Source organism: Haliotis cracherodii, unplaced genomic scaffold (genome assembly GCF_022045235.1).
Source record: "Haliotis cracherodii isolate W230 unplaced genomic scaffold, xgHalCrac1.p SCAF_6, whole genome shotgun sequence".
Lineage (NCBI taxonomy): Eukaryota > Metazoa > Mollusca > Gastropoda > Lepetellida > Haliotidae > Haliotis > Haliotis cracherodii.
The window spans coordinates 26,648,218-26,936,575 of record NW_027266319.1 but is presented as its reverse complement, the minus strand read 5'-3'; the positions used below and the strand labels follow the sequence as shown (position 1 = coordinate 26,936,575).

Below are 288,358 nucleotides of genomic sequence, written 5' to 3'. Positions count from 1 at the left end.
GATGCGTCACCTCTTTGTTGTTGTTTTTTGCCTCACTCCCACGCCCTTGATTGAAGGAGAGTCAAAAGAGCATCCGCTTCCTTGGCTGCATCATGTACGAGACTTTACGGAATGTGTATCCACAGACTTTTACAACTTATTCTCATGACAACTTATCATTATACGACTATTAGCCAAATAAGTACTCAGTTGCTTTTTCAGTTTATTTTTTGTGTTTATATTATGTGTTTCCTTATCTGGTAGTCGGCCAGGACCGGAATTCCAGCTGTACTAAACTGCCGGACAAAAGAAAGTATACACCCATATTTGATGGTGGTTAAAAATTAAACAAAGAAGAATGGTTACTAGTATTCGATAGTTGTGTATTTGATACGGATACCATAGTTGTGGTTTGGACCTAAAGTTTGCAGTGTTTCTGCAACTGTTTTCCGCCTAGTAACGTTCAGATAACGTTTGTTATTTTCAGAGGAAGGTGATAAGGTACCCCTGGTTATGTTACTTGACATCTTCGCCCGTAGTAGTGTTTCACACAATACAGGATATATGTGAACCCGTGACACGATATATGATATTCCTATAACAAAACGTTCACGTCCATCATTCAACAACACAGGCAGCCCCAGAGTTGAAAAATAAGTGGCAGTAATTTTAACGAAAATTAAACATTTCCAATGGTGAGAAACTTTAATGTTTAGGAAATATCCCCTATGGGGGCTCGGCGAGCTGAATAAGGTCAGTGGACTATAAGTGCTTGGGCTAAGCCCGGTAAAAGAGATTTTAATCCAGGTAAAATTTAATACTGGTTACTTTTGAAAGCTTGTATCACGGTTATTTAAACATTACCCTTAAGAGGTTGGGCATTTGAAAATCCTTGTTGAAGCAATTACGTATGGCACTATTTTTCTCATATAATTGCACATCTTGTCATATTATTTCTAGCTGGGTAAACGGAACCGTTCTTGTCAGTGTGAAACTCTATGCTTGTGGGGGACGGGTCGGGGGTAAAAGTGTTGTTTTTGATAAAAACGTCTTCCCCAGTAAAGAATACGCTGTGATCCTGAAAACGAAATAAATTTAGGTGACATCAAATATTGGAAATTGGAAGAGGGTTATGTTTTTGTGTGAGTTGAGTTATTTTACATTTTCTTAAATTGATTTTAGTTAATTAAATTAGAGAAAAGAACATTCATGTTTGGAGGACAAAAGAGGACATATATGCAAAGGCTGTGTCGAACTAACTTATCTATTTTTCTCCTCATTTGATACTGTGAGATAGTGGGGGTAAAGATCGGTTGAGAAAGGGAGAGAGAAAGTGAGAGAGAAAGTGGATTAAGTAAGCGAGGGAGAGAGGGGTGGGTGTGGGAGTGTGTGTGTGTGTGTGTGGGGGGGGGGGGGGGGGGGGGAGGGGTGATGGGATGGTTTAGGGGAGAGGTGTGGAGATTCGCAAGATACAAAAGTGTATGGTAGATATGTGAAATGCATACTTAAAAACAATGAAGTTCATGTCGTGTAAATCTGTAAACATCAGGTCCTGTAAACACTTCGACACTCAAGTCCTGACTTGCCCCTCAGTGTGAAAGTGACCAGTCAGTTGTGTATACGATCATGGTTATACGTCCATGGATGGCCAGTAATAACATTCAGCCCCACCCTTGGCGTTTCCGTGTCAATGATAAGTACAATCTACCCACGGCGCTTCGGGACAAACCCTCGCGTATATATGTCGCTTTTATTAAGGGTGTTATTTTTCCCACGGTTCCGGAATAAAACTCACAATTGGAAAATATTGCTGTTACAAATCATTCTTCTCGCTCACCCTACTCCCCGGGGTTTTATTCTAGTTCTGGTAATTCCAGCACTCGGTGTCGCGACGCGGCATTTCCCCCGCACGGATGCGTCCAAGTCGTCCCGTCAGCCTTGCCCCTGTGAGCGAGTTGGCTAGTTCCCTTTTGTTTGATTGGACATTAAGTATTAAGAGATACCCCCGAGAGCCACAAGCTGTGTTGAGTCAGTTGCAGTTGTCAGATGAACGACGTTCAGGGGTGAACGGAGCTTCTGTCGTCATTGTCACGGCTTCTAGTCTTGCGTTTCTGATCAGAGTCACGTTCTAATTTCCGTTTCGCGAACTTCTTGGATGATGTAGCAGTCGTTGTACTGCTGCCAATGTCGCCGATGTTGCCATTAAACAAACAGATTGGGTTGGAATGAAAGTGAGTGAATGAATGTTGTTTAAGTACAGTTGGGAGTATTCCAGCTGTATAACGTTTGGCTGCAAATTAACAAGCATGGGTGAGGGAAACCGATGATTGATATCATGAGCAGCGTCCAACGCAGTCGTGGTATGATGATAAGCAATCAAGAATGTCCCTGGGCCTCTCCGCCCGGTCTGTGCATATGTCACACACGACAAGCAGGATCCGGTGCCCTATTTACGGGCACTGTTATTTATGGTCCTAAACTACGTTTATTTCCTCTGTAACAAATAAATGCCACCTATACCACTATTGGGAAACTTACTTGAACATGTTACCCGTAACACGAATGTAACATGTAAATGTACCCCGTGACACGAATGTAACATGTAAATGTACCACATGACACGACTTTAACATTAACATGTTACCCGTGATACGACTGTAACACGTAAATGTACCACATGACACGACTGTAACATGTAAATGTACCCCATGACACGAATGTAACACGTAAATGTACCCCATGACACGACTGTAACATGAACATGTTACCCGTGACACGAATGTAACATGTAAATGTACCACATGACACGAATGTAACACGTAAATGTACCCAATGACACGACTGTAACATGTAAATGTACCCCATGACACGACTGTAACATGTAAATGTACCCCATGACACGAATGTAACACGTAAATGTACCCCATGACACGAATGTAACACGTAAATGTACCCCATGACACGACTGTAACATGAACATGTTACCCGTGACACGAATGTAACACTTTAATGTACCCAATGACACGACTGTAACATGTAAATGTACCCCATGACACGACTGTAACATGTAAATGTACCCCCTGACACGACTGTAACATGAACATGTTACCCGTGACACGAATGTAACATGTAAATGTACCACATGACACGAATGTAACACGTAAATGTACCCAATGACACGACTGTAACATGTAAATGTACCCCCTGACACGACTGTAACATGTAAATGTATCCCATAACACGAATGTAACATGTAAATGTATCCCATGACACGAATGTAACACGTAAATGTACCCCATGACACGACTGTAACATGTAAATGTATCCCATGACACGAATGTAACATGTAAATGTACCCCGTGACACGACTGTAACAAGTAAATGTACCCAATGACAAAACTGTAACATGTAAATGTATCCCATAACACGAATGTAACATGTAAATGTATCCCCTGACACGACTGTCACATGTAAATGTATCCCATGACACGAATGTAACATGTAAATGTATCCCATGACACGAATGTAACATGTAAATGTATCCCATGACACGAATGTCACATGTAAATGTACCCCCTGACACGACTGTAACATGAACATGTTACCCGTGACACGAATGTAACATGTAAATGTATCCCATGACACGACTGTAACATGTAAATGTACCCAATGACACGACTGTAACATGTAAATGTACCCCCTGACACGACTGTAACATGTAAATGTACCCCATGACACGACTGTAACATGTAAATGTACCCCATGACACGACTGTCACATGTAAATGTACCCCATGACACGACTGTCACATGTAAATGTACCCCATGACACGACTGTAACACGTAAATGTACCCCATGACACGACTGTCACATGTAAATGTACCCCATGACACGACTGTCACATGTAAATGTACCCAATGACACGACTGTAACATGTAAATGTAACCAAATCATGTCTGTGGAATGTCAATGGATAAAACTGACCCGTTCTTTAAACATTTGCCTTTTGCCTTTGATGTTTTATTGCAATGGTGATGTGTCGAATCTATATGATATGTATATACCTATGCTCTCTATGGCACAAAATTACAAAACAAATCTCCACACTCAATATCCTCCCTCTGAAAAATCTCCCTCCTTTTTCATTGTGTCACAGACCACCCGAGCTGAGCTTAGTTAATAAAACCAGATACCTAGAAATAGAGGTCCTTGCTTCACGAAAAACGTATGTCAAGGACTGGATAGTTCAAAGGGAAACTTCACCATAAAACTCGCTGCACAAAAGGATGTATCTTTGTAAGCCGGACGTCAAAGCCAGGCTGTATATCGCTTGTCTGAGGTTGTTTGTGGAGCATGTTCTGCATTGTTCATCACTATAAAACACCATTAGTTATAAAACGATGCTGGTTGGAGCACAATGTTAATCAAATATGTCTTCTAAACACGCCAATGGGTTGGATCAAGATCAGTGAACCGTAATATTGACTTGTAACATAAACTAAGTACATGGCCAACGAACTGTAATGATTCTGATGAAATTTCAAACATGAAGCGAAAATTCAAATTCATGGTTAAGTGCAATAAATCAGTTTGGACACAGAAAGCGCAAACTTAATGCAATAAAATTGCGAGTGTTTATGTCGGTGTGATGTTTAAGGGTTTATGGGGCTACACAAATTATTGTGTTATTTATTGGAGAAAATTGAAGATTATACAATGGTTTTTGGTTATGAAGGTGAAAGATCACGTTTGTCTTTTCATGTTCAACGTATTACTTAACAAAGTAAAATGTAAAATGTTTAGGGGGAGGTGGGAATGGTTGTCAGGGTCGATGTGTGTGGCGGGAGAAGGAATGTTCACGCATGCTCACCCTGTTCCCTGGTTTGTTTTTGTCTTTACATGTTAAGCTGGCATTGAAGTGATAGAACTGACATACCTAGTGTCCAAAACTGCGTAAAACCCAACTCACTCCCTCTCTTTTCCATCTTTCTCACCCTTCTTTCTCTCTTCCTCCTTCCCTTTCTCCCTCTGCTTCTCTCTCTCCCTTTCTTTTCCCTCTTTCTCACCCTTCTTTCTCTCTTCCCTTTCTCCCTCTGCTTCTCTCTCTCTCTCTCTCTCTGAGCAATATTCAACCCCTTATAACTGCGTCAACCTCGATTATGCCAGTTTTATTAGCAGAATTGTGTCCCATTCGCGCGACAGAAACCTATGATCGTGGGTTCGAATCCCGGTTCTAGGTTTGTCAGTACCATACACGTGCTCGTAGGTTTCACCAAAGTGGTAACGCCTAGGACCTGCATCACTTCGGGATTTCCATCATACAACTGGAATACTGTTAAAAGCGTTACAACTTGTGAGAAGAAAGTCCAAGATGACGTAGGCAGTAGAGTGTCGCCTCAACTTTGAGAAATCCAACGAATCCTGACACATCTAAGGGACGTAACTCTGCACAGAGATTTGCGTCGTCATGGGCCACTGGGACATCTGTTCCTGACACATCGTATACAGACACGGTAAAGGCACACAACAGGCTGGCGACTGTACACGACGGTGAGAGGGACAATGGAAAATTATCAATGACATTTACGTCACAAATTGAATAATTTTTTAGAGACATGTGTGAAGTGAGTGAGTGAATATGGCACGACACCGCTTTCAGGAATATTATGACAACATTAAAGCGGACACGCCAGGGAAGGGTTTCACAACACCAAAGTTGAGAATCAAACCTGGGCTTTTGGCGCGATGACTGAACACTTTAATCACACACCTACTCCACCTACTTTCACAAGGTACTGATGACCTATTCTGCTTCGGATTAACCATATTCTGTTGCAAATAAATGTACCCCATGTATATATTACATTCAAAGCTAAGTATCCATTTAAGATGCCGTGGCATCCCTTTTACAATACAAAAACCTATCCCCGACACATGGGGCCAGAAAACGTGACTATCGTGATCATTATTAGGCCGTAATGGTCTTGGAATGAAACGAAAAATGTCTACACCATAAATACAGCATACATAAAGATTAGCCAAACTATTTCTCAACGGTCTCAAACAATATTACAGTCGGAACAAAACCTGTTAAGCCATCAGGATGACTTTCAAGTTGTCTCCAAATCATTTCATTCACTGTTAAACGCTACGCACTCATTTGACATGGACAATACGTATTTCGTTAGACTTTGATATCGTGTTGCGACGTCTACGGTAAGAGCAGCGTTACAATATTACCTTAAGCCCTCACGTCAGTTTGGGCGAGCCTACTAAATTAAGATATCCATTTTGAAAGCTCAAGTATGATTTATGAGGCGTGACGCTCACATAGCCTTTTATTTACAGCCGTTTTATTAAAACCCAAATTGAAAGCGAGGATATAGCTACTTTACAAACGAGGGAACGTCCATCATTGTGGCGTTTTATGGCGGACGGAGGAGGTGTGATATGTTCCAATGATGAAATCTGTGAATAACTTCCACGACCCGGTCTTTCAGCCAGGTCAGAGTGCACACCTACTTTGGACGAGGGCACGTGCTGCTCCAGTGACCACCGTATAGCTGGACAATTGTCCCCTACCGTAATTGAGCTGTCGCTACGACACTAGGTGTCGCTGTATCTTATCGCCGCCATCTTGTATTGAGAACCAATAGGCGGTCATTAACATCTACTTTACGCTTCACAGTCGCTACATCAAAGGAAAATGAAATTGAAGGGAGAGCGAGGACGAATAAAGAAATTAGTGGCAGTTAGTGGAAAGTGTTTAATGGCACTTACAGCCCAAAATACTCATAAACGCCACCACGCCGCCATTTCATTTCATTCCAGGCCGAAAATATTGACCAAGGTTTGATACATAGCAGACGGCGGCATACACCGCTACAGCTCATGCGCAATGACCTTCACCGCGGGACTAAGCCATGATCGGCAGTCCTGCTGGGGTGACGGCGTGCATATGGCGGACTGTGACACTGCAACCTAGTCACCAGTCTGTGTGAAAACCATGTGAAGACCATGGATCATTTGATTTGCTTTACATAAACTGCTACATGTGACAGAACTTCCTCTAAAGGCGAATAAGTCAAATACCATGGCAAAACTGGATTAGTAGAAGATTGAGTTCTCATCCATTTTGGATGCTGTGGCTGATTTGAACTAACACATGTTATACGTGCGTGTTGAACGACGTGAAGACGAATTCAGTGTACTGTAAGGAATCTTTAAAAGGGTTAATCGTCTGGAAACCATTCCTGTTTTTTTTGGGAATGGAGAAAACTAATCATGGTCATAGGTCGTGTCTACAACGAGCCATATATCAGAAAAAATGTCCATTGTGAAAATGACATACTGATCGGGAACAGATTTTGATGGGGTTTCGACTGTACTTTAAGCACATTTTAGCATGTGCTTTCATTGAAATATATAAAGGGGTCTGACATTAACATGGCGGTCATAGACACATACGGGCGGGTAGGCGTTGATGTTAATTAATATATACTGAAACACAAAGAAAACGCACAATCAACTTTAATTCAAAATACAAAAATATGTGTTATTGTGCTCCATTCCTTCTCCAAACACATCAAATGAGAACCCGTACAACGGTATTGTTGTGTTTGATTAAAATCATGCCTAAATACCCAGGAAAACTTATTTTGATTTTTGTGGCCATTTTGCCAAATGTTACAAAAAGATCGAACATACGTTTTCAAAGTGTGGCAATATAGAATTTTTCCTCTACAAACTACACCCAGGAGAACCTCTGAGCAAGAACAATCAAAATTTCGAGATTTAATACCCATAATACCACAAACAAAGGATACAACCCATTGCAAGTGGAATTGTTTCCATACATGTTGCAGCATAGGATATGCAGCTGCTCACGATATGCAATGTGCTCAGACCAGAAAGGCGATATGCTACTCAAAACATGTTAAGGACCACCGATTCCTTAATGTTACTACAGTTAATCTGCTCTTAACTTCTTTTGAGTGGTATATGTAAGAAATACTGAACATAATCCTTACCGTATAACAACAATTAAACATCATCGTTTTACGTTAGGTGTAACGTTACAAATATTCTGTGCGTAAGAAAGCTTCCTGTTTTTGAGTTGGGATTGCAATCCTCGAAGCTGCCCTTGTCGAATCCGTAAGTTACGCTTTGTTGTTCAAAGTGGGAATATATTTTCATTCCATGATCCATAATTCTGTTAGTTAATGGTGACATTTTTAGTGGTAAATGGTGTACGTAACAAGATTTCAATGTGCTTCAACAAGATCTGCTTGTAAGATCTTAGTACGAAGATCGCTTTGTGGATCAGTGTACTCGTCTTTAAATAGAAGGGTCTAGGCCCTGTTCCACAGATCTTAGCGCTACGACGGTAGTAAGCCCATGTTAAAGTATGGTTGTTACGATGATCGTAGCGCTACAGTCGCTCTGTGCAACGGGCCCAGATCAGAACTAGTATTACACCGAGTTATATAAGGACTTATAAAGGCGTAGATCTGATTGGCCTGGTAAGGTATTTAAGCGTCCTGCAACACGACTGAACCTAGGTTGTCAATGCAAAGCGAAATTTCGACGTCAACAAATAAAATACATATGACACAACAATAAAAAATATTACGACTGAAAACGAAAGGATAACTCACACATAATCATCTGACATAGGTTAATCTGGTTAATCTAATCTAGGTTAGATCGAAAGGCACAAGCGAGTGTAAATATTTTATAGATAAAGGTACACTTGGCTTGGGGAACGAAACGGACCTCAGAACATAGACGCATAGCATCGACGAAGAAACGTTGCATAACAAAAATAGTGCTGACATAGATTGAAGTTTAATGACCTCGTGGAATTTAAATGACATGCTGTCTTCATTCCAGAGTCTTAAGGAGAAGAGTGAGAACAAGATAGAGCCTGATTTATTGTCAGAACTGATACACATCATTAGGTCTAATTTGCCCACATCGCCTCAGCCTTGAGTGGAAGTGAGGGGACAAATGAGAGCGCGATCCTTCATTCTGTGTGTCGAACATATCCGCCGACAGGTAGTTTATGATCGACAGTGATAACGGTGATGGATGGCGCGCGATCAGGGCGACTACGGACGCCCGTGGCACGTGCTCCCTTCACGGAGTCTCAACACCGATGCTAGGGACGATACCCGTGATTTATACTGCCCGCCGTGGACATCAGTGGTCATCACTGGACATCGAGCGGCCATAAAATGATTCAAATTGTCTGGGTTGCTTTTTTGATGTTTCAGATTTCAAAAGAAGTTGACAAATGAGTGAGTTCCCCGCCAATGATTACAAATAACTGATGTGTCTAAATTATCTGATGGGTGCTGGGGGTCCTATTAAAACTATTAAACGCATACAATGAGTTGGACCTGAACAGGATGCACAAAAGACATGGTTACCAGTATTTTGTAGTTTTCAGCAAAAAACACAAAAGAATAAGCATTGTTCAGAAAGCTTACAGGAACAACGGATAAACTGACATAAACCCACTCATCAGGGTAATGTGAGAGAGTGAGTTTGGTTTAACACCGCTTTGATCAGTATTCCAGTTATATCAGGTAAGTAGGCTTGATGTTGGAGGAAAGCCCGAAATGATGCAGGTCTCAGGCGTTTTCTACTTTGGTGAAACACACGAGAGCGGGTATGGTGCTGTCGAACCTAGAAACATAATTGCGGCGAACCTTGATTCGAACCCACGATCATAGGTTCCTGGCGTGCCCAAGGGACTCAACTCTGCACAGCGAATGATCGAGGTGAAGTATATATGTGACGTAAAATTGACATGCAAAAATCAGTTCGTTAAAAGCGCTCGTTATATATCAAACGCCAGCAAGCCAATCTGTAGCAAACAGTACATCGAACAAACATGACTTCGCGGAGTTGAGGATTATGACGTTGAAGGCTTTGACTTGCTGTGGACAACGTCTCCGTGCCAGATGACGTGTTCGATGACGTCACTACAACCAAACTGGTAGATCAAATGTTCCCACCTGAAAAAATATAAAAAAAACATCGGAATCACATATTTAATTATTTTTAAACCATGACGTCACAATGATATGACATTACTAATCTCTCTGACACTTTTCAAAGCTGGTTAACAGAACTTCTAACGTTAAATATTCAAGCGAAAAAAAATCTTTCAGCTACAAGTTATTGTTATATAAGACATTCATGTCAATTTGGTTTTTTGGAAAAATTCAAAAACTTCCCGGCCCCTCCATTGTTGCTCCCCAAAGAGTAGAGCTGAAATAAGAATGTCAGCGTATCCCGTCCGTGTGGCTCTTGCTCGTGCTATCAACCACTGTATTGCCTTAACAAGACTCGAGGTTTTCAAGTCGCTGTGATATCTCTGGACTATTGCTGACTGCTATGGTAAGCACCATTAATCACATCACACTGTACCTGTGTGCATCCAGGACAAGGAGATTGGCGACTTTCCCCACTTCTATAGAACCGTGGCTGGACGACTTGCCCAGAGCAGCTGCCGCGTTGATAGTACCAGCACATAGCACTTCCGGCATGGACATGCGCAGATTGACACAGGCAAGATGCATCACCATCGGCTGCAAGAAACGACCGAGAAGACCTGCAATCACGACTGCAACAACGACGTAGGTTATATTCACATTAAAATCCAATCCAGCGGTTGGTAGCTCAGTCGTTACTACGTCGCTCATCGCGTTCGATCCCTCTATAGCTACCACATCTGTTTGAGACGACCTGAGAGAAAAAATGAAACTTCGATCTGGTCATTTTTTGAACGAAGAATTTAAAACACATTAATGGTAGACGACAATAAAATGAGCTCTCTAGATCGACAAAATATAAAATGTTACAGCAAAATGAGGACATTGATTGTATGCTATTCTTCAAACCTATCATCGATTAAGTGTAGTTTCTCTAAATACAGTCAAAGTGGCTCACATAGCGAGTGTATGCTCAGCACTTATATCCCTACCATTGATAAGCAATATGCATTCGGGTTGAAATCCGACCCTAGGGCAACGGCCACGCCTTCTGTGATCATCTGACGGACGGGAGGGGGGGATAACCGAAGTATATAGGCCGTCGTAGGCAGAATAACTGCTACAGTGCCGCTCGTTGCCATGGCGCCGATACCGTCACGTGATACCTCTTCAAGATGGCTGATGGCAAGAGCGCCGATATCAGCGCCCATCTGCAATGTAGGTCTTCAACATGATAGGTTTACATTACAAGTTTGGAATCAGATGATATTTAATCCCCACGACCGACAGATATAATGTTTTTTCTCACATCATAGTGGTGGAATTGAGGTAAAGGGAGAGAATGTTTTAACCTGTTTTCCGTGTAGGTGCAGGTAAAGACAGTGGCAAATTTTGATGACTTGCAGATTCAGGTTGGTTGGTTTGTTGTTTAACGCCGCACTCAGCAATATTCCAGCTATATGACGGCGGTTGCACATTCAGGATTTTTTCAGGCGTGCACACTACATACATCTTCCCGGAGCAAGGGAATTAACTGACTATTAAAGTCAAGTTTCGACCCATGCCAAACAAGGTTGGAATTATGGAGTCTATGCAGATCGACATCCGGCACTTCGGGCGAGGATTTGCAAAGCATATGTACCGACAACTTAATGTCAACATACATTTTCCAAATCTTATCATGTTTTTGTAATCAAACTGCTCATATGATTGTTTTATTACAATATAGATCTTGATTATCGATCATATCATCTTCACTGACACATTGTTTGAAGTAAATACAAGTGATATGAGAGAAGGAATCTGATTGGTCAGTAGAGGGGACATAACTCGTAATAGCTAGTGGTGTTCCTTCGATCAAGCCCAGAAATTCCAGCCTGGTTCGGCAAGGGTGGAAACTGGACTTTTTACAGTCAGTTAACTCCCTTGCTTCGGGAAGACGACTACGTAAGACAAACGTGACACGCTGATGACCTAGTGGTCAATGTAAAGAGTCCAAAACGCGACAGTAACTGTACCTCGGCAGAGTTCAAGCAGTGCAACTCATCACCATGAAAGTTGACCTGTAACCCCGCAGCCTTCCCAGCCAAGAGGATGTCACGTGACTGTGTGACGTCAAACACTCCCTTCTCACAGAACACGTCGATGTTGTCCACGTGGAGCTCGCCTGATGTGATCAGTTTCTGTATAGCAGGGAGCTGCCTCTTAATGACGTCATCTGTCGCCTCTGCCGCCGTTCGACCTCTGTATATACAAATTAAGTTGATGAACATAGATATAAAAAAAACGAATTTTAAGTTGATAAAAACAATACAATGGTACGTGGTCTAAAACATGAGAGTATTTCTCTTGGTTTTGTGTGTTTGTTTGTTGTTTAACGCCACACTCAGCAATAATCCAGTCTGTAAATAATATAGTCTGGACCAGACAATCTAGTGATTGACATCAAAAGCATGATCAATCCACGCAATTGGGATACGATGACATGCTGGAACTAAGTCAGCGAGTCTGATCCCCCGATCCCGCTAGTCGCCTCTTACGACAAGCATAGTTGCCTTTTACGGCAAGCATGGGTTGCTGAAGACCTATTCTACCCCGGAATCTTCACGGGTCGAGGATGACGCAGTGAAATATTTCAGAGATCAATCTTGGTTTGGGAGGGACTATATATACATGTTAGCAAATGACACATGGCGAGACGATTGACCAATAAAGGCGAACAACCAATGCACCAGTGCCTGATTACACAATAATTCTATAATTCAGACACTAGTAAACCAAGGAGTTGTTGAATTATTACAACTCGTTCCTTTACTTTAGAACATCGTCTGCTTTTATTTTAGTTCGTCAAATTTTACTTAAGTATATCATCTGCCTTTACTTTAGAACATCGACTGCTTAAATATTCGAATATCGTCTGCTTATATTTTAGAACATGGTCTGCTTTTATTTTAGAACATCGGCTTCTTTTATTTTAGTTTTGTCTGCTTTTACTTCAGAATATCATCTGCCTCCACTTTGGAATATCGTCTGTTCTTTCTTTGATACATCACGTCCTTTTACAATGGAACTATGCATAGTCTTACTTCGGGACAGCATGAGCGCCACAGTATGTGCTGGAAACGTCAATACTGACGCTCTGTCTTCCCTTGTCTATCACTCTCAGCATCTTCAGTTCGCTGTCCGTGTCTAAACCATATCCACTTTTACATTCAACCAGCGTGGTACCAAACCGGACCATTGCCCGGAGCCGACCGCAGAATGATTGCAGCAGCTCCTCCTCCGTCGCCCGCCTCGTGTGGTCGACGGTAAAGTGTATGCCCCCGCCGGCGTTGTGCACCTCCATGTACGATGCCCCGGCCAACTGTACACACACAAAATGTAGTACAAGTATGACATGTATTTGAAAAGGGTTTTTTTCAGGCAGGGTAACAACAAGTACCATCTTTTAACGTCTTTTGGTGTGACGCAGACGGGGATCGAACCCCGGACCGAACCCCGGATCGAACCCCGGACGCACGCTCTACCACTAGACCACGGAGGCGGTCCAGACACTTTAAGAGATGTGCTTGCAAATTAAGTATGTATTCTATATACGACACCAAAGGCTATTTAAAACATATTAAATCTGATCTTCATCTCTTCGTTTTAAAAAAGAGGCGACTTGTTGGATCCGGTGGTGAGCCTCCAAGACTCGACTGATTGCGTAGCATCGTACCCCGACGGCGTGGGTCGTTGCTGGCCCAGACTCCATTATTTACAGGCATCCTTCATACAGTTGCAACACTACAGGGTGGGCGTTAGAAAACATACGAAGTTCAAAAAGCAAATGACCTGTAGCACACAGTGACGGATTTGCCCACGCCGGGGTACGATTACACACTATATCAGCCAGACCAAGTGCGGTGTGGAGTCGGACGCAGCATTTTACAGTATCTCAGTCTGTCGTTATTGTGGGAGGAATATTAGGACATATTTTTGATAATCAGATTTTCCTGGCCGCCTTACCAACAAGCACCACGTGGGTTTATTTTCATGAAGTATCTAAAGAAGAAGGAAATTGCTCTTTTGTAAACGTGATGCAAATATGAAAAACACACAGGCGTGGCAACAAACAACCATCTGGTGGCTATAACGAAATCAGGTGACAGGTGAAATTGACACGTTATCGATCAGCGACTGACATCGAAATACGTGACGAGAATAGGCCTGTGAATCACACCAGTCGACAGTTCCGAAACACATGAACAATTGGTTTACAAAATGGTATAAATATATCTCCCTCCTCACATATTTTCATAAAAAATAGACGAAAATCTAAAAAACACATTTATCGTGCCCTAACCAACAATCACGCAATCACGTTTTTACAAGTATTAGAGTCGGTTTAAATCATTGGTTCGAAACACAGAGGGAGATTTTGCTTCTAAATCCACAAGGTACCGGTAAAAAATACAACTATATTTGTGCTTTTCATCCTCCGACAGAAGTTGATGGGACCAACAGACTTTTAACTATTTGGAATAAAAAAAGGAGTTCAATAAAATTCTAGATTTGGGGTAACAATTGTTATGCTTTTAATTACTTAGCTGAGTATATCTTTCTTCAGTAAAACTTCGTTAATGCGGACTGTAGCGTTGCCATGAAATCGTCCGGATTAGCGAGTCATGGGTACGGAGTATAGACGCTGTCAACTGAATACGACCTGTCTCATTGGGTCGGGATTAACGGGGTTTCGGTGTAAACGAGACGTGTGCATGAACTATGAATTGCACTCCTCGCAGTCTCACCCATCACGCAGACATATGTAGTGATACCTTCATAGCAAACTCGTGCACCCGATCCCCTGCCCACACCGGGTGGGTGTGTGCATCCACTAACCCTGGAACAAAGGGGAGATGGACATTAAATACAACAAAGCCGTAGTAAAACGAAGTAAGCTGAGATAGTACCTCGCTTAAACGAGATAATATTTCGGAATTCAATCTTGTTTAAACAACAAAGTAATACTTTTTGTTTTCTAAATTGGGTATGCGTAAGCATTAAATACGTGTTTTCAGTTTTTGTAAAAATTATCATAAATAGTTATGATCGCAGCTTAATTAAATACATTTTGTTCTACACTGTTGAAAGAAATAGATGTGTGTTCCTTGTCACAGGCTCCTTGTCCCCTAAACTATACCTCACTCACTCACCTGTGGAAAACGTCTACGATCAACATCACTTCAGACTTTTCACGTTTTATATAACTGGAATATTGTTCAAGGCAGGTGAGTCACTCACTCACTCACACTAACCAATACACAACGCATTGTATGTGACGTGTCACCTGGCATCACGCATCTCCCGCTTGCGTTGATGACGGTGGTGAAATCAGCGTCCCTGTACTTGTCTAATATCTCGCTGTCCGGACCAATGTCGCTGATTTTACCATCACTGAAAACAGTACGAGATGATGGGGGATACTCTGCAAGTCTTAGGTGTAAAGTTATTGTGGCGATAGCATCAACAATAATTGTGACAACGTTGATCATGTCAAATAATAATAATTATCATAATCATCATCATCATCATCATCATCATCGTCTGACCATCCGATCCCGTTAGTCGCCTCCTACGACAAGCATAGTCGCCTTTTACAACAAGCATGGGTTGCCGAAGACCTATTCTACCCCGGATCTTCAGGGGTCATAACTTATAAATACATAATATTATATCTAAGATATAGCCTCGTCAGATATGAGGTACAAATGGTGGACATGGGTTAGCCAGGTGTGTGTAAGTTTGGACATTTGAAAATATAGTGACAGCCGTGTCCACCATCACACACGTTACAGATTCGCCCATGGATTGGGGTGTTCCCTCTTCCTGTTTCACAGACCGCCTCTGTGGTCTAATGGTAGAGCGTCCGCCTGGAGAGCGGAAGGTCCGGGGTTCGATCCCCGACCGCGTCATACCAAAAGACATTAAAAGATGGTACTTGTTGTTACCCTGTCTGGCGCTCGGCATTAAGGGGCTAAAACAAGGACTGGTCGGCTCGGAGTCAGTATACTGTGTCTGAGTGGGGTATTCATGTTAAACTGTGGCATGGTATCTCAGTGAGCTAGCACTATAAATCGGCATCAGTCCGGACTAGTACAAGCAGCCACACACACACACACACACACGTGCATGCACGTCGCTATATAAGTGCAATAATCTTGGACGCGACGTTAAACCCCATTTCACCTCACCTCACCTTCCTGTTTCACACGGTAGGCGGTGACATGATGTTAACCAAAACACAGGTGGGATTACAAGCCCTGAGGGAAACACAATAGATACTACCCTTGTTTTACATCCGATTTCAATTGACGATAAGTAATGCTTTTGCAAGAAATTCAAATTTCCGTATAATTATCCAGAAGTGTACTTAAAACAGTTTATTTTAACCAGAGAGGTGATGCAAAGTTCTGTGAAACCAAACATAGAGTTGAATCCAGTATAATCTAGTATGTTACGTACAAACGAAAACCTTCTGCCATGATCTGACAGAGCTACAGACAAGCAGCGTATTTGCGTAAAATACCCCACAAAAATCTTCAAAACCCAATTATTTTCAATTAACTTGCGTACAGAATCCCATGCAAAAACTCAAATGTATAATAACGGCTCGCGTAAATACCCACACGAAGCTGTTTCAAAAGAGCTAATTTCCTAAACACAATTACGAGCTAATTTACTTTCTGAGTCAAGCCTATATATATAGAGCAGTTGTATACATCTAAAACATTATTTCATTATTTTCAAATCTTAAAACGTTCACTAACTCTGGAAAAAGACTACAAGAGCGTGAGGAATAGATGAGTGCAAAGATTTTGGTTACCTAATGAAAAATGCAATAATCCAATTAAAATAGGAACCCTAGAGTAAAAACGAAATTGCTCAAAAAGTTATCTGGACCTCTGTCATGATCGATTTCATCTTTAAACACCATGGATCACACAATATATGACATTAACGTTATACATTTGTCAGAAACAAATTGGCCAAAAAACAACTACCGTATTCGACGTAAAAAGCGCCTAGGGCGCTCTCTAAATTAGAAATAGGGTGTTCTTATTAGAATATTATTTTGGTGAAAAAAAACAGAGTTGAAACAGAAATTTCGTGGTTTATGCTGTCAGCCTGAAATGTTTAAGTACGACAGATATATTTTTCCAAAATTTGATTGCCCATAACTAAGGGTGCATATAACACACGAGTGGGTATTATTCGCGAAAAAATAAGCCTTGTGTACATTGATCAATCGGAAGGGGTGCTAATTTGGATTGTTAAGTTGCCATATATTATCAAATATCGCTGTGAGCGCTTATTACGTCGAATACGGTATGCATGTTTTAATATCCATTTCAAATCTGCTGCTGCCAAGATCCTCTGATAACATATAAAATAGAGTTCTCTCCGAACGTTTAGAATTGTCTAAGGAACTGTAACAGAATTTGTTTTAACTGTTTTATTTTGTCACCCTCAGATTTCACATCCAATAAATACCAACTGGTCAAACTGAACCATCAGATACAAGTTACATTTAATACATACATTATATAGATGTACGTTATGTAGTACATAGCTTTGATTCGAGATTACAAAACATTCTTTGATGGGTATCGAAAAGGAGTTACATTCATCGAAAGTAAATTCCATGGTATTTATATTCCATTCTTTACAATATGCTGCAATTCCATTGAGGGAGTTTGGAGCGACTGAAGATGTATCGTGAAATGTCAAATGTATCGTCTGTATGCAAAAATACATAAATAGTAATGGACACATCGATCACAATGCCCACTGACTCCGACACCCAGTGTCGAGTTTATACCGACGGTACTGATAACGGCCAACCAAGTATAAGGGAGGTAACTGTAAGTTACTACCTCGACGTTAATCGGATATTTTATGACCGTTTCACTATGCACACTGTGCAGCATTACGTGTAGTAAATTACCGACCCTTTCCCGGAAGCATGATATCCGAAATACCGTAATTATTGGTTCTTCCTCAAATTCACAAGGCGAGCTGGTGATGGTATAGCATACTTTGCAATAAGGCTAAACCGTGAAGAGTGGACAATAGGACAACTTACAGCCCCACCACAACGCTGTGACCCTCAACATCGGATTCCAACACCGCCACGAGCTGCATGTCCGCGCCATAGAGTGCGCGTGCTCCTGTGTTTGTGACCTGCACGACCTGACGAGCTGATCTGATCAGGAGTTTGTACTTCGCCATTTCTCACGCTGAACTCAACCTCGGCTATAAGATACACTGTATGTCCAAACTGAAACAGAAAACACATTGATATCACCGCACATTAAACGCAGGTCCATGGTGAAACATGACAGCGATTTATCACAACAGATCATGAACCTCGGCCATATGCCACCGTGAACACAACTATAAGTATTTCAATGTCGACTGTATAATTACGTGGATGTTTCAAATCCTATTAAGCCTATTCAGTGAGATATATTTCATTATGGAAATCATTTGACCTACAGCATTCCTAATGCACGAGACGCGAGTATGCATACTGACTTACCGTATATCCTCGAATAAATGCCTGTATTGAATACACGACAGGTTTGACCGCGTCGCGAAAGAAAACACTTTGAATAGGCGTTGGTAAAAATCAGTAACGTTTATCGTTAAACTTAGATATTCCTTTAGGCAATCAGTAAAGTGATATTGAAACGAAATATGTTATACAAACTGCAGACCACACACGTATTAATCAAATTACACGTCCCATCTTAATGGAAATTAATGTGATTATCGTAATTAAAAAACAGGCGCTTACCTTGAATAGGCGCCGGATGTGAGACGTGTTTGAAATATATGCCCTAGCGTCCATTCAAGGATTTACGGTAACCTATCTGAAGTGGGCGACGGTCATCTGTGACAGTCCCAGGCGAGGAAACGGGGCAAACCACAGCAACACAGATTACAGCTCGCCAGAGATTATCTGCTGTTTGGCCGACTCTACTGCGACTGTTAGCACATGTTTACATACAGTTTGATATAAAACTCCCTAAAACTGAAGTGTCGGTGGCCGAAGTAATAATATAAATGCCAATTTATATATAAAAAAAACCAGGTTTATAAAATGAATTCTGAAAAAAAAAATCATAATGAAAGTATTATATTATTTGTTTTTAAACCACATGTTTATTAAATGAATTATGAAATGAATAGTCGGTCGAGGGACCTGCCCAAGATCCTCCTTATTTACTCGATATTTAATTTCGATGTGAGCATACTTCTTGTGTGTGCGCTGTATATGGCAGTCACAGATTTTGTGTGACTGTCAACTAAACACTAGTAAACCATATAGTGTAATTAGTATCAGTATTGATATAAGCATTAGTTGTCAGTATTAGTACTAATATTAACATTTAGTTTTAGTATATAGTATAATTAGTGTTGCTGGTATCAGTATTAATATTAGCATTAGTTGTCAGTATTAGTACTAATAATAACAAGAGTCATTTAGTTTTAGTATATAGTATAAATAGTGTTGCTGGTATCAGTATTAATATTAGCATTAGTTGTCAGTATTAGTACTAATATTAACATTTAGTTTTAGTATATAGTATAAATAGTGTTGCTGGTATCAGTATTAATATTAGCATTAGTTGTCAGTATTAGTACTAATATTAACATTTAGTTTTAGTTTATAGTATAGTGTTGCTGGTATCAGTATTTATATTTACATATGTTGTCAGTATTAGTACTAATATTAGTATTTAGTTTTAGTATATAGTATAAATAGTGTTGCTGGTATCAGTATTAATATTAGCATTAGTTGTCAGTATTACTACTAATATTAACATTTAGTTTTAGTATATAGTATAAATAGTGTTGCTGGTATCAGTATTAATATTAGCATTAGGTGTCAGTATTAGTACTAATATCAACATTTAGTTTTAGTATATAGTACAAATAGTGTTGCTGGTATCTGCATTAATATTAGCATTTGTTGTCAGTATTAGTACTAATATTAACATTTAGTTTTAGTATATAGTATAAAAAGTGTTGCTGGTATCAGTATTAATATTAGCATTAGTTGTCAGTATTAGTACTAATATTAACATTTAGTTTTAATATATAGTATAAATAGAGTTGCTGGTATCAGTATTAATATTAGCATTTGTTGTCAGTATTAGTACTAATATTAACATTTAGTTTTAGTATATAGTATAAATAGTGTTGCTGGTATCAGTATTAATATTAGCATTAGTTGTCAGTATTAGTACTAATATTAACATTTAGTTTTAGTATATAGTATAAATAGTGTTGCTGGTATCAGTATTAATATTAGCATTAGGTGTCAGTATTAGTACTAATATTAACATTTAGTTTTAGTATATAGTATAAATAGTGTTGCTGGTATCAGTATTAATATTAGCATTAGGTGTCAGTATTAGTACTAATATTAACATTTAGTTTTAGTATATAGTATAAATAGTGTTGCTGGTATCAGTATTAATATTAGCATAAGGTGTCAGTATTAGTACTAATATTAACATTTAGTTTTAGTATATAGTATAAATAGAGTTGCTGGTATCAGTATTAATATTAGCATTAGTTGTCAGTATTAGTACTAATATTAACATTTAGTTGTAGTATATAGTATAAATAGTGTTGCTGGTATCAGTATTTATATTTACATATGTTGTCAGTATTAGTACTAATATTAGCATTTAGATTTAGTATATAGTATCAATAGTGTTAGCATTAGTAATTATTATTACATGTGACGTGGTATAAATATTAGCATTTAGTATCAGTTTTGTGTGTGTTTATTTTACAATATATGATGTTACATGGTTTAAGAAAAAGCAACATGACATGCAATATACTTATTAGGTGTAGGTTACATACCTATACAGCAGACAGCAAATTTTATTTGGCTACAGGTGTCCAACAATGTTAAATGGTGAAAGGACATGCTATATTTGCCATGCGTATTGGGGTCATCATTAACTGAGTGTGAAGCTAAATCCTTAAGGCACATTTGTGGAAATTGTTCATGTTCAAAATAGAAACATAATAACTAGAGAATTCCTTTGCCCAATTATTCCATTTTCTTTCAAACTGTCTCATTGTAATGTTTTTTGTGAGCAATTTATTTCTCTCAGAAATATATCGATTAAAATCTTCAGAAAGTTTTCAAGTGACAGTTTGTTTTTCTTAATACTTGATACATGAACATATTTTTTTTTGCATTTAGTATCAGTTTGCAGTATGGGTATTAAGGGACTTTAATGAAGAGGTGATCCTACTTAAAGATGTTAAGGTTATGCTTGGGTCAGACACTACCCCTACCAGCCCTATTGTTTCAGCCAGTGCAAATGTTCCGGTTTGGTGGCTGACCCCTTTGTCCTCCTTATGGTTGCCCCTCAGTCACAACATAGTGGTGAGTGAGTTTGTTGTCGTTGTTTAACGCCGCACTCAGCAATATTCCAGCTATATGACGGCGTTCTGTAAAAACTGGACCCGTGACTGGACCCGTGAAGATCCGGGGTAGAATAGGTCTTCAGCAACCGATGCTTGCCGTAAAAGGGAACTAAGCTTGTCGTAAAAGGCGACTAACGGGTCAGGCTCGCTGACTTGGTTGATGCATGTCATCGATCCGAATGCCTTGGATCGATGCTCATGATGTCAATCACTGGATTGTCTGGTCCAGACCCGATTATTTACAGACCGCCGTCATATAGCTGGGATGTTGCTGAGTGCGGCGTTAAACAACTAACAAACCATCCTCATAACAACGATGACACGCAATCATTGAAGGAACACCCTTTTGACCCGCTCCCCATTACAGCCGGTTCTTACAATCAGAACATACTGAGATATCGTATTCTGACCGGAAACCACGATTATTGATAGTAGTTGAGTGTATTCGGTCTCACGGCGCATGCTCTTGACATCGCACTCTTTGGGGAATGTTTTAATTATTCGTTATGAGTACACGAAAATAAGTCAGATACAATATTAAGAAAGTACCAAGAACCTATGAATGGTGTAAAGCTTCAGGTCTGGATAATATGAACGCCTTTCAAAAGTGTAATCATTTTAAGAATTAGACGTGTAAATGTATTTGAATTACTCACCATATTTATTTGTTTGTGCATTGTCACCAAGTTTGATATAATACAGAGTTGTTGTATGATCATGTTGGCAAAGTCCTTTTGGGTCTTAACTGACGCCAATCCAGCCGTCTACGGAATAACAATGACATTTACGAAAGACTTAAATACACTTACACATACACTGCTCCTTGGTGGGCCTGGTCAAGAAGTCACAGTGTGTCTGACACCGCCGTTATCTGTCCAATGCTGTGACGTAGACATTCTCTATGGGCTTTAAAAGACAACGCTTGCAGATGGCAGCCATTGACAGAACCGTTGTTTAAGCACGGAGCGTCAGCGATATACTCTCCCAGTAGACATCCAGGTTAACGATGAAGCTTTCCCTGAGAGTCAGGGGCCAGTGGCTAGCGCTACCTTGTAATGGCAAGGAGAAGATCTCCTGGCTTGGGGACGAGGGTCTGAAGAGGTACTACAAGACGAAGAGCAAGGTTGGCCATGCTGAGGAGACTGTGTACGAGATTCGCAAAGCAAAGGGTGGGGCTATACTGGACCCCGATGACGCTGTCAGGGACGTCCTAGATGACAACGACTTCGTCACTGTTGGTAGGTGACAACGTTAAACCTAAGCGCTGTAGATATTTTACAGTTTGCGTGATTTTCGGCTGTGATTGAAACTGGAAACATCAATTAACGAGATTATGTGTTCCTCGAGTCTTTATCGATACACACATGTATGGGTGTATGGGTATCACAGTTATATCACAGCGTGTCATGTAAGAGGAAAGCCCGAAGTGGTGCAGGTATTAGGTGTTTATCGATTTCATGAACGCCACGAGCTCGTGTATGGTGCTGACATACCTAGAAACATAATCAGAGCGAACAGGCATTTCAGCAATATTTCAGCAATATCACGGCAGGGGACATCAGAAGTTTTTGGAACTAGACGATGGGATGAGTCGCTTTCAACAGCATTTCGGGTATATCTTCTCAATGTAGTGAGTGAGTGAGTTCACATTTAACGTCGCATCGGCATGATCAATGTAGAGGAAATCCGAAACAAGACAGAGTTCGTAGAGGGGTACACCACTAGTGAAACCTACAAAAATGGCTATGATGCTGACAGACCAAGGATCATAATCGGGGAGAATATGTTATTCGAATTCTCTTTCTCCTTACATCCAACCTTTTATGTTGGGTTACTTTATCGTCAACGACTGCATATTAATATTGCTGATATATCGATATGGCGTAATAGTTATTGGTCATGTTCTGTTTGTTGTGTGTCGATTCATGACACTGGGGTTGGTAAACCATGGTGAGTGAGTGAGTGAGTTGGGTTTGACGCCAGTTTTGATCAGTATTTCAGTTATATCACGGTGTGTCACCTCAATGGGTGAGGAAAGTCCAAGCAGGACATATTTCAACCTGCTATCAATGGATCCTGGCTCGAGTAATGGGGACCGCTCTCCGTATCAAATATAGCACCATGTGTATTTGATGTGTAATACACAACGTCAGAGCAAGACGCCGAAACAGAGTCCTTTTGCTGTAGTCAAAATAGCGGTGAAAATTATATGAATGGACCACTGAAAATATTTAATATCATTTAAAGTATCAAATGACACATTGGAATTAATACAAAAACGATGTATAATAATAAAATGGCAAGTGTTTAATATCATTTAATGTATCAGTGACGACAATGGAATTAATAAATAAACGATATATAATGATATATTATGAGAATATATAGCAAACTGGCCTTTAGATGCACACAAAAATGCTTTGTAAAGCCTGACGTATTAAAACTTAACCTTTTTCTGAAACCAAATCAGTGTTCGACAAAGATAACATATCTGTTGTGAATCTAATATGTCAACCTTTCTTGAAGATCAGGTCAGAGTATAAGTCATCTGCCATTCTCCCAGACACGGGAAACTGACACGTGAAACATCCAGTCTGCTCTCAGAAGTCTTGATAAGCATTATTGCGTATATTTCGTATATTTACACATGCCTAACCAAAACGATCACAACAGATGATAATAGATGTGGGTTAAGAAGCCAATATTAATCTATTATGAAATAAATGTTTGTAAACTTATCCATTTTCTGAAACTACAATGTCAAGGTTGAGCTGTAACTTGTACAGTGTTATTGTATACACGATGTACTTTTGACCTTTGTCTTATAACAGATGATAACCTCTGTACTTTAAGCCTATGGAGAAAGCCCAGTGGCTTGAGTCGTTACATTTAAATGGGCTTCACACATTGTACCCATGTCGGGATCGAACCCGGGTCTTCGTCGGCGAACGCTTTAACCACTAGGCTACCCGACCGCCCCACCCCACACAGAGAGAGAGAGAGACAGAGAGAGAGAGAGAGAGGGGGGGGGGGGGGGGGGGGGCAATCCTATCATTCTAAGACATCTTACATAATACATAACAATATTCAGTTTAAGTTTATCAATACAGATGCATTTTCACTGTGTGGAATGTCCCAGATATTTCGCAAATTATGCCTTTAACTATTGGTTTACGAGCATTGGTTTAAGGAGCACATTGCATTAAAAGATCTCATGATGAAATAATGCTAGATGAGTTGAGAGATTTTACCTTAACCAAGTAGAAAATATACCCCTGTGAACCGAGGATGGTGCGTCATCTGTATTCTCTGTTGCAGTTCTGGACAGCGATATGTCCAGTCCGGTGACCGGGCCGGCTGAGATTGTGTACATGGAGGAGAAGGTGTATCCTTCGGATCTGGGTTACACGGCTTAAAGAATAACATTGCCATTTTGAATATTAAATTCTCCCAGTACAGGAAAGTGGAAGGTGGGTGGTTCGATACCAATAGATTATACTTGTTTTTACTCTGCCCGGCGCTTGGCATAAATGATGAAACAAGGACTGGCCGGATCGGAGCAACGGTCAGTATAATGTGTGAACCGGGTTACACATGGTGAGCTAGCATTATAAAACCGGCATAAGCTAACACTAGTACAGTGGCCTGTGACGCCAAACATAGCAGCTACAAGATATATGGTCACAACCCTTGCCAGTGGTATGTAAAAGGATAATGTGGCAGGTTATGACCATGTGCCGTAGCTGTTACTTTTAGCGTTACAGGTGAGGTGAAATGGGGTTTAACGTCGCGTTCAAGATTATTGCACTTATATAGCACGTGTGTGTGTGTGGCTGCTTGTACTAGTCCGGACTGATGCCGATTTATAGGTATTTATAGTGCTAGCTCACTGAGATACCATGCCGCAGTTTAACATGAATACCCCACTATACTGACTCCGAGCCGACCAGTCCTTGTTTTAGCCCCTTAATGCCGAGCGCCAGACAGGGTAACAACAAGTACAATCTTTTAACGTCTTTTGGTATGACGCGGTCGGGGATCGAACCCCGGACCTTCCGCTCTCCGAGCGGACGCTCTACCATTAGACCACAGAGTCGGTCTTTAGCGTTATAGGCCCCTTTGTGAAGAACCGTAGTATCGTAAAAGTTAATTGCAAAATTACATCATGCACCGCTTCAGCAGATTTGTCTAAATATGACTAGGCGACACGTTGTATATCATGAATCATCCGTTGAATCCTTGACCTTCACCTTGAATCAGACCTAAAGCCAGCGTGAAGACAGCGTCAGATGTGAGTATCTTGGATCTTTTTTTTTCGCGAGTTAGTTTGAAGCCGCTTTGAACAGTGCCACAGTTACATCATCATAACCTACAGTCGTAACTTCAGAATCATCGGTTATAAAGAAAATGTTTTAATGAATAACTACACCGGTATCAGCTAGTAATGTTTGTTTTCTACTGGATAGACACTCTGGTCATAGATGTGACTCTACGTTTTTTCAATGTCTTCAGTATATCTCTTTGGATGGAAACAGCTTAGCCGCGGACGATCTCGTGAGACTGGGAAAAGGAGAGTTCCTTGTAAAGGTGAGACACAATGTAGTAGTAGTAGTAGTAGTAGTAGTAGTAGTAGTAATAGAGGTATGTTAGTGCAGCAGCAGCAGCGGTAGTAGTAGTGGTAGTAGTAGTAGTAGTAGTAGTAATAGAGGTATGTTAGTGCAGCAGCAGCAGCGGTCGTAGTAGTAGTGGTAGTAGTAGTAGTAGTAGTAATAGAGGTATGTTAGTGCAGCAGCAGCAGCAGCGGTAGTAGTAGTGGTAGTAGTAGTAGTAGTAGTAGTAGTAGTAGTAGTAGTAGTAGTAATAGAGGTATGTTAGTGCAGCAGCAGCAGCGGTCGTAGTAGTAGTGGTAGTAGTAGTAGTAGTAGTAGTAATAGAGGTATGTTAGTGCAGCAGCAGCAGCAGCGGTAGTAGTAGTGGTAGTAGTAGTAGTAGTAGTAGTAGTAGTAGTAGTAGTAGTAGAGGTATGTTAGTGCAGCAGCAGCAGCGGTAGTAGTAGTGGTAGTAGTAGTAGTAGTAGTAGAAGTAGTAGTAGTAGTAGTAGTAGTAGTAGTAGTAGTAGCAGTAGTAGTAGCAGCAGCAGCACATATTAAGTGTTATTGTGTTGATAATGGGGAAATGACAAGTGGCATGTAAGACATTATTCTGAAATAGTTGTACCACGCTACAATAATGGAAACACTGTTTGCCATAAATACAGAAAGGTGTTGATCGCTCGTCTTTAGGAAAATTTATTCATCTCCTTATGTATTCAAAAGTAAATGCGTTTCACCAGAATATCAAGACATTGTCGAAGATATTCATTAAAACATCCTTTGATGACCGTTGTGTTCTTCTCCAGTTAACGGCCGAGGCCGAACAAAACGTACAGAAGTCACGTGACCTTGTGGACGAGATACTCACCAGTAATAAAGGTAATAATATATGATATATACGCGATAATTCCATAAAATGTTTCAAAGGAAACTGTTGGCTCCCTTTCACAAAGCGATCTTATCTCTACGATTGTCGGGAAAGTAATGAGTTCCGACGATCGACATGCAAGAATCGCTATGTGAGACTGTGTCCAAAGTGTATTTATTTAAGAATTGACCTTCACTCTGTGTGAGTTCATTGGAGTATGAACCTGCATAGAGTGAGGGCCAAACTGTATGAACGTCGGAGCTTGCGACGACGTTCATACCATGTTTGGCCCTCACTCTATGCAGGTTCATACTCCAATGAACTCACACAAAGTGAAAGTCAATTCTTATAATTTTTTATCACAATTTCTTTCCTCAAAGGACGTAGGCCAAGATCTAAACACAATTTTATTTAGTACGTGTGACTTTATGTTTACACTGACAGCCAAACAACAACCAGGTATATCGCGGAATAAAATAGATCCCCAAAAAGAGAGGTGACATGAGCGTATGGATGCAGAACTTGCTCTTCAGAAACATCTTACGCAACACATGTGTTCATATAATATCCGCATTAGACGAGAAAGGTCTGTAATAAACTACCTCAGTAAGTCAGTCACAATGACAGCGCGTCGTAATACATAAATTACATCAAGTACAAGACGTCAAAATGGCCGACACGATAAACGTGACGGGAGGATTTCCGAAGTTGTTAATGAACCTGTGGCGGTTACATGTGTTAGTCATAATTGATCAACTGACCGATTATTGAAAGGTGGTTAAAGATGCATCAAACAGACACCAAGGTAAATTCGTAGATTGCTGGAGACGGTCACTGTCAGCCTAGACACAGATCGAGTCGATACTGACGATATTTTGGATGTGCATATTTTCGTGTGTTTTTTAGGATGGGCCGTAGCGAGGAAATTCGTGAACAATCATGCAGTCAAGCTCTCTTACGTTTCTCAATGTATACTGAAATGCTGAGACCAAGATAAAAGGTTCTAAATTATCAGAAATAATGCTTATGTATGTTTTCGTGCTAGTCAATTTCCAGGGGTTTCCCCAGGAATGTGGAAGTAGTCCGTCAGTGTTTACGTCATTTCAAGAACACGGTCTCGTTAAAAACGTATGAACGTCAAATTGTGTCGTTCATTTAAGGATTGACTTAGCGGATTCATACAGTTTGCACATCGGTTTTTTCGATTCATACCTCAAAGAACCGAAAAAAATACACTGTCAATGCTTATAATTAAATTTGACAACGTAAAACATGTTTTATCTACAATAGTTTAACCCAAAACAGTTGCATATATCAAAACAGACAAAAATGACGGCATTGATGAACATTCCAGGTGTAGGAATACATACAGTGGCGTGACATGAATCAGGTGATCGTTTAATTTATGCACATAACTTGACACGCCTACACAGTCAGTAGCCAATCAACGGAGAGTGGGATTAAAACAATGTTCATTTGACCTGTCAATTAAGGCAAGAGGCGAAAAGACTTGCAACAGTCAGACTGTAACGAACCGGAAGAAATATGTCCGAGAGAAGGCGGCTGTTTCAAATAACATGGTCATTTACTGCGTGATTCAAACATTACTTCTCTGATTACGGTAAAACAGTTGGAGAAATGCTAGTTAGAAATGAAACGCGTAGACATGAAAGTTGAACCGAGGCGAGCGGGAAAATAACTGGCGAGCGAGCATGCACGTTTGCTGTTTCATTCATTCTCGGCCTTCGGTTTCAAAGGGTAGTTTGGACAATGAATATGCATGAAAGTCGCTAAATGTCCCGTGCATGACGATACACGTGAGCAGAAAGGGAATTCCCTCGACTGTAATATTAGGATTCCCCGACATTCCGCAGTAATAAAAGTAGTGCGCAGCGGTGGGCGTGACTTAATGTTTTACATTCATTGGGAAATGAATGCAATAACAAGTGACCAATTCAGCTAATCAGAATGCAGGAATTTCCATGAACACAAAGAAAATTTAATTATACACTTATGAACGTCAATTTCGCGGTCATGTGACCGACCTCTCGTCCAATGGAAAAGCCGTATATCGTGTAAACGTCAAATTAAAAAATTATACATGTTTTATTACCCATGGGGTTAGAAATAACCGAGTTCGTAAAGTCGAATATATCAGTGAATTGTTTACGTCATCCGGACGGCATTGTTGACGTCATCCGATAAGTCTGGTTTTCTAGGACGGCGGTCTAGAACAGTGCATTTTTTCTAAAGGGGAGGTATATTATACATATGGTACATGTACAGCGTCATGAGACAAAAATACAGGTAGTTACCGCTAGTGTCTACCAGTCGATCAAGATCCTGCTTACATAGAATACAGACTGGGCTTCCTTTGTTTCCAGTTGTCTATGGAATCACAACGGGATTTGGTAACTTTGCTAGGACAACCATAGCTAAAGATAAACTTGTGTAAGTACCAAAACACACTTTACTGTTACCCGTAGTAAATATGTAAAGGGAACCCTTGAATGGGTTTCTTGCTAAAAGATTACTGAACAAGTCTCCGTTAGATACCGTATTTATTACAACGAGTGTTGAGAGAATTGTCTACAACGTACTACATTTGGTCTTCAAACGGGGGAGATCCAGAAGCCTCTGCTCGGAAAATACAAGAATCCTGACACTCGCTTCGTGAAATCAGTATGACACACATACTCGTATAATATATGTAATGTATATATAATAGCATTACCGATATAGGGGTGCTATTTAAAGAGATATGTTTTCATTGTGTTTCAGCGAGCTCCAAGAAAACGTCATCCGCTCACACGCAGCAGGTATAGAATTGTTCAGCTTTTCTTCCTACTTGCGTGCGTGAGTCTGGTTTAAAGCTGCTTAGAACAGTAATTGTTTATATCACGGCGTGTCAGGTTAATGTGGGAAGAAAACCCGGAGTAATGCAGGTCCAAGACCCACCAACTAGGACATGCTGCTGACAAGGCTAGAAATGCTGGTCTACCAGTAGGTCAAGTTATTAATAGGCAAGACTCCAACAAGTGTTTCTAGGGTCATGCGTCTTTCGTCGTTGTTCCTCGTCGCATTGACCACGTTTTTGAGCGTGGGTGTCAAATGTGTTTTTTGTAAGTTTGCATTAGGAGAAAGGGAATGATGCAAGATATGGCACTTATGTAAACATTTTATCTTCAATACATGGTTTACTTAAGATTTCACCTGCTGGTTTTGATTTTCGTCTGAAATGACAATTACGGTGCACCGGGATTCGAACCTACGATCACAGCTTTCTGGCACACCTAAGGTACACAACTCTGCATAGCGAATTGCGGCACCTTAAACGCCGGGAAAATACAACCAATAAAAATAGAACGTCGGGTCTAAGGGAGCAATCATTCGATTTTCATGTTAAAAATAATCAAGTCCCTGTTTTACATAATTGAGCGCCTTTACATTAAAAAGATGTGCAGATTTCAAACCAAAATCCCCCCCACCCCAACCATAAAGTAGTTCCTGCCTAAGGTCATCCTATTGTTTAATGTGTATGCTTGTAAAGTATATGTTCGATTTGTTAGCTCCGTGAATCTACTCTGTAGGTGTTGGTCCGCCATTATCCCCTGAGAGGACCCGGATGTTGCTGGCACTGCGTATTAACGTCCTCGCCAAAGGCTACAGCGGGATCTCATTGGAAACACTGGAGCAGTACATGGCAGCCTTTAATGGTACGTATGCACAACTTATCACAGGTACTGTTTGTTTAGAATGAATATTATTATAATTCACAAATCATTTATAATTCCGTCAGTTACAGTATTTTCTTTAAAACTTTTGAATTCGACCATTCATATAGGAAAATAACGGAGATTTGCTTGTCCTTGACTTTGGTTCATCCATCAGTACTGTGCCCCGCGAATATTCGGTCGTGGATCATATGTTGCATGATTTGTGCTTTTGCTTTGTTTGTTGTTTAACGCCATACTCAGCAATATTCCAGCTATATTACGGCGGTCTGTAAATAATCGAGTATGGACCAGACAATCCAGTGATTGACATCATGAGCATCGATCCACGCATTTGGGATATATGACATGCATCAACCAAGTCAGCGAGCCTGACCACCCAATCCCGTTAGTCACGGGTTGCTGACCTATTCTACCCCAGATCTTCACCGGTCACATATGTTGTAATCCTTGACTTGTGTCGAACTGAGACAATCTCTTTGATTGATAAGAATAATCATATACTGCTAGATTCATATACACAATTACATTTCAGTCTGCGGGCAAAGAAAAAAATAATGGTTTATGAATGGTTCGACCTGAATCAACCTGTATGTTATAGTGGCGTGCTTCCTTCGATAATAAATCAGACACTTGCCTTGTAAGTACTTGATCAAAACAATTTGGTCTCTATTCTAACATGATTCCTCCACATCTTTCAGCGTCTTGCCTTCCATGGGTCCCCCAGAAGGGATCGGTGGGGGCTAGCGGAGACCTCGCACCCCTCGCGCACCTCGCGCTCGGCATGATGGGAGAAGGAAAAATGTGGTCGCCAAAGAGTGGATGGGCTGATGCTAAATATGTAAGTGATTCTTTAGGGGGAGGGGAGGGTTTGTATGGAAGCTGCAACCCGCCATGGTAAAATATATATTGTCTAGTATTTATAGCGTTCACTCCTGTAGAACCCCTTTCACTCGCCATAACGTTAGCGTTCTTGCGCTAAACTATCACACAATATTCCCTCACAATAAGGTCTTGGCGCACTATGTGGATCAGATATAAGTGCTCCTTCTTGTTTCAAAGTGTTATTTGTAGGGACATGGTGATCGACATGGTGACTGTTATCTTCGGGTCTTCGGCGTGACGAGCGAACGCTTTAACCACTAGGCTACCCGACCGCCCCTTGTACCGAGTGAACGCGAAAGTTATTGTGAGGGAACGCGAAGATTATTGCGAGGGAACACGTACTATTGCGACGGAACGCGAAGGTTTTTGCGAGGGAACCCTATTAATATATTCTTTTACCGTGGCAGGTAGGAGCATCCGTAAATTTACCATTGTGTATCACTTGACAATAAACTCCAGTATTTCAATAACAGGAATGTATCTTTTCTTCTCTATTTGAGGTGCATATACAATTATCAAGACGTAGGATGTGGGGTGGGGTGTGGGGTGGGTATGGGTGTGGCGTCAAGGAGGGGTCCCACCCTCTGATGAACATCAATGACTATGATCTATACCTCCCGGGGACCTGCTATACTATACTGATCCCCGGCTATATACGGGACATACGTTTACACCTCTTTTATGTTTCGCATCCCCGTAGGGATTCGGGGTTAGAGGTCCCCATCAACATGCTGGTCGTAAGAGGCGACCAAATGGATCAGTTGGTCAGGCTCGGTGTCTTCGTTGATTCCTCGTCATACCCTGACGGCGTAGATCGACGTTCACTATATCACTGGATTGTCTGGTCCAGTCTGGTCGCCGCCATTTTGCTAGACTATCACTAAGTGCGGCGGTTAACAAAAACAATAAAACTATTAAATATAAATAAACAAATACTATACCTGATTATACATTTGTTGTGGCAAATCGTCAATAATTCACTGGCGTGTAAGCTCTATTTTAATCCACTGACGTTTCGACGAGGTAAGAAATGGAATATAGTGATACTTAATTCGAAAATAAGTATTGTGAGGGTTTAGAACATTTTTAAAATGTAATGTAACGGTTGATGGTGCTATTGTTGAATTAAGTTGTCTTTTATACAACAGTCAGCAATATTCCAAGTATATAATTTAGATCTACGTATTCATAATCAAGTCTAGGCCAGGTCAACCAGTGGTTAATTGCGTGACAAACGTTGCACACACACGAGGTACAACGACAGCCAGACAGCCAAGTCACAGGGCGTGACCAACCGATCTCCAAAGACAAGCATGATGTACTGGGGACCTTTCTTGGCCCGGAAGTAGTTCTGTTTATTCATGCGCATCCGTGCCAAGGGAGTATGTGTCGGATCATATGGTATCCTTCAGAGATTTATTGCGAGTGCGAAATCGGCTCTACCGGAAGCGCTCTTAAAACCTCCAACATCATCATCATCACTCTGGTGCGGTGATGCAGTTTTGCATTTTGTGTTGCAGGTGCTGGAGTCCCATAACCTCTCTCCGATAAAGCCCAAGCCCAAAGAGGTAACCAAACAGTAATTATTAACTGGCGGGGGTGATGTACGTTTCGTGGCTTGCTGCGTATGTGTTTACACGTTATGATAATTATAAATCAACTGGTGTGGATCGGATAGATATATAGTCCGTAATGTATGTTATCTCTTGCAGGGCATCGCAATGATAAATGGAACACAACTTATAACATCGTTAGGAGTTGAAGGTGAGTGAGTGAGTGAGCGGAATTTTTTGTGAGTGAACGAGTGAGTAAGTGTGGTCTTACGCCTCTTTTAGAAATATTTCAGCAATATCACGATGGGGGCAGCAGAAACCGGCTTCACACATTGTACCCACGTGGGGAATGAAACCTGGGCATTTCGTGTGACGAGAAAACGCTTACACCACTCGCCTACCCCCACCGTCCTTATTTGTTGTTTCACAAGGAGAGCGCAGGTTTGCTACGTGTGGTGATTCCTATGTCCCAGAACTTGACCACCCGATCATCATTAGTTCGATCGACATTCATGTGTTACAAAACATTACGACAAAGATGGCTTTATGTGGATCGAAACATACCAACAATTCAATTAACTGACCATCAATGCAGGTATTGTCCTGGAAATCTTTACCTATGAGAGACAAATCTCCCCTGGTCCAAAAGCAATGAGATTTTTGGGTGTGTGGTGAGATTTTACTATTATCAGAGATATTTCATCTTCAAACAGAGGAAACTTTGATTTTCGTATTTTGCGACTCGAATTATGATGCAATTAATGTTACTAGATTATATAAATATACTACTCAAAAGAAGTTAAGGATCACCTGATTCTTTCATATTACAATAGTTAATCTCTCATGCCATGACAGATTAACATTAACAATATGAAAGAATCGGGTGATCCTTAACTTCTTTTGAGTAGTATATATCCACGCTTATCTTATTTTCCGAACACCGGCCTTCCGATCCCCATTGTATTTGATTCTTCCGACAAGAAAGACATACTTCAGACCTTTTCTAAATCCAAAAGGTGTAGGTGGTTCAGCAATATAAATTGGGATACATACTACTCAAAACAAGTAGAGAACATAAAGACTGCGTGTTGCATAACTCACCAGCCTTGACGGGTTAACTGAGGTCATACGAAACAATCGGGTGTTCTTTAACTTCTTAGGAGCAGTATAATAATTCCCTGTTGAAGCGGTTCGCCAATCGAGAACAAAACAGTATGTATCATGTATCATTATGTATCATGTAACATTGCTTCACATTGTACAATCACTTCTGCTCCTCCAGCCTGCGAGAGGTCGGAGTCCATCGCCAGACAGGCGGACGTTGTCGCGGCCATGACCTTGGAGGTACTTAAGGGTTCAACCAGGGCCTTCGACAGCAGTAAGTACTTGCGTCACTTCCGGTGTTCTCATGAAGTAATATATTTTACTGACATAGTATGATGTTTCACTTTCATGGTGTTTTACCTTATGCATCATACAACAAGTAGGCTAACAAAAAATTTAAGTAAGATTATATGAATACCGCAGTGAGCCTTAATTTAACTGAAGAAATAATTATAGATTTTGTATCTAAGTGGAATACAGCTGGTTATTTATTTCGGCGTTTCTGTTTGACAGGGATCAGATAACGTAGATAGTTTCGGTGTGGTACAAATGATCCTGATAACAATTATTCAGAGACATGATGGAAATGTGTGTTTGAAAAATAACATTTATAATATTTTATAAACAATAAGATAGGATGTCACGAAGCAGTGTCACAAGATGTTCAGAGAACTTGAAAAATATAAATATAACCAAGTGTGGATTGATATCGTTTGAAAGTTTTGTGTAATTTAGTAAAGGTGAGCCTCTGTACCTCTGTTCCTCTTGTTTTAACGTATTCTGCCTGAAGATCTGGAAAAATAGACGTGGACATTTATTTCCAATTTTCTGTTTTCAGATATCCAGAAAGTGCGACCACACAAAGGTCAAGGCCTGGTTGCTAGGCGACTAAGGTCACTCCTTCATTCAGAAACACATCCGTCTGAGATAGCAGGTAGGAACCTGATTCTTGCATCAGATGAAATGTTAAGTATAAAGTTCACCCGTTCCAGATTGGTTGGCACGATCATTTTAATATCTATGTCCTTTACCTATCATTTCCACATGTCTTCTTATCCACGAAGATCCGGGTTATAACTTATATTCAGAAACCCATGCTTTCCGTAAGATGTCACTAACGTCATCAAGTGGCTAGGCCTGCTGATACATGTCATCGTATCCCAATTGCTTACGTCGAAGCTCACGATGTCAATCACTGGATTGTCTGTTCCAGACACCATTATTTACAAACCGCCTCATATAGCTTGAATATTGGTGGGGGCCGCTTTAAACAAACAAACAAACAAACAAACAAGCATGTGTGTTCTTTTCTTTCATGACTGAAGTAAAGGTGTTATAGGTGCTGCAGCAGACATGAACTTGTTTCTTGCATCAGATGAACTATTAAGCATTAAAGTCCATGGGTTCCAGATTGGTTAGCACGACCATTTTAATATCTACAGTTTATCTACTATTTATATCTTTGTCTTCAGTTCTTACAAACGGATATTCGTTATTCCGGACTATTTATTAAGAGGGGGTTAAATCACGATTGCCTGACGCCCGGGTACAGTGGTATTTCAAGTTAGTTAGTTAGAGGTTTTATTAAACAAGTGGTCCATACAGAATGTTCACTTTTATATGAACTACATATGTTGAGCTATTCCGTTTAGTACATGTCAATGCGCATGATATAAGCAGACAGTTTCATTCAAGTGATAGCGTTGTTTAGATAGGGACCGCCTGTGTCGAAAATATACACTCGTCTCTGCTTTTGGCAGAGATTTCTTATGAATATGGAAAGGATTTCGTCGCTTTAATTAATATAACGAGACATTGGCATGTGAATATTAATTAAGGACACGGGAAATGTCAATGTGTACTTGGATTGAGTGCAGTGAACCTTTCCCTTTTTTACTCATGTTTCTTGGTATTTATACGTACTTAAACTGTGCTCCGTCTGTTGTAGAGAGCCACAGATTCTGTGACCGGGTTCAAGACGCCTACACGCTCAGGTGTTGTCCGCAGGTACGGAGTGTCTCTGTTGGTCCATGTGAAAATATTAGAGCTGAGATAAGTTTGAGACCATGAAGCCTAGTTGTTTCACTATATGTTTCTAGGTTTGTCAGCACCATACCCGTGCTCGTGGGTTTCACCAAAGCGGTAAACGTCTGAGATATGCATCACTTCGGACTTTCCTCCACATTAAGCTGACACGCCGTGTTATGACTAGAATACTGTTCAAAGCGGCGTTAAACCCATCTCACCCACTCACTATAGGGCTCAGGACAACAGACTGGTATCTGTGTTTCAATGTATATCATGCGTACGCTTTGTGGGAGACTCAGACATGGTGGAACTCGACGTGTAAAACAGATGACCGTTATTTGAACTCAATTAATGAACAATAATATTTTAATGTGAAGTTTACACTGTATATTCTTTTCAAGTGGACGAGAGGTGGGTCACATGACCGCGCTATTGACGTTCACGAAACTGTAGTCTTGAAATGACGTAAACGCTGACGGACTACTTACACATTCCTTGGGGAACCCCTGGGAATTTCCCAACACGAATACGTACAGAAGCCTTGTTTCTGATCATTCAGAGCGTTTAATGTTGAACTCGGCTTTATAGCATACATTGGGAAACGTCAGGGAGTTTCACTGCATGATCGTTCACGAGTATCCCCGCTTCGACACATCCTAGTGAACAAAACGAAGATATGCACTCGAGTAGCCACTCGATCCATGTCTAGACCCACAGTGACAGTCTACAGCAATCTACGAATTTACTCATTTACTAATTAATAGATTCATTAACTTCGTCACGTTTATAATGTCGGCCATTTTGACGTCTTGTACTTGATGTAAATGTATTACGACGCGCTGTCATTGTGACTGACTTACCGTGGTATTCCTTAACAAACCTTACTCATCCAAAGATGATATTATATGTATACAATGGTTGTAAACAAACTACAACAGATGTTCCTGTAAATCAAGTTTTGCGTACGCTCATGTCACCTCTCTTTTTGAAGAACTATTTTATTCCGCGATACAGCTGGTTGTTGTATGGCTGTCAGCGTAAACATGAAGTCACACGTACCACTTTAAAATCGTGTATAGATCTAGCGCTATATCCTTCGAGTTAAAAAATAGTGATATAGAAAAGAAAGGGACTTTTTACTTTGCAAACCCCGACGTTCATCCAGTTTGGCCCTCACTCTTTGAAAGTTCATACCCCAATGAACTCACACAGAAGTGAGAGTCAATCCTTATATCATACACATAATAACCTGGGATTCAGAAATTGAAAAGGGTCAATTATAAATCTCAATGAAACGAAAGGGAAGGTGAAACTTTGTTCAGTATGCCTTCTTTTAATCTAACTCGTGTTAAAATAACCGAGTTTAAAGATGGATAAAAAGTATTCATTAATTCTAAAGAGCACCACTAAATGTATTTATGAGTGTCTCGTGGCAACTTAAAAACAAATATACTATTTTTCTTCTCTGGTTTCTGATTGCAGGTTCATGGCATCGTGAACGATACGGTGGAGTTCGTCAAGGGCGTCCTGGTGACCGAGATGAACAGTGCCACGGACAACCCTGTATCCTTCACAACAATGAGTGCGTGAGTGAGTTGGGGTTGACGCCGCTTTGAACAGTACTTCAGCTATATTACGGCGTGTTAGGTTAGTATGTGCAGCCGAAGACGTTTACCACTTTCATGAACCCCACGAACGCGAGTAGTGCTGACAGACCAAGAATCACAAACAGGGAGAATCGGGGATTCAAACCCACGATCACGATCCAGGTAGAACTAAGGGACACAACTCTACACAGGTAATTACGGCGTTGTAGACTACCGGGCCACCCGTAGCACGCCACACTATTTAAAAAACCGTAGGTATTGCTGTGATCTCTCTTTCTTGACACCAACATCTCAGTATCCAAAATAAAAGACTCAACATTGTCAATGACGTCACAATGATGGACCTCGTAGACCAACATATATATCGCCTGTAAGCGTGGCAAACAATCACTGTAGTAACTGTTGATGTGACTGTTCCTCAACCTGACACAGATGGTGTTTGCTGAGACCGGTGAGATCTTGTCAGGGGGGAACTTCCATGGAGAGTACCCGGCTAAGGTAAGGCATTCTCCGGGGTTAACTCAATTCTGCGTTTGAAAAGTCAAGTTTATCATCCTGTATATAATCATTCCAATATTCATTAAGTACAAGTATAAGTGACGGTTAAAGGGTTTTACCTTGCTCTATCTATATTCATGCCCATTGGATTCTCAGTAGTAATTCGGGGTCCGACTCTTGAAAATGTGGGTCTCAAGCTGACTTACTTTCAATCCAAGCTCAGAGGCCTAAACCTATATAAGGATAGCGATGGGTGGAGGATAATCAGTCGCGGGACACGCAGGAATTTTAGTCTAGCTTTTACAAGATTCAAAGCAATGAGGAGCGTGTGTGCCCATGTTCAATCTGCACGTGCACAGAACGACATATTGTGCGTCCAGTAATCCAGTATTGTCACTCCAGGCTCTCGACTACCTGGCGATCGGGGTGCACGAGCTGGCTAACATGAGTGAGCGGCGAATTGAGAGACTTGTTAACCCCGGTAGGTGAAACCCTTGATCCTTTGTAATGAGTGTAATATATAGAAGTATAGCAGGAAATATGTTCTAACTATAAGAGAGGAGATGTGATTAATGTGTTGGCTGGTCATGAAGGACCGGGGCGATTCCCTACCTTGGTACAATGTGTGATGTCCATTCTTGAGTTCCTCGTCGTGATATTGCTGGGATGCTGGAATGGTGCTAAAAGCGGCCTGAAACTCACTCACTCCAACAAACAAAATTTATATTTCTTGAAGTATTATAACTGATTTGAAATAAGTAATTTCATGGTTTGAATATATATTCTTGATACCTGGATTCATAAATATATGCCTTGTCGGCATAGATACAAAACATGAATATATGCACTGTTTCAGCATTGAGTGAACTGCCAGCCTTCCTGACTAAAGAGGGCGGACTCAACTCTGGCTTCATGATCGCACACTGCACAGCAGCCTCTCTCGGTACGGCTGATTGTTATCTGTTCTGTCCCCCGACCACTGCCCCCCGTCCACATCCGCCACCCTCTCTCCCCCGACCTCTACCCCCGTCCACATCCGCCCCCCTCTCTCCCCCGACCTCTTCCCCCGTCCACATCCGTCACCCTCTCTCCCCCGACCTCTTCCCCCGTCCACATCCGCCACCCTCTCTCCCCCGACCTCTTTCCCCGGTCCACATCCTCCGCCCTCTCTCCCCCGGCCTCTTTCCCCCGTGCACATCCGCCGCCCTCTCTCCACCGACCTCTTCCCCCGTCCACATCCACCACCCTCTCTCCACCGACCTCTTCCTCCGTCCACATCCGCCACCCTCTCTCCACCGACCTCTTTCCCCGTCCACATCCGCCACCCTCTCTCCACCGACCTCTTTCCCCGTCCACATTCGCCACCCTCTCCCCAACCGACCTCTTCCCCCGTCCACATCCGCCACCCTCTCTCCACCGACCTCTTCCCCCGTCCACATCCGCCACCCTCTCTCCACCGACCTCTTTCCCCGGTGCACATCCGCCGCCCTCTCTCCAACCGACCTCTTTCCAACCGACCTCTTTCCCCGTCCATATCCGCCACCCTCTCTCCACCGACCTCTTCCCCTGACTTTCTCCCCGTCCACATCCGCCACCCTCTCTCCAACCTACCTCTTTCCCCGTCCACATCCGCCATCCTCTCTCACACCGACCTCTTTCCCCGTCCACATCTGCCATCCTCTCTCACGCCAACCTCTTTCCCCCGACTTTCTCCCCGTCCACATCCACCATCTTCTCTCCAACTGACCTCCCCGACTTTCTGCCTGTCCACATCCGCCGTTCTCTCTCCAACCGACCTCTTTCCCCGTCCACATTTGCAACCCTCTCTCCCACCGACCTCTTTCCCCGTCCACATCTGCCATCCTCTCTCACGCCAACCTCTTTCCCCCGACGTTCTACCCGTCCACATCCGCCATCCTCTCTCCTAAGGAATAACCTAACTGAGATAAGAGAACACAATCAACTAAACGAAATAACAACATCTGTAGCGCTGCATAACTTTATGACTGATTTTCATGTTATTCTATCCCCGTTCAGTGTCCGAGAACAAGGTCCTGTGTCATCCGTCATCCGTGGACTCGCTGACCACCAGCGCCGGGACGGAGGACCATGTATCCATGGGGGGCTTCTCCTCCAGGAAGTGTCTCAGGGTCGTGGAACATGTTGAACAAGGTCGGGCAATGTAGTTACCTAACTGCAAGAAAACTCGTGCAACGTGCGTCCCATAATTATCTTGAACGTTAATAGGATTCACATTTGTTGGAATAAACTTATAGATTTGCTTATTGATGATATGCTTAACTATATTCCAGTCTTGGCAATCGAGTTACTGGCAGCTTGCCAGGCGATGGAGTTTCTGCGGCCACTGAAGACGACGCCACCCCTGGAAGAGGTGCACAAGCTGGTCCGCTCAGTCGTTGGGTAAATAGCCGTGTGTCCTCGCCAAGCTATTTGTATGGAACATACATAGTGATGCAAATCAATTGGGTTAAATCCAGGTATGGTGCGGACAGACCATAAACAGGGCGAGTTTTGGATTCGAACCCACGGGAAGGGTGTCAACTTTCACTGCGACTTAATGCAAATTATGGCGCCTTAGATTACAGGGCTGACCCCAGATACAACAACAAGCCCGTGAAATAACCCCTAGATATAAGCCCGTGAAATAACCTCCAAATACAACAGCAAGGCCGTGAAATGACCCCCAGATACAACAACAAGGCCGTGAAATAATCCCCAGAAACAACAGCAAGGCCGTGAAATAACTCCTAGATACAAGCCCGTGAAATAACCCCCATATGCAACAGCAAGGCCATGAAAGCAAGGCCGTGAAATAACCCCTAGAGACAAGCCCGTGAAATAACCCCCATATACAACAGCAGGGCCGTGAAATAACCCCCATATACAACAGCAAGGCCGTGAAATAACCCCGAGATACAAGCCCGTGAAATAACTCCCATATACAACAGCAATGCCGTGAAATAACTCCCAGAAACATCAGCAAGGCCGTGTCACAACAGCAAGGCCGTGACAGCGACTTAATGCAAATTAAGGCGCCTTAGATTACAGGGCTACCCTGCAGGAACGTATATACTAAAAAAAACCTGTCCTAATGGACAGGTATAAACTTAACATATGCGATAACCGATATGTACTTCAGGTGTCAGGTTTGTTTCTACTCATAAACTGACACGGCGATTAATTTTGCCTGCAGCCCCTGGGAGAGAGACAGGTACATGGCTCCGGACATAGAGGCAGTCACTAAGCTACTGCAGGAGGAGCAGGTAGGATAAGTGCAGAAAATATACTTAACATTTATACATTTCATTACTGTGTGTCACAACAATATAACCGACTCATTTGGTGATAAGTTTTCCAAACTACCAACGGCTAATGCTATGGCGATTATTGCAGGCATCTAATGTTAGCGAGTGAGTGAGTTGGGTTTAACGCCGCTTTTAACAATATTCCAGTTATATCGCGGCGTGTCAGCTTAATGTGGGAGGAAAGTCCGAAGTGATGCAGGTCTCAGACGTTTACCACTTCGGTGAAACCCACGAGCACGGGTATGGTGCTGACAAACCTAGAAACATAATCGGGGCGAACCGGGATTCGAACCCACATTCATAGTTTTCTGGCGTGCCCAAGGGACGCAACCCTGCATAGCGAATCGCGGCGCCTTAGACGACTGGGCCATCCGTGCCCCCATCTAATGTTAGTAAGTTTAACTGTCACAAAATTGGGCGGTCTGTAGTGGTAGTAGTCCTGATGGAGCTATGTAATAGTAATAAGAGTATGCTGGTTGTGAACTGTAGTAGGAGTGTTGGTGGTGGTAGTAGTAGTAGTGGTGGTAGCGCTGTGGTCGTGATTGTGGTAGTGTCAGTTGTTTTGATAGTAGTGGTGGCTGTCGCAGTGGCCATGGTAGAAGAAGTGGTGGCGCATGATTGTTTGTTTGTTGTTTAACACCGTACTCGATATAACGGCGGTCTGTAGGTAATTGAGTCTGGACATAGGAAAACGATGAAACCTGATTCATTCAGTCGACTCCTACGTGTCCGTATTGTTCCAGATCTGGAGGAAGGTGAAGCCGATGATGGACAACTACCACTCTGTGCAGACCATTGAGACCAGGGTCTTCTCCCCCACCACCGCCAGACTGGACGGACCACCCCCCAAACGCCGGAGATACAACAGCAAGACCGTGAAATAAGGTCCAGATACAACAGCAAACCCATTTAGTAACCCCCGCATTACAAAAGGACCGTGAAATAACCCCACAATACAACAACATGGCCCATAAATAAACCCCAGACACAGCAGCAAGGCCGTGAAATAACCCCCCTATACAACAGCAAGGCCGTGAAATAAGCCCCATATACAACAGCAAAACAGTGAAATAAGCCCCAGATACAACAGCAAGGCCGTGAAATAACCCCCATATACAACAGCAAGGCCGTGAAATAAGCCCCAGATACAACAGCAAGGCCGTGAAATAACCCCCAGATACAACAGCAAGCCCGTGAAATAAGTCCCATATACAACAAGAAGAACGTGAAGTAACATCCAGATACAACAGCAAGGCCGTGAAATAACCCCTAGATAGAACTCAGTCAAATATACCTCTCACAAACATCCTGTTGAGTATAGGGCATATGTTACAGGTACCTTCACATAGATAATGTCCGGCATCAGATTGATCATTGTGTAATTACCCTGATGTGGAGTGGTAAACGAACATGATGGTGATGTGTCTCAACTCGGTTTGTAATAAAGAAATTGCCATGGTAACCTGCAGTTGTTTATTAGTCATAGTTACGCCGAGTGAGTGAATGTAGAAAAATGGTAAACAAGACCATCTGGGTACGATGACATGCAAATCAATCAGACATAGTGACCATAATTTTCGTCGATTACAACAAGGTCGTGGTATGAGACTTACTTTCTCGCCTGCAGGGAGAAGACTTAGTGTCATGGGTGAGGCGCAGTGCCCTCGCGGTAGCAGACGCACGTGCGGATCGCGACCTGAGCAGCGGATCGGCTGCGTTGTGCTTAACGAGTTAAACCTAAATAAAGCTTTACTCATTATTTACCACGTTAATTGTAAGAGTCCCGTGAAGAGCCGGGGTAGAATAGGTCTTCCGCAACCCATGCTTGCCGTAAAAGGCGACTATGCTTGTCATAAGAGGCGACTAACGGGATCGGGTGGTCAGACTCGCTGACTTGGTTGATGCATGTCATCGTATCCCAATTACGTTGATCATTGCTCATGATGTCAATCACAGGTTTGTCTGGTCCATACTCGATTATTTACAGACCGCCGTCATATAGCTGGAATATTGTTGAGTGCGGCGTGAAACAACAAACAAACAAATCAGAAAACAGAACAAAAGTCATACATATAGAAAAACACAGACATTTATTTACAAGCTGTGCAACCATGAGCACTCACCTAACAGAATGAAAAAAATACAACATCATGTGATAATCACAGCAGAGGCTAATGGGTAAGTTAAATAATTTTGCCAAATTCATCGTTTCGCCTTAAAAGCCTTTATTCATATAACTATATACTAACTATCCTAATTGAAGAAATATGTGGTGGTGACAGATCTGGGAGCCGTGCCGGATTTGCCGTCAGACAGAAACCGAGTGTGAGCCGAGTGGGGGAGTGGGATGTGCTGGTGTCAACCAGGGTCTGTTACGAGTTCGAACTCTGATTGTGTGGGTTAAGCGGACTTACATTTGGTTTATATTATTATCGGTGTGAAGGTGAAGCTAGACTGGAGTAGAGGATCGACATATGTCTTGAGACCCGGAAATCGTGTCTTTGCAACATAACGCAAGAGGGTCGCAATTGGTGTCTTTGCAACACATTAGTGAGTTGACACCGGTGAATTCGAACATATAAGATCGACACAGATTGTGACCCTCCTCTGGTGTCGTTGGAAGACAATACTGGAGAGGTGGCACTGGTGTCTTTGGAACACAATACTGGAGAGGTGACACTGGTGTCTTTGCAACACAAAACTAGAGAGGTGACACTGGTGTCTTTGGAACACAATACTGGAGAGTTGACACTGGTGTCTTTTGAACACAATACTAGAGAGGTGACACTGGTGTCTTTGGGACACAATACTAGAGAGGTGACACTGGTGTCTTTGGAACACAATACTGGAGAGGTACCACTCGTGTCTTTGGAACACAATACTAGAGATATGACCCTGGTGTCTTTGGAACAATACTGGAGAAGTGACACTGATGTCTTAAAACACGATACCAGAGAACTAAGATGTCGTCTTTGGGACACAGTACCAGCGGTCGACACTATGGTCTCTTGAAAAGAATTCCAAAATGTGGCGCTAGTCTCTGAAGCACAATAATAGCTACCGACACTAGGATGTTTGGAGCACAATAACAGCTACCGACACTAGGATGTTTGGAGCACAATAACAGCTACCGACACTAGGATGTTTGGAGCACAATAACAGCTACCGACACTAGGATGTTTGGAGCACAATAACAGCTACCGACACTAGGATGTTTGGAGCACAATAACAGCTACCGACACTAGGATGTTTGGAGCACAATAACAGCTACCGACACTAGGATGTTTGGAACACAATGCCAGGGCTCGCACTAGAGCACCCATCTGGTTGCACTTCAAACATAGATATTCAGTAAAGAAGGACAGCAATACGTGTCTGTGCTCAGATTGAAGGCTTCCTTGGTCATTTCGATGTCAGTCTGGATTACTGGTGTAGAGGATGAACAGTTCCTCCAACACACACACACCAAGTTACGATCATGTCCAGGGTTTGACAAGGTAGAGGATGAACCCACGTAACAGTTTCTCCAACACACACGCCTAGCTCACCAATGCAAATCTGTTTAATTAAATTATCGTACTGTACGGCCATTTCTATGTGAATACTGTCATAATTGTATAATTCGAATTCCTTGCTACTATATATTATTAGTATTGTTGCTATTAGCATTGTTAATGATGAATATCCTAAGGAAAGAGAGAGGAAAGATATTTTACAAAACGAGAAGAGCAAAGAAAGAGTAACACCCCCAAGGAAAACGGATGAATGAGACGATATCCCCAGGGGAAGTTCAGAACGTTCTTCAGCAAAAACTGGGACACAACTCCAGGAAGGAAAAGAGAAAGAAGCAAGTAAGAAGAAAAGATGAGAGGAGGACATTCCCCCGTAAGAAAGAATCACAACTCCCAGACAAATGAAGGAAGGTTCTCCATCAAAGACGACACGACACAATCCAACCAACATATGAGAGAACTTTACCTTGCGAAAAGAGAGACACAGCTCCCAGACAAGCGAGAGAAGACTTTTTTTTATCAAAGACTCACACAACTCTTCGCGCAATAAAGGGGACAATACTAGCTAAGAAAGAGACAATAATCCCAGATAGATGTGGGACGACATCCAACCATCACAGAAGAGGGCTACAATTAATCATGTTTACCCTGAACATTCCCGGCGACACCTAACACCTTACAGACCACATCTAACACCTGACAGGTCCCTCTTGAACACCCCATCCATCCTGACTTTAACACCTAACCGACCACCTCTCTAACACCTAACCGACCACCTCTCTATCACCTCACCGACCACCTCTCTAACACCTCACCGACCACCTCTCTATCACCTCACTGACCCCCTCTCTAACACCTCACTGACCCCCTCTCTAACACCTCACCGACCACCTCTAAAGCACCTCACCGACCACCTCTCTAACACCTTACCGACCACCTCATCGACCTCCTCTCTAATACCTCGCCGACCTTCTCTCTAACATCTCACCGATCACCCCTCTAAAACCTCACCGACCACCTCCCTAACACCTCACCGTCACCGACCCCTTCCCTAACACCTCACTGACCCCCTCTCAAAATATGTTTGACACTGCTACTGGTCTGTTCTGCCACCACCCCCTCCGACACCATGTTGATCATCTTTTTGACAACATGACGCTTGTATTGAACCACCTAGTCTGTACAACGTTAGCACGATTTAGTCCGCCCTGGACTGTCAACAACACATGGATGGTGACACAACACATCCGCACAATCCCGTCACAGTAGGTCAGTGTTCCTGCTGGTCTGGATATTTGTCATCACTAAATATCAGACAGTAAATCAATATGATAATCAAGATGTAAATTAACACATATCTTATGAAACGAAAATTACACGTACATTTATGGGTATCCAAATAATATGTTAAACTGTTTACCCATCAGCCTCTAAATTTACGCATCTCTTCAAAAGTTTATCTGAAGCTTTCTATACACAGAGCAAAATGGTTCATCGGGCGTTTCGATTTCAAATCAGAATGCAGCATTTACAGCATGAAGCCACTCTTCATGCCTCCGAACATGCCCTTCTTCTTGGGCTTGTCCTGTTTGACTGCAAGAAAATAAAAATTTCAGCAACTAAAATGACACGGCATGGTTGGGAGAATATCTGCAACTACGTTCACAAACACTGACATTCTGGCTTATTATGTTCAGGTATTTGAAGCCGTTTCTACTGACGTTGTGTGTATACAGTGTCCTTATTTCCTACCTAAAACTGCATCGGCCTTGCCGGCTGCAACAGCACCTGCAGCAACTTCGTCTTTAGCCAAGTTAGCAGCAACAGCTGCAGACATGTCCTCAGCAATTCGTGCTGCAGCTGCAGCTACTCTCTCGGCCTCCAGTGCTGCAGCAGCAGAATGGGCCTTCTCCGTGGCAGCTGCAGCTAATCTGTTGGCCTCAAACGCTGCAGGCGTCCCGGCGTTCTTCCTTAAGTATGCAGACACTCTCTCGGCCTCCAGAGCTGCAGCAATCAGGGCCTCCTTCCAGGCGGCATACTCAGCGTCTGCTACAGCAGCAGCAACCTTGGCCTTCTCTGCAGCCAATCTCTCAGCCTCCATTGCATTAGCAATCATGAGGTTCTTTTGGGCAGCGGACTCCGCGGCGGCTTGCTGAGCTGCCTCCCGCCTTAGCATCTCCAATCTCTGATCTGTTGGGGCGAATGGTAGTAGGTCATGCGATCACTTCCGCAAAATATCAAGTTCTATTTCTTTTACGTACGGTTTACGGTAGGTAAAACATATGTTTTCGAAAATCAGATTATATTCTGATATTTTAATATCTCATAGAAAGAACAAATGACATTCCAGACCACCAATCACCATGTAGATACAGGTCACGTGGGGAAAAAGTAGAGTAGAGGATATACGTCATCTAGCGAGCAACGTTTAACTTCACCCATCTGGGTTAGAATAGGTCCCCAAAACCTGTAAGAGGCGACTAAATAGAAAGTGGTCAGGTTCGATGATTAAATGGTAGAATGTCATGTAGACTTGATTATTTACTGATGCCGTCATATAGCTGAAATATTGCTAATTACGGCGTTAAACAGCAAACAAAACAAAAAAGCATGTATCCTAGACATACAAGATCGATGCTCCTGATGTCAATCACTGGATTGTCTGGTCGATTATTTTATAGACCGCCGTTATATAGCTGGAATACTGCTGAGTGCGGCGTTAAACAACAAACAAAAAAACAAAAACATATGTAAAACACGTTATGGAACTGAGGTTAGATATCTGACATTTTAAGTATCTCATAGAAACAACAACCACTGATTGCCTGGTCCAGACTTGATTATTTACAGACCCCAATCACAAAGCTGTCTAATTGTTGAGTGCGGCGTTAAACAGCAAACAAACAAACAAAAAAGGTTTCATTCGCAATTACAAACGCCATGTGTGTTTTAACAGATACCTACCATCGCGGTATTTGAGGTATCTCTGTACCTCATACACGACCAAAGCCAAACCGTGCAGAAATATCATCTTGTTTTCAGTGCTGTGGAGAAATAAAGCAAAATATGCAGTTTACCATCACAAAATGACACACTGTGTCTCTGTGACCCCACACCTTCAGTTTGTTCAATACACGATCTATCAAAACACACGTTCAATGAACCTTAATTGTTTTATTCGTTAACCTGCAATAGTGTGCTTATAATAAAGTTTAACATGTCCCCTATAGCCATGTAAAATCGTGGGCAATTAACATGAATAAATGATGTCCAAAAAAACAACAACAACAAAACAAAAAAAATAATTAAAAAAACAAAAAATAAAATTTTAAAAAACAAAAAAAACATGTCCCCTATTTCAGAACATGCCCATTGTTCTTCAGGCCTACCGTCCATGCAACTTTGTTACTTTAGTTCACAGTAGAGAGAGATATTGTTAAGGATAATATATTATATAATCATCGCACAGCGCAAAACGATTTTCATTTGTAAGTTCAATGCGTTATGACCAAACGGGTCCATGTTATGAACACTAATTTCATATTTTTAGAAAAACAAAGATACAAATTCCCGAATACCTGATTTTAATCGTAACTTGCAGCTGCAAATTTGCTAATATTTGCCACAAAATAAACTGAATCGCTCACGCACTCACGTTACACATATAATTGTCACGTACCTCGCATCCACTAAGTGAGATGGCAGCGTCTAAAACGGCGGGAAACAACAGCGGCAGCAACAAAACGTCTGACTAAGGCGGCGATGCGCTGACAATGAAGACGTAACTATGCGGGGTCGTCTATGACGTCACTTCCCGTGAATGGGATCTTCACACTATGAGATAGGATTTCGGACGACACTGAGTTTAATCATTGTAAAAATAAGCACAGGAGAAAACATAAATTTTAAACAAGATAACAGCGTTATCACTATCCCTCGCCATGGGGCACATTAGATCAGGTTGTTCATATAGTAATGAATCTTCATGGAGAAAGGTAGGATAACTCCAGAAGAAAATGGATGCCATCAACTCAGTCTTGACAAGTTCACAGAAACTATTTTGTAATTGGCCTAATTGCAAGCACTTACAAAATTGTTAAACCTAATGCAAAGAAGTAGGCTGGTTCGGGTGTCACTTTTAAATTGTGGTTTATGTCTTTTTTATCAAATAATTCACCATACACCGTGTTTAGTTTCTTTACCTGTGTCAATATGGGTATAAAGTTTCGTGGGGAAAAGATTAACACACGAAAGTCTTAAGTATATATGATCCAGAAAGGAACACTACAATATATCTGGTTTTGTAAGTTACGCTCTGGTAATGAAAGCAAACTGTTTTTTTATCAAGTACAACTTGTTGCCATGGAAACAGCAAAAAGCAGACATTATTCCAGTTATATCACAGCGTGTCAGCTTATTGTGTGAGGAAAGCCCGAAGTGGTGCAGGTCTCAGACGTTTACCACTTCGGTGAAGCCCACGAGCACGGGTATGGTGCTGACAAACCTAGAAACATAATCGGGGCGAACAGGGATTCGAACCCCATAATCATAGGTTTCTGGCGTGCCAAAGGAACGCAACTCTGCACAGCGAATCGCGACGCCTTAGTCGACTGGGCCACCACAGCCCCCGTAGTTTATAGGAGTCAGTTGTAGCTGCGAAATCGTAGCTATTGACAGTTCCATTTGTACAACCGGACATCGGAGCTACAGGTCACTAACACAAAGCTTCGAATCATTCCTAGACACCAATTTATACAGTCCTATAAGCATGATGACTTTACACCTGCCTTCATACGTGTTGTCAAACCACACATTGAAGAATATCATGGACTCTAAAACACACCCACCCCATACCACACTCACCCACAACCCCTTATTTTCGTAAATCAGTTACACCTACCTGTTTCGATTAAGGCATGTCTTACGAACTTACGAACTGGGAAACATAAACGAGTTTCATCTTTTACAATGGGTCTTCAGAAACCCATACTTGCCGTAAAGGCGACTATGCTTATTTAAGGCGGCTAACGGGAAAGACCCGTGTTCGATTCCCGACATGGGTACAATGTGTGAAGCCCATTTTTGGTGTCCCCCGCTGTGATATTGCTGGAATAATGCTCAAAGCGGCGGTAAACCATGCTCACTCACTCTCATGTGATTGTTGTCAGAAACCGATTTGTATGAACAAGAGACTTAACGTGTTGAAGATAAAAAAAACATGAAACATGAATTATCATCCATTTAATCAAGAATGTTAAAAACGTCTCGGTGTTTTTAAAAGAAACTGGTCTGACCATTGCGTTACAAAGTTATTGTGATACAGTATCTTCCAGGCGGAAATGGGAAATGTTTCTTGTCATTTTGTGAACTTGATATTGTCTGCTACTTCTCCAAACCTTCTTCGTTACGAGCAATAATACCAGCAGCTTTATGGTGAGTGAGTAAGTGAGAGAGGTAAACGTGCAGCGAGAGGTTTCAAATGTTCAATTTAGCGCGATTAAATCTACAGCTAGCTCTGAACTGAAAACACAGTAGATCTACCTTCTTTCTCCATTCTACCGTGACACAATTAAAAGCAAACAGATCTTGAATGAAGCGGCATGGGTTTAGTCCATTATATAGAATGGGTTGTCAATATCAGTTCAGGAATCACCAGTTATAACCTTTATATCGATAATGGCTATTTCGAAATCCAGCGTGAATTCATAGGCACCCCAAACCTTCTAAGTTTTATATCTACACCGCGCGTCAGTATTATGACGTCACACCGCTTATTGTGACGCAGAACATTATGACGTCACAGTCGGGGATAGAAACGCGCCAAATTTCACTAAGTAATGATTTTCACTTTGTGTGAGTTCTTTGGAGTGTGAACCTTACAGAGCGAGGGCTAAACTGCGTGAACGTCTGAGCTTGCGCCCTATGGAAAAGTCGTATATCGTATAAATTTCAAATTTTAAAAAGCGTATAAAATACCTTAGTATATAGAGAATCTCACCCAAGTGTCTTTTGATATCAAATATATCAACACGAGTTGATAAAAGTGGAAAAATTCCGAGGCTTGCCGAGGATTTTTGCCACTTTTATCAACGAGTGTTGATATATTTGATATCAAAAGACACGAGGGTGAGATTTTATTTATCATCCAACATCATTCTTCCAATTTTTTCAATTTGTAGACAGTAATTAGCAGTGTCTTTAGTGAAAAAAGTACTGCTAACAGCTTCAGTAGCAGAGCCATTAGTGATGTCATTTGATTGTGACGTCATGGTAACCAGTGACGTCACAATGGTCTGCAAAGCATTGTGATGTAATTTCATTGCAGCGATATCTACAGTGTAGATATATAGAATACTAAACGAGCTCCCGTGTAATACAAATTTTATGAAACGAGTGAATAGTTCTGGTATCTGACGAGCGAAAGCGAGTCAGATACCACAACTATTCACGAGTTTCATAAAATTGGTTTTACACGAGAGCGAGTTTAGTATTTTATTTATTACTTGTCATTTATAATGTTTTTAGAATTATACTGTTGAGTGTAAATAGGCCGACACCTACACGATCCATGGCATAATCCAATTGAGTTTAACAGAATAATACTTCAAACACGTCAAAAGTTGAAACGTATGAATTTAATATCATACAATGGTCCACCTTTAGAATTCAGGCGTTCGTCCCACAAAATTATCGTAGTGCTAAGGCTATCACAACTCACATAATTTAACTTAGACTAAAGATTCTCGTTGCGCTAGAGTACGATCGCCTTGTGGAACGGGGCTTTGCAGCTCAAAGTTTACAATGACGTCACAATACCCGATGACGTCATTTGTTGAATTTTGTTGCAAGATCCATCGGCGGGTCAAAGCAATGTGACGTCAGCCTAGCAACAAGGTTGCTGGGGTCATCGAGTGTCCATAAGCTCCTCCCAGTGATCTATCATCTCCACACGCAATGTCGTTGAATACGCCAAGGGATGTTGAGAGCTTTCAATATTTGTTCGTGAAACGTGTTCCGAGAGTACATAAGCACGCGTTTTGGTATTACACAATGTGTAATAAAGCTGTATGTTTATTAAACGGGTGATCTCTTCACGGGCAAGTAATAAATCGCTTGATCTCATCCAAGCGATATCTACTGTGGGAGCCAGTTTTGGATGATAAATATTCTTATAACCACCTTTCAATGATCGGCCAACTGATTAATGATGACTAACACATGTAACCACCACAGGTTCATTAACAACTTCCGAAATCTCTCTCGTCACGTTTATCGTGTCGGCCATTTTGACGTCTTGTACTTGATGTAAATGTATTACGACGCGCCGTCATTGTGACTGACTAACTGATCTTTCCAATGGTGATATTATTTTTTTAAAATTTCTAGTAAACAAACTAAAGCATATGTTCCTGTTCAGAAAAGTTGAGCATACATACGCTCATGTCACCTCTCTTTTCGGGGAACTATTTTATTCCACGATACAGCTGGTTCTTGTATGGCTGTCAGTGTAAACTTCATCTAGCGCTACATCGCTCGAGGTAGAAAATAGCCCTCGCTCTATGAAGGTTCATACTCCAATGAACTCACACAAAGTGAAAGTCAATAACTGTACACCTTTCCACGGTGTTTCAATCAGGAGGATTATTGTCATTTGATACCTCTGAGTAACCAATCAGAATATCCAGTATTTTCCATATTTGTTTGATGCTTCAAAAAATGCGGCACTCGACAGTCTGGCTATTTGGAAAAGAAAGGGATAAAGCTCAAAATAATCTTGATGACGTGATTGAAATATCAAAGCCATTCATAAACATCGACAATCATACATTAACATCGAAATATTACTCGAAAACAGAAGGTACACAATTGCGTTCGGCAACCTCATTTGTTACATCGGGGCCCAAATTTCAATAAACATGTGGTATGTTTAATGAACTTTGCTAACTGTGTTAGTTGCAAACTCCCTAACACCTTGTAAAAATGTACAAATAAGGGCTTCAGACCTTCAGATTTGTACCACATATTTTGGCGGCTGCCCGTTGGCTAATAGTGCTAAGCTTGCTGCAGTAGGACCAGCCCAATGGAATGCTTCAAGGAAACAACTCCGCACAGCTAAATGCAGTGCCTTTGATTACTGGTCCACCCCTGCCACCTAGTATGGGAGTGAGTGAGTGAGTATGTTTTACGCCGCTTTTAGCACCAGAAATGGGCTTCACACATTGTACCCATGTCGGGAATCGAACACGGGTCTTTGGCGTGACGAGCGAACGCTCTAACCACTAGGCAACCCGACCGCCCCAGCTCTTATAGTGAGTGAGTGAACGTTTAACTCTACAGTCAGCAATATTCCAGCAATATCACAGCTGCCTGTAAATAATGTATTAGGGGCAAGGCAAACCAGTGACTGATGGCATGAACACCCACCCATGACATCAAGAAATGAGGACAACGTTTCAGCCAAGTCAGGGAGCCTGACTACCCAGTCCTCATAATAGTCATTACAAGAATAGTTCCTGGGCTCCAATGCTGATCTGGAATTCATAGAGGCTTGTTACAAGCACACGATACTGTGGACCTGCGTAACCAAGAATCCCCACATTGTTAGTACTGACATTCAACAGCTGGTGTGTCATGTGGGTGTGGCTTATTAGATCTGTCATTAATCATTAATCAATAAAGTGGATTCAGTTCTTAAAATTAAGTAAAGACAAAACATTCTCATGATTATATAAAAAACATTTATTCACCATGATGACACTTTCTTGGTTCACAATAAGAATTTCCTCAAATACCACACTTACCACATACCGCCTGTTTCACTTGTAGATCATATGTCTTGATAGTTATCCTAAAATGTCCTCCAGATAACCCAGACAATTGGCACAGTGCTCATCATGTTACTTTGTAACAGTAACTCAAGTACACAGTACAGTTATGTTTTGATCTGTTTAGTTTCAGGACTGACTGACTGACTGAGTATGGTTTTACGCCGCTTTTAGCAATATTCCAGCAATATCACGGCAGGGGACACCAGAAATGGGCTTCACACATTGTACCCATGTTGGGAATCGAACCCAGGTCTTCGGCGTGACGAGCAAACGCTTTAACCACTAGGCTACCCGACCGCCCCTGCATTGCATTAAGAGGCAAAACAAGGACTGGTCAGCTCAGAGTCAGTTTACCGTGTCTGAGTGGGGTATTCATGTTAAACTGTGGCATGGTATCTCAGTGGGCTAGCACTATAAAATCAGCATTAGCCTTGACTAGTACAACCAGCCATGCATGCCCGATGCCATATACATGCAATAATCTTTGATGTGACTTTCAACCCCATTTCACCTCACCTTATTATTGTCTGGATACTGATTGCCTAAACAAGACTTTCTACACTGGCAGTGACTACAACAATATCATCCCCTCTATTGGAAATGAACGTCAGGCTGTCAACATAAAACATCCTACAGCAAGTAAGTGAATGTGTTTTTCACCACATTCTGCAACTCTTGGCTACATTAAGTAAGTCAAACATGGGCCAGAAAAACTCAAAGGGTAACCAGAATTGTTAACCTTCACATGAGGGTGAAATGATGTCTTCCAGGTTGCCCGATGAAATTGTACCAGGTGTATTTGACCACCCAATCACTATGTTGGTCGCCCTTCCAAAACAAGTATGGAGCACTGAGGAAATGAACTGCACAGGAATCCTTAGAAATGTATAGCACCTGCTACCGTGCCATCATAGTCGGCGGAGTTGCGGACCCCGTTGTTGATGCCGATCTCCGGATGTTGTTGAAGTGTTCTAGATACTGGCTCATAGTGTCAGTTGTAGAGTACAAAATGTCCATCTTGGTTTTGAGGTAAGATGGTGGGTTGTCCGTGATGCTGCTCCCCAAGATGCTCTGTAACAGTTCCTTCATCAGGTTCCAGCAGTCGTTCGGAACAACACACGGACAGTACTCCACCTGCAGCAGAACATACACATGATACACCACTACCTGGACAGAACATACAGACCTTTATTATATACCGTAGTAGATGTAATAAGCGCCCCGCTCTAATAAGCGCCCACGGCGATATTTGCTAATATATTGGCCAGTGAACAATCCTAATTAGCACCCCTTCTGATTGATCAATGTACACAAGACTTATTTATTCACGTATAATACGCACTCATGTGTTATATGCACACTAAATTATGGGCAATTAAATTATGGAAAAATATATCTGTCGTACATAAACATTTCAGGCTGTCAGCATAAACCACAGAATTTATCTTTTTACTCGTTTCTTTCACTAAAATAATACTCTAATAAGAGCCCCCTATTTCTAATTTTGAGAACGCCCTGAGCGCTTATTACGTCAAATATGGTACTTCAATGTGAAAGACGGAGTTTTCTGAAGTTGAGAAAAGTTGTATTTTCATTGCAGTGAACATAACACTTGATATTTCACTGTAGTGAACATAACACTTGATATTTCACTGTAATGAACATAACATGCTTGATATTTCACTTTATAGCTAAAATGGATAGAATTATCATGAAACCGCCCGCATGTTATCAGAGATGAGCAGGCCACTGTAACTTGATAATGCCCTCATATTGCATGACGACGGGCCATTATCACCCCTGCTGTTAGGTGACGTCATAGGGATAGGGAAAGGTGATGTCACGCTCAATAGTGACGTCATCTGGTTTGTTCTATGACATTTTCATTTTTGTAAAAGAGGGTCAGTGAAATTCGTGTTGACTGCACAAAATGTTTCAAAACCGATATTGTTTATTTTTATTTGATAACAAATTCTATCCATTTAAGCTATAATAACGGTAACACTATTTTTCAGGGCATTATCATTTGCAGAAGCCCTCGTTTTTTTCAACTGCCCTCCTTCAACAGGCAGTTAATGGAAGACCTCGGGCTGATAATGATAATGCCCTGAAAAATAGCATTATCCTTATAGTAGTGAACATAACACTTGATCTTTTACGGTAGTGAACATAACATTTGATCTTTCACTTCATCCTTCAATGAAACTATTGTCTTACAAGAGTGACTTCACCGCAACTTGTCTCCCTTTATGGGTGTCTAGCCCATACACAAACTGTTGACATTTTACATTACTTCCACATTGACAAAGCTAAATAATGACAGATGGTTATTTATGGAGTAATGGAGATACATGGTCAAACATTCAGCATTGGTCACGGAATTGCTCATACATACTGACAAACAATGAAAACACAAAGTGGAATTTGGGAAACAGGTTTCAACTAACTGAGAGAAAACAAAGAAGTTTGTATGTGGTTTGTTTCTTTCTTTCTTGGTTGTTTAACACTGCACTCAGCAATATTCCAGCTATATGACAGCGGTCTGTAAATAATCAAGTCTGGACCAGACAATCCAGTGAGTGACATCATGAGCATTGATCTATGGCAATTGGGGTACAATAACATGCATCAACCAAGTCAGCGAGCCTGACCACCCGATCCCTTTAGCCACCTTTTTGTTTTACGGCAAGCATGGGTTGCTGAAGACCTATTCTAAGCTGGATCGTCATGTGGTAGTCAGGCTTGAATGCATGCAACATTGAAATAAAGTTGTCTGTGCTTGAATTCACATTCGCGGTGTCATACCTGAACATACACTTTCAGTCACTTATTACTTTTCAAGAGTCAAAATCCACTATGCTCATCAAAGTGTTTCAGTAGTGTTTTTTGCATTAATTTTAGCCATACTTTTGTATTTGATAATATGAAATGTCCAAAACTTGCATTTGTAAGATTAGAATTCCTGGTTAAAGTGTTTGCAGTCACAAGAAATCAACTTCTGAAGCATGGAAAAGTAAAAAACTATACCTCCACTAAAATTCCTTTGAAATTTGATGTCAGTGTCACAGAGCCAATCTTTATAACAAAGTCCCCCAACTCATATCTCTGTCCCTTTGATTCGATCTTGAAACCTTTCCTCTGCTGGTAGTAGTTCTTGAGCTTCTGCACCAAGCCATCAAACAGATCATCAGCCACCAGGCTCGTCCCCGAATCCAAGATGGCGAAACATGTGGCTGGATACTCACTGTTGTGAAGGATGCTCAACTGTTTTTGTTGGGCTGTAATCATAATCCATCCATCGCTTAGACATTCAGTTCAAGTTATTTGTTTACAAATTAAGTAATAATAAGAATTAGCAAGATAAGGTTTGTGACAGGAATGTTAACAGTATCATACCATTACCAATTCCACATCATCTTCCCGAGGCAAGGCAGTTAACTGACTGTAAAAGTCTAGTTCCCACCCTTGCTGAACTAGGCTAGGATAATGGAGTTATATTTTGGCTGGACTAACATGTCTATGCATAGTCCAAACAAAATTGCATAACAAAATTGATATCCAGTTTGTACAAACATGAATTTCAACGTGCAGATTTCATTCGACTGTAGGATTTGCACGGTCAACTCCAAATCTTTTCATGTGTTTAATCAAGGTGCTCATGTGATTTGATGTACTTTGTAAGGTAAGACCCGTTTTATTACAATATAGATCTTGATCATCCATCAGATTGTCTTGAGTGGGCGCCACTATTTTGTTTGAGGTGAGGTGAGGTGAAATTGGGTTTAACGTCGCGTCCAAGATTGTTGTACTTATATAGCGACGTGCATGCACGTGTATGTGTGTGGCTGCTTGTACTAGCCCAGACTGATGCCGATTTATAGTGCTAGCACACTGAGATACCATGCCGCAGTTTAACATGAATACCCCACTCACACACAGTATACTGACTCCGAGCCGACCAGTCCTTGTTTTAGCCACTTAATGACGAGTGCAAGACAGGGTAACAACAAGTACCATCTTTAAACATCTTTTGGTATGACGCGGTTGGGGATCCAACCCCGGACCTTCCGCTCTCCGGGCATACGCTCTACCATTAGACCACGGAGAGGGACCCTATTTTGTTTGAAGCAAATGCAAGTGATATGAGAGGTGGAATTTGATTGGTCCAGCCAAGTTTGGCAAGGGTGGAAACTTGACTTTTAAAGACAAGATGACAAGTGAAGCGTGAATGTAGTTTATGCCACCATCTGGAATATTCTAGCTACATCAAAAGTGGCCTATAAATAATCCCTTGCTTGTTGACTAAAATGGAACAAGTGGTCAGCCTTGGTGACGCGATGTCATCATGCCCAGACGACATGGATCATTGCTGATGGTTCGGGCTTGCTATCAATATAGATCTTAAAGATTGATAATCGTTAACAAAATATCAATCAATTATTGATAAATATCGGAGAAGTAACTTTGAGCATAAGTGAAAAAGCTCAGAGACAAAACAACATATTTCACGTCACTGGCGAGTGGTGACACATGTATGCACGGTTTACTTTTTGGACATTTAAGATATAAGAAATCGATTCCTTTCCGTCTTCGGCAAAGGATAAAAAAAAAACCTGCTTTGGTAAACTAAAACCTTATTTCATCAGAATAATTTATTTATTCCAGTTATTGATCTTTTTAGCCAGCACTGCCCTACTGATGGCTTCAGTCACTGGTGTGCCAGGTCCACATTGGACATGTTGGATTATGCTGGAACATTGCTGACTACTGCATTACACAACATTCACTCACTGACATAATCACTCACGTAACTTGTCACATCTGGACCAGCAAAACCACTGGCTGACAACAATGCTGTCAGGTGACAGAAAAAGATTATGATGACACATAATTACCAATTTCATCTCGTCAGATCTTAGTTCTCACTACCGCTAAACAATGATCTGAGGACATCCCATTACAGGTCACATCTGTAGATGTCACAAACGTTACCAACTAATGATGTGACTAACAAGAAGTCAGCATTAGCCAATCAGAAAGCAGCTTTCTTGAGTAATAAGGTACAAGTTTCAAACTGGCAACTTAACACACTATGCTTAAGTTCCACACTATGCTGTGAAAATATTTAGACAAAGTTCTTGATTCAAAATTTGAAAACTGAACAAAAGAACATTCTGGAACGTCCAGTAAGATGGCTCAGATAGCCCACGGTCTATGCAAAGTCTCTACCATTCAAATGTTTATCTCATTGAAGTGATAGATAGACGATGATTTGTAAGTTGTACAGGTAGTAACAGTCGGAATACACTGTGTCAACTTTTACACTGTGTATAAGCTGTAGCCAAGTGAAACATGCGGGCAGATCAAGTCGGAGCTGTCTAAAATGAGGATCAGCCTAACCTGGCTTCTTGTGATGGAAGCTGGTGGATGGTTGCTGATACCATAAACCACTGTTTTTTCTGGCCCAAACGTGATGATTTACCAACCTCTTTGATCATGTTGATATACACATCTAGAATATTCTTAATTATGTGAACTGCTGCATAAAACAACATTCAAGCTCAATAGGAAGTTTCAAATTCCATTTTTTTTACTATACCTCCTTGTTGGAAAGTAGATTGGAATGTTTCACAGTCCACACAGAAATTGCCTGCCTTCACTGCCCCGAGTTGCTCTGTCTGTCGCTGGAGTGTATCCACTACCTGCTGACCGCTCTTCCCCTCCGGTACCGGGTACAGGTACACACTAAACAGAGGGCATATTGTAATGCACACAACCAGCTGGCAACACTTCTCCTTTGATACTAGGTACGAGGGTTGTAATGATTAACCAAATATTTACCGTGCATTGCAATATTTACTGCCACGATACAAGCATTGAAAACAATAAAAACATGACATGTAAAACTGTAGAAAATGAATTGTAAAATACTGTTGGTATGTGTAAAAGGTCTTGAACCACTTGTTCATTAATAAACTAAAATATGTCAAATATGTTTCGGTGTATTTTTATTGTTATTTTATTTGAGTTCAGAGGATGAAGAACCACAGTTGGTGAATATCATCTAATAATTTTCTTAATGCTTTTTGCACATTTCTACAAATTCACACTGTTTGAAGCATATAGGCATATAAGTTTCTAACAGATCTTAACCAAGTTAACCACTGACATTTCTACACATTATTCTTAATTGTTACACCCATTAACAGGAGCTGCATATTGATTTGATAATGAAAGACACTGTTGATTGAACTGATGAGATGTATGAATTCCTTCAGCCATCAAGCCTAAAGCATTAACAGGGACTATCATGCAATTTACACACTAAGTCTTAAGCCTGTGGGCGAGGCAAATACACACCATACAACTCCCATTGTTTTCACTTCAGCAAGGAGACTTCAGGGCAGCGCCATGTTGTTTGACCATAATATGGAATACGGTAACTGAAACGAACAATATGTGTAAAATATTTTTAAGATACTCTTAAGTATGTTAAGCGGAATTTCAATTGAAATATATTGCACACATATAAATGAATAATCGTCTATTTTCCAAAACCTGTCGATATTCGAAGAATTTACATTTATTAAGAAAATGTGTATTTGCATTTCACTTTATACACTTAACCGGAAGTAAAAGTGCGCATGCCTTGTTCGTCGAGACCACGCTTTGCCGGGAGAAAATTGGGTTTGAGTCCGAAAGAAAGTTTTCTACAACAACAGACAATACAGGACAGACAACATGGCTGTATGTATTTCCATCATTAGCTATCATTATATTTCCTGCTCGACATGTTTCTAATTAATTAAGGAGTTAGATTCGTAAACATGTAAAGCCGGCTAAACGAATTAGAATCTGTTTCTCTAACCCTCCTAGCCGACGTTTCCTTAATACCAATTCGTTTCTAACTATTTGAAATCTGTATTTTGCATGAGTAATATCTTCAATGAAGAGTTTTACGTCCGATTTCCGTTTCCCAAATAAACCATCTGCTTGCTGATGCTTATGCCATCACTGAACATTTTGCACTATGAAACTTAGTCCATATTTAGACTATCAGTCTATGCCGATTGCTGTGCTATTCTGCTCCTGTCATTATGGTGACACATGCTTTGTAAGCAAGCCACAAGTGGGGTGTAAACATGTGCATTCTAGCTCAAATTTCATACCAATTTGTATTATGAAAACATGTTTACTTCATTATGAAATTCACCTCCTCAGATAATGCATACTTATTTTATTATTCTATTCAAGCTCCCCCACACCTCTATGGCATTTAATCAGGACAGTGTACATGCAGAAATTGAAATTAGCTGGTTTGAGGTAGAAATATGCTCTCATCCTGCTGACCGAGACCTTGTGTTATTATGTCACTGAACATTCTGAAACAAACTGTTCTGAAGAGAAGATCACAACAAACACTTTTTCTTGCAGGCTCTTCCTATGAACCCGAAACCTTTCCTGAATGGTTTGACAGGCAAGCCAGTTATGGTGAAACTCAAGTGGGGAATGGAGTACAAGGGCTATCTGGTGTCTGTGGATGGCTACATGAACCTTCAGGTATACACTAGTTCCCATTTCTATGTGTGTCGTCCAGGGGTCCGGAAACCGTCATATGCGCCGGACATGTCCAATTGGGAATCTCAAATGTCCGGTTTAAAATATTGCTTACCGGACATTTAAATTTTTCTGTCCGGACATTTTATAAAGTATTGTCCGGACATTCTTAAATTTTGACCGGACGTGATCAACAGTTAGGACTGAGCAGTTTCTGTCTGCAGTTGTAACACAATGAAGATTATCTAAACTGACAAGCTTTGTTTGTTTTGATTGCTGTTAATACATTGTACCTACATGATAGTCCAATTGGTCAATCACTGTAATAGGCAATAAACCGAGTTGACACTGATTAATCGAGGATTAATTACTGAGAACATCTTGTTAATTTGAGTAAAATGTGTTTACAACTGTACATAAATACCTTGCATCATCGATGTACCTCATTATCCTCACAATGCTACGATACATAACCTCAGACAAGAAGCGAAACTGTGACGACAGCCAGTCGACCGATGCCAAACCCTCAAAGTCTGAATGATCATTTTGTAAGTTGTGGTTAACGACTTTCACTTGATTGACATACAATGAGGATTTGCAGATTTTATTGTTTTCAGTAGCTAGTCGTATTATGAATCTTGATTGACCACCATTTTGCTTTCTGTGACGATCGATATCAAATTTTTTTATGGTCAATAATTAAGAACAGATGAAAAAAGTATTCAAATAACTATTGCTATCATAATTCATCATATTATGAATACGTAACAACTTGTAATGTGTGTGTAAAAAGTCGTACTAAAATATGCTATTTGCAGGGGGCGTTGCCTAAATGCAAATATCCGATTGGGATTTTAAATTTTCCTGACCCCTGGTGTCATCGTACATAGCTTGTAACCTGAGGAGAGTACCCAATGAAAAATGTGATAAACCAATTAAAATAGAAACCCTAGAGTAAAAACTCAATTGCTCAAAAAGTTATCTGGAGCTCTGTACATGTTATCATATCCGAATTGTGTAGATTGTTGCTCATGATGTCTGTTCCAGGCTCTAATGTTTACAGACCACCCACCATATAGCTGGGATATTGCTATGTGTGATGTTACACAGCAAACTAAGCATCTTGAGATATCAGTTTAGGCCTTCAGATTGAGTTCAATCAGAGATAGGTAGGAGCTGTGGGAGAGATTGTTCCTACATTTGAACCAATGACCCCGCTAGAATGAGTGGCCACTGGTTATTTCTTTTCAGATCTAACATCCCTTCAATTCTCAGCATTAATCCTTTTCAAACTTTAGGGCACATGTAGCCTAGTCATTCTAGGTGCCACAGATTGAGCTCTCGCTTCAATGAGATAAACATTTGAAACGGAAGAGACTTTCCACAGCCAGTTGGAAGTACTGCCTCCTTACCTTGGCCATCAAATTACATCTTTTCTTTGTTTCAGTTGGCCAACACAGAAGAATACATTGATGGTGCATTGGCTGGCAACTTGGGGGAGGTTCTCATCAGGTAACACTTCACATTCTTACATCATTCTGCAACTTTAGCTACTGGTCCGAAACAGGAGTGAAATAGCTCTGATAAATACATAAAATGCATCAATCCCCAAACTTGTACATGGCAGTTTACGAACTGGATGTCAATTTCGTTATGAGATTTTGATTGGACTATGCATAGACTCATTAGTTAAGCCAAAATATTACTCCATAATTCCAGCCTAGTTTGGCAAGAGTGGAAACTGGGCTTTTATAATCAGTTAACTCCCTTTTCGGGAAGATGGTTGAAAAGAGCAAAATACGAAATAAATAGCAATGTATTGTAGACTGATAGAGAGAGACAGAAAAACCAATAAGACCTGCTTGTGCCTCATGAGGGCAGTTGGACATTCAGAAAGCGGGACAAGAAGACCAGCTAAAAAATTGACCACCAGCATTGTAAGAACAAGACCAAAGTCTATAAACCAACTTAAAAATATTAATCGTTTTATCTCTAATACTTGCCGAACTGACTCCATGGTCTAGTGCCCGAAGAGTGAAAGGTTGGGTGTCTAATCCCAAGCCGTGCCATACCAAAAGATGTTACAATATGGTACTTGTTGTTACCCTGCTTGGTGCTGAAACAAGGATATATCGGTCTTGGAGTCAGTATACTGTGTCTTGAGTAGGGCATCATGTTAGACTGCGGCATGGTATCTCCGTGGGTGGGCAATATAAAATAGGCATTAGTCCAAACTAGTACAAACAGCCACACACACATATGCACGTCACCGTATAAGTGCAATAAACTCAATATTAATCCCCATTCCACCTCACCTCCAGTGAGGGGGCTTGGGTGGCCCAGTTGTCTAACTGTGCAGAGTTGTGTCCTTTGGGCATGCCAGAAACCTATGATTGTGGGTTCGAATCCCAGTTCGCCCGATTATGTTTTTAGGTTTGTCAGCACCATAACCGTGCTCATGGGTTTCACCGAAGTGGTAAACATTAGAGACCTGCATCACTTCGGCCTTTCCTCCTAAATTAAGATGACAAACGGTGATATAACTGGAATAATGTTTAAAAAGCTGCACTCACCTTAAATTATTATCATAAGTCAAAAACTTTCACTTACGGAGAACATGGAGAAGGCAAATATTTTTGAGTGAAATATTAGAAAATGGCAGTGTCCCTTAGGGTCTGTTCATTGGCGTATTGTTGTGATCATGAGTTGATGTATGTGTGTTTACTTGCAGATGTAACAACGTGTTGTATATCCGGGGCGTGGAAGAGGAGGAGGAGGAGGGGGAGATGAAGGACGTATAAACAAGGAATTTTTAAATGGACATGAAATGTACCTGAACACTTTGCCCGGTCTGAAACATTGTACACATCGAGATGTTGGACTGATTGACCCAGCCACCAAGCATTCCTGCAGGGTCCTGTCATCTCACATTGTGTTATATTCCACACCCTTATGGAACGCTCTGTACGAGGACTGTGTGGACACTTCTTGTCATCCATCATTGACTTGTTTCATACATACTGTTATTAAACCGATGTGAATCAGGCCAAAACAAATTAATTATTACCTGAGATTTTCATCTTCTACAGTCTCATTACCAAACATCCTGCCTCACATAATTATTTGACAGTGCTGGGGAAGAAAATTGCAATGTGTGATCCTTTCTTTTTTTGTTTGATGAAATAGACCATATACTTAGTCCTGTCAAACATTTGTTTCATGTGAACTATTTGTGAAGCATATGCATCAACAGTTAATGTACACAGATGCTTTGGACATTTAAAAAGCATATATACTATTCAATAGTTAAAGAAAACCATCAATTGGAAGACAGAAGAACTGTAGTCATATGAAAGAATTGGGTGCAACATCTGATGAAAATCTAATAATTAATTTATTTTGGCCTCAAGGATGTTGTCAGACACTCCCGGGTTTGGAATTCAGCCTGAAAGTCAAGGGGTCCTTGTCATAACCCGAATGTTCAATATTTGAGGGTTTCCTAGATTAAAATAATATCAGCTGATCACAGCCGCAAACCTCACATACCCCTGTTGATGTTGAACACGACCTCATCGGGGTATGGTTCAAGCTGGGGTTCCTTGTGTTGGTGGGACACCAAGGGAGAATTGTAGTTGTAAAGGTTTCGCCACACTGCCCCCTGATTCACGGTCTTTATTGTTTCAGGTATTTCAAATACAATGTATGATGTATTGTGTTTTTCATGATGCTGATATGAGATGTGTATCTTGAACGTCTATTTTTTTTTTTTTTATGAAAGATAAAGATTTCGATTAAGCAGCATGTCTTTGTTGTTGATAAAGCGTGTGATTGAACTTTCTGACTTGCAAGACTTCAACATGTTGGTGGTGAAGGCAGATGTTTAACCGGCAATATGTGTCACTGCTGAATCTACATCAAACTATAGTACTCAGAAATCAAGTATTCTTTGACTCAGAAATCAAGTATTCTTTGACTTCTTTTGGTAGTATGTGTGTCAAAATGATGTGACCAGGCTGATTGTGCATCATTGTCCCGTGAAGATTCTGGGGTAGAGTAGGTCTTCAGCAACCCAATGCTTGCCGTAAAAGGTGACTATGCTTGTCGTACAAGGCGACTAACAGGATCGGGTGGTCAGGCTCGCTGACTTGGTTGATACATGTCATCGATCCCAATTGCGTGGATCGATGCTCATGATATCAATCACTGGGTTCTCTGGTCCAGACTTGATTATTTACAGACCGTCGTCATATAGCTGCAATGTTGCTGAGTGCGGCGTTAAACAACAAACCAAACAAACAAGCATAGTGCATCATTGTACCCAGGGTTCAGCCTCCAGAGTAACATAAGACCTATTCAGTTGATACATGACACTTCAGCTTGGTCCTCTTACTTCTACTGACCCAGGCTTGTGGTGTAAGATGTGGGTCTATTGGGAATCACAACCACTGATGTGGGAATACAAGTCCAAGTCTGGAATGGAGATTTTCAAGTGGAAATATCTTTATTAACTAACAAAACTTTCACAGTGATATTAAAATAGACGACACAAGGTAATTCGCTTGTTTAGTCTGGACTTTAAGTAATCAATTGATACCTCAGGTCTTAACCTAGGTTTAACACAAATGTCCACAAAATGTAACAATAGATCATTTAATGTATTGTGCTTGTGACGTTCTCGACAGATTAGATGAAATACAAATAGATTTCTGTAGGTTACCAATCTTTTTAAAGTCAGATCTTAATTCTCACTACCAGTAAACAAAATTAAACATGTTTTGTGGCAGGGAACTAAGATCTAATTTTTGGGGGGGATTGGCAGATTACCTGCTCATGACATGTGAGTGAGTTAGTTGGGTTTAACTTGTTTTGAACAAAATTCCAGTTACATCACAGCTGTCAGTTTGATGTGAAAGAAAAGCCTAAGTTAAGGACACATGAAATGTAGAACAGAAGCCTCTCCTGGGTGTTCTGTTGGAATGTTGCCAACAGTGGCATATGAAATCCTTCCCAGTGACTATTAAAATAAATTTTTGAAATTCATATGCTTGTGAGCTATCTTTGAGTCTGGAGAGATCATCATATTGGAAGACTCAACACGACCAATGCTTGTTCAGATGAAGGATGTTGAAAACATCTTCCCACCCCACTTACACAAGAGCGGTCCCTAGTCTGCTGTTGGTTCAGTCTGTAAATCTGTCTACTGAACTGAAGTTGATCAGCATTATTTATGTGAACTGTATGAAGAAACAATGCTAGATCTGTACTGTGACAATGGTCACCTATTCCATTACACTACCTCACCAGCCCTCAAGGACAATATGTTTGTTGAAAATACTCTCTGCATTATTAACCCTGCCTTTTGAAGTATTTCTGTTGATAACCCTGATTTGATAGGAGAGGAAAGCCTGAAGTGATGCACGACATTCACCACTTTGATGAAGTCATGAGCACAGGTTACTGATCAGCATGATGAGTGTTTTTTTCTGGGATTCGAACCAATCATCCCATGATCCTGGTATGTTTGAGGGACGTAACTCTGAACAGCAAATTAGTGTGATAACACCGTTTTCCCAGAAGACGTGAGGTGAAATGGGGTTTCACATTGTGTTCAAGATTATCGCACTTATATAGCGACGTGCATGCACGTGAGTGTGTGCGTGTGTGTGTCTGCTTGGAGTTTATAGTGCTGGCCCCCTGAGATACCATGCCTCCGTTTAACATGAATCCCCTCCTCAGACAGTCATCCTCTATGAGACAAAGTACACTGACTCCGAGCCGTCCAGTCCATGTTTTAGCCCCTTATTGCCGAGCGTCACGCAGGGTAATAACAAGTACCGTCTTTCAACGTCTTTTGGTAAGACGCGACCGTGGGCGAACCCCCGACCTTACCTTCACCCAGAAGAGACGATAGGATTGATCCTTAGAGCGATTTTAACAAATCATCATATCAGAGACCATGGTGTTTGATCATATCATGTTATTTATTTAGTAAGGGAAGACCAGCACATTTGGACAAAGGGTTGAGGGTGCAGCTCTCTCAGTAACTCGTTATTGGTCAGTGAATATAAAGATAATTTCCAAACACACACCGCTATTTTCGAAATTCGAAACAAAAGCACCCTGGTACGTTACCCTGGTAAACCTGAATATTAAAACTTGTACGAGCGCTTCACATTTTCATCTGGTTTTGCGCTTTGTACACAATGCGCGAAGACAGAGCCCAGTCATGTTTCTTTGTCAATCGGAACTGCCTTGTGTGAGCTTGGTGATCTCGTACTTGGTCTGCGATAAAGTAAAGTGTTGAAAACTACCGATAGTTTCCGAATGCCGATCTCACTCAACAAGCATGGCTTCTGCGATTGTATCGTTCACCAAGAGTTTATGGACTGACCCATTCAGATGGTTAGTGACGAATCTGCATCGGATCCAGTGTTTTACAATTTCTTTTTCGGTATCATTCAAACTTAATTCGCAGTGACAGAAGCATTCCTTTGATGTAGACGGGATTCAGTCACCATTCAGTCATTCCCTCAGAATTCGTTCACCTCAGTTCATCACCAGCTCAGCTGATTACTATATTTAAGATCATGATGAAACAACTGCCACAGTTGTGTTTAGTAATTAATCATTGTATTTTACTAGTAATTACATGATACGGCTTTATCTACAAGTGACAGAAATTGTCTTCTTTGATTATTCTGTTAATCACTTCATGTGTTAGGTTGTGTTCTGTCCTGACTCATTGGATATAAACTTGGTTTAGATTTAATCCTACGAGTAAACAGAATGTTGAATGGTTTTGAGTCTGTGTATGAATCATACACATCATATGTTTATAGATCAATGTACACTGATTGAAGTAACTTGTTGCCCCTGTACAATGGAGTAGGTTATTGCTTTCATAACAACCATGACAATATAGCCTATTCAATGATGCAGCTACCTTTGACATCAGTATTGTCAATATTCTAACGCTGTAAAGTAAAGGCCACATCATTCGAATATACTGTCAACATTGATAGTATACCAGAAATAATAGGGGTGAAATGATGCATCGGTGCTTTGGTGAGTGAGTCTTCAAGCGACGATACGATACATGATACATTGTTTTCTGTATCGATACAAAACGATACACATGCTAAAGGAAACTGCTTACTACTCGTAAAATGACACCCGGCACTTTTGTCAGTCAAATATCACAAAAAGGGTTATAAAATTAGGGTTTCAAGTTCACTACTAAAAATAGCCGCTACGATCTTGTTTTCTACAGTTAGCTCTACGTTTTGTACGTGCTCTGAAATATTTCAAGGCAAGAACTTCCCATGTGATTTGACGTAAATATGTGTACGGCTATATGTCATGATACGTATCATATCATGACCTTGCCTTATCATTTCACCCCTAAGAAATAACACATTCAAAAAAGTGTTTTTAAAATATACAGTGTTTGGAGGGAAGGAGGGAGGAGCAATCATTTCTGAGATGCGGACATTTTCTCAGAAACCAGTGATACCATTTGTACACCCATAAGAAGGGGATTGTCCTCATCGTTTCCTTTACGAGGTGTTATACATATTGTTATTTGAAAGTATTGTTCCAGCCCTAACACACTAGTACTGTTGCAGGTCACTGGTGAAGAGTCTTCTTGTGTTCTGTGGTGCTGTGTATGTTGCCCGGGAGGTAGCTGCAGTAGAGGCTGCTGAGGTTTTGCCAACCTCTTGAACATGCTGAAGCAGGTATGTCCGCTTGTCCACTTGAACATGCTGAAGCAGGTATGTCCGCTTGTCCACTTGAAGCTACACATCAATGCGAAACTTATCAGATGTGTCCATATGAATGAGAATTTGACTTTTAGACATTTCAACACTTGCATGTCCTTGCATGTAACAGGTAGGACTGGGATGGTTAACTCGGGTACTTGGGTTGGGTTGGTCCTGAGGAGTACTACCCCCTACTACCCAACCCTACCCGGGTACCCGACAGCCCTACTACACAACCCTACCAGGGTACTCAACCCCCTACTTCACAACCCTACCCCCGGTACCCAATGTAGGTCTCAAGAGTTGGGTACAAAATGTCCGATTAAGAATTGTTTCACCATGTTTAGTGAAGCCCTCGCAAAAACTATTTGGAATACACATATGAAATTATCAGATGCATACACTGAAGCTGACTGATGCTTTCCTATAACTTACAAATAAAAAAGTGCAGTCAGAAAATTATGAGAAAATTACTTACATCAGAGACTTGTAGTGCATGTAGTGTAAGCATTGAGTTCTATTGTTATTGTCATTAAACAATATATCAAATGACTATTAACATGATCATGTTGATACCAGTATTACTACCATGACTAATACTATTATTCATGTACTGATTTCTCTTTCAGATTCTGTGACCTGACTGTAGTGAGAGACTGTATCAAGAGATAACAGCTACATTGTGTGACAATGTGAATACATGTGTGTGTAATATATATGGTGTACATGTAGTATATAAACATATTACAACTTGTGCAGTGCTTACAGTTGTTTTTTTGTCAATAGAATGTAAGTTTTGTCTTCAGTTAAAATGTTAACATATTTGAATAGTTTTATTTCATTGTTCTGACAGTTAAAACAACAGTATCAGACAGAATGGAATAAGTAAACAGTTCTACAGGTAAATTTCACGCTAGTTTGCTGGCCCAAGATTGTGCTGAAGACAAGTAAGAATCCGATAAGGGTAGTCCTCATTGATTACTCATAATCGAGGGCTATAATTCTGACAACTGAATAAAACTTAGAGAAAATGTAATCATAGTAAACATTTTTGTTGTGTTCAAGCAGGAATAACTACAATCTCCAAGGACCAGTGTAATACGGTTTACGAAAGTCCTCTGGACTATTCTTAAGGAAAATGAATGTCTTATGCTGAAAACCAGGCATGATTGATGTTCTGTTCAAATATTCCAGCCCTATCACGATGGTCTGTAAAGCCTGGACCAGGCATTCTAGTGATTGACATCACGAGCATCAATCTATGCAATTGAGATACGATGACCTGCATCAACCAAATCATTGTCTCCTCTTATGACAAGTACGGGTTGCTGAAGACCAATTCTATCCCAGGTCTTCTCAGGTCTTCATGTATACTGAACAAAACAAGTTAGGGATCATGAATATATTTGGGATATTTTTTTGAAATTGTGTTCTCAGTCTTCACTGCATAAAATATCACCCAAAAGTTTGATGATCCCTTACTTGTTTTATTCAGTATAGGGTGGGATGATTCACAATATGTGGATGCATCTTTATGGATCAACGAGATAGTCTTATTATTGGTTGATGTATTCTACAATAGGATAAGATACATTTTGATCAGAAGGGCGGATCCAGCAATTTTTATAGGGAGGGGTCCAAAATAACAATCCTCTCTGTCAATGTACTGCTTACAACATACGACCCGACCAATGAAGATCCGGGGTAGAATAGGTCTTCAGCAACCCATGCTTGCCATAAAGGCGGGTGGTCAGGCTTGCTGACTTAGTTGATGCATGTCATCGATCCCAATTGCTTGGGTTGATGCTCATGATATTAATCACTGGATTGTCTGGTCCAGATTCAATAATTTACAGACTGTCATCACATAGCTGGAATATTGCTATTCCCCCCCCCCCCCCCCCCCCCATCCCCCTCCCTCTGTACCCGCCTATGATTAGTGGTAGGACATGGTTTCTGTAGTTAAACATAACCTACTGAGCTAAACAATAACGAAAGCCAAGGATGACTGTACATAAGGGATGTGACGAGTTCAAATTCACTACCGGGTACCCTGCCCCATATTCCCCGACCCTACCCTCGAGAGATAGGCACAAACTGTCCGATAGGAAAACGTTTGACCGTAGCCCTGCCAAAATGTACTTAGATACAAGCAATCAACATGCATTCACGGAAGTTCACCGAGTTTAATCTTTATTCAAACATCTAAAAGTCAGAACGAATATGTGCATAGTAAGAAAGAAATGCGAAAATCAGTGACTTCTAGTGTAACCGTAGAGTTTTAGATAATTTTTGTCATTAAACAATATATCACGTGACTAACCACGGGTCCGGGTAGTCCCATGGGTACCCGGGTCCTACTCAGGACCCACCCGACCTGAGTTTCCTGTCCCAGGCCTACTGTACATGTGATTCTAAGCTATATATGACCATGTCCTACCCAGTTGTAGATCACATGCTTGATTAAAGTACTAGCATATGTACTGGTTCTTTTTGTTAATCTCTGTATTTGAGACAGCTGAGTATATGGCACATATGTGCATGGTGAAGGCGATATCCATTCTGACGCGCACTCTTCTTTCCTGTTTTCAAAAGCACACACAAGTCGTAAGTGATAATAAAATGTTTTTATTCAGCAATTCTAGTGTTTTTAAATAGGGGAACATTTTCCAAGGTGGTATTTCTAAATACTGCCTGTCCGTATGACTGGCAGTTGAAAAAGTCACATGAGCACTGGCAAATATATTTACAGACGTAATAATAATCATCGTTATGGTGCATACAGTGATTTGATATGTTCCTTTAGAATATATTTGAAACGTATGCACCATAACGATGTCTATAGAGGCAGCATGAACATGTAGTGACTTCCATAGCCACTTCTAATAGAAAGGGTATATTATGCTGTGACCGTGGTACCTGTATTACATTATGACAAACCCTCTCTGGATGAAGCCCACGGTCAACTAGACAAATATCTTAATAGTAGCCAATGACATTTCGTTGGGTTCAAATACATAATACGTGCAGATTAATAATGGAAAGTCTGTCAAGTATTGATATCAAGTATGTTTATGACAGTTCAGAAATTGTTAGATGTTCAGGAATGTACAAGAAACGTAATTGTATGTTTGACATTGTCCTAGATTTGAAAAAACAAGTCCTATATGTTCTTCGTTGTACAGTGTAACCGGGACCTAAATGTGATGTGATGCAAGCAGCCTATTATTTATTCTGAGTTCAAATGTCTGATTTTCGTATGAAAGCGATGCAGGGTCCGTTCCTCAAGGCGATGTTAGATTTTTAAGATTTTGCAAACACGAAACTATCTTTTTAGTCGCAAATACAATAGGTGGTGAACCGCAACGCTACTCGTGAAAATATCTCCTTTCCCCGATCATTCGATGAGAAAAACATGATATTTCACTCGACATTTGAAATATCCTCTATCACGTCAGAACTTTATTACAAATATTAAATTTGACATTACCACCATTATACACTGCATCACCCATAAATACATACGGTCGCATTGCGGTGTAGTCACTATTTGCAAAAACGTTAAGATGTAAACCACGACAACGAGCGGGATATTCCGAATGTAGGTTACGGAAACATGCGAGCGGCTAACCAGTGAGTGCTCGGACCAAACTGAGTCTTCAATCAAAGATATTGTTCCTATATCTGCACCCCCTAGAATGAATGGCCACTGGTGATTTTTATCAGATCTAACAATCGTTCAGTTCTCGGCGTAAACAACAAACAGATAAGGGCGATGAAGGAACGTGTGCACTGACAATGGTCAGCAGTAGTGTTGGACATAAAGATCTAGTGATGGCAGGATAGAGTATATTTCAATGTCAATATTCTTGATTTCCATGAGTTCCGTGGTGTTCACACTAGCCGTTGATAGCCTTGTCGATGACATTGGGGTTCTTCACGTGGTATGGTATCGTGACCTTCAACTTGGGGTCAGACTCCATTGCCCGACATATGGTCTCCTCAGCTCGACTGTTGCCGGACCAGCAACGACGGGCCACCTAGAATATATCGGGTTTTGAAATACATGAATTTCTCGACTTAAAATTAACCCAGTATTTAGTATTCAAGCTATAACACGACGGGTCCCGTGAAGATCCGGGGTAGAATAGGTCTTCAGTTACCCATGCTTGCCGTAAAAGGTGAAATCCTATGCATGTCGCAAGAGGCGATAAACGGGATTGGTTGTTGCATGTCATCGTTTCCCAATTGCGTGGATCGATGCTCATATTGTCAATAACTGGATTGTCTGGTCCCAGACCGACGTCATAAAGCTGAAATATTGCTGAGTGCGGCGTTAAACAACAAACAAACAATCTATATCACGACGATCTGAAAAAACAACAACTACTGACTGAATACACGAGCAACGCCTACACTATCGGGTGCGATGACAGGCAATCAGTCAAGTTATATTTTAAGAAACCTGATACCAACTCATGGCACGCTAGGCAAGGCGAAAACGTTTTCAGTTAATACACACCCAAACACCTGTACACGTAAAGCCATATAAGTAAAATAATACTGAACGTGACGTTAACCCCCTGGATTTCAGAGACACATGTCTCTCCTCTCCAACCCTCACTTCTGAGTAGAATAAAATTCAACATACATTAAGCACTCAAATCCTCAGTTTTGAATTCTATGGGACATTTCCTGTTCTGCCATGTCACCCATTGTCGTTTTAAGCAAAGCAGGTCTTATTAAAATGTGCGTCAGTAAAATAACTCAGCATCCAGCGGGTCAAACCCCATGTACTTCCTTTTAGTCACTGCCCATCCTTCTTACCCCGTTACTGACGTCCCAGGACAACATCCTTTTAGCCCTCAAGGCAGAATCCTGGAACATGAATATTTTTATAATAGAACAATAGCTGTTTCAAATTGTCATCATGTAAATCATTACGATTGTTTAAAGAAAACTCCGATCAGGATGTTATGACCATCGTTTTTGCTGCTTGTCCATGTTTGTATACATGTGGGGGCACGGGTGGCCCAGTCGTCTAAGGCGCCGCGATTCGCTGTGCAGAGTTGCGTCCCTTGGGCACGCCAGACACCTATGATTGTGGGTTCGAATCCCGGTTCGCCCCGATTATGTTTCTAGGTTTGTCAGCACCATACCCGTGCTCGTGGGTTTCACCGAAGTGGTAAACGTCTGAGACCTGCATCACTTCGGGCTTTCCTCCCACATTAAGCTGACACGCCGTATATAACTGGAATACTGTTAAAAGCGGCGTTAAACCCAACTCACTCACTCACTCACATGTATACATGTCAACATTTCCTATGTGAGGTGGAATTCGTTTACATTTTAATAAAAAAGCAACATTTTATCACACAAAAACCCTACCAAGGAACCATCGAGGACCAGACCGAACCCGCCGTTGATAACCTCTCCCCTGTGAACAGATGAATCATGCAATTCAGTGATATATGATGGCAGAGGTGGACTATTTTTAAGGATGAATCTGGGAGTCGAACACACCTGCGGATCGTTGTTGATATAGGACGTTATTCTTGCGAGACCTTGACCCCAATACTAAACTAGGGACAACGTAGATTAAGGCATGCAATGTTTCGGTAATCTTTGGAGTCGACAGACATCAACAGATCCTACCTTTTTTCACTACACGTCCTTCAAATGTTGAATATGATTTAAATTTGCAGCAATTCTAAAATATTTATTTATAAAGTATTTAAACCATCACAAATTGTATTGCCATGTTGGGAACTCGTTTACTAGTCTGTATCCCCAGTGAAGTAACATAGACAGCTCGTATGCACACTTTAGGTCAACTGTTTGTGTGTATTATGTCAGAACTCGTTGGGTCGTATCCGTTCAGTGACAAGTTCTTTCGATACGAAAGGTTATACATTTTCTGACTCTCAAAATACCGTTCTACGTGAAGTGGAGAAAACGTGGAGCGACGCTACCCACTCACCAGCCAACACCGCCACCGTTGTGTATCGCAACCCATGTCGCTCCCCGGAAGCTGTCCCCGATGACGTTCTGGATGGCCATGTCTGTACAAATATGGAATACAGAGAGTTTATCCCCTGCTTGGTCTCGAGCAGATAGACTATCAGTGATCGTATGTGGTCTTTGATCTCTGCTGGCGGAGTACGAACTCATAACAGTACAATTAAGGCCGTTCCACAAAGGGATCTTAGCGCTAAGGCGATTCTTTAACATGATCTTTCAACAATTTGAGTGCTAGGAACGCTCTGTGGAACAGGGCCCTGATCATACTTATGTCGTGGAAGGGGGTAACACAGGCTTTCACACCTTGTACCCTTGGGGGAATTAACCCTCGTTTTGAGTTTGACGAGCCATACCTGACACCATCCTCCCGAGACAAGTGAGTTAACTAACTATAAAAGTCCAGTTTCCACCCTTGCCGAACTAGGCTGGTATTATGGAGTTACATTTTGGCTGGATTAACGAGTCTATGCATGGTCCAATCAAAATCGCGCAACAAAATTGAAACCCGGTTCGTAAAATGTCATCATTTCGGTAGATTGCAGGATTTGAAAAGCATGTGCACCGCCAACACATTGTTAACAGATATTTTCTAAATCTGTTCATGTTTTTAATCAAGGTGCTCACGTGATCTGATGCACTTTGCGATATAAGACTCGTTTTATCACAATATAGGTCTTGATTATCGATCAGATCGCTTGACTGGGCGCCACCATTTGGTTTGAAGCAAATGCAAGTGAAACGAGAGGTGGAATCTGATTGATCCTGAGAAGAGGCTGAGAAGGGACAGAACTCGTAATAGCCACTGGTGGCGCTACGATCGACTTACCTTCACAAATGGAGGTACGTAGACATGACGTACCTTCACAGATGGAGGTGCATAGACATGACGTACCTTCACAGATGCAGGTACATAGACATGACGTACCTTCACAGATGCAGGTACATAGACATGACGTACCTTCACAGATGGAGGTGCATAGACATGACGTACCTGCACAGATGGAGGCACATACACAGGACATACCTTCACAGATGGAGATACATAGACATGACGTACCTTCACAGATGGAGGTACATAGACATGACGTACCTTCACAGATGGAGGTACAAAGACATGACGTACCTTCACAGATGGAGGTACAAAGACATGACGTACCTTCACAGATGGAGGTACAAAGACATGACGTACCTTCACAGATAGAGGTGCATAGACATGACGTACCTGCACAGATGGAGGCACATACACAGGACATACCTTCACAGATGGAGATACATAGACATGACGTACCTTCACAGATGGAGGTACATAGACATGACGTACCTTCACAGATGGAGGTGCATAGACATGACGTACCTGCACAGATGGAGGCACATACACAGGACATACCTTCACAAATGGAGGTACATAGACATGACGTACCTTCACAGATGGAGGTACATAGAAATGACGTACCTTCACAGATGGAGGTGCATAGATATGACGTACCTTCACAGATGGAGGTACAAAGACATGACGTACCTTCACAGATGGAGGTGCATAGACATGACGTACCTTCACAGATGGAGGCACATACACAGGACATACCTTCACAGATGGAGGTACATAGACATGACGTACCTGCACAGACGGAGGACCCGTCATAGATATTGGACGTCTCCCGGAAGGGGCTGTCTGTACCACTGACGTCGTGATGATCACGGCTCAAAACCACCGGGCCCTGAAAGGAGCTTGTATATGTAACATGCGTCACCATCATTGTCCTCGCCACCATAATCCTCATTATAGCCACCCATCTCACCTCCATAACCTCATTATACCATCCATCTCACCTCCATAATCCTCATTATAACCACCCAACTCACCTCCATAATCCTCAGTATAACCACCCATCTCACCTCCATAATCCTCATTATAACCACCCAACTCACCTCCATAATCCTCAGTATAACCACCCAACTCACCTCCATAATCCTCATTATAACCACCCAACTCACCTCCATAATCCTCATTATAACCACCCAACTCACCTCCATAACCCTCAATATAACCTCCCATCTCACCTCCATAATCCTCATTATACCATCCATCTCACCTCCATAATAGTCGGGGGCACGGGTGGCCCAGTCGTCTAAGGCGCCGCAATTCACTGTGCAGAGTTGCGTCCCTTGGGCACGCCAGAAACCTATGATTGTGGGTTCGAATCCCGGTTCGCCCCGATTATGTTTCTAGGTTTGTCAGCACCATACCCGTGCTCGTGGGTTTCACCGAAGTGGTAAACGTTTGAGACCTGCATCACTTCGGGCTTTCCTCCCACATTAAGCTGACACGCCGTATATAACTGGAATACTGTTAAAAGCGACGTTAAACCCAACTCACTCACTCACTCACTCCATAATAGTCATTATACCACCCATTTCACCTCCATAATAATCATTATACCACTTATCTCACCTCCATAATCCTCATTATACCACCCATCTCACCTCCATAATCATCCATCTCCTTCCATAATCATAACCATCGATCTCATTTCCATAATCTTCACCGTGAAGCACCGATTCGGAATGCTTTTGTTGGTCAACGCACTGTGCGAGCTATATAACGGTAACCTGTCAGGACTGGAGGCGGGGCCAGGCAAACAATGCCTTGGTTAATAATGAACAGCAATCCACGCCATCGGGGCACTGTACCACAAGCAGCACATCCACCCGACACTTAGTCGACATTCTCTCCACGCATGGGCCCTGAGCACATCTCGCATGAATATTTGCATATACAATTGTTACCTTAATCTGTCCTTCTGCAATCGCTTTGTTGAACGCCAGGGCTATCCTTATCCGCCCTAACTGCTCCGAATACAATATCCGGGCTTGCGATCCCACAACCTGAAACCAGAATGAGTAAATACTGATACAGGAAGTGTATTTGTTTGTTTGTTTGTTGTTTAACGTCGTACTCGGTAATATTCCAGCGATGACTCGAGTCTGGACCCGGCAATCCGGTGATTGATATTGTGAGCAATATCCCCCGCCGCCGGGGTACAGCGACACACAATCAACCAAGTTACCGAGCCTGACCACACGATTCATTTTATCGCTTCCTACATACATGTACATAAATACGTCACAATGGAATTCTCTTTATATTCTCGATTACCGTTTAGAGCTAACGTGTAGACAAAAAACCCGTTAAGACTAGCAAAATAATGTCAGCCTCGTTGTGGGAAAAGCAGCAGTTTGAAACCATTTTCCATGGCGACCTTTAATCTGAAGCTTTTAATAGAATAGGGGGGCCTGGGTGGCCCAGTCGTCTAAGGCGCCTCGATTCGCTGTGCAGAGTTGCGTTCCTTGGGAAACGCCAGAAACCTATGATTGTGGGTTCGAATCCCGGTTCTCCCCGATTATGTTTCTAGGTTTGTCAGCACCATACCCGTGCTCATGGGTTTCACCAAAGTGGTAAACGTCTAAAACCTGCATCACTTCGGGCTTTCCTCCCACATTAAGCTGACACGCCGTGATATAACTGGAATACTGTTAAAAGCGGCGTTTAACCCAACTCACTCACTCACTCACTTTAATAGAATACGAGCATACAGTGAACTAGAGACAGTGTGGCATTAAGCTGCAAATGTATAGGTTTATTATATATCCACCAAACCCTAAAGTCCCCGAGAAAATTTATACATACCATTGTTTGCTAGGACGATTTATTGTCCTGTTTTAGGGAAATTCCCGGATGCAGGAGGAAATATAACAAATTAAAAAACATGTTCGGGTTCGATTGATATTAATTTCGGGAGAAAATCTCTTGAAATAAAAGTCTCAACACCCGAACATCAATTTTATCCGTTAAACAGGAAAATACATTGGTGTGGCCTCAACTTAACGTTCTGCGGTTATTTAACACACATAATAGAATCATCGGTGCGCGGTGCCCTCAATGTCGGATACATCGTATACACTTGATCATTATCTGACCCGCTAATGTCGACTTGACATAACTTAATGTGCATAGCTGGTGATTGTGTTGACTTCGTAGAGAAGAGGGGGGCCTTGGCGTGTCTGCTGTCCATGAGCTGGTGCCCATCTATCAGCTGTTGACACTTTTATTACTAAACAAGATCCTTTTGGATAGAAGCATTCCTTGAGAAATGTACAGGAGTATACTATGTATGGCCACTGATCGTGACCGAGGGGTAAAGAGTGATTTGCACAATGGGACTGTCTGTTGTCGATTGCCGTAGCAGAAACAGACTAAACGATATATTCACCTGCACAGCTGGCGAAATAAGAGGTTTATTTCGACATGGTGTTACCCTCATCCCAAAATAATATATGTACAAACAACATATTGACAATGTTCCCTGAAGACTGTACAGTGAATATTTCCATTGAATGTCAAACTGTGTCGCTTATGTACATATACCTAAGTAAAATTATTAATTTAATTTAATATAATTGTCATAAATTTTCTCCCTCATACTGTGTCATATCCCACATGGCTGTATCACTGCTTGCATTGTGTATTAAAACTGACAAGCTGTACAGATTAAAAGTAAAGAGGAATTGAATCCCACTCGCCGGGTAGATGTGCAACTCACCAACTTGTGTTGAGACTCTGAAAGTACTACCCTCACCCCACCCCGGGTAGGTGTGCAACTCACCAGCTACTCTCACCCCACCCTGTGTAGATGTGCAACTCACCCGCTACCCTCATCCCACCCCGGGTAGATGTGCAACTCACCAGCTTGTGTTGGGACACCTCTGATAGTGCTATCCTCACCCCATCCCGGGTAGATGTGCATCTCACCAGCTTGTGTTGAGACACCTCTGACAGTGCTACCCTCACCCCACCCCGGGTAGATGTGCAACTCACCAGCTTGTGTTGGGACACCTCTGATAGTGCTTTCCTCAACCCACCCGGGGTATATGTGCATCTCACCCGCTACCCTCATCCCACCCCGGGTAGATGTACAACTCACCAGCTATCATCAACCCACCCCGGGTAGATGTGCATCTCACTAGCTTGTGTTGAGACACCTCTGATAGTGCTACTCTCAACCCACCCCGGGTAGATGTGCAACTCACCAACTTGTGTTGAGAAGCTTCTCTGATCCACCGGAGGTTGTCCTGGTAGAGTTGTTTGACTGTTTCAGGCACTGAAACATATTGTGTGTTGAAAACATATCACTTTAATGATTAGTTAATGCGTTTTAATACGTTTCAAGTAACGCGCGCACGCACACACACACACACACACGCACGCACGCACGCACGCACGCACACAAGCACGAACACACACACACGCACACACGCGCGCACACACACACACACACACACATGATACTAGTCTAGACAACAGAGGTCACCAAGTACCCGACTCACTCACTCACTCAAGGAGTGGGCTACCCGCCGACCCCCACAAGACGACAACCTACCTTCCTCCTTGAGGATGTCCTCCAACACAGAGGCGGCGATGTCGTCAGTCCTGTCCAGGTCCTCGGAGTCCCCGGATGCACAGACCCATCTTGAGGACAAACACAGCATCCTTATATACTGTGTGGAAGAGTATAGCTGGTCTAGCAGTCCAGAAAGAATACTTACAGTCCAGAGAGAATACTTAGTGCCAAGTACGAAGTTTAACAAAACGACGAGAGCGATAAACGATCGTAACTATAGTACAATATTCGTACTAGTACTAGTACAGTACAGTACTAGTACAGTACAGTACAGTACAGTACAGTACTAGTACAGTACAGTACAGTACTAGTACAGTACAGTACAGTACAAGTACAAGTACAGTACAGTACTATAGTACAGTACAGTACAGTATAAAGCGCCCCTAGCACTAAGGTGATAGTAAATTCCATACCATAACATAGACAGTCGTAGCGCTAAGGCTGTTTTGTTTAACGACACCCAGGCTTACGATAGTTCTAGCGCTGAGATGGTTTGTGGAACCAGCCTCTGTCCTTATTAATTATCCCCGCGGTGCTACAGGGGCAGAAAAAGCCTCTAACATCTCACATATATATGGGGACTTTTGGTATTCGTTTGTTGTTTAAAGCCGCATCAAGCAATATTCCTGACCAGTATATAATCGAGCCTGGACCAAACAAACCAGTGATTGATTGATGTTATGAGCAGCGATGCACGTTGTTGCAGTACGTTGACACGCAATAGATCAAATCTGACCACCGGATAGTCAAAGAGTCATGCCAAAAACCCGAAAGACCTAAAATAACACGTTGAGCCTATAGTGTAGGCCTAGATTCACTTGGGGGCTATTCTAACCATATAAAATCCAGGAGTATGAGGATAATATAATATGTATCTGATGGCCATATTGTCCTCTTTGGAGTGGATATGAGTTCCGACTATGCTTGTCGTAAAAGGAGATTAACGGGATCGGGTGGTCAGGCGCGCTGACTTGGTTGATACATGTCATCGTATCCCAATTGAGTGGATCGATGCTCATGATGTCAGTCACTGGATTGTCTGGTCCAGTCATATAGCTGGAACATTGCTGAGTGCGGCGTTAAACAACAAACAAAGAAAAGAAAGAAAGAAAAAGGAGTTCCTCAGCAAAACAGTTGGTGTTACCTGAACGGCCCGAATCCCAGTGAGAAGATGTCGCCCATGATGTCTTGTACATACGACGGGAATCTGAAGGCGGTGCCGTGCATGTCGTCACAGCGTCCCACGTCAGCGCCTGCACAACAACGTGATTCTGTTACCACGAAACACCATGGGGTGAACCCATTTTATGTAGCTCCAGAGCTCAAGATAACTTTTGGAACAATTGAGTTTTTACTCTTGGGTTTCTATTTTTATTGAGTTGTTACATTTTTCATTGGGTAACCAATATTTTTTCACTCATCTATTCATCACTTTATTGGGTTTTACCCAAAATTGGTGAACATTTCTAAATATGTTTGATATGTTTATAACTGTTCTAAATATATAGGCTTGACTCGGAAAGTTAATTAGCTCGTATTTGTGTTCCGGAAATTAGCTCCTTGGTACGCATGCTGAAAAAGCATCACTGGGTATTTACGCGAGCTGTTTTTATACATTTGAGTTTTTCATTTAATGCATGCGTTTCTGTACGCAAGTTAATTTAAGGTATTTGGTTTTGTTTTTTTTGTTTTTTGTTTTGTTTTGTTTTGTTTGTTTGTTTGTTGTTTTTTTGTGTTGTTTTTTGTTGTTGTTTTTTGTGTGTTTTTTTTGTTTTGTTTTTTGGGGGGGGTATTTTACGCAAATTCGCTGCTCATCTGCAGCTCTGTAGCTGTTATAAAGGGAGATTCTGACATGTGTGCATCAAACTCTGGAAATAGTGAATGTGGTTGGTGTAACGCCGCATTAACAGGAAGTCGTCTTGTTGGGTCGGCGGGAAGGTCACTCGTTGAGTGAGTGAGTGAGTGAGTGAGTGAGTGAATGAATTGGGTTAACGCCGCTTTGAACAAGTATTTGACACTGATCACCATGGTGAAACCCAAGAGCACGGGTACGCTGCTGTAAAAACCTAGAAACACTGATGGCGATTCTGGGTTTCGAACCTATGATTCTATAGGTTTCTGGCAAGCCTAAGGGATATAACTCTGCAGAGCAAAATACGCCGCCCTAGACGACGGGTTCACTCGTGCCCCAACTCCTGATAGAATGATGCATAACGAATAATCTGCTACAACAATGTCAACCAAATTGGTTATCGATTCTTTTGTTTGTGTGGAATCATTACTGATTATGTAATATTCTTGGCTTTATTGACTGATCAATATTGAACGCCGCTGTCTGTCTAGATGTTGTTTCGATGCATCTGTTGACGGTGATAGAGAGAGGAGAACACGATGTAGCAGATACGTATGGATCTGTTGACGGTGTTGGAATACGATGTAGAAGATGTTGTTACCTGCTCTGCTGGCCTCGAGAAGGAAGGCGTTGCCGTAGTCCCAGAAGGACATTCCCCGATCTGCCAGACGGTTGATGGCCGCCACCTGACGCCGTAAACTGAACACAAAACGACATGAATCACTGGTAGGTCATAGACAGGTCACTCGAGGTATTATTGCTGACAAAAACAAACATAAACGTTCAAAGAGGACATTTAAGAGACACCCATTGAGGTGAAGATAGGACATTTATATCCCACAGCCAACCATTTTATTTGCTCAACGTTTATTGAACCGACTTAGCGAATGTGACTTTCTGGATTGGTTGACACTTGTGGACCGGCCCATGGTTTAAGGCGCCGTACCGATCTGCGTCGTGTCCGGATGCACATGTGGCTGGTTCGAATCCAAGATCATGATCCTTTTTTTGTCAGCACCAACAGGTAGAGAAACATCTACGACTTGTATCATTTCGGACTTTCCACCAACATGAGTGAGTGAGTGTGGTGTGTGTGTGTGTGTGTGATGGGGGGGGGGGGGGGGGGGGGAGTGTGTGTGTGGTTGAGCGAGAAGGTGTGTGTGTGGGGGGGGGGGGGGGGGGGGGGGGGCGGAGTGTGTGTGGCTGAGCGAGAAGGTGTGAGGGTGGGTGGGTGAGTGAGTGGGGGTGGGTGGGTGAGGGAGAAGGTGTGAGGGTGGATGGGTGTGTTTGTGAGTGTGAGGGTGGGTGGGTGAGTGAGTGGGGGTGGGGGTGGGTGGGTGAGCGAGAAGGTGTGAGGGTGGATGGGTGTGTTGGTGAGTGTGAATATGGGTGGGTGAGTTACACCTAGCCTGCACACTCTGTATAATAGTTACCTCTCTTGTACTAAGATCTTGAATCTCCCTGGCTCCTCGTGCATCATCTCCCTGGCCTCGTCATACCCCACCTAGGACAGACAACATGCATCATCCTCGAGTGTCCAGGGTATTGCTTCTTCTTCATACTATATTGATAAACCCCCTGGACCCCTCAGCAACCACGAAGTTTAGTTGTTAACCCGATTCGTATGACCGCACACTAAATATAACCGCCCAATCAGATTATTCAACAGTGCGAGAGAAATTGCGTGCTCATTAAGATATAGGACTAACGGAGTAGACGTCACTTCCGAAACGAAGCTATGGTGGCGAAAATCTCCAGGGTATGTATCATACGAGTATGGATATGTAATACCCTTCATTCTCGAAGATGATATCATCATCAACCTGCCCGAATCTAACGTCCAGAACACTTTCAGCAAGTCAACTGCCGGTAAAAAGGTAGTATACACACATGTTTGATGGTGAACAAGAAATGGTTATTGGTGTACTATTGTTGAAACTTCCAGCTTAAGTTCGCAGTGTCTCTGCGACTGTTTTCAGCGTAGTAACGTTTTGAGAGCATTTGTCATTAGTGTAAAATCCTATTTCCAAGTGTATACTTTCTTTTGCCCGGCAGTTTATGTTCTCCAGCACCATATTACCAAGTCTTACAATGATTACATTTTATGTATGTACATATGTTTCTCATAATCCTTTAAACGAGGGAGTGAGTGTCGTTTCTGCCTGCTTATAGCAATATAACAGCCAAATCAGGGCAAGGGACACCACATGGGCTTCAAACATGCGGAGAATCGAACCCCGACTCTACGCGCTACGATCGCACGCGTTATCCATTGGACTACCACACCGCCCTAAATACGAAAGCATTTTATGAAATGCAGGTAAGCGATGGGACACAAATTAAATTGAGATTTGCGGCGGCTTGTGCACTGCCCCACAACATCGTATGAAGACGCAGCATTAGCAGCACAGGTAGGCGTGTTACCTGCACAGGGTAGTACCCTCCCAAGTAGGGGTTGTGGCACGACGTCTGATCAGACCCCAGCTCCACCAGCAGGTCACCTGTCTGCTCGTATTCATCTGCCAGTCTCTCCCTGAAATAATACCTTTGTACTCCTTCTACATTGATACATTCCCCTTGTGTTTTTTTGGTTTCCATAAATGGGGCTTGGGTGGTTAAAAATCAATGGGGAAGTAAGAGTTCGTGCGATCAATTTTATTGTCAGCATATATAGATTAGGGCTGACAAGCATATTTTCCCAATACACCTCTTATGTAGTAACACCCTGAAAGTCCGGGTCTGGAAAGGTTGAGCATCCCATGCTTGTCGTAAAAGGAGACTAACGGGATCGGGTCGTCAGACTCAGTGACTTGGTTGATGCATGTCATCGTATCCCAATTGCGTAGATCGATGCTGAGGATGTCAATCACTGGATTGTCTGGTCCACACTCGATTATTTACAGACCGTCGTCACATAGCTGCAATATTGCTGAGTGCGGTGTTAAACAACAAACAAATTTTATGTATTCAGTAAAATATCGATGCACGACATTCTTACGTTGGCTATCCGGATATTACCAGATTGGTTAGGTTAAAAGTATTAAAATGTTCGGTTTCTCCAATCACAGAAAACAATAGGGTGATTTGAATACTATTACTTGGTGGATCCCATATCACTCATTGTATCAACGACATCGTTAAAGAATAGATTTACTTTATACGGTGTAATCACGTCAACAACATCGGACCAAGATGAGGTGAGGTGCAATAGGGTTTAACGTCGCATCCAAGATTACTGCACTTATATAGCGATGTGCATGAACGTGTGTGTGTGTGTGTGTGTGTGTGTATGTGTGTGTGGCTGCTTTCCGAGCCCACCAGTCCTTGTTTGATTCCGTTAAAGCCGAGCGCCAGGCAGGGTAACAACAAGGTATGACGCGGCCGGGGATCGAAACCCGGACCTTCCGCTCTCCCGGCGGACGCTCTACCACTAGACCACGGAGGCGGTCCGGACCAAGATGACCTTATTACCCTCTGACTTTTCGTGAGCCATATTCGTCGATATATGGCTACTTTTGCCAATTGACGTTGACTTATATCTCAGTCATTCACGAACCTTACCAGAGACTGACGATGTTGCCATGGTAACCAAGACTAAACGCTTCCTTCTTTTTCCGTGCCTGGCGTATCACGGCAATGCAGTCATCCAAATCATCTGTGATCCTCATCAGCCAGCCTTGGTTGTACCGCTTCCGTATCGCCTCCAGACTCACCTGGAGGTACAGCTTAGACGTTAGCACAGGCGGATCCAGAGAGGGGGTCCACCTCCCCCCTACCCCTTTTGAAAACCAATAATAGGCAGTAAAAGTTTGCAGAGGATTTTGATATTTTGGACCCTTCTTTCTAAAAATGCTCGATCCGCTCTTGGTGAGATTTGGGGGCACCTTGTGCATCAATGGGCGATACAAATATTCGTCGGCTCCGAGTCAGTATACTGAGTTGAGTATCTCGTGGGGCTGGCACTATAAAACCGCATAGGTCCGAACAAGGACAAGCCACCACATAGACACATGGACAAACAGACACATGGACAGTTTATACATAAGAATTTGGGGGTACTTTAGTCAGTTATATCACGGCGACCCGTGAAGAACCGGGGTACAATAGGTCTTTAGCAACCCATGCTTGTCGTAAGAGGCGACTAACGGGATCGGGTGGTCAGCCTGGCTGACTTGGTTGATGCATGTCATCATATCCCAATCGCGTGGATTTACAGACCGCCGTCATATAGCTGGAATATTGCTGCGCGTAAGCTTGATGCGCAAGGTGAGCTCGAAGAGACACAGGTGCTTTCACCACTTTGGTAAAACCCACGGACACGGGTATAATAAACACGAGCACGGCGAATATGGTAGTCTATCCCGAGATGATAGGGTTCTTGCACTTCTAAGGGATCTAACTCTGCATGCACAGCTACTTGCGGTGCCTTAGACGACTGAGACACCCGTGCCCTTCTCTGGCGACGTTAACAGGACGTACAGAAGAACGTAGAAATATTGTGTAACCGGTGAATTTTGTTTAACTGTGAACCAAACAGCTTCCGTGGTCCCGTCTCTAAGGCGCCGCGATTCGCTGTGCAGAGTTGTGTCCCTTGGGCACACCAGAGACTTATGATTGTGGGTTCGAATCCAGGTTCGCCCCGATTATGTTACTGGGTTTGTCAGCACCATACTCATGCTCGTAGGTTTCTCCGAAGTGTTAAACGACTGAGACCTGCTTTCCTCCCACATTAAGCTGGCACGCCGTGATATAACTGGAATAATGTTAAAAGCGGCGTTAAACCCAACTCACCATACTATTGGGTCGATGTTTACGACAAGCATGAACCACTGGGGATGTATTCCTCCCTGTAACCCCCCTGGTGGCAGTCAACAGCAGTGCCAAGTAACGATAACCAGTATAAGAGGGCTGACATGAAGGAATAGAACCCGGAAACAACTGGAGACGAGGGATCGTTCTACCCACTGGGCTACATTACCATTATGACCGTTAAGTTAAACATTATGACCGTTAAGTTAAACATTATGACCGTTAAGTTAAACATTATGACCGTTAAGTTAAACATTATGACCGTTAAACATTATGACCGTTAAGTTAAACATTATGACCGTTAAGTTAAACATTATGACCGTTAAGTTAAACATTATGACCGTTAAGTTAAACATTATGACCGTTAAACATTATGACCGTTAAGTTAAACATTATGACCGTTAAGTTAAACATTATGACCGTTAAGTTAAACATTATGACCGTTAAGTTAAACATTATGACTGTTAATTTAAACCTTTTGACCGTTAAGTTAAACATTATGACCGTTAAGTTAAACATTATGACCGTTAAGTTAAACCTTTTGACCTTTAAGTTAAACATTATGACCGTTAAGTTAAACATTATGACCGTTAAGTTAAACATTATGACCGTTAAGTTAAACATTATGACCGTTAATTTAAACCTTTTGACCGTTAAGTTAAACATTATGACCGTTAAGTTAAACATTATGACCGTTAAGTTAAACCTTTTGACCGTTAAGTTAAACATTATGACCGTTAAGTTAAACATTATGACCGTTAAGTTAAACATTATGACCGTTAATTTAAACCTTTTGACCGTTAAGTTAAACATTATGACCGTTAAGTTAAACATTATGACCGTTAAGTTAAACATTATGACCGTTAAGTTAAACATTATGACCGTTAATTTAAACCTTTTGACCGTTAAGTTAAACATTATGACCGTTAAGTTAAACATTATGACCGTTAAGTTAAACCTTTTGACCGTTAAGTTAAACATTATGACCGTTAAGTTAAACATTATGACCGTTAAGTTAAACATTATGACCGTTAATTTAAACCTTTTGACCGTTAAGTTAAACATTATGACCGTTAAGTTAAACATTATGACCGTTAAGTTAAACCTTTTGACCGTTAAGTTAAACATTATGACCGTTAAGTTAAACATTATGACCGTTAAGTTAAACATTATGACCGTTAAACATTATGACCGTTAAGTTAAACATTATGACCGTTAAGTTAAACATTATGACCGTTAAGTTAAACCTTTTGACCGTTAAGTTAAACATTATGACCGTTAATTTAAACCTTTTGACCGTTAAGTTAAACATTATGACCGTTAAGTTAAACATTATGACCGTTAAGTTAAACCTTTTGACCGTTAAGTTAAACATTATGACCGTTAAGTTAAACATTATGACTGTTAAGTTAAACATTATGACCGTTAAGTTAAACATTATGACCGTTAATTTAAACCTTTTGACCGTTAAGTTAAACATTATGACCGTTAAGTTAAACATTATGACCGTTAAGTTAAACCTTTTGACCGTTAAGTTAAACATTATGACCGTTAAGTTAAACATTATGACCGTTAAGTTAAACATTATGACCGTTAAGTTAAACATTATGACCGTTAATTTAAACCTTTTGACCGTTAAGTTAAACATTATGACCGTTAAGTTAAACATTATGACCGTTAAGTTAAACCTTTTGACCGTTAAGTTAAACATTATGACCGTTAAGTTAAACATTATGACCGTTAAGTTAAACATTATGACCGTTAAACATTATGACCGTTAAGTTAAACATTATGACCGTTAAGTTAAACATTATGACCGTTAAGTTAAACCTTTTGACCGTTAAGTTAAACATTATGACCGTTAATTTAAACCTTTTGACCGTTAAGTTAAACATTATGACCTTTAAGTTAAACATTATGACCGTTAAGTTAAACCTTTTGACCGTTAAGTTAAACATTATGACCGTTAAGTTAAACATTATGACCGTTAAGTTAAACATTATGACCGTTAAGTTAAACATTATGACCGTTAATTTAAACCTTTTGACCGTTAAGTTAAACATTATGACCGTTAAGTTAAACATTATGACCGTTAAGTTAAACCTTTTGACCGTTAAGTTAAACATTATGACCGTTAAGTTAATCATTATGACCGTTAAGTTAAACATTATGACCGTTAAGTTAAACATTATGACCGTTAATTTAAACCTTTTGACCGTTAAGTTAAACATTATGACCGTTAAGTTAAACATTATGACCGTTAAGTTAAACCTTTTGACCGTTAAGTTAAACATTATGACCGTTAAGTTAAACATTATGACCGTTAAGTTAAACATTATGACCGTTAAGTTAAACATTATGACCGTTAAGTTAAACATTATGACCGTTAATTTAAACCTTTTGACCGTTAAGTTAAACATTATGACCGTTAAGTTAAACATTATGACCGTTAAGTTAAACCTTTTGACCGTTAAGTTAAACATTATGACCGTTAAGTTAAACATTATGACCGTTAATTAAAACCTGTTTGCGATCGAGCATACAGTTACTGTTAATGTGATAAAAATGCAACACTTGAAAAAGAAAATACTAAATAATGACAAATAATATATACATACACACACACAAAGTGTGAATCCAGTCACACCAAGGAGCTCGTCGCACATCTCACCTCGGCTACTACTCCAACACACCCGCAGATGACGGCGGCCTTGGCCTGAGCACCGCTCATTCCCCCCAGACCTGACGTCACAAACACCCTCCCCGCCAGATTGCTGGTACCCATGTGTTTCCGCGCAGCGTTCAGCACCGTCAGCTACAAGCACATGTGTCAACATCAACTGTTTAGGAACATCACAATCGACAATTATATGAAGTCAGACATATCCAATCAGTAAATATTTGTCAACTATCTATCAAAACCCTCAGCTTTCTGTACCATGTCGATGTAGCACAAACGATGTTCTTTTTTATATTAGTTTTGGTCACTCTATAAAGACTTACTCGAATCTAACCTCTTTTCGATTCACCCAAAGTTTGGTCTAACTGGAATAAAACCCCAAGTGAACTTTTTTTAATCAAGCACATCCAGATATCACGTGTTGCATGGCTTGCACGTGCAGCTCCTGTCTTGTAAAATGTACAGTCTGCGATATATGTATCGAGTCAACGAGTTTCACGGCGTTTGTGATTACGAGACTTACCGTGGTGCCGTGGACGATGCCCTGGGGTCCTATGTAGCAGAAACTCCCAGCCGTCATCTGCCCGTACCTACAACACCGGGTGTCTTGTCAGGTGTAAATATGACACATAGATGTATTTCACGAATCGTTGATGGTTTAATTGTCAATCATTCACTTTTCTTCTTTGGGAGAATGGCATACCATTTATTTTACAGAAGTTAATGTCTTGGATATTTTAACAGGAATCGCACGAAGTGAGTGAAATATATATTGTTTGTAGTTTCTGTCTCAACATCTTCTCAGGAATCAAGTAGTGTTCCTATCCGACAATGAACACCCTGGCTGTTCCGTCACTCACATTGTAACACCCAGTGCAAACATCTTCTCGTACATGTCCCGGGACGAGTAGTTGGGCACCACCTGCAAGAAGTAAACACATCGTCCTTGCTGCGTATTTATGGCTCAAAGGGACAGGCAGTTTGATACGGGAAGGGTGGGGGATGGGGGTGGATTACATTTATGCTTATGCCAGAAACGTTTCTTTATTTGTGGTAGTATAGGGAATGGGTGTACTGGACCACTCCGCCTTCTGGACCAGTGCCAGGCTCTGGAGATGCGCCAATGTAGCACATATATATGATGAACGAGTTTTATGGACAGCAATTATATAAGTTGAATAAAACTTGAATGGTCCTTTTTTGATGAATACACCCACCCCCAAAAAAAGAAAAAAAAGAAAAAGATGCACAGAGGCTTATTGTGTTTTCCTGCTGGCTATAGCAAAAAACAAAAGCCGAAAACGAAAAAACAATTCATATTAGAACTTTTTCTCATATGCTTAAATATTTAAATTGGAGAGAATCAACCATGTTTGAAGAGTTCGAGGCCCTAAGATTTATGTTTGGAACGTGGCACAGTAGGATGCTTACCATTCCATTGGACACAATGAGTCGGGGTGAAGACGGGCTGCTATTATGAGGTTATGTCAACTCACCATTCCATTTTACATAACGAGTAGGGAGGGTGCAGAAGGCTGCTACTTTGAGGTCGTGTCACGTCAACTCACCATTCCATTGGACACCTCGATCGGAGGGGGCGGGTGTGCTACTTTGAGGTCGTGTCACGTCAACTCACCATTCCATTGGACACCTCGATCGGAGGGAGCGGGTGTGCTACTTTGAGGTCGTGTCACGTCAACTCACCATTCCATTGGACACCTCGATCGGAGGGGGCGGGTGTGCTACTTTGAGGTCGTGTCACGTCAACTCACCATTCCATTGGACACCTCGATCGGAGGGAGCGGGTGTGCTACTTTGAGGCGACAACACCACGAGATGGAGGAGGGGGTCTGGTACTATGAGGGGTCGACTCACCATTCCATTGGACACCACGAGACGGGGTGAGGACGGACTGCTGGGGAAGAGTCCCATGGGATGTCCGGAGTACATGACCAGCGTCTGGTCATCTGACATCTTGGACAGGTAGTTCATCACTATCCAGAACTGCAGTGGCAAATAAAGGTAATGGTAACTACAGTGAGCGATCGAATGAGTTAGTTGACTTTAACGCCGCTTTGGTAGTATTACAGTTCACTATGAGACTCGGGGACCCAACAGCGACATGCCAGACCAGTCGGCCACCTGTGCCTTAATGGGATAGATCCAACAGTCAGCAAACTTTCTCACTGACGAAAGGCAGTTACAGGGTGAGGTGAACTTGGGTTAACGTCGCGTCCAAGATTATTGCACTTATATAGCGACGTGCATGCACGTGTGTGTGTTTGTGTGGCTGTTTGTACTAGTCCGGACTGATGCCGATTTATAGTGCTAGCCCACTGAGATACCATGCCGCAGTTTAACATGAATACCCCACTCAGACACAGTATACTGACTCCGAGCCGACCAGTCCTTGTTTTAGCCCCTTAATGCCGAGCGCCAGACAGGGTAATAACAAGTACCATCTTTTAACGTCTTTTGGTATGACGCGGCCGGGGATCGAACCCCGGACCTTCCGCTCTCCGGGCGGCAGTTACAGGGACCAAGTTAAATAAATCAAGGTAACCTACTTTGGAGTCAAAAGATTAATACAAAACATACTCCTGGATTAAGTAGTAGGGACGCCAAGATATCCAGTACTCTGGGTTTCACACTATAGAAGTTGCCCGCGACCCTGGGGAAAGGTAGGATAAGCACAACCCATGGTTTAAACCCACAGAAAGGATTTGACCTAACGGGAGTCAAGAATAAGACATAAACCCTCGCGTCATGCAATAGGGTATGCTATATACCTGAGCCCAATTAGAAAATACTTGTCCATTTCCTCCATAAGTGATGAGTTCTTGAGGAAACTGTGCCACGTGTGGGTCAAGGTTATTCATGATCATATGCATGATGGCGGCGGCGTGGCGACTCCTGGACGGGTACTCGTCTACAGGATAGGCTCTGAAACATAAAACCAGTTTTATAAACTCGACCTGACATGGTGCAATGTTACCCGAGGCTTCAACCCACACTGTATATACATGCAGATTGATGCACGGTGGATAAAGAATATCTACGGATAGAAAGAATCGTTTGGCGTAGAGTTTCTTTTGCATCCAGAATGTAACCAGAAATGTGTGGCCAGTGTTCTGTTTGACATTGCGATCTTAGTGCTGAGACCTGGATTGTCCTAGCTTTAAGAAGTTAACAACGCTTTGAGGACCGCGATCCTAGTGTGATCAGTATACTGTTTTATGGTGTGTGAGTATGGTTTTATGCCGCTTTTAGCAATATTCCAGCTATATCACGGCGAGGACAACAGAAATAGGCCTTACACATTGTACCCATGTGGGGATTCGAACCAGGGCCTTCGGCTTGACGAGCGAAAACTTTAATCATCATCATCATCATCATCATCATCATCATCATCATTCCTTGTACCCATGTGGGGATTCGAACCAGGGCCTTCGGCTTGACGAGCGAAAACTTTAATCATCATCATCATCATCATCATCATCATCATCATCATCATCTTCATCATCCATTGTACCCATGTGGGTATTCGAACCAGGGCCTTCGGCTTGACGAGCGAACACTTTAATCATCATCTTCATCATCCATTGTACCCATGTGGGTATTCGAACGAGGGTCTTCGGCTTGACGAGCGATTCACTTTAATCATCATCATCATCATCATCATCATCATCATCATCATCATCATCCCTTGTAAACATGTGGGGATTCGAACCAGGGCCTTCGGCTTGACGAGCGAACACTTTAATCATCATCATCATCATCATCATCATCATCATCATCATCCATTGTACCCATGTGGGTATTCGAACCAGGGCCTTCGGCTTGACGAGCGAACACTTTAATCATCATCATCATCATCATCATCATCATCATCATCATCAACAACAACAACAATAACAACAACAACTAAGTGACTAACCTCATCTCCACATCCGGCCTAAAGCGGTACATGTAGATGTGGCCATACTCTCGGAGCTCATGGGCGAACTCGGAGGCAAGCACCCCGTGAAATTCCGGGGGGAAGTAGCGCAGGGCGTTCTCCAGTGCCAGCTGAAAGTAATAGATCACCATCGGAGCTAGGACACACTAAACGTTCTTCGTAAAGACGAAAATACCGTTAACGACAAAAGTCTGAGTTCAATAAGTGTCCACCGCCGTGATTTGCTTGAATATTCTTAAAAGCAGCGTAAAATCTTACTCACCCACTCACTCATGTTGACGACGTATCGTTAATCTGTGTTAGAGTAACCAATTGTCTACCTAAGTTCAGACAGACCATTAGCCCGTGGATTCCGGGTAAGAATTTAGACCCCTAACAGCCTCATGCTTGTCGTCAGAGGCGACAAAAGGGATCGGATGGTCAGGCTCGGTGACTTGATTAATTGCATATCATCTATCCTAATTCATGGATCGATGTTCATGATGTCAATCACTTGATTGTCTGATCCAGACTCGATTATTTACACACCGCCGTCATATACCTTGAATATTGCTGTGTGTGGTGTAAAACAATAAGCAAACAAACAAGTGTTTCCATTTGACTGATTGATGGTTCAACCATATTGTGAAGGTTATGTCGTAGTTGCTTTTAACATTGTTTCACTTCTATATCAGGGCATGTCAGCTTGATGGTGGTCATATGTACATTATGTTAGATAGGACATCAAATGTATTTGTTATTGAACTTTTTAACAACGGATCTTCAGTGACTTGTACACAACGAACGATCAATGTCGTCATCACAATCAGTTCTCGGTGAACTGTACACAATCAGTTATCAGCGACGTGTACACAATCAGTTATCAGCGACTTGTACACAATCAGTTATCAGTGACTTGTACATAACCAGTTATCAGCGACGCGTACACAATCAGTTATCAGTGACTTGTACACAATCAGTTATCGGTGACTTGTACACAATCAGTTATCAGCGACTTGTACACAATCAGTTATCAGCGACTTGTACACAATCAGTTATCAGTGACTTGTACACATTCAGTTATCAGTGACTTGTACATAACCAGTTATCAGCGACGCGTACACAATCAGTTATCAGTGACTTGTACACAATCAGTTATCAGTGACCTGTACACAATCACGTATCAGTGACGCGTACACAATCAGTCATGAGTGACGCGAACACAATCGGTTATCAGTGACGCGTACACAATCGGTTATCAGTGACTTATACGCAAGCAGGTATCAGAACCCTAGGAATCGTGCAAAGCCTTTGACAGAGATTTCTTATGATTATGGACAAAGTCTGGTCGCTTTTAAACATCCAACACAGGAAAAGTCAAATTGAGTTATCAACATATTATATTATTCTCATCAAACCACAAATCTCAAGTGATGAAATACATTTTCAGAATAGCTAATATAAACCAGTTTGAAAATATTGATATTGTTTATTATTTTCGTCAGTGAATACTGTCTTTGACACCCATGAGTTCAACTGGTGACTTGCTACTGGTGTCCACCAGCTTTCAGAGATTTCAGTGGAAACTGTCGGTGGTCATAACTACATTCTAAATGAGTGCTATTTCACAGAATACCGAATATGTTAATATAACACATGGTATCATACTTATTTAATAAGCCTAAAAACAATAATTTCCAATAAAACAACTCTGAATCTTTAAATGTTTCATGTCAATGAACATGCGTGTATGTATTTGATCAAGTTAGAATACGAGTCATTATAAAAAAAATGACAACATTTATATTATTAACCAAAATAATCTTGGAACGAGAAAAGCCATTAAAAGAAAAAAATAATCATTTTTTTCAATCTTAAAATTATGTTGTTATTTTTTTAATAATGACTCATATAGCGAAATAGAATTAAGCAATACAATGTTTCTAACGGGGTCAGTTACATGTGACCAGCCTAGCACACTCTGAACTAGAATCTCAGTGCACTCCACGAGTCAGACCAAAGGCCGCACGTGTCTATACATACCCTCTGGTCCTCCACGGTGAGACTGGGGGTACGGATGGGGGCGTGGGGGACCGAGTCGTCCCTGTCGCGGCGTTCAGGGAGCGGGTGTAACGGTAGTCCCATGCACAGTTCTTTTAACGTGGACATCTTCAGCTCGATGTAGTTTACCTTCACTGTGTGTCCTGCTGGCGCTGATGAGACTGGAGACCTCGAGATGTATTCTTCATGGACCCCAGCTGTTATCGCTGAGAGACAACACTGTGGACCGTCCTGTGATATGCGTACTGTTAATCTCCTAAACTTGCCTAAACTGATCCTCTGTCCAGATCTACTGGCAAAAGATAAGCACTGAAAACCAAGCGTCTATATGATTTGAAGTCAACAACAGCGATAGTGCGCCAACCTTGACATCAACACATAACAATCAATTCATTATAACACAAAAACGTTTTACAATACATGAAATCATACATTAGCATCAAGGCAGTGCCCTCACCCAGCATTTGTATGTCATATTTAGTTCAAGTTCAAGTTTTAAATTGGGGCTATATGCCAAGGTCTGTCGTTGATTTATGGCATATATCTAGGCGTTGTTATTAGGGTCTGGGTGTTCTGAAAATACTGTATTGTGCGTCCCCCCAAATTGGTTGGTTCTCTTGGAGAAAGGAGGGAGAAAGAATGTTTCTGAAGCACTTACTGAACAAAAACCCGTTCAGACAAAAATCCCAGATCTTCCCTGCAACATTAAATAGTCAATCCCTTAGTACCTTGTAGGACCGCCTCCGTGGTCTAGTGGAGGGAGCGTATGCCCGGAGAGCGGAAGATCGACGGTTCGATCCCCAGTCGCTTCTTACCAAAAATATGGCTACCCTGCCACATACACACAGACACACACACGTCACTGTATAAGTCCAATAGTCTTGAACGCGACGTTAAATCCTATTTCACCTCACTTCAGTACCTTGTTGAAACTATACAATGACTTTATGAAGTGATGGTATTTTTTCAGTGTTAGAATGGCATACAAAATAGAACTAGAGAAAGCTGATAAGGCAGCGTCACAACCACTTGCAGACCCGAAGGGACCTTCAGTTTTGCGCAAGGCTACTCAAGTTTGCATTCAGCTATAATTCACTCTACCGTACAAAGTCTGACACCGTCTTCCACGCAGTTAATATGTAATATGAATATTTTATTTCAAACGACCCTGAATGACATGATCTTTAGGACACTCGCAGTTATACATACACAGTCACGTAGTCAGTAGAACAGTATTAACATGAACATTATACCAAGGAGTGACCTAATTAAGAATGTGGGTAGGGTTAGTTTGCGTATATTTCTGAATATAGTTCTTTAGGGTATAATGTCATTACAGGGAGAAGCGTCGTGGGTTTTGTTAATTATCAATAAACATTCTCAAGTTTCTGGGTATGAGAGACAAACATAAGTTATCTGAGTTACCTGAGCAGGTGAGTTGGTCCCCGTGTGACAGGTGCGTGGCTCAACGTACACTTATCTTATCTATGTCTTGACCCATCGCGAGCTGCGAGGGGCTTATAAAATATTCCATTGCCTGTTGCCCGTGGACGCTAGAGATAAGGATATGTCAGACAAACAGGTGATATTTGTGTATAACACCGTTTGTTATTCCGGGTAGAATATATACTGCAATTTATTTTAACGCAACCCCAAACGTTTTTTTAAAATTACAGCTGTATAGAGGAGTGTGTCCAATTGTACCAGTACCTGTGACGATCCGGGGTAGAATAGGTCTTCAGCAACCCATGCTTGCCATAAAAGGCGACTATGCTTGTCGTAAGAGGCGACTAACGGGATCGGGTGGTCAGGCTTGCTGACTTGGTTGATGCATTTCATCGTAACCCAATTGCATAGATCAATGCTCATAATATCACTGGATTGTCTGGTCCAGACTCGATTATTTACAGACAGCCGTCATATAGCTGGAATATTGCGGCGCTAACAAAATACAAACCAGTCTGTGGCTAAACTGGGGATCGGGTGGTCATAACGTGTGATCTGGGGTCCGTTCCACAAAGCGCTCTTAGCACTGAGGGGATCGTAACTCCCATGCTTTAGCATAAGTTTTGTCGAACGGGTCCCTGGACAAGTTTGCTGCGTAAAACACATGCATTCTCACTGTGCTTTGTACTAATGATTATATGTGTATTTATTGATGGAATGAAATCAGAAAAGGTATTTAGGGAGGCGTATGCCTGGCATATCTAAAAAAACACGTACCACGAGTTTTGGGGGAATGTTTTGCCACACTATATCGTAATAAAAATATAAGGTTATATAACAAACAAAAATGAGATTTTCAGGTCTGGCCCTTTATCACAAAGGGGTCTTATGTTTGTCACGAATCAACGTTAAACTATAATGAATCTCGACGATGTGTGTGCAGACTGGACCACAAAACGATCGAAGCGCCAAGACGATCGTAACTCCCATAGTTTAACAAAGATTTACAATTGTAGTTTGAGTTCACTTTGTGGGAACGGGGCCATGGTCAATAACTACTGATGAGTGAGTGAAGGATACTCACACCGCAATCACCAATATTAAAACTACACCACGGCGGCCAATAAATATTAGCTCCATTTTAATCGCCGGAACAGGAATATATAAAGTAACATTCCATCTCAAGGGATGTCGACTTCTTTCTGTCATAATGCATGCACGGCAATTAGATTCATCAGAGGTCATGAAACGAATAGCCGAAACATCCTAAAACTATATTTTACGTCAGAGGAGTGAGTGGCTGGTCTGCAGTACCCTATGACTGATTGTACCTGTGTGGGTATCCAGGTCAGACAAGGTCTGCAGTGCCCTGTGACTGATTGTACTTATGTGGGTATTCAGGTCAGACAAGATCTACAGTACCCTGTGACTGACTGTTCTTATGTGGGTATTCAGGTCAGACAAGGTCTACAGTACCTAGTGACTGATTGTACTTGTGTGGGTATCCAGGTCAGACAAGGTCTACAGTACCCTGTGACTGATTGTACAAGTGTGGGTATTCAGGTCAGACAAGGTCTGCAGTACCATGTGACTGATTGTACCTGTGTGGGGTATCCAGGTCAGACAAGGCCTGCAGTACCCTGTGACTGATTGTGCCTGTGTGGGTATTCAGGTCAGCAGTACCCTGTGACTGATTGTACTTGTGTGGGTATTCAGGTCAGTAGTACCCTGTGACTGATTGTACAAGTGTGGGTATTCAGGTCAGACAAGGTCTGCAGTACCATGTGACTGATTGTACCTGTGTGGGGTATCCAGGTCAGACAAGGCCTGCAGTACCCTGTGACTGATTGTACCTGTGTGGGTATTCAGGTCAGCAGTACCCTGTGACTGATTGTACCTGTGTGGGTATACAGGTCAGACAAGGTCTACAGTACCCTGTGACTGATTGTACCTGTGTGGGTATTCAGGTCAGAGAAGATCTACAGTTCCCCGTGACTGATTGTACCTGTGTGGGTATTCAGGTCAGACAAGGTCTGCAGTACCCTGTGACTGATTGTACCTGTGTGGGGTATATAGGTCAGACAAGGTCTGCAGTACCATGTGACTGATTGTACCTGTGTGGGTATCCGGGTCAGACAAGGTGTACACTACCCTGTGACTGATTGTACCTGTGTGGGTATCCAGGTCAGACAAGGTCTGCAGTACCCTGTGACTGATTGTACCTGTGTGGGTATTCAGGTCAGACAAGGTCTACAGTACTCTGTGACTGATTGTACCTGTTTGGGTATCCAGGTCAGACAAGGTCTGCAGTACCTTGTGACTGATTGTACCTGTGTGGGTATCCAGGTCAGACAAGGTCTGCAGTACCTTGTGACTGATTGTACCTGTTTGGGTATCCAGGTCAGACAAGGTCTGCAGTACCCTGTGGCTGATTGTACCTGTGTGGGGTAAGAGGCGACTAACGGGATCGGGTGGTCAGGCTCGCTGATTGGTGATTGGTTGATGCATGTCATCGATCCAAATTTGCCTGGATCAATGCTCGTGATGTCAATCACGGGATTGTCTGGTCCAGACTCGATTATTTACAGACCGCAGTCATATAGCTGGAATATTGCTGAGTGTGGCTTAAAACAACATACCAACCAACCAACCAACCAGACAAGGACTGCAGTACCTGTGAAATCCTACAGGAACAATTAGCTACAGTGCAGTAATGGTCTAAATCTGTAGGGATTCTGGGTTACAATTCGTCCCCTGCAACCAATGCTTGTCATACCAGATGACATGAGATCAACTTGGTAGGTTCCCGTCTTGGTTCTCAGCGAGCCATCTTTATTCTATGAGGCAACTAACAGCATCCAGTGGTCAGGCTAGCTGACATTGTTAATGCATGTCATCATATACTAAAGGCGTGGGTCGATACTCATGATCTCATTCATTGGATTGGTTGGTTAGACTTATTTACAGACTGTTGTCATATCGCTGCACTTACTTACTGAGCGGACCCGTGAAGATACGGGTTTAAATAGGTCCTTAGCAACCCATGCTTGCCTTAAAAGGCTTGTCCGTGACTAACAGAATCGGGTGGTCAGGCTCTGCTGACTAGCTTGAGGCAAGTCCTTGATCCAAATTGTGTGCATCAAACCTCATGATGTCAGTTTCTTGATTGTCTGTTTAAGACTTGATTATTTACAGACCGCCGTCATGTAGCTGAAATATTGCTGAGTGAGGAGTTAAATAACAAACAAACAAAGTCTCTTTTGAACACAACAAAACATGGATTATTCATTTAACATGTTTTATTCTCCTTTGCATTATCCAGCTAATGCCCTCCTTCTACACAAACACATCATGGGTATATACTTAGTTTTGTATTATCCAGCTAATGTCCTCCTTCTACACAAACACATCATGGGTATATACTTAGCTTTGTATTATCCAGCTGATGTCCTCCTTCTACACAAACACATCATGGGTATATACTTAGCTTTGTATTATCCAGCTAATGCCCTCCTTCTACACAAACACATCATGGGTATATACTTCACTGTAAGGACTCCTGGAAGCAGAGGTCAGTTGAAATGGTTTGGAAATGGAGTATAAAACAGAAAATGAATACCTATAAAGCTTCAACCTCATAATTTAGTGTTTGAGCAGCAACAGTGACTCCATCCTCTGCTCCTTCATATCCTGCACATCTTTCCGAGGCAAGAGCGTCCAGAAGCTTCAATCAAAGCCTAGTTTTGAGAGGACTATCGCACATACTGATATTCCAATCAGGGAACATTTTACATCAACATCTGGTTCCGAAAACAAGGTCGCTGCTATGGCCAGTCGAATTTGCACTGAATTTATTCCATAAATTAAGCGAAGGAAAATATTTTCTAAGTGGTTGAAAGTTTTCAATCAATTCGCTCTAGTACTTATATATTTCAATGCAAACTTCACCGTTTTTTTAACTTGAACTGAAGTGCCATTTTTTGATAAACCTTGCTGGGCATTTCATGTTACAGCAATGTGCAGTGTTACCATGGTTACTTGATACTGTGTAGTCTGTATGCGTCTATCATTGAAAGAAAAAATGATCAAGTAATAATCTTGAATCTTTTCGTTATCTGACCAACCAGGTCGTCTGCTATGGTAGCCATCTTTGTGAAGCCATTTGAAATAACAACCGATCTAAGCACAAGGGTCACAACTCGTGTTCTACACGGGGTGGCGCCACGATAGATGTAAAAAACAGGCTTGAAATGGCAAGGGTGGAAACAAGGCTAAGATATAGGCTAGTGGACACTCTTGCCTCGGGAAGACGTACCCAGCACGAACATCACACACACACACACACCCCTTTACACATCTACGTCCATCTTCTAATGTTCGGTCAAGCTGTAGTGATAGCTTAAGAAAAATGGCTGACTCATTCACACATATGGTGATCTCCTGTGTCAGCATTTGATTCTCTCAGTAGCGCTGTTAATTATCATAATTTATTTCTGTAGATCCAGGATGTTTTGAAGGGGTTTGGGTGGTGTAAAACTTCCCGAATTGTTGACAAGGAACACCCAACCCCCTAACCCTATTATAGGATCAACCACTGATTCATTAATATGATAATTAACATATTATTTCCAAAATCATGGTAGAAACATGATCATTACAAAAGTAAAGACGAAGATTTACCTATACATAAATGTATTAATGTCATGAAGATTCTTTTTCTGTTTTCTTATCAGTATTTGCTACTGTAAGAGACTCTAAAGAGTCGGTTTTAGTTTCCTCATTGTTCAATTTGTTCTCATTATCGGCTTCCTCTTCGTCGTCGTCCTTGGAAGGGTAAAGTTCAGGGTAGCTGGTCATGCAGTCCTGCATGGAGCGGAACTGTTGGTAGCAGTCGGACCCCTTGGGGTCGGCCTCGCTGTAGTGGAAGCAGGAGAACGCCTCCCTGAAGGGGACACCGCACGGACCACTCGCCATCCCCCCAAGGCATGGGCAGTTCCAGTTGATGTCTCCGTTGGGTAGGATCAAACCTGAAAGACACATGAACGGGTTAGGGACCTACTTTTAAACCTTCAAGACACATGGACTGGTTAGAAACAACTATTATATCTGCAAGACGCATGGACTGATTAGGTGCCGACTATTAAACCTGCAAGACACATGGACTAGTTTGGGACCTACTATTAATCCTGCAAGACACATGGGCTGGTAACGGACAGACTATTAAACCTGCACGACACATGGAATGGTTAGGAACAACTATTAAACCTGCAAGACACATGTTCCCATTAGTTGCCTTTTACGACAAGCAAAGTCACCTTTTCCGGCAAGCATGGGTTGCTGAAGATCTATTCTTCCCCAAGTCTTCACGGGTTCATGGACAAGTTAGAGACCAATTATTTTACCTACAAGATGCATACACTGGTTAGAGACCAATTATTTAACCTACAAGACACACTGGTTAGATACCAATTATTTAACCTACAAGACACATATACACTGGCTAGAGACCACATGTTTAACCTAATTGCTTAGGGACAGACTATTACCTCTGTACGTAAAAAGTATATGTGTAAATGTTGCTTGTCTGTATGTGTGTCTTAACGTAAAAGGTGTGTATAAATGTCGCTTGTCTGTATGTGTGTCTGAATGTAAAAGGTATGTGTGTAAATGTCAGTTTGTTTGTACGTGTGTCTGTAAATACTGCTTGTCTGTATGTGTGTCTCTATGTAAAAGGTATGTGTGTAAATGTCGCTTGTCTCTATGTATAAGGTATGTGTGTAAATGTCAGCTTGTTTGTCTGTGTCTGTAAATGTCTCTTGTCTGTATGTGTGTCTGAACATAAAAGGTATGTCTGTAAATGTCGCTTGTCTGTACATGTGTCTGAATGTAAAAGGTATGTGTGTATATGTCGCTTGCCTGTATGTAAAAGGTATGTGTGTAAATGTCAGCTTGTTTGTACGTGTGTCTGTAAATGTTGCTTGTCTGTACGTGTGTACATGTGTGCCTGTACATAAAAGGTATGTCTGTACAGTTGCTGTATGTATGTCTGCTGTACCTGGTTCCTCTTCCTCCTCTACTTGGATCAATGCAGAGCTTGGCTGATCCAGGTCCTCTTTGGTAGCAAAGATTATCTGGTCCTTTCCTGAAACAGACATAAACCAGTGTGTTGTACGATGTCATGTTGCCATGGTTATGGGAAGAAACACAGCAATACTACTTGCCTGGTTCAGGTTATCGTGACTGCTGACAATTCACTCACTCCCAATCCACAAAGATTAAGAATACCACATGTCCTCTAATAAGCACTAGTACCAACAGGTGCCGGACTCCAATGCGCTCCGGGTTCAAAGCAGCGTACAACACAATAAGAGATGGGTCCATAATAAATGCTGTATATAAATTACTCTTCCCTGGCAAAAACAAAAGCTCAGGGTTTGGAAGATAAGTGATGGGATTCTTATTTGAGGAAATATCGCATCTTCAAGTTTAGTACCAAACTGATCCCTCTATATCTGACCATGTGAGTGCGGTTGGGTCTACTTCATCCTAAATAAATCTTTCAGCCTATCATGACTTAAACTCCAAAGTAATGCATGTATAATATGTTTACCATCATGACCATGATTAAATACAAATAAAATATAGACTTTGAAGTCCTAACGCAAGTATCATGTATATACAAATACTTAGATATATACATCATGATACATATTATAAGTATATTGTGCATACACAACATGTACATAGAAACAAAAGCCTAGCTGCAATTTAGCTTTTCTGGGACATGTTAGAGCACCTGAATGTTTAATGCCCTAAGGACAATGCATGTGTGTAATGCATTCTTCATTAACAAATCATATTTTCCAGTTAACCTACACAAACCAATGACAAACCAAATGCGTGACAGTGTGTGTACTCACGTAGTTTTCAAGATCACACACTGGACAAAAATGCAAATCCACCTTTTTGATTAACCACCCGCAATTTACGTTTCGCTCAAATATTATGTAAACTCATGGCTGATGAAATCTTGAAAAGGTGACATTATATGACCACATATCTATAGCCTTCGGGCGTAATATATCTGCCCCAACAGATTAATATTTAACAGTTATTAGGAATGGATGCCCATCGAAAACCCCGACTTTGAAGGGCAACAGACCAGCACGCCGAGATGACTGAGGAGACGAGATCCGAGATAGGAGTGCTGTCGACCCAACAATACACGCTAGTTGCATTTATTTGACAGTTTTCATGACACCTACCCTCCTGTCTGCAGTAGGACATCCTCCCGTCCGATTGAGCTGTTTACAAGTTTTAACAACAAACGAAAATATATTCAGTTTTGATCAACACACTCCCGTGTCTGATAGCACTGGTGTACGCACATGGCTTAAAAGACGGACGGGAAAACTTTTCCGAAATGTGTAAATTAAATGCTCCTTCTAGATTGTTCCATCCAACATTAATCTGATTATAGATTTAGTGGCGTATCTGGCATCATTATTTTATTTCTCGTGATTTCTGTCGCTTTTTCGCACTGTGAATGTATTACAACAAAAAATCCTGTGTTATATTGAACCAGGGACAGATCCTGTCCAGACCTCTGATCGATAAATTCTCACCGTAAAATAATTATTATAATTAGATCTATATAATTTAACGTCCCCTTTCTCACCCAAATGCCTATTAGATATGAAATACATGTACAGTATGACCAGAAATTATTGAGAATTTAAAGATTGTATTTTTTTCTCACTCATTACTCACGTATTAAATGTGAATATTAGTACAACATAACTCGAGCTTCAAAGACAGGTGAACACTTAGTATTTGTCAAGTCACCATGGGCTGCAATGCAGGCTTCAAGGCGAGGGGCATACTACTGATCAAAGAAGTTGTTCATGCTGTCCCAATATCGGACCAACTCTTCTTTCATTTCAGCAATATTTGTCAGACATTTCTTATTGACACTTTCCTTCATAAGCCCCCAAACATTGTCTATTGGATTTAGGTCAGGGCTGTAGCTTGGCCAATCTAATAATGTCATATTTTGGGTCCGAAACCAGGCCTGAGAATGCTTTGAGCGATGTTTTGGGTCGTTGTCTTGCTGGAAAATCCAAGAATTTCCATAGAATACTTGAGCAGATTGAAGTAAATGTCCCTCGAGAATATCTGTGTACCGCGCACTATTTATATTCCCCTCAAATACACACAGGGGCGTTGCCCCTAAAACAGATATGCCACTCCACTCGTGAAATTTTGGACCGTACTTTGGGCGCTGATACAAAGGTTTGTTTGGTCCAGAATTTTAGTGTATTAGGAAACAGCCTCACAGAACTTTCATCTGAGAAAATCACATTGTCCCAGTTAAAATGTCTATGCTCTAAGCACCAGTTCAACCTTCGCTCCTTTTGTTCAGGTTTCATGTTCGGTGATGGAATTCCTCGACTTTTCTCCCAACCTATTGCATGCAGCTCAGTTCTAATTGTCTCCTCACAGACAGCCACAGTTCCTCTATCAATCATTTCCAGTCTTAAGTTTCCTAAACTCCTACGTTTGTTTTTAGAAACAAGAATACCGAGCCGCCCCATGTCACCGACTGTCAATTTTCTGGGCCTACTTTTGCCTCTCTTGTGCTCAATGCCACCTCCACTTTCAATATTTTTCAAAACACGGTACGCATTGGACAAAGGGATGCCTGTTCTACTCGAAATCACTTTAGCTGATCTGATGTCCTTGTTATAATACTCCAAAATCAACCCCCTCTTCTCTAAATCATCCATACTGAAGATCACTGAAAATTACGTCTGCTAGCAAGTAAGCAAAGGGGGATAACTCTTGACAAATAATGAAATAGGATTAACTGAGTTGTCTCTCTTGAATGAAACCAAGCACTTGATAGATGGTCAGTGTTTGTTTATACTAGATATCCACTTAAACATAATCCTAAAATTCTCAATAATTTCTGGTCATACTATATATGAACACATGTCGATTAAACAGACAAAACAATGACGAGTGATGATATATTTGAAATACAAAGACGTACGAGGGTGAGATATTTATCATATTTTTTTAATATATTATGCGACGTCATTCTCAATCAGTAAAAAAAACAAAAACAATGTAGATATTATTTTGATGACCAAGATGATGTTTGGGACCATCGTGATGAAGGCGCATCACCTCGCAAGCAAGCATCAAAATTCACTACTTATATTTGACTGAAACTTTTGTAGCGTAGCTTTCACAACCACAATATTATGTTTAGGATGTCCGTATTATTTTCCCATCTCCTGCTCGGCACAAATTTCATTGCGACGGGAAATAGTTAAAACATGTTCGTATGTCAATTGTCCCCGCTGCTGTGTAAAATTATGCACCGATGTGATGACAACATGCAATTACAATTGCACATTCATTGAATAGCCGGATCTTTCTTCAGCTGTGTTTGTTAAAAAATCTTTTTCGAAGCAAAGCGACCCAATTCACGTCATAAATTAATTTCAAGACTCGTACCAGGTGTTTTAAACTGTAAAATGTTATATACTAAGTTATACAATCAGAGAAAAAAACCATTTTTTATTCTTTAGATATTTAGTTTTATGTATATTTTTTTCAAACAAGTAATGACCCGTGAACATCCGGGGTAGAATAGGTCTTCAGCAACCCATGCTTGCCATAAAAGGCGGCTATGCTTGTCGTTAGAGGCGACTAACGGGACCGGGTGGTCAGGCTCACTGATTTGGTTGACCCATGTCCTAATTGTGTGGATCGATGCTCATGATGTCAATCACTGGATTGTCTGGTCCAAACTCGATTAGTTATAGACCGCCGTCATATAACTGGAATATCGCTGAGTGTGGCGTTAAAGAACTGTCATAGCGACTGATTTATGACTACCATTGTCTGCAGTACATTTGACTTCAAGGGCAATTTACCCTGTAGCCATGTCTCCATAACTTAATTGTCATTACGTTTTAGGCGCTAATCCCCGTTGTTAATCCTCACCAACATTTCATTGTATTTTGACTGTCAGTCAGCCTGGACTACCATATCACTTCCCTTTAACTACTGCTTTTTATAGTATGGCATTTATTGCCCTAATTGATCATCCCATGAACTGTGTTTGTTAATCACGCCCATATGTCCAAAGCAACGTCGTTGTCTCTTTGTCTGTCCATTGTTGTTCATTACTATATATGTGCTACCATTACACAGTTACTGGGGTGTTAGTCAGGCTTGGTATTCCGAGTGCTGGCATAGGGACGACCTCGAGCAGGATATGCTGCTCGTAGGAAACGCCCTGAGGTGAGCTGGAGCTCCGCTCACCTCTTGTACGCCTGAGCTGGAAAATCTGCTCATTGCTGTGTTTGTGTTGTCAGAGCAGGTATTCCGCTCATTGTGCAATTATTGTTTATTGTTTACATGTTGTGCATAAAGCGTTCCGGGACAGTGATGTCGATTTTGTCCTTTATTCCCCCAAGAGCTAATTCCCCGTCAACATGCACGTTGACAGAACAAACAAACAAACAAACTGTCCCTTTTCTACTCTTCTGCTATTTCCCTATTTCTGCTATTCTGCTTTCCACTTCCTATTATATTCAAACTTCTTACTATCAAACAGACAAAACTCTATTAAACTCTAGCTACGTAGGCATGTAAGCGCTATTTGTGAAATCGTAGCTTCTACAAGAGGCAATTGTGGAAGCGTATTGGTGCCACAGTCTAAAACAATTTATCATCTACGTCGATAATATTTTGATCTACGTAGAATATAATTATTTTACTTTACGTTTGTGATATGTTAATCGTACGTATCGTTACTCAGACAGTAGTATTGTCTTGCGCAGTTGCGACGCTAGTTGGATACTAGTTTATACATTTATATCTTAAATAAAGGTGAATAAGGCACATATTTACTGTCAATTTAATTACATGTTTGGGAACATGTTGGTCGTTAATTTTCATTTGGCCTTTTCCGTATGTTTACTACATACTGAGTTCATTTCAAATTGTCAAACTATCAGCGCTAAAGCTACACTAACTGCAGAATTGATGACGAGTTGGTTGATATAGTTTGTTATTGTTTTATTACAATATATAGATGTTGATTATCGATCAGATCGTCTTGACTGGGCGCCGCCATTTTGTTTCAAGCAAATGCGAGTAATATTAGGTGGAATCTGATTGGTCAGTAGAAGGGACATGACTCCTGACAGCCACTGGTGGTTGGTACGATCGAGCCCAGAAATTCCAGCAAAGTTCGGCAAGGGTGGAAACCACAGGAAATCGATGATATAATGCTTTACACGCTATCATCGAGTTGCTGTTGTTGAAACTTGTCTTTTACAGTCCGTTGACTCCCATGCCCCGGGAAGATGTTGATATTCACGTTTTAAACCTAATTTTCGTAATGGAGAAATCATGAGAATCAACATATTCGAGTGATCCCACCGAACAATGTAATGTTTGATATGTAACTAGGCTAAATGTAGAAGAATGACCTTTAGTTTCTAGTTTGCAGAACATGTTGTACTCTCCTCTCCTTATTTGGGTTGTGAATGAGAGCAGTGTGTGTCATCTTTCTGTCACATTGACACTTTAAAATTAAAGTTTACTTTATTAAATTTGCCCAGCTGTTCATGTAGGACTCAAGTTATCTCCCCTGGGCGGGCACTCAGGCTGGTGCCCAGCTGTTCACGTAGGACTCAAGTTGTCTCCCCTGGGCGGGCACTCAGGCTGGTGCCCAGCTGTTCACGTAGGACTCAAGTTGTCTCCCTTGGGCGGGCACTCAGGCTGATGTCCGGCTGTTCACGAAGGATTCCAGTTGTCTCCCCTGGGCGGGCACTCAGGCTGGTGCCCAGCTGTTCACGTAGGACTCAAGTTATCTCCCCTGGGCGGGCACTCAGGCAAGCTCCTTCCCAGCGCGTGACACCTTCGTTACACTCTCGGTAACATCGCTGCCACCAGTGTGGGCGCGGCCATTATCTTGAAATTTGCCCTCCAACCACATATGTAGTAACGTTTATTATTTTGTTTATGTCTTTGTGAATGCCATCATATTTCAATTTGGGTAGGCACTCAGGCTGGTGCCCAGCTGTTCACGAAGGATTCAAGTTGTCTCCCCTGGGCGGGCACTCAGGCTGGTGCCCGGCTGTTCACGTAGGACTCAAGTTGTCTCCCCTGGGCAGGCACTCAGGCTGGTGCCCAGCTGTTCACGAAGGATTCAAGTTATCTCCCCTGGGCTGGCAATCAGGCTGGTGCCCAGCTGTTCACGTAGGACTCAAGTTATCTCCCCTCCCTTGGCGGGCACTCAGGCTGGTGCCCAGCTGTAGGACTCAAGTTGTCTCCCCTGGGCGGGCACTCAGGCTGGTGCCAGGGTGTTCATGTAGGACTCAAGTTATCTCCCCTGGGCGGGCACTCAGGCTGGTGCCAGGGTGTTCATGTAGGACTCAAGTTATCTCCCCTGGGCGGGCACTCAGGCTGGTGCCCAGCTGTTCACGTAGGACTCAAGTGCATGTTAACCCGACCCCTGCACGAAGTTCTCTGCTAGATTCTGTGTCCTGATAAGTGTAGAGCCTTCCAAAGCCTCCCCGAAGATCAATATTCTCCATGTATCTTAACAGTTGTAAGCATGATATTGCTAGAGCTTCAATCAAACATCACACCATCTGCTTCGTCATGTATTCACTGGTGAATAAGAAGTGGGTAATATGCATTATTAATGACTTGTCTCTGGCCATGCTGGATCAATGAAGAAAGCAAATCACAAATGACACATAACATTATATAAGTATATTTTGCATTTCACCAAATGCTACTGATAAAATTGGGCCTGAGAGACAGCTAGAATAGCCGGCTTTGCTTCCAAGATGAGGTGAAATAAGATTATGGCACTCACAGAGTGATGTGAAAGTAGGTGTGTGTGGCTGCTTGTACCATTAGGTTGGACTTATGCAGGTTTAATAGTGTTAGCACTGTGAGATACCATGCCGCAGTACAACATGGATATCCAACTGGTATGCAATATACCGACTCTTAGCAGGCCAGTCCTCATTTTATCCCCTAAATGCTTAGTTAACTGACTATAAAAGTCCTGCCAAAATATAATTCTGAGATTCCAGCCTTGTTTGGCAAGGATGGAAACTGGATTTAACTCCCTTGCCTCACGAAGATGCACCATGGAGGCGGTCCAACAAGGTACTGAATGGTAGACTATTTCATATTGTGGGAAGACCTGGAATTTTTGTCTGAGACAGATTATTTGTTCAGTCATTGCTTCAAGATACACAATGGAACACAGCCTGTGTTGGAGTGCAGACGTGTTTTGGAGGGCAGACCTGTTTTGGAGGGCAGCCTGTGTTGGAGTGCAGCCTGTGTTGGAGTGCAGCCTGTGTTGGAGTGCAGCCTGTGTTGGAGTGCAGTCTATGTTGGAGTGCAGCCTGTGTTGGAGCGCAGGCCTATGTTGGAGTGCAGTCTATGTTGGAGTGCAGCCTGTGTTGGAGCGCAGGCCTATGTTGGAGTGCAGCCTATGTTGGAGCGCAGGCCTATGTTGGAGTGCAGTCTGTGTTGGAGTGCAGCCTGTGTTGGAGCACAGGCCTATGTTGGAGCGCAGCCTGTGTTGGAGCAAAGCTCTATGTTGGAGTGCAGGCCTGTGTTGCAGCGCAGACCTATGTTGGAGCGCAGACCTATGTTGGAGTGCAGGCCTATGTTGGAGCACAGTCTGTCCGAGCGCAGGCCTGTGTTGCAGCATAGCTCTATCTCTACTTCTGAATGTAAGCTGTCAGAGGAGTTTCAAGTCCAACCCAACATGGCTCTGTAAGCAGTGGGCTGTGATGCCAGTGGCTGTCATAGGCAAGTATAACTGCAAAGCCAGTCAAGCATGCACCTTAACAGCTTAACAATAGAATGCTTCTGAATAGCACATGCTCGACAACAGCCTGTTCCTAATGCTAAGCGCAGTTACAAAAAAAGTACATGTAATAAAATAAAAAAACAAAAAACAATTAATTTAGATTTTATTTACAATGTTTTGCCAAACATAACCGTGCATGCCATAAATTATCAAGCGCCCGAGTTGCAGCTGTGCATATCTGCCTCCATGTAAGTACCAATTTTATCTCAATTACAGAGCTATCAAGTAACCATGGTAACAGTCTGAAAAGAGTATGATATAAATAAATGAATTCTAGAAAAATATTGTTTAAAGAATCCGAAACACGAGTCAACATGTGAGGAGCTACAGCATACTACCCAGCATTTGCAAAGGACCAAAAGAGTCCCATTTCAGTCAAAGGTGTGTTCCTTAGCAAATGTTGAGTAGCATAGCTACACACCACCCATCACGTTGGCATGGCCACAATCTAAAGTCTGGAACCATTGGCCCATTGGTGATCATTGTTTGTCCTTTGTTTTACACAACAGTCAACAATATTCCAGCTATGATAGGGTGTCTTCTTTGTGTGGCATTTAGAAGTTGGTGTGATTGTCAACGACAAGTTCCTACGGATAAACAAATTCCTTAAAAGACTGAGCTGATGCTTTGGTGGAGATTCTAACACCCTTATCACTTGTTTGATTAAGTGTTTGAATCAAAACCTAGTCACCTCCGTTTTAACAAAGAGGTTGTTAGTCCATAAAACTTCTGAATTAACAAAAGTAATGCTTCCAATACCAAAACTTGTCCTTTGCTGAACGTTTATGGACAGTATGATGACAATATCAAGAGCATATTTCAATGTGGCCAGTGATCCAAGGACATCACAACAACAACTGAGATGAAGCTGTACTCTCAATGATTCAGTTAAACAGGTCGGTTGCAATGTCAATTGTTCCCTTATAAATAATAAACACTAAGACAACACGGTGATTGAGACAGAAATAATACTAACACATAATCAACAAATTTGTGTATATCTGCCAACATAATACATATTGCCTAACCATGGTATCAAGCACATGGTCCTGGTATTGAATGCTATGATGTATATACTGATATGCACATAACAAAACATCATTCCATAACAAACCCCTTTCTGGCTCTTATTAAACCAGTAAAATCGCCCTCAAATTCAACAACAGAATACATAGCCAATGGGTGTACAAATGAAAATCGAAATCTCTCTTTGGTGTGTGATATTACAATACATTTGGCATCATTTCACTGATTTGCTAGTGCCTCAAGCAGTGCAAATAATAATTTCACCAGTGATTTACTCATTACCAGATCAAGTTTTCAAGATATTTCACAAATACACCCTTTATAATAGACTTCATTTTGGCTGAAAAAAATGTTGTCATTAGTGAACCCACAATGTCTTCACATAAAGATGAATATCCTAAACCATTCTATATATAGGGATATTTAGCATAACACAAATCCTGTCGTGTGATATGAATCTTATAGCTTACCCTTGTGTAGTTTCCCTCTATCATGATAACATGATGGTATTGGTAAAGCAATTGACTACCACTTGCTCCTGCAACAAAAGCTACCCAATGCTCAGCTAACTAAATTCTACAACTATTTTCCCATTATAGCAGAGAACCTATTGGCAGTCAGATGTCAGATGTGAGGACTCTCATTTAAAAATCCAATCTGCAAACATGATCTCGCCCCCACCAGTCTATGAAACCAGAGACCACATGCTGATACAGTATATAGTCTCTGATGAAACCAACTGTCAGCACCTAGGAAATGTCTACATCCAAAGCTGAAAAAAATCAAATCAAATCAGCATCCCATAAAGATTGTGCATGTTAAAACGTCATCTCAAGTGGAGGTAGCATGGTGATGTTGGAAGAACTTATCAAGTCATAGGTTTTCTTATCTAGAACTATTGTCCCAAAATTTCATACAAATGAACTAAAATCAAATCAAACAGTTATAGTTTGTTATCTCCTGTTTGTTCACCTGAAGCGATACAATGTGGTTTTTGACTGCGCACAATACTAAAATTGTAATTTTCCCCAAAACTGTACCTTAGAATGGGGATACGCCATATACTCAAGAAAATACGGTATATTTTCACATTGACTTTACGTGACTGGTTTCAGCAATGAATAGAAGTTGGTCAATATGGGAATATACTTGCCATTCCTAAAGACATTCTCTTCAATTTCACCTGACCTAAAATAAATCTAGAAATATGAATTCAACCTGATATTATTATCTGAACTAAAGAGACAAAAAAATGGTCAAACTACTCTTTTGTTTTCCCAGTACAAAACCAACAATTCCACCAGGCCCATAGCTTATACATGGTTCGTGTTGCAAGAAAATATCAACTTGCACTGTTTTTCATTCCATTAAGACTCTTACAACCATATAACCTACACGTATGCAATCCTCATAAAAAAAAACACTTAATAAAAACTGCATTCGCATGTGGCCTTTAACTTAAGACAAATAATTGAACTGGGTGTCACTTGTTTGTAGAAAGCGTAAATTGATCAAGATTTACAGCCAGTGTGCTGGAGTAGACATTGTGAGGTTTCAGCCTTGCCATGTAACTGTCATAGATGGAACATTTTCCCCTACCAACTCCAATTCTCCAAAGCGGAAGAGTTTACTATTTGGACAGTTATTATGTTCAGTGTAGCTGCCAGCTCATACAAATATGGCTCTCTTAAGAGGTAATCCAAAGAAGAATCTCCATGGTCATGATGGTTAGATTTGAACAATTATACATTTGAACATCATGTTAAAAGTCATTGGTTATCAGGATTTGTTTGTTTGTTTGTTTGTTGTTTAACGTCGCACTCAGCAATATTCCAGCTATATGACAGTAGTCTGTAACTAATTGAGTCTGGACCAGACAATCCAGTGATTGACATCATGAGCATCGATCCAAGCAAATGGGATACGATGACATGCATCAACAAAATCAGCGAGCCTGATCGACCGATCCCATTAGTCGCCTCTTACAACAAGCATAGTCGCCTCTGTCAGCATGCATGGGTTACTGAAGACCTCTTCTACCCTATGGTTATCAGGAATAAAATCAGGCAACCAATCAAGATGTTGATAAATATAACTCCAAAAGCACTAGTGTGTAGATCTACCACAGATGCTTGTACAGGACAACACATACTGAAGTCAGTACAAGTGGCCTTGGCGGGTTTATGAAAATCTAAAAACATTCACGTGGACAAAGAATTCATGCTGCCAATGCTTCAATACTCAATAGATCAGCTGAGCTATTTCCAAAAGGTAAAGGCCAGATATCCCCAATCCCCAATCTCATTAAAACCAGCTCTTAGTGCTACAGAACTTTGTGTAGCAAGCACTGAAGATGAACATTTACTGCACAGCTACCCAAAACAGACCAACCACTTCATCTGGTGAGATTTTGGCAGTTGGCACAAAACAATTTCATACAATATGTCCAGTACATGCAATTGGTTTTGATTATTACGGGTACAAGGAGGAATCGATATTTTTTTCATTTCATTATGTATTGTTTTTTTCTCATATAACAACACAAAATTATTCTTTTATGAGCATGTATTGATGAGAAATCATCCACATTCCCACATGATAAGGTTTTTAGTCTGTTATCTTCATAACAATGACATTATTTTCGTCATAAACAATAAATACAGTCTTGTTCAGTAACAATAGGTAGGTGGCAAAACAGAAGAAATACAAAATGTTGTTGTTAGCTTTGATATGAGGTTAATTTCCTAACAACTATTTAAACAAGTTAAGCAAAACAAGGTAACTTTACGTCGAAACATTTTATTACAGGTTCTGTTTAATTTTGCAACATTATGTGTAGCCTCATTTACAAAGCAAATAAATAAACTAGCCAAGAATGATAAATCATATCAATATATAAATTGATTGTGCGCCGACATTGTCAATAAATACACAGGAAAATCACAAAAACATTCTATTCTGTATACCATGCCCAAAAGCACACAATCTGAGACAATCCAAAGAATGGTGTGGACCGTTTTAATGTAGAATGTTCAAATGTGCAGAATGTCCTAATGGTGCAGAATGTCGTAATGGCGTAGAATGTCCTAATGGGGTAAATGTTCAAAGGTGCAGAATATTCTAATGGTGTAAATGTTCAAATGTGCAGAATGTCTAATGGTGTAGAATGTTTTAAGGTGCACAATATCCTAAAGGTGTAGAATGTCCTAACGGTGTAGAATGTCCTAAACTTGATGATGTGCAGAATGTCCTTATCATAATGGTGCAGAATGTAGCATGAAGTAAATGATAGGAACGCAGTAGGAACACTGTTTAAACAATCTAAATAACAGAACTAGTAAAATAAGACTCCAAACTCCATATATCAGGAATTGAAATTGCACTGAGAAATGTTCAGAAAGATATCATTAACGTAAGTGACAGATACAACCAAGACTTATTATCATGCCTCCATGTCAGAATGATGAGATCTGATTGGTCCATGTGACCTTGATAAAATACTGTGTAACCCGCCTTGGAGGGTTATAAATTTCTCAGCGGGGGATTAAATCACTTATACCCCGCCACAGGCACTACAGGCTGCACATGCATTTCTAAAAGGGGGAAAGCAAAAAGCTGCACGCTTTTCCAGAGCCAATGGATGTCACCGCAAGCTAACCTCAGCTCAATCAAGCAGCTGTTTTCTATCAATTTGGATTTATTTGAATTATTTTGCAATATCATATTAAAACATGTCGGTAAGACAAATTCGCTGTAGCAGGATCACTCGGGGTACATGGGGTTTTATGCGTCCCTCGTTAGGTTTTCTACCACTCGCCTACGACTCATCCCCCTCATGATCCTGTTACAACTTATAGTGTAGTTCAGCTTAGGACCAGTGGAATAACTGATTATTGATGGGTTCAATAATTCACTGGAAAGTCCAGACACATGCCAACTATGTCCAAGTTAGAGATTCTTTGTGAATGAAATTTCATTCACAAGCGTGATCATTAACAAGAACATAAGTTTTGGAAGTATAGTCATTGACATAGAAATCAATATTTGGGCTGTCATGCCATTGTGGAAACACACAGCAGATGAATCAGTGCGATCATGTTGTATTGCATGGATTTCACTTGTGTGTATGTACGTTGTATATGTACTTAGTGGGGCAGCCTAGTGGTTAATCGTCATGCCAAAGACCCAGGTTTGATTCCCCACTTGAGTACAATGTGTGAAGCCCATTTCTGGTGTCCCATGCTGTGATATTGCTAGAATGTTCTTGCTGATTGTAATTTTGCCACTATGTGCATTGTTTCATGCTTCAATTTGTTTTGTTTTCTGATCACACGGGACACAACTTGTGTTCTACACCAGTACATGGGGTGGCACCGAGATCAAGCCAAAATCAGTAGGCTTGAAATGGCAAGGATGGAAACGAGGCTTTGATATAAGGACAATGGAACTAAGTGACCCTGGTGAAAATTTTAATATATTGGTCAACTAATTTTGATAAAGATCTTGAAATAAAAACAAAATTCAAAGAAATAAAAGAATTTGTGAAACATGTCAAATAGGTTAAAATATAAATCAAAGCAGCAATGGACTTCATTTATCTTATCTGACATTCGTGTAGGATTTCTGTAGGTGGCCATTTTGAATCGGAGATATTTCCATCAGGGTATGACAGGCCTCAAGCGACATCAGACAAAATCTTGGGATACATCTATCAATTGCCTTGGGCTTGAATAAATTACATGACAGTAACAATAAATCTGTCTCAATTGCTCTGGTAAATGATTCCATGCTAGTTTTATCAGCATGCCTCAGGTGCAGATTGAGACTATATAATCACACTGGCATGTGAACACTGGCATGATTGTGCTACTGTAATATTCAGTATCAAAGGCCAAGTTAGGATGAGTCTATTTTTGTCCCACATGAACTGCATGATTTAAAAATTGAGCAAATCTTTAGAAATTATGAAAGTTTCAGGTATGTTCATATGAATGAGAACTAGACTCACTTAAACAATTGCATGTTTGGCGATAATGGCAACACTAAGTGCATAGGTAAGGATAAAATATGTCCCAAAGGCTGATTTTAGGGGCTTTCATGAAGTGTCTTTCTTCTATTTTAACATGAGAAAGTCCTTGGCCCAAACTGATTTTCACAGATGCACATAAAAAAACATTACAAAAAAATGGTAAAAAAATTCATCTTGGTTTACAGACTTTTTCACACATTCTAGACATATTAGTGTACTTGAACATGTCGTAAGTCCAAAACATGCAAATGAAAGAAAGAAAAAGTTAGTTGTCAGCCATGTCTGATAATGTTCATAAAAATATTTCAAAGTTTTCCGCAACCTCAAAATGGGCTCTTACCCTATCTCATCCTTTAAGTTAGAACTTAAAAGAGTTCGCATTGATAGCTCATAGTTAATGTTACACAGTCCATTATTCACATGGGAAATATTTACAATGTAGTTTTGGGGTGTAATATATTAATAAAATAAGTACAAAAATAATATATCAACAAATATTTCAAAGTATGCCGATTTCGTGTAAGAAATAGTGTCAGTTCACTCACGCTCGCTCGCTCGCACGCACGCACGCACGCACGCACGCACACACACACACACATACACACACATGTTAATATTTCCTACAAATTTTGTGCCAATTGTACGCAGAAAACGAACTAGACAAAGCATCCGGGATAGATTGGGATAGATTGGAACATGTTGAAACAGAGCTGACACTCCGCTGCACCACATACAACCAATGAACATTACTGATACAGTCACATGATACTCAGAATAGAAATACATGTCAGTGTTACCCTGGTAACCAGGATGGTCAACAAAAATTAGTAGTCTGCATCTGTGCGGCAGTGATTATCTCTCGCATCGTCTCAACAAATATATTTGGAAAATTTCACATTTTGACATACATGTACCATGATTGTATACAACGACATACCTTGTGAAATATAATCATGATAATAGCAATGAGGAAAAAACTAAAACTTATTATTATGAGGGTGCAACCCGCTGGTGCCAAGTATTTTAAACTTTAAAATGTCATAAAATAAATTATATCATAAAACATTATTCTTTATTTTAATTTTTTTATTTTGCTTGCCTGTTCTCTTTCTGGTTGAGGTTGGAGATGAGAAAAAATATGAATTGTGTAATGAAATAATAGAAGAATGTCTGATCAACGGATGATAATCATGATAATGTCTGGATGGATCTTGCACAATGATCTGATTATGAAGCGGATCTGTTGATCTGTTATACTGTGGCACCAAAATCTCTTGTCCCTTTTAAAATGAGATTCATAACTTAGATATTTCACATCTGAAAGGGCCCTAAATGCATGATCTGCGTTGTGAACAGATTATTAAAAAACTTATCTTCTAAAACATTCTACAGTATCACCAACCATATCAGTGAGCCAGCATTATCATTGTTAGTTATCTTAAATTAAACAACAAAGCAAACAACACGTCCCAGACATGGTAATATACATGATATAAGCCCATATACTTTGTTGTTTAATAAAAGAAAAATAACAGCGAATTGAACCCCACATGACCATAACAAAGAATTGTTGATAACAGTCTGTATGTTCTCCAACATCTTCGATGATCAACAAGAAATAAGCCCACATACGCTTAATAACAAAAAAATAACCACAAATCGAGCCCCACCAAACATGACAACAAAGACTTGTTGATGACGGTCTGTTCGTCCTCTCATGTCTTCAGTCACCAATATATTAGCCCCCACCCATTTAATACAAGACAAGCGAATTGAACCCCATAAAACATGACCATGCCAAACTTTTGTTGATAACTATCTGTCCTCTGATGTCTTTAATGATCATCACCAGCAGTTGAAATAGATGCACAAATGGTTTTCTCACTTCATGAAGAGTGTCTATATCTTCACAAATTTAAGCTGACTGCGATCCTTTGGGTGGTGCAGGGACAAATCTACTGTAGACATACACCGCCAGCATGACAAACGAAGCACCCACAACAAACTGAATGGATAACTGGAACTTGAAGAAGTATATGGATGCGATGCAGGATATCACAATGGCTGCCGAGGTGGCGAAACCTTTCAGAATATTGTCTGCATACTTCACGACAACGGCTACAAGCAGGCCCCCAAACGACTGCAGGCATACAAGAAACATTACCACTCCATCGTATCCAAAGAAAAACCCTTTTTCTTTTACACTCTCTCCATCCTTTATCAACATGGTGATGACGCCTATGACACTGCCCAGCATGCCCAGCTGGACATTCCTCAGCCAGACAGACTGGTTCGTGCCTTTAAGAATCTTCTCGAAGTATACACCGGCAAACCCTGACATGAGGCATGATATGATGACTGCTATGAGACCTTTGACTGGATTCTGTTCTGTGGTCACTTTCTCCTCTTTCGCGTCCTTCTTGTCGGCGGTGGGCTGCATCTGGACGATGGACACGCCCACAAACAGAATGAGCAGTGCGATCCACTGGAGCTTACTCAGTTGTTTCTTCAGCATGAACACAGAAAAGATGGCGGTTGTTAAAATCTTCAGCTGGTAGGTCACCTGTAAGGAGCAAGTGTTATAAGTTATATTGGATAGCCTGTAGCAAATATAGTACATCATGAAAATGATGAGTATCCCTTTGTTACAATCATAGCAAACATGAAAAAAGGTTACAAAACTTATTCTGATTCATAATGATTAGAAAAATAATAGTCTTGGTTCTCAGGCACTGCCGGCATCATCAGAAAGTCTGCTGCACGTTTCATTTTTATATCCATTTTTAGAAAAAATAAAAAATCCTAACACTTAAAAACAATGCAATCCAATATGGATGCAGTTACTTCCCTTTACATGCACACTGTTTTACTGTGCATCTCAGGTTATGGTCATGGTGGCAATAGGAGTTTGTATGCTTGTTTATGTAGGGAGGCCCTTTCCCAGGTTGATGGTACACAACTGTTTATTTGGTTACAATTTAGTTTGAACAAGCAAAAAAAAAGAGAGAAGAAAACCACCGCCTGCCTTCACCATATTTTCAAAAGACATTGGCTAAGAACAAATTCTTTTATTCTTTTAAGCCTAATCAATTCAATTTTCGTAAGTAAGCCACTGGCAGAATATGAGTTATATCTGTACTATCATGTGTATATTATTATGATGACTGTGGTTATATTATGAAGGATAGAACAATGCACTGCAATTGTTCATGGCCCAGTGCAAGTGTGCTGAAAATTCGATATCCGGCTTGCCAGAGTTGGTGTGTTGTTAGGACTGCCAAACAAGAAGAATTGTAACTTTTACATTAAATTGTATTTTGATAAACTTATCCTATCTCACACAATGCATTTCTTCCTTCTTCTTTCTATCCTTCTGAGGAAACATGTTTGAACAAAGTTTCCAGCTTCTAAAAGCAATTCACTTGAACACATCCCATCAACACAATGGTCATTGGGTCTCGCACTGTAATCCCGTGCACAGCGACCTACACGATATGATCATATCTATCCCTGCCACATCATTCCCTTTCTTAGAGCTAACAGGTTAGAGGAGCTTTGATGCGGGGATGGTCAGGACGGCATATACCAGTGATATACTGTGTGAGATACGATAAGTATATCAATATACAATTTAATCTAAAATTTACAAATTTTTAAACTTATCTTATCTCACACTATGCAGTTATTACCCAGTTGGACGATGGGGCACAGATACCCAAGACTGAATAGACTACAACCATGAGACGTACACGAGGAAGCTGGTGCTAAACAGTGACGCAAATAAAATATTTTTTAACACTGCCTACCGGTAGTGTCGTTTAGACAAGAACTCGTGAGCCGAAAACACACCAAAACAGGCAATATGATCCCTATATGTTAGTCAGATGTAACAGGATAATCATGTAAAACATATGTCATGTTGCTTAATTATGTCATAGTTTCATGAACAAGCACATAGCTGTGAATTGTGTTATATTCAGCATATGACATAGTCAATCCAGAAGGGTCTCCAGTCAATTGATTCTTCAAGACAGGCCAAACCACTATCTCAGACGAACAAAAGGGTGTCAAGCTTGGCATCTCTTTTAACGCTTTGTCAAACCTATCAATCATGCCCCAGGGATTAAAGCATGCTAAGAAGTGAAGAGGAACAATGGACAATATCCATAAAAGAATTTAAAAAAAACAAACGATATGTCACATGCACAAGGCAGAGATAAGTAAGCAAGGGCTCGAGACACCGACGAAACTGACGTGCCTGGAGGCAAATTCAACTTTGAAGACCAGAGTCTCTTCAGAAAAGGTAGTTGACCCTCCACTGGGAACTCAGTCTAGGAACCTGAATAATCAACCCCTGAAAATGACAAAAAACAAAGAAAGGATGTTCCAATGATTATTATGTTTGTGCATGATACGGAATACTGGGCTGCAGCAAGAGGTACGAGTATTGTCTTTCTCCACTGTTTTGCATTGGGCCAGGACCAAGGCACCAAGCTGGTGGAGGCCCTGAACACTGGTGACTGAGATGTCACGAAGATAGTGGGAGACAAAGACAGTATCGGTATTCCAAAAACAACCCACCATAATGGCAGACAGACTAAAATATTGCTGTGCAGGGCCATGGTAGAGATGATGGCTCATGTGGATTGGATGTCACTGGAGGAGGCAATCCTGCAAAGGTGTAGGCCCACAGGATAGTCAAGCGGGGCCAAAAGGAGACTGTGGCACAGAAGACTTCCGTGTTGGCTTTAGAGGTGGTTTTACAGCTGTTATGGTGGAAGAAACAGCCAACTCGGTAACACGTTCGAGTTCTCAGCAGAGGAAAGCCTATATTTTGCATCCTTAGATTTAGACCGCCGATCAGTATTACGGTTAGAGGAAGAGATTGATGTGGCAGAGGTAGTCATGTGATCATATCGTGCAGGTCGATATGCACAGGATTACCCATGTGTGTGACCCATTTGTTTGGGTGGTGACCATGGTGATGCTGAGATGTGTTTGGGTGAATTGTTTCTAGAAGCTGGAAACTTTGTTCAAGCACGTTTCAACAGAAGGATCGAAAGAATAAGGAAGAAATGCATAGTGTAAGATAGGATAAGCCTAAAAAATATTGAATTTTAGTTATCTGAGGACAAATTACAAATTGAAACACTCTGTCTCTGTCATTTTTGTGTTGGCAGTAGATCACCTAAAGTTTTCTGGATTGTTACATTAGATCAGAAAGGTTTTACAGGGGCAAACAAGATAAGAAGTAACAGGATGTTCTATAAAACAGATATACTCAACATATGTACATTACACAGTGATCCCTCGCTACAATGCTACATTTCCTCACAATCTACCGGTGATTCAGTTAAAAAGAACCCAATGATACAACTTCAAAGAATTTTGATGCAATGATCAGAAGAAATTGTATCTAAAATAATCATTTTATCATTCCATCGTGTTAGTATGGAATTATGATAAATGTATCTTGCAACTAAAGTTCCTTTGAAGGCATCAGTAGCGGTATTCTGACCGTGGTTGCTGTAAATAACGGTGAGTTGTGCCATCTACCAATCACTTCACACACGATTTTGCCAAAACTAATGTAAATATTATTGAATGAAATTTTGAATAAAATTAATAAAATATATTACAAACATACGTCCAGATAAACAAATTTGTACACTTTGTTATAACCAGATAGTATAATAATGGGATTAAATTGCGTACTTCAGTTCAGATTTGTTGACTGGTGTTTCCGGTGTTATGTGATCACGGTGATCAGCTGACAATGTTATTTGAGATGGGAAAAACATTGTGTCACTAGAAAACTAGAGCTTATTAAAAAATTAAAAATGTAAATATATTTTGGGAGCCATGCTTTACCGCGCTATAACCATGATAACCGAGTTAGCGCAATATTGAAGAGTGCAATAGCGAGGGAACACTGTAGTCTCAAATGTTTAGGGCACAGATGGCTGCATCCATCCCCCTTTTTTAAGCATTCTGTACTTTCATACACTTGAGAGTTAATAGGTACACAGATCATCATCAAGGGAAGTTAAAAGGATTAACAATTCCATAATTAACCGATTTGGTGTTGTTTTCAAAGTGAAAATGACTAACACCAAAAAACTCTTCCAGAATTATTTGCATACAAAATAACATCTATCACTTGGCTCTTAAGTCATGATCACATAATGCAACCTAATATTAAAAATATATAAAAAACTACATCCACACACCTGACAATCCACAGACTAACATCTGTCTGTCAACTAAAGAATCCCATTAAGGATTAAACAATAATGATGATAATAACGTCCATTTACCTGAAAAGTTGCAGCATCCAAATTTGACACAGCCACATAAAGCAAATTATTCTGCAGTGTATATATGAATGAAGGCACAGACACTTTGAGGCAGTCAAGCGGCTGCTGGAAGATGTCTTCGTGGAGACGTTGCAGGAAGCGTTTCAAGCTGCCTTCTTGGAAGAGGATGAGGAGCAAACAGGACGAGAACTTGAGTACCTCAGAAAGGATGACAGCAGTGGTGGCCATAAACATGTCTCCTTCACGTGTACGCACGTAGCGCATGACAAGGATGAGCAGAGCATTCTGCAGGGTCAGGCACACTAAACTGAAGTACTTCAACACTTCCTGGGAGTTTCCTGGAAATCACCAATTACAGATTTGTTACATTGGATATATTAACATAGGTCCGAGTCATAAGTAGAACAGGTCTTCAACAACCCCATGCTTGTCGTAAGAGGCGACTAACAGGATCAGGTGGTCAGGCACGCTGACTTGGTTGATGCATGTTATCGTATCCCAATTGAATGGATCGATGCTCGTGATGTCAATCACTGGATTGTCTGCTCCAGTCTCGATTATTTACAGACCGCCGTCATATAGCTGGAATATTGCTGAGTGCGGCATTAAACGACAAACAAACAAAGAAATATAAGAATTTTATATGTATATCATATGCAATGTGTAGCGTCTTCAACTCTTATAAAGCAATATAGATCTTTGTTCAGGAAATAGGATCAGAAGGACAAACCTTGCACAAAGGCAAAAATAAACTTTTTCATACATGTATGCAACAAAAGAAACACTGTTCATGTCATCTTCTGCATATGAATCATGTGGAGCAGAAAATTCCAAATGTAATGTAGCATTTCAAGAGTAAAAAGCTTGTTGTCTGTAGACATGGTAGAAACAATCATCACTTGTCTCCAACTCAAAGCAATGAACATAAAGCATATATACAGATATGAATCGATTGACACGTCATCAGCCATTGTACTGAGTTGTTCCACTGTAATGGATAAAACAATGCCAATTTATTTTCTTGTATTGAAGCAAGTGGCATGGAACCCTGAAGTGTATTGCAATTTTCTGGGGTTTTTTTTGTCTTAAGGTATGTGCCATGTGTAAATGATGAAAGAAAAAGCTCTGATTTAAAATATACTTTAAAAGTAACTGTATGATAATAAATGAACTAATAAACATTGTTGAATTAAACTATCCCTAAATCATGATTGCTTTTTGTTGTTTAAGTTTTCAGCGTCATTTCAATATATTGCAAGAAATTATTATAATTTTGCTAATGTTAATGTGTTTTTATTATGTGAGAACATTGAGGTGTTTTAGCTTGTCTTCCAATATCAGCATGTTCAGATGTTTTTGCTTGTATGCCAAACGTTAATCATGCCATGAACAGTCCAGACTAATAATAACAGTAACAACTCATTACTACAGCCATCATCTTTGGATTAGAAATGCAGATAAATGTTACAATAAACTTTACATAATGACTACAAACGAGTAGCCATGGCAACAGAGCGTTTAATGTTTGACTAAAATAGAAGAATAAAACCAACAATATTTCATTACCAATAATACAACAAATATAGTATTGTGTATCTATGCATATCTAACATAACGATATGACTTCATAAGTTAGTATTGATTGTTTTCATAGATCCTTATGGCGTTCTTGGTTGGCTCTTTAAAGTTTTACATCTGAACCAGTTTTGTCCGTAATATGATCTAATATGTCTCCGTTTGAAGAAAAAGAACACAGAATGACCTGACGACAACCTTTGCATACTCGCAAGTCGTTTTATGCGTGTATGCAACAATGGAAACAATGTCCATGTTATCTCCCGCATACGTGTCAGAAAATCTCAATTGCAATGTGGCATTTCGAAAATCAATAGGCCAAACTAGCCTAGGCCTATCCTGTTGACCGGCGAAACACTAGTCATTTGAAAAACAACAAGCAAAACATTGAACGTACTGCCCATTTTTACACAAAATTACAAAATGACTATAGCTTAACTTTGAAACACTTGTCATGTTATGAAATAATGTTGCAGTCCGTAGGTTGTTGTAAAAGGCTAAATTTTTGCAACTTTTCTTACCCGTCTTCGCCATTTTCCCTTCCTCGAGATCACGCGTATTCTCGCTAACAGATGCAGATGTGGCAGACATCGATGACAGATATCGTTCACACCTAAATCTGAATTTTAAAAGTGTCGAATAAATAGCCAACTTTATTCGACTGAAGCCACAAGGAACATCGATTTATGTCAGCTATGGAACACCCTCGATCATACAGTCGCCTAATCACAAGAACGTGTGCAACTGCAAGCCTGACATTCCAACACAAGAAAAAGGGGTAGTAACCGGTATCGAAGAACAGCAAGACTGGGATCCTAATCGCTCGACGTATGGTTAGCTAGACACAGAGGTGATCGCGCATTCTAGACATTATCACCAGTAATGTTTTGTTTGGGTTCAACAAAACTGGTTTTGCGTTAAGCACGCCGCGCAAACCGCCTCAAGCTACCGCCCGTTAACTGTTAATGTGATCGTTACGATAACAGTTACTTCTGAACTTCACATAGACGGAATTGCGTAATATTAGTGATATGTTTTGTGTGGACATAACATGATGTCATGGAGCTATATCCACAAAACTTGAGTCAACTGAGCAAATTTTACCGCTGTGACAAAGTCAGTAAAGTTATAGGGTCTGTGGCCTTTGGCAAATCGACAAACGTCGAGGGACGTTCAGTGATCAAGTACTTGCAGAAAAAGCTTATATTTTACCAGTCTTTGTAAAGCAAACTGGCATGGGATAAAGTGCTAAATTCAGATGCAAATCACAATATGGAGCAGTGCCAAAACGGCCTAACTGATTTGGTCATGACAGCCCATAAATCTGGTCAAAATAGACCACTGTTGATATAAGGATCAGTGAAACATCACATTAAAAAACAACAACATATCTTTAGTAACGTACCATATTCGCCGTAAGCGCCTAAAAATAAAAGGGAGACGAGGGGTAGCTGACAGTGGGGGCCTTAAATTGAAGACGATCCCTACCCTGGAAGACCGGTCACGTCAGAAATACCGGAAATTATCCAGAGAATGGCAACGAAGAAAATGTCAGCTCATGTTCCAAAGCTTAATTCTGACATCTGATCAAAAACGCACAAAATGCATGTCTCGTGGTATTCTAGCTCTGGTTAAAGCGGATTGGCATTTTTAGAAGTTGGTAAGTAACAGTAAAGACGAGATATCTTTTTTTATGGACGACAACTTCTTTATTATATTATGATGGGATGTTCCGGTATAGATCCTTATGACGTTCACTCGTGCTTGACAGCGGTGTAAGGATCTATACCGGAACGTCGCATCATAACAGAATAAAGAAGTTGTGACCCAGAACAATATCTTATATATACCGATCCAGAAATGTTCTTTAATAAATACAAGGATCTATGTGGATCTATGTTAGAAACCTGGGAACAAACAACAATGAAAACAGAGGATGCATTCGCATGACATCACCACCACCAAAGAAAGCAAAGACTGTCACGTCAGCTAGTATGCTTCTGGATTGCCGAGGGTGTCATGATTGTAGAATATCATTGTAGAATATCGTGGTGGTATATAATTGTAGAATATCTTCCAAAACGCCTGACAACGGGGCATATTAGTCTGCGCTTTTTAGGCAATTAGGGGATTAAATTAAGACTAAGAGATGTCTACAAGCCACGAGTGTGGCTTTGAACACCTTCAGCATCTAGATGATTCTCCTGATCTGGCTCCGTCAGTCATCCATATGTTCCCAAGCAAAAGAAAGTTCTAACCGGAACCCATTTCGACTCGAACGATGACGTCATAGCAGCTGGGAGAACGTTTTTTTCATCCAAGAGAAGGACTTCCATGAAACTGGGATAAAATCATTGCAACGCCGTTGTCAGTTGACGTGTATCAGTTTGGAAGGGGACTATGTTTAAAAATAAATAAGTTGTTTTGTCAAGTCTTTCTATGTGAGTCTCAGAAAAAATCACACACCGCTTGTATAGTAAAACAGAGACCATATTCCGGTATATGGTCTCTGAGTAAAATAAGTAAATGATGGAGCGTCTGCATATAAACTTAACACAAACAGGATATACACTCCTTGTTGTATGCTTGACAAATGTATTGTTTTCTGTCTGGTCATACTCCTCAAACTACTTGCTATTGGACACTTACAATTTACTCAACATTCGACAACACCAAAAAATAGGTTTTCGAAACTACCTTAATATGACCCGTGAAGATACGGGTAGAGAATAAGTCACCAGCAACCAATGCTTATCGTAAAAGGCGACTTTGTTTGTAGTAAGAGGTGACTAACGGGATCGGGTGGTCAGGGTCGCTGACTTGGTTAACGTTGATGCATGTCACCGTATCCCAATAGTGTACATCGATGCTCATGATCACTCTGGTCTGGAGTCGATTATTTGCAGGTCGCCGTCATACAGCTGGAATATTGCTGAGTGCAGCGTTAAGCAAAAAACATACATATTTATAGTGAATCCTTTACTGGTATTTGTTTCTGTGGCAAATTCAACGTGAACCCGTTTCTCTCCTTATTTAATGATCAAAAAGAAACACGAATACCCCAATGCAGGTGGAAGTATATATTTTTTTTGTTTAAAGTAACCAACAAATAAACTAGAAATTGTCATAAACAAATGTTAACATAATTATGTACATTACAATTGTACCTTGTTATAAACCTTCTCACGTATTTGTTGGAAATACTTCCATGTTATTTTACTCCTGTACAATGTATCAATGAAATCTAAGGGCGGATCTCGTAAAGCCTCCTCCCCCACAGCCCATTGTCTGCTATTTTTTGTTTGGCCAAGAAAGGTCAGCGTATAACATGTTCGGAGGTCGCGTACGCCCCTCATCCCTGTTTCACTAGGCAACCCCTTAATTTGTCTTGGCATCCAATTACATAACGCTTGAGTCATATCGATCAGTGTACAATGCTGGTACAAGTAAATTCGACTTGGATTTTCACACAGAATGCATGACCATGCGTGCATATTAGCTCAATTAGGGCTAAATATGTCATTGATTTGTCACTCTTTGCAAGAAAATAAAAGATGAAAATACATTTCAACATTGACATATTGCCAACATTTGATGGCATCCAGCGTGCTGCACTACGACATTCGGAGTACCACTTAACAGGTATCGACATTCGGAATACCACTTAACAGGTATCGACATGCGGAATACCCCTTAACAGGTATCGACATGCGGAATACCCCTTAACAGGTATCGACATGCGGAATACCACTTAACAGGTATCGACATTCGGAATACCACTTATCAGGTATCGACATGCGGAATACCACTTAACAGGTATTTACATGCGGAATACTCCTTAACAGGTATCGACATGCGGAATACCCCTTAACAGGTATCGACATTCGGAATACCACTTAACAGGTATCGACATTCGGAATACCACTTAACAGGTATCGACATGCATGCGGAGTACCACTTAACAGGTATCGCCATGCGGAATACCACTTAACAGGTATCGACATGCGGAATACCACTTAACAGATATCGACATTCGGAATACCACTTAACAGGTATCGACATGTGGAATACCACTTAACCGACTCCGCATCCGGCAAACCAAATGTGTGTTCTGTCAATAACCAACCATTTAAAATAAGGCTCGGGTAGATGCAAGTCGGATATGGATGTATACTGTTCACTAAAGAGAATAATTCAAGAATACATAAGTGTTTTGACACAGAACGACTGGCAGACTGTGCTTCCTATATGTTTTACATGTAATCATATATCCTTGGACGCAAATAAATTATTGTAGTTATGGCCAGAACCCTTTAATAAATTATAAAGGAGACAGTAAGTTCCGTAAGAAAAAAAGTCGTGACAGTTTCATGGCGCAACTCCTAATATACCGGAGCTCACGGCAGTGTAGCTTGGACTGGGTGCCTGTCTACAGTACAGTCTTCCTAGCGGGGCGTGTGGGAAACTAGGGGCGGATTACTCTAATCGTATGTGCCCTCAAGACGTGGAAGCGGCTTGAGGATGATTGCATTTACAGTTGGGTTGCTGCTCTATGCAGCCTGCGGAATAACGGTCTTGAAAGTCATCAATGAAGTACAAGGAAAACCTTATATGGACGAGATTTTTCATATTCCCCAAGCACAACAATATTGTCATGGGAATCTATCAGAGGTGCGATCTGAAGTTACCTTATCGATTCAACATCGACTGAGATACAATAGCACTGAAACGGCACCCATCAACACGTCAAAACGGCTCAAACACTTCCTGTAACCAGAGATTGTCGCAGGGGACGGCACCACATATGATATGTGTATCATGATACGAGACACAGAAACGCTTTTGTGACAGTAGTTTACTTCTCATCTTGTAACACTTCCACAAGAATACACAACAATCTCAGATTCATACACATTTATTTCAACATTCTCACTAGCTTACTCTCACCGACTATACCATTTACACATATTCGACATTCAATCATCCAACACATTTTCGTTATATTTTATATTTGAATATCTATGTTGGTTAATGTTTCATTCTGTCGCCTCACTGGAGGCAACAAACGGGAACGGGTGGTCAGGCTTGCTGACTTGGTTGATGCATGTCATCGATTCCGATTGCGTGGATCGATGCTCATGATATCAATCACTAGATTGTCTGGTCCAGACTTGATTGTTTACAGACCCCCGTCAAATGCTGGAATATTACTGAGTGTGAGTTAAAAATTCAAATTGCATTAACATCTCAAAAGTGCAAGTGTTATTTTGGTCCCAAATGCACCCTGCTCAATGCTTCAGTTTGTTTACCCCTAGGATTCTGAACCCCTGACTGTTAAGAATTATGCTCATGATATCAACCACTTGTTTGTCTCACCCAAAATTGATGAATTCCAGACATGATGATATAGCTGAAATATTGCTGACTCACTCACTATATGTATCCTCTGAAGTTGTTACAAAGCTCTTCATTTCCCAATAAATATCAAATATGACAGTTTTCATGCATTTGATTGCAAGATTAATAATCAGAAATCCTTAGGCGATTACGAGTAAGAATAAATCCCCAGTAACCTGCAGGTTATAAGAGGTGACCAAATGGATCAGGTGGTCAGGCTCGGTGACATGGTTGATTGTGTGTCCTCATACCGTGATGCATGGAACACTGTTCACAATATCAATCACTTGATTGTCTGATTCAGATTCAATTATTTATAGGCCAGTCCCATGTTAGAATAGGTCTATGCTTGTTGTAAGATGGGACTAACGGTATCAGGTGGTCAGGCTCGCTGACTTGGTTGATCCATGTCATCGTATCCCAATTGCATAGATCGATGCTCATGATATCAATCACTGGATTGTCTGGTCCAGACTCGATTATTTACAAACTGCCGTCATATGGCTGGCATATTGCTGAGTAAACAAACAGACATATGGGTCAATAACAGAAAGAAGTATATTTTCATTGGTTGTGTATGTTTCATTAGTTGCCTATTTTTCAGTGGTTGTGTATGTTCCAGTGGGACCCAATGATCACCACCCTGCCGGGACTGTACCTGATGTCTGCAGGGGTGCTGGTCCCCATGGCGCGGCTGCTGCAGGTGCCCCCGGCTAGTGTCTGCTCCACCCTCGTTCTGCGTGGGGTCAACCTGCTATTCATGCTGGCTAATGTGTGTGTGTTATATCTGCTTGCTGCTGCCATCCCCAATGGGAAAAAGAAGGTAAGTATCACCTGGATATCATTTTATGTTACTACTGCTGCTACAACTACCACTGCCCCATTGAGATTTCTGGTTTGAATAGGTCCCCAGGAACCTATGCTGCTTGTAAGAGGCAACTATTATGATCTGGTGGTCAGAATTTTTGACATGGTTGATTGTGTACCCTATGATGTGGTTTGTTGCCCACAATATCAATCACTGGATTGTCTGGTTTAGATTATTTATTGAAAATTACTACTTCTACCACCACTACTACTACTACCTCCATTACTACTACTACTACTACCTCCATTACAACTGGGCGGTCAGGTAACCTAGTGGTTAAAGCGTTCGCTCGTCACGCAGAAGACCCAGGTTCGATTCCCGACATGGGTACAATGTGTGAAGCCCATTTCTGGTGTCCCCCGCCGTGATATTTCTGGAATATTGCTAAAAGCGGCGTAAAACCTTACTCACTCACGTACTCCATTACTACTACTACTACTGCCACCAGCATGATAGGTCCCTTGTCCCTTGAGCTGGAGAGAAAAAATCCCTTGTATTGGATTCTCCTTAGCTGTTGTTGATACAGGTTGTAATTGTGTGCTGTAGTTCTAGCCTTGATTCAGGTCCTCCTTACCCATCCTTGATGCAGGTTGTAATAGTGTGCTGTAGTTCTAGCCTTGATTCAGGTCCTCCTTACCTGGTCTTGATGCAGGTTTTAATTGTGTGCTGTAGTTCTAGCCTTGATTCAGGTCCTCCTTACCTGGTCTTGATGCAGGTTGTAATAGTGTTCTGTAGTTCTAGCCTTGATTCAGGTCCTCCTTACCTGTCCTTGATGCAGGTTGTAATAGTGTGCTGTAGTTCTAGCCTTGATTCAGGTCCTCCTTGTCCTTGATGCAGGTTGTGATTGTGTGCTTTAGATCTAGCCTTGATTCAGGTCCTCCTTACCTGGTCTTGATGCAGGTTGTAATAGTGTGCTGTAGTTCTAGCCTTGATTCAGGTCCTCCTTACCTGTCCTTGATGCAGGTTGTAATAGTGTGCTGTAGTTCTAGCCTTGATTCAGGACAGTGATTTATATAGACCTGCTTAGAGGACGATATTAAGCCCCACGTCTGCAGCAACAGGTTGCAAATGGAAATTAAAATTTCCCAAATCATGTTAAAAAGGTTCTAATTACTGTGATGGCTTGGTTGAGGTGGCTTTTATATATTATGGACAACAGGACCAACAAAGAGAAAGAGGCTTTAATGCTTGATTTCACATAGTTACATTTTTTATTTTAAAATACCTCTGAAATCACGAAATTAATAATAAAGGAAAATCCCTATTTCTAACAAAATAACTCTTTTTAATCCCAATTTGCATGACAAGGGCACTTTCTTGGAATCCTGGACAAATTCATAATTTAAGGGACCAGTCCGTGGTCAAGTGGTAGAGTGTCTGCCCAGAGAGCTGAAGGTTGGGGGTTCGATCCCGGACGCGTCATACCAAAAGACGTTAAAAGATGAGCCTTGTGCTCAACATTAAGGGGCTAAAACAAAGACTGGTCAGCTCAGAGTCGGTATACTGTGTCTGGGTGGGGAACCAGTATATATGTTAACCTGCGGCTGGTATCTCAGCTAGCACTATGAAATAGGCATTAGTCCGGACTATTACAAGCACAGACAGACAGACACGCACACACAGACATGAGCAAGTCTTTTACTGGAGCTGATTTTCTTGGGATATAGTGGATGGTAATGCATACATCTTGGTATTTGATCATGTTGGAAGTACAAGTGTAAGAAAGAATGCTAGAGTTCAGCAAATTTAAACACGTCTGGTAATTTTTCATACCTTATGAAAATTAACATTTCTGGTGGCCCGTAAAGGACCTTGTCCTACCTCAATCTTTATTATTTTTCATTTCAGAATCAGAGGACGGACTCCCTATCCCAGACCCTCCAGGGACTGTGTCTGGGACTGTACCCCGTCCTCTACTTCTTCACCTTCCTCTACTACACCGACCCAGGCTCCGTCCTCTGGGTCCTCCTCATGTACCTCGCCTGCCTCCGCCATGCCCACGTCTCCGCCTCCGTCTGCGGCGCCATTGCTATCATGTTTCGCCAGACCAACATCATCTGGGTAGTCTTCATGGCCGGCATCGCCTGTGAGAAAGATGTGTTTAAATGGCTCGATGACTGCAAACAGTACCGAGGAAAGGACAGCATTGATAAATATTCTTTGACCATACTTAAGCCTCTCTTTAAATGCCTCAGCAAGACCTTGATACATGACCGAAAGAAATTATTTAATTTTGTGCAAAATATCCTAAAAACTATTCTCCCTTATATGTTCATTGTTTTGCTATTTGTTGTCTTTGTTTACATCAACAATGGCATCGTGGTTGGCGATCGAAGTCATCATCAAGCATGTCTTAATTTTCCTCAAGTGTTTTATTTCTTAAGTACATGTCTCGTCTTTAGCTTTATGCATTTGATGTCCAGATCAAAGATCATATATTTTTTCAAATTCCTTTTCAATCATCATTTTTTGGTCAGCATTTTTGTAGTAGCTGCAACATACCTGATCTCGAATTTTACGTACGTGCATGAATATCTTCTGGCAGACAATCGTCACTACCCTTTTTATGTCTGGTCGAAGATCTACAGACGACACGAACTGGTCAAGTTTTTGTTAGTTCCGATGTATTGTTTTGGCTTGATCAGCTTTAGCAGCTCATTAAGCCACAAGACCATCGTCTGGAGGATGTGTTTCTGGGTGTGTCTTGTTGTGTCCATTGTTCCTCAAAAACTTCTCGAGTTCAGATATTTTGTCATTCCGTTTTATATTTGGAGATTGAATATCAATGACCAGTCCCCTTCTAAGGTTATTTTAGGTCTGGAGTTCCTGTATTTTCTTTTCATCAATGCAGCAGCACTTTATATGTTTTTGTATAAACCGTTCCATTGGCCAGATTCTAATGAACTTCAACGCTTTATGTGGTGAGAATTGATGTAAACATTGCAAGCTTTAAGGATTGGTTTGTTATTGAAATGGGAATGGGAGAGAATGAGGAGGTTCACAAAACGTTTGACAGGGGAGGGTCATGTAACAGCTGACGTGAGGTCTGGAGGGTCATGTAAAAACGTATGCAGAATCGGAGAGGGTCAAGTAATAGCTGATGAAATCCTGGGGAGGGTCATGAAAACCTTTAGCACGCAATTGAGTAGATTTGAAAAACAATTACATAATTGGTGGAAGGTTTATTTTGTTGCCTTCCCCAGTCAAAAACATGCACAAAATATTTGTTGTAGAGACACTTGAGATTCCAAAATGGAGGAGCCATTAAGCAAGCCCATGATTTGATTTGGAAATAAAGATTATGGAAAATACATTTGTATGTTATAATATATTTGTAGACAACAAACCTGTGGTAATGTACTTGCAGTGGTGGTGTGTGCATAGTCTGTTGAATGTTGTACCCACAGAATGAAACTCATTATCCTCCTTGAAGATGAAAGGGGCGGTTGGGTAGCCTAGTGGTTAAATTGTTCGCTCGTTACACTGAAGATCCGGGTTCGATTCCCGACATGGGTACAATGTGTGAAGCCCATTTCTGGAATATTGTGATATTGCTGGAATATTGCTAAAAGCGGTGTATAACCAAACTCACTCACTCACTCCTTGAAGATGGCAAATTCTCAGTTCAACTGGACCATTGATCCCAGCGGGCTTACCGTCTATGATATAAGTGACTGCATATGTCTGAAGAATGTACCAGTGGCCAAGGCACCGTTGTGATTGGGATTTCAGGTTAGAGTAGGTTTCCAGTCATCTGGTCTTGAGGCGACTTCTGGATGTCTGTGGTCAGGCTTGCAGACTTGGTCTATATTGGTTGGTTTGTTGTTTTACGCCGCACTCAGCAATATTCCAGCTATATGACGGCGGTCTGTAAATAATCGAGTGTGGACCATACAATCCAGTGATTAATATCATGAGCATCTAACCACGCAATTTGGATCAATGACATGCATCAACCAAGTCAGCGAGCCTGACCACCCGATCCGGTTAGTCGCCTTTGACGACAAGCATAGTCACCTTTTACGGCAAGCATGGGTTGCTGAAGACCTATTCTACCCCGGAATCTTCACGGGTCTGGTCTATGTTGTGTCATGGTACCTCAGTGGTGGACTATTGCATCTTATTTTAGGCCGTAGACATGGCTGGAATAGTGCTGAATGCCGTGTTAAACAACACACCAATATCCTTGCAGCTTATCCCATAATTCCTGGTTGTGGTCCCTGGTCTGTCAGAATCATGTATGCCTTGCGTCTGTGAGACCTTCCTCGCTTACTCTGAAATGCATGGACAGTGAGCTGGGAATGTTGAGTCAGGTGGAGCACCATGATAGATGGGTGCGTGGTGTTTATGGTGAGCTGGGAATGTTGAGACAGGTGAAGCACCATGATAGATGGGTGCGTGGTGTTTATGGTGAGCTGGGAATGTTGAGACAGGTGAAGCACCATGATAGATGGGTGCGTGGTGTTTATGGTGAGCTGGGAATGTTGAGACAGGTGAAGCACCATGATAGATGTGTGCGTGGTGTTTATGGTGAGCTGGGAATGTTGAGACAGGTGAAGCACCATGATAGTTGTGTGCGTGGTGTTTATGGTGAGCTGGGAATGTTGAGACAGGTGAAGCACCATGATAGATGGGTGCGTGGTGTTTATGGAATAGATTCACGGGCACCTTTCAGATTACTTGAACTGACGGGTCCACGTGAGGTCATCCCATGTTTGTATATATACTCGACTTAAATGGCGGACAGGCGCCCTATATGGTTACATACCCCACTCAGACACAGTGTACTGACCGACCAGTCCTTGTTTTAATTTTGTTGAAATAAGGTTTTGACACTCAACAAGGCCCCTCACACTGCCCATCCGACCAGCCTGGTTCCCCGGCAGACTAATGCCGGTTTCATAGTGCTAGCCCACTGAGATACCATGCCCCAGGTTAACACGGCTATCCTACTCAGACACTGCATACCCCGAGCCAACTAGGGTCCACTAGCACAAAGCAATCTTTGCGCTACCAGGGCCCCGTTCCACAAAGCGATCTTAGCACTAAGATGATCGTAAGTCCCATACTTTAACATAGGTTTACGATCATCGTAGCGCTAAGATCGCTTTGAGGAACGGGGCCAAGGATCGTACTTCCCTTACTTTAAGATAGAATTACTATATCTAAAGCCCTCAGGTCGTTTTGAGCAGGTGGGACCTGTCGTTGCTTTACTTCTTTATTGCCGAGCGCCAGGCAGGTAGAATACAAATACCATCGTTTAACGTCTTTTTGACAACGGTATAAGGAGCTATACCGAAACGTCGCCTTTAGAGTATTAAAGAAGAAGTTTACTTTGTCATCATCAACTTCTAAGTAATGCCTATCAAACAATTTAACGTCTTTTGGTATGATAGTCAGTTGGCCAGGGGTGAAAAACAAGACTTTCGTTCCACATTTTCCTGTACACCTTAAACCTTTTGTATTGCATAAAGGAGGTATCTGCGCACAATCTTCATTGGGTAGTAAGCTTGCAAGTGCGTGCGTGAGTTTTCAGGGGGTCAAAATTGCATACATTGAAGGAAAACTGTATAATTTGACAAAATTGCAGGTAACATTATTATCAACTATCAAAATTATGACTTTGATTACCGGTAATATATTCGGTTCGGAACGGAAATCTTAACTAGGCCTCTTTGTGTTTATTTGTTGTTTAACGTCGTACTCTGCAATATTCCAACTATAATACGGCGGTCTGTGAATAATCGAGTCTGGACCAGACAATCAAGTGATTGACATAATGAGCATCGATCTACGCAATTGGGATACGATAACATGCATCAACCAAGTCAGCGAGCCTGACCACCCGATACCGTTATACTCGCCTCTTACGTGACCAGCATAGTAGCCTTTTACGATAAGAATGGGTTGCTCAAGACCCATTCTACCCCGGATCTTCACAGTTATCTTTCTCCTCTGGTGGCCAACTGACTTCGACGCGGCCAATGATACTAACGGGTGACAGAACACGTTTATGAAGGTTATACAAGTTTATTGTGTTCATTATTTACATGTGTGTTGTCAAGTGCATTGATGTTGTAGATTACATGCCGCATATCTGGGTGGTGGCGGGGTCGTCACAGATGCGGGTGTCGCCGTTGAACACCTTGCCAGAGGGGCACACTAGGTCAATAGTGCGAGTACCCGCCAGGCACATGAAGTATTTGCGACAGTCGCCGGGGAACGTCTGATACAGGCCGTCCATGATGTTGCACGGCAGTGGCGTACACGTCTCCGCAATGGGGCTGAAGGTGGAGAAGTCGGGGCACTCCTCCAGGTACGCCACGTCACCGGCCTCGTCACACTCGTAGTAGAGGTGTTCTTTGGTCTCGTGATGCACGACTGTTGGGTTGCCAGGGGCACAGACATCTACAATAGAAGTCGTTGTTACATTTAATACTGTTTTTGTGTCCATTTAAAACTATCCAGTTGTAAAGTAAATACCCGTTTATCCAGACAGCGTTCAATCAAACGAATGCGTATTAACATGTGATATTATGTTCCTTAAACTGTGCGTCCGTAACTGAAATATTGAATTGTATTTACACTGGAGCGTCCGGGATAATTTCTATCAAAGCGACCGGTTTTCTAATTTCTTCCTCCCGAAGACGACAAAAAGAAAAGAAATATATATGGTAACGAAATCTGTTCTTAATGTTTAGAAACCTAATCATTATGAATTGATAAGGTGTAGATAAAAAGTCAGGTAAAAAACATCGGGGAAAAAATCATTATTCAGCTCTTTTATCGTATGACACACATGTAAGTGAAATAATTTCGTTATTACCCATCATTTCTTAATCACCTTGAGCCCCCTTTAGAAATAAACACTGATAACCACCCTTGTCCTAGAAAACAACAATTTGTCAAATGACGTCAACAAACTTCAAACTTTGACGTCGTTTCTAGTGTTCACGTCACAAAAAGATTCGAATGACGTCAATACAATACACTGGTGCGCGAGAAAGATCTTAGCACACAAAAGCTCACGCACGATTTTCTCTCGGTAATTTCTAACCCTATGGGTAATAAAAAATAAAATTATTGCAAACCATTCTCGTAACATTGTACCCAACCATGTCACAGGGTGCCGTTGTACAAAACAACCTTAGCGCTATGACTGTCGTAAGTCTATGTTAAGGTATGGGGTCTAACGACAACTTCAGCGCTAAGATCGCTTTGTACAACAGGACCCTGGTCATTAGATATAGAAAAGGCCATAAAACACAGAGACTACGCAGGCTTATCCTTTAAGATCACACCCAGTTTAAAATGATAAACACAAACACGCCAAATGATAAGAACAATACCCTTGGGCAAGAAACGGCATCCCATGCGATAAAAAGTATATAGCAGATTATTATCTGCAAGCAGGATGAAACGATTATACAATATAGTACGACTCGAACTATACAGATGCTATCTATACCATGATAATAAGTTAAGCCCTGTAGATCAAAGAAGATTGTAAACAGTCAAAGGCAGAGAATTGGATACAATATTAACATCTGCATCTTCCCTCGAATGCTTCAATCATCATCATATCACACGAGTGAGTGAGTTGGGTTTAAGGCCGCTTTTAACAGTATTCCAGTTATATCACGGCGTGTCAGCTTAATGCGGGAGGAAAGCCCGAAGTGATTCAGGTCTCGCACGTTTACCACTTCGGTGAAACCCACGAGCACGGGTATGGTGCTGACAAACCTAGAAACATAATCGTGGCGAACCGGGATTCGAACCCACAATCCTAGGTTTCTGGCGTGCCCCAGGGGGTATCGCTCGAAGGTATCATTAACTGGACGGATAGTAATTGTCTGGATGTATTTGTACGTATTGTAAAGCATCTTCCCCTGGACCTATTTGTATGACTCTGCCCTAGTGGTTAACACAGCCGAGGGGCAAGGGCTTGCCCACTGGTCGTATTGGCGCAACATGTTGTAATGCTGGCTTAGGGGGGATGTTTAGGGCCAGTTTTTATAATCATACATTCGGAAACTTTACAGCTGATCGGGTATAAAGCCTTTCAAGTTGTCTGATGACAAAGGTAATAGTATTGGAGAAAACACTTTCCCTCGTTTTTGGTAGACAGAGCACGCCCTGGGGAGAGAGAAAAACCAAGGGGGCGAACCGAAAAAAGAAACTTAAAACAACATTTATCAACATTTTTATGTTTCGAACATACTTTCCATGAACCTTAGGAAACGCGCGTAAAATATCTGTTGCTGGCGTACGGATCTTGAAAAGGACATTCTTACAACCAGGGCCCCGTTCCACAAAGCGATCTTAGTGCTACGTTGATCGTAAGCCTATCATAAAGCACGGGAGTTACGACCAACTTAGCACTAAGATCGCTTTGTGGAACGGGCCCCAGTGCCGCTTATGAACACCTCTGTATCCTCGTGTTACACTCACTGGGCTACAGATATGAAGGTTGTGAGTTCGATCCTCGGGAATATATAGAAATCATTTGTCATTTGATTTTACATTTCATTACATGTTACAATCTGAACGGAAGTTACATTAATAAAATACCCAGGACATTATATAAAATCCCCGGGTTATTATAGCAAATATGACTTGAATATCCTATAAAATCCCAGGGACATTACAACGTCCCTGTTTATGAGATTTAACCCGACTGGAAAGTAAAAGTGTAATAGCGACGTTTCGGTATAGACCCTATACCGTTGTCAAGCAAGACCGAAACGTGGCTATTACAGTATAACAAAGAAGTTGTAATTCAGTGGGATAAATCGCTTGGATTCGGGGTGTATATCTCATAAAAAAACGAGGATAGGTGTTTTATCTAATTTATAAACCGAAAAAATGAAACTTAAAACAACATTTATGAACATTGTTTATGATTCAAACATAATTTTCATTAACCATAGGAAACAGCGTAAAAAATCAGTTGCTGGCGTACGGTACTTGAAAATGACATTCTTAAAAGCTTTGTGATTTATCAGCGCGTCTGTAGCCAAATGTACACTCACTGGGCTACAGATACGAAGGTTTCATGTTCGATCCTCGGGGATATAAAGGAAACATTGGTCATTTGATTTTCATTACATTGTGTTCTAATGCAAAATAGGTTTCTAGCGACAAACATACATATGTAACAATATTAACAGGAGTTGAATTAAATTAATAAAATCCCGGGTATATTAAAACATCCCTGTTTATGAGATTTAACCCGACTGGAGAACAATAGTATTGCGTATATAATGTAACTCAAAGTGACGTGTTACAACGTAATATACTTTGGTTTTATAGTTACTGAAGTCAACTTATTGCTCCAAGCTGGCTGGGGGCACGTAGGGTGGCACAGTCGTCTCAGGCGCCGCGACTCGCTGTGCAGAGTTGCGTTCCTTGGGCACGACAGACACCTATGATTGTGGGTTCCAATTCCGATTGTTCGCCCCGATTATGTTTCTAGGTTTGTCAGCACCATACCCGTGCTCGTGGGTTTCGCCGAAGTGGTAAACGTCTGAGACCGGCATCACTTCGGTCATCCCTCCCACATTAAGCTGACACGCCGCGATAAAACTGGAATACTGTTAAAAGCGGCGTTAAACCCAACTCACTCACTCATTCCAAGCTGTCTTGTAACCTTGACGATACCGACTGCATGGTTGAGTTTCACGGAATGCACGTGCAAATGGATACGCTCTGTTCCTTATCTTGTCTATATCGCTGTACAGGTTCAGGGCTGTCTTTTTTTATATTCAAAGTTTACTGCAAATTTAAAATGTAATTACCATTAGACTGATGTGTGTATTGGTCTAGGTAGGTATTCACCTGATGAAGGAGTAAGTATATACTCCGAAACGTTGTGTTCCTCATAATAAAGAGTTGACATCCGTAAATTCTCTTACTTAAGGTAGGTGCATGTAGTTTAAACTATAACATCCCCATGGCAACGAGACAGGAAGTGACGTATAACAATGCACCTACCAGCACACGAGTCCACATTGCAGTCGCCCATTATGGTAGTCTGGGTCGCTTGACCGACACAGTCCGCCCCGCCATACTGTGGGGAGGGGTTGGTACAGGTCCTGGAGCGGGTCAGATCCGCCTTCCCCCCTCCGCACAGCGCCGGGCACTCGTCAATTGGGGTCCACTCCGTCCAGGCGCTCCACCCACCGGCAACTGGGACACCAAGCACCGTACTTAGTTTTAGCAATGACATTTTACTTACATGTAAATACATATCATGTATGCATATCAGTCTTACAGCAGACCAGAGGATAGTTCCGCAAAGCTATCTCGGCGCTCAGTCTTTCACATAGACTTACGATATAGTCATAGCGCTAAGATCACTTTGTGGAGTGGGCCACGAGAAAAAATTACTAATTACCGAAACCTTTAACGATTGTTTTGTTTGTTTGTTGTTCAACGCCGCACTCAGCAATATTCAAGCTATATGACGGCGGTCTGTAAATAATCGAGTCTGGACCAGACAATCCCGTGACTGACATCATGAGCATCGATGACATGCATCAACCAAGTCAGCGAGCCTGACCACACGATCCCGTTAGTCGCCTCTTACGACAAGCATGTTTTGCTGAAGACCTATTCTATCCCGGATCTTCACGGGCGTGACTGACGTACTTGGGCAGGGGTGAGTGTTGCACGTGCTGGTCCTCGTCTCCGACGTCTCGCCTTCACACGGTCTGCCGCCGTTGCTAGGAGCGGGGTTGTTACACTGGCGGGTTCTCTGCTGGGTTATCTCCCCTCCCCCACAAGTATGAGAGCACGTGCTGGTCGCTTCCCACAATGAGAAAGCGCTCCACTGGCCATCTGCACACGAAGAATGATATCAAGGGTGACACATACTGAACCATATACAGCAACAACCTACATATCAACCCTTTAACAAATCTGACCTTCGTTATACACCAGGGTGTCGTTGTACAAAACAACCTTTGCGCTGCGACTGTCGTAAGTCTACTTAAGGTATGAGCGTTACGATCATCTTAGCGCTACAATCGGTTTGTACCACAGCACCCAGTAATTTGACTATATGGTTCTCCAATAAGAATAGACTGCCTAAATGGCGTAGTGGATAGAGAGTAAGCCCGGAGAACGGAAGGTCGGTGGTCATACCGAGAAAGTACCTAAAACGTTAAAGTGCACACAGCATTAAGGTGACTGGCAGGCTACTGTTCTGTATACAGTGTACAGTCATGGATTATCTGCCATAAATCAGCGATATATATTATGAGCATCGATCCACGCCCTCGTGGTAAGATTATGTGAGGAAGACGGTATATAACCCTGAATACCCACGGTCATCACTCCGTGATATGCCAGTACTTGCCTTTACACTTCCATTGGCTAACACAAAGACTATTTCTAGACTCACGTGTGCAGTCTCTGTAGCAGGTGCTGGGGACGCTCCTGTAAGTGAGAAATATTATTTAGGTGAAACTATTTAATATCTATACTAAAACCACAATTTGAATATATAACTTTCAGAAACCACAATATGAATATAGGATTATAAGCATATGTTAAACGGGCATGCATTTATTTAAGATTATCCTCGATTATCCAGTGTATTGTATCTCCATTCTAATATGACCCCCCTTCCTGTATGTGCGTACATGATGCGCAGTGGACTGACCTGTATCTGCTGCAGCGTTTCCATCCCCACCATCCGCACTCGTAGTTGCTGCGCTCCTGTTTGCTGCACGAGTACTGGCACCTGCAGACGAGGAACTGGTTTTCGTATTGTGACAATTTTGAAAAATATAGTAACGTTCCTTAAACCACAATTGCATGTGTTGGAGAAGTTGCAATTCCCTGCTACATATGCATCATCAACCACAAGAACAATTCTGGTACTGAGATATAACAAAAACTATTCCGTACACCAAGTGGCACAGTCGTCTAAGGCGCCGCAATTTGCTGTGCAGAGTTGCGTCCCTAGACACGCCAGAAACCATGTTTCGGGACCTGCATCATAGCAGGCTTTCCTCCCACCTAAAGGTGACACGCCCTGATATAACTGGAATGCTGTTAAAAGCGGCGATAAACCCAACTCACTCACTATTTCGTACACCCCAGACCTTAACATCTGTCTTCATCAGCGACCCATCCAAGACAGCTAAATATATGCAGGACTAAACAGGGTGTGACGTGTTGTACTCCATCACTTCAAATAAACCTTTGACATCTAATAACTGACCTTTGTAAATTAAATGTCTTTTATTATCTCATATCGCTGCTATTTATCAATAGCGTTTATTTATCCTGGCACTTATGTTTCCGTAAATTAAAACACCATTATGCAGTACTGGCAACGTTCGGTACAACCGTTGCACGATAAATATTATTTTCTTCCACATATCAATAAACATTCGCGTGTAATCTATAAGCTGTCAATTTGTTATAGTATAAAGATTCATTATTTGACTATGCAGATGTCCGATATATGCTTTGTTTGTTTGTTTGTTTAACGCCGCACTATGACGGCGGTCTGTAAATGATCGAGTCTGGACCAGACAATTCTGTGATTGACATCATGAGCATCGAACCACGCAATTACGATACGATAGCATGCATCAACCAAGTTCGCGAGTTCGCGACCCCATTAGTCGCCTCTTTCTACCCCGGATCTTCACGGTTATTTACTGGTATGTGTTGATCAGAGGACGGCAAGAGAAGACAGTCCACTCACCTGTCCGCTGCGGCAAAGGCTGCCCACAGCGTGACGCTGACCACTGCAATACACCAGGCACCCCTCATTTTGATACGCGCAACTCACCCATAACTCAGGCCTTATATAGCCACCGAGATTATTTCAAGTTATGAATATGCATGATTATGTTAACACCGTTAATGGAACTTGCTTGTTCATTCAGAGTGTCAGACCGCTGAAGGAATACTTTGCATAATAAGATTACCAGTGATGCTATTACATAAATTCTTGCTGACATTGCGGGAATATATATAAGGCTACAACATACACTATTTTGTAACTCACAGTAAATTACAGATAAACCGATGCTGTAATATCACTGTTGTTTTTTTGTTTGCTTGTTTGTTGTTTAACGCCGCAATGAGTAATATTCCAGCTATATGACGGCGGTCCGTAAATAATCAAGTCTGGACCAGACAATTTGGTGATTGACATCTTGAGCATCGATCCACGCAATTGAGATACGATGACATGCATCAACCAAGTCAGTGAGACTGACCACCCGATCCCATTGGTTTCCTCTTACGATAAACATAGTTGCCTCTTACGACAAGCATGGGTTGCTGAAGACCCATCCGATTCTAACCCGGATCTTCACGGGTGGTAATATCACTGACGGATGATGGTGTTGCGGGTACACGTGGTTTCACCTCCATCAAGATTGCACTCAACTATGAGTTTGCGAACTGAATACATCCCTGTCTTTTGAAATATTCCAGCCATTGTCGACTGAGGGCACCAAGAATGGGCTGACATGCATACTTTAGTGAAGAGCGAACACTTTAACCACTGGGGTACCCAACCGCCCTTTTCATGTTAATAGCTTCAAGGATGTTAACATTAGCAATTCCAGTAGGATGTTGCGATTGGAGCATTATTATTATTTTTACTACTTACAGATTAAAATAAAGAATGTAGCAAAGAGGATTTGGGTGATCCTGGTACAGTCAGGCTGGTTAGGCTTATCATCAGGTCAGGGCCCTTGCCCCGTCTTCACGTAGCCCAGCCAGCAAATGGGACTTCTCCCAGGAAGCGCTGCCTCGTCAAACTCACCCAGACCTTTTCGGAGAATGTGAAGACCCCTCAACACTACAGCTTTCTGCATTACCCAGATTGTCGGAAGGGCTGTATTCCTGGTAGCAAACCCGGGTGCTCTCCCAAAGTCAGTCAACAGATTGGGAGGTACCAAGCCTAAGGCACCGGGAACAATGGGGAGTTTTTATTATTATTACCTTAAGACAATATAAACTGTTATGTGTCGATTCCCGAATTGAAACAAAACGTAAAACAATTTAGTGTGAAAGCAACAAATGGTATAAAATCAACAATTGTATTACAGAATTAACTAGATTTACACATCGATACAAAATACTGTACAGCAATTACAACAGAAGTACACTATAGAGTGGTAGTACAATTGGCGGTATCAAATACAAAATATGATGGCATGGGGTGATATCAAAAAGTTCAGTGATAATAATGTTCCCCTATCCACAGCAGTGGCCAAGCTTCCGTGATAGGCCTCGGCTCGGAATCCAGGGTGAAATGTGATCTTCACACAAAAGCTAGTCTTGATGTAATGTCAGCTGAAATGTGAGACCCAACCGGCACGCGCTCTTTCCACTTATTTAACTAGCTTCCAGCACTTTCGACACAGTACCAGACCAGACCAGTCCAGTCCAGTGTCACTTGAACATCACATAATATTCTACATGTTTCTATAAAGCTTGACATCCATCCATGCTATTCCGGGAGTTTACACATAATTCGAGCATCTTATATACAATAACTTCCTCTCCACTGCTTACATTAAATAGTGCGAAATAGTCATTGCCCAAATACAATGCAATTGACTTCTGATTCTCAACAGAAACAATGTAACACAGTTACGATCATTGTTTAACAATAAATTACACAAAATGTTTAAACATCTTAAAATTCCATAACATATATATACTATTTGTTCAGCAGGTAAAGAATATGGTAACCGATTGTTAACGACAATATACACATGTGGAGATACATAAGCCTTATAATCGTCTCTTCATTTACATAATATCGGCTTGCGGTTGGGTAGCGTAATGGTAAAAGCGTTCGCTCGTCATGCCGAAGGCCTGGGATTGAATCTCCACATGGGTACAATGGGCGAAGCCATTTCTAGTGTCCCCTGCTGTAACATTGCAGGAATATTGTCTAAAACAGCGTAAAACCCAACTCACTCACTCACTCATTACACCAGGCCTCTGTCTTCTTTAATAAAAAATGTTGAATTACAACAAAGAAAGAATCGAACTTGTTTAAAATGCAGTGTCAGTAATATTTCCGCGATTCGTGACGAGAGGGGAAAAAGAAGATAAGCTTTTCTTATATAGGCTGATCGAGAAATCCGATTAAATTAAAATTACATTTCCATTTACTTAAAGGCAATATGGTGTTGGTTTAGATTTGCGTCTTATCTATATCCGATATCAAAACCTCGGATATATTTCCAAAAATGAGTAAAGTGAATTCAGTTGAGTTTGTGGAGGTTAACGTATCCTTCATAGCGACTTCATAACGGGTAAACATAGGTAAACGTGGGTAAAACGTGGATTCCGTATGGTATTAATTTCCATTCGGCTAAAACTGAAAGACCTTTTCTTTTTAATGAAAGTTATATTTGTTATTTTCTTTGAGTTACGATGAAATTTACAGGTACATTAAATATATGTTCACGTCACTGTCAGACAATTTATTTAGTAATTTAGGCATCAAGGCCCATATTTAGGCATCAAGGCCAATAGTACAATGTCACGTGGTTAGCTTTTTTGACGGCGGGGGCGGGGGCAAATATTTGTACAAGTACCACTTGTCCACTGTATTTTCAGGATTTAAAAAAAAAACTTTTCTGTAAAAGAAAATCCTCCCCACACCCCACCACGGCACTGGTGCATGATTAGATATTTAAATTACACTTACCTTGGAATATAGTATAAGTATATCGTCACTACGCGTTGTATCAAGGACATATTATCATAGGTATATCGTCACTACGCGTTGTATCAAGGACATTATCATAGGTATATCGTCACGACCCATTGTATCAAGGACATATTATCATAAGTATATCGCCACTACGTGTTGTATCAAGGACATATTATCATAGGTATATCGTTACTACGCGTTGTATTAGTACATATTATCATAGGTATATCGTCACTACGTGTTGTATCAAGGACATATAATCATAGGTATATCGTCACTACGCGTTGAATTAAGGACATATTATCATAGGTATATCGTCACTACGTGTTGTATCAAGGACATATTATCATAAGAATATCGTCACTACGTGTTCTATCTGATCTACACATTCTCCGATTACTAAATAGTAAATACTATTACACTGAGAACGGATACGTTCGGATAAAGTGGGTTCCATTGTATCATATTCAGTCTCCTTAAGCAACGAATGTCACCGGTTCCTATTACCGATTTCGACCTAAAGAAATGATAAGACAAATTGAAAAATAAAAGAAGAAAACGATATTTCTGTTCGAAGAAAACGTTTCCTTGTTAAAAAAAGTACGCATCTTGATCTGTACACGAACTTATTTCCCGTCAAATCACAGGTACGTACCTGGCCAGTCCTTGATCCTCGGCCCTCTAATATTAATATCCGCTATGTTGTGTAGTGCGGCTCAGTCCTAGTAGTTGCAGGAAAGATCAAAACTAAACAAAAGTCATACAGATAGAAAATGACATTTATTTACAAAAACTCATCCAACAGAATTAAAACAATACATCATGTGATAATCACAAAAGAAGCTGATGGGTAAGTTAATGAATGTTGTCATTGTCAAAGTCGTCGTTTTTGCCTAAAAACCCTTATTTATATAACTCCAACCATCCTCAGTGAACAGGGCCAGATTTGCAGCCAGGCAGAAACCGACAGTGAGCCGACTGGGAGAGTGGGATGTGCTGGTGTCAGTCAGGTTTTGTCACGAGCTCGAACGCTGGTTGTATGGGTTCTGACACATTTGGTTGACATTATTGTCGTTCTAGATGTAATTATGGTAGGTCTAATGTTTATTTTGTAGATACTGGAGAGGTGACACTGGTGTCTTTGGAACACAATACTGGAGAGGTGACACTGGTGTCTTTGGAACACGATACTAGAGAGGTGACACTGGTGTCTTTGGAACACAATACTAGAGAGGTGACACTGGTGTCTTTGGAACACAATACTGGAGAGGTGACACTGGTGTCTTTGGAACACAATACTAGAGAGGTGACAGTGGTGTCTTTGGAACACAATACTGGAGAGGTGACACTGGTGTCGTTGGAACACAATACTGGAGAGGTGTCACTGGTGTCTTTGGAACACAATACTAGAGAGGTGGCACTGGTGCATTTGGAACACAATACTAGAGAGGTGACACTGGTGTCTTTGGAACACAATATTGGAGAGGTGCACTGGTGTCGTTGGAACACAATACTGGAGAGGTGACAGTGGTGTCTTTGGAACACAATACTAGAGGGGTGACACTGGTGTCTTTGGAACACAATACTGGAGAGGTGACACTGGTTTCGTTGGAACACAATACTAGAGAGGTGACAGTGGTGTCTTTGGAACACAATACTAGAGAGTTGACACTTATGTCTTTGGAACACAATACTGGAGAGGTGACACTGGTGTCTTTGGAACACAATACTGGAGAGGTGACACTGGTGTCGTTGGAACACAATACTGGAGAGGTGACACTGGTGTCTTTGGAACACAATACTGGAGAGGTGACACTGGTGTCTTTGGAACACAATACTGGAGAGGTGACACTGGTGTCGTTGGAACACAATACTGGAGAGGTGACACTGGTGTCCTTGGAACAGAATCATAGGGAACGGGAAACTACCTCACCGAGGTTTGATAAGATAGAGGATGAACCCACGTCCAACCCACACATCTCACTTATACCAATGTTTTCATATATTTTATTATATTTATTTATATATATACCACCTCTGTAACATCTCACCGACCACCTCTCTATCACCTGATCATTAACCGCCCTTCTAACACCTAATCACTAACCACACCTCTAACACCTGATCACTTACCACCCCTCCAACACCTCACCGACCCCCTCTCTAACACCCAATCACTAACCACCTCTCTAACGCCTGATCACTAACTGCCTGCCTAACACCCCACGAACCACCTCTCTAACACCCAGCTAACCACACCCCTAACACCTGATCGCTAACCACCTCTCTTACACCTCACTGATCCCCTCTCTAACACCAACCCATCTGATCACTAACCCCTCTCTAACACCTCACTGACCCCCTCTCTAACACCAACCCCTCTGATCAATAACCCCCTCTCTAACACCCCACAAACCACACCTCTAGCACCTGATCGCTCACCACCTCTCTTACACCCCGCTGTTCGCCCTCTCTACTTCATCACCGACCCCTTTTTATCAACTTGATAATGTTTCTGACAACATGACGCTTGTATTGAACCAGCTAGTCTGTACAACTTTAGCACGATTTAGTCCGCCCTGGACTGTCAACAACACATGGATGGTGACACAACACATCCGCACAATCCCGTCACAGTAGGTCAGTGTTCCTGCTGGTCGGGATATTTGTCATCACTAAATATGAGACAGTAAATCAACATGATAATCAAGATGTAAATCAACACATATCTAAAGAAACGATAATTACACGTACATTTATGGATATCCTAATAATATGTTAAACTGTTTACCCATCAGCCTCTAAATTTACGCATCTCTTCTGAAGTTGATCAGAAGGTTTCTATACACAGAGCAAAAAGTTCATCGGGTGTTTCGATTTCAATCAGGGTCAAGGTCGTTAGTGGAGGACATGCGCGTGGATCATGCAGGAATAACGTAGACGGCCGAGGACCAATCAGACACAGCATTTACAGCATGAAGCCAGTCTTCATGCCTCCGAACATGCCCTTCTTCTTGAGCTTGTCCTGTTTGACAGCAAGAAAATAACAATAACTAATATGATACAGCATGGTTGAGGAAATATCTGCAACTACGTTCACAAACACTGACATTCAGTCTTTTTTTATGTTTAGGCATTTGAAACGGTTTTTCTTGACGTATTATGTATAACGCGTCCATAGTTCCCACCTGCAGCGTCTTTATCATTGGCCAAATAAGCAGCAGCTGCAGACAGGTTCTCAACATTTTGTGCTGCAGCAGACTGGGCCTCCTCCATGGCAAAGGCTGCTTCTTTTCTCTCGGCCTCCAGTGCTGCAGCAGCAGAATGGCCCTTCACCGTGGCAGCTGCAGCTAATCTGTGGGCCTCCAACGCTGCAGGCGTCCCGGCGTTCTTCCTTAAGGATGCAGACACTCTCTCGGCCTCCAGAGCTGCAGCAATCAGGGCCTTCCAGGCGGCATACTCAGCGTCTGCTACAGCAGCAGCAACCTTGGCCTTCACTGCAGCATCAGCCGCAGCCAATCTCTCAACCTCCATTGAATTAGCAATCATGAGGTTCTTTTGGGCAGCGGACTCCGCGACGACTTGCCCAGCTGCATCCCGCCTTAGCATCTCCAATCTTTGATCTGTTGGGCCGAATGGTTGTAGGTCAGGCGATCACTTCCACAAAATATCAAGTTCTATCTCTAACTCTAATGCACATATTAAGATATGTAAAACACATGTTGTCCAAAATCAAATGAGATACCTGACATTTTAAGTATCTCATAGCAAGAAGAGGGGGCACGGGTGGCCCAGTCGTCTAGGGCGCCGCGATTCGCTTTGCAGAGTTGCGTCCCTTGCGCACGCCAGAAACCTATGATTGTGGGTTCGAATCCCGGTTCGCCCCGATTATGTTTCTAGGTTTGTCAGCACCATACCCGTGCTCGTGGGTTTCACCGAAATGGTAAACGTCTGAGACCTGCATCACTTCGGGCTTTCCTCCCACATTAAGCTGACACGCCGTGATATGTCTGGAACAGTGTTAAAAGCGGCGTTAAACCCAACTCACTCACTCACTCATAGCAAGAAGAAATGACATTCTTCTGTGCGCTACTCCCGACCACCAATCACCATGTAGACATGGGTTGTGAGGGAGAAATAGTAGAGTAGAGTTCATGGGTCACCTGGAGAACAGAGTTTAGGTTCATCCATCTGGGTTAGAAAAGGTCTTTTAATTCTCGACTAAATGGATCGGTAGCCAGGTTCTGTGACTAAACTTATAGCATCGATGCTTGATTATGTACAGACCGACGTCATATAGCTGGAATATTGTTTAAACAGATACCTACCATCGCGGTATTTGAGGTATCTCTGTACCTCATACACGGCTAAAGCCAAACCATGCAGAAAGATCATCTTGTTTTCAGTGCTGCAGAGAAATAAAACAAACTATGCATTTCATCATTCCCGAAGTGTTATACTGTGTCTCTCATTCAATCAATCATTCAATTTGACTTTCTGGGTGTCTTCGTTTACCTGCAATAATATATTCAGATAAATGTCACTTATTTCGCAACTGATACGATGTGTTAAAAGACAAGATGCTAACTGTTCTTCAGGTTTTCGTTCGCATCCTCGGTTGTAAGGTAACCGGCAGCTGCAAATTTGCTAAAACTTGCGTAAAAATATATTGAATCGCTTACACGTTCCTGTACATGTTAAATGATATTATACGAGATATGTCACCTACCTCCCATCTGCCAATCAAGATGGCAGCGTCTGAAACGGCGTGAAACAATAGCTGCAGCAACAAAACGTCAGACTAAGGCGGCGATGCGCTGACAATGAAGTCGTAACTATGCGGGGTCGTCTATGACGTCACTTCCCGCGAAAGGGACTTTCGTCTCATGGGATGTGATTTTGGAAGACGCTGTCCGTAAACATTGTAAAAGATGTCTTGGAGATTGGTCTAGTGTTTTTTTGTCAATTCTAACGAACGGAGCACCGATTGAATCAATGTGATTACAATACAAATCTGAAATTGGTTAATAAACGACAAAACACACCACACCACACATCACAAAACACTGGACTCATTGGCGAGATTTTACGCGTTGAATCTACTAGTACGCCACGAGACAGAAGATACACCCCGCTAGGTATGTGTAACAAAATTATCAAAGAAGCATACAGGTTACAAACACTCATTTTTTTAAAAATAATTTGGCTTGACATCTATAGAAGCATCTATTGTCCACTACACGTTCGGTAACTCTTGGAATTAGTGCCACATTCTAAAAACAAAGAAACAAAAGAAATATCATCTACGCGTAACTGATACTACTCATCTACTGTAAGTATCATCTACTGTCGAACAATATCTCTGAATGAGTAACGATACTCACGATTATAACATCATGTACACTTTGATGAAAGTGTCTTCTAGGTAAATGTAAGTATCCTCTACGTAGATGATATTTTTTTAGAACGTGGCAATTTTACGCTTCCATATAAAATGACACGCATGACAGTGAGAAAGAAATCTCTTTTTCCTTTTTTGCCCTAAGTCAGTTCTTAAAATCCATTCCTTCGAATATAGCCTTTAATGAAGTGCAATCCCTATTTTCCTTGTTTGATAAAAAAATTAGTCGCCCATATTGTTTACAGTGTTACTTAGACATTTTTAGAAACTAAACCTGGTCAGATCTAAAATGTGACAAAAAAGAGTTGTGTATATGACTATGATTAACAAAAACAGACAATCGCGATCGCTGTGGTAAGGGTGGAGGTGCAATTGAGTGAACAGCGGTCGGATCTTGGAGTGGGAGAAGGCTTGGTCACGTGACGAGGTCTCTCCCGACACAGGTTTGTTCAGACAGAGCGGTTTTCCAAGGTTATATTCTGTTTCAGTGTTAATGATAAGTATATTAAATTTTTGTACATCACTTAAAATCGAAAATGTCCGTAAGTTGAGGCTTACAGCATATTCCTCAATTTAAATTATTTCGGAAAAGCAAAGAACATCAAATAGCGCCACAAAGACATTTGCTGATTAACAGGCAAGCTGTAGATCCGCCAGTGTCATCTTGGTATCTGTTTGGGTTACACGTTCGTCGAATACGAGAGAGACTTATGACTCATAACAAAAGTGTAAAATGCAAAATATTGAAAAATATCATTATGGTAAACATAAGACGCCTCGACTTCGTTCACTTGTATATGTATAGTTATCTCCCCTGGTAATCACGTAAGAGTTATCTGTCCTTTCCGCGCGCAGTGTCAAAATGGCAGCGACATATGCGTTGACGAATAAGAAAATGACGTTAGGAGAAACGGTGATATAACCCGAGGGAAAGAAAGCAAAAGTTGGAAGGAATAGTTATATACTAAAGGGTAAGAAGTATGTGCAGGATATTTCGACTCTCAATCGATTCTTGTGGTTTGAAGTGAAACCTTTCATTGTTGCCGGGGCCTGCAGAAGATCGATGAGGGCAAGTCTAACCATTGGATGGACAACGTAAATGTGAGGTGTCATTGACATTACAGCGGCGTTAGGCCTATTGTGTAACATCTAGAACTCATTTCCCCGACTGCGCTTATATATCTCAGTTCTCACTACCGCTAAACAAAGCGAGAACTAAGATCTGTTTGTGGCATTCATTGGTTTTGCATGGCTAGGATGATACGCCATATTATCGCTGTAGTTAGTATATAAATGAATCGTCATGGCGAACGCTTACAAACCTATGAAATATTTCATACGCAAAATGTTACTTGTTCTTTACTCAACTTTTCTGACACATCAATTAGGATTGATCGATGCTTATTTTCTTTACCGAGTTCGGTAAACAAAGTACCTGTCATTAGCTACTCAAGGACGGGCATGTTTAATTTATAAAACTTTGTTCGATTATTATGACCTCATTATTGACTCAATAGCTATACTCAAAATTTGTCTGATGCAATGAATGATAACGGAGATTATGTTAATCAGATTGGGTAAGATAACGACAACTGATATGACGGATTTTTTTTATGTATTGCAGTGCAGGGGAAACTGAAGTCTGAACAAGTCTAGCGGTCTGGGCCCCTGTAACTGTTACGGTCAACTGGCAAACAGTCCAGAAGATAAATTTCCTGACATAGGTTACAGAGAAATCATTGGTAGTGTGAACAGATTTTACTGACAGATCAAAGAGAATACAAGTTGGAGGATACCAAGTTAACGAGAAAATTATAATAATCTGAACCTGTCATATAGGCCCTATCATTCATCACAACACAATGCGCGTCAAGTATGTCAAGTCGGCCACTTTGGAACATTCAGAATGACTTTGATCGGCCCAGTCTTTTTGTCCACCATGAGGCAAGGTTGTATACGAGTGTTCATAGGGCCAGTATACATCAGATCAAGTGAAGGAATCAAGGTTCAAGAGGATTACAAGCTCAGTGCAAGTCTAATAAACTTTTACTAGTAACTACATCTAGTAAACATTTACACATCATGGGTTATGGAGACGAATTTGAAAAAGGAACCTGGTATTTTGTTGGTTGCAATGTCATTAAGCAAAATGTCTTCCCAGAATCTTTTCTTACTATGCTGCAGTACAATGTACCCATATTTCTTGTGTTTTGTCCTAGAAAATGTCCAGCAATAGCCATAACTCTGTACGGACTTTGAGATTATTAAGAATTGGAGATTTATATTGCTGGTTGGGGTAAATTTATGCTTGTTTTATATTTATTTATTTTGAATTAGTGTGTCTATTTTAGCTGAATAGGTCTTTACTAGCACAACCTAGTCATTTTAAATTCAGCTAAATAGTTGAGTCCTCAGTTTGCAAATACAGACTGAGTAACAAGGTCTTGATCAAACATGCCATGTCCTGTGTTGTTTCTAATTAAGAATCAATGACTAAGACCAAATTTAACGGCTGTCAAATATATTGTGTATTAAACAATAGATACTGTAAGATGTGCGAAGAAACAATGAGAAGTGATTTAAGACCCAATGTCTTGTCAAAGAAATAGGAACACGTGCTGTTATCTTACATTTATTTCAGATTTGCATATTAACATGCAATTTATAGGTTTGAAATTCCACATTCCGAATATACATTTTCAAAAGCTGTTTCTTATGTTCCGTAACCCAAGCGTCGGTGGGTAGTCTAATACGCGTCGGGCTGGATGGGTTGTTTGGTCTGGTCTGGTCTGGTCTGGTTAATGGGATTCATTGCATTCAATTAATCAAAACCGACCAATTTTGTATTACTAGTATATTAACAAAACTTGTGGAAAACGAAATAATATATGCAACTCAAGGTAGGTCCATCTAAAAATCTCAAAGTTGATGTTTTATCAAAGGCGAAAGTCACCTGTCACACCCCTATGGGTTACATAAGCCATGCCCAATTACCCGCCTTTCTCTATTTGTTTTCTGCTGATTTTATGCAACCGATCTGTAGATCTAGAGTGACGAATATTGATAAAAATGGTAGGTATTGCTATAATGTTAACTATAAAGAAGTCGTTTGTGATTTAAGTCGTGAATAATGCGAGGATGCACTTTTAGAAGAAATTGTGACATACCCGAATATGGATGACTGACGCTCGCCATGACACACGGAAAAAACTCTCGTTTTACTGATGTTGTTTGCATCGGAGCTAACACTCACAAAGTTATCAGGACTGAAACAGTCGGCCCTTTGGATGTCTTCATCTCCTCTGTCTGCTCCATCTCTGCTTGCTTCTCCATCATCCAGGTATTGGCGAGTTCTTCCAAGGTTTGTTTCAGTTCCTAAAGCCTGATGTGTTCCTATGTATACCTAGATTTTAATTGTATTACTCTACTCCGGACTATCGCCTCTCCTTCGGTCGTCTCCAGAAGCAAAGAGGTCGATCCTGAAAAGATTGGACCTTGCTTAGAATCTTTTTCTTCGGTCGTCCGTTTGGATGTCTTGGCGCCTTCTTCGGTTCCGCTTGGATCCAGGAGGTTGTTAGCTGTTCTCACTACTTCTGGTCTCAGTGGCACGGTGAGGTAGCCTAGTGGTAAAGGCATTCACTCGTCACGCCGAAGACCCACGTTCGATTCCCCACATGGGTACAACGTGTGGAATATTGCTAAAAGCGACGTAAAACCATACTCACTCATTGCTGGTGATATTCATCCAAAATCCCGGCCCAAAAGAATATAACACAACCAATGATATAGGCATATTCCACTTGAATATTAGAAGTATCCTGCATAAATTTGATGATGAACCTCATCTTCCTATCCTTCGTCTGCTCCATCTCAGCCTGATTCTCCATCTCCCAGGTATTGACGAGTTCCTCCAGCGTTTTCCTCAGTTCCTAGAGCCGATGTGTTCCATTGTGCCCCTGTTTATAGGCGTATTTCTCCTGTCTGAACTTCTGTCTCTCGGCTTCGGTCATCTGTCTCGTGGCACTCTCTTTCGGGGTGGGTGGTAGGGACAAGTTGAACCTCTCCTTCGTCTGCCCCACCTCTGCCTGCTTTACCATCGGGTTCCCTCCAGCGTTTGCCATCGGATGTCTTCCATTGAATGCCTAGTTTATAATTGTGTTACTCAACTCTGAACTCCCACCTCTCAGCTTCGGATTCAGTTCGCACTTTTCGAGTAGGCTGAAAGCATATCGTCTTCTTTTTCTTGATAATAATAATAATAATAATAATAATAATAATTAGAACAAGATTTCTAGTATCAATGACATATCTTGATGATGTTGTTGGTCTAATTACATGTTCATTCCAGTCTAATACGGCCACATTCGTCCGAAAACGATAAACATCGTCAGAAAAGTTAATTCTTTTGTTATGATATTGTAGCAGTGAATTGTTGAAACATTCAACGAAATACTGTCCATTCAATGAATGTAACAGTACTTTTCAAAGCTTGACACAGAAGTAGATTTGGGTCACAAATCAGTTGTTTTGATGATTCATAGTGCGCGTCGAGTCTACATCTCGACCTTTCTGAACAGTTATTATGGATATCCTTGTTATGATTGACCACATTCATAATATTAGCATATTGTTAGCATCTTGATCGCAGTTCCTAATGCGCCAATAACAATGAGTCTTGATACTTCCTGTTTTGTCCGATATCTCGCAATACACCCTCTTTGTATTTGGGATCAAAACACACACGTTTAACTTCCTTTGTAACATTTTTCGTAGCATGCCATGTGTCATTTGTTGGCGTTGTAGCAGGGCGCTCGTCCCTGATACATTTATTGATGACCGGATTCCTGTCATGACAATACGATTTGATGCAGTTAAAATAGTACCCTTTGCCATATATGACGCAACACATCCTCTCCAATTCAAGAATCATTGTCAGCATCGCAATGAGCCCATCTGTTACAGCTGATTATCTGAATACATGTATTGAACTGCATACAAAATAAAAATGAGTGTTTGAAAGATTCTGACCTCGTTTTACTCGGTTCTGTTTCAATAATTCTGTATTACATGTTGGATGACTGACGCTTGCCATGTCACACGGAAAAACTCTCGTTTTACTGATGTTGTTTGCATTGGAGCTAACACTCACAACGTTATCAGGATGTAAACTGTATCAAAAGTAGACGATGCCTGCACACAAACACGAACTTATTGGAACTCAGCGTATCTATGATAGTGTTGACAATGGTGTCGGAGTACATGTGAAATTACATTGTCATGACAGTATTACATGTTTTTTTAGAAGTTAATAAGCATTTTTAACTTTTTAGCCCCATTTAGGTTCTGAATAACCTCTATTCCATGCATAATATCTTTCTAAGGTCACTGGTAGATGATAACTGTTTTATGGCCTGTTAAGTTGTATCTTCCCTGCATTTATCCACATGTCCTAAAAATGTGGAACTGGAGGAATGCAACACGTCAATATGTGATGGAGGCATTTGTGTTTAAGGCCGGTTTGGACAGTATGTCAGTTAATACTGAGATATTTCTGCTTATTAGCTTGTAGCGGTTAAAGTAACTCGGATCGTAAACTAAAGACACAGTCACACCGGATCGTATGATTTCAGGATCGTGGGGTTGCTGGCAATTTGGCGGAGATACGACCTACGACCATGTTTGCTACGATCTCCATTTGTGATCGCATACTGCTATTGGTGGTAGGTAATCGTACGATTGGTGGTACACGGGGTCGTGGGATCACCAACGATTGGAGAAGATCGATCGCAAGTTCAATCGTAGGTAATCGTGCGATCAGCGACTGATCGTACGATCAATCGTGACGATCAGCGACCGATCGTACGATCAATCGTGACGATCAGCGACCGACCGTACGCTCCATCTGCAGTCGTGCCAACATACGAAGTCTTCTCGACAGCACTGGTACGCCCGCCATAGCGAAATGCTGAACATGACCATCGACCTTGCTGCGACTGATTTTGCTCTGGCGATCACCCACGACCTCTGCGATCAGCCGTGCGCTCTTCATACGATTTGCCCGATTCCAACATTTTTCGGTGGCAGCTTGGTCATAATCTGATCGCTTGCCCGATGTGACTGGGGCTTAACCCACCAGCCTGGTTCCCTGGGTAGGCTGCGCATGCTCTCAAGGTAGGGCAAGCGCAAGAAATCAGGCTGGTAACCAACGAGGTGAGGTACTGGCAGACAAGGGTCGTAATCGGGAAAAACCTGGGATTCGAATGCTCGATCCTCAGTCCCTAGCAAAACTAAGAGGCGTAACTCTGCTCAGCGAAGGACGGGCCCTAAACCATTGGGCCAACCATGATCAACAATGTTCCCAAACAGGCGCGACAAACTCACAATCAGGTGAATGTACACTACCAGCCATATCTTGACACTGCCAATACCGGTACATCCAATGTAACACATTTATGCTGTAAACGTATTTGTAAATCACCTGGCCTCAAACATGAACCTTTAGGGTGAGATGGTCGCCTATGTAGTTCCAAGTTTGTTGGCGTCATCTTGGTTCGAAATCAATTTTTTCATGATGTTCGAATCGGATTTATGACAGCACAGTACAGCAACCTTACTGAAAATCCTGAATGCGTTTTAACTCTGTAAACATTTTCTCCCGAAATTGTCACATTGCGGAAGCTGAACTTTGGCATGTAGGTTTCTCGAGATGACATATTTTGTTCAAATCATTAGATACAATTGGGATTTTATTCTAATCGGTATTTAAGACATGTAATAAGAAACTATATTAATATCAATGCTCACAGCCACTTTTATTTAAGTAGTTATATTTGTTAACTTCATTTTAGGCGAGATACAGTGTGTTGGCATTAATAAAAGATGCAAATATAGTCATTGGAGTTAAACTTACACGACTAACATTACTAAGATAAGGCTGTGGCGAGTAGTTACCACATGAAACAGTGGTAGAAGAGGTTTCAAACTGGGACACAAACTTCTTTTGAGTAGTAAACTCAAACAGAACAAAGACAAAGTTTATTTACAAAACATATTTTCGGTTTCTGAAATGAACTAAAACATGACATTTGATTCATGGCATGATCCTGAGACATGAGATGACAACATGTTTGTACAGACCTTGAAATGATGATGCCATAAAACATGCATTAACACTGTCGAAAAAGCTCTCTGATACTTCACAGATTTAAAAATGTCACATGTGGACCTTTATTACACAATAGTGAGAGAAGGTACAACTTAGAAACAATGCAAACCATTTCAAATCCATACTTCCCTGATGAACCTTTTCTTAAAGCTATATCTAAAATTCCCCTTTCCATTTCCATTACACAGCGGCATATACAAATTGATGTTAAGTAGAATTATATTGAGGTTTTTACTCAGGTCATACAAAAATCAGTGATCTCTGCTCATTGTCAAATGCTTGAGTGGCACTCACAGCTGTTACATGTTTATGTCAATCTTAAACTATAGAGCTTATTCCTGTTAAAACATGCCGAACAGAATAGCGTGATGAGCTGGTGTAACCTGCCCATATCTGTCACAGACCTTACTCATTATGAGAATAAAACCTGGATCTATTCTGGCTCAAGCAAACACTCTCGCCACTGTGCCACATCAATGCTGTAAGAGATTGACAGTCATCAGCTGGATACCTCATAATGCATACTTGGTAGAACAGATGACTGGCTAAAAAACTCTGTGTGGCGGAGAGTGTTCTAAAACCCACCAAGGTCTCGCAGTCCCATCATTCAGTTTGATTGCAGACACATTATTATTACGAAGGTGTGATAAAAGCTTTCACAATCTTAATGTCATCTAATGGCCTGTCATTTTCATCAGTTTCCACCATGCCAACCCGGTGAACAACCTGCATGCCACCAGACACTCGACCAAACACAGCATGTTTTCCATCCAGCCACTGTGTTGGAGCCAAGGAAATGAAGAACTGACTTCCGTTGGAATCTGGACCACTGTTTGCCATGGATAATATACCAGCTCCTGAGAAAGAAAATAGATCTACCATTTCAACTTGTTCAATAGTGTAATGTTCGTTCGATAAAACAATAAATGCTGTATCTATCTCAATCATAACTGAAAGACCCACATTTCTTTTAAACTGATGAATTTTTTTGTCAGCATATATGATCATGATAATTGAGCACTTTAACTGACATAGGTATTTCTGGGCATGTTGTTATACTTAATCCTTCATGTTCATGGCGTGGTATTTTGTAAGTGCAGATGGTATTTTGTAAGTGCAGATTTTCCAGTCATTCTGCAGTTGGATTGATAATGTAATAATGTGCATATATATAATGCTCCAAGTCCACACTCTCAGCATGCTAAAAGCACTACATTATTCCCCGTCAGGAATCAGTGTGCACCTGATTTTCATTCTCAGCTCCTTGGGGAGTATATTACCCAAGCTGCCTGTGAGGTGCTTCAAAGGTTAACAGTGACATAACCATGTCATCCTACTGGGTAGCCATTCACTGCTGGGTGACCAGAGATATATTTCAAAACAGTCTTGCCTTAGGAGACACCACATCTGCTTCCTTTGGGGCACACTCGTGAAGATCTGGGTTAGAATAGGTCTTCAGCAACCCATGCTTGCCCTAAAAGGGCATCGTATCCCAATTGCAAGGGTGGATAGTCATGATATCGCCGTGATATAGCTGTAATATTGCTGAGTGCAGCGTTACACAACGAAGCCCTAGAAACTCTTAGAGTCAAGCTGACGAAAGCTGTCACCCATGCAACTACTTTCCGCGACCTACGTTGCATAACTTCACCTGACTGTGACCTGTGCGCTGTTAACAGGACCATGTGACACCAGAATTACTTAATTAACACTCACATTCCTATGTGCATGATATCTTTAGTCCTACCTGCATGTTTAAGCTCATCAGATATTTCATCTTCAAAGAATTTTCCATATATCGACGCCCCACCTCTGCCTGAAAGAAAAGCAGAAATATCGATGAAACATTATATCTTTGTCATGTTTCTACTCAACCGGCCCTTGAGTTTAGTAGGGCCTAGTCCCATAGGACTTATACAGAAGCCCAATATGGATTCTGGGTCAGATCCCTAGTAGGGTTGCGACGGGTACTCGAGTACCCTATAACGGGTCGGGTAGCTTAGGACTCGAGTCCAATTTTCAGGACTTGAGTACCCGTTCAGGGGAGATAACTCTAATCACCTTTCGTAACTCCTAAGTCACTTCAAAATGGACGACAAAGCGGACAAACGTTCAAATGATTTAGGTAAGCCATGCAGGCATTTAATAAAAATCATAATACCTTAGAATAGATCAATAGATGTTTGATGACCTTTTATTCGCAAAAGCATTACAAACAAGTGGGACAACATTGAACTATGGGTACTCCAGTCCGGTTTGGGTATTGTCTGCCGGGTACTCGAGTTCAGTTTTCGTACCCGGTCGCAACCCTAATCCCTGGCAGTTTTCTGCCAAGGCCTTGGGGGATTCTTGCAATATTTTATCGACTGGTCCATGATATTTGCTCTCAGTGGGACAAGGGGTGCATTCATGTAGATGTGTTTATTTTACTGTGTCAAAAACAGTTTACATCACAGGATAGCTGCTTCTATTATTGAAAGTAAACCTCATGATTTTCATTGCCTTATGTGTCGCAATTTACTATCAGTGCCCTTCATTGGCTAAAAGTCACAAATGGTCCAATCAGAATCAATTGTACACATTCTTGCAAATATAGTAGTCACAGCTCTGATAATGCCAAAGATGTTTCTCCTTCAAATGACCTTGGTATCACAGAATCGCTGACCACAAGTTATATTAGCGATACACAGGATGCGTCGCATGGCTCACCTAAGATTGACCATGGTGACAGGCTGAGAAAAGGTAGAAAAGGTTTTCCATGAAAATCTAGCTATTTTACTCAAGCCACAAGTGTGAAATGAGCTGCAGACTAGTTGCATTTGACTAACCATGCTAACAGTGTCTACTCTGTATTTATTATGTACATGAAGTAACAGAGTAAATGCACATTATTCTTCTCTTTTGTTCAGTTTTTTATCCTTGTTGTAAGATGCAATTAAGGGGGTTCAGTGGTCAGCATGGTCAGGCTCACTGACTTGCTTGATGCATGTCATCTTATCCCAATTGCGTGGATCGATGCTCATGATGTCAATCACTTGATTGTCTGGTCCAGACTCGATTATTTACAGACTGCCGTCACATAGCTGGATTATTGCTGAGTACGGCGTTAAACAACAAACACACAAACAGTTTTCGATGAGTAATTTCTCATTCATTGTTTTTTCAAACAAATAATCAATCTTGAAATTGTACCTAATTGCCATCACTACTGACATGAGTATCAAGGAACTACCACATGAAAGGTCAAGTCAAGAGAAAACACAATGACCATGGTCAGGGTCATGACAAGAAGCTCAGTACCTGTGCCTGTGGGATCACCTCCTTGTATCATGAAGTTGGGGATGATTCGATGGAACTTGATGCCATTATAGTACCCACGTCTACACAGCTCTGCAAAGTTCCTGCAAGTGTTTGGTGCATGTTTCCAGTACAGCTCCACTATGATGGTCCCCATCCTGGAATACAAACAACATGGTCACAAAACTCTTCCTGAACAAGTTTGGTCACTGATAATAATAGATAGTGGAGAAAAAGGTTATAAATATTTGTCTTGAATGTTCCACCATGTTCACCATCCATTAGTTCTACACATAATTACACATAACACTCTCAGGGCGGCACGGACTCACTGAACATGCTGAAGACGAGGTGCACTGCAACATGCTGTACCGTTTCACACACTGTGACACACTTGGTGATTACAACTCCTCATTTCCATGACTGTGTTGAAGGCCTTATGTGTCTTCTCTTAGTTTGTTTGTTTATTTTTATCTAACACACAATCCAGTGATTGACATCATGAGCATCGATCCACACAATTGGGATACGATGACATGCATAAACCAAGTCAGCGAGTCTGATCCCTCGATGCTGTTCTTCGACTCTTCTGACAAGCATCGTTGCCATAGGCAAGCATGGGTTGCTGAAGGTCTATTCTACCCTGGATCTTAGTTTTACTGGATCTCTCCTCTAAGAAGGCAGTACGGTTTTATTTTGTTTGTTGTAAAGATTAGTTTTTCTAAAAACATCCTGAAAAGATCAAATGTTTTGATAATCAAACAGGTAGAGGCGTCTCTTCACTTACATATTTATTCTTGCGAAGATTTGATAAGACATGTTTCAAATCAACTTAAGACATCCCCAAACAATTGTTGAGATGATTGGGATGTGCTCTTGCTGACAAAGGAGTTCTATTCTATAACCACTTCTCACATACCAAATTCAATGTATTAAGCACTCAGCTCCTATAACTATATGTGCCCCCTGAACAACTTCTAGATCAATTCCATAAGTAATCAAGGTAACCCTGTATTAGACAAAACAATTACATAACAATCAACATTTTCTTGTGTTTTACAGAAACCGGAGGCGCAGAAGGGTACATAATTATGATAATTACCAAGTAGCTATTTAATATCAAAAAAGTTTAGTTTCCTCAACATTTGAACCAAGTTTGATCACAACATTTCAATCTCTGAAAACAAATTAATTTAAATTGTCACAATGTGTATCACCGTATGGTTTTAAAACGTTCCCTTCCATCCCTTGTAATTTTTTATGTGCTTATTATCACGAATAACGTATGTTACCAAAAACAGTCTTTGTTTTCAATGCAATATTTCAGAGGTCCTTTTTACCAACAGTGGTCTATTTTGACCAGATTTAGGGACTGTTATGACTCATAACATACGAGTCTATGAACAAATCTGCTGATCCGCATTTATTTTTTTTAATATAGGCACTGAAATTAGCACTTTATTCCATGGCAGTTGCTCAACAAAGGCTGGCAAAATTATTTTTAAAAAAACATCGGAAAATGAATGTCAGTGGCTTTCGTAATGTTAAGCATCTTATGAGGATTTATAAGCTTATTTCTCTGTTAACACATGAAACACAACATGCTTAAAAGAAATTCATGACTTTTCTTTCTGTCAATGTTGTTAATAAACGTTTTTTAATGCATCTTTAAGGACGTAATTATCTGAAAAAATATGCTTTAAGCTTAATAATCAATTATTTTCTCTCACTCCATAAATTCGTTTGTCGGTTCTAGGTAAAATAAAATTAATAGGAGCCATGCACATCAACCAGGGGGGAGACAACTCCGCCGAACGTGTCGGGGGTTACATGTGTCGATCAACCAGCATTTTACTAGCAGTGGTCTTACCTTGTTATTTTACGTGATTAAACAAATGGATCAATGAGAATCATGAGAATCAGTTACTGGTACATTCATTTAGAAAACCGCCATCTACATACGTTGTTTCCAGAGTACACTGTGCAGGTTGCCATGATTTCGATGGTATTCCCGAGGCTGTGGTTACCGCCATTTTCCTTCTCCGATATATTTTCTCACTGTTTAGTTTCGAATAAATATCATGTTAAGTGATGGGTCTTTGTTTGAATATCAAATAAACTAATATTCCGTGTAATAAGTATTTATATTATAATATATTGAACAATAATATCAGTTAGAAGCCATCCAGCGCATTTGGGTGATATGAGGCTACACTTTTTAGCAGCGCTTTTACATCTCCTTGGTTATTCACTTATGATTGTAGGGTTCGGGAGAGCCCTGTGTGGAGCTTGTATATTATTGTTGGCTATCTCAGTTGGCTCCGGTTATCCTAAGATGGGTCCCGTCTCTTCACGACGCGCAGAGAGGGCCGAGAACCAGCTTACGGTGTTTATGTTTTCGTGCTGGTTTCAGCCTGTATATATTTAGGGGAGGAAAAGGGATAACGTGTTGTCGACGTAGGCATAAATCATAAATGAAACAATGAAATGATTTACTAAATAACTAAATAGGGTATAACATGAATTCTTACACGAGTTTCGTAAAATCAGTATGACACTCATTAAAGTGTAATAATGTCTTTATTACCCTTTATTTCTCAATCCTTTTGAGCTCCTGTTTAGTAAAATACACTGGCCACAACCGCTGAATAAGAAAAACACAATTGTCAAATGTCGTCAAAAATTAATCTTCAGCTATGGCGTTTTTTTTCTGGTGTGACATTATTCAGACATTATATGTCACAATAAGATTCGAAGGACCTCAACAATGACGTCCGGGTGACGTGAACAATACTCTGGGTTAAAAAAGTGTCAATGGGTTAATATAGTGTCAATGAACGATTAGACATGACAATTATTTTACTAAAAACATATAAATAACATTTGACTAAAAAACAGCAGTAACTTAAGTAAACTTGCCCACATCATAAGTGCAGGGAGTTTTTATGAGACTGGCGAGTATATAGACACGTAAATCTTGGTTTCAGGGTGACTGGCGGAATAAAGGTAAATGAGTGAGTTTGCTTTAACACCACTTTGAACAGCAGATAATATCGGTTCAAGGATGTGTACGCCCCGAAAACAAATCTGTGACGCTAAAACTTGCAGGACTGTAAGCATCATCGTGGAATAAGCATAGTTAACGTTGGAATGAGTGTTCAACAGTAACCTGCACATGGTATCATACTTGAACCACAGTATCATGTATTCAAGTCGATAGAGGTTCGTTTTCATGATGAGATTCTCATCTGATTCCTTTTTGTCATCGTATTAAAAGAAAAAGAATGCTTATAGTGGCGTTATGAAAAAAAGTATGTGTAAGTAATGCGAATAGAAATGACACAGTATAAAAATGAAAAGGATTGTCTCTTGCCTAAATCACTATAGTAAAACACTAATATGGCATAAAGGTCCCACAAGAACAACAAACGGGAAGGAATAAGGTGGGACAAAACGATGTTGCTGTGACAATGAGGGAACGCCCGCGTTATAGCAGGGTAGACTGGGAAGCTTAATTAGTGGGACAATTGACGCGAGAGCATGACGGGAGCATACTGACTGAAACAGTTAGTCAAGTTTACTAACTTAGTGAATGTCACTGTCCACTGAGACACTAATGTGTAAGATGGCTTTACTGATCAGTTCTTTGAGAGGCATTTAGAAGTTGGAGTACTAAGTAAGGATAAGTAAAAGATAGATGGATGAACAACTTTTTTATTACAATATGGTGAGACGTTTCGATGTAGGTTCTAACACCGTTATCAAACAAGTGATATACAGAGTATGGTTGATATAAATGTTATTCTTACTTTACTAATCAGGAAGTATTTTTACCAGGTGGGCTGTCTCACTAAGAAAGGTAAAGTAGTAATCTGAAATACTGCCATTGTCAGCTTCCTATTAGGAATGCAGTAACTACACATTGAATTTTCAAGCTCGGTTGGATTCGAACCTGCAACCTCTTGATGTACTTGATGTGTAGTACGTCACGCTACCACCTGTTCAATGGAGGCTGTTGTTATCAGAAGTGTACATTTTCCTAGTCACAATTAGCTTGGTTTATTTGTACATATGTATGTAAATATTTGACCAAATTCGTTTAAGTCTTGGTGGTATATGTGTTATGCAAGGGCCCATGAATTTCATCTAATTTCAATATATATTATACATCTCATCCATATTTGTCTTAAAGCCTGTTGATCAACTTTCCGAAACAAGGGAGATAACTGACTCTTAAATTCCAGTGTTACCTTTTCGAGTCAGTTAACTCCCTTGCCTCGGAAAGATGCCAGATGATAATTATGGACTTTTTAAAACATGTTTATCTTCAAAACAAAAGGTATTTTATGGATTATGAGGATGTTGTGTTTAGACTATCAGCTAATAGCTCATTTCATGTGTTTAGACCCTAACCAATGCTTCCACAAAAATAAAAATCCCAACAACTGGTAGTCTAGATCCCATACTTTGTTTTCCGATATGTGTAAATTGGCACGGCTCCCATGCCCGAAAGCTTTGAATACACAATGCTTTTTGGAAAGTGGTCAAATGTAAGAAATGTTATATTTGGGATTACACTTTCGCAGTAAGGTACAAATTCTAGTACTTTGGGGGGATGAGTCCGGTCCGGGATTCGAACTTGGTGTGCTGGCGATTAGATGCCTCACCCTGAGAGAGAGGGTTCGAATCCTGGACGGGACCAACCACCAAAATGTACTAGAGTGTGTACTAGAAGATGATTTTACTAACAAAGGATAATCCCAAATATAACATTTGTTACATATGTCTTGTATGTGTTTATATTCTTAACACATTTTTTACAGTGTGGTTTAAATAGTGAATGATACGACAATAGGTTATACTACGATAAGTGATATTTACTATTCTTCAGAAACTTCGTGCAATCTACCAGATACTAAATTTAGGGTACACAATTCGCTGTTTATAAATCTTCTAACCGCTGTTAGGTTGATAAAATTCACTAGATTCTTTTTCTGCAGTAGTAGGGGAAATGTTTATTCCACTAACGGGGAATGCAGTTAAATAATGTAAAGCATACTAGGACACCAGAATGTGTAGCAACCCTAACGTGAGACCCAGGGCTAGCCAGTGAGTTCTCGGCATTAATACATAATCTTCCTCAAAGAAAAAGATGAGGAATTTGACACTGAACTTTGTTGCTAACGAGAAATCATAGAGATATAGATCACTTCACAATGTTGTCTTCCACTGTGCATGTTCATCCCATTGTTTCACATGTATGTACATGACCCTTAAGTGATATGATAGATGTGTGTCTGCAGTACTGCGCAGATGTGTTAAAGTCTGATATTCCTGTAACACAACAGAAGCAATGTCCACTGCTGATACCACAGAACAATAGCATTTACATGTCCACGTTGATACGCTGCCGTGACTGTGACAGGTTAGCAATGGAAGGCGAGGTCACAGCAAATTCACTGTCGTATTTGTTCGTTTAAGAAGCTGAAGAAGAGTCATGTAACCATGTTTGGCTGTGTAATACCCCCCCCACACACACACACACACACACACTCCTGGAACAATATTTAAGCGTTGTATACATCGCCGAGTAATGCTGTCTTTTTATTTATACTTACAGAGAATATATCTTTTTGTCACTTAAAATTGAAATCTTCAAATCTCCGACGACAAAAATAGTCTTGTAAATGCAGATCAGCTGACCTACTAACTTTAATTTTCTCTCTCTCTCTCTCTCTCTCTCTCTCTCTCTCTCTCTCTCTCTCTCTCTTTCTCTCTCTCTCTCTCTCTCTCCCAAAGCCGTAGTTAACTTTTTTTTGACAGGGAGGGCAAATATTTCTCCATGTATCACTTGTCCCCAACTTGATTCAAATAAAACTGTTTTCTATAAAAAAAAATCCAGAGGGGCAACCAACTGCCCCCCGGCTGGGTACGGCACTGCGCACACAAACACTAACATATTGCTCAAGTCGGCGTAAAACCATACTCACTCACAGAACTCTTATCACACATTACTGTATAGAAGACAACCCCCATATGACCCCGGGGCATGTGTTCCAGCGTTAGCCCGTTTGCAAAACCACGTGACTAGTTGATCACATGACGAGGAAGTATAGTCACATGCTTACAAGATGGCGTCCTCAACAACGGAACGGTGTTTACTATGGATCCTGTTTCTTCTAGTGTGTTATTCAACCTTTTCACCATGTGCCAGTAAAAGATATGAACCTAACTGGGATTCTTTGGACACTAGACCTCTACCATCGTGGTATGATGAAGCAAAACTTGGAATTTTTATTCACTGGGGTGTTTTTTCTGTGCCGAGTTATTCTTCCGAATGGTTTTGGTGGAACTGGAAAGGACAACCCTTACCCGCAATATCATTCTTTATGCAAGAGAATTATCCTCCAGATTTCACATACGCCGACTTTGCTCGGGAATTCACGGCCGAGTTTTACAACCCTGAAGAGTGGGCGTCTATATTTGAAGAAGCTGGAGCAAAGTAAATATCCATGTACATTATCGACGTAAAGAACCACAGTAACACTGTCATTGGTAGATCCTGATAGTGATAGCTGTAGAACTGTATATTAGACATGTACTGTCACTATCCTTTATGTTAGCTTGGGGAAGCTAAGAAATCATAGCAATAAACTGCTACGCTAGACATATTGACTGCATGGTCGCCCTTACTTTAATATGTATTGGTGACCATTGCATAGTAAAAACCAGAGACCATATAATATTATATGGTCTCTGTAAAAACGCAGCAGTACACAGCTAAGATTTGGCAGCTTTTTTAGATGAGGTGAGGTGAGGTGAAATGGGGTTCAACGTCACTTTGTAGCAGCGATTAATGCTGATTTTATAGTGCTAACCAAGATACCATACTGCAGTTTTACATGAATAGCACATTAAGACACAGAATACTGATTCCGTGCCGAACAGTCCTTGTTTTAGCCCCTTAATGTTGAGCATGAGGTCGGGTAACAACAGGTACCATCTTTCAAGGTCTTTTGGTATGACACAGCCAGGGATTGAACCCCCGACCTTCCGCTCTCCTAGCAGATGCTCTACCACTAGACCACAGAGGCAGTCCGCTAAGCTTAGGGATATACCAAAAACGGCAGTGACTTTTAATATAGCTTAAAACAAAATGGCAAGACAGTTCCATTTGTTTTAATTAACTGGATCAACAGTGATTCATAAACTCCTTTTGTATATAAGTTATATATTATATCTAGTATTCTATTTCTCTCAGAAGGAGAAGAATACAACATAAAGGAAATATAAAAAGATATTATCAAGCAATTCCATGTCACCACTATGCACATAGTTGAAAGCAATATATTCCATCTACATTAAGACAAAGCACAGACATGGTTAGGATTTACATACTTACGTTTCATCCCATGCTGTGCTTTTTCAACAAAGTTATTCAGATTGAGATTTTTTTGTAGCATATTTTCTCTGTAACACCATAATAAACACATCAACAAATGTCACTGGATGAAAATGGACCAAGTTTTAATCATGTTAATGAACAAAATGGAATTTGCTATTAATGTTTCACTGCTTTATATAAATGGTTGTAGCCATTTGTATTCTGTCTTTTTTTTTATGAAAACGTTCTTTAACATGAAAACCATTTTAGGTTCGGAAGTATAGTAAAATTTGTTGCCATTTTTGGTGTTTCCGTTTTGTACTGTTGCCATTCTTGGTGTAACTCTGAATAGCAGCGCAGTGACTACAGTGCTATCAAACAACTTCAGGGATCAGGCAACGATTATGACTGTCAAACCCACACCCATTCACTGTACTGAATTGTGTTGTGATATTTGTGCACGATGCACATCATGATGTAGACAGTATAATTTGTGGCTTTGTGTTTTCCATGTGCTCCGGCACATGGGAGGTTGATTCTATCAGGAAGTTTGTGTTTAACCCTCGTGGGTTAATTGTGGCCTGTTCTGCACTCTGTTCATCTTCTCGAGGCAAGAGAGTTAACTGGCTATAAAAGTCCAGTTTCCACCCTTGCCGAACTAGACTGGAATTACTGGGCTCGATCGTAGCACCACCAGTGGCTATTACCAGATATGTCCCCGCTAAGCATTTCCCATGGACCAATCAGATTCCACCTGTCGTATCATTTGCGTTTGTTTCACACAAAATGGTGGCGCCCAGTCAGGACGATCTGATCGATAATCAAGATCTATATTGTGATAAAACGGGTCTTACATCGCGAAGTGCATCAAATCACGTGAGCACCTTGATTAAAAACATGAAAAGATTTGGAAAATATCTTCTGACAACAAGTTGGCGGTGCACATGCTTTGCAAATCCTGCAATCGATCAAAATCTGCATGACAGTTTACAAACCGGATTTCGATTTCGGTGAGCGATTTTCATTGGACTATGCATGGGCTCTTTAGTCCAGCCAAAATGTAACTCCATAAAACCTGCCTAGTTCGGCAAGGGTTGAAACTGGACTTTTATAGCCAGGTAACTCTCTTGCCTCGGGAAGATGCACTCCGTTCAGTGTTTTGTTTTGTGATAGACTATAGGTTACTTACACAAACCCAGGTTGTTGTTGGGCCTGGTTATTGTCAAGTCTGTAAATTCGCTTTTTCAAAATCGATACAGAATTTAAATATGTATCGATACATGGGAAGGCATGATGTGTTTCTCAGCATGAAGTGTAATGTCAATACATCGGTGAATCATGACACCCCTACAGACCATTGAAACAATTCGATCTCGAAACAATCAATATGTGTAGTGAATGGATTTATTCTGCCTGTTTCAGATATGTTGTGTTTGTGAGCAAGCACCATGAAGGCTTCTGCAACTGGCCCTGCAAGACATCCTTCAACTGGAACTCCAAGGCTGTGGGCCCAAACCGTGATCTTGTGGGTAAGAACTGTTATGCAATAGTACTTGGTAAAATGTCAATGAAAATCATTATCAAGTATCATGGTTACATGGTTATCATTATATTTATTATCATTTTGGGAGGCAGGTTGGCCGAGTCGTCAAAGGTGCTACAACTTGCTTTGCAGAGTTGCACCCATTGGTCACGTCTGAAACATATATCATGGTTTTGAATACCGGTTTTGCACTGATTATGTTATTAGGTTTGTAAGACCTATACCCGTGCTCATTTTACCAAAGTGGTAAACGTCTAAGACCTGTATCACTTCAGACTTTCCACCCACATTAAGCTGACGCACCGTGATATTATTGGAATACTGTTCAAAGCTGCGTTAAACTCACTCACTCACTCACTAATTTACTGATGTTTTACTGACAGGTGAGCTGGCGAGTGCAATCAAGAGCAAGACCAGCATGAAGTTTGGTGTGTATCACACCCTGTTCGAGTGGTTCAATCCCCTGTTTCTACAAGACAAAGCCAACAATTTCACTACCCAGAGTTTTGTGTTTGTAAGTGATGCAACAACATCATGCTGCTGCCATCGGTTGCAACAACATCATGCAGCTGCCATCAGTTGCAACAACATCATGCAGCTGCCATCAGTTGCAACAACATCATGCAGCTGCCATCAGTTGCAAAAACATCATGCAGCTGCCATCAGTTGCAACAACATCATGCAGCTGCCGTCATTTGCAACAATACCATGCAGCTGCCATCGGTTGCAACAACATCATGCAGCTGCCATCAGTTGCAACAATATCATGCAGCTGCTGTCATTTGCAACAATACCATGCAGCTGCCATTGGTTGCAACAACATCATGCAGCTGCCGTCAGTTGCAACAACATCATGCAGCTGCCATCAGTTGCAACTATATCATGCAGCTGCCATTGGTTGCAGCAATATCATGCAGCTGCCATCGGTTGCAGCAATATTATGCAGCTGCCATCGGTTGCAACAATATCATGCAGCTGCTGTCATTTGCAACAATACCATGCAGCTGCCATCAGTTGCAACAACATCATGCAGCTGCCGTCAGTTGCAACAACATCATGCAGCTGCCATCAGTTGCAACTATATCATGCAGCTGCCATTGGTTGCAGCAATATCATGCAGCTGCCATCGGTTTTAGCAATATTATGCAGCTGCCATCGGTTGCAACAATATCATGCAGCTGCCATCGGTTGCAGCAATATCATGCAGTTGCCATTGGTTGCAACAATATTATGCAGTTGCCATTGGTTGCAACAATATTATGCAGCTGCCGTCTGTTGCAACAACACTCAATGTGCTCAAAAAACCCTGGAAGTCTGAGAACAGACAATGTTTTTCTTCTCATTATAACTCCCCTCTCCAGGCATTTGCCATACCACATAATTTGTCTTGGCATCCAAGTTAAGAATGTTAAGTCATATCAGTGTATACAGCTGGTGGTAGCAAATTAGTCTGGGAGTTTCACCTAGAATGTAGGACCATTTAATTATGGCTAAATATTTTTATTGATTTAAAAAATACATTTCAACTTTGAAGCATTGACATCCAGGTACCAGAGAAATGTTTTATGGCACCCAGTGTACTTACTGCACTCCCACATCCAGAATACCACTTTCCAGGGATCGGCATCCAGCATACTGAAAAGGGATTGACACCCTCAATTATGAATAATGAATTGAGTGGCAGTTTTTAACAAATACCAACCTTGTTTATGTTTCCAGAACACAAACTATCCTATGTTTATGTCGTCTGTTTTAACAGAACAGGTCTCTGCCCGAGCTGTATGAGCTGGTCAACAACTATGAGCCAGAAGTCGTGTGGTCTGATGCCAGCGGTGGAGGCTCAGCGGAATACTGGCAGGCCCAGGAGTTTATTGCCTGGCTGTACAATGACAGGTGAGACAGAATTACATCCCAGTGCCAGGATGTGCTGGTTATTTATCCTATCCTCGATTATCCACTGCATCATATGTCCATTGTGTTATGCCTCATGTGAATGCAAGTTCAGCATAGACAGATTATGAATATACCTCTAGCCAGAGTGTTTACTAACTCACAACACTGAGTACCATCCCTTGGCAGTGCCAGGATCTGCAGATTTATTGTACCCCTATTATGATCCGAGGTTTGTCAGCATCATGTCCATGGTAAACCTCTCAGACCTCGTCCTTTTGTGCATTCCTCCAACATGACAAGCCGTGATATGATTGACATAGTGTTGAAATTAATGTTAAACCCATTTCTCCCACTGCATAATTTTAAATTGATTTGTAATTGGAATTCCCCCAAAATGATTATTTCTAAAATAGGTTGGCACTGATATTGGCAAATAGATATATCAAAATAATTATATGACCACCAATGCAGAGGAAGATTTACCTCGTGGGTATTCCAGGTTGGTATTGGTCACCAGCAACCTATACTGGTAGTACGAGGCGACTTAATGGATTGGATGGTCAGACTTGGTGACTTGGTTGATTATGTGTCATCATACCCTAATGATATGGATCATTGTTTACGATCTCAATCACTAGATTGTCTGGTCCAGACTCAGTTAATAACTGACTGCTGCCATGCAGCTAGTATATTGCTGGGTTCAGCATTGAAACTAACGCACGCATGTAAGCAGAGGAAGAGAGAGACACCATCACCCCTGAAACTTGCATAATGTTTTGATATTGTCTGGAGTTGGCTGATGTTTGGGTTGAGCAAGCACTTTGTAAGAAAATGTTTCATGATATTTGGAATAGTGTCACACAATGTATTTAATGATACTCTGAATAAATCATTTCCACCTTTCTATACACTAGTCCAGTGAAGGAGGCATTTAATGATACTCTGAATATTTCCTTTCTACCTTTTTATTCACTAGCCCAGTGAAGGAAACATTTAATGATGCTCTGAATATTTCCTTTCTTCCTTTTTATTCACTAGCCCAGTGAAGGAAACATTTAATGATACTCTGAATATTTCCTTTCTACCTTTTTATTCACTAGCCCAGTGAAGGAAACATTTAATGATACTCTGAATATTTCCTTTCCACCTTTCTATACACTAGCCCAGTGAAGGAAACATTTAATGATACTCTGAATATTTCCTTTCCACCTTTCTATACACTAGTCCAGTGAAGGAAACATTTAATGATACTCTGAATATTTCCTTTCTCCCTTTTTATTCACTAGCCCAGTGAAGGAAACATTTAATGATACTCTGAATATTTCCTTTCTACCTTTTTATTCACTAGCCCAGTGAAGGAAACATTTAATGATACTCTGAATATTTCCTTTCTACCTTTTTATTCACTAGCCCAGTGAAGGAAACATTTAATGATACTCTGAATATTTCCTTTCTACCTTTTTATTCACTAGCCCAGTGAAGGAAACATTTAATGATACTCTGAATATTTCCTTTCTACCTTTTTATTCACTAGCCTAGTGAAGGAAACATTTAATGATACTCTGAATATTTCCTTTCCACCTTTCTATACACTAGCCCAGTGAAGGAAACATTTAATGATACTCTGAATATTTCCTTTCTACCTTTCTATACACTAGCCCAGTGAAGGAAACATTTAATGATACTCTGAATATTTCCTTTCCACCTTTCTATTCACTAGCCCAGTGAAGGAAACATTTAATGATACTCTGAATATTTCCTTTCTACCTTTTTATTCACTAGCCCAGTGAAGGAAACATTTAATGATACTCTGAATATTTCCTTTCTACCTTTCTATTCACTAGTCCAGTGAAGGAAACATTTAATGATACTCTGAATATTTCCTTTCTACCTTTTTATTCACTAGCCCAGTGAAGGAAACATTTAATGATGCTCTGAATATTTCCTTTCTACCTTTTTATTCACTAGCCCAGTGAAGGAAACATTTAATGATACTCTGAATATTTCCTTTCTACCTTTCTATTCACTAGCCCAGTGAAGGAAACATTTAATGATACTCTGAATATTTCCTTTCTACCTTTCTATACACTAGCCCAGTGAAGGAAACATTTAATGATACTCTGAATATTTCCTTTCTGCCTTTTTATTCACTAGCCCAGTGAAGGAAACATTTAATGATACTCTGAATATTTCCTTTCTACCTTTTTATTCACTAGCCCAGTGAAGGAAACATTTAATGATACTCTGAATTTTTCCTTTCTACCTTTCTATTCACTAGTCCAGTGAAGGAAACATTTAATGATACTCTGAATTTTTCCTTTCTACCTTTCTATTCACTAGCCCAGTGAAGGAAACATTTAATGATACTCTGAATATTTCCTTTCTACCTTTCTATACACTAGCCCAGTGAAGGAAACATTTAATGATACTCTGAATATTTCCTTTCTACCTTTTTATTCACTAGCCCAGTGAAGGAAACATTTAATGATACTCTGAATATTTCCTTTCTACCTTTTTATTCACTAGCCCAGTGAAAGAAACATTTAATGATACTCTGAATATTTCCTTTCTACCTTTTTATTCACTAGCCCAGTGAAGGAAACATTTAATGATACTCTGAATATTTCCTTTCTACCTTTTTATTCACTAGCCCAGTGAAGGAAACATTTAATGATACTCTGAATATTTCCTTTCTACCTTTTTATTCACTAGCCCAGTGAAGGAAACATTTAATGATACTCTGAATATTTCCTTTCTACCTTTTTATTCACTAGCCCAGTGAAGGAAACATTTAATGATACTCTGAATATTTCCTTTCTACCTTTTTATTCACTAGCCCAGTGAAGGAAACATTTAATGATACTCTGAATATTTCCTTTCTACCTTTTTATTCACTAGCCCAGTGAAGGAAACATTTAATGATACTCTGAATATTTCCTTTCTACCTTTTTATTCACTAGCCCAGTGAAGGAAACATTTAATGATACTCTGAATATTTCCTTTCTACCTTTTTATTCACTAGCCCAGTGAAGGAAACATTTAATGATACTCTGAATATTTCCTTTCTACCTTTTTATTCACTAGCCTAGTGAAGGAAACATTTAATGATACTCTGAATATTTCCTTTCTACCTTTTTATTCACTAGCCCAGTGAAGGAAACATTTAATGATACTCTGAATATTTCCTTTCTACCTTTTTATTCACTAGCCCAGTGAAGGAAACATTTAATGATACTCTGAATATTTCCTTTCTACCTTTTTATTCACTAGCCCAGTGAAGGAAACATTTAATGATACTCTGAATATTTCCTTTCTACCTTTTTATTCACTAGCCCAGTGAAGGAAACATTTAATGATACTCTGAATATTTCCTTTCTACCTTTTTATTCACTAGCCCAGTGAAGGAAACATTTAATGATACTCTGAATATTTCCTTTCTACCTTTTTATTCACTAGCCCAGTGAAGGACACTGTAGTGACCAATGACCGTTGGGGCAGCGGCACTGACTGTCACCACGGAGGGTTCTACACCTGTGACGACAGGTACAATCCAGGTAGGTTGGGCCACCCTCCTCACAGGGTTAGTATGTAGACTTAAGAATTGACTTCCATATGTTTGGCATTAGGGCTGGGATGAGTCCAAATTTACTACCCGGGTAAAGTTGCCTTGGTAACCCATCAAGGAAACGGTTGTTGCCACGGTCGTCATGGGGGCCCCAAGGGTCAAGGTGTCCCCCTCAGGCCAGTCCAGGATGATGGCGTATACATTGTTCTGGTCACCATCTTTCTTGGATGTATACCTGGTGAAAAACATGAAAATCCAAAATAGTGATGGTATATAGGGCTAGGACGAGTGCAAATTTACTACCAGGGTACCCAACCCCCTATTACCCGACCCTACCTGGGTACCTGCTGTAGGTCTCAAGAGATAGGTAAATAATGTCCGATTGGGAATAGTTTGACCGGAGCCCTGGCCAAAACTATTTACAGACACATATAAAATGATCGTTCATGCATACACTGAAGTTTATTGAAGTTTAATTATTATTCAAACATCAGAAGGAATGGGTGCATGGTCACGAAGGAATGCGACCATTTGTTACTTGTGGTGTAACCACTTAGGGTTCTGTATAATGTTTGTCATTAAACAAAATATCACATGATTAACCATAGGTGTGGGTAGTCCTGTGGGTACCAGGGTCTTACCCAGTACCAACTCGACCTGAGTACCCGGTTACCCGTCCAAGCCCTATTTTGCATGTATGGAGGTATTAATGTAAAAACCTGTCACATCCTGTTTACAAAAAGTGTGCACACCGGTGTTTACTTTTATATCTCCATAAACACAAAAATGAAGTCAATTCTTATAACGAAATTCATTAACAACAATAACTCTACAGACTGTTTATTTGATAATAAACACAAATAACTGAAGACCACAGTACAAAATCAGCGACATCATTCAGGGCAATAATGCGACACAAGACCCATCCATTCTGTTATCAGCCAGTCAAGGAACAGTAGTCCGTTGATGGGTTTGGCCTATTGTTTTACGGTTTATGGAAAGAGTGCAAAAGTTGGGGTAGAAATAAAATACCTATTTTTGCATCTTTTGTTCTGTTCTTCAAAGGGGCAGTCGGGTAGCCTAGTGGTTAAAGCGTTCGCTCGTCACGCTGAAGACCCGTGTTTGATTCCCGACATTGGTACAATGTGTGAAGCACATTTCTGGTGTCCCCCGCAGTGATATTGCTGGAATATTGCTAAAAGCAGCGTAAAACCATACTCACTCACTGTTCTTCAAAACGTTATCTGAATATATTGCCATGTGCAAGTCTCATCAGTCTTCAGTGTAATATAGTGTATGCACATATATTCCGGGAATTCTCATGTAATTTTACAATTTAGAAGGACGAACATAATAGTGCGTTTCAGCATGTTCAGTGTGATTCCACTGAGTCAGTGGACCTGTAAACCAATTATATAAGCATAGCCTCAGTACCTGTTGTAATATTTGTGTGTGTGACTCTTCCAGGTGTACTGCAGAAACACAAGTGGGAGAATGCAATGACTATTGACCATTATTCCTGGGGCTACAGGCGCAATGCTAAACTGACTGATTACCTGACCATTGAAGACCTGCTGGAAACCTTTGTGGAAACTGTCAGGTACTGCCTCATACTTCTGTCAGGGACTGTGTCCTCTTCTAGACGTCCTGTTGCTTCTATCATTGCCCTAATGCACCTGCAACTGTCACAATGTCATCCTTTCACACTTCAGCTGTGGCGGCAACCTGCTGATGAACATCGGCCCCACCAAAGATGGCCGCCTCATCCCGATCTTCCAGGAGCGCCTGAAGCAGTTGGGGGACTGGATGAAGGTGAACGGGGAGGCCATCTACTCCACCCGGCCCTGGACACACCAGAATGACACAGTGACCCAGAGAGTCTGGTAAGTCATTCATATTCACACTCAGTATATCTCCCTTCATATGCCATAAGGGGCGGTCGGGTAGCCTAGTGGTTAAAGCGTTCGCTCGTCAAACGAAGAATTAAAATGTGATAAATTTGGCTTGTTCTGTCGCTCTGCTGACTTGTGCAGGTGTGGCGGTATTGTCAAAGGCCTGCATTAGTTTTGCCTCCCAACCACATTCAATAACTGTGATATGACAGAAATAGTCACCCTGACGAAATATCTCAGGTTGTCAGGATCGGGGACTTTGTTCATTGTGTATCATTGTACCCTGATAGCGTGGTTCATTGCTCACACATTATTGTCTGGTCGTTGGAATATTGCTGATTGGGCTTTCAACAACATACACATATATATGTCTCCATGATCTATGTGAAGGGGAAAGTGTAGCCTGTAAGTGTTTTGTTGGAAAATTGTGATTTAGGAATACAGGTGGGCAGTACTGTCGGTATACCTGTATACCACGATTTGTAATACTGAGGAGTAAGTGTCACAATACATTTGGAAAATTCGGGTATATTGTGTTTTTCAAAATCATGCATATTTTCATCTTTTTGGCAAAGTTTACATACGTGACAAGTCAAATTGAAATTAGGAAATTAGCAGCCTGATTCCTGTGATAAAAAAAGCCAAAACTATTCGTGACCAGCTACCTGTATATACTGTGTCTATGTATATACAACATCCAACAAAATGGCTCTTGACTACGAAGCTGTCAAAGATATGCTGGGAACGTCTGATGCATGGGTCCATTTTGGTTTAGGTTCATAAAAAATCACAGATGAAAAGATTGCATGCAATATATTGTGGTTCATATCACAATACATAAATCATTATTGCAATAAATTGCAATTAGAGAGTCAGGCCTATACCATTAGGGCTGGGATGGGTAACTTGGGTACTTGGGTACTAAGAAGGACCCGGGTACCCACAGGACTACCCGGACCCGTGGTTAGTCACGAGTTAATTATCTAGAACTCTATGGCTACACTATAAGTGACAAAGGTTCCCGTTTCCTTCTGACTATATATGTTTGCATAAAGATAAAACTTTAGTCAACTTCAGTGTTACATGACCAGATCAATTTTACATATATCTAAATACATGTTGACAGGTCAAACGTTTCCCAGTCGGATATTTTGTACCTATCTCTTGAGACCTACAGCGGGTACCTGGGTATGGTTGGGCAATAGGCGGTTGGGTAGCCTGGTAGTAAATTTGCACTCGTCCTAGCCCTATATACCATCACTACTGTAAACAGCTTTATTTCTGCGCCGTTAAAATATTGCGAATACCACGCCAAAGACAATACTGCGACGAGATATTTTTGTGAGTTGCCGTGATGAGATGACACCTCGATTATCAAACAATAGACAGCTTCTGTCCGAAGCTAGTTAATCTGAGTTGGCCGGAAAGTTGACCAGTGTCATGAAACCGATTCACACAAGATGGCTTGTTTCCTGTGTGGACAAAATTGCAAAGGACACTGACGCAATCAAGCGAGGTTGGAAGAAGGCAGGATTACTGTGAGGAAACAGTGACACTAATTGGTCTGTTTACACTGTCATTTGTGATGTATTGTGTGACCATTCTGCATTCATTTGTGTTTTTAACTTATTGAGTAACTTGTGGTTCTGGTTGATGATTTCAACATTTGATGACGTGTTGCAATGAATAAAGTATGTATGTATTAATTATACTTATTTTTGCGTTTTTTAATTTTTGCGATTGAGTCTCGTTCGCAAAACGCGAAATATTTGCGGTCGCAAAAAAATCCCTGTTTACAGTATTTGGGATTTTCATGTTTTTCACCGAATCGGATATTTTGTACCTATCTCTTGAGACCTACAGCAGGTACCCGGGTAGGGTTGGGCAATAGGGGGTTGGGTACCCTGGTAGTAAATTTGGACTCGTCCAAGCCCTATATACCATCAGTATTTTGGATTTTCATGTTTTTCACCAGGTATACATCCAAGAAAGATCGTGACCAGAACAATGTATACGCCATCATCCTGGACTGGCCTGAGGGGGACACCTTGACCCTTGGGGTCCCCATGACGACCGTGGCAACAACCGTTTCCTTGATGGGTTACCAAGGCAACTTTAACTGGAAGAAAGGCAACACAGGAGGAATAGTCATTGAAATTCCACCGATTCCTGTCAACAAGATCCCTTGTATGTGGGCATGGTCATTCAAACTTACTGGGCTCTCCAACTAAGCAAGGGAAAGGAACAGACTTCATGTAGTATATATAATACTCTTTCACCATCTGAGTCACCTCTTCATAGCATCAAAATCTCTTCTAAAAATGTAATTAGTCCTGGCATGACATTTTTGATTATTGAATGATATTTTAGCTCAGCCAGTGTTGGACTTGCTGTTAGAATCCACCAGTCAAGGGTCGGAATTCCAGAATTGCCCTGACTACGATCCACAGTCTGTTCTTCCCAGCATATGCCTGTGGGTTGTTAATGACCTTGGCATGACCTTTGTTTTGGGGTTTTACTTCAGTAGTTAACGTGTAGGACCTGCACTGGCGTTTCTCTCACATTAAACTGATATCCTGTGAATTACTGAAATACTACCGTATTTTATTGTGTACAGTGTGCACCCCACCTTCTTAGGTAGGAGTTCCCATTGTGGCACACCAAAAGACGATAAAAGATGGTAGTTGTTGTTACCCTGCCTGGTGCTCGGCATAGGGGGCTAAAAATGGACGGGTCTTCTCGGAGTCAGTATACTGTGTCTGAGTGGGGTATTCATGTTAAACTGCGGCATGGTATCTCAAGAGGCTAACGCTATAAAATCGGCATTAGTCTGGACTAGTACAAGCAGACAAACACACACGCACGTGCACACACACACACACACACACACGTGCATACACATCATTATGAGTGCAATAATCTTGAATGCGACTTTATACAACATTTCACCTCACTTTGTTGTGAAACCTTTTTGCTCAAATGATACAAAATGTCAATAGTTGCTTCTCACATTCCCTCTTGTTGATCTCATCTGGACCAAATTATATATAAAATATATCCACATGATTAATGTTGTCATATTTTACACAAGTTCTTTACCCATATAGGATATACAGTAGTTAGTTTTATCTTTCATTTTGAAATTAGATTATCTTGATCAAAAGCTGTCCAAGACAACATGTCAATGGAAAGTAGAAGTCGACTCATTTAACACAGAGCAGTGCACAAGACTGCAATTTTATACTCCTTGGAACAACTCCAATCAAAGATGTGGATGTTCAATGTCCTGTCATAACGCACTATGCATTTAACTACAGTGGTTGTGCAGAGGCAGAATACATCCTTTGTGTGTCATGCTGAATAAACTAACCTGATTGCTTGTCACGGTCAAGGGTTTTCATGCCATCAAACTAATTCTTCTCTTGCCGCCATGATATAGCTTGTATATTGCAGACACCATAAACTCCTACATTCTGAACAAACATGTCTCTTGTGTATTCTTTTTTATATAACTCAAGAAATAGATCCATAGATGCATAATGTGCAACAATGTACAAATGAATATTAATGTATTTTTTTTACGACTTTTGTAGATTGTGCAATTATATGTTTTGATAAAGTTGAACTTTACATAATGTATATATATGGAATAAACAGTCAACTCTGAGGTATTATATTTTTGTGTTTATTTTACAACCATCTGTAAAAAAATAAATAATCACGGAACAGCGATGGCAATGGAATGTACAAATGAAAACAGTTTCATCATACACTTAGTTAGACGTCAAGGTCAGCAGACTGTTAGTATGATCAGCTGAACATACTTACTCACTGAACATAATGGATACCAACACATGTTCCTCAATAGAACACAAACGAGATACAGTTAGTGTGAGTTTGAGAGTGACACAAAGACATTATTGCCAACAAGCTGTTGAAAGGAAATCAGATACCATTCATAAGGATACAGTTTGGAGAAAAAACATTATTTAGTTACTGTTTTTAATCAGGTCTCATGCACTATGAATGTATACTGAACAAAATACATTGGGAATCAAGCATATTTATAAGGATATGTTTTTGTTGTGAAAACTGAGTTTCTTTAAATGTGTACAGCATATAAAAATATTTCATGATCCCTAACTATTTTTGTTCAGTATACTTCAGTTCAGTTTTGGCTTGGTAGTGACAATGACCGCATTGCTTCTTGAAGTGTTTGAGACATCAGCGCTGCAGTCCATGTGTAAAATGAAGATGTGAAGAACATGATATGGTCCAATGTATTTAAATGATCCCGGGAACTGATGTTCCCAGATACATGCTATATTGCACACCTCATACCTAACGTTCTTCATGGAAACTGATCTTGCACAGATTGGTTTCTTTAAAGAGATCATGGAGCATTTTGATACTGTATGTCAAATTCATGTCCTGCTTAGTGGGTGAAACACTGAACAGATTATGACAATTCAAATTTGATTTGTTAAATATATCTGTCACAAAGACCACGCATGATGGTGTTTGCAGAATTTCTGTGCCTCCCTTTGGCTACTGTCCTTCAGCATCCAGTGTCAGTATTTCATTGCATCAGTGTACAATTACATCAAAATTCGGTCCAGATCCACTAAATATGAAAGTTCCAGGTTCAGATCTTAAGGTCATGACGCAGCCTTGACGTCTGCCTCCATCTTCTGTAGCGAGTTAAACAACAGATCACAGGCCGGCTTGTGTCTCTTCCACTGGTTCACCTGGCACTCTCTGCAGGGAAAGACAAATATTTCAGTGTGGAGTGAGTCTGTTTTGGTGTAACACTGATTTGAACAGTATATCATAACATGTCAGCTTAATGTAGGAGCAAGGCCCCATGTGACACAGGGATGTTTACCACTTGGGTGAACCCACGAGCATGGGCATGCTGACAAACCAACAAACATAATCAGCTCGATTCTTTCTGTTTGGAAAAGTAGTAACATAAAGGAGAAATTCATTCCTTGTTTGCCAAGTTTTTGAAAGATCTATAAACATTCAAGAGACTGACAACAACATCAACACACTTCAAAAAATTCTAGATAAATCTTGTTAGTCGATCAAGCACTTGCCTCACTACTTCACATATGTATTACCCATAGGGTTAGAAATAACCAAGTGCATATAAATCATATGGGCACTAAAGTACTCACGGAAATGAAAAAAAACTGTTTTTTCGGCCTCAGATCTTAAATAAATGCAGTTGATATACAAAATATGTAAATATTAAACAACTAAATTAGTACTAATTGGGCCGTGGCACAAATACAGCGTATCAAATGATTTTATGCCTTTTTACACGTAAAAGTGTGTAAAAATGTGAATAAAACAGACTATTGTGAAACAGGGCATAACCAGGTGTAAGAAGATCAAGGTGACCTATGACACCTTGACGACAGGTGAGAACAGGTGCGTAATGCCTATATAGTCTGTTTCTGCTATGTCAATTTGGACTTAGTTTTATTTTTGAATGTTGAAAGTGCCGACAAATTACCTCCTGTAAAGTACATTTTGTATTGTTTACTGAGATCAAACTAGCAAATCCAGACTAGTACTTTTCGCGTTGTTTTGTTATTTCGTATTTACATCTACGTAACACTTTGTGTCGATTTTTAAATTGAGAAAAACATTTTTTTTTCATTTCCGTGAGTACTTTAGTGCAAAGATCACTACATGCGCAAAGATCAAACCCTGACTGCATTGTTGGTATTAATCAAATCTTATTGTGGTGTAAGGTTGGAATGATGTCACACTAGAAACAACAACATAGCTGAAGTTTGTTCATTATTCTACAATTGTGGTTTTCGAAGTCGTCGATTGGATCAGTGCATTTTTCTAAACAGGATCTAAAAAGGATTGAGAAATAATGGGTAATAAAGAAGTTATTACACTATCATGCGTGTCATACTGATTTTATGAAACTTGTGTGAGAATTCATTTATTATTCTCGGTCATGCTCAGGAAATACAAGAATTCTGACATGGTAAAACATGCTCATATAATAATCAGTGTATATTTCATATATTTCGATATGAAAATTATTCTGTTTATAACATGATATGACCATATACATGTGTAGTTATCGAGAAAAAGCTGAATGATCCCAAGCTTCCCAACACTAATATGATCCAAAAGAAACAAGTTCTGTCTGCAACATGCAATTACATAATACGTACCAGCCAAGACAACACACAGTCGCATCGTGACAGTGATTCAGCAGTCGTCACTCACATGGGTTATAAGAATTATATAATACTTCACAAAGTAGTCTGGTATGGCCTTACCTGCGACAGTACCATTCGTTGTGACATCGGGAGCAGCGTTTTGTTGCTGGCTGTCCGCACCCAGCACATTTAGGGGGGTCAGTCAGTAGGCCCTCCAGCACGTCCATGTTGTACGTCTCCGCCCATCTGAACCAAAATAGTGTTTGTTCTCATTAAGAAAGTAAGATTTGTTTTTGACATTCACTTCAAAAGGTTGAAAGTTGTTGAAGCATGTCTCTACATCGTTAAAAGTTGTTGGAGCATGTCTCTACATTTTTAAAAGTTGTTGGAGCTTGTCTCTACATTATTAAAAGTTGTTGGAGCATGTCTCTACATTATTAAAAGATGTTGGAGCATGTCTCTACATTTTTAAAAGTTGGAGCATGTCTCTACATTATTTAAAGTTGTTGAAGCATGACTCTACATAATAAAAAGTTGTTGGAGCATGTCTCTACATTGTTAAAAGCTGTTGAAGCATGTCTCTACATTTTTAAAAGTTGTTGGAGCTTGTCTCTACATTATTAAAAATTGTTGGAGCATGTCTCTACATTATTAAAAGATGTTGGAGCATGTCTCTACATTTTTAAAAGTTGTTGGAGCATGTCTCTACATTATTAAAAGTTGTTGGATCATGTCTCTACATTTTTAAAAGTTGTTGGAGCTTGTCTCTACATTATTAAAAGTTGTTGGAGCATGTCTCTACATTATTAAAAGATGTTGGAGCATGTCTCTACATTTTTAAAAGTTGTTGGAGCATGTCTCTACATTATTTAAAGTTGTTGAAGCATGACTCTACATAATAAAAAGTTGTTGGAGCATGTCTCTACATTGTTAAAAGCTGTTGAAGCATGTCTCTACATTTTTAAAAGTTGTTGGAGCTTGTCTCTACATTATTAAAAATTGTTGGATCATGTCTCTACATTATTAAAAGATGTTGGAGCATGTCTCTACATTTTTAAAAGTTGTTGGAGCATGTCTCTACATTATTAAAAGTTGTTGAATCATGACTCTACATAATTAAAAGTTGTTGGAGCATGTCTCTACATTGTTAAAAGCTGTTGGAGCATGTCTCTACATTATTAAAAGATGTTGGAGCATGTCTCTACATTTTTAAAAGTTGGAGCATGTCTCTACATTATTTAAAGTTGTTGAAGCATGACTCTACATAATAAAAAGTTGTTGGAGCATGTCTCTACATTGTTAAAAGCTGTTGAAGCATGTCTATACATTTTTAAAAGTTGTTGGAGCTTGTCTCTACATTATTAAAAATTGTTGGAGCATGTCTCTACATTATTAAAAGATGTTGGAGCATGTCTCTACATTTTTAAAAGTTGTTGGAGCATGTCTCTACATTATTAAAAGTTGTTGAATCATGACTCTACATAATTAAAAGTTGTTGGAGCATGTCTCTACATTGTTAAAAGCTGTTGGAGCATGTCTCTACATTATTAAAAGTTGTTGAAGCATGTCTTTACAGTTATGTCCCTTCTATGTCCCTCCTATTGTCCAATCAGATTCCATCTCTCATATCATTTGCATTTGCTTCAAACAAAATGGCGTCGCCAAGCGTAGCGATCTGATCGATAATCAAGATCTTTTTTGTAATAAAACTGGTCTTACTTTGCTAAGTGCATCAAATCATGTGAGCACCTTGATTCAAAACATGAAAAGATTTGGAAAATATCTGTTGATGCTTAGTTGTCGGCACCGGTACACAGGCTTTGCAAATTGTGCAATTGGTGGAAATCGGATGTTGATTTCGTTACTCGTTTTCATTGGACTATGCATAGACTCGTTAGTCCAGCCAAAATATAACTCCATAATTGCAGCCTAGTTCGGCAAGGGTGGAAATTGGACTTTTGTAGTCAGTTAGCTCCCTTGCCTTGGGAAGATGCTAAACAAGGGTAGAATGATTTTTAACACAGATGAAAGAATTTCAGGAGACCTTTGTGCTTGTGCTCTGATAGCGTCTGCAGAAGGGTTAAAGTGGGTCTTTGACTGTTTCTTGGCCAGTTGTTTCCACTTGCCCTCCCACTGCTTCAAGATGCCATCGCGAATCTCGGGGACCTGTACAGAAGGAAGATGAATCACATATTGTGTATGAACCCAAACAAACCCAGTCTCCCGTTCAGAATGGTAGCATAATACAGCCATGACATATTGATACCTGCTTCATCAGCTGTACATTGTTACTATCAGTCCGCCACTGAAGCTCATACTCCTGTGACCAGGTTTCACAAATGTTATCATATCAGCTAGAACGACCAGTGCATAGATCAAGTTAATAGGCAACTGCAAATTGAATATCTCAAACAATTTCCCAAATCGCTCACCTTTACAGGAGTTAAGATTGGTTCAAATTCTACAACATATTCTCTGACTGTAATTTATAAGTGGACAGGATTCTTATGAAAAAAAATAATGATATAGAATAAATGTTCTGTTAAAATTCATAAAATCAGTAAAATGTTTTATTACTGTTTCTCTATGTCAACAGGCTGATCCACTTTTACAGAGAAACCCTGATAAAATGGTAATGAAGGAATGACCTGGAAAAATCCCCAATCTCATTAAAATCAGACCTCGGAAACTTTAACTCCGAACGATAGTTACGGGTTTAATGACTACAATCTTGACCATTTATTAGCCATTCCAGGTTGTTCTTTTGTTCAGGTTTCAAATTTGTAATTGAGAATTTGTCAAAATATGTTTCGAAGCGTAGTCGCCAATTTGAAATTAGTGGTGTAAAGCATGAGAAAGCTGCCTTCTGATTGGTCATTCAATTGGTCGGTCACAGTTCGCGCAAGGTCGGTCTGACGTGACCCTTAATGGGATGTCATCAGATCTTTGTTAAATCCCCTACTTACAGGTTTTCTAGTGTTAACCAGCTACAACTTCCGTGCCGTCATTGAATTATCTACCTCACATTCTTCACACATTACCGGGGATGTATCACCATGGTACAAGAAATGTCAAAGAATCAAGGTAAAGGCGCCACTAGTTCACCTGTTCCAGGACAAAGCTCTTCTGTGGCGCTGGAGGTTCCATCATGGACAGTTGTTCCAGGTATCTCTGCATCTCCCCCAGGACGGGCAGCTGGTCCAGCAGAATCTCAGTCAGGTGAGACCGCAGCTGCAGCAGAGATACGCACTCATCTCAACACCAAGCAGATGCATCACAGTTGGCTATATCTAGGGCTGGATATCGATTAGATCATAGAAATCGATAATTGTTAACTAAATATCCATCAATTATCAACAAATATCGGAGAGGTAACTTTGAGCAAATATGCAAAAAGCTGCGAGAGACAACATATTTATGTCACTGGTGAATGGTGACACATTGATGCATGGATTAGATTGTGGACGTTTAAGATAAGTTCCTTTTCGTCTTTGTCAATGGACAGTAACACATCTGCTTCCGTACATTAAAACATTATTTCATCACAATAGTTGATGTAAGATATCAATGACACAATTTTCACATCGATAATCGTAAATATTTCTTCTCATCAACGATTATCAATCTTTCTAGCCAGCCCTAGCTATATCTCTATATCTCCATCATAATATGATCTGATCTGAAAATATCTGAATTATTCAATGGAGGGTACAAATAAGTCAAACACGACAAATGTATTTTTAACAGAAATTCACCATAGGGTTAAAAATTCCTTGAAATTACTTTTATAATTGTAATGATTTCTTTTCATAACTTATGAATGAACCTAGCATGAAGTATCAGTGGTCATATCCAAGCAGAGTATAATGAACTCTTTGAGAGTGAGTGAGTGAGTATGATTTTACGCCGCTTTTAGCAATATTCTAGCAATATCACGGCGGGGGACACCACAAATGGGCTTCACACATTGTACCCATGTCGGGAATCGAACTCGGGTCTTTGGCGTGACGAGCGAATGCTTTAACCAACAGGCTACCCGACCGCCCCTCAACTCTTTGTGAAAAACCCTCAATTCAAAGTAAATATTTATCAAATATACATTTGCAGCATAAAAGTAAACAAATCCTAATTAATATTCTTCAGTCACAAAATGTAAATTCACTAACACATGTTGTTGCACTTTTCTTATATTATGCTCATGTTTAAAATGTACCATCACTTTGTAACACGACTAGAAAAAGCATTTTATGAATGCTTCAAAGTAATGTCATTTTCTCAACACTGGAAACTTGTGATATGTTGTCATCTGGTTGTATTATTGTACTATTTGTACTATTTGTACTTTATACTGAATAAACAGGACATCATATGATCTAAGTATGTTCATTAGTGCCCTGTGCACACATGAAAACAAATACATTGCTATCCCTAAAACAGAATGAATGAGTCAGCATCAGCCAGCTGTGGGTGACAGCAGCTATCAAACAAAAATAATGCAAATGTAGACCTTTCTTGATGATACCAATCCAAATTCTCTTCAGCTAAACAGACATTGGGACCATCAGATCCCTATTTTCTTTGCTTGTTATGACATACATAGGATGTTTAAAAATGTAATAAAAGAATCTATCATATCTCCTAAAGAGCAAGATTAGTATTATAAAAGGATCTTGCTACCTTGAGGATGGTGTTCTTCCTGTAGGAGTCAATGTCGTACTTCTTCTGACAGTCTCCCCCCATCAGCAGATGGTACAGGGCGATCCACACCTGCACACAACATGCACAGCATCAGTACCAAAACATACAGACTCTCTTACAATTATTCATTAGTTTACAAACAATGTATGACATTTGTAAATGTTCAGAAGGAAAAGACACCTTAACTTACAATCTCATTAAAATCAGATCTTAGTTCTCGCTAGCGAAATATGAAAGTGACAGTCGGAATGTGTTTTCTAATCATGCAACCACAATATATTTAACACGGGATATTCCGAACGACAGTTACGGGTTTTATGATTATATCCATACAATCTAGGCCATCTATAAGCCATTCCAGAATGTTCTTCTTCTCAGTTTTAAAATTTTTAATCGACAATATGTCAAAATATGTTTCGAAGCATAGTCGCCAGTTTGAAACTAGTGTCGTAAAGCTCGGGAAAGCTGCTTTCTGATTGGCCAATGTCGATTTCTTGTCAGCCATTTCATTGGTCGGTCAAAATTCGCGAAAGGTCGTTCTGACGTGACCCGTAATGGGATGTCCTCAGATCTTTGTTTAGCGGTAGTAATGACTAAGATCTGATTTTAATGAGATTGCCTTAACTTATTAAACACAGCCCTGGTATATTGAATGGCTGACTGATCCTGCTTTATAAGCTATTTTTATCTCTTTACATGTGTTTCATGTGACTTCTCTTTCTTGACACCATCACAACTGACTCAATTGTCACTTGAAAGAGAATCTTGAGATTTCTTACCACCTTGTGGTGTGGTCACTGGACTCAAACAATAAGTGCATATATGACAAATTTCAACAAATCTGAGAGTAGTCACATTTCTATAAGTGGCTTGATAACTCATTTCAAGGCATGAAGATAATGTTACACATTGCTGGGAATGAGGGGACGAGGCAGAGGATGAGGTGGGGGATGAGACAGGGAATACCTACCTGTCCTTCTATCTTGGTGAGCTTGAAGGAATCTTCATGAGACACTTCAACCCATTTGCTGTCAATATACTTGTACACTTTACCTGGAACAGGTACACAACATAAAGTACAGCCCCACAAATACAATTCTAGATGTGTAGTTCTCTCTTAAAGATTTGGTTTCATATTTCATGTGTTATATCATCTCCATCAACAGCATGATGAATGTGTTTTACTTTTTATGTTTATATATAACAAGAACTTTGGTTAATTCTATACCAGATAAGGTTATGACCAACTGTATTCTCTTGACACAGAATTTCTTGGCCAATGTGCAAAGATACGGGTAGCAAGAAAATGTTTACGATATACAGGTTTATGTTTGTTTGTTGTTAACACTATGCTCAGCAATATTCCAGCTACATGTTGGCAGCCAGTAAATAATCAAGTCTGGACCAGACAATCAAGTGACTGATATTATGAACAACGATCCATGCCAATGTGGAACAACGATCCATGTCAATGGAGGACAACAATCCATGTCAATGGAGGACAACGATCCATGTCAACGGGGGAAAACGATCCATGTCAATGGGGGAAAACTATCCATGTCAATGGGGGACAAAAATCCATGTCAATGGGGGAACACTATCCATGTCAATGGGGGAACACTATCCATGTCAATGGGGGACAACGATCCATGTCAGTGGGGGACAACGATCCATGTCAATGGGGGACAACGATCCATGCCAATGGGGGACAATGATCCATGCCAATGGGTTACAATGATCCATGCCAATGGGGTACAACGATCCATGCCAATGGGTTACAATGATCCATGTCAATGGGGGACAACGATCCATGCCAATGGGTTACAATGATCCATGTCAATGGGGGACAACGACCCATGCCAATGGGTTACAATGATCCATGCCAATGGGGAACAACAATCCATGCCAATGGGGTACAACGATCCATGTCAATGGGGGACAACGATCCATGCCAATGGGTTACAATGATCCATGTCAATGGGGGACAACGATCCATGCCAATGGGTTACAATGATCCATGTCAATGGGGGACAACGACCCATGCCAATGGGTTACAACGATCCATGCCAATGGGGAACAACAATCCATGCCAATGGGGTACAACAATACATGCCAATGGGGGACAACGATCCATGCCAATGGGGAACATTGATCCATGCCAATGGGGAACAACGATCCATGCCAATGGGGAACAACGATCCATGCCAATGGGGTACAACTATCCATGCCAATGGGGAACAACGATCCATGCCAATGTGGTACAACGATCCATGCCAATGGGGAACAACGATCCATGCCAATGGGGGACAACGATCCATGCCAATGGGGAACAACGATCCATGTCAATGGGGGACAACGATCCATGCCAATGGGGTACAACGATCCATGCCAGTGGGGTACAACGATCCATGCCAATGGGGTACAACGATCCATGTCAATGGGGGACAACGATCCATGCCAATGGGGAACAACGATCCATGACAATAGGGTACAACCATCCATGCCAGCTGGGGACAATGATCCATGCCAATGGGGTACAACCATCCATGCCAATGGGGTACAACCATCCATGCCAATGGGGAACAAAGATCCATGCCAATGGGGAACAACGATCCATGACAATAGGGTACAACCATCCATGCCAATGGGGAACAACGATCCATGCCAATGGGGTACAACGATCCATGCCAATGGGGTACAACGATCCATGCCAATGGGGAACAACAATCCATGCCAATGGGGTACAACCATCCATGCCAATGGGGTACAACCATCCATGCCAAGGGGGTACAATGACATGCAACCACCCAAGTCACTCATACTGACCACCCTATCCATTTGGTTGCCTAGCCTAAGATGCTGGGGACCTATTGTAATCTGGAGTCCCCGCAGAGCTAACACCCTAACAAGATATTGTTCACAATAAACATGAACATTATCCATATACAAACCATTTTTCCGCCGAAGCCATGGCGGCATCTCCACCAACTGCACCAGCAAGTTTGGGACATCGTGTGTGTTGAGGATGCGAGTCATCACACTGAGAGGGAGCCTACAAGTCAAAGGGAGATAACTCTTCATAAAGACAACTTCATAAATGCAAAGGTTTCTTTTGTAATAGTATTTTCTACATCACATTGCAAGCTTAAGTAAAGCATTCCTAATTACAAGTATACCAGTACCCAATAGAAGCTTGAGAAGTCAGGTATCAGACTTATGTTCTAAGAAAAGAAAGTTTAAATGATCACTGGTATCTGTATCATCTATAAGCCTTTATTACAGATTGCCGTGAACTTGAATTAAAGTAATTCAGTGTTTTTAGCTGCTGTAACAAAAAAACATGTAATGTCATCATCACTGGATCCCAAACTCTCAGCATCACCAATGTTTTAGAGCTCCCTACTCACCCCTCCAGGTGGTCAGTGATGTATCGGATGAGAGTAACGGCCTTGATGCTGATGTCGAAGTCCAGACTCCCACCCTGTTTTTCCAATTCCTGGAAATATTCACACCATCACTTGAATATAGACACAGTACACTTTTGTTCTTAAACAATTATGATACTACTGCCATTTTCTATTGAGACAAACCCTAATAAAACTAGGTATGTCATCTCAGACAGTTCACCCGTATAGGGATTCTGGGTTAGAATAGGTCCCGAGCAACCTATGCTGGTCCAAGAAGTGGCATGATATCGGATGGTCAGGCTCAGTGACTTGGTTGATGGCGTGTCTTTTTACCCTGATAGCGGGATTCATTATCCACAATATCAATTACCGGTACTGGATTGTCTGGGCCATTTTTATTTACCTGCCACTGTCATACAACTGGAATATTGCTGAGTGTGGCATTAAAGAACAAAAAGTCTACCAGACAGTCCATCCTCTGGTTTGCTTTAAACCTTCACAGAGAATTGTCAGTTTTGTGTTTTGTAACATTTTCGGCTAAATTGACTTAGAAACATTTGGACAGCCATTGCAGTGTCTCTTACAATAGTAGCATCAAGTCAACATCTTAAACAGATCTTTGAATTTTTCAGATCAATTTCAGCAAAGGATGCTTGATAGGAAAGTTTACATTGAGTATATACTTATCCTATCTCACACTAGGCATATCTCCTCCAACTTTCGATCCTGGTGTATAAACACCTTAGAACGAAGTTTCCAGTTTAGAAAAAACATTACACCCGAACATCATCCCAGTATCACCATGGTCACCACCTAAGCAAATGGGTCACGCACTGTAATCCCGTGCATAGCGACCTTACACGACCTGATCACCTGACCTAACATGCCACATCATTCTCTTTCTTATTGTCACGGTGTGAGAAAGTGTTTGAATCAGTTGAGAATTAATTTTTGGTTTCAAAGAAGTTAAGGACCTCCCAATTCTTTCATATTACTACAGGGGCGATCGGGTAGCCTAGTGGTTAAAGCGTTCGCTCGTCACGCCGAAGACCCGGGTTCGATTCCTGACATGGGTAAAGTGTGTGAAGCCCATTTCTGGTGTCCCCCGCCGTGATGTTGCTAAAAGCGGCGTTAAACCATACTCACTCACTCACTCACCTTTATTACTACAGTTCATATGTCATGGCATAGAAGAATCGGGCGATCCTTAACTATTTTTCAGTAGTATATGTGTCACATTTGGCACTGGAGCCCTTCTAGGGAGTGAGTGGTATATCAATGTTTTGGAAAGTTTTTCCCAAAGTGATGCAGGTCTCAGACATTTACCACTTTGGTCAAACTCAGAAGCATTGCTATGGCGCTGACAAACCTAGAAACGTGATTTGGATCAGGGATTCAAACCCACTGGTTCTTGCCAGTTACTTCCTTATTATACCATCATGTGAATGTAAAGAAATTCTCAGGATTCTCATTGCAATTTATTACAATTAACTACTTATAGACCAAAACCATTTTGGGATTTCCTTTTCACCCACACCTTCACACTGGGAGGGATAATAAATGCAATAGTTTGAGAAATAGTTTCCCAAATCAAATAGAACTATATTAAAAACAAACATTTCAAACTGGGGAAATAACAGCATTCCTTACCTCCATTGAAGTGGCTGATGTTGAACTTGTCACAGATGGAGTGCCGACCTCAAACTCATCATCCTCATCTTCACTGGACATCCTGCAACAGCAGCAACAGTGAAAGGTTGTATTCATACACAGGGAAGTCAAGCTTCAGCAAGTCAAGCTTCAGCAAGTCAAGCTTCAGCAAGTCAAGCTAGTACTCACAGCTGGGATAAACCAAGAAAAAGTTGTGTATTGCAAACATATATTATGGCACTTTGGGGTACTTTCTTTATTTCAATATGACATGTCAACTGAGAATTTGTCTCTTATTTTAGATAAGAATAATATATATACAATCATACAACTGCTACATTTCTATAAAAGGCCACACAATTTGATAATTTGATTATCTGAAATAATTATTAAAAAAGTACAAACGTGAGGTCGGAGGCAGGTTTGTGTTTATATTTGATCCAAACAAATCACATAATTTATATATTATAGCCTAATGTGAATTAGAGATGATTGAAACTTTTAAACTGATTGTTGATAAATATGATATTTGAGTATTGAATATGTTTTGGAACATATAAAACAATTTAATTTTTTAAATCCATATATTACTTGACAAAAAGACACTCATCACTAGTATCATTTGCCTCTTTCTTTAAAGGAACACAACTGAAAGATGATGAACAGAACAGGGTTCACATTGGTTAAAAAAAGTCTGTAAAATGTTTGCCCAAAATTATCCTGCACTATTGATATTATGATGTCCCAAATTTTCAACAGATGTGTGTGTTGCCTTTTCAGTAGAATATTTTCATATTTCTAATACACCTAACATATGGCAGGCAGACAGATGAATTGAATTGAACAATATAAGACATGACATATATTAGGGCTGGTTCCTTCTGATTGCAGACAACTGGTTCTAGCTAGACTAACTGGAAGGCTGTAAATTAGTGGTATTACATCTTAAACATGCATCATTATTGAACATGCATCATTATTGAACATGCATCTTTATTGAACGTGTATCATTATTCACCATGCATCATTATTCACCATGCATCATTATTGAACATGCATCATCATCGTTGAACATGCATCATTATTGAACATGCATCATCATCATTGAACATGCATCATCATTGAACATGCATCATCTTTAATGAACATGCATCATTATTGAACACGGATCATTATTGAACACGCATCTTTATTGAACATGCATCTTTATTGAACATGCATCATTATTGAACATGCATCATTATTGAACATGCATCATCTTTACTGAACATGCATCATTATTGACCATGCATCATTATTGAACATGCATCATCTTTATTGAACAGGCATCATTATTGAACATGCATCATTATTGAACATGCATCATTATTGAACATGCATCATCATTATTGAACATGCATCATTAGTGAGCATGCATCTTTATTGAACATGCATCATCATTGAGCATGCATCATCTCTAACGAACATGCATCATTATTGAACATGCATCATCATTGAACATGCATCATCATTATTGAACATGCATCATCATTGAGCATGCATCTTTATTGAACATGCATCATCATTGAGCATGCATCACCTTTAATGAACATGCATCATTATTGAACATGCATTATTATTGAACATGCATTATTATTGAACATGCATCTTTATTGAACATGCATCATTATTGAACATGCATCATTATTGACCATGCATCATTATTGAACATGCATCATCTTTATTGAACATGCATCATTATTGATCATGCATCATTATTGACCATGCATCATTATTGAACATGCATCATCTTTATTGAACATGCATCATTATTGAACATGCATCATTATTGAACATGCATCATTATTGAACATGCATCTTTATTGAACATGCATCATTATTCAACATGGATCATCATTCAACATACCGTGCTACAAGGTGTGTGAGTTTCCTGTAACAATAGTCAACTAGATCCAAGATGGTGTCATCAGCGGCCTCGCAAGTCTCCCGGTGGAACAGCACTGTCTCCAGGAGGTTGATCACAGTGGCTTCATGGTACAACTGGGGACATAATATCATATTGATTAGATTCTGAAAGTCAGTGAAGTGTCACCATGTATAGAGGGAATGTAGAGGTAGGGCCAGTTCATTAACATTTATAGAGGGAATGTTGGGGTGGGTTCAATGCATCATATGGAGGAAATTGTGTGTTAAAATCAACATACCACCATATATAGAGGGAAAGTTGTGCGAGGCTCAAATCCAGAGTTGATGAGTTCTGGGAAGATCCTCTGTTTCCATATCTCAGTGACTAGTAAGTCTTGTATCAAAACAGGAATCTGAAAACAAAACCAAAAAAATCCAATTGAATATGAATGATAAAATTTAATAAAGTTGTCACTGATCGTAACAGTCTTGAGGATGGCAAATACCTTTTCAAATGTGATGAGTGCCTCTTTGACAAACTCGTCCTCATGAGCAGAAGCACTGATGACAGCCTGCATGTTGAGTTTCTCCAAATGTTCATGTTGACGGGCCCAACTGTTGCAAGAACAAACAGTATTGTCAGATCATGTTTACAAGTAGAACAACATATATGTTTACAGAGCTGCTAAAGAATATTTTCGCCACTATTTTCATTCAAGGATCCAAAGGCTAAGGATAAAGTGGGGGGTAGAATGCCAGACTTACCAGAGGATCATAAATATATATATATGAATTCACTTTCACTTTGTGTGAGTCCAATGGAGTATGAACCTTCATAGAGTGAGAACCAAACTGTATGAACATCGGGGCTTGCAACAACGTTTGTACAATCTTTGGCTCTCACTCTATGAAGGTTCATACTCCAATGAACTCACACAATGTGAAAGTGAATTCTCATAAGTTTTAATATCACTATTTTTTACCTCAAAGGATGTAGGCCTAGATCTACACACAATAATATTAAGTATGTGTGACTTCGTGTTTAGCGGACAGCCTCTTATGACACCAGCTGAATCGCAGAATAAAGTTCCTCAAAACAAGAGGTGACATCACCGTATGTATGCTCAATATGCTCTACAGGAACAACTTTTGCAGTATCTTAACAACAAATGTATTCAAATAATATTCTCATTAGATGAGAGAGGTCTGTTACGAGCTACCTCAGTAAGTCAGTCACAATGACAGCAAGACAAGACGTCAAAATGGCTGACACAATAAACATGACAGATTTCTGAAGTTGTTAATGAAGCTGTGGCAGTTGCATGTGTTGGTCATCTTTGATCAATTAGCCGAACACTGAACGCGTCTGTATTGATTCATGCTAGGGAATCTCCTGGGGTTTCCCCATGAACGTGGAAGTAGTTCGTCAGTGTTTACATCATTTCAAGAATACAGTCTCATGAAAAATGTATCAACATCAAAATGTGTCATTATACACTTATGAACGTCAATTTCACGGTCATTTCACCAACCTCTCATCCAATAGAAAAGCTGTATATCCTGTAAACTTCACATTAAAAAATTATGTCATACAAAAATTATGAATGCATAATTTTTCTTGAGATATATTTAGTTATTATGATACTTTTAAGTGGCGAACATATTCTATAATTACACTCAAGAGTTTCTTTTAAGAAAATCTGGAATGTGTTTGTCGTTTCCATTTTTTTATCAGATCTAATTGATATTTTAGCAGTCTTCAAAACGGTTAATCAAAATTATCAATTTCCATCCAAGAAACCCATAACATCGCTGGTATAAACAAAGCGCTGCTCATGTATAAGGTAAATTGATAATTTGGCCCTGAATTTGACAGGTAGCCTAATGTTGTTGTTGACATAATTTCCATGGATACAGACCTGGGGCTCCCGACATCTTTTACATCAAACTGTTCCAAAGCTTCAACATATGCCTCAGCTTCAACGGCGAGCAGAACTTGTGTAGTTTCTCCGTTCATGGTTACACTCCCGAAGCCTAATGTCTTCTGTTTTGTGCTGGGACACTTACAAAGTATGTTGAGAAATGACAAGAACGCACATGCCAGGTCCTAAATACAATACTTCCGGTAAACCGGGCTTACGATAGATTTAGTAATTCATTGGTCGTAATAACACATACTCTTCATATATAAAGACAAATATAACAAAATTAATTTGCTCATAACCAAATTATGATTCAGACATCTAATTTGATTTCAATCAAGGGCGATAACTAATTTCTTTAGCTACAAGATTGTAATGGCAACCCGCGCCTGCCTTTCCTGTGACCTCGTTTCTAAAAATAGAAAAGCACATTGTCGGGCAGTAAACAACATAGGTCACCTCGTCATGAATGCGGGTCATATTTCACTTGACCGTGACACTGGTCAGCCAGTGTTCACCTCTATCTCCTGACAATGCCGCGGGGACATGAATGCGGTGAAGGACCTGCCTTGGACATTATATCACCAGATTGGTCACCGACTGTGGTTGAAAAGACGTGGCGAATCAACTCTCAACTGACACAGATTTCAAACTTTTGGTAAACAGTGAAAGGTATCTACTTCATATTTATATTTTCTGACTTGGTCAAGTTGTTGGTCTTCGCTTTATGGTGTGTGTTTTTGTCCAGTTCCAGCAGTTTGTCCATGTATTTGCATTTAGTCAACATGCACACCGACAGGTGATAATTTTAGCTTAATCTCACTGGTGACATAAATCTGTGAAAATGTTTATTTCAAAGTTTATTAGAAAATATATTTTCGAGGCAAGTCAGTTAGATTTTTTTTCAAAGTCAGTTAGACATTTCCATGACAATGAGTGGAAAGACTTCCGCCCGAATCCCCCTCCAAAAGTTATTCATGCATTGCTGCTCAATCCTTTTAATTATATATATTTTTGGAGGGGGGAAGTCTTACCCAATGGACCTGTGTTGTTTAACGCCACACTCAGCTATATGACGGCGGTCTGTAAATAATAATCGAGTCTGGACCAGACAATCCAGTGATCATGAGCATCGATCCATGCAATTGGGATCGATGACATGCATCAACCAAGTCAGACCACCCAATCCCGTTAGTCGCCTCTTACGACATTAAGTCACCTTTTATGGCAAGCATGGGTTGCTGAAGATCTATTCTATCCCAGATCTTCACAGGTCGTTTAATTACTGGAAGGTCAATGTCAGCAGCCTTGAGTACCGGGACAGCTTGAACGTTTTGTTTGAATCCGACTGCCGCAGGCAATTTTCTGAAGTCAAAAATATATGGTTACACTTTCTCAAAAAGCTTTGATGCAACTGTGATCAAAGTTGGCTTATACATTTTCTGTAAGATGGGACCCTTGTTTGAAAAAGTTTTGGTTAAGATGAGTCAAAGGTCAAGGTCAGTGTTAATTAAAAAAACCTGTTCGGTTATATCATTGTCAGTTTCTGAGGTATACCTACGTCTACATGCATGGAACTTTAAATTCACTTATCGCAAGAAATCCTACCTCACCACATGTCAATTGCATATATGTCAGGGGTCAAGGTCACTTTCTTAGGTAATTGTGTAGTGTATGCTGGAATGTATTCTGCTTTCTCTTCAGTGTGACACAAAGATTATTGACGTTAGAGGATATCCTACAATGGACAAATTTCACTTGGACCATTGGGTTTCTTTTGTCCCACTCTATGAGAAAGTCAAAGGTCAATCACAAAAAAATGTCTATATGTAGTTTACACTTTCCCCCCCCAAAATGAATGCATTTCATATTAAATGTAGTGTATGCCTTCTTTAAGGTTAGAGCACTGCTTTGGAAACTTTATGTTTGCATGTATCTTTACAAATCCTACCATATGAAATGTAGGTGCCACGTCTATCAAGGTCATCTTTGAGTTTGTTGTTTAATGCCGCACTCAGCAATATTCCAGCTATATACATGATATATGATGATGGTCTGTAAATATAGAGAATCTCATCTAAGTGTCTCTTTTGATATATCAACAAGAGTTGATAAAAGTGGAAATTACCGAGGATTTTTCCACTTTTATCAACCAGTGATGTCAACATGGTCTGCAAAGCATTATGATGCAATTTCATAGCAGCGATATCTACAATGTAGATATTCCTATCACTTGCCCCAAACATGGATGCATAATGTAGTGATTTTGTTGAATTAACCCTTCAGGTAATTCATTTTTGCAATCTGTTATCAATGATATCACTGTCACTGCCATTAATGTGGTGTATTTCTTGTATACTTGGATGTTTTGTGTTTTCAGCCACTGAAACACCTCAAATGGTTCAGAACAAGTGAGTTTATTCCTTGGAAAAAATGTGTGTAAATTGTTCATGGAATGTTGTTACATGTTTACACTTATCTGACACTGTCATGTAATACTACGTGTCATATACCAGACTGAGGAGTAAGATGATTTCATAATCAATGAAAGGCTGGATCAAAATACTTTCATCCACTTTCACTCATTAGACCAGTGACCTTTATTAGTGAGTGAGTGAGTTGGGTTTAACGCCGCTTTTAACAGTATTCCAGTTATATCACGGTGTGTCAGCTTAATGTGGGAGGAAAGCCCGAAGTGATGCAGGTCTAAGACGTTTACCACTTTGGTGAAACCCACGAGCACAGGTATGGTGCTGACAAACCTAGAAACATAATTGGGGCGAACTGGGTTTCGAACCCCCAATCATAGGTTTCTGGCGTGCCCAAGGGAAGCAACTCCGCACAGCGAATCGGAGCGCCTTAGACGACTGTGCCCCCTGTGACCTTGATTAAAACAATACGGAAATATGAAGCTGAAATGGTCTTGTAATCAATATACAATATATAAGATAACAATACCTGCATGGAGTTAATGATGACATTCTGGAAGATTATGACTAGTTTCACATAACATTAATATAAACTTAGGCCACACTCTCAGCTCACCATATTGAAAGTAAAGAAAGCTGGGTCTTAGCACATTGTCTGTGGTTTGTCCATCTACTGTTAACAATGTCCACAGTTCCTCTGAGACTACAAGGCCTATGGAGCTGAAACTTTGTATAAATGATCCCAGTTATACTGTCTCTAAACATGGCTCATGTAATTCCGCAATTAAACATGCCTGCCATTATTTCTTCATAATTCAGGTGAGCTGGAGAGCCACATGGCTATATTTATGTACCATGGTTTACAGATCTCTGCTAACCAGCTCACTCGGGTTTGTAGATGATAAAAACACATAGCTCAATATGTGTGGCCCAATATATGTTATTTTATCCTTTGAGCTGTTTGGATTTTGTATTTGGGAAAAAATAAATATTGATAGTGTCAACTATGCATGATGCTTGATATTTTTTAATTATAACTGCTCATTTTATAGCTCATGGGAATAGGTCTCCAGCAACCCATGCTTGCCGTAAAAGGCGACTTTGCTTGTCGCAAGAGAGTCTATTGGGATCGGATGGTCAAGCTTGCTGACTTGGTTGATGCATGTTATCGTATCCCAATTGCAGGGATCGATGCTCATGATATCAATCACTTGATTAACTGGACCAGACTCGATTATTTACACACTGCTGTCATTTAGCTGGAATATTGCTGAGTGTGGCATTAAACACCAAACAAAACAAATTAGTTATATAGTTCATGGTGAAATGATATTCCAACATGGACCATCAGCAAAAGTATTCTTGTCGTCATTCTGAAATTCCGAGCTACCCCCACTATATCTGTGCCCTGTGGCTAACTTAAAATGAAATACATTACCATCCCTGCCTTTTATATAAATGATTTGATAATGTTTAACAAGATTAATTGGGCTCTCTTGTACTGTTATTTTGGACTTTTGTTTTTCAGATTGTCAGTGATATCAGCTACTGTTGGTCTGGTTGCTGTGGTAACACTCTATCTCCTGCCATCTCCGATAGACCCCAAGCCTTATGTGTAAGCATCATCTCAGTTGCTATGACAACCACTGCTCCCTCACTTTACCCTGTGGAGATTCTGGGGCAGGATAGGTCTGCATGGAACCATGCTTTTTAAGAGGAAATGAAAATTGGTCTCATGTGATCAGGATGCATGACCTTGGTGATTGTGTGTCGACAGTATATGGATATTTCATAAGAAATGTGAGGCACAAAGCTTTTTTTTGTTTAATGGTTCAAAGCCTCTCTTACTGTCGAAGGTGAGGTGATGTGAAATGGGGTTTAATGTCGCATCCAAGATTTTTTCTCTTATATAGTGACTTGTGTGTGTCTGTGTGTGTGTGTGTGTGTGTGTGTGTGTGTGTGTGTCTGGGTGCTTGTATTAGTCCAGACTCATGCTGATTTATAGTGCTATCCCACTGAGATATCATGCTGCAGTTTAACATGAATACCCCACTCAGACATAGTATACTGACTCCAGGCCGACCAGTCCTTGTTTTAGCCCCTTAATGCCGAGCGCCAGACAGGGTAACAACAAGTACCATCTATTTACGTCTTTTGGTATAAAGCAGCCCCGGGTATTGAACCCTGGACCTTCCACTCTCCGGGCGGATGCTCTACCACTAGACCACAGAGGCGGTCTACAGTCAAAGGATGCAATTCACATGAAGCATGAATGTTTGGTAGGACTATATATGGGGTGTCTTTCATCAAGTAAACACAAGGAAACACATGTAGAGCTCTGTGTCCTTCATCTGCAGTACTGCGAACAATAAAGTCATTGAGTCAAGTTTCACGCCACTTTCAGCAATATTCCAGCAAAATCAAGGCGGGAAACACCAGAAGTGGGCTTCACACAATGTATCGATGTGTACGGACAGTCAAACAATGTGAGGGGGTGTTTCGTAAGAGCCGGATTGGCATGAAAATGTAATCATTCATTCATCATGGCCTAATTAATGTTTAACATTCTTTCAGTTTCAACTGTTCCATCCCTCGTCTTGAGGGCAGCCTTAGGCCCAACTCTCACCTCCAGAGAGTAACCAGGCTGTTTGAGGGTCAGATTGTTGGGCCGGAATCATTCGCTGTGGATAAAGATGGTATGACCAGTATGACATTATGAATTATATCACCAATAACTTAAATTTATTTGTTAGCATTTCTCTGATATTCATGGATTCCGCAAATCCACAAATTTCCACAAATTTTAGTGACCACAAATCTATTCAAATCTGATGTCTGCCCCCATAAACACCCCCAAATTATGGACCACAATCCATTGTAAATAACAGAAATCTGATGTTCTGATTGCAATAATGACATTTTATGTCTTGATAGTATCAAACACCTCTCTTTCTTTACATTGATGTATTGATAGGGTATTTGATTGTGAACAAGGCTAGTGAGCATATATATTTTTTAATAGGTTTGATTTTTCTTTTTCCTTACTAGGGACTATCTACACAGGCAGTGCTGATGGAAAAATTTGGGCATTCAAGAAAAACAATTTACGCTTGGTTGCAAGGACAGGGATAGACCACCCTGATTGTGGTGAGAACACGTCCATAGCCTGTCAACACTGTCGTACATGTCCAGCTCTCCTCGTACCCCTCCTGCTTTTTGTCAGTATCTGATTACCTTTTTAATCTGAATGAGATTGATCTGCTTGTAACCTTAAGTAAAGCTCCCCAGGATCCACTGGTACAAAGTGACCCTTATGCTACAACGATTTAAAAAAAATGACTCATAGAGATCCTATGTTATCCCCTCAAAGAAGGCCCTGTGTTGTCCTCTCTAAGACCCCCCATACTGTCCTCTCAAAGACCTCCCTGTGTTGTCCTCTCAAAGACTTCCCTCTTTTGTCCTCTCAAAGACTTCTGTGTTATCCCCTCAAAGAACACCCTGTTTTGTCCTCTCTAAGATCCCCCATGTTGTCCTCTCAAAGACCTGACTGTGTTGTCCTCTCAAAGACCTCCCTGTGTTGTCCTCTCAAAGACCTCCCTGTGTTGTCCTCACAAAGACCTCCCTGTGTTGTCCTCTCAAAGACTTCTGTGTTATCCCCTCAAAGAACACCCTGTTTTGTCCTCTCTAAGATCCCCCATGTTGTCCTCTCAAAGACCTCCCTGTGTTGTCCTCACAAAGACCTCCCTGTGTTGTCCTCTCAAAGACCTCCCTGTGTTGTTCTCTCAAAGACCTCCCTGTGTTGTCCTCTCAAAGACTTCTGTGTTATCCCCTCAAAGAACACCCTGTTTTGTCCTCTCTAAGATCCCCCATGTTGTCCTCTCAAAGACCTCCCTGTGTTGTCCTCTCAAAGACCTGACTGTGTTGTTCTCTCAAAGACCTCCCTGTGTTGTCCTCTCAAAGACCTCCCTGTGTTGTTCTCTCAAAGACCCCTGTGTTGTCCTCTCAAAGACCTCCCTGTGTTGTCCTCTCAAAGACCTCCCTATGTTGTCCTCTCAAAGACCTCCCTGTGTTGTTCTCTCAAAGACCCCTGTGTTGTCCTCTCAAAGACGTCCCTGTGTTGTTCTCTCAAAGACCTCCCTGTGTTGTCCTCTCAAAGTCCCTTGGTGTTGTCCTCTCAAAGACCCCTGTGTTGTCCTCTCAAAGACTTCCCTCTTTTGTCCTCTCAAAGACTTCCCTCTTTTGTCCTCTGAAAGACTTCTGTGTTATCCCCTCAAAGAACACCCTGTTTTGTCCTCTCTAAGATCCCCCATGTTGTCCCCTCAAAGACTTCCCTGTTTTGTCCTCTCTAAGATCCCCCATGTTGTCCTCTCAAAGACCTGACTGTGTTGTCCTCACAAAGACCTCCCTGTGTTGTCCTCTCAAAGACTTCCCTGTGTTGTCCTCTCAAAAACTCCCTGTGTTGTCCTCTCAAAGACTTCCCTGTGTTGTCCTCTCAAAAACTCCCTGTGTTGTCCTCTCAAAAACTCCTGTGTTGTCCTCTCAAAGATCCCTGTGTTGTCCTCTCAAAGACCCCTGTGTTGTCCTCTCTAAGACTTCCCTTTGTTGTCCTCTCAAAGACCCCTGTGTAATCCTCTCTAAGACCCCCTGTGTTGTTCTCTCAAAGTCCCTTGGTGTTGTCCTCTCAAAGACCCCTGTGTTGTCCTCTCAAAGACTTCCCTCTTTTGTCCTCTGAAAGACTTCTGTGTTATCCCCTCAAAGAACACCCTGTTTTGTCCTCTCTAAGACCCCCTATGTTGTCCTCTGAAAGACTCCTGTGTTGTCCTCTCAAAGACCTCCTGTGTTATCCCCTCAAAGAACACCCTGTGTTATCCTCTCTAAGATCCCCCATGTTGTCCTCTCAAAGACTCCTTTGTTGTCCTCTCAAAGACTTCCCTGTGTTGTCTTCTCAAAGACTGCCTGTGTTGTTCTCTCAAAGACTTCCCTGTGTTGTCCTCTCAAAGATCCCTGTGTTGTCCTCTCAAAGACTTCCCTGTGTTGTCCTCTCAAAGATCCCTGTGTTGTCCTCTCAAAGACTTCCCTGTGTTGTCCTCTCAAAGATCCCTGTGTTGTCCTCTCAAAGACTTCCCTGTGTTGTCCTCTCAAAGACTCCCTGTGTTGTCCTCTGAAAGACTCCCTGTGTTGTCCTCTGAAAGATCCATGTGTTGTCCTCTCAAAGACTTCCCTGTGTTGTCCTCTCAAAGACTTCCCTGTGTTGTCCTCTCAAAGACTTCCCTGCGTTGTCCTCTGAAAGACCCCTGTGTTGTCCTCTGAAAGACTTCCCTGTGTTGTTCTCTCAAAGACTTCCCTGTGTTGTCCTCTCAAAAACTCCCTGTGTTGTCCTCTGAAAGATCCCTGTGTTGTCCCCTGAAAGACCCCTGTGTTGTCCTCTCAAAGACTTCCCTGCGTTGTCCTCTGAAACACTCCCTGTGTTGTCCTCTCAAAGACTCCCTGTGTTGTCCTCTCAAAGACTTCCCTGTGTTGTCCTCTGAAAGATCCCTGTGTTGTCCTCTCAAAGACTTCCCTGTGTTGTCCTCTGAAAGATCCCTGTGTTGTCCTCTCAAAGACTTCCCTGTGTTGTCCTCTCAAAGACTCCCTGTGTTGTCCTCTCAAAGACTTCCCTGTGTTGTCCTCTCAAAGATCCCTGTGTTGTCCTCTCAAAGACTTCCCTGTGTTGTCCTCTCAAAGACCCCTGTGTTGTCCTCTCAAAGACTTCCCTGTGTTGTCCTCTCAAAGACTTCCCTGCGTTGTCCTCTCAAAGACTTCCCTGTGTTGTCCTCTCAAAGACCTCCTGTGTTGTCCTCTCAAAGACTTCCCTGCATTGTCCTTTCGAAGATCCCTGTGTTGTCCTCACAAAGACCTCCTGTGTTGTCCTCTCAAAGACTTCCCTGCGTTGTCCTCTGAAAGACCCCTGTGTTGTCCTCTCAAAGACTTCCCTGTGTTGTTCTCTCAAAGACTTCCCTGTGTTGTCCTCTGAAAGATCCCTGTGTTGTCCTCTCAAAGACTCCCTGTGTTGTCCTCTGAAAGATCCCTGTGTTGTCCCCTGAAAGACCCCTGTGTTGTCCTCTCAAAGACTTCCCTGCGTTGTCCTCTGAAACACTCCCTGTGTTGTCCTCTCAAAGACTCCCTGTGTTGTCCTCTCAAAGACTTCCCTGTGTTGTCCTCTGAAAGATCCCTGTGTTGTCCTCTCAAAGACTTCCCTGTGTTGTCCTCTGAAAGATCCCTGTGTTGTCCTCTCAAAGACTTCCCTGTGTTGTCCTCTCAAAGACTCCCTGTGTTGTCCTCTCAAAGACTTCCGTGTGTTGTCCTCTCAAAGATCCGTGTGTTGTCCTCTCAAAGACTTCCCTGTGTTGTCCTCTCAAAGACCCCTGTGTTGTCCTCTCAAAGACTTCCCTGTGTTGTCCTCTCAAAGACTTCCCTGCGTTGTCCTCTCAAAGACCTCCTGTGTTGTCCTCTCAAAGACTTCCCTGCATTGTCCTTTCGAAGATCCCTGTGTTGTCCTCACAAAGACCTCCTGTGTTATCCCCTCAAAGAACACCCTGTGTTATCCTCTCTAAGATCCCCCATGTTGTCCTCTCAAAGACTCCTTTGTTGTCCTCTCAAAGACTTCCCTGTGTTGTCTTCTCAAAGACTGCCTGTGTTGTTCTCTCAAAGACTTCCCTGTGTTGTCCTCTCAAAGATCCCTGTGTTGTCCTCTCAAAGACTTCCCTGTGTTGTCCTCTGAAAGATCCCTGTGTTGTCCTCTCAAAGACTTCCCTGTGTTGTCCTCTCAAAGATCCCTGTGTTGTCCTCTCAAAGACTTCCCTGTGTTGTCCTCTCAAAGACTCCCTGTGTTGTCCTCTCAAAGACTCCCTGTGTTGTCCTCTGAAAGATCCATGTGTTGTCCTCTCAAAGACCCCTGTGTTGTCCTCTCAAAGACTTCCCTGTGTTGTCCTCTCAAAGACTTCCCTGCGTTGTCCTCTGAAAGACCCCTGTGTTGTCCTCTCAAAGACTTCCCTGTGTTGTTCTCTCAAAGACTTCCCTGTGTTGTCCTCTCAAAGATCCCTGTGTTGTCCTCTCAAAGACTCCCTGTGTTGTCCTCTGAAAGATCCCTGTGTTGTCCCCTGAAAGACCCCTGTGTTGTCCTCTCAAAGACTTCCCTGTGTTGTCCTCTGAAACACTCCCTGTGTTGTCCTCTCAAAGACTCCCTGTGTTGTCCTCTCAAAGACTTCCCTGTGTTGTCCTCTGAAAGATCCCTGTGTTGTCCTCTCAAAGACTTCCCTGTGTTGTCCTCTGAAAGATCCCTGTGTTGTCCTCTCAAAGACTTCCCTGTGTTGTCCTCTCAAAGACTCCCTGTGTTGTCCTCTCAAAGACTTCCGTGTGTTGTCCTCTCAAAGATCCGTGTGTTGTCCTCTCAAAGACTTCCCTGTGTTGTCCTCTCAAAGACCCCTGTGTTGTCCTCTCAAAGACTTCCCTGTGTTGTCCTCTCAAAGACCTCCTGTGTTGTCCTCTCAAAGACTTCCCTGCATTGTCCTTTCGAAGATCCCTGTGTTGTCCTCACAAAGACCTCCTGTGTTGTCCTCTCAAAGACTCCCTGTGTTGTCCTCTCAAAGACTTCCCTGTGTTGTCCTCTCAAAGACTTCCCTGCGTTGTCCTCTCAAAGACTTCCCTGTGTTGTCCTCTCAAAGACTCCTGTGTTGTCCTCTCAAAGACCCCTGTGTTGTCCTCTCAAAGACTTCCCTGTGTTGTCCTCTCAAAGACTTCCCTGCGTTGTCCTCTCAAAGACTTCCCTGTGTTGTCCTCTCAAAGACTCCCTGTGTTGTCCTCTCAAAGACTTCCCTGTGTTGTCTTCTCAAAGTCTTCCCTGTGTTGTCCTCTGAAAGATCCCTGTGTTGTCCTCTCAAAGACCTCCCTGTGTTGTCCTCTCAAAGACTCCCTGTGTTGTCCTCTCAAAGACTTCCCTGGGTTGTCCTCTCAAAGACTTCCCTGTGTTGTCCTCTCAAAGACCTCCTGTGTTGTCCTCTCAAAGACTTCCCTTTGTTGTCCTTTCGAAGATCCCTGTGTTGTCCTCACAAAGACCTCCTGTGTTGTCCTCTCAAAGACTCCCTGTGTTGTCCTCTCAAAGACTTTCCTGTGTTGTCCTCTCAAAGGCTTCCCTGCGTTGTCCTCTCAAAGACTTCCCTGTGTTGTCCTCTCAAAGACCCCTGTGTTGTCCTCTCAAAGACTTCCCTGTGTTGTCCTCTCAAAGACTCCCTGCGTTGTCCTCTCAAAGACTTCCCTGTGTTGTCCTCACAAAGACTCCCTGTGTTGTCCTCTCAAAGACTCCCTGTGTTGTCCTCTCAAAGACTTCCCTGTGTTGTCCTCTGAAAGATCCCTGTGTTGTCCTCTCAAAGACTCCTGTGTTGTCCTCTCAAAGACTCCCTGTGTTGTCCTCTCAAAGACTTCCCTGTGTTGTCCTCTGAAAGATCCCTGTGTTGTCCTCTGAAAGATCCCTGTGTTGTCCTCTCAAAGACTCCTGTGTTGTCCTCTCAAAGACCCCTGTGTTGTCTTCTCAAAGACTGCCTGTGTTGTTCTCTCAAAGACTTCCCTGTGTTGTCCTCTCAAAGATCCCTGTGTTGTCCTCTCAAAGACTTCCCTGTGTTGTCCTCTGAAAGATCCCTGTGTTGTCCTCTCAAAGACTTCCCTGTGTTGTCCTCTCAAAGATCCCTGTGTTGTCCTCTCAAAGACTTCCCTGTGTTGTCCTCTCAAAGACTCCCTGTGTTGTCCTCTCAAAGACTCCCTGTGTTGTCCTCTGAAAGATCCATGTGTTGTCCTCTCAAAGACCCCTGTGTTGTCCTCTCAAAGACTTCCCTGTGTTGTCCTCTCAAAGACTTCCCTGCGTTGTCCTCTGAAAGACCCCTGTGTTGTCCTCTCAAAGACTTCCCTGTGTTGTTCTCTCAAAGACTTCCCTGTGTTGTCCTCTCAAAGATCCCTGTGTTGTCCTCTCAAAGACTCCCTGTGTTGTCCTCTGAAAGATCCCTGTGTTGTCCCCTGAAAGACCCCTGTGTTGTCCTCTCAAAGACTTCCCTGCGTTGTCCTCTGAAACACTCCCTGTGTTGTCCTCTCAAAGACTCCCTGTGTTGTCCTCTCAAAGACTTCCCTGTGTTGTCCTCTGAAAGATCCCTGTGTTGTCCTCTCAAAGACTTCCCTGTGTTGTCCTCTGAAAGATCCCTGTGTTGTCCTCTCAAAGACTTCCCTGTGTTGTCCTCTCAAAGACTCCCTGTGTTGTCCTCTCAAAGACTTCCGTGTGTTGTCCTCTCAAAGATCCGTGTGTTGTCCTCTCAAAGACTTCCCTGTGTTGTCCTCTCAAAGACCCCTGTGTTGTCCTCTCAAAGACTTCCCTGTGTTGTCCTCTCAAAGACCTCCTGTGTTGTCCTCTCAAAGACTTCCCTGCATTGTCCTTTCGAAGATCCCTGTGTTGTCCTCACAAAGACCTCCTGTGTTGTCCTCTCAAAGACTCCCTGTGTTGTCCTCTCAAAGACTTCCCTGTGTTGTCCTCTCAAAGACTTCCCTGCGTTGTCCTCTCAAAGACTTCCCTGTGTTGTCCTCTCAAAGACTCCTGTGTTGTCCTCTCAAAGACCCCTGTGTTGTCCTCTCAAAGACTTCCCTGTGTTGTCCTCTCAAAGACTTCCCTGCGTTGTCCTCTCAAAGACTTCCCTGTGTTGTCCTCTCAAAGACTCCCTGTGTTGTCCTCTCAAAGACTTCCCTGTGTTGTCTTCTCAAAGACTTCCCTGTGTTGTCCTCTGAAAGATCCCTGTGTTGTCCTCTCAAAGACCTCCCTGTGTTGTCCTCTCAAAGACTCCCTGTGTTGTCCTCTCAAAGACTTCCCTGGGTTGTCCTCTCAAAGACTTCCCTGTGTTGTCCTCTCAAAGACCTCCTGTGTTGTCCTCTCAAAGACTTCCCTTTGTTGTCCTTTCGAAGATCCCTGTGTTGTCCTCACAAAGACCTCCTGTGTTGTCCTCTCAAAGACTCCCTGTGTTGTCCTCTCAAAGACTTTCCTGTGTTGTCCTCTCAAAGGCTTCCCTGCGTTGTCCTCTCAAAGACTTCCCTGTGTTGTCCTCTCAAAGACCCCTGTGTTGTCCTCTCAAAGACTTCCCTGTGTTGTCCTCTCAAAGACTCCCTGCGTTGTCCTCTCAAAGACTTCCCTGTGTTGTCCTCACAAAGACTCCCTGTGTTGTCCTCTCAAAGACTCCCTGTGTTGTCCTCTCAAAGACTTCCCTGTGTTGTCCTCTGAAAGATCCCTGTGTTGTCCTCTCAAAGACTCCTGTGTTGTCCTCTCAAAGACTCCCTGTGTTGTCCTCTCAAAGACTTCCCTGTGTTGTCCTCTGAAAGATCCCTGTGTTGTCCTCTGAAAGATCCCTGTGTTGTCCTCTCAAAGACTCCTGTGTTGTCCTCTCAAAGACCCCTGTGTTGTCCTCTCAAAGACTTCCGTGTGTTGTCCTCTCAAAGACTTCCCTGTGTTGTCCTCTCAAAGACTCCCTGCGTTGTCCTCTCAAAGACTTCCCTGTGTTGTCCTCACAAAGACTCCCTGTGTTGTCCTCTCAAAGACTCCCTGTGTTGTCCTCTCAAAGACTTCCCTGTGTTGTCCTCTGAAAGATCCCTGTGTTGTCCTCTCAAAGACTCCTGTGTTGTCCTCTCAAAGACTCCCTGTGTTGTCCTCTCAAAGACTTCCCTGTGTTGTCCTCTGAAAGATCCCTGTGTTGTCCTCTGAAAGATCCCTGTGTTGTCCTCTCAAAGACTCCTGTGTTGTCCTCTCAAAGACCCCTGTGTTGTCCTCTCAAAGACTTCCGTGTGTTGTCCTCTCAAAGACTTCCCTGTGTTGTCCTCTCAAAGACCCCTGTGTTGTCCTCTCAAAGACTCCCTGTGTTGTCCTCTCAAAGACCCCTGTGTTGTCCTCTCAAAGACCTCCTGTGTTGTCCTCTCAAAGACTTCCCTGTGTTGTCCTCTCAAAGACTTCCCTGCGTTGTCCTCTCAAAGACTTCCCTGTGTTGTCCTCTCAAAGACCTCCTGTGTTTTCTTCTCAAAGACCTCCTGTGTTGTCCTCTGAAAGACCCTGTGTTGTTCCCTAAAAGACTTCCCTGTGTTGTCCTCTCAAAGACCTCCTGTGTTGTCCTCTCAAAGATCCCAGTGTTGTTCCGTCAAAGACCCCAGTGTTTTTCTCTCAAAGACCTCCTGTGTTTTTCTTCTCAAAAACCTCCTGTGTTGTCCTCTGAAAGACCCTGTGTTGTTCCCTCAAAGACTTCCCTGTGTTGTCCTCTTCCTCAGAAAGACCCTGTGTTGTCCTACAAAGACTCACTGTGTTGTAGGCAGCTTCACCCTGGAGCCTGACTGTGGCCGACCCAAGGGGATGAAGGTGGACCAAGATGGATTCCTTGTGGTAGCGGACGCCTACAAAGGTCTGCTCCGTGTCAATGTGACGACCGGGGACATAGAAACTCTCATGCCAGGACATATAGGTAAATACTGGGGAAGCTTTTATGTGTATGTTGTTAATGCCAAATTTATCAACATTCCAGCTATACGACGGCTTCCTGTAAATAATCGAGTCTCGACCCAGACAGTTGGGCAGTATTCGAAATAAGCACTCGAAACAGAACTCGTGTGGAGCCTGTTGTTTCAGAGTTGTATGGGTCAAACTAATGTAAATTGACATGTCTATTTATTTGTCACAATAAGCTGCATATTTTTTAATAAGGGGCTGAAGTCTGTTGTCCTGATTTCAGCCTGGCAAATTTGTTTTATTTCAAACACTGCAGTCAGGTACGATGACCTTCAAACAACTTGCACTGAGCCTGACGACCCACTCCATAAATGCACCTCGGCACTAAGCGCCATCATGGTCAGTGTCAGACAATGACGTCATTATGGTAGTTACTGGTAGTGTGAGACAAGCACATGAGGCTTGCCTGTCCAGTGTTCCGAGACCTCCGGTGTTAACATAGTTACGTCAGACGAGTCATGATACTCAAAGGCAGAACGACTCGTAAATGCAGGTTGTTTTCATCAGAACGTATGATCAGAAGTAAGAACTGACTGAAATATTTACCCATGGCTCGTGTTGTGTTTCAGGCATCGATGGCAAACCCTTTCGTTTTCTGAACGGCCTTGACATTAGATCGGATGGCATCATCTACTTCACCGATTCCAGCACTAAGTGGGATCGGAGAAACTACAAGTTCGAGGTACTCAAAACTGCTAAGGCTTCAAAAAGTAAAAGAATTGGTTCTCAGGCAAAGACTTTTGAAAATATAGTGCAGACGGGCATTTTTTTGCTTGTTCAAACTAGTATGTAACCAAATAAACAGTTGTACACCAAATCCTATTACCACCATGACCATAACCGGAGATGTAAAGTAAAACAGTGTGCATGTAAAGGGAAGTAACTGCATCTATATTGGATCTCATTGTTGTTAAGTATTAGGATTTATTAAAAACATACAAACAAAACATGTGGCAGACTTTATGATGATGCGGGCAGTGCCTGAGAACCAAGACTATCAATTTTTTAGCCTAAAACACTTCTAGTCTCTGACCAGAAGAAGCGTGGTGTTGGATTTAGACTGAATAGTTCTGCTTGGAAAGGTAGGTCTTGTGCCTTCAATGATGGAAGTGATGATTCAGGACAGTAAAATGGTGGGGAAGGGGGTGGCTAGACCAAGTGTCAGGCACATTGACAAAGTAAGAGTCTGAAAAAAGGGGATACTCAACCCTGTACCCTCTTCAGATAACCCCCCCCCCCCCCCCCCCCCCCCCCCCCACCCCCCCCTACCCCACCTGTGACTCTGACTCCAGTTTCTGCCATATAATATTATTAACTTTTCTCAGACAATCCTCTGGCACAGGCTTGTAGGTGGGAGACAGGATCAGTTCTCTTTGTAGAGCCAGTGTTAACGGTATAGCTTCCTGAGCAGTCGTTTCTGTATGTATTGTCAGGTGATTGAGATGAACAACCTTGGTCGTCTGATAGCGTACAACCCTTCAACTCGGGCAGCTCGCACCGTCCTTGATGGACTCTATCTGGCCAACGGCATCAGCCTGTCCGCAGATGAGAGTTTCATGGCAATTGCTGAGATGAGCCTGGTGAGGATAAGGAGGTATGTGCTTATGTTTGTGCTTGTCTCTTTCTGTGATCCCCTGTGGTGATCCCCGGTCACAACACATCCCCGGCACCCACCCCTTACACCCCTCTGAATAAATTATATCACAATTTGCCAGTTTAGACAGTTGTAGTCATGTTTAGGCTTGTTAATATAATTCTTTTGTTTTTATTGACCCCCCTAAAATTTACCACAAATCTTATTCTTATTTTAGTTTAAAGCCTTGTTAACATAGTTGAGAAACAACATTTCCAACTCAGAATGAATTTTGCACTTAATTCTGACTTTTCGTTCACGCCATCACCAAAAGAGGTCATGTATGATACATTAGAATACTTAGAAATATGTTAAAAAATATGAAAAATGAAATCATTCCTCCATTCACAATCAGTTAATTGTTTAAAAACGTGGCCAGAAATGAATACTATATGTGACTTAATGATGCAGATTTTACCTCAATGGACCCAAACAAGGTGAAACTGACATCTTGATTGACAACTTACCTGGTTACCCTGACAACATCAAGCTGAACAGTCAAGGACATTTCTATGTTGGACTCGGCAGTGTGAGGTTCGAGGGAGCCAGCGTTCTCGGGTCCTTCCTGGACATCATAGCTCCATACCCAGCACTCAAGAGACTCATTACAAAGGTTGTACAATAACTGTCCCAAAATTCTTATGCTATATAAGGCCTACTAACCTATTCTTTACACATAAGGCAGATATCAGTAATGGTTGGGTTGATAATTTTGATACAGATCCATTATTATTACACTAGTGAAGATTCTGGATTAGAATTGGTCTTCTGGATTCCAACTGACGGGATCAATGACCTAGTTCATGTATGTCATCGTATCCCAATTGTGTAGATCGCAGCTCATGTTGTCAATCACTGGATTGTCTGGTCCAGACTCACTTATATACAGACCACCATCATATAGGCTGAATATTGATGAGTGCGGCCTTAAACAACAAACAAACAAACCTCAGAAGTTTGGCACAGATAGCAGATGTGTGTGTAGCAGGGTGTGAACAATCTTGCAGGAATTATTTTTGTTTTTCTGGATCTAATGTTAACATCTGTTCACTGCAAAATTTCTTTTTTTCTTTTTATAGAATACTTGGTCACAACTTGTGACTCACAAGTAACCTCTGCCTGTGATAGGAGGAAACTAATTGGATTGGAATTAAATTTACTGACCCCCTCCCCTCATATACGCTGATCAGCAAAAACCAACCAACTTCCACACAACTGAAAATGTGACCCAGTATACCTGGTGTATACTGAGTGAATTACAAGACTGCTAAACCCCAACTCACTTACTTAATTATAGTATTCATCACAGATGAGGGTTATTACAGAACAGACAATTAAGGGAAACCTTGTGATGTCATCAGCATGACAGCATGATTTGAGAATTATTTCATTCTTAACTTTTTCACTAACAATTCTTATGTGTAAACTCTAATAATATATGTTCTGGTCTGCAGGGTTTGAAAGAATTAACCCTCCAAAAAATACAAGCCAACAGTTCATCAGAACAAATTCAAAATTCCTTGAATTTGATTATTTGTTGAAAACAAGATGAAACATATCAATTAACTACTAATGAGAGTGGGGGCACGGGTGGCCCCAGTCGTCCCTTGGGCACGCCACAAACCTATGATTGTGGGTTCCAATCCCGGTTCGCCCCGATTATGTTTCTAGGTTTGTCAGCACTATACCCGTGCTCGTGGGTTTCACCGAAGTGGTAAACGTCTGAAACCTGCATTAAGCTGACACGCCACGATATAACTGGAATACTGTTATAAGCGGTGTTAAACCCAACTCACTCACTCTCTAACTACTAATGAGAGTATGTGTGTAATTAATAGCAGACCCTCTGATATTTTTCTGACGTGGGAGGGAAGAGCCAGCAGTCAAAATTAACCTGTTTTCTTTCTGTAGTTGATCAGCAGTTAACTCTTAATACAACATCACTTTCAAGTCAGGCAAGACTGTTTGTTTCAACTTGGTTTACGAATCCACTGACCAAAAAAAATGAAATGTAAAAATAAAATTATGTGAAAAGGGTTTCTTTTATTCCTCTGACTTAAAATAAGAGAAATGTTTAAAAACTCATCTACTGTTGCTATCACTAATATATTTTAAGGCAATATATAATTAAATCGTTGAAAATTTAAGTTCAAAACACAATGAATTTGGAAAAAACCCGATTCTTCCTGTCCCCACATTTTTTAGTCATACCTGCATAACATTCTGAGAAAATTGCCTCCCCTCCCTCAAATTTTGAAATTGGATTTTTTTTAACCAAAATACATAAACCCAAACAGTTAAAATGTCTGGTCTCAGTAGGTATCAGTCAGTTGTGGCATCAGTTCTAATAATCTCGCTTGTTGTCTTATTTATACAGGTGACACCTCTAGCTTTCTATGACATATTTCTGCCCAAACACTCTCTTCTGCTGGAGGTCAACAGTCAAGGTCACATCATAGCAAGTCATCATGACCCAGGGTCAAAGGTCGTACCAGCTATCAGTGAAGGGTTTGAAGCGAACGGACAAGTGTACATTGGACATTTCCGAATCCCTTTTATTGGAGAAATATCTGTTGATGACTTAAACATGGATGGAGAAATGCAATAAAGTTTTGGAAAATGGCATGAAGTGTTATTGTATCTGTAATTTAAATATGTTTCATTATATCAAACGTCTTCTCCATGAAACGTGTTTGAGGAACGGTTTGCACAAGAATATAGCATTGGTACCCATTGCTGGTCGACTTACGAGGTGGCTTAATGATAGAGAGTCATTGCACCATGGCTGATGCTCATAATATCAGTCACTGGATTGTCTGGTCCAGATTTGAAAATTTACAGGCAACCATCATTCAGTTGGAATATTACAGCGTTAGAGAAGAAACACGCTCCCTCACTCACTCACATCACTCATTATCTGTCCCTACTGAATTCATGTTTAAAGAAAGTCGCTAAGGTTCACCACTGGGGACGTTTAGTCCTAAATTCCTTGTAGCTTGTTCCCAAAGTAATCATGTTTTGATACCAGTTGATGTCATGGGTGCCTATCTTATCCAAGTTGCCGCAATTCTTTTTCAAAAAGTTGCGTCCCTTAGTTGTGCCAGGATCCGCTGATCAGTTCGAATCCGATTTTCCTGCTTTAATTGGTTTGTATGCACCATGCCCCTGTTCGTGGTTTCACGTCCGCCTCCCAGCTCTGCAGCCTTTCTTCCCACATTATCACTGTGATATAACTCAGGACTGTTTAACTCACTATGTGATATAACTCAGGACTGTTTAACTCACTGTGTGATATAAGTCAGGACTGTTTAACTCACTCTGTGATATAACTCAGGACTGTTTAACTGTCTGGTACGCGGAGGCCAATATTTCAATGTTGAATTGTTTTACACCCTCTTTGAGGTTACCTCAACCCACCCATGACATGTAGATGTAGAAGTTCAAAAAGAGAAAACTGCAAGAAATTATGTTGCGTTAACCACGGATGCTAAGTTATTTAAATGTCGACTGGAGAAAATATATGTAGGAATTTATATATATTTTAATTTGAATTTGTTGGGGTTTTTATAACGGTAACTGGTGTGTGTGTGTGTGTGTGTGTGTGTGTGTGTGTGTGTCGTATTCGACCCAATAAGCACCCATTCCGCTGATCAATGTACTCAAGACTTATTTATTCGTGTATAAGACGTACTCGTGTGTTATATGCACCCTTAATTATGGGTAATTAAATACTGGAAAAATATATCTGCCATGTAGAATACGCACAGACGTTTCTTTTGCATCATTTCAGGCTGTCAGCTTAAACCACACCAAATTTACGATCTTTCAACTTTTTTCCCCACAAAAACTACATTCTAATAAGAGCCCTCTATTTCTAATTTTGAGAACGCCCTGGGCGCCTATTACGTCGAATACGGCACAACATTGTCCAGTGCTGTTCTTGGACAGTAAGCAAGTTGGGGTTTACGTCACGCTAAGCAATACTGCAGCAATACCACAGCGGGGGACACTAGAAATGGGCTACCCACATTGTACAGATGTGGGGAATCGGACCTAGGATTTCCGCGTGACGAGCGAAACAACTCGTGTCTGATGGAATGATTGGATGCTTGGTGTCAGCGACCTGTATCTATAGATGTCCAGTTGAAAGAATGGAGCAGTTCATTGCTAAGACTTCGCGGCTACAACTGAACCTGTTCTCAAGTTTACCCTCTTGGTGCCACGAGGGTGCCATATATGGTCCCTCACTTTTCAAACCTCAGTGTTAGGCTGTTTAGCGATCTTTAACATTTTGTCCTTTGAAAATGTCCCATGTGAATTTCCCCGAAGTTGATTATGTCACTAATGTAAGATCACGGACACTGAAACCTATATGGATGTAACCGGCATTTCTTCAAGGTATATACTAGTATTCCAAACTGTCATTCGTATTGCAATGTGATCTTTGAAACACTCTGTGTATGAACTAATCACTTCCGTCAATTTTGTTTTGACTTAAAAATTAAAACACTGACAAGTTTTGATATCGGTAAATATAAATCACGGAAAATTCTCAATGAATGTGTACTTCGACATTAATGTCATATTGTGTCTATCACCGTTAGGATATGTACTTTGCAATGATATGAATTATTGGACGTTTACATTTCAAACAATGGCGCTTACGTGACTTTACTTACCACATTTGGGTGCTTCTATATTTCGTTTAATGTAGGAAACTTACAATACTTGCACGTTAATGGATGGCTCCGCAGTGCATAGATCTTTTGGATTTGTTGACTTTAGATTCTGTTGGAAAAACAATCAACTCAAGTTGCATGTTTTACAAGTTGGATACACTGTGTGAAGAAATAGGAACGTTGTAACACTTTTGATACACTGTATACGTTGTTGAAACCGCGGCGTCATGACAGTGCGGCACTGAGCGGTGTGTCAAGCCAGATGACGGCCAGGCACGGTGACGGTTAGAGTTACCGAACCTGTAGTGGACACAAGATTCATCTAAAATGTCACACATAATTGTTTCACTAAAATACCTCTTGTGATTTGTGTGTAATGCTAAATTCGTTACTTATGTCACCAGCGGGGTGTATCTTTGGTCTCGTGGTGTCAAAGTCGATTCAGATCGTTAATCCCCTGCACCTCCCAAATGGCACAGGTTACAATTTAACTTATGATATAGTGTTTTGTGATGAGGTGGTGTGTATTATTTAAATTCATTCTGGTTTATTATTCACCGTGATTCATTGTGTGCTCCGTTGTTTAATATAAAAAATAAAATATCAGTCTAGTCGTTTTTCACAATGATTAAGCACAGCGTCATCCCAAATCCCATCCCACATCACGAAAGATCCCTTTCACGGGAAGTGACGTCATAGACGACCCCGCATAGTTACGACTTCATTGTCAGCGCATCGCCGCCTTCGCCAGACGTACTGTTGCTGCCGTTGTTGTTCCACGCCGTTTTAGACGCTGCCATCTCACTTGGTCGATGCGAGGTAGGTGACAGGTATCGTCACATATGTATAAACAATGATATGTGAATGCGTAATGTTTTCAAGTGTACGCTTAAACTTGGGGATTCGAACACGGTCGAAACTGTGACGAACAAATGCAATTACCCACTTTCCTATCATGCATCATACATAACGACTTCTGCCAGTGTCAACATATTTAACCCTGACTTTCTAAGACAGACTTTAAAAAAAGAAAATAATCTTATTATTTTCTAAGGCTAATATTGTACATCTTTGGCACTGGTACTGGTGATATTCTACCTATTTAGACAGGGCCACCCTAAGCCCTTTGAGATTATGTCCCCTGTGCACAGTGCGTATTAAGAGTGAGCCTCGTGGTTTATTATCCCCCGCCCAACGAAGTTGGATATAGAAACGGGCTCCGTCCGTCCGTCCGTGCGTCCGTCACGTTTCGTTTCCGGAGCAAAACTCATAAACCGTTCAATATTTTTTCATCAAACTTTGCAGGTATGTCAGGTACATGCTGAACTGGTGCCTTTTGCTATTTAGAAATTTCAGAAATTTTTATTTTTTACGTTTCCATGGCAACAAGATGGACTTAGGTTCTGTGAGGGTAGGGTTCGTTTCCACGTTTCCAACTCACAGTGGGTATTAAGAGTGAGCCTCGTGGTTTATTTGTGTATCTCGTATTATTATAAAAATAATAAGAGAAGAATTCCTTCAACAATCGTGCGCCATCCTAATGTATGCATTCATTTGTAGCTTGTTATCCTAAACATTGAAAATAACATCCATAAATTAGACCAGTTTAGTCACAACGCATAGCAGTACGAAATGAAAAGAGAATATGTAATGAAAATCGTTCTCAGCTATGCCACGAGTATATAACGTATTATCAAGAACAATGTCCCTCACTCTCGCAGTGAACTAGAATTAATAAAAAGTTGCAAGGACCAAAGGCCTCAAGAACAATAAACGTCCTGTCTTTGTATCAGTTGTGAAATAAGGGACATGTTAAACTTTATAGTTAACAAAGACAAAAAAACGTGTTCATTGAACGTGTGTTTTGATAGGTCGTATATTAAAAGCAAGTGAAGGCACATGGTCCTGGAGACACCGTGTATCACTTTGGGAATGATAAACTGCATATATATATATATTTTTTACCGGCAGCACTGAAAACAAGATGATATTTCTGCACGGGTTGGCTTTGGCTGTGTATGAGGTACAGAGATACCTCAAATACCGCGATGGTAGGTATTTGTTTAAACATACATGGCGTTTTTAATGATAAATCAAGTTTTGTTTGTTTATTTGTTGTTTGAAGCCGCACTGTGTAAACATTTCAGCTTTAAGGCGGCGGTCTGTAAATAATCGATCTGGACCAGATAGTACAGTGATTGACATCATACCTAGTCATGAAGACTGACAACCCATCCATTTTGTCTTGTTTTACAAGTAAAGGCTACAAGGGACCTTCTTCTAAACCAGATGAAAGAAACGAAACAAAACTCTGCCCGCAGTTTTATTATGAGATAGTAGCCATAGCGACAATAGAAGTATATCTTCACCTATACTATTTCCCCATGCAACACAAGTCTGTATGGTGAATGGCGGTCGCGAGTAGCGCACATAAGAATGTCATGTTTTGTTTGAGATACTTTCGATATCTTAAATGTGCATGACAGTTAGAAATGTAACTTGATATTTTGTGTAAATGATGGCCTGACCTACTACCATTCGGCCCAACAGATCAAAGATTGGAGATGCTGAATGCAATGGAGGCTGAGAGATTGGCTGCAGAGAAGGCCAAGGTTGCTGCTGCTGTAGCAGACGCTGAGTATGCCGCCTGGAAGGAGGCCCTGATTGCTGCAGCTCTGGAGGCCGAGAGAGTGTCTGCATACTTAAGGAAGAACGCCGGGACGCCTGCAGCGTTGGAGGCCCACAGATTAGCTGCAGCTGCCACGAAGAAAGGCCATTCTGCTGCTGCAGCACTGGAGGCCGAGAGAGTAGCTGCAGCTGTTGCCATGGAGAAGGCCCTGGCTGCTGCAGCACTAGATGCTGAGAAGGTGTCTGCAGCTGCTGCTAACTTGTCCAATGACAAAGATGTTGCAGGTGCTGTTGCAGCCTCCAAAGTCAAGACCGTTCCAGGTATGAAATATGGACGCTAGACGCACACGACGTCAATATATTTCCTTTTAAATGCCTTAAACTACTCAACTCCTGTGTTCGTTTTATGCCCCTTTTTCTAATTCAACCATGTGTCATATTATTGGCTGACATTGTTATTTTCTTGCAGTCAAACAGAACAAGTCCAAGAAAAGGGGCATGTTCGGAGGCATGAAGACTGGCTTCATGCTGTAAAAGCTTCATTCTGATTGGTCTTCGTCCGTCTACGTCATTCATGCATGATCCACGCGCATGTCCTCCACTAACGACCTTGATCCTGATTGAAATCGAAACACCCGATGAACTTTTTGCTCTGTGTATAGAAACCTTCTGATCAACTTCAGAAGAGATGCGTAAACTTAGAGGCTGATGGGTAAACAGTTTAACATATTATTCGGATACCCATAAATGTACGTGTGTTGATTTACATCTTGATTATCATGTTGATTTACTGTCTGATTTTTAGTGATGACAAATATCCCGACCTGCAGGAACACCCACCTGCTGTGGCGGAATTCTGCGGATGTGTTGTGTCACCATCCATGTGTTGTTGACAGTCCAGGGCGGACTAAATCGTGCTAAAGTTGTACAGACTAGGTGGTTCAATACAAGCGCCATGTTGTCAGAAACATTATCAAGTTGTTAAAGAGGGGTCGGTGATGAAGTAGAGAGGGCGATCAGTGGGGTGTAAGAGAGGTGGTTAGCGATCAGGTGCTAGAGGTGTGGTCAGTGAGGTGTTAGAGAGGGGGTTACTGATCAGAGGGGTTGGTGTTAGAGAGGGCGATCAGTGGGGTGTAAGAGAGGTGTTTAGCGATCAGGAGCTAGAGGTGTGGTCAGTGAGGTGTTAGAGAGGGGGTTACTGATCAGAGGGGTTGGTGTTAGAGAGGGGGTCAGTTAGGTGTTAGAGAAGGGGTCAGTGAGGTGTTAGAGAAGGGGTCAGTGAGATGTTATAGAGGTGGTCGGTGAGGTGTTAAAGACTGGATGGATGAGGTGGTCATTGAGGTGTTAGAGAGTGGACCCATGAGGTGTTCAAGCGGGACCTGCGAAGTGTTAGATGTGGTGTTAAGTGTCGCCGGGAACGTTCATGGTAATGCTGAAAAACATGATTAATTTCAACTCTCTTATGTGATGGTTGTCATCTCACATCTATCTGGGGTCATTGATTTATTCTTTCAAGGTGATGTGTTAGTCTAAGTCTCTGAATTGTCTGGGAGTTTCTTAGCCAGTATTGTCCGCTTGCTTGCAAGACGTGTTGTGCTTGTCTTTGATCGAAAATGTTCTCTCGCTTGTCTGGGAGTTGTGTCTCTTTTTTCGCAAGGTAAAGTTCACTCATATGTTGGTTGGATTGTGTCGTGTCGTCTTTGATTGAGAACCTTCCTTCATTTGTCTGGGAGTTGTGGCTCTTTCTTACGAGGGAATGTCCTCTCACCTTTTCTTCTTACTTGCTTCTTTCTCCATTCCTTCCTGGAGTTGTGTCTCGGTCTTTGCTGAAGAACGTTCTGAACTTCTCATTCATCCGTTTTCCTTGGGGGTGTTACTCTTTCTTCGCTCATCTCGTTCTGTAAAATATCTTTCCTCTCTCTTTCCTTATGATATTCATTATTAAGAATGCTAATAGCAACAATACTAATAATATATAGTAGCAAGGAATTCGAATTATGCAATTATGACAGTATTCACATAGAAATGACCGTATAGTATGATACATTACTTAAAATGATTTGCATTGGTGAGGTAGGTGTGTGTTGGAGAAACTGTTACGTGGGTTCACCCTCTACCTTGTCAAAGCTCCGAGAGGTACTATCCGGTATCGAAACGTATTCGTATTGCCGTTCGTATGTGTAATTGAGACTGACATGGAATATCACCAAGTATGCCTTCTTCGTTCGGAGCACAGCGTGCTGGTGCTCTTGTGTCGACACCTGATATTGTGTTCCAGAGAACCAAGTGTCGCTGCCTATTATTGTGCTCCAGACACCAGTACCACCTTTTGGTATTGTTCAAGATACACCAGTGCCACCTCTCCGGTATTGTCCTCCAAAGACACCAGTGTCACATCTTTAGTATTGTCCCAAAGACACCAATGTTACCCTTCTAGTATTGTGTCCCAAACCACCAGCGTAACCTCTCCAGTATTGTGTTCCAAAGACACCAGTGTCACCTCTCTGGTATTGTGTCCCAAACCACCAGCGTAACCTCTCCAGTATTGTGTTCCAAAGACATCAGTGTCACCTCTCTAGTATTGTGTTCCAAAGACACCAGTGTCACCTCTCAAGTATTGTGTTCCAAAGACATCAGTGTCACCTCTCTAGTATTGTGTTCCAAAGACACCAGTGACAACTCTCTAGTATTGTGTTCCAAAGACACCAGTGTCACCTCTCCAGTATTGTGTTCGAAAGACATCAGTGTCACCTCTCTAGTATTGTGTTCCAAAGACACCAGTGACAACTCTCTAGTATTGTGTTCCAAAGACACCAGTGTCACCTCTCCAGTATTGTGTTCCAAAGACACCAGTGTCACCTCTCTAGTATTGTGTTCCAAAGACACCAGTGTCACCTCTCTGGTATTATGTTCCAAAGACATCAGTGTCACCTCTCCAGTATTGTGTTCCAAAGACATCAGTGTCACCTCTCAAGTATTGTGTTCAAAAGACACCAGTGACACCTCTCTAATATTGTGTTCCAAAGACACCAGTGTCACCTCTCTAGTATTGTGTTCCAAAGACACCAGTGTCACGTCTCTAGTATTGTGTTCCAAAGACACCAGTATCACCTCTTTAGTATTGTGTTCCAAAGACGCAAGTGTCACCTCTCTAGTATTGTGTTCCGCAGACACCAGTGTCACGTCTCTAGTATTGTGTTCCAAAGACACCAGTGTCACGTCTCTAGTATTGTGTTCCAAAGACACCAGTGTCACCTCTCAAGTATTGTGTTCCAAAGACATCAGTGTCACCTCTCTAGTATTGTGTTCCAAAGACACCAGTGACAACTCTCTAGTATTGTGTTCCAAAGACACCAGTGTCACCTCTCCAGTATTGTGTTCCAAAGACATCAGTGTCACCTCTCTAGTATTGTGTTCCAAAGACACCAGTGACAACTCTCTAGTATTGTGTTCCAAAGACACCAGTGACAACTCTCTAGTATTGTGTTCCAAAGACACCAGTGTCACCTCTCCAGTATTGTGTTCCAAAGACACCAGTGTCACCTCTCCAGTATTGTGTTCCAAAGACACCAGTGTCACCTCTCTGGTATTGTGTTCCAAAGACGCAAGTGTCACCTCTCTAGTATTGTGTTCCAAAGACACCAGTGTCACCTCTTTAGTATTGTGTTCCAAAGACGCAAGTGTCACCTCTCTAGTATTTTGTTCCAAAGACTCCAGTGTCACCTCTCTAGTATTGTGTTCCAAAGACACCAGTGTCACGTCTCTAGTATTGTGTTCCAAAGACACCAGTGTCACCTCTTTAGTATTGTGTTCCAAAGACGCAAGTGTCACCTCTCTAGTATTTTGTTCCAAAGACTCCAGTGTCACCTCTCTAGTATTGTGTTCCAAAGACACCAGTGTCACGTCTCTAGTATTGTGTTCCAAAGACACCAGTGTCACCTCTTTAGTATTGTGTTCCAAAGACGCAAGTGTCACCTCTTTAGTATTGTGTTCCAAAGACACCAGTGTCACGTCTCTAGTATTGTGTTCCAAAGACACCAGTGTCACCTCTTTAGTATTGTGTTCCAAAGACACCAGTGTCACCTCTTTAGTATTGTGTTCCAAAGACACCAGTGTCACCTCTCTAGTATTGTGTTCCAAAGACATCAGTGTCACCTCTCTAGTATTACCTTCCAAAGACACCAGTGTCACCTGTCTAGTATTGTGTTCTAAAGACGCAAGTGTCACCTCTCTAGTATTTTGTTCCAAAGACACCAGTGTCACCTCTCTAGTATTACCTTCCAAAGACACCAGAGGTAGGGTCGTAAGTGTGATGTTTTATAAAAAGGGCTGTGTTGACCTTATATGTTGTGTGGAGTCAGTGATAACGTGTTGCAGGGACGACGGTTGACACCCTCTTGCATTATGTTGGGAATACAGGTATCTGGTCTTTCCACACACACCTCTGTCGACCCTCTACACATTCAAAATTAGGGCCAACAAAGGTGTCTACTGACTAATACATTCACACCGACATTAATGTCAACCAAATGTCCACTGAACTCATACCACCAGAGTTCGAACTCGAATCAAAACCTGACTGACACCAGCACATCCCACTCTCCCAGTCGGTTCCTGTCTGGCTGCAAACCCGTCCCTCCTTCCAGACCTGCCACGATCACATATTTCTTCACTTTGTATGGTTGGCATATTGGTATTTAAATAAAAGGCTTTTTAGGCAAATTTATGATTTTGATAACATTCATTAACTTACCCATCGACCTCTGTTGTGATTATCTCGTGATGTTGTATTGTTTTCATTCTGTTAGATGAGTATGTGTGGTTGCACACCTTGTAAAATAAATGTCTGTGATTTTCTATCTGTATGTCTTTCGTTTTGTTGTCTGATCTTTCGTACAGTTACTAGGACTGAGCTCGTCCAAACTTTATCGGAATTTACTATCGAGGATCAAGGACAGACTTTCGGACTTTTGATTCTTGAATAATTGCGTACACAGAACAAAATGTGTAGTGTCTTAAAGTAGGAAAAGTTTTCTACGAACAGAAATATATTTTCCTTTCCTTATTTCTAATATTTCTAATATAGTGAGGGTGTTGTCTGACATGTGGATTTCTACGAAGCTGCAGTCGTCGAGGCAGATGTCGACGAAGTAATTGGATGTAGAGAGCTTTGTTATCACAACGTCCTAAATATGTTCCCAAAACAACACATGACAGTTCAGATTGTGAAGTTAGGTCTCAAAATGCCACACCAAGCGTCCAGTCTGCGACCGCTGAAACTCTTCTGATAGACTTGGGTCTCATGACAGACTGAGTCTGGGTGTTGTCTTGCTAGTTGATTTCTACGAAGCTGCAGGCGTCGAGGTAGATGTTGCCGGTGACGGTGACAGAAACAAACCTCGTGGTAAGATGGGAGTTGGGGAGGGTGCCTCTGGGGTGGACAGGACGGAGAAGGGGTGAGGTCTGGACACAGGGAGGATGATTACATGGAATACCGGAAGGGGAGTGTAGGACAGCGATGGGAGAAATGGGATTTAACGTCGCGTTCAAGATTATCGCACATAGATAGCGACGTGCATGCACCTGTGCGCGTGTGTGTTTATGGCTGCTTATACTAGTCCGGATAAATGCCGATGTTTTAGTGCTAGCCCACTAAGACACCATGCCGTAGTTTAACTCAAATATCCCACTCAGACGCAGGATACTGACTCCGAGCCGACCAGTCCTTGTTTAAGCCCCTTATGCCGAGCGCCTGGCAGGGTAACAACAAGTACCGTCTTTAAACGTCCTTTGGTATGAAAGGCCTGGCATCGAACCCCCAACCTTTCGCTCTTCTGTCAGACGCTGTATCACCAGACCATGGAGGCGGTCGGCACCCAGAACGAGTTGACCGTGATTAAGAGTAGATCATTATTCAATCTGAACTAAATACAACACTGGGCCGACATCTATCTAACGTCCACGCTGTTACAAAGTTGTCAGGGAGTACAATCAGTCGGTTATCTGTCGGGCCTATAATTCAAAGGTCGCAGGTTCGCGTCGGACGGATTCTCACAAAAGCTGGTTTCGTCGACGAGACAAGATGTTGCAGTACTGTATTCTACAGATGCTCCAGGCGTTCCTTACTATTCCACGTTATTCTCACAGTGTTCCCTTCCTCACTTTTGGGACAAATTCACTTCTACGAAATCTTTAAACCCTGCCGTTCATGCGTACTCATGAATTCAACGTCTGACGCCTGGAGTCGTTTTCAGTTCCCACCATATCGGCTCAGTCCTCACCACTCGGAACGGGGCGAGCGTGCCAAATGGCATCACTCGTAGTATCCGAAGACGAAGTCACGAGATATCATGTCTACCCGTAAATTTCCGTAACATCTTAGGCTTGACCAGGTAAATTTGCACTCATGGAAGTAGCTCAGTCGGTATTTTAAAGCTTGTCGAGCTAACTTAATTCGTAAAGCTTGGTGTTGATGTCCTCTGAGATCTCAAGCCCCAGACTGTCAACTTGACGTGACTTCAGCCATGAGGCAATCCAACTCCCCTCCTGCTCAGATCACCCATTAGTGAGGGCATTCCTCAGCTGAACTGAAAAGCGGTCAAAGGTCAACCACTCCGAGCGCCGGTACTGAATCCTGTATTCAGAGACATTCAGACCGTTCCTCTTGTTTATTACACGAAATATTAAAAAAACTAAATCGTTTCTTTAAATTATTTTGTAACGTTCCCGTGATTTGGAAAACAAATATCAGAGTAAGGTTTTCTACCGTTACTTTATTTGTCTTCTTTTATGTACAAATGATCAAAGTGCGTTGAAGTAAAGTATCGATTTTTCCTGTATACTGATTCATTACAAGCTCATGATATATAGAGGATATTTAATGCGTCACTCGAGAAAATATTAGACTCTCCCCACTTCACTCGCTGAGATAAAAGTGGTATTTGAGAAACCACATTGAATTTTCTATTTATTATATACATGTTATATTTTTATTACTTGCAATTTATATATTTTTTCGAAAACAGTGTCTGATAAATTACTAAGTTCTCCCTGTCGCCCTAAGTTCTCCCTGTCAGTGATGTACTTTAAACAAATATGCTCCCACAATACTGTTTTCTCCACCTGAAAGAAAAACAGAAACCACAAAGTATCACATTTTTTAAATAAACCAGTACTGTAATATAAATCACATTTACTTAAAGCATGATGTAACTGGTGGTAATATTGGCAAATAGTTTTATCAGTCAATAGATCAACTGTAGTTATGCAAAAGCAGTAACTTTACCTTTCTGCTGTACTTCACAAACTAGTGATTCAAGTGAATATGTTGGCCAAGTTTCTAAAACCTTATTACACCATGATAAGCGCCTTGCTAAACTAAACTTTATAGACAGCACCAACAATCTGATGGTCCACATTTAGGCTACTTCAATCAGTGCTAATTAGGCCTTTTCGGAAACAAGAAGTATGTTTCTGTCTCTTCCCGAAAATGCAATCATTGCGCGCATGAAGACCATTGTTTTGATCCCCTCTCTTCGCTGTATAAGAGAAATCTACGTAACCTTTCCCATGGCCTGAATGAGCCACATTGTTTCACAAAAATCAAAGTCAGAAGATTATTACATGTAAACTTTACATAGTAATGATTTCAGAAATAACACGGAAGAAATGGCGATAACTGTCAGTGGTCAGTAGGCGATGCATAAGTTAGACCTATTTACAGACCTACACGTTTACGATCGAAATCCGAACATAATATGACGGCCACAAAACGCCGCCAGACTGAATTCTGGTCAAACATATACTGCTTGCCCTTTGTAATTACCCTTGGTATCCATAAAATAATAATATGGAAAAAAATCTTGGGCCTCCTTCACCTCTATATATACTTCATGTTCTGTGTATCAAATACAGACGCTCAGTGAAAGTGACCGGCAAACTGCATTCTAAACCCCGCCACTTCTGAATAATACGATACATTTAAATCATTTGGCTATCTGCATGTACAGAAACATATCAACAAGCGGAGACTGCTTTTGAAAAATTAACTTACCTCATCTGAATTAACAGATCATCTGTCCAGTTCCAGTTGCTGCACAATCACTTAGTTATAATATGTCCCGAGTGAGCTTGAACTAAGATGGCTGGTGACAACAAATCTTTCGTGACAATGAGACGTCATTCTGCGCGCTAATTGTTTTTAACTGTAATATTGCTTGTGACAACATTTAGTAGACAGATAACTTCGTTAATAGATATATATGTTTAAAAAAATAAAACTAAGAGATGTAGATCTATAAGTGGTTTCCTAAACATCATTTACAAAAAGTGTTGTAATGTCCAAAGCACAACTTTATCACAACGTTAATTTGCAACGTTGTTGTTACGTTGTGGAATAACGTTTCAATGTAACGTAATACTAACGTTGTCATAGAGATACACAATTACGTTCTTGAAATTTTAGTATTAAGAGATGAAAATTCAAATGTCGAATATACAGACAGGTAATGCATTACTGCCTTGGTATTCTGACAAATTCATGTTGATTTTGATAAAGCAGTTCTATTCCTTTATGACTATCGAGAAGCAAACTCTATAACGTTTCACCGACGTTTCAGAAACGTAGTTACAAAACGTTGTGTGATGTCCGATGCACAACTTTTTCACAACGTAAATGTGCAACGTTGTTATAACGTTGTGAAATAACGTTGCACGTTGACGTCATAATAACGTTGTGACAACGATATTTCACGAAGTTACCAATCCACAACCTTTCAACAACGTTGTGACAACGTCGTGTGTTAGCTGGGTTACATTTGTATAACACCGGTTTGCGGAATTAAATAGTATACACGAAACCGGCGAACGACTAGCTAATTCAGCAGTTGAGAAAGCATGGAACAGCCTGTTGACGAAACTCCCATGGTCGCTACCGCTAAATGCGGTTTGTTGGGTAGAGATTTGTCCATTAAAGGAAAGAAACGTATTATGATTTTAGGTACATCTATCCTGATGTGTCTTCGGTTCTTCGGTAGCCGAATGGATCACTAGGACAACTAATAATTCTCCGATCGAATCCTCTAACGTTTTTTTCCAGACATTAAAATATCTACCCAGATCTGAGGCTATAAAAAGTCTGAACACCCGTGGCGAAAAGTGTTCGCTTAATCAGTTCAAATTGTCGGCAGTGACCAGACTAAACGTATGTCGAGTTGAAAAACGTACAGTTCTGGACGTGAGAATGTTTCTGGCCGGTAAGGCGACCATTAAAGGAATAGCAATGATCATGGAAGAATGGGGAACGATGCTACAATTGCTACCTTTGATAAAGACTGAACTCGGATTGTTTAACGTTACTGGAAAGTGTAGACCTTCCATAATAGGCGAGGCAACGTATAATATGTCGTGAATAGACACTGTCTTTATACTTAAGCTTTCCGAATGTCGTATTTAAGCTCGTGTATGTATTAAGAAATATACGGTTTTCATTACCTTCGATAGCTGCGAACATTTTGAAACTGTAACTTCTAAACAATAGTTATGACATCGTGCGTGAGCGACATTGACGCTGATCGCATCGCCGTTGTTAACGGGTTAATCACCAGAGGCTGTTGCGCAGCAGCTGGTATTACGGATCGCTGACGCTGAATACCTCTGGCCGATCCGTTGACGGGAGCTATTCACACCCGATTATATCGAATGTACGAACATGTCATACTTATTATCAACCGTTTAACCTATAGCCGTGCGTAGCTTTAATATCCGAATAAACAACAAAATAGTAGCATATACGTTTTTAACGCTTTTTATTCCAATACCAAGAGTGTACGATATCATCGCTTATAGTACAATCATCGGTGAAACTGTTTATAATACGACTCATGGAGTTGTGTCGACACCGATAATATAGAAAATACAGACAATAGTAACCGCAAACAACGCTATCGTAACATTGAAGCTTTCTACGAGAATATCTGTACACACGTCTACCGTATAGATATTTAAAACTACTGAATTCAGCCTACATAAGCGAATTATTCAAACCGAATGAATCAAAACTTTCTACGGTATCCTTATTCGGTACGTAAAAGCAAATCCAGTGTAGTCACGTATGGGGCGCTGGCGCAGTGTTCACGATATAGGCTGCCGGTAAAGTCTCTCGTTTATGCGTACGTAGTAAATAATCCCTAGGTAATGTGCCTTTGTAGACGTCCGTTAACTCGTAGTCGCCTCGCACGAAAGCGTCTATATCCGAGGTGTACAGCATCTTTACGTCATCATAACGTTACGGTACGCGTCCACTTCAATACAGTTATTCATTTCAAAATAGGTAATCATGGTCAAAGGGTGAGCTAGCGGTTGTGAAAAGTACAGTTCGATTCCTACTTTGCCCGATTGTTTAGGGTAGTGATATCCTTCATCCGCGCCTTGATCGTTAGTAAAATCTATAATGTACAGGGTAAAACCGCCACGGAATTGGTCGGCCGTTATACCGTGTAATCCATTTCGCCACAGTCCACCGCCATTACGAAACAGGTCTAAGTAAGTTTCGTACAATCTGGACGAGTCGTCGTCGTAATCTACGTGGATAGATTTACCGCGTGTACCTCTTGACCATTCAATTTTACGTTTAGATTTGTCAAACTTTGATGATCAAATTTGAAAGGGTTCAAATGGCATGTACCGGCATACGCATTATTTTCCACCAAACCAACCACCATACGTTTCGGGAGATCTCCGTTGACAATAGTTTGATTATGATAATCTCTTACACCCGTTGGTATATCGTGAGGAGTTGTCTTGACTCGCGTTATAGGATATTTTGCAGTTATCCCTTTCTGTAAAGCTTTAATGTGTAGTTCTCTTATTCATGGCGAAACTTCCACTTGTCTGACGTAAAATTCCGCTCTGACGATCTCACTTTTATAAGTAGTCCCACCACCGGCGTACATCAACCAAAACTGATCCGATGAACGAATGAGTTCTAGTTTCATATTAACGCCGTCTATGAGATAACGGGGTTGTAAAAATATATCGCAATTAAGTCTTGACACGTATTCTACTTCACGCGTGGGAACTATTTATTTCCACCGTTTTTTCGTCCCCGAGTTGCAGCGAGCATTGTTCATATTGAGATCGTCAAATTTGTTGGCTTCGTCCATATGCCATCCTTGACACGTCATAAAACTCTGTTTAGATTCTTCGTCGAAGGACAGTAGCGATTCGAGATAACTGCGGTAGGGGTACGTACCGAGACTGGGCGTGACCACCTGCTGATTTTGACCGAGTTGTACCCTTACATCGCGGAAAAGACTGTGAAGGGAATTATTTATAGGCGCGACGTGGTCCGGAGGTATATTATTATCTTGTCCCGATGCTCTCGGGTTTGTATTGTCGCCATTACTTTTAGTTACTTTGGCAACAATTCGCAAATAACACTGCGCTAAATCGATATAACTATTAACGGGTCCAGACCCGATTGTAGAGGTTGTCGGAGTATATCGCACCCATTGACTATCGGTCATGCTCGTCACTACACCCGGTACTGAAAATATATCTAGTTCAGACTTTGCACATTCTATAGCCTCGGCACGAATCATCGTCTACGCGGTTTATTTCTCTTCCTCTTTCTGCGTATTTTAGCCGGCGAGGCACGTATTGACCCGTTCACGGATTGAACGCCTTCTGACAAAAATCCCCCAGCTCTTCTCTTAAATGCTGTCCGCGGACTTACACCGTCCTCCACGACATCTCGAACGACATTAGATAATTTCTTAACTCCGCTTCTGAGCGCACTCTTTCCCATCGATTTTATCATAGGTAACGCAATTCTCCCCAAAGCACCGAGTATGTTCCCAAATCCTCCGCCCGCTTGATAATATCGTCCCGTATAAACGGGTACGCCCCCACCAAACTGAAGTCGAGAACGTCTCTTTCTACGATATGGATGAAGCATTATGCGCTTCTCTTTCGAAAGTGTAGTTTAACCATTGACCGTCCGCTTTGAAATGATACACTTCTGCCCGCATCGTCTTTAATATAGATACTAATACTTCGCACAGTTTCGTATCGTAATGGTACGTACAGTATAGGGTTATAGTCTTTGACGTAGACAAAATCGTCCAACATAGCTTTACTAACGGGTACGTGAGTGAGTAATGGAGTTAATGCGTTCCCAACAACTTGAAACTCTATAATGTCGTTGTACAGGTACAGGTTATAGAATGTTTGATCTTTAAGGGTATGAAGGGGTAAGGTAGCCGCCTGCTTTTCCTCGTGTAACGTAAACACGTGTTCATCGGACTTTGTCACAAAACCCAATAATCTCGCTAAGGCTGGGTGAAGTTTTATCGATACTTTGAAAAGCCTTACTCGGGTATATTGTTTTGAGGTAATTTGAAATAAACGGTGTGGTTCTTAGTGGTTAAAAACTCCCAATCCGTTGGATAGTAATAAAATTCATTAGGATCTACAATAGTCTCCCACTTTACACACCAGGGGCAGTCTACCTTTAACTACATTCATAATGTAAAACACTTCCCGTGTCCAGTTAGAAGTAAAACCTTTCTCGAACGCCATTTTACTTTTACTTAATCTCACGGGAGTACCAACCTTTAACGCTAAATCCGTCGTGACTGGTCTGGACTGGCTCTTGCTTCGGCGGTATTTCGTCGACGGATAATGCCTTTCGCGGCTTATCCTCCTTTATTCTAGCTCGACGTTGTAAACTTAAAGCTTTTTCTAAGAGACCGTTGTATTTCTGTAGCCGGTCATAGGAAGTAGTGTCGTCGTTTTCCAACGTTTCTCGAATATCGTTTAAATTAGTTTTCCTCGACTGATTAAAAATAAAATCTTTTTTCAATATACCGTTATCCCGTTTTTGCGCCAGAGTCTCGTATAGAGAATAGGGGATTAAAATCATACGTCTGGCTTGATCCGAAGACATTACGATACGATACCCGACAACACCTTAATAGCCAGAGGCGCTAAAACTGCCGCTAATGCCCCGATAAATCCTCCTTTTTGTTGTAGTATTCGTTTCTTCTGTTTTACAGACCCCCGCTTTTTTCTGAGCTCGTGTAGTTTTGTTCTGTGTTTGAGTAAGGATTTCCTCTGACTGACACTCATTGGTACGTGTCCGAGAAATATATTCGACGCTACCTCGGATATCGGGTCTACGACTTCTTTAGGTAAATGACGTATAAGCTTGTTTCTTTTTTTTCTAACGCGAGGCGTCGCTCTACAGATAAAGTGTAATATATCGGCATTTTTCTTCACTAAACTCTTATTCATGACTCTTCCCAAGATGTAGCCGGAAGAATGTCTAACTTCAATTTGAGACGGTTAACGTTAGATTTATTCTTTTGTACCCCGGATGTCTTCGGTTTAGTCACGTGATTATCGATCGTTTTCGCAGGATTTACGTTAACATTTTCATCGCCGGTGTCGGTACTACTCCCTTCGTCCGAACTAGTTTCAGTTGTAGATGTATCGTAGTCACTAGTGTCGGTGAAGTCGGACTCAGACGTCGCGCTGTCGTCACTACTGTCCCGGGAATCGCTACTACAACTTTCGCTACTATAGGCTCCATCCTTATCAGCACTATGCACGCGGTCCCACGATTTACAACCTTGTTGACACCACGCCATGACGATATCGAATGATGAGGGCGAGGTAATTTTGCGTATTAACACCTCTTAAGGTCGACAGTGTCACCCTTTATACCCGTACGGTTGGTCTACGAGTTCTGATTTTATACGTAGAGCTGCCCTTTAAGGCAGACGCGTAGACCTCTAGGGTTAACCTCTCATAATACTAGCATCGTTACACGTCCCCTTTAAGACAACGGATGTAACGTTATGGACAAATAATCGCGCTTTATTTTGACAGTTATATACCGTAACGTAGTGCTTTAAGGTAACGCGTGTTTGCGTTACGAGTAAGGTATGTATACATCTGTTGCCCCGACAAATATATTCCCTCTAAATCTATACATTTCGGGTGTCGTGGGAGTCAGATCTAACATCAAATAAGTATGAGGCAATTTCGTCGCCTTATAATACGCCTCTCGTATAAATTTTATTTTCGTGGGATATACTTGACGTGCTAATGTGTCGATTTGAGACCCATCTCTCGGGTTTTTATAAACTACCATATGAGTACTATTTAAACTTATAGCTCGATGGTGTTTCGTTTTAGCAAATAAATTTAGCTGTAAATATATCAGTGATACATTTCTATGACTCGACCTTTTCACGAACCATCTAAGTAACTCTGACTCTTCCTCGGACGTAATATCGCCCAGAAAATCGTCTACGACTATCCAACTCTTATCTCGAACTAACATTTCTGCTTCGATGACGTTACGTAGAAAATATATGGATAGACCGTGTTTCGCGCAGAAAGACGATATTTCATCGTACAGAACCTGTTGTTCGCGATGGCATCGGGTTTTTCGCACAGTGGTAAATCGTTATCTAAACTCTGCAGTAACTTATATATAAAGGTTGTCTTTCCAGCACCGCTTACTTCCACTTATCAATACGCGGAAAGGGTGTTTAAACGTGAATGTATCCCACGACAGTTCTACGTGTCCTGACATGACGACGGCAGTCGACCTTATGTCGAACACCCGAACAGGAAACGTTATAAATATCCAATAAAGACAGAGGTGAAATTGGCTTTAGTGAGTGAGTGAGTGAGTGAGTGAGTGAGTGAGTGTGAATGGTTTTACGCCGCTTTTAGCAATACTCCGGCAATATCACGGCGGGGGACACCTGAAATGTCCTTTAGAGACGGTCAGAATAAAGACAGAAAACATTGAGAACGATTGATGTATGTTTATTCTTGAAAACGTGTAGACGACACGGGAACAGAGTTGTCAGGATGACCAAAGCTACAGGTAAAGGGGTCATTGGTAACGACGTATTAGTCCCACACCGACAGTCCATTCGGGTTACACTCCGAACACATTAAATAACCCATTTGGTCAATATGGCTTCCATATAACACGGTACGTGTATGTTTAGTTCGGGCACATAATCGGGCAGTGCAATAAACGCGGCAGTGCGGCAGACTCTCCAGCTGATTTGGCCACAGTTTAATTCCCGGACGGCTGTACGGTTTTATCGTGTCTTCTTCGCCATTCCAATACCATTTGCGAATGTCCAGTCCGGGGTAGTCTGATTGCATATTAGCGTACACATTCCCGCCGAGATGACATTTCAATTCGCCGCCTTCACCGCCTTCAAGAGTTTCTTCGATCCTGGATCTGTTTGATACGAGCTCATTCCACCGTTGTAATGTTAAGGTAATACCTCGTTTGGTTGGGATGTACTTTTCCCCCGACCTTCTGTATTCACGTACATGAATTTTAAGGACTCCTCGCCAAGTAGACGCTACCACGAACACATCATTGCCGATTTTCCAGGTGACGGCGCTGGCCGTTGGCGGGAGTGAGCTATCTGACATGTTTGCGAAGAGTAGTTTGCTGCAGGAAGTAAACGCGTTAAGTCTCCGCCCATTGTCCGAGATATTATGGTCATTCCCGATCATCCTTCCTACAGGTATTTTAAAAATCGTTTAGATACCTACTACAAATTTCCTATTCAAATTAAGCAGACTCCTCTCGAGCTGGCCAGGTGCGGGTTATTCTACACGGGAATGAACGATTGCGTTCAGTGCTATATGTGCGGTATTAAACTGTACAAATGGAAATATGAAGACAAATCTTACAAGAACATAGAAGACATTCCCCCAACTGCGTCTACCTGAAGACCGTATTTGGCTCACCATCCACGACGATCTAAGACATCGTCAACATCCACGTGTACAGCGTACGCACAGGTTCCTTATGGAACCACCACATTTCCCAAAAGAAAACTTTTAACATTTTGCTGAGACGCTTTCAATAAAGATATCCTTTCTCTATTTCTTTTTTTTTCAGCTGGAGAATTTCACTTTGTAATTTTAGAACTTATTTTTATTATTATTGTATAGACTTAGTCTAGAATAGCATTCACTAGGTTTAATTATGAATAAGTTACATAACAGCGCTCAAAATCAAAATGGCAGGGAAAGTGGGGTGGGACCCTGGGTGGTGGGGTGGGACCCCTGGAGTGCTGGGGGTGGGGTGGGACCCCTGGGTGGGGGAGGGGACCCTGCGGGTAGGAATCAGCCAATGAGAGGGCTGCAATATATGACTGGCAGAAATCAGCCAATGGGAGGGCTGCAATTAAAAAACGGGCATACGTGCACTATATACTACTCAGGCTGTCAGCATAAACCACGAAATTTACGATCTTTCAACCAAAATTTATTCTAATAAGAGCCCCCTATTTCTTGTTATGTCGAATACGGTACATGCTTCAGGAAAGAAACCTGTTTGGGCTGATACTCACACATGATATTTGTTGACTGTGTTGCAAGTCATGACCAACACACTTGCTACATCATGTAGATGTCCATGCATATTAATGAGGTTATCACCCATCTGGCTGGCTGCAATGTAGGTTTTTGGGCCCACTGCTTAGGCGAATCCTACGCATTTGTTCACACAAATAAAAACTTCAAGTAAATTAATTCTTTTAAAGGCGAGAGCTTTCCTTGGCGAAAATTCAACGAGCCTCTTCAGTCCATACAAAATGTCTTGTATTACTTCACAATTATCCAGATAACGTAACTTCTGATAACATTATGAAAGCGTCTTTGTATGCTTGTAAACACGTGTGAGTTCCAAATCCAGCCCAGAGAGACGACAAAACGTTAGTGTCGAGGTTTAATCCTAACCATCAAAGGGCTACGCCTATCAAACAATACAACATACCCAGTTTACCACAAAGCCTCCAAATGGGAAAACGTATCCCAAAGTCCAATAGGATACAGTCAACCTAAATATTTGAGACGACTATTACCGTCCTCTAATTCGACTCGGGTATGTGCCTCAGAAATGTACGTCAACATGAATGTACAACCATAATTGAAGGATCACCTATGCAATTAAGAAATGATAAGACCTTTTTGGTTAGAACAAATCTTAATTGTAACACATAGCCATTGTATATGTTATTGTTTGCTCCGGTTGTAATGAAAAGTGCATTGGAAAACGGAACTGAAATTGTGCATGAATTTGCGCAGATTACAAATAAATGGCCCCCAAATCGCACTATACCTTTAAGTTATAATTTGGACACACGAGGAAACGGGCGATTAACAGTTTCTCCAATGTACAAACGTATTTTTGACAACGATGAGCTGTGCGAAAAACAGGTTCATCTTTCGCCGAAGGAAAATTCTAGAGTAAGAACTGTCATGATTATCTCCCTTGTCCCCATGACATTGTTATGTAATGTCAATGCTCTGTGGTGTTGTGACGCCACACGTAGTGACGCATTATCTGTTATTTAAAACAAAGTTACGTGAACTGTAATGACAGTTGGATGGGTGCAGTCATTTTGCTAACACTCAAATAGTTTGAGTATGGGTACTAAATCGTCCCATAGTCTTCCATGAAAGGTTCCCCTCCCATAGTTAAACAAGAGCGGTCACTCTCCCATGGTATTGCATAGTTAGGTGAATATCGATTGAAGATTAGTTTGAGGCATTAACTTCATCGAACTTTGTTTCAAGTAGGAGAACAAGCCTCAGGTTCGAAAATAATAGCGAGATTTCAGACATTCTCCTATAGAATGTTTAGAAGAGGCTCGGTTGGAGCTGAAAGCGTTTGACAATAGCGGGTTCCACAGAAACTCAATACTGTTAGTTATTGTAGGAGGTGACGTAAAATCACACGTTCTCAATTAAGCATAAAGGTGCTTTCTCAGTATGAAATTGGTTTGTTGTTTAACCCGCTGGATGCCGAGATTTGTTCTTGTAAAGTTTGTTTGTTTATTGTTAAACGCCACACTCAGCAATGTTCCAGCTATATGGCGGCGGTCTGTAAAGAATCGAGTCCGGACCAGACTATCCAGTGATTAATATCATGAGCATCGATACACGCAATTGGGATCGATGACATGCAACAACCAAGTCAGCGAGCCTACGACAAGCATAGGTTGCTCTTGACCTATTCTACCCTGGATCTTCACGGGTCTACAACAGTTTGTGCTATGGCCAGGAACATTGACTTTGTTGCTCTTATTCAAACAAAAAGTTCTACAAAGGTAATCTGCCTCACGTTTTTATGTTACTTGTAAAATTTTGTAATAGTATTACTGATATCACTACTGATCACCGTAGATTACCGTAGTCCTCGCCAATTGAAACAGAATCACGAAAATATATCTCGATGATAAATTAAGTACTTACAGCAATGACAAAAATTGCAAAGTGCGCTTTTCAAGAAATATCCAATTTGCTAGCCATAAACATCATCACTGAGTGTTGATGAAGTGGTTGCCATCCGGGTAAGAATCGACAGTCAGGTGACTCACAACAGTGTTCAGTGACTCACACGGTGTTTTTGAGGTGAGAGTAGACATAAGGTACGACTCAACGCCGCACGACAAAGCACCTGCCATCAGAGAGGGTGGAAAAGGGAACATATAGGCCTTGATTTCATGCATGGGTGATCATCACTGAAGGACGACACACTGAGTAGTCCCTCAACTCAGTGCCTTAGCTTGGGGCTACATGTGATAAATACAGGTACAGGGGTTAATGGCCTGTCCACACGGTGCAACTTGTCGTTTCAACACATTACATATAGTTGTATAACTGAAATAAGATATATGCAATTCCGATCTAGCGATGTCTCTGGCTGTGACTGATAAATATGTTTCTTATCCTGGATTCCGTCTATTTGTATCACAATTGAAGCATGGGTTTGGTTCAATGCCGCTTTGAACAGTATTTCAGTGATATCACGGCAAGACTGCATAGATATAACGCAGGTGCAATAAAAGCCTGGAGTCTTGATTAACGCCAGCTTTGATAAGAACTATTCTTGAATAATACCAGCTTCAGAAAAAAAACTATCTTGAATAACGCCAGTGCCAATAAGATCCTGTATTGAATAACGCCAGCTTCAATAGGACCCTGTCTCGAATAACGCCAGTGCCAATAAGATCATGTCTCGAATAACGCCAGTGCCAATAAGATCAGGTCTCGAATAACGCCAGTGCCAATAGGACCCTGTCGCGAATAACGCCAGTGCCAATAAGATCATGTCTCAAATAACGCCAGTGCCAATAAGATCCTGTCTTGAAACACCAGCTTTAGTAACAGCCTTGTGTTGAATAACACCAGCTTCAATAAGAACCTGCCTTGAATGGCATCAGTGTCAATAAGGTCCCGTTTTGCATAACGCCGGCTTCAATAAGAACCTGTCTTGAATAACACCAACTTCAACAAGAGCCCATCTTCCGGAGGGAAGGGCGTTTACTGACTATAAAAGTCCAGTTCCCACCCTTGCCGAAGTAGGCTTGTATTATGGAGATATATTTTGGCTTGATTAACGTGTCTGTGCATAGTCCAATCAAATCGCGTAACGAACTAGACATGCGGATTGTAAACAACACGGATTTAAACGTGCAGATTTCGGTCGACTGCAGGATTTGCATGCGTACAGTCAACTGTGTGTTGACAGATATTTTGCAAATCGTTTCCTGTTTTTAATCAAGGTGCTGAAGTGATATGAAGAACTTCGCGGGGTAAAACCCGTTTTATTTCAGTAGAGATCTTGATTATCGAGCAGATCGTTTTGTCTGGGCATCGCCAATTTGTTAGAAGCAAATGCGAGTGATATGGGAGAAGGACTGGTCAACAGGAGGCCCAGAAATGGGCTTCACTCATTGTACCCATGTTAGGAATCGAAGCCTGGTCTTCGGCGTGATGAACGAACGCTTTAACCACTAGGCTACCCGACCGCCCCTGGAAAAGAAGAGATATTTGAAGAAAAATTAATCGAATAAACTGTTGATCAAAGGATTGATCGAAATGAATACACCTCCAAAAACTTACTCAAAGTCTTACGGTAGCGAACACCCAAAGCCCTCGTGTATGACATTACACAAGGCGTTACAGGTGAGATAGAGTCTATTGCCTGTTGAAAATAAATGAAAGAAGTAAATAAGATGAAACCCAACATGAGTGTTTATGTGTATGCGTGTTTAACATATTTGTCTCATTACCTTCGTTCTCAACACGGCTTTATTCGCTGGGTCATATTTCGTCCCTGATTATTATCCTTGGTTTGCCAGTACTAAACCTGTGTTGACTTTGTACGGGTGTGATAGAACGGACACACGGCAGTTGAAACCGGCAATAATTCACTCAATCAACTCACGTTGATAGAGACACACGTCAGGACGATGAACGCTGCCGAGCGTGACAAGTGAATGTCAAGGTGAACATGTCAAGGCAAGACATCGCAGACGACACACAGTCCTCCTTGTTTACACCTGAGTCCGAGGTTGTTTTTGTCCCCCGATATAACGGGATAAGGAGGCGACACAAGTCCCATGACATGCCATACATTAGGGTGGGAACCCTAAATCTCACTTGATAAATATATTCATTAAAGTTATGTCGTTGTCTCATGGCCAGACGCTGTGTCCTATTTACAAATGCCTGTCGGGGCTTATGGATATAAATAAACGGGAAATACATACGCTGTAAATTAGTTCAAAGCGAGTTATTTAATCTTTTAGCCCAGAGGAAGGATGAACTCTTTGTCTATTTATGAAATCTATCATGTTTATTGATTGTGATTTCCGACAATAAAGAGAAGAAGCATTGAGCATTTCACAGACAACTGCCTGTTGTCTACAAATAACAGGGTATACTAGAGGATAAAGCGCCAAAGACCCGCCTTAATATTGCTGGAATATTGCTAAAAACAGCGTAAAACCATAATCACTCATTACAAATAATATAGAAGGTCAACAGCTGAACAATCACCTGATAAGCTTAACAAAATTGGACAGGAGATTGAAGTACAATGCTAAAAAAAAGTAAGGGAGTGTTTCAGGCCAACTAAAGGGATTGACCTATGTCTTGAGTGAGTGTTTCAGGCCAACTAAAGGGATTGACCTATGTCTTGAGTGAGTGTTTCAGGCCTGCTAAAGGGATTGACCTACAGTGTATGCCTTGAGTGAGTGGTTCGTGCCAACTGAAGGGATTGACCTAGGCCTTGAGTGAGTGTTTCAGGCCTACTAAAGGGATTGACCTAGGCCTTGAGTGAGTGTTTCAGGCCTACTAAAGGGATTGACCTAGGCCTTGAGTGAGTGTGGCCTACTAAAGGGATTGACCTAGGCCTTGAGTGAGTGGTTCGTGCCAACTATAGGGATTGACCTATGCCTTGAGTGAGTGTGGCCTACTAAAGGGATTGACCTATGCCTTGAGTGAGTGTGGCCTACTAAAGGGATTGACCTATGCCTTGAGTGAGTGTGGCCTATTAAAGGGATTGACCTATGCCTTGAGTGAGCGTGGCTTACTAAAGGGATTGACCTATGCCTTGAGTGAGTGTGGCCTACTAAAGGGATTGACCTAGGCCTTGAGTGAGTGTGGCTTACTAAAGGGATTGACCTATGCCTTGAGTGAGTGTGGCCTACTAAAGGGATTGACCTATGTCTTGAGTGAGTGTTGCCTACTAAAGGGATTGACCTATGTCTTGAGTGAGGGTTTCAGGCCTACTAAAGGGATTGGCCTAGGCCTGGAGTGTTTCGGGCCAACTAAAGGGATTGACCTAGGCCTTGAGTGAGTGTTTTGGCCAACTGAAGGGATTGACCTAGGCCTTGAGTGAGTGTTTCGGGCCAACTAAAGGGATTGACCTATGCCTTGAGTGAGTGTGGCCTACTAAAGGGATTGACCTAGGCCTTGAGTGAGTGTGGCCTACTTAAGGGATTGACCTATGCCTTGAGTGAGTTTTTCGGGCCAACTGAAGGGATTGACCTATGCCTTGAGTGAGTGTTTCGGGCCAACTGAAGGGATTGATCTATGTCTTGAGTGAGTTTTTCGGGCCAACTGAAGGGATTGACCTATGCCTTGAGTGAGTGTTTCGGGCCAACTAAAGGGATTGACCTATGTCTTGAGTAAGTGTTACGGGACAACTAAAGGGATTGACCTATGACTTGAGTAAGTGTTACGGGCCAACTGAAGGGATTGACCTATGCCTTGAGTGAGTGTTTCGGGCCAACTAAAGGGATTGACCTATGTCTTGAGTAAGTGTTACGGGACAACTAAAGGGATTGACCTATGACTTGAGTAAGTGTTACGGGCCAACTAAAGGGATTGACCTATGTCTTGAGTAAGTGTTTCGGGCCAACTTAAGGGATTGACCTAGGCCTTGAGTGAGTGTTTCGGGCCAACTAAAGGGATTGACCTATGCCTTGAGTGAGTGTGGCCTACTAAAGGGATTGACCTATGCCTTGAGTGAGTGTGGCCTACTAAAGGGATTGACCTATGCCTTGAGTGAGTGTGGCCTATTAAAGGGATTGACCTATGCCTTGAGTGAGCGTGGCTTACTAAAGGGATTGACCTATGCCTTGAGTGAGTGTGGCCTACTAAAGGGATTGACCTAGGCCTTGAGTGAGTGTGGCTTACTAAAGGGATTGACCTATGCCTTGAGTGAGTGTGGCCTACTAAAGGGATTGACCTATGTCTTGAGTGAGTGTTGCCTACTAAAGGGATTGACCTATGTCTTGAGTGAGGGTTTCAGGCCTACTAAAGGGATTGGCCTAGGCCTGGAGTGTTTCGGGCCAACTAAAGGGATTGACCTAGGCCTTGAGTGAGTGTTTTGGCCAACTAAAGGGATTGACCTATGTCTTGAGTAAGTGTTACGGGCCAACTAAAGGGATTGACCTATGCCTTGAGTGAGTGTGGCCTACTAAAGGGATTGACCTAGGCCTTGAGTGAGTGTGGCCTACTTAAGGGATTGACCTATGCCTTGAGTGAGTTTTTCGGGCCAACTGAAGGGATTGACCTATGCCTTGAGTGAGTGTTTCGGGCCAACTGAAGGGATTGATCTATGTCTTGAGTGAGTTTTTCGGGCCAACTGAAGGGATTGACCTATGCCTTGAGTGAGTGTTTCGGGCCAACTAAAGGGATTGACCTATGTCTTGAGTAAGTGTTACGGGACAACTAAAGGGATTGACCTATGACTTGAGTAAGTGTTACGGGCCAACTGAAGGGATTGACCTATGCCTTGAGTGAGTGTTTCGGGCCAACTAAAGGGATTGACCTATGTCTTGAGTAAGTGTTACGGGACAACTAAAGGGATTGACCTATGACTTGAGTAAGTGTTACGGGCCAACTAAAGGGATTGACCTATGTCTTGAGTAAGTGTTTCGGGCCAACTTAAGGGATTGACCTAGGCCTTGAGTGAGTGTTTCGGGCCAACTAAAGGGATTGACCTATGCCTTGAGTGAGTGTGGCCTACTAAAGGGATTGACCTATGTCTTGAGTAAGTGTTACGGGCCAACTAAAGGGATTGACCTATGTCTTGAGTAAGTGTTACGGGCCAACTAAAGGGATTGACCTATGTCTTGAGTAAAAAAAATGAGTATCTATCTATCTATCTATCTATCTATCTATCTATCTATCTCCCCCCCCCCCCCCCCCCCCCCCCACACACACACCTCTCTCTTTCTCCCATCTCTGTATATATATATATATATATATATATATATATATATATATATATATATATCGTTAATGTCTGTATTCAGGAAATATGATTATTGACTGAAAATTTCTGTCAGTACGTATATTGACTGATTCACTCAGGCAATGCACATATTGACCGAAATTTTCAGTCAGTATACATATTGCTTGGAAAATGGAACTGAATTTTAGAGATATTGACTAAAATGAATTAGACTCCTTAAATCAAAACCCTCATTTTAATTTGGATTTATTTTTATGCAAGGGTCATGCCATACTACGCTGAATAGTATGGGTCAGTGGTAGGTGTATCTCGGTGACCTGTAGGCGTAAACAGGTAATTACGCGATACCTGTCGAAAAGCTCCCAACCGTATCACCGTACCTGCCGGAGAAACCCATTGGGTGAGAGAAGTTGTCAGACTTGTCGGATCAGATTTGCATTGATAGTTAGAGCTATAGATATTATCATTTTCTCCATCCCCTGAAAGATTGTAAAGACATATTTCGCATATCTTTAGGCCAAACAATATTGTTTTTCCGTTTCCCGCCCTACCTAACCTGCAGCACTAGTCCACGACTCTAAACATTGAAGCTTTAGTTTCACCGTAGCTTTTCCGTATTTAATGCCACTTATGTATCATACTTCCAGAGTGAGTGAGTGAGTATATGTCAGTTTAAGCTTCATTATACGACATCTTCATGTTCTCAGATATGCACGGGTAGCTGAGTAGTCCACGACGTCGAAACTTTCTGTGCAGAGTGCATGTGTTAACCATGCGTGTTCGCTCGTCAATGGTTCGAATCCCAGAATTGTCCCGATTGTGGTTTTGGGTCTGTCAGCATAGTATCCTTGTTTATGGACTTCACAAGTCTCTCCCAGACCCCAGAGACTAAATTTCAAAATAAATCCATCTCAAGTTAATAGACTGCCTCAGCAAAAATTAAGCATTGTTCTCGGCCGCATTTGCTTTTTGTTGTTTTTATTTTGTAGATATGTATGTAAAATTATTTAAATAAGAAAACTTCATTACAGTGACTAATGTTAGCCTATGGCCTTATGAAATCCGTATGCCAGCGTTACCATGGCATACTCCCACGTTAAGGTGAAACGACCTGATACAACACGCGTACTGTTAAACTCAACCCGATCACTAATACATTTGGAACAAGCGAATATCTGTTAAAGGTTGAATAGCATCGAAATGAGTCCAGAAAGGATAGAGTCAACACGTTATTTAACCAGGTTCGTCTTTGTGACGCTGACCTTGTTTTGTCTGCGTTTTATAACTGACCTTAAGAGTTCAAAGGTCGGGTTTGTTTCGCTGCCACTGACCAATGGCATTCAAGCTTTTATGACAGTTGTTTTCCCCCTTCAACAAAGATTTTATTATTCACACGCAAGAAGACAATAATATGATTAACTATAAAAGACGACATGGTGACTGCACCTGACACTGAGGGGCCGTATCAAAAGTTCATTAAAAAGAAAATATAGGAAAACAATGGTATCTTTAGTAATATCAGACGTAGCCAGTACATTAAAATGGTGTATATCACAATGTGACATATTCACATAACTGTAAGCTTTAGATGAGAGCCTAGGGTTCATTTATCATGAAACTGTTGTAATGTGTTTGAGACGGTCCCACAGCTGCAGGATACAAAGCGTGTCATAAAGTGGAAACAGGTTCTCCTCGGCACTGCGCGGGACTGTCAATCAGGCCCGACCTTCCAACCGAACAGACCGCAGTGTCAATCACAGGTAAGCAAGCTACCCATAGACTGCCAACGTAATAACTAGTTAACACCTGCAGTTAATTTTTATCAGCTTATTTTCATGATCATGTAAACTTAGAGTATGTTAACTCCATGTTAAATTTAATGTTACGGTCCAATGTCAGAACTCGTCACTATATGGCTGTGATGATGAGATGTAACTTCTAACTTAGGTACTCCCTTATGTCAGATGGATGTTTACACCAGTGGGAATTTGGTTAGGGCTGGGGCTGGCTTTTAGAAGGAATCCCATCTTAAAGAAAAATAGATTTTCAAAAGTTAAATACTACCTGTTTTATATATAAAGTATATAGTATTCATCTACACTGGAGTATGTCGCTTTATTGGTTATGTCCCTAAGTATGCCCGTCCAGGAATGTGTTATAATAATATCATCTGGATGAGGACCTTTGTATATCATTGACATTAAACTGACCTGATTGATATGGCGCATTATTGCCGTCTGTGGATTTTTGACTAGCGACTCCTTTAAAATCGTCCGTACAATTAGTTTAGAATCTCAAGAAATAATATATTTGTTCTGCAATTACCCTGTTCTCCCTACAGTTTAATACGTTTCATTCCATGAAGTTGTCCACGTACGCAACTAGATCATCAGGATTAACATATTTCCTGATTAGCAAATCATGTACATGCTACATGTCGTAAAGGGCCTCACATATTTAACGAAATGTTGAATATTATTGCACTTAAATAGCGACGTACATGCACGTGTGTGTGTGTGCGTGCGCGTGTGTATGTGCGTGCGTGTGTGTGTGGGTGTGTCTGTGCGTGTGTGTCTGTGCGTGTGTATGTGTGTGCGTGTGTATGTGTGTGTGCATGTGTGTGCGTGCGTGTGAGTGGGTGTGTGTCTGTCTGCGCGTGTGCGGTTGCGTGGGCGGTTGAGTGTGCGGGTGCGTACGTGTTCGTGAAGCTGTTTGTACTAACATTGACTATGATTGTTTTTTTGTGCAGCGATACCATGCCGCAGTTTAACATAAATACCCCACACAGACACAGTACACTCCGCCGACTTGATTTATCCATTTAATGCCGAACGCCAAGATTTTAAACTTTTAGTCTTATGTCAGGATTATTTTGTTAGCACAAGTCACGAATGGACATTAAATCGTTTAATGTAACAGGATAAAGATGAGGAGGATGCACACTTGATGTTTATCACATATGCCAAATACGAAAGGCTTCATACACAAATTTTCCCAACAACCTAATAGTTTTCTTTTTCTTATGAAAAAAGCGACAAAACCCTTCTGACTATATCATGAGCATGTGTTTATGAATCACTATCAAATAGTGATGATACAAGGTGTTCGCGAAAAACCAATAATTCAATATTACCCAATAATTCAATAACGTTACACACCGATGGATGTTTGTGATAATAAGTGTTTGCCAAGGAAAGATTATTACACTCTTCAGTAAGAGCATTGACGAGTTCCCGTTGAGTTGCCGGAAAGACATGGCGTCGTGAAAGGGCGATCTGCAGCTCGTTCCACATATGTTCCATAGGACGGAGGTCCGGTGACCGGCCTGGACCGGCCTGGACCGGCCTGGTTTCCTACTCTGAGTAGGCATCAACGACCCTGGCACGATGGGGTCGCCCGTCATCTTCCATTAGGATGAAGTCTGGTCCGATTGCACCAGCCTACAGTCTCAGGTACACATCCAGAATGTCATCCCTGTAGTGCACACCCGTCATCCTGCCCCGCTGGAGGACATGGAGATCGGTTCACCAGCTCTACTGATCCCACCCCAAATCATGATTGAGCCCCCTCCACAGCGGTCGTTTACTCGTACGTAAGAGTCCTGAAATCGTTCTCGTTGTCTACGCCACATTCGGCCACGAGGATCTCTGAAGTCTAGACAGTATCTCGATTCATCAGTAAAATGTACTGTAGCCTAGTCCTGGTCCGTCCAATTGAAGTGATCTTCAGTTCAATCCAAACGTGCCTGGTGGTGAAGTCGGGTCAGCGGGATGCGAATGCATGCCCATAGTGACTTGAGATCAGTTTCACAGAGACGACTATAAACCATCTGAGAAGAAACGTTAACTTTACTGCATTTCCTGGTAAATGTACAACAGTCTGTGAGAAGCCAGACAGTCCTGAGGGCTGACCCCAATTTCTGACACCTCACCTGAGCGCTACAGAATTGTGAGGCAACCCCCCGAGCCATTACTTGATGAATTTTAGTATTTGTCACTACCAGCTGGTAACTAATTTATTTTCAGTATGTTATGAAATAAACATACGACATCATGTAGTAATTATAGTGAACTTGTCGCTTCGAAGTAACAATTTTGTCTCTGCACATTCGCTTCCAGTCGTTTGTCAGTATCACGGCATTAAAAACAAAGACACGGTGATGTACGAGATTCTAGGTTCTATGGTTTGAAATCTACTGCATGATCACCTCGACTGTGTTCGCACTTTTATCACAGACCTTGATGCAGAACGTAGCACACGCGGACGGTTTGTCCACTGATGTTGACCGTACCAGCTCGAAAAGAATGGGAAATGCGGCAATGAAAGATGCGTAAAATGCTACAAATATTTGACGAGAATATCTTCGTATTTCATTCCTAGCCTTTGTACAGTTGCAATGATTTATGGCAACGAGGTTCGACCCCAAGTTACAAAATTCTTCATACGTTTGAAATCTCCAGAAGGAATGGTTGGCTTCAACAACAGCTCAGCGATATATATAGATCACAGGAAGGGTCATGTCATACTACGCTGAACAGTATGGGTCAGTGGTAGGTGTCCCTCGGTGACCTCTAGGCGTAAACAAGTAAATATGCGATACCTGTCGATAAGCTCCCAGCCGTATCACGTTACCTGCCTGAGACACCCATTAGGTGAGCGAAGTCGTCAGACTTGTCGGATCAGATTTGTATTGATAGTTAGAGCTATAGATATTATCATTTTCTCCATCCCTTTGAAAGATTGTAAAAATAGATTAAAAAACCCCATTTTTGTACCTAATAAGGTCGATATATTCAATTTAATATCATAGATATGAAATCCATCCCCTGAGAGATTGTAAAAGTAGATTAAAAAACCCCATTATTGTACCTAATAAAGTCGATATATTCAATTTAATATCATAGATATGAAATCCATCCCCTGAAAGATTGTAAAAGTAGATTAAACAAACCCCATTATTGTACCTAATAAAGTCGATATATTCAATTTAATATCATAGATATGAAATATGAAATTATTGAGCTCGATAGTCACATGTCGTTGTACAAAGGCATTGAAAACTGTTCATGTCACGTAAGGCCACAAGGGTGCGCTGAACTCAGTACCTCGTGTGACCGCCCCGGGCAGCAGTCACGGCTCTGCATCTCCTCGGCACTGACTGAATAAGTGTACGAGCATTGTCCTGTTGAAACAGCTCCCTCTGGCGGTCAAAGATTTGAAGAAGGTAAAGTTGAAGAATTTGATTCACGTAGCGATTTGCTGCCAAATGTCCCTGAATCACAACTACGTCGGATCTCGTGGTGTAGGTTATGCCCCCCCCCCCCCCCCCCCCCCCCCCCCGCCACACACACACATGACACTACCGCCACCGTAATTGTCGAATTCACGTACACAGTGTGGGGCAAAACGCTCATTTCGACGACGATGAACACGTTGTCTTCCATCTCGCCGGTGAAGAAGAAATCGTGATTCATCGCTAAAACCACACTCGTCTCGTTTCTCAAATTCCAAGGCTGTAAGGTATGGCACCAACGCAGAACGTCGATGGATCTCTTGCAAAACAGGGACGATAACTGGTCTTCATGGTCGGATTCCATCCTCCTGAAGATGGTTCCTGACAGTCTGGTCCGATATCCTCCTCAAACCAGGGATGCGTCCTGCAGTCTCCGTAGCTGTGGCATTGCGATGACGTAGGTGGAACAGTCGAATGTAGCGATCCTGTGCAGGGGTGGTAACTCTTGGTCGGCCGGTTCTCGGACGGTCTGCAGTGGAATTGAAGCGTGTGTATCGGTCCCAAAGGCGGCAAATGGTGCTGTGGTGGACGCTGAAGTGGCGTTCAACAGAAGACTGCAATTCCCCTTTTGGATACATCCTATAGCGATGTTCCGAGTCTCGGCATTTTCGAACTTGAAAAATGTTGACAATTGAATGACAAATTATTGGCTTATGCTTGCCTTTTTATAGCCACTACCACGAGTTACGAATGCCATAACTTGCATATCCATTTTGCTTTACTGTTTTCCTCCATGACATTTTTGAACAAATGTGAAAACAATGCCGTTTAAGACATTGCAAATCGACAATGGCTGCGTTTTGACGCACCGTTTGTCGAATATCGGGCCACCAACATTTTCCAATAACATATATCCAATGTATATATCAGATTTTTTGTGTAGTCAGGTTCAATGAACTACGTACTACCTGTGCGTTTCTTTTTATGAAGAGTGTATTTGGCATATCTTTAGGCCAAACAATATTTCTTGTTCCGTTTTCCGACCGACTTTACCTGTAGCTCTAGTCCTCGACCGTAAACATTGAATCTTTAGTTTCACCATAGCTTTTCCGTATTTAATGCCACTTGCGTATTTAGTATTTGTTGCGCTTCACAACAGGTGCACCAGTCATTATCTTCAATATACCGACACTAAATATTCATTTGAAAGTAGGGTTTTACTGCACATTACGTCACAGTTTAATGTACTCAAAGAATTCGCCCCGCACATTGTAATGAAATCTCGGCCGCTGCCACATATATAGCGAGATTTTGCGTTTCTTTCTCATCATCATGCGGACTTGATAGCGGCCTTCTTTGAGCTGCGACACCTTTTCTGATATGTACGGGCGGATTAGTTCGTGGTTTATTGAATCTGAATTTTGTTTTAAACGCTAATAAATAATGATAATTTTCACATGTTTGAATCTATTTGTGTGAAGTATTGTACAGAGGTGCAACTTTACCTGAAACGTCTACCAGCCATTGAGAACATACAAAGATTATACAACCCCTTTACCTTTACATTCGTGGAAACTAACTATGGCTATCGGGCTAGTGTCAAGTCGCATCCCTGCTGAAGGATGCGTATAGTAACGGCACATTTTGGCCAATTGCAACTGTATAGTTTAAGAAAAGAGGAAAATATGTACCTTATTTTTAGCATTTGCATGTCTTTGACTTACAGCAACTGATGTAGACGGCGTAAATTTGTTAACAAGCTTATTATAGGGGTTTTCTGAAAGCGTTTTTCTATTTGTTAATAATGAGAAAATCTTTGATCCGAACTTTCTTGTTTAGCGATATAAACAAGGTAAAAGTGGTGCAAATACAACTTGGACGCATATTTGCACAATGAGTAATTTGTTTTCAAGCCCGAAAACTTGCGTTATCAACCTATACCCTATATACCATACTTATATTTGATCTTTTCATAAGTTTACTTGATAGACAAAAATGCCAAGCTGATCATATCAGCATATTTGTTTATATATCAAAACAATACTGCATTTTGTATCCATTTGTTTTATGAGAGCAATAAAAAAAACCCGTTTATAATACTTCCTGAGTTAGTGAGTAGATGCCGGTCAAAGCTCAGGTGTGCAGCTGTTCACAAATATTCATGTTCTTGGAGATGGCACAGGTAGCCGAGTTGTCCAAGGCGTTCGAAACAAGAATGACAGTAGCAGTGAGCGTGTCCGCTCGTCATTGGTTCAAGTCCAGTATTGTCACGATTATGATTTTGGGTATGTGAGCCCAATATCGGTTTTTATGGACTGCACTAGTCTCTCCCAGACCATAGAGAATATATTAAAAAAGAATCCAACTCAAGTCTAGAATAATTTGGCATGAGTCGATTGCCTCATCTCAAATTAAGCATTGTTCATAAAAAAAGGGTCCATGGTGGTTTCATTTTTTTAATTTTGTAGATATGTATATTCATTTAACTGAGAAACCTTTATTTCTGGGCCTTACAAAATTCATATTCATATACTGTGGCATACTCCCACGATAAGGTGAAACGCCCTGATATAACACAAGTACTGTTCAGAGCGGCGTTGAACTCAACCCTCTGACTCATGCACGAATACAATTGGAACAAGCGAACATCTGTTAAAGGTTGAATAGCCTCAAAATGTGTCTAGAAAGGTTGAGTGGAGTCAACACGTTATTTAACCAGGTTCGTCTTTGTGTCGCTGACCTTGTTTTGGTTGCGTTTTATAACTGACCTTAAGAGTTGATAGGTCAGGTTTACTTTTGTTCGCGGTCACTGACCAATGGCATTCTAGCTTTTATGAAAGTTGTTTTTCCCCTTCAACAAAGATCCTATAAAGAACATACAATTCAAGTCAATTCTATTAGGTTGCTGCTTGTATAGGATATTAATAATGCTCATCTACAGATTGCTCTCACGGAGGACAGCACGTTGTATTTTAGGACATTTCTTTTCAAATATCCTGTTTAAACAGGTGTTGTTGCCTTACATTTAGGGCTGCGTCGAAAAATAAGAGTAACTTTTCAATGATAGACCTCTTTTGTGAAGACATGAGATTTACGGACGACTGTGAAGATCATTGTGCGATATACTTTACAAGGAGAAACTGAAACAAATCATAACAAGATCAAACTCATTCTCCAGCAAATGTTAATCAAAAAGGACACATAGACTTTTAATTACAACTGCATATCTTCCTTGTTCCACATCTAACATGGACATACCTGTACGGAATTATGTCAACGCGTGACGATACAAAGCAAATGATGGATCTATAACCTACAACTCGGGTTCTAACTAAAACTTAAACTTAAATGATTGTAGACAACTTAGCCACTCTTGAGTTAACACGTCTCTTATTCTTTGTTTAAAATCCGTCATAAATATTGGAACACTGCCCAATTTCTGGAAGAACGTTACAAGCAATATAATGTACCCTCTCCATGTACTCCTGTCTTTGGTAGCCCCATATTTCTGACCAGTAGTGTAAAATTGGCATTATTTAAGAATAAAAAAACTTGAAGTAAACATTGTATGGAAACTGGTCATAACAATACACACTGACCTTAGAACTTCAAATAATGCTTTCTTTGCCTTTATTGCAACGTATCTATTCTGAGAAAGACTTAACTAACTCGTGAGTACTATACCAAGATAATTATATTGGTTAACAACTTCGAAATTACAGTCACCACATGTCCATGATGATATCACATGCACATGTACAAATAACTTCTGTAGCTAATTCATTTATAAATAGAGAAAAGTGAATTGGACTTAGGACACGCCCTTGTCGCAATCCCAAAAGGCAATAAAATGAATCTGTAAAGCCTTCATTTGTCTTAAATAATTGATACATAGTATTACTCGTAATACTCTGTAACATGTAACATACAAGAGAACCATAACATGAATCACCACCGAAGACATTGTGACCGCATCTGGCAATGAGGGGGCCGTATCAAAAGTCCATTAAAAAGAAAATATATGAAGATGATTGTATCGTTAGTAAATGCAAAAGTAGTAAAATCGTAAATATCTGACAGAGTGTTGTCGACATCCATACAAACCTAAGACCAAAAATGAATTGGGAATTTCCGCATGGATTGGGATTGACGTGTGTGGAAAGAATGAGGTACTGCAGAAATATAAATTGGGGGAATTTAATGCCACAATGTAACACGGATGAGATTCTTAGGTCACACGTCCTTCCCATTATGCAACAAGCAAATGTCGTTTTCCAACAAGATACACCAGATCTCAAACGACAGGTCTGAGAATGGCCTTTTCCAGGAATCACAACACCCAGGTCCTGCCATGACCATCCATGTCTCCATATTTAAACCCAATCGAACATTTAATGGATGCACTGAATCAACGACTGCGAGTACGTCAGTAGCAACCACAGAACCTCCGACAGTTGGCACACGTACTGCAGTCTGAGTGGGCGAACATTCACCAGCTCACAAAGCGTGCATTCTAAGCAATTCCATTTGACCAAGCACACGTGCACAATAATGCATGTATCAAGGGAGATTCATAAGAAATCTCTGTTAGAGTCCATTATACACCTGCAGTTATTTTAGACATGGGAGTTGTTTTATGGTACGTTATAAACCTCCAGTGACGTCATTCTATTGTTCTTTGTAGGGTTTAATCACATTAACAGGAATGTAAGAATATCCCTGGGATTTTTTTAATGCTCCAGGGATTTTATATAATATCCCATATATTTTATTTAGGCATTTGAACACAATGTAACGAACTGTAAAATTAAATTACTAAGGTTTTCTTTATATTCCCGCGCATTAAACATGCAACCTTCGTATTTGCAGCACAGTGATTGTTCCACTAGGCTACAGAAGCCCAGATAAAATCACAACCCGTGCTCGTGGGTTTCACCGAAGTGGTAAACGTCTGAGGCCTGCATCACTTCGGTCTTTCCCCCCACATTAAGCTGACACGCCGCGATATAACGGGAATAGTGTTAAAAGCGGCGTTAAACCCAACTCACTCACTCGCCTGTCTACTCGTTGCCTTACTGGTCTCTTTTATTACCAGCTCACGTAGATAAATCAATGGAAAGGAATCTGAACCATATCAGATCATTGATACACAGAGATTACTGCACTAGTGTCTGATGGATACCATTTATCTTGAGTTGTTTGAAACGAGTTGTAAGATAAATGGTAAATGACAGGCACAAATGCAGTAATCTGTTTCTGACACACCCTAAACCCTATGACGCATTTACACATAACACAGCGGCCGTGAGTGATATCATCCGGCTTACTGCATGCACCTCATGCCAAGTGTAACCCTCCACAAAAAGTTTCCGTCACATCTGTGGAATAGCAAGGCGATGAAAAATTTAGACTATATAAGATAAAACAATAACATTTATTTACACTCCTAAAACTTCAGGTCCGACACAGACGTGTATTCGAATGAATAATGATGAGGAAAGTAGTCCGTCATTATCTGATCTTTAGTTCATCAACTTGAAGTAGCCAATCAATGATCTGGAATTCGATCTCACACACATGTTTGATACCAGTTATCTCAGGGGGTTCTCACCAAGGGTGTGTGGGAAAACTGAAGCTTAAGTTAAATTTCTTGGCCGAATTCCATTGTTTTGATTTTGCCAATACGAGCAGCATTAAGGAAGGAGAACTGGTGCCCATCGGGATGCCTACTTTTTGCTAAAATGTCCTATCACCAAATTTCACAAAGCTGTCATCTATGAGGAAGTCAATCATTTCGCAAATTGTTTTTTAAGTTCAGAAGACGTTATCTTTATTTTTGACAAATGCATCCTGAATTGTCCGTGTCACGTGTAAACAGGGAAAGGAGGGGGCGTATTGTAACATGACCTGAACATAATCAGCAAAAAAATATTTACTTGCTATTTCAAAGTTCTCACCAGATTTTTTTTCTATTTCAGGATGTGGTGTTTCCGAGCAGTTTCTTGCCTCTTGCTGTCAATCATGTCAGCGAGGGGCGTGGCCTCGGAGTGCAAGATGACAGATGAAGAGTGCGAATTCGTTCTTGTCATTGACAAACGCCTCACAATGATGAAAGGGTCCGAGGCCGTTTTCCCCGAGGGAGGGAATCTGTATAAATATAACGTTGTCAATACATCAGCTGCTACTCCAGAGACATCCATTGGAGTCATCCAGGCAGACGGCTTCGAACCACAGCGAGTCGTAACCGTGGCCAATGGCTCCATGCCCGGGCCTGCTATCGAGGTCTATGAAGGTCAAACTGTAATCGTCCATGTTAAAAATCACCTCCACAACGAAGGATTGTCCATCCACTGGCACGGACTTCATCAACAAGGTACGCCATATATGGACGGTGTGGCCTTCATAACTCAGTGTCCTATACTTCCGGGTCAAGAGTTCACCTACAAGTTCAAGGCCAAACCCAAGGGCACATTCTGGTATCATTCTCATATGGGCAACCAGCGGACCATGGGGCTTCTAGGCCCGCTGATCATCAGAGAGAAGAAACCACTGGTGATGGAAGAAATGGTAATGGTGCTACAAGACTGGAACCACGACGACTCAATGGCCGTCCTTCTGAAAATGATGTATGGATCATTCAAAAACAGACAAAAGGTTCCAACTACGGATTCTCTTGACGGCTCCCATTTCAGCCGATATGCAATGTTGAGTGGGCTAATCAACGGAAAGGGACGACTCTATCATAAAGACGGAAAGCATAACGGAGCCCCTCTTACCACCTTTGATGTTAAACCAAACACACAGTACAGGTTCCGGGTCATCGCCGCTGGCCACCTCTACCCATTCCGGGTGTCCGTGCACGGTCACGAACTGACCATTGTGGCGTCCGACGGGTATGACCTGCGTCCAGAAGTCGCAGAGTCCTTCATCATCAACCCTGGTGAGAGAATCGACTTCATCCTTAACACCACGAACGTAGTGGACAACTACTGGATTCGGGCACAGACTCTCGAGAAAGGTGTGGACAACAAAGCTGAAGCTATTCTCAGATACGAAGGCGCGTCCGAAGCAGAGCCAACCTCAGTCAGAAGAACATGCTCGGTTGTCAATCCATGCCGTGTCATCAACTGTCCCTTCACATACTACCCAATGCAACATACCCAATGCCTCCGGTTCGACCAGCTCAAATCTTTGGCTGATGATGACCCCGCTCCAATGGTGACAGCTGGGAAGTTCAAGGAACATTTCCTCAATTATGCCTTCCCTGGCACAAAACTATATCCGGGACAGGTCAACGGCCGGGCATTCGTGATGCCAAGTGTGTCTGCTCTGACGCAGCCGGATGAGATACACACCACGTGTGACAAGGAGGACTGTGGTGAGGAGAGGACGTGCCACTGCACCTACAAGCTGGATCTAACATACGGAGACACAGTTCAGATGGTCCTCCTCAACTTGGGCAACGGGAAGGGTTGGTCTCATCCTGTTCATCTCCACGGCCATTCCTTCTACGTGCTAAAGATGGGCTATGCGCAATACAACGCCTCCAACGGGCAGGTCACAGGCGATAACATTGATATTGATTGTCACAACGTCAGCCACAACTTCTGTAATTCGCCAACTTGGGCCAACTCATCGTGGACGGGGGATAACATACCTGGCCTGGAGCTGAAGAACCCACCGCGGAAGGATACCATTATAGTGCCAACTGGTGGTTATGCGGTTGTGAGAATACGCGCTGACAATCCTGGAGTGTGGTTCATGCATTGCCACATTGAGATGCACAGTGCTGACGGGATGGCGATGATGATCAACGAGGCTCAGGACCATCATCCTGCTCCGCCGGATAACTTCCCGAAATGCGGGAATTTCGGTCCTAAAATTACGTTTAGCAAAAATAATGAAAGAGGGGAAAACGAGAAAGAGAGCAAGGAAGAAAACAAAAGTAAGTATTTTAACCATTTTGATTGTCTCTATGTAATAATGAAACAATAATGGAACACACTAGCCTGTGTTCTTAGACAGAATTGCACAATAGGACCGTGATGCAGGGATGTGTTGATTCTTTAGGAACTTAAATTTACAAAGATGCCGTTGCTCATTGCCGGCCATAGCTGTTTCCTAGAGTTTCCGGAGCAATTGAGTTTTGAGGTCTATTGTTCTGTCATTGTCAGTTGTAATGAGATTTGTTATTAAATTGGGTGGGTGGATCAGTTGGGTTTAACGCCGCTATAAACAGTATTCCAGTTATATCGCGGCGTGTCAGCTTAATGTGGGAGGAAGCCCGAAGTGATGCAGGTCTCAGACGTTTACCACTTCGGTGACTTCGGGTATGGTGCTGATAAACCTAGAAACATAATCGGGGCGAACCGGGATTCAAAACCACAATCATAGGTTTCTTGCGTGCCCTGTTATTGGGACATTCCTGCGTGTCACTGTTTATAGGACATGATAGGTTTATGTGAGTTGCAATGCCTCAATTCCATGTCCATCTGCTAAAAATCCTCATTTTTCCTGGGACCTGGGTTAGAATATTAGTGATCTCCTTCACTCTGTTGGCTTCTCTGAGTTTCATTGGTGTGTCAACATATCATGTTCTGTGTTTCGGTGGTGTATCAACATGTCATGCTCTGTGTTTCGGTGCTGTATCAACTTGTTTCAGCGGTCTATCAACATGTCATGTTCTGTGTTTCATTGGTACCATTTTTCAGTGGTACGGCATGACGTGTTCTGTGTTTCAGTGGTACAGTATGACGTGTTCTGTGTTTCAGTGGTACGGCATGACGTGTTCTGTGTTTCAGTGGTACGGCATGACGTGTTCTGTGTTTCAGTGGTACAGTATGACGTGTTCTGTGTTTCAGTGATACAGTATGACTTGTTCTGTGTTTCAGTGGTACAGTATGACTTGTTCTGTGTTTCAGTGATACAGTATGACTTGTTCTGTGTTTCAGTGGTGCAGTATGACGTGTTCTGTGTTTCAGTGATACAGTATGACTTGTTCTGTGTTTCAGTGGTACAGTATGACGTGTTCTGTGTTTCAGTGATACAGTATGACTTGTTCTGTGTTTCAGTGGTGCAGTATGACGTGTTCTGTGTTTCAGTGGTGTATCAGTATGACGTGTTCTGTGTTTCAGTGGTACAGTATGACGTGTTCTGTGTTTCAGTGATACAGTATGACTTGTTCTGTGTTTCAGTGGTGCAGTATGACGTGTTCTGTGTTTCATTGGTAGAGGATGACGTGTTCTGTGTTTCAGTGATACAGTATGACGTGTTCTGTGTTTCAGTGGTGTATCAGCATGACGTGTTCTGGACTGTGGTCGGCTGCCTGATCGGGGTGTGCGCCCTTCAGTTCCTCATCCTGCTGTGCATGTGCTGCCGGCGATGCGAAGGATCGGGCCGGGAGAAATACAACATGGAGCCAACATTTACCCCAAACCCACAGGAAAACAAGGGATACCAAAAGTATTAAATGTCCAAGGTGTACACGTCAGGCGAGATCAGGAATTTACAATTCACGCAACCACCTGTCCTGCGTCCCCTCTGGACTGAGTGTACCCCTTTATCGTTGAACTGACGTTCTGTACACACGGGGCGCCTGGCACCTCAGCTTACACTGGACGTGAACATGAAGTATGAATTAGATTTTTTAAATTTCCTTACATACCTTAGAGTCGACTGTGTAATACTGAGGTAATATTGAGTAAGGATATTGTTTAGATCATTTCACCAAAAACACGCAATTGTTTTCATTGAAAGAAGAAAGCGAACAAGGTAATTTCACAACACATTTTCTATAGGATATGCAGCATGTTGGGGGAACAAAATATCTTTTCAAAACAAGAATTCCAGAATACCTGCCATCCCCCTAATATTAACATCAACCACGCAAATACATAAACAACATCAGTGTTTTTAAGGTGCAATGGATGTTCTATACGTAAGCAGGAAATGTCACTCACGATTCTCTGTTATATTCATTTCTATGTATTCACTCATATATTAAGTATGTTAGCCATACCATTTATAGGTATTTATATATTTTTTACCAATCATTGTACTCTGAATGTGTTGATTTTAGAAGCGTTGATTGTGCATTTTTCAGATTGTTATTTTTATGCGTATTTCTTAACTTCATACACGTACGTGCTAATATACGGGAAATACTAGATGTACCCCACATGAAGGGTACAACACGGATACGAGATGTACCCCATATGAATGGTACAACAGGGATACGAGATGAACCCCATATGAATGGTACAACAGGGATACGAGATATACCCCATATGAATGGTACAACAGAGATACTAGATATACCCCATAAGAATGGTACAACAGGGATACGAGATGTACCCCATATGAATGGTACAACAGGGATACAAGATGTACCCCATATGAATGGTACAACAGGGATACGAGATGTACCCCATATGAATGGTACAACAGGGATACGAGATGTACCCCATATGAATGGTACAACAGGGATACGAGATGTATCCCATATGAATGGTACAACAGGGATACGAGATGTACCCCATATGAATGGTACAACAGGGATACGAGATGTACCCCATATGAATGGTACAACAGGGATACGAGATGTACCCCATATGAATGGTACAACAGGGATACGAGATGTACCCCATATGATTGATACAATACGGATACGAGATGTACCCCATATGAATGCTACAACAGGGATACGAGATGTACCCCATATGAATGGTACAACAGGGATACGAGATGTACCCCATATGAATGGTACAACAGGGATACGAGATGTACCCCATATGAATGGTACAACAGGGATACGAGATGTACCCCATATGAATGGTACAACAGGGATACGAGATGTACCCCATATGAATGGTACAACAGGGATACGAGATGTACCCCATATGAATGGTACAACAGGGATACGAGATGTGTCCCATATGATTGATACAATACGGATACGAGGTGGACTCCATACGTGAATGTGCTGCAAGGTTGTCAGCAACACTCGATACATGTGTACCGTCTGAGGCGCCGCATTTCGTTGTGCGGACTTCCTTCATCCGAATCTGTTATGTTTCTAGAGTGTACAGCACCATACCAATGGTCGTGGGTTACCCTTCACTTGTTTCAGGTTCCCTCTCACGTCAAGCTGACACACCGTGATAAAACTGTAATACAGTAAACTACGGTTATAACGAACACGCTTATAACGAACTGACGGATATAACGAACTAACTTTTTAGTCCCGACTTTTTGCCGTAGTTATGCTGTATATATACTTATAACGAACTACGGTTATAACGAACTAAAAATAGTAGTCCCTTTGAGTTCGTTATAACCGTAGTTTACTGTACTGTTAAAAGCGTCGTTAGAGCAAGCTCACTCACTCACGTGATCTTATTTAGATTGGATTTATCTTGATTTATTAGTATATGTATGGTCATAGATATATAGTTGTACACTCTACAGTAGATGCTTTGTGCTACATACAGTTTTTGTCATGATGATCGATACTGCACACGCGCTAAACTTCAGCTCCCTTGGGAAACTAACTCTAAGTTAGATACGATTTCTCCAGATTTATATGCACAGTAATAAAGACATAGTTTTACACTATACAGTATTTGTTTTCTGTTCCGTACGAGTTTGATCGATACTGCATTGGAAATTATGCCAATCAGAAACTCGACGTCTTGGAGTGCGTCTTTATTCCTGCTATAGAAGACAAAAAAGGCACTAAACCATATCTCCCTGGGGAGACTATGTCTTCAAGAACAATTGAATAAAAAATACTCAAACCCTTCCGGGTACCGACATATTGCTTTGGACCCGTGAAGATTCCGGGGTCTTCAGCAACCTATACTTGCCGTAAAAGGTGACTATGCTTGTCGTAAAAGGCGACTAACGGGATCGGATGGTCAGGCTCGCTGACTTGGTTGACGCATGTCATCGATCCCAATTGCGTGGATCGATGCTCATGATATTAATCACTGGATTGTCCGGTCCAGACTCAATTATTTACAGGCCGCCGTCATTAACTGGAATATTGCTGAGTGCAGCGTTAAACAACAAACCAACCAACCAACTTATTGCTTTGTGGTCTGATTAACTCTCAACGTCGGTGTGATTATGCTGGGCTAGTCAGGAACATACACACTCCTTTGCATATTTTACTGAATGAACTTCAGATGTTGACCTTTAAAGTCTGAACAAGATCTTAATATATATATATCATTTATACAAATATGAAATTTTGGATCTCGATAGTCACATGTTGTCGTTGTACAAAGGTATTGAAAACTGTTCGTTGTCATGTAACATAAGGCCACAAGGTTGAATTCAGTATCTCTTGTGACTGTCACGGGCAGCAATCACGGCTCTGTATCTCCCCTAAATAAGTGTAAGAATTCTGTCCTGCGGAATTCTTTGCCATTCTGCTTGTAACGTGTTGGACAGTTGTAGGAGTGTCTGTGGTGTGTTCTGACGTTGACGTAGACGTCGATCGAGTTCATCCCAGAGGTGTTCGATTGGGTTGAGCTCTGGAGATCTCGACGGCCAGGGCAAAACGTTGATGTTGGCATTATGTAGGTAGGCTGCCGTGACACGAGATGTGTGCGGTGGAGCGTTGTCCTGTTGAAACAGCTCCCTCTGGCGGTCAAAGAGGAAGGTAAGGTTGAAGAATTTGATTCATGTAGCGATTTGCTGTCAAATGTCCCTGAACCACAACCAAGACAGATCTCGTGGTGTAGGATATGGACCCAAGTACCATGACACTACCGCTACCGATATTGTCGAGTTCATGTACACAATGTGTGTCAAAACGCTCATTTCGACGACGATGAACAGGTTGTCTACCATCTCGCCGGTGAAGAAGAAATCGTGATTCATCGCTAAACCACACTCATCTCCAGTTTCTCAAATTCCAAGGCTGTAAGGAATGGCACCAACGCAAGCTTTGCTGTCGATGGATCTGTTACAAAACAGGGACGATAACTGGTCTTCTGGGTCGGATTCCAGCCTCGCGAAGATGGTTCCTGACAATCTGGTCCAATATCCTCCTCAAACCAGGTATGCGTCCTGCAGTCTCCATAGCTGTGACATTGCGATGACGTATGTGGAACAGTCGAATGAAGCGATCCTGTTCAGGGGAGGGAACTCTTGGTCGGCCGGTTCTCGGACGGTCTGCAGTGGAATTGAAGCGTGTGTATTGGCCCAAAGGCGGCAAATGGTGCTGTGGTGGACGTTGAAGTGGCGTGCAACAGAAGACTGCAATTCCCCTCTTTAGATACATCCTATAGCGATGTCCCGATCGGCAGCGTTGAGTCTCGGCATTTTCGAACTTGAAAAATGCTGACAATTGAATGACAAATTATTTGCTTATGCTTGCCTTTATAGCCACTACCACGAGTTACGAATGCCATAACTTGCACGTCCATTTGGCTTTACTGTGTTCCTCCATGACATTTTTGAACAAATGTGAAAACAATCCCGTTTAAGACGTTGCAAATTGACAATGGCTGCGTTTTGACGCACCGTTTGTCGAATATCAGGCCACCAACATTTTCCAATAATATATATCCAATTTATATACCGTTTTTTGGTGTAGTCAGGTTCAATGAACTACATACTACCTGTGCATTTCTTTTTTTGAAGAGTGTAATTGTAAATAAATGTAAATATATTTATATATTTGTAAATATATGTAAATGTATGTATATAACACCGACGGCCATGCAAGCTGATTCTTGTCATCACATTACAACTAAGGAAAAGTTAGTTGTATCGTAATGTTGAGAATTTCACTGTGGTCATTGGCGTTATTGGCATAGCCGATACTGCGGAGGCCACATGTCTTTAGTACAACCAGGGCACAAGAGTGCATCAATTCCCATGGCATAACAAGAATGTGGATATTGACTTCTTGTATTAACCGTACTGTTTCAAATTATAAGTAGAATGCATGGATATGAGGATCGCCACAAAAATCTCATTGAGAAATAAAGGTTTTACAAAATATAGAAAAGTCCTTACCCCGTACTTTAGTTCCATGCAACAAAATCTTTATAAAATAATATCAAATTCAAATTTTAAAAAGTATATGTACATCTTTTGCGTATAAAAAAGACGTTAAAAGACATCAACCGTGCCATTAAGTTTGTAAAATGTACTCTTAAGTAATTAAAACTTGTAACAAACCCCAAGGATCGCCTTTGTAAGACCATTTCTCTCAATTCGTCAGCATGCCGCCTTTTATGCTTGCTCGGTTGGTCTGGCTCGCTAAAGTGGTTGATGAATGTTATTATATCCTAATGGCATAGCTCGATGCTTAGGATGTCAATAACTGGATTGTCTGGTCCAGACACGATTGATCACAAACATTTGTCATATAGATGGAATACAGGCGAGGGGGCGATAAACTACAAATAAGGTGTGGTGAAATGGGGTTTCTCGCGTTCGAGATTATTGCGCTTATATAGCGACGTACATGAGCGTGCGTGCGTGCGTGCGTGCGTGCGTGTGTGCGTGAGTGCGTGGATGTTTAAACAAGTTCGGACTATTGTCAATTTTATAGTGCCAGTCTGCTGAGATACCATGCCGCAGTTTAACATGAAAACCCAAAACACAGTATACTGATTCCGAGCCGACCAGTCCTTGTTTAAATCTTTTAATGCAGAGCGCTAGGCAGGGTAACAACAAGAACCATCTTTTAACGTCTTTTGGTATGACGCGGCCGGGGATCGAACCCAGACCTTCCGCTCTCCAGGCAGACGCTCGAACCACTAGACCACGGAGACTGTCAGACACCAAACAAATAAATATATATACAAACAAACATAACTCTGCAAATCTGCAGCACTCTTGCCCAAATTATTTCAAAAGTTATCTCCCGAAAACTGTCTTAATTGTAATTATCTAGAAAATATCAACGTGAAACAAATTTATGACATCTAGATATTCATCATTCTCGTTAAAATCTTCTGTGCTGGTGCGAAATATCTCCCCTTTTTATCACCTGGACATCGCGACCCATGAAGATCCGGGGTCGAAGGGTCTTCAGCAACCCGTGCTTGCCGTAAAAGGTGACTGTGCTTGTCGTAAGAGGCGACATACGGGCCCGGGAGGTCAGGCTCGCTGACTTGGTTGATGCATGTCATCGTATCCCAATTGCGTGGATCGATGCTCATGTTGTCAGTCACTGGATTGTCTGGTCCAGACTAGATTATTTGTAGACCGCCGTCATATAGCTGGAATATTGCTGAGTGCGGCTGGAATATTGACACAACTCTGCCATCCGTTTCCCGAAATAAGTTACAGTTGAACATCGGGCAAACCACTCGAGCACATAGTCGAGATAACGGTGCTGCCATAGCAATAGTTAATATCTTCTTCTCCTTTTGGTCAATCAAAAACAGGAATCAATGAGTTTTATTAAAATTGTTTTATAAAAAAATAAGTGATGTTTATATAGTTAAATAAGTATACAGGGACACAAATAGGATTTCATGACTTCTGAATACAAGGTAGGGCACCGGGACCCGTTACACATTCGCACGCACGACGTTCCTCCATCACCCGTGCATACACGTGGTTGCTGTGCATGTGTCTGTCTTCAGTCAGCTAATGAAACGTGGTCTTGCATAACTCACGGAAGTTAAATGAGCCATACTCCGTGCACGAACTTTGAGCGAATCCTACCGTAGCCTGATGTTAAAAACAATGTGTGGAGTAGAAGACTGCACACTATAATATAGCCGGTGTAATCAGAGCGCTGATTGGCCACTCGTAGGTTTCCCCCCTCTCCCTCTCTCTTGTTTGTTTGTTTGTTGTTTAACGCCGCACTCAGTAATATTCCATCTATATGACGGCGGTCTGTAAATAACCGAGTCTGGACCAGACAATCCAGTGATTGACATCATGAGCATCGATCCACGCAATTGGGATACGATGACATGCATCAACCAAGCCCCCACTCTTGAACCAGGCCGTACGTATTCATGATGAAGGAGTGTATTGTATACACGTCCGGAAAGTACTGACGACGGATTTGTCAATCCACAAACTTATCTTTGATCCTACCTCACTGACTCACTAAATTAATCTGGTTTTATTTTAATATGGCTTCACTGTCATACAATCGATTGCCGATGTTGAGAACAAACAGAGCGGGGAATCCACTCATACCAACTAGTACCAGGTTTTATCATAACGTTTGTGACAAATAATTTGTTGAGCATTTATTCGGTGGTGCCACATGTTAATGACGTTTGGGATGTTCTTACTTATTTGTATGTGTGTTTGTCAATAGGCTGTGGACCTTGTGCTAATGTAACCCAAATTTCCTTCGGGATAGTAAAGTGTTATCTTATGTTATCTTATGTTATCTTGTATGTACATCGTATGACATAATGTTGGAGTGTTCATTCAAGGGTTTGTAGACATCCAATTTCGCAACAGTTTTACTGCATGTATCTAACATCAAGTAAAAATTAAACTAAACATTGGAATATTAAAAATAAGTTCCATAAAACGAAAAGAAATTGCCACTTATATCACATATTTGACATGATGAATGGCTTCATTGTTATAAATGTTAAAAGCCATATATTCCAATATCCGGGCATCAAAGGTGCGACGTGACACAGCAGTATTGCGATACGACATTTCGACTCCTCTGTAACAGACTATAATCTGGACATATAATTCATTCACTAACACACAAACTCCTACCACATTTGCTTGGAATTGTTTCATGCTCGATTGTCAAGGTTAGAAAACGCCAGTGTTAGTTCATTGTCACTGGGAGAAAATGGACGGGATTTAGGTTGTACACTTCTGTCAGCGATGACCGGAAGACCACTGCACCGGTCTAGTGCAGGTAAGTACGGTATGTAGGACGTGACACTGCGAACATGGAACTATATATATATATATACATATAGGACATCTGGATAAAATGCTGCACAAATGCACTCAGACCGGTCACATACCAACAATGACCAAATACCCACTGCACCGATCTAGAGCAAGTGCTTATAGTACGTGACACTGCGAACATGGAACTATATATATATATACATATAGGACATCTGGATAAAATGCTGCACAAATGCACTCAGACCGGTCACATACCAACAATGACCAAATACCCACTGCACCGATCTAGAGCAAGTGCTTATAGTACGTGACACTGCGAACATGGAATTGTGACATCCGGTTACATCTGTTTGTGTTCTGAGGAAGTCAGGCTAGTCACATTGCCCGCCGGTGAAGCGAATGTACGTGACAATGAGAGCAAGGAACATTTGGGTATTATGCTGCACTGTCAAAGCCAGGCCGGTTACATTGTTGGTACGTGACTCTGCGTGCTGGGAACAAGGACATCCAGGTACAATGCTGCACTGATGCATTCTGGGCGTCACGTACCCCGCCGGTCAAGAGCAGGTACGTGATGCTGCGTGCTGGGAACGAGGACATCCGGGTACAATGCTGCACTGACGCATTCTGGGCGTCACGTACCCCGCCGGTCAAGAGCAGGTACGTGATGCTGCGTGCTGGGAACAAGGACATCCGGGTACAATGCTGCACTGATGCATTCTGGGCGTCACGTACCCCGCCGGTCAAGAGCAGGTACGTGATGCTGCGTGCTGGGAACAAGGACATCCGGGTACAATGCTGCACTGATGCATTCTGGGCGTCACGTACCCCGCCGGTCAAGAGCAGGTACGTGATGCTGCGTGCTGGGAACTGTAACATGTAGGCAAACTGCACCCACACCCTTCTTCCAGGTGATTTGATGGTAATACATACACGATAGAGGGCACACGCCAGAAACCTATGATTGTGGGTTCGAATCTCGGTTCACCCCGATTATGTTTCTAGGTCTGTCAGCACCATACCCGTGCTCGTGGGTTTCACCGAAATGGTAAACGTCTGAGACCTGCATCACTTCGGGCTTGCCTCCCACATTAAGCTGACACGCCGTGATATAACTGGAATACTGTTAAAAGCGGCGTTAAACCCAACTCACTCACTCACTCACGATAGAGGGCACCCTAAATTCCAGCTACAAAGTGGGGCATATACTTAAAATAATCCCGTCACACCAGTGTCATATAACTTCAACACAGCACTACCTGCTTGACTGACTCTCTACTAACCAACATGACAATTGTTGAGTATTCCATGGTTTCTTAAAATTATATTCTTAAAATAAGTTTAGATAGTTACAATTAAAAACAGTGCATATGTATCTGACAATATGATTCAAAATTTTTGTTTACTGTTCAGGTCGCCCTCTATATTATCATAGGCGTGGTTTACTTTGGGGTCGGGGGTGTTGTCCATGCTGTATTTCTCCCGGCCCGACCCCTCGCATCGCCGGCAGCACATGCACAGCAGGATGAGGAACTGCAGGGCGCACACCCCGATCAGGCAGCCGACCACAGTCCAGAACACGTCATACTGTACCGCTGAAACACAGAACACGTTATAATGTACCACTGAAACATAGAACATGACATGTTGATACACCACAGAAACACAGAACACGTCATACTGATACACCACTGAAATACAGAACACGCCATACTGATTCACCACTTAAACACAGAACACGTCATACTGATACACCACTGAAACACAGAACACGTCACACTGGTGCACTACCGAAACACAGAACACGTCATACTGATACATCACTCAAACACAGAACACGTCATACTGAAACATCACTGAAACACAGAACACGTCATACTGATTCATGACTTAAACACAAAACACGTCATACTGATATACCACTGAAACACAGAACGCGTCACACTGGTGCACTCCTGAAACACAGAACACGTCATACTGATACATCACTGAAACACAGAACACGTCATCCTGATACACCACTGAAACACAGAACACGTCATACTGTACCACTGAAACACAGAACACGTCTTACTGATACACCACTGAAACACATAACACGTCATACTGATACACCACTGAAACACATAACACGTCACGCTGATACACCACTGAAACACAGAACACGCCTTACTGATACACCACTGAAACACAGAACACGTCATATTGATTCACCACTGAAACACAGAACACGTCATACTGGTGCACTACTGAAACACAGAACACGTCATACTGATACATCACTGAAACACAGAACACGTCATACTGATACACCACTGAAACACAGAACACGTCATACTGTACCACTGAAACACAGAACACGTCTTACTGATACACCACTGAAACACAGAACACGTCATACTGATGCACCACTGAAACACATAACACGTCACGCTGATACACCACTGAAACACAGAACACGTCATATTGATTCACCACTGAAACACAGAACACGTCATATTGATTCACCACTGAAACACAGAACACGTCACACTGGTGCACTACTGAAACACAGAACACGTCATACTGATACATCACTGAAACACAGAACACGTCATCCTGATACACCACTGAAACACAGAACACGTTATATTGATTCACCACTGAAACACAGAACACGTCATCCTGATACACCACTGAAACACAGAACACGTTATATTGATTCACCACTGAAACACAGAACACGTCATATTGATTCACCACTGAAACACAGAACACGTCATACTGATACACCACTGAAACACAGAACACGTCATACTGATACACCACTGAAACACAGAACACGTCATACTGATACACCACTGAAACACAGAACACGTCATACTGATACACCACTGAAACACAGAACACGCCTTACTGATACACCACTGAAACACAGAACACGTCATACTGATACACCACTGAAACACAGAACACGTCATACTGATACACCACTGAAATACAGAACACGCCTTACTGATACACCACTGAAACACATAACATGTCATACTGATACACCACTGAAACACAGAACACGTCTTACTGATACACCACTGAAACACATAACACGTCACGCTGATTCACCACTGAAACACAGAACACGTCATATTGATTCACCACTGAAACACAGAACACGTCATACTGATACACCACTGAAACACAGAACACGTCATACTGATACACCACTGAAACACAGAACACGTCATACTGATACACCACTGAAACACAGAACACGTCATACTGATACACCACTGAAACACAGAACACGCCTTACTGATACACCACTGAAACACATAACACGTCATATTGATACACCACTGAAACACAGAACACGTCATACTGATACACCACTGAAATACAGAACACGCCTTACTGATACACCACTGAAACACATAACATGTCATACTGATACACCACTGAAACACAGAACACGCCTTACTGATACACCACTGAAACGCATAACACGTCATACTGATACACCACTGAAACACATAACACGTCACGCTGATACACCACTGAAACACAGAACACGCCTTACTGATACACCACTGAAATACAGAACACGCCTTACTGATACACCACTGAAACACATAACATGTCATACTAATACACCACTGAAACACAGAACACGTTATATTGATTCACCACTCAAACACACACACACACACACACACACGCACGCACGCACGCACGCACGCACGCACGCGCACACACACACACAGAGACACACACACAGCTGAAAGCACCATCAGGGCCAGAACTTCTCAGTCTCAGGTTAAAAATGAGCTGATTCTTCTGGTAGGGACGTGATCTGAACTTACTTAGGTTGGATTTTGTCTTGTCTGCTTCATTGGTTTTGTCTGATCCATCTGTCTTTGGCTCATATATCACTTCCGGACCAAATCCCGAGCATCGGGGCCAGTTCTTTGGCGGAGCAGGATGTTTGTCCTGAGCCTCGTTGATCATCATCGCCATCCCGTCAGCGTTGTGCATCTCAATGTGGCAATGCATGAACCACAGCCCAGGGTTGTCAGCGCGGATTCTCACAACCACATAACCACCAGTTGGCACTATAATGGTATCCTTCCGCGGTGGGTTCTTCAGCTCCAGGCCAGGTATGTTATCCCCCGTCCACGATGAGTTTTCAAATGTAGGAGCATTACAAAAAGGATCCCCGTTACAGCTTATGTCCATGTTACTTCCTTCGATTTGATAAGTGGAGCTATTTTGTATGGCATAGCCCATCTTAAGCACGTAGAAGGAATGGCCGTGGAGATGAATCGGATGAGACCAACCCTTCCCGTTGCCCATGTTCAGGAGAACCATCTGAACAGTGTCTCCGTATGTAAGGTTAAGGGTATATGTACAGTGACAGGTCTTGTTAAACCCGCAGTCTACTTTGTCGCATGATGTATCAATCTCATTCATTTGGGTCAGACCAGCGACATGAGGCATCTTGAATTTATGTCCATTGACTTGACCTGGGTAATGTGAATAGCCGGGGAAAGCAAAGTTGAGGAAGTGTTCTTTGAACTTCCCAGAGGTCACCGGAGGAGCAGGGTCATCATTAGACAAAGATTTGAGTTGGTCGAACCTGACTGTTTCAGTGTTAACTATTGGGTAGTAAGTGAAAGGGCTGTTGATGACGCGACACGGATCAGCTTCCGAGCATGTTCTCCTGAATGAAGTTGGTTCTGCATCAGGCGCTCCTTCGTATCTGAGGATGGCTTCAGCTTTGTGGTCCACACCTTCCTCGAGAGTCTGTGCCCGAATCCAGTAGTTGTCCACTGCGTTCGTGGTGTTAAGGATGAAGTCGATTCTCTCACCGGGGTTGATGATGAAGGACTCTGCGACTTCTGGACGCAGGTCATACCCGTCGGACGCCACAATGGTCAGTTCGTGACCGTGCACGGACACCCGGAATGGGTAGAGGTGGCCAGCGGCGATGACCCGGAACCTGTACAGTTGATTTGGTCTCACTTTGAAAATAGAAAGCGGTGCGTCATTATGACGCCGGAACTTATCATAGAGACGGCCCTTGCCGTTGATAAGACCACTTGTCATGAAATACCGGCTGAAATGGGAGCCATCGAGAGCATCTGTTGTTTCAAGAGGTTTTCGTTCCTCGAATCCACCGAAATTCATCTTTAAGTGCACGGTCGTTGAGTCGTCGTGGTTCCAGTCTTGTAGCACCATTACCATTTCTTCCATCGTCGATGCTTTCTTCTCTTTGATAATCAGCGGACCTAGAAGTCCCATGGTCCTCTGGTTTCCATTGTGAGAATGATACCAGAAGGTGCCCTTGGGTTTGGCCTTGAACTTGTAGGTGAACGACTGACCCGGAAGAATTGGACACTGGGTAATGAACGATACTCCGTCCATAAACGGGGTGCCTTTTTGATGAAGACCGTGCCAATGGATTGATACGCCCTCGTTATAAAGCTCATTTTGTACATGGACAATAACCGTTTGATCTTCATAGACGACAATGGCGGGTCCAGGCATGGTGCCGTTAGCAACTGTGACCAAGCGCTGTGGCTCAAAGCCGTCGGCTTGGATTATTCCATCCGGTGTCATAGGGGTTGCTGCTGACGTGTTTGTGACGTCATACTTATACAATTTCCGACCAGAAGGGAAAACAGCCATGTTGTCTTTCATCATGGTCAGGCGGTGTTCAATGGTGAGGTGAAATACGCACTCGTCATTTTCCATCAGGCACTCTGAAACCACGCCACTCGCTGAAATGATTGACAGCAGGAAACACGTGACTGCTCGGACACAACTCATCCTGAAAAACAATGGGGACCATATTGTCACAATATCCACTTGTAATTATGTCAATAGTGAGTGAGTGAGTTCGGTTTAACGCCGCTTTTAACACTATTCCAGTTATATCACGGCGTGTCAGCTTAATGTGAGAGGAAAGCCCGAATTGATGCAGGTCTCAGACGTTTTCCACTTTGGTGAAACCTACGAGCACGGGTATGGTGCTGACAAACCTAGGAACATAATCGGGGCTAACCCGGATTCGAACCCACAATCAAAGGTTTCTGGCGTGCCTAAGGGACGCAACTCTGCACAACGAATCGAGGCGCCTTAGACGATTTACTGGATTCTCACTCCTGTGAAGACTGTCCCTAGTCCCCGCCAACGCTCGGACGAAGGCCAGTCTTCACAGGATTCAGATACCAGTAAATCACATATTTGGGTATGTTTTTCTATTTTTCCCTTAATTCTATATTTTTTATGTATTTGTTCATACGACTCTGGAATACGGATTTAGCATTATATGTCAGCTTGCAAGAGAAAATTTCTAACTTCAGTTGGTCACGTCGGATCCAGATGTGAACGTCCTTGTTAATAGTAAGATGGTTGTTAAGTGGTCTGAGGTGTTGGAGGCCCATTCGTCTGAGGTGCCGTAATTAGCTGAGAGTAGGGGACGAATCTGAGGTTTTCCATGTCTGTGCTTGTGGGCATCAGAATGGTAAACGTGCATCACATTAGGATTCCCATCCATATTAGAATGAAACGTTTAGAATTGTTCGATAAAAGCGGCGTGAAATCCAACTCACTCACTCACTCACTAGTATTGTTCGAAGCTGCGTCACATACAAGTGGGATGAGTACGATTCGTGAGCATTCACCGTGTTGTGGAAGTCAGGCAAAATTAAAGTCGATAATATTTGAAGATTAATATTGTTCTGGGGTTTAATTGGGATGAAAAATGACACCAGGTTTTAAAAATCTTTCTTTCAAATTAGAACGAAATTAAACATGCCAGACTATGTCAAGTAATGGTGAAATGTCCGATGAAATGTCCGATGAAATGTCCGGTGAAATGTTCGGTGAAATGTCTGGTGAAATGCCAGGTGAAATGTCTGTTGAAATGTTGGAGGAATTATCTGGTGAATTGTCATGTAAAATGTCAGGTGAAATGTCGGGTGAAATGTCTGGTGAAATGTCAGGTAAAATGTCAGGTGAGATGTCTAGTAAAATGTCTGGTGAAATGTCAGGTGAAATATCTGGTGAAATGTCTGGTGAATTATCTGATGAATTGCCATGTTAAATGTCAGGTTAAAAGTCCGGTGAGATGTCTGGTGAAATGTCAGGTAAAATGTCAGGTGAGATGTCAGGTAAAATGTCAGGTGAAATGTCAGGTAAAAGGAATACTTATTCTCAAATGTGTTAAATTGTCACGTAACATAGGCTATTGGCCCAGTTACAAAACCATCGTCTTGAGTGACATATTGTATCATCATGATAGAAACTGCCTTCGTAGCATTGCATGCTGTACCAATAATGACAATTACTTGATTACGGTTTTTATTTATTCATTCAGTTATCAAATTATATGTCTCACAGTTCCTTTTGGAAAGCAAATATATCAGCGACATGAAACTGTTTTAAATGTGTGTCAGTTTTCCTTGAACGTAAAAAAAACATGCTCGTAAATTATTCCAGATTTACAATATTCAATTCACAATGAATTAAACGGAGTTAGTTTCTGCTTTCAAATATTACGGCCTGTCGAAAAGTTGTATGCACAGATTCAACTTAACAATGATCTGCCACCCGACATATCTCACTCCCAGCTTGCGTTGTGTCGTGCACGTTCCCCATACAAACTGGGGCGTGGGACACTGCATGGTTATGTTGTGTTGGTACACTCCTAATACCCCGCATAAAGACATTTGAAGTTCATTTTATGCAAGACTTGATATCAGATCGTTTTGTAAATGCATTTTGTCCACCCTCGGCATTTAGGTGTAGTTAGAAATCAATTACTCATATCGTGTCAATGGAGGGTATTCAAGCTTACTTTTTTATATTTTCACAGTCGGTATCAAACCTTCCAGTTTATTGAATGCTGGAAACGCTGTAGAGACAAATCAAATAATGTTTCAAGTGTTCAAATTCTTTTCAAATATGCTTGAAAATAGAACGCCTGTCTCATGAGAGGGGGAGAATAAGTGCAGCTCACGACATTACGCAAGTTGTCGGTCTGGCGTAGGGCTGAGAGAAGTTGTTGGGCGACCACAGTGTTGCAAGTCTTTATGCAATTAATTTTGTTTTTACGACATTGATAGCGCTCAGGCTGTGTATATGTGTTGGACGGTTTCAGAAATGCGATACAATAAAAGACTGATTTACTCGTAGCACTGACGTTGCATTAAGACACAGGAGTCACGAACGTCGTAGCACTAAAATTGCATAAAAAAACACGTGAGTTACGACAGTCGTAGCACAAAGGGTGCATTAAGACACGTGAGTTACGACAGTCGTGACACTAAGTATAGGTTAGACCACTAGGACCTAATGTCTGATCGTTGAAATGGTTATGCGCGCCTCGTGGTTTAATCAACCATTTCAACGATTAGACACTTGGGTCCGAGTGGTCTAATATACTTAAACCATGTCCAACATGTATAGCACCTAAAATGCTTAGAAACTTTGTTATGTTCAAGGTATTTTGAAAGATATTCAGGAACTCTATGCTCAACTGTGAGAATACTGTGTGAGTCGGCCCTGCGTGATGCACGTGAAATCTGTGCCCCCGAGCCTTTCACACGTGCACCTGCACTTTGCCGATTCGCCTTATGAAATGCATATCCCGGGGCAAGTATGCCATTCATTTTGGACCAACTCGAGCACATTTATTAATCACCTAAATCTTACGTTCCCATGTTGATATGCCTATTATGAGCAAACGTAGCCCTGATGAAGATAATAGTAATTTCTTTTCTATGTGTTCGTTTCGTTGAACGAAAAGTTACCAAACACTACCAAATACTAGAATGCATAGAGTAACATGCTGTATAAAAATGCATAAAACGTCTTTCTCAGTTCATAATGATAAGCAATTAATTCTGATGTAAGTAAATATTTAGTTGTTAATTTCACACAATGTTTCCCTTGTTGCCATGGCAGAAGACTACATTCGTTATACTCCCGTGCGGCGACAAATTGTTCTATCATCAAGAATAAATGATGGGGAAAAAGAAGTTCCGTCTTTGCCAAGTGGTGATTAACTAACAATTCAGTTAGTTAGACCACAGTCTAAGACAAAGGAGCCATGGTTTAAGGTTGCGTTAAGACATGAGGGCTACAACATTCGTAACGCTAAAGTTGCATTAAGACACTGCAGCTACGACAGTCGTAGCACTGAGGTTGCATTAAGACGCAGGAGATACGGCAGTCGTAACACTAACGGTATGTTAAGACACGTGAGTTATGGCAGTCGTAGCACTAAGGATGCGTTAAGACACGTGAGTTATGGCAGTCGTAGCACTAAGGAAGCGTTTAGACACGTGAGTTATGACAGTCGTAGCACTAAGGATGCGTTTAGACACGTGAGTTACGACAGTTGTAGTACTAAGGTTGCATTAAGACACGTGAGTTATGGCAGTCGTAGCACTAAGGATGCGTTAAGACACGTGAGTTACGACAGTTGTAGCACTAAGGATGCGTTAAGACACGTGAGTTATGGCATGCGTAGCACTAAGGATGCGTTTAGACACGTGAGTTATGGCAGTCGTAGCACTAAGGATGCGTTTAGACACGTGAGTTATGGCAGTCGTAGCACTAAGGAAGCGTTTAGACACGTGAGTTATGGCAGTCGTAGCACTAAGGATGCGTTAAGACACGTGAGTAATGGCAGTCGTAGCACTAAGGATGCGTTTAGACACGGGAGATGCAACAGTACTAATGTCGGAACAGGGGACAAGATTTATGTTTTCGCTGTTCATTTGATGTGATGGAATGCAAATGAAACCCAACGTTGTTTTTTATAGCCAAACAAGTGACGTTGCACGTGCATGTCATGTTGGTGTGTTCCAGTGCCAGGCTCTCACGTGGTTGTGTTTTTGCGATTTTTCCATCATTTCAGTGAGTGAGTGAGTGAGTGAGTGAGTGTGGTTTTACGCCGCTTTTAGCAATATTCCAGCCATATCACGGCGGGGAACACCAGAAATGGGCTTCAAACATTGCACCCATGTGGGGAATCGAACCCGGGTCTTCGCCGTGACGAGCGAACGCTTTAACCACTAGGCTACCCGACCACCCTCCATCTTTTCACGAAATGTCTACAGTACATAATTCTTTCCACACAAATCAATCCCAATCCATGCAGAAATGACCAATTCAATTTTTGTATTAAGTTTGTATGGATGTCGGCAACGCTAATTTCAATATATTTACGATTTTACTACTTTTGCGGGGTTTTTTCCCAGGCTATATATATGCAGTATAAGAGCGCATAGCTAGGTCTTCAGGTTCAAGTAAGTAGGGTGTCCAAATTTCTAACCAGAATGCCGAAGTGCCAACGTACCCCGACGGCGTTGGGTGTTGCATATTATGTTATCAGGGCCATTGCGTTGATTGCGGCGTTGAACAATAAAAAAACGCACAAAAAACGGTAAAAAGAGCTACTTGATCTTGTACCGGGGTAGGGGCCGAGCTTTACAACTCCATCGCGATGGCGGAGACAGTGAAGACGATGCCTTAAGAAGGCAACACGTCTGAAGAGCCACTAAAGTAGCTCACTTGATACATAAAGCTCCGCCTATAGACACAGACCTCTGAAAAAGGCTACACCTTTCATGGGATTCTCAGGTAGACCACTTGAAACATACCGTATCTTATCTATAAGACGCTCTATTATTTCGCGCAAGACGTTGACCCGGCATCCATTCTGTTTAATGCTGAATCGTGGATCATTGGCAGCTCACTCATCCCCCAAACTGTGTACGTTGACATGCTGTTTCCAAAGACACATGGAGATACCGGCAATATTACATGCCGTAAGTTAGACAGAAAGCATTACTTTTGTAAGCTGGATCGGGTCTTCATAGGAGACCTAGAGTATAATAGAGGACCGGCTTCTATTTTGTGGACAGGGCGTATGACCCGGCGTCAATTTTTCAAGCCGGCATGTATTTTATACCATGCGTCTATAGAGGAAATATGGTAATACTCTGAAGGGCACTGGACTGCGGAATTATGTGCAGAAGATCGCATTCTCAACTGAAGTTGTTTGGAAAGAAAATACAAGCACCCAGTGGAGTGGGTAAGTGTTCGTGGTTGGGCGGTTCTGTTGAGCGACCAGTGTTTTTTTTTAACAAATCTTTGTGCCCCGCAAATTATGAAAAAATATAATTGTCCTCGGAGTTTACCAATGATAATCGTTCACTGGACATTTTGGATGATCTGGAAAATGAGTTGTAAGCATAAACAACCCTCGCAGATTCCCTATTCGTCACCACTCGCCCCTTTCCGTAACCTGCAAGAAGAATTCGGCTTGTCGCGGAATGACACGAGTTGACTTAACCCCTTCCAATGACCAGCTTAACATATATCCATTAATAATAGCTCATATGATTAAATTGCATCCTTGTCAACTAAACGACGCTGTTTATCACAACTCGGTAGATATGGTACAAAGGAAGTTGGTCTATTGAGCAGCTATATCTAATATCTCGAAAACGCTGGAATATCGCAGGTACGTGTCAGCCATCAATAATGTGTGGGATCAACAGTTCAATGTGTAGAATGACCGAGATTGTCTTTCGAGATCCAACCAACAGCCTCGTTTTAATTACTATAGATGGCTTTCAATATCACGAACTGGGTTACATGGACGCGGTCAATGTCTCGAATTTCACGGATCCAACTGCATCGACCAGGGTCTACCCTGACATCGCAGCTATAATGAACATTTACATCGTTTAGTTAACGCCACCGCAACCACCACTTCCACTACAACTACTACCAACGCCGCCAAAAACACGACTGCAACTACCACTACCACGGCCGCCGCCATAGCCACGACTAAAACTACGACTATTACTAACACCACCGCCGCTACCACCACGACTGCAACTACTACTACCGCCGCCACCACCACGACGGCTACTACTACCACCGCCACCACCACCACCACCACCACCACCACTACAACTTGTACCACCACCGCCACCTTCACCATTACTACTGCTGCTACCACTACCATATAACAGCTACCACTACGACTACTACAACTACCACTACGACGTTGACCCCATTTCACTAACTCACCACCACCCCTACTACTACAACTCCTACTACAAATATTACAATACTTCTTTTACTATGGGTATTTCACCAATATACAACCGTATATATGCTATTCATTTCTTTTCCCCAATAAACTGCAACTTCTGGTACTACCATAGGCTGTCATAAAGACCCCGAAACAAATATATCACATACAACCCATGCAAGTCTATAATATTTGGCAAGTCTCGATTACTGTAGTATCTGGGCTCCTTTTTATTGCATTTCATAATTAACAACTGTTTATGTCTGTCAAATATGTTCATTTCAGAGACTATATGTTGGTCTTCTACTACCACTCCGACAGCATATGTACTGCCCCTTCCCCGTAAACTTCCTAATGGTAAACACGTAGTCTTATGAGCATATGACTTCCCTCACGTCAACCAAGACGCACAACCCATCCGGATATTGCGGAAGATTTATTCAAACGTGAACAATTATCTCAGAAATGATGACACATATTTACGTATTGTTCGAGAGAGATGCGAACACTCGTCAATGTGTCCGTCCCTGCATCAGCAATCTCATTTACTCCGATACGATAACTATCTGCGGAAAGATATTACAAACCTTCTACACCACCTTCATTCCTTTCCAACCTCGATTAGTGCATTTCTATTTTAACAAAAGACAAAAACCACAGAAATCACAAATATTCCTTCCACGGTCCTTCCTTTTGGGCGTTGATGTCTTGACAACATAAAATGTAAAGAAAACTGTAAAAGTGCTGTCGTTCTTATTTTTATTCGGAACTGCTCGTTATGTTCATTTTCGAGATACAGAAAACAGATATGCTGCTCTGAATGCTTCACTCTCGCGCGTACTGAGAATTTTGAAGAATCGTCGCTGATTGGCTGACTGGCTGAGCATTTACCTGACGCGAGCTTTGGATGGTTTGTTACATCCCTTGACAGAGAGGAAAAGATCTGATTTTAACGAGACTACCTTCAGTGCAATTGTTGTGAGTGGGTGGGCCTTTACTCGCCCATTTAATAGCAGCATTCCAGACATAACATGGCGGGAACACTTGAAATGTTCTTCACACTGTGTACCCATGAGTGGAATCAAACCTGGTTACCCGGCTGTCGCACTAACCACTAGGCCAACCTACTGTCACAAGGATCTCCTAATATCATTGTTAACGTCATAATTCCCGTTTGCCAAATAGAAACTTTCAGTAAGGTTTGCTTTCGTTGCTTTCTGAGGTAAACAGAAATCACATTGTCAAAGTTTTAAACTACCATAACTTATACCTCCGCTCACTCACCTAAGCATCGGCCACGAGTCAACTACCCGCAGTTTACAACAGTTCTACTGGGTGGAAAACATATTACATGGACTAGTATTGAGGTTGTACACAGAAGGAATAAAACACCGACGCGCTCATAGATTTACGACATGCGTGTGAGGTAATATTCATATAGGGGGGATTTACAATTGTGTCAAACCTCAGTCGCCCTACAATGTACACTACTCCGTGATTGAAGCTTGTGCCTCGTGTGTGTTTATACATGCTTTTTAAAAAAAACAGGTACACAATCGCCGTATAAGCCTGTTGACATGGCCTCAGAAACAGGACTGTCGAAATGTAAAGGCCCTACAGCATGCATTCATAGCTCAAGTACAACGGCACTGGTACATTGTGGGGACACGACGATCTGACTTTCGAATGGTGAAAAAGAAGGATTATAGTTTGCTTTTAAAACGAAACACGGCAATAAACCAAGTTTATAGCTGTGTTTAAGGAATGTGTTTAAGTCCTAAATAGAATAGTATTACACATTGGGTGAGTATTATTTAAAGGATTTACAAGAAGGATTATTGTTTACTTTTAAACACGGCAATAAACCAAGTTTACAATGTAAACACATACAAGACATCTTAGATCTAAACATGTCCAGGGATGTGTTTAAGTCCTAAATAGAATAGTATTACACATTGGGTGAATATTATCTAAACTCGTTTGATGTCTAAACACTTGAAGTGAATTATCGTCTCACAGCCTAAAACACCACTTGAACACAACATTCCCATGATCTAAACACGTTTAGAATATAAACATTATAGAATTTAATCAGATGTAGCTGAAGAACATCTCGTCTTCATACAAAACCTGGCCTCAAGACGTGGCACTTTGTGAATGCCATCTTCTGAATCAGCGCTACCTTCGATTGGTAACAAGAGACTTGACTGGAAACCTTGTTGAAAAAAGGTTACAGCAACAGCTGACTTAAATATTCATGCTATTAGAGCATTTTTTCCTATTTTTATAGATACGGTTGTTTCCGACGATTAAATCCAACAGCTATTCCACGAGCGCTGCATCCAACTTATGTATAAACAACATACACAGCAGCACAGAGTGTAGCATTATCATAATGTTATATACGAGGAACGAAAAGTAGTAGTTTGTGGAAACGCAGTCCGTATTCGGGGCGGTCGGGTAGCCTCGTGGTCAAAGCGTTCGCTCGTCACGCCGAAGACCCGGGTTCGCTTCCCGACATGGGTACAATGTGTGAAGCCCATTTCTGGTGTCCCCCGTCGTGATATTGCTGGAATATTGCTAAAAGCGGTTTAAAACCATACTCACTCACTCACTCACTCACAGTATATTTTATATATGGCAAACATTGACCGAGGGAATCTTTTAATAACGTGCCTGTGGGGAAATCATTTTAAATACGTTGGATATTAAAAAATGAAGAATCTGTGAAGTATGTATCTCAAATTTAGATTTATTAAGCCATGATTACATTACAATTATCAGAAATAATCATATTTATGATTACTGCACACAAGGGGAACGAAAGAAGCAGATTATGACAACGTGGTTGGTCATGCATATCTGAGTCAAAACATAACATCTGCAACAGAATAAAGGTACATTATGGTGAATAAACGTGAAATAGAGATACACATTTCCTATTGTTCTTACGGCGTGAAGGCTTCACACTCAGATAGGCTGAATACGCGGCAAAAGACTACGGACATAAAATGATTCTCTTGTTTGTCTAGGGCGATGGGTAGCCTAGTGGTTAAAGTGTTCGCTCGTCACACCGAGGGACCGGATTCGATTCCCTACACGGACACAAAGTGTGAAACCCATTTCTGATGTCCCCTGTCGTGATAGGGAGTTTTTTTCGAAAAGCCGTGTAAAACAACACTCACCCACTCTCGTTTTATATTCAGAGCTACAGATAAGCAGCGTGTTTGCGTAAAATACCTCAAAAATATTCAAAACCCAATTACTGTCAATTAGCTTGCGTACAGAAACGCATGCATTAAATGAAAAAAGTCACATGTATGAAAATAGCACGCATAAATGAAGCTTTTTCAGCATGCGTACAAAGGAGTTAAGTTCCGAGACACAATTACGAGCTAATTTACTTTCCGAGCCAACCATATATATTGAGAACAGTATATATATTTCATTTTTTTTTAATCTTAAAATGTTCACTTATTTTAGCAAAAAACCTAATGGAGTGATAAATAGATAAGTGAAAAAATATTGGTTACCCAAATGAAAAATGTAATAACCCAATTAAAATCGAAACCCTAGAGTAAAAACTCAATTGGTCAAAGAGTTATCTGGAGCTCTGTTTAGGCTCATGTTGCTGACAATGGAATTGAAATTACATACTAATCGGGGACTGGCATAACTGGCACATTACAAACATATTTCCTCGGCTTAAATACGGGTCTATTTTTAGGATATTGTAGTGGTGGAAATAAGTAGTCGACGGTTTAGAGTTTTGCTTTGCAGACAATTGTGACGTCATTGTTACCTTGACGTCACAATCAAATGACATCACTAAAGGCTCTGCTACACATGCTGTTAGCAGTACCTTTTACACTTAAGACACTGCTTATTACTGTCTACAAACTGAAAAAGTTGGAAGAAAGATGCTGGATGATAAATAAAATCTCACCCTTGTGTCTTTTGATATCAAATATATCAACACTCGTCGATAAAGGCTTAAAACTTGTATCGACTCGTGTAAATATATTTGATATCAAAAGACACTTGGCTGAGATTTTCCATATATACAAATGTGGTATCTTATGGGAATGTTATAACATGCGACATTGAAAGTGTACTTAACTGTATCCGTCCACATGTATTTGAACTCTAAACAAGCGAAATGACGCTACACAAACCAACAGAATGTGTGAGATGTTCTCTTGCCTTGTAGGATCTCGCCCTACACAAGTACTTCCGAAGTGTTGCATACATATTCACATCCCCTACCGTCCAATAAGTAGGTCATCCAAGGTCGTGGGAACTTAACGCGTTTTGATTCGATGCGTTAGAGGCCACTTCTTGCCGTTCCAACCGTAGCACAACTTGAATATTGCTTACGGCGGCTAATACCAAGCTCAGTCACATTACTCTCGAATATAGGGTATATCTCGAATATCATGTATGTACATTGTCATATCACGTGATCAACCTTTCAAAGGCAGTTATTTAGACTACATTGTCCTAACAGGAAGGAATTCGCGAATGACTCTGAGCAAAATCCAAACGAGCACTTTTTGGTACCTGCCCGTATCAAACGCTAGAGGAAACATGGGTGGCCCAGTCGACTAAGGTGCCGCAACTCGCTGTGCAGAGTTACGTGCCTTATGTACGCCAGAGACCGATGATTACGGGTTCAAATCCCGTTCGCCCGCTTATATTTGTAGGTTTGTAAGCGAGAATCGCTGGGCGATAGGGTTGTAACGATTCATCACTACATATCCCTCGCTATTGTCGATGACCCGAGTTAAGCATCGTCAACGTTAATGTCGCCCTTTACTATCAATATTATAGAAATTAGAACAAGTTCTTATAAATAATGTCGAATATTTTACACAGGGCCATGGAGTGAGTGAGTATGGTTTTACACCGCTTAAAGCAATATCAAAGGGTACACCATACATGGGCTTCACTCATTGTACCCATATGGGGAATCGAACCCAGGCTTTCGACGTGACGTGTGAACGCATTAGCCTTAAGCGACCCCACCGTCCCTCAGGGCCAAGGATATCGGTGCAATAGTGATTATGAGCATAACTTCTTATTCATGCTCATTGGATTATTCACACCAATTGTTTAATTGTTTTCATTGTTTGAGAAGAATCCCACGTATATACGTGACGTCATATCAACAATATGTAAAGATGACGTCAACCGTTGGTCACAGTCTGTGTGACGTTCCAGGAATAGACCGACTGAGCTAAATCCACCTTTTTTAATTTCCCAATAAAAAAGGCTGTAGGTATATTGAATGAATAGACAAACCTCCTCAGGGATTACGGAACATTTTACGAATCATCCGTCCCTCGTGGGTTAATGTTGAAAGTCCGTCCGCAACGCTCGGGGCTCACACGTAGTCCGTGATTCCTACCCGTGATAATTCCGGGGTAGAATGGGTCTTCAGCAACCCATGCTTGCCGTAAAAGGCGACTATGCTTGTCGTAAAAGGCGACTAACGGGATCGGGTGGTCAGGCTCGCTGACTTGGTTGATACATATTATCGACCCCAATTGCGTGGATCGATGCTCATGATATCAATCACTGGATTGTCTGGTCCAGACTCGATTATTTACAGACCGCCGTCATATAGCTGGAATATTTCTGAGTGCGACGTTAAACAGCAAACCAACCAACCAACCGTGATTCCTTGTAGCTTGAACGAGTAGGCTAGTCTCTACATAATACAAGAGACACGACACAAATGGAATGACTCATCACATTGCCGCAATGCTAATTCAATTGTAATACCACTAACGTGCTATGGCGTTTACAAAACCACTGCAAAGGTAAAATGTCCCCATACAGTCTCCCAGACAACAGCACCACCGCCTTTCCTGCGTGATATCAGAGTGAGTGAGTTACTTTGGTTTGGCGCCGCTTTAAGAAGTGTTTCACTTAAATCGAAGCGTCGGATGTGGGAGGAAAGTCCGACATGATGGAAGTCTCAGACGTTTATAAGTTTGGTGAAACCAGATATCACGGCTATTGTGCGGACAGACCGAGTTCAGATCGACTCGGAAGAAGCAGAGCGAATCGGGTTATACGGTCATTGGATATTGTGACCTAGTATATCGCCTGTCCCTATGCACAGCGGGCGCAGCAGAATGTGTTTTTGTAACCCAGTCACTATCATACCCGTCAGGCAGACCCTCTTACAATAGATACAAAGAGCGTCAACCTCGGCAGAAACTTGGTTGGTTACGATGAAAAGGCTGAGGGGTCTATAGACTCAAATCATAATGGGCGTAGAGTACACGACTATTAAATGTCCGATAACATATCCCACCTTTTTTTTGGAAACTTAAAACAGCCCATTTCTTCACTCCATATTTTTTAGTAGTTATATACATTATGAATAACTTATAAGATGTTAATATTTTAGACATTTCTTTAAACCACACAGGGATAAGAACAAAACAGGAACAGATCCATTCACACCCGAAACTACTGTCAGTAGGAACAATGGGAGCCAGTCCACCTCGCGCTCAACAATTGGGTCATTATAGACATGGCGACCCGTGAAGATCCGGGGTAGAATAGACCTTCAGCTACCCATGCTTGCCGTAAAAGGCGACTATGCTTGTCTTAAGATGCGACTAACGGGATCGGGTGGTCAGGCTAGCTGACTTGGTTGAAGCATATCATCGATCCCAATCACGTGGATCGATGCTCATGATATTTATCACTGGACTGTCTGGTCCAGACTCGATTATTTACAGACCGCCGTCATATAGCTGGAATATTGCTGAGTGCGGCGCAAAACAACAAACAAACAAACCAACAGACACGGCGATGAACGCTTATACAACTAAACACGAAAATTAACCACCTAAAATACAGACAAACAGGCAGATATCATGCGGTAATGAGTGTTAAGCTATAAAGATTTATTTTCTTACGAAGAACGACAATTTCGTCGAAAATGTTTGACATTTGATCGGTTCTGTTCAATAGTGTCTAAGGTGTGGAGCTATTTATGACAAATCGAAATGTTGACCACATACCAATGATGGACTTGTGATTAGATTTAAACGTGTGATTCACGGTGAGGGGTCTTGCATCGTGCATCGTTATATGGGGTGCTAGATTGAGCATAAGGAGACCTGATCTGTACACGGTAACGAACGCTGACATTTAAAAATTTTTTGGTGTAATTTAATCCGCTTAGTCTCGCTTAGATGAAATTGGCAGTGAGTCGTCTGACATTTGCCGACAGGAAATCGTACAACACACACACCGTCCCGAGCAACACAACTTGACATGTCTAAAAGGGGCATCTTTTTCAACACATATAATCTCTATTGAGAGTTCAGATATTTAACAGACATGAATAGCGTGTCACACCCGTGATAATAGTTTCATGATTTTTAAAAAAATATAACGTAGAGAGTTATAAATTAAGAACAACGCCTTACCTTATCAAGGCTAGCCTCATGCAGACCTGTTGCAAGAAACACCTTGAACGGGTATAGCTGTTTACCGACTGATTCACACGGAACTTATGCAAGCTTAGAGTCCGGGTGGTTCCGATTTCGCCCTCGGTCGTTGTCGGAAACCAGTCAGCTCATACAGGAGTGACCTTTGGTGACACGGCAATGACGTATTTCAGTTGTGAATTTTAAGACGCGCATAAGGGAAGCTATATAATGCTCGCAGTTGACTGGTAGGATATTATTGTTGTGTGCTTGAATTGGCTAAGGAACAATATGTCCGAGGAAGCCAACGACAAGGCGACCCCGCTCCCCTCCTCAAACTTGTTATGAATGACGCATTTTACATATTTACTCTTCTCAGGGAACAGTTCAAGATCAAGGTGGGGCAGATATGCAAGTAGAATATCCCACAAAATCAACTTTCCAAAGGGAATAAATACAACATCTAAAGCCATCGATATTCACTCTAGTCCACAAGCCCGAGACTGGTTAATTATGCTGAGGACAGGTGAAAATCTGATGGTGGTATTCCTCTTTGAGTCGTAGTACTTGAGGGTTATATTTCCAAACCAGTTTTCAGTGCTTCAATGCTGCTGTTCAAGGACTAGCTTCAAACTGTGCGGATACGCGAGATTAGGTTTTTACTAGTCTTCAGGACTAGTCTTATTGAAACGATGTTCTAAGGCTGCCTCTATATTTTTGGAGTCTCATCCGATTGAAAAACATATATTTTTGCACAGTGTTCAAGGCCTCTGTGTACACTAACTGTGGTCGGGTGTGATAGACGTGAAGCTTGATGGTAGGGCTTTGTGAC

The 288,358-nt window shown here is 41.4% G+C and overlaps 18 protein-coding genes, 1 long non-coding RNA gene and 2 pseudogenes across 21 annotated transcripts; 8 read left to right on the top strand and 13 right to left on the bottom strand.

Moving 5' to 3' along the window:
- Positions 1-7,494: 7,494 nt before the first annotated feature.
- Positions 7,495-22,327, bottom strand: LOC139444623 (probable imidazolonepropionase). 3 transcript variants are annotated; one of them, XM_071225536.1, is made up of 9 exons: positions 22,289-22,327; positions 18,106-18,300; positions 15,310-15,416; positions 14,798-14,862; positions 13,067-13,344; positions 11,999-12,224; positions 10,973-11,191; positions 10,417-10,577; positions 7,495-10,001 (listed from the first exon to the last, which is right to left on the bottom strand). In XM_071225536.1, the coding sequence occupies exons 2-9, from the start codon at positions 18,249-18,251 to the stop codon at positions 9,899-9,901; spliced, it is 1,305 nt and encodes a 434-aa protein (XP_071081637.1). In that variant the 5' UTR covers positions 18,252-18,300; positions 22,289-22,327; the 3' UTR covers positions 7,495-9,898. The 3 variants fall into 3 exon arrangements, with proteins under 3 accessions (XP_071081637.1, XP_071081638.1, XP_071081636.1); XM_071225537.1 differs by lacking the exon at positions 22,289-22,327 and adding an exon at positions 22,136-22,210; XM_071225535.1 differs by lacking the exon at positions 22,289-22,327 and adding an exon at positions 18,450-18,507.
- Positions 22,328-22,400: 73 nt separating this feature from the next.
- Positions 22,401-42,599, top strand: LOC139444622 (histidine ammonia-lyase-like). Its single transcript, XM_071225534.1, has 22 exons — positions 22,401-22,717; positions 24,798-24,864; positions 25,740-25,770; positions 25,992-26,066; positions 26,878-26,950; positions 29,324-29,390; positions 29,721-29,758; positions 30,530-30,655; positions 31,375-31,514; positions 33,079-33,126; positions 33,271-33,322; positions 34,394-34,489; positions 35,054-35,149; positions 36,164-36,222; positions 37,726-37,806; positions 38,283-38,348; positions 38,751-38,829; positions 39,205-39,291; positions 40,386-40,520; positions 40,661-40,769; positions 41,563-41,632; positions 42,418-42,599. The coding sequence occupies exons 1-22, from the start codon at positions 22,486-22,488 to the stop codon at positions 42,556-42,558; spliced, it is 1,968 nt and encodes a 655-aa protein (XP_071081635.1). The 5' UTR covers positions 22,401-22,485; the 3' UTR covers positions 42,559-42,599.
- Positions 42,600-46,714: 4,115 nt separating this feature from the next.
- Positions 46,715-48,934, bottom strand: LOC139444699 (tol-Pal system protein TolA-like). The gene is made up of 4 exons (XM_071225626.1): positions 48,866-48,934; positions 48,151-48,230; positions 46,939-47,376; positions 46,715-46,779 (listed from the first exon to the last, which is right to left on the bottom strand). The coding sequence occupies exons 2-4, from the start codon at positions 48,215-48,217 to the stop codon at positions 46,715-46,717; spliced, it is 570 nt and encodes a 189-aa protein (XP_071081727.1). The 5' UTR covers positions 48,218-48,230; positions 48,866-48,934.
- Positions 48,935-53,907: 4,973 nt separating this feature from the next.
- LOC139445479 (mediator of RNA polymerase II transcription subunit 20-like) lies at positions 53,908-60,434 on the bottom strand. Its single transcript, XM_071226622.1, has 4 exons — positions 60,375-60,434; positions 59,614-59,759; positions 57,042-57,292; positions 53,908-55,148 (listed from the first exon to the last, which is right to left on the bottom strand). The coding sequence occupies exons 1-4, from the start codon at positions 60,386-60,388 to the stop codon at positions 54,912-54,914; spliced, it is 648 nt and encodes a 215-aa protein (XP_071082723.1). The 5' UTR covers positions 60,389-60,434; the 3' UTR covers positions 53,908-54,911.
- Positions 60,435-60,663: 229 nt separating this feature from the next.
- Positions 60,664-65,369, top strand: LOC139445078 (small nuclear ribonucleoprotein F). Its single transcript, XM_071226159.1, has 4 exons — positions 60,664-60,761; positions 61,449-61,574; positions 63,019-63,083; positions 64,303-65,369. Exons 1-4 carry the CDS (start codon positions 60,756-60,758, stop codon positions 64,370-64,372), a joined length of 267 nt encoding a protein of 88 aa, XP_071082260.1. The 5' UTR covers positions 60,664-60,755; the 3' UTR covers positions 64,373-65,369.
- A 2,521-nt stretch (positions 65,370-67,890) lies between these two features.
- On the top strand, positions 67,891-70,377 carry LOC139446132 (uncharacterized). The gene is made up of 3 exons (XR_011651919.1): positions 67,891-67,973; positions 69,197-69,307; positions 69,961-70,377. It is a non-coding gene; the product is annotated as an uncharacterized lncRNA (long non-coding RNA).
- A 2,555-nt stretch (positions 70,378-72,932) lies between these two features.
- Positions 72,933-96,474, bottom strand: LOC139446002 (urocanate hydratase-like). The gene is made up of 20 exons (XM_071227271.1): positions 96,133-96,474; positions 94,090-94,220; positions 92,942-93,095; positions 92,028-92,156; positions 91,013-91,074; positions 90,676-90,742; positions 90,144-90,287; positions 86,225-86,376; positions 85,088-85,196; positions 84,097-84,167; positions 83,265-83,362; positions 81,956-82,064; positions 80,791-80,879; positions 80,441-80,511; positions 78,140-78,238; positions 76,971-77,070; positions 75,312-75,393; positions 74,720-74,768; positions 74,159-74,209; positions 72,933-73,371 (listed from the first exon to the last, which is right to left on the bottom strand). The coding sequence occupies exons 1-20, from the start codon at positions 96,256-96,258 to the stop codon at positions 73,231-73,233; spliced, it is 2,034 nt and encodes a 677-aa protein (XP_071083372.1). The 5' UTR covers positions 96,259-96,474; the 3' UTR covers positions 72,933-73,230.
- A 4,431-nt stretch (positions 96,475-100,905) lies between these two features.
- LOC139446818 (mitochondrial intermembrane space import and assembly protein 40-B-like) lies at positions 100,906-104,983 on the bottom strand. Its single transcript, XM_071228153.1, has 3 exons — positions 104,862-104,983; positions 103,652-103,738; positions 100,906-102,623 (listed from the first exon to the last, which is right to left on the bottom strand). The coding sequence occupies exons 1-3, from the start codon at positions 104,881-104,883 to the stop codon at positions 102,298-102,300; spliced, it is 435 nt and encodes a 144-aa protein (XP_071084254.1). The 5' UTR covers positions 104,884-104,983; the 3' UTR covers positions 100,906-102,297.
- Positions 104,984-118,148: 13,165 nt separating this feature from the next.
- On the bottom strand, positions 118,149-126,246 carry LOC139444676 (UDP-galactose translocator-like). The gene is made up of 3 exons (XM_071225608.1): positions 125,986-126,246; positions 123,890-124,227; positions 118,149-120,135 (listed from the first exon to the last, which is right to left on the bottom strand). Exons 1-3 carry the CDS (start codon positions 126,053-126,055, stop codon positions 119,488-119,490), a joined length of 1,056 nt encoding a protein of 351 aa, XP_071081709.1. The 5' UTR covers positions 126,056-126,246; the 3' UTR covers positions 118,149-119,487.
- A 3,723-nt stretch (positions 126,247-129,969) lies between these two features.
- Positions 129,970-135,002, top strand: LOC139445445 (dol-P-Glc:Glc(2)Man(9)GlcNAc(2)-PP-Dol alpha-1,2-glucosyltransferase-like). The gene is made up of 3 exons (XM_071226592.1): positions 129,970-130,135; positions 131,484-131,684; positions 133,578-135,002. The coding sequence occupies exons 1-3, from the start codon at positions 129,986-129,988 to the stop codon at positions 134,652-134,654; spliced, it is 1,428 nt and encodes a 475-aa protein (XP_071082693.1). The 5' UTR covers positions 129,970-129,985; the 3' UTR covers positions 134,655-135,002.
- Positions 135,003-137,772: 2,770 nt separating this feature from the next.
- Positions 137,773-144,518, bottom strand: LOC139446125 (thrombospondin-1-like). The gene is made up of 6 exons (XM_071227412.1): positions 144,451-144,518; positions 143,395-143,475; positions 143,134-143,168; positions 142,380-142,568; positions 141,723-141,917; positions 137,773-138,137 (listed from the first exon to the last, which is right to left on the bottom strand). Exons 1-6 carry the CDS (start codon positions 144,516-144,518, stop codon positions 137,812-137,814), a joined length of 894 nt encoding a protein of 297 aa, XP_071083513.1. The 3' UTR covers positions 137,773-137,811.
- A 5,838-nt stretch (positions 144,519-150,356) lies between these two features.
- On the bottom strand, positions 150,357-151,830 carry LOC139444739 (uncharacterized). Its single transcript, XM_071225675.1, has 3 exons — positions 151,764-151,830; positions 150,624-151,058; positions 150,357-150,460 (listed from the first exon to the last, which is right to left on the bottom strand). The coding sequence occupies exons 1-3, from the start codon at positions 151,828-151,830 to the stop codon at positions 150,357-150,359; spliced, it is 606 nt and encodes a 201-aa protein (XP_071081776.1).
- A 4,935-nt stretch (positions 151,831-156,765) lies between these two features.
- Positions 156,766-157,766, bottom strand: LOC139446336 (uncharacterized; annotated as a pseudogene).
- A 2,133-nt stretch (positions 157,767-159,899) lies between these two features.
- Positions 159,900-165,341, bottom strand: LOC139444788 (peptidyl-prolyl cis-trans isomerase-like 1). The gene is made up of 4 exons (XM_071225741.1): positions 165,261-165,341; positions 163,302-163,456; positions 161,749-161,817; positions 159,900-160,858 (listed from the first exon to the last, which is right to left on the bottom strand). The coding sequence occupies exons 1-4, from the start codon at positions 165,329-165,331 to the stop codon at positions 160,635-160,637; spliced, it is 519 nt and encodes a 172-aa protein (XP_071081842.1). The 5' UTR covers positions 165,332-165,341; the 3' UTR covers positions 159,900-160,634.
- Positions 165,342-169,414: 4,073 nt separating this feature from the next.
- Positions 169,415-183,235, top strand: LOC139444809 (alpha-L-fucosidase-like). Its single transcript, XM_071225774.1, has 8 exons — positions 169,415-169,800; positions 172,105-172,211; positions 172,609-172,739; positions 173,985-174,118; positions 177,575-177,672; positions 179,151-179,283; positions 179,396-179,566; positions 181,551-183,235. The coding sequence occupies exons 1-8, from the start codon at positions 169,430-169,432 to the stop codon at positions 181,804-181,806; spliced, it is 1,401 nt and encodes a 466-aa protein (XP_071081875.1). The 5' UTR covers positions 169,415-169,429; the 3' UTR covers positions 181,807-183,235.
- Positions 183,236-183,246: 11 nt separating this feature from the next.
- LOC139444808 (zinc finger MYND domain-containing protein 10-like) lies at positions 183,247-199,508 on the bottom strand. Its single transcript, XM_071225773.1, has 13 exons — positions 199,346-199,508; positions 197,933-198,041; positions 197,726-197,839; positions 197,428-197,561; positions 195,522-195,603; positions 193,872-193,960; positions 193,416-193,516; positions 191,435-191,517; positions 190,444-190,533; positions 188,872-188,997; positions 187,811-187,932; positions 185,887-186,012; positions 183,247-184,333 (listed from the first exon to the last, which is right to left on the bottom strand). Exons 1-13 carry the CDS (start codon positions 199,441-199,443, stop codon positions 184,234-184,236), a joined length of 1,374 nt encoding a protein of 457 aa, XP_071081874.1. The 5' UTR covers positions 199,444-199,508; the 3' UTR covers positions 183,247-184,233.
- LOC139446335 (adipocyte plasma membrane-associated protein-like) lies at positions 199,442-217,572 on the top strand. Its single transcript, XM_071227679.1, has 10 exons — positions 199,442-199,496; positions 199,993-200,020; positions 203,306-203,392; positions 204,352-204,473; positions 204,826-204,924; positions 213,138-213,287; positions 213,901-214,013; positions 214,765-214,925; positions 215,376-215,577; positions 217,342-217,572. Exons 1-10 carry the CDS (start codon positions 199,442-199,444, stop codon positions 217,570-217,572), a joined length of 1,248 nt encoding a protein of 415 aa, XP_071083780.1.
- Positions 217,573-221,627: 4,055 nt separating this feature from the next.
- On the top strand, positions 221,628-222,805 carry LOC139444738 (tol-Pal system protein TolA-like). The gene is made up of 3 exons (XM_071225674.1): positions 221,628-221,694; positions 222,194-222,592; positions 222,741-222,805. The coding sequence occupies exons 1-3, from the start codon at positions 221,628-221,630 to the stop codon at positions 222,803-222,805; spliced, it is 531 nt and encodes a 176-aa protein (XP_071081775.1).
- Positions 222,806-237,199: 14,394 nt separating this feature from the next.
- On the bottom strand, positions 237,200-237,742 carry LOC139446334 (uncharacterized; annotated as a pseudogene).
- Positions 237,743-247,566: 9,824 nt separating this feature from the next.
- Positions 247,567-261,034, top strand: LOC139444888 (uncharacterized). Its single transcript, XM_071225892.1, has 3 exons — positions 247,567-247,636; positions 257,088-259,054; positions 260,394-261,034. Exons 2-3 carry the CDS (start codon positions 257,089-257,091, stop codon positions 260,576-260,578), a joined length of 2,151 nt encoding a protein of 716 aa, XP_071081993.1. The 5' UTR covers positions 247,567-247,636; position 257,088; the 3' UTR covers positions 260,579-261,034.
- A 5,502-nt stretch (positions 261,035-266,536) lies between these two features.
- On the bottom strand, positions 266,537-287,814 carry LOC139444913 (uncharacterized). Its single transcript, XM_071225922.1, has 4 exons — positions 287,527-287,814; positions 271,821-273,787; positions 269,388-269,576; positions 266,537-268,008 (listed from the first exon to the last, which is right to left on the bottom strand). Exons 1-4 carry the CDS (start codon positions 287,544-287,546, stop codon positions 267,974-267,976), a joined length of 2,211 nt encoding a protein of 736 aa, XP_071082023.1. The 5' UTR covers positions 287,547-287,814; the 3' UTR covers positions 266,537-267,973.
- Positions 287,815-288,358: the final 544 nt, after the last annotated feature.

Excerpts from the sequence above, each read along its gene's own strand:
- LOC139444623 (XM_071225536.1), bottom strand. The coding sequence starts at position 18,251 with ATGGCGAAGTACAAACTCCTGATCAGATCAGCTCGTCAGGTCGTGCAG. Across the intron at positions 14,863-15,309 it reads CGGGAGATGCGTGATGCCAG|GGTTAGTGGATGCACACACC; the intron begins GTGACACGTCAC and ends CCTTTGTTCCAG. Across the intron at positions 13,345-14,797 it reads TGCACGAGTTTGCTATGAAG|TTGGCCGGGGCATCGTACAT; the intron begins GTATCACTACAT and ends GTGTGTGTACAG.
- LOC139444622 (XM_071225534.1), top strand. The coding sequence starts at position 22,486 with ATGAAGCTTTCCCTGAGAGTCAGGGGCCAGTGGCTAGCGCTACCTTGT. Across the intron at positions 26,067-26,877 it reads AAGGAGAGTTCCTTGTAAAG|TTAACGGCCGAGGCCGAACA; the intron begins GTGAGACACAAT and ends GTTCTTCTCCAG. Across the intron at positions 35,150-36,163 it reads ACATCCGTCTGAGATAGCAG|AGAGCCACAGATTCTGTGAC; the intron begins GTAGGAACCTGA and ends CGTCTGTTGTAG.
- LOC139444699 (XM_071225626.1), bottom strand. The coding sequence starts at position 48,217 with ATGATATTTCTGCACGGTTTGGCTTTGGTCGTGTATGAGGTACAGAGA. Across the intron at positions 47,377-48,150 it reads ATACCTCAAATACCGCGATG|ATCAGAGATTGGAGATGCTA; the intron begins GTAGGTATCTGT and ends TCGCCCCAACAG. Across the intron at positions 46,780-46,938 it reads CAAGGCCGATGCAGTTTTAG|TCAAACAGGACAAGCCCAAG; the intron begins GTAGGAAATAAG and ends ATTTTCTTGCAG.
- LOC139445479 (XM_071226622.1), bottom strand. Across the intron at positions 57,293-59,613 it reads ATCTACTTTCCAACAAGGAG|CCCAACAAAAACAGTTGAGC; the intron begins GTATAGTAAAAA and ends TTATGATTACAG. Across the intron at positions 55,149-57,041 it reads TCAAAGGAATTTTAGTGGAG|GTGGAGTACTGTCCGTGTGT; the intron begins GTATAGTTTTTT and ends GTTCTGCTGCAG.
- LOC139445078 (XM_071226159.1), top strand. Across the intron at positions 61,575-63,018 it reads ATGGCTACATGAACCTTCAG|TTGGCCAACACAGAAGAATA; the intron begins GTATACACTAGT and ends TCTTTGTTTCAG. Across the intron at positions 63,084-64,302 it reads TTGGGGGAGGTTCTCATCAG|ATGTAACAACGTGTTGTATA; the intron begins GTAACACTTCAC and ends GTTTACTTGCAG.
- LOC139446002 (XM_071227271.1), bottom strand. The coding sequence starts at position 96,258 with ATGTCCACGTTAAAAGAACTGTGCATGGGACTACCGTTACACCCGCTC. Across the intron at positions 93,096-94,089 it reads AGGCCGGATGTGGAGATGAG|AGCCTATCCTGTAGACGAGT; the intron begins GTTAGTCACTTA and ends TTTATGTTTCAG. Across the intron at positions 74,210-74,719 it reads TGGTCCTCGATGGTTCCTTG|GATTCTGCCTTGAGGGCTAA; the intron begins GTAGGGTTTTTG and ends TTCATGTTCCAG.
- LOC139446818 (XM_071228153.1), bottom strand. The coding sequence starts at position 104,883 with ATGTCCTACTGCAGACAGGAGG. Across the intron at positions 103,739-104,861 it reads GTCCTACTGCAGACAGGAGG|GAAAGGACCAGATAATCTTT; the intron begins GTAGGTGTCATG and ends TGTCTGTTTCAG. Across the intron at positions 102,624-103,651 it reads AGAGGAGGAAGAGGAACCAG|GTTTGATCCTACCCAACGGA; the intron begins GTACAGCAGACA and ends TGTGTCTTTCAG.
- LOC139444676 (XM_071225608.1), bottom strand. The coding sequence starts at position 126,055 with ATGTCTGCCACATCTGCATCTGTTAGCGAGAATACGCGTGATCTCGAG. Across the intron at positions 124,228-125,985 it reads AGGGAAAATGGCGAAGACGG|GAAACTCCCAGGAAGTGTTG; the intron begins GTAAGAAAAGTT and ends GGTGATTTCCAG. Across the intron at positions 120,136-123,889 it reads TGGATGCTGCAACTTTTCAG|GTGACCTACCAGCTGAAGAT; the intron begins GTAAATGGACGT and ends TGCTCCTTACAG.
- LOC139445445 (XM_071226592.1), top strand. The coding sequence starts at position 129,986 with ATGATTGCATTTACAGTTGGGTTGCTGCTCTATGCAGCCTGCGGAATA. Across the intron at positions 130,136-131,483 it reads GTCATGGGAATCTATCAGAG|TGGGACCCAATGATCACCAC; the intron begins GTGCGATCTGAA and ends TGTATGTTCCAG. Across the intron at positions 131,685-133,577 it reads TCCCCAATGGGAAAAAGAAG|AATCAGAGGACGGACTCCCT; the intron begins GTAAGTATCACC and ends TTTTCATTTCAG.
- LOC139446125 (XM_071227412.1), bottom strand. The coding sequence starts at position 144,518 with ATGAGGGGTGCCTGGTGTATTGCAGTGGTCAGCGTCACGCTGTGGGCA. Across the intron at positions 143,169-143,394 it reads AAACGCTGCAGCAGATACAG|GAGCGTCCCCAGCACCTGCT; the intron begins GTCAGTCCACTG and ends TCTCACTTACAG. Across the intron at positions 141,918-142,379 it reads CAACACTCACCCCTGCCCAA|TTGCCGGTGGGTGGAGCGCC; the intron begins GTACGTCAGTCA and ends TTGGTGTCCCAG.
- LOC139444739 (XM_071225675.1), bottom strand. The coding sequence starts at position 151,830 with ATGATCTTTCTGCATGGTTTGGCTTTAGCCGTGTATGAGGTACAGAGA. Across the intron at positions 151,059-151,763 it reads ATACCTCAAATACCGCGATG|ATCAAAGATTGGAGATGCTA; the intron begins GTAGGTATCTGT and ends TCGGCCCAACAG. Across the intron at positions 150,461-150,623 it reads CAATGATAAAGACGCTGCAG|GACAAGCTCAAGAAGAAGGG; the intron begins GTGGGAACTATG and ends GCTGTCAAACAG.
- LOC139444788 (XM_071225741.1), bottom strand. The coding sequence starts at position 165,331 with ATGGCGGTAACCACAGCCTCGGGAATACCATCGAAATCATGGCAACCT. Across the intron at positions 163,457-165,260 it reads CAGTGTACTCTGGAAACAAC|GATGGGGACCATCATAGTGG; the intron begins GTATGTAGATGG and ends TTTGTATTCCAG. Across the intron at positions 160,859-161,748 it reads TGATGAGCTTAAACATGCAG|GAGCTGGTATATTATCCATG; the intron begins GTAGGACTAAAG and ends TTTCTTTCTCAG.
- LOC139444809 (XM_071225774.1), top strand. The coding sequence starts at position 169,430 with ATGGCGTCCTCAACAACGGAACGGTGTTTACTATGGATCCTGTTTCTT. Across the intron at positions 172,212-172,608 it reads CCCAAACCGTGATCTTGTGG|GTGAGCTGGCGAGTGCAATC; the intron begins GTAAGAACTGTT and ends TTTTACTGACAG. Across the intron at positions 179,284-179,395 it reads ACCTTTGTGGAAACTGTCAG|CTGTGGCGGCAACCTGCTGA; the intron begins GTACTGCCTCAT and ends TTCACACTTCAG.
- LOC139446335 (XM_071227679.1), top strand. The coding sequence starts at position 199,442 with ATGGTTACACTCCCGAAGCCTAATGTCTTCTGTTTTGTGCTGGGACAC. Across the intron at positions 199,497-199,992 it reads TGTGCTGGGACACTTACAAA|ATTTCAAACTTTTGGTAAAC; the intron begins GTATGTTGAGAA and ends CAACTGACACAG. Across the intron at positions 204,925-213,137 it reads GATAGACCACCCTGATTGTG|GCAGCTTCACCCTGGAGCCT; the intron begins GTGAGAACACGT and ends ACTGTGTTGTAG.
- LOC139444808 (XM_071225773.1), bottom strand. The coding sequence starts at position 199,443 with ATGAACGGAGAAACTACACAAGTTCTGCTCGCCGTTGAAGCTGAGGCA. Across the intron at positions 190,534-191,434 it reads TCACCAAGATAGAAGGACAG|GTGTGGATCGCCCTGTACCA; the intron begins GTAGGTATTCCC and ends TGTTGTGTGCAG. Across the intron at positions 187,933-188,871 it reads AGAGCTTTGTCCTGGAACAG|GTCCCCGAGATTCGCGATGG; the intron begins GTGAACTAGTGG and ends CCTTCTGTACAG.
- LOC139444738 (XM_071225674.1), top strand. The coding sequence starts at position 221,628 with ATGATATTTCTGCACGGGTTGGCTTTGGCTGTGTATGAGGTACAGAGA. Across the intron at positions 221,695-222,193 it reads ATACCTCAAATACCGCGATG|ATCAAAGATTGGAGATGCTG; the intron begins GTAGGTATTTGT and ends TCGGCCCAACAG. Across the intron at positions 222,593-222,740 it reads CAAAGTCAAGACCGTTCCAG|TCAAACAGAACAAGTCCAAG; the intron begins GTATGAAATATG and ends ATTTTCTTGCAG.
- LOC139444888 (XM_071225892.1), top strand. The coding sequence starts at position 257,089 with ATGTGGTGTTTCCGAGCAGTTTCTTGCCTCTTGCTGTCAATCATGTCA. Across the intron at positions 259,055-260,393 it reads GAGCAAGGAAGAAAACAAAA|TGGTGTATCAGCATGACGTG; the intron begins GTAAGTATTTTA and ends TCTGTGTTTCAG.
- LOC139444913 (XM_071225922.1), bottom strand. The coding sequence starts at position 287,546 with ATGAGGCTAGCCTTGATAAG. Across the intron at positions 269,577-271,820 it reads CAAGACAAAATCCAACCTAA|CGGTACAGTATGACGTGTTC; the intron begins GTAAGTTCAGAT and ends TCTGTGTTTCAG. Across the intron at positions 268,009-269,387 it reads TATAGAGGGCGACCTGAACA|TGTCACGTCCTACATACCGT; the intron begins GTAAACAAAAAT and ends CCATGTTCGCAG.